This window comes from Magallana gigas, chromosome 9 (assembly GCF_963853765.1).
Source record: "Magallana gigas chromosome 9, xbMagGiga1.1, whole genome shotgun sequence".
Classification (NCBI taxonomy): Eukaryota; Metazoa; Mollusca; class Bivalvia; order Ostreida; family Ostreidae; genus Magallana; species Magallana gigas.
The window spans coordinates 30,978,936-31,267,293 of NC_088861.1; the positions used below are offsets into that span (position 1 = coordinate 30,978,936).

Here is a 288,358-nt window from a genome sequence, read left to right on the forward strand (position 1 = left end):
GATAGATTTTTTATTTACTTTATACAAGAGTTGGATTTATATAATTAAACCCGCTATTTTCCGAGTGATTTAATCTCGGTCTGATATATTTGCGGCGATCGGCTAGGGTGTTCGGTAATGAAAACAATTTTAACAATTCAGAAAATTTCTTGATCATTAAAGCTCATAATTTTAGTTTTAAAAAATTAACGGGTCATTTTTGTACATTCTACTGCGGGTACTGTAGTGCTCATTACCGAATATTAGTAAAGTCTTGTGTAGGCTAAGTGGCCTGTGGAGAACATTGTCTCATTGGAGGACCTTACCAGTACATTCTTGTTTAGGCCAAGTGGCAGTAGACTACATGACCAGTGGAGGACCTTACCAGTCCACGGATTAGGCCAACTACTTTAAAGACTATGTATCGATTCAAACTATATTAAACATGTAAAAAAAAAACAAAATATAAAAATATCTTCTTATTCTTTGTCTTAAAGTAAATATAAATTTTAACCAAAATATATTAGTATTCCGCTCAAAAATCTGTGACAGTGATGATGAGAATTCGATTAGGATTACTGTTGAAAGATCTTGAATTCCGTTTTAAACTGTCTTCAAGTGTTGTATCAAATACGTTCAATTCCTGGATAATTTTTATGTATGAGTGATCATTGAATAGTTCGACTTTTTAAGAATTCTATTTTTAGTCGAATACGACCCATCATTTAAACGAACAAATCAATGTACTTGTATCGTTTTAATAATCAATTCTAATCAGATGCACATGCGGGGTCCCTTCTTTTATTATAGTGAGAATGTAGGTTCTAAATATTACAAAGGATGGGGATGCATATAAGTAGAAGTATAACACTTTCTATTACTCACTTATTAATTATTTATGTTGCCTGCCACAAAGCTTGGAAAAGAAAACATTTTATAGAATCAACGGTAAATCATTCGCGCATAAAAGAAGGGCACACCCTGCGCCCCGCCCCCCTAAAATTGTCAAAATAAACTCGGGGGATTTCTCTATTAGACTGATTTCAATGGTGTAATATGAAGAAATGAAGAAAACTCGTGTGTTCAATGGTGTAACGTACAGAGAAAACCCATTTTGGTTACGCTGTCCTTGTGTTCAAATTAATGTAACCAGTCACCCACATACCCGTCTTTAAGTAACTGGTTATACTAACTAGTGTTTTTAAAACTTTATTAATTTACATTGTCCCATTGAACTTGATTTTTAAACTGATTAATTTACAGTCATTCGAAAGAAAAAAAATATAAAAAAAATATGATTCTTATATTTCTAGAAGACAGAGGGATTTGATAACTGTAGGTCTTAAACTACAAACTTTTAACTATTGTAAATATTTTTATTTAATTTAGTATACCGGTAATTACGAGAAGAAATAGCACACAAATGTATTTTTGAAGACTTCATTTTTACCCTACAAAACATCAATGCGGCCTCCAGACTCCATGACTTATACTCACGCCCCTCGAACTTCAAATTCTGGATCTACCCCTGGAGCTGAATATTTTTTCAAAGAGGAGTTGGTATTTGTGTGTGTGTGTGGGGGGGGGGGGGGGGGGGGGGTCGGGTCGAATCTTACATTCTGTGGTTAATCTATACAATTGTTTTTTTTTTTAAATTTTCATAGAGCAGCTACTGTCTGTGGAAAATATTGGCTTTTAAAAATCGCCTTTTCTCTGTATTATCAAAAAAACTGAAATTTAAAGTAATTTTGTAACTTTTTATCTCGAAATATAAAGACCGTGAAAAAAAATAAAAACTTATTTTGAAAGTTAACAAAAAGCAATCTTACTTGGAAATATAGAAAGTAATAAAAAAATCAGCAGTAAATATTAAAAACGCAGGTTAAACGACATTAGATGTAAACTGATATGAAAAGATTGCAAATTTTCAAGTTTTGGTTGGCAATATTTTTTAATCATAAGGTAAATATTTGGCTTTCTATGTGACCATACATACTACATGTAACTGCAGAGATCTAGATGTGTTTTTTGTCTAATACAGGCCTCAACTTTTATTTAATATTACTGCCGAAAGGTAGGGTATCCATTCCCAACCATCAGCTAGTATTTGATTTTTATTTTCCAAATATCAAAGTCATTTTGATCACATGGAACATCCCTACCTCATGATCTTTATTATTTATTTCAAATTAAAACATCGAAACATAGACATGTCTAAGTAAACGTAAAGTGAAATGCATTATTTAGTTTAATATTTGATTACGAACGCTCGAATATAAGGACGGTGGGTCCCGGTGACCCCATTGTCTTAAGTCACGAATTAGTGTCTTTCCACAAATGATTATTTACAAATAAAATTTGGTGTTAAACACTGCTGCACCTATCATCGGACCCAAAAGCTCAACCTAACGAAATGTTAGCGGCATAACCTGTGTGTTTGTGCATGCCCCCTCCCCCTTGTAGAACCTCCCCTCCCTTTTTGTTTATATATGTAAATATTTATGCTCTGTCTTATAATTATATGTGTTGCATGTATGTATAATTGTATGTTCTAAAATAATCCTTATATGACGGAAATAAAGTATGAATGAATAAATGAATACAGTTAAATAAAAGTTTGTTTATGTTAAAAAAAATGATAACACTTTAATTAATTATAACACGCATGATAGAAGCTAAAAATTATGAGAGAGAGAAAGAGAGAGAGAGAGAGGGAGAGAGAGAGAGAATTACTTACCGTTAATTACCTCGTTCTTTTAAATGTTGTTTATATCTACGCTCTCTACTCTCTTTTCCAAAAACATTTGGCTTAAACACAATTTGTTGATAATTTTACCAATAACACTGGATTTATAGTCTTTGTTGCTCAATAGTTCATAAGTAATATTAGAGGCAGACACATATCCATGATTGCAGATGAAAAAGGGCATATGTACATGTAAATAATGTGTTACATGTACAGTTTGCATACATGCCAAAACTATTTACATGAATAACCGTGCTCTGTTTTACCCCAGAGACGTAAAATTTCATCCACCGTCTTTTGGAGCATACTCCAGATAGTACTCAGCGGAGAACGTACTCGGAGTACGGAGTACGAGTTGGAGTATGAGTATGGAAAAAGTTTTATAACCTCGGGGCCAGAACTCCAGTTCAGTAGTAGTGAAATAGAAACTACTCGTTGAAGAGTTTCTGCAAGAATTCATGTAGAACGCAAGATGGAACAGATAAAGAATTTCAGAATTGTACAGGGTATTATGCCTTTAGCAATATGTGACTTTGCTGACCATATATTTTATGTGTGTGCTGCTCTTACCAACCTTCTACCCTATCACCCCTGGTGTCTGAATAAATTACTAATACACACTCTCTGAACTTGATATGTTTTATAAAAAAAATGAAATGAATTTTTTTACTTCTATTTTATTTGAATTCTTAATCTTACTTTAATATAAACAGTATCACATGTGTATATTTTACATATACCGGTACATGTACCATTTACCCGGTGTATGATACATGTTTATTTATACATGTATCAGCATGCTGTACATTTGTATAAAAATATTGTTTTTAATTTATTTTGATCAACTAAAATCTGAACACTGATAATAAAAGGCATTGTTTGCCATATTTTTTTCTTACTCATCACTATCCCTTCAATTAACCCCTTGCATAAGCTCCAGACCTCTTTAAACAGTTTAGAGTTCTTCGCTTCGCATGTCTCACCTGTGTGGACACACGCTTTGCATTGCCATGTTATTCTGTCAGGATGAAATTATTAAAGAATCGGGGGGAATAAGCCGGCAAAAAAGCACATAGGTTCATTAAAAAAAATATATTTTATTTCTAGCAAATTTCACTTTCGTTACATTTATTAAACATATGTGATCATATACATTCAGTGCTGCCATTACCCACAAAAATTGACTTCACATTGAATTGATATTAAGACAACAAAATAGTTATATGCTAATTTGGCAACAAAATGATATAGAAATCGGATGTTCAAATTATATTTTTTCATAGACTGGGTCATCGTACCATTTTTTAAAGAACGAATATTGTTAAGACATATTAACGTTTATCTTTTTCAATTTTCCAAAAATGGTACGAAAACCCACTCTATGGTAAAAAGTAAGTTTTCTTATAATTTTTTAGATTGGTCTTTAAATGACTATGTCCAGTCGTTTGCGTAAAACTGATAACAATAGAATCAGCTATATTATAGCATCTAAACAAGCGAATCGGTGGGGTAGTGGTAAGCGAGGAGTTCTTTAAACAAATGTTACTGTAAAAATGGGTGTTCGAATCGTACGCGTTATGTATTTTTTTTCTTTATCTTTTTGTTTACATTTTTAGAATGTAATTTTCTTTATTTACTTAATAATATACATTGTTAAAATGTAATTTTTCCTTTTTTTTTTCTTAATAATAAACATTTGCTTATAATAACTTGAAATTATTTGATATGCGTTTTCTGCTACTTTTATAAAATATACAATTGTTACATTAAAAGTTTAAAATTGATAAATTTAAACTTAACTATAACAAAACTGTTATAGTTAAGTTTAAATTGATTAATTTGAAACTTTAAATGTAACAAAATGAATGTTATTCTCTTTGAGATTGCATGATTTCATATTGTAAACACATGGTTGTTGTGCATGCAAGAAACAATTAAATGGCAAGATAAAACGTTCCTTCTTTTAATCCTTGAGAGTCATGTTAACACAACAAGGACATACGCTGGACAAAAGCATGTAATTGTGCACAAAATGCAGAATACAAGCTAAGTCAAATGTACAGTATGCGTCTAAAGAAAATTCAACGATTAACTAAGCATGTATTTCACTACCAAGTTCTGTAGTTCTACCAAAAGACAAGGGGGGGGGGGGGGACTGGCGTGGTATATTACTTCAATTTCACTTTTCATTGCAGATAAATAGTTCAAAAACAAAAATTGTGTGGTTAGGTTCCAAAAAAATTTCTAAACAAGTATACCATCATACACGATGGAAACTGGAGTGGGGATGTACAAAATTCAATCTGCTGGGAATAGAATTCTCTGTTGAGTTAGAAAAAATTGTTAGTCTAAACTATAGTGTTCAAATACCTAAAATCAAAGCTTTAATACAAAAGTGGAAAAGGAGAATTCTTACTCCTTTTGGTCGAGTTACTGTAGTTAAAACAATACTTCTTCCAAAACTCAATCACCTTTTTATTTCCTTACCAAGTCCAGATAAAGAAATTATTTCTTCCCTTACCAAACTTTTTTATGAATTTATATGGAATTCAAAAATAGATAAGTCAAGAGACAACTCATTACTTAATACTACTTAAAAGGCGGTATTAAAATGTTGGATATTAACAATTTTTTAGTGTCATTAAAATGTTCATGGATAAAGAGGTTAACAAAAGATAACAAACCATGGACGGATATTTTTTTTAGACACTCATGGCAACAAAGTGGTAAAGAATTTGTTAGACTTTGGTGACAAATATGTACAAAACATAATAAATCATAGTAATAATTTTTGGAAAGATGTTCTACACTCATGGTTAAAAGTTTTAAGAACAATTGACTATTCTTTATCTACAACAAATGTATGTGCTATGCAAATCTGGTACAATACAAATATATGTGTTGGTAATAAACCTATCATTGTTTATAATTGGTATGAACATGGTATTAAAACTATAGGTGACTTTCTAAATGAAAATGGTCAGTTTTTGAAACAGCATGATTTTGCACAAAATTATAGACTGTCTAATGTATTTACAATGCTATACAACAGTGTTATTAATGCAATATCTAGTTTCCATAGATCTCAGTCTATAAAAAGATCTGATGTTAAAAAATATTAATATTTAAGTATGTTTTAAAACAAGTGCTGATACCTCAGTACAATGGCTTCAGTACAGAATTCTTTTCAGAATGTTGCCTACAATATACTATCTTAAAAAAATCAATGTAAGCACTGATGATTGTTGTTCTTTTTGCAAAAAAGATGTAGAAACAATTCAACATGCATTTATTAAATGTTTAGAAATACTGCCATTATGGAATAAACTCAGCATGCATATCTATTGTAAAACTACAAATAGAATTGGATTTAATGTTAATAATGTAATATTTTGTGAAATACCTCTAAATCAGAGTAACACAGCCGTAAACTTTATAATTTTGTATTCCAAACAGTATATTTTTAACTGTTTGAAACAAAAAAAGATCCCATACTTAAAGGGGCTACTACAACATATCTATTTCAAATATAAGGTTGAAAGATACATATCAATTAAATCATGTGAAATGTTAAAATTTGACAAACAATGGTCAAACTGGAAAAATATTTTTGAAATTTAATTTTCCTGTAAACAATTAGAATGTGTTTCTGATATTTATGTGTGCAAGTGTATGAAAGGGTGTATGAGTGCCAATAAATATTTGCTTTGTTTCTTTGATTCCTTGTAATAATTATGAAAATGACAAAAAAAATTTAAATTTTTTTTTCACCCATTTCCTTATTTTCATATCAAATGTTTTACCTACTCCCTAAAAAGTGGTGGTGGGGGGGGGGGGGCAACTCCATGATAATTCAATTTTTTTATATGTAAATTTTAAAAAATTTGTTGCTGCGAGAAAAAGTGAGGGGGCCAGCCCCCCCCCCCCCCTCCCCCCTGATGCTACGTGCCTGACCTATAACAAGCCCCTTTGTTATACGTTACTGGTTTGACTATCGCTGTCTTCCGTGTGGTATATATCAACTGGGAGGGGGGGGGGGGCTAAGGGGGACTTAGCCCCCCCCCCCCCACTTTTTTGCAAATTTATACATAGCAAAGACCTTTTTTTCTTGCTTGTCAAGATTTTTTTTATAAGTCTAGCCCCCCACACTTTCAATTTGCTTCCTCCGACGCCACTGTATATTTTTTTTTGAAAATACTTGTTTTGAATACCTACAAAAGGAGTTAACTAAATTCTTTCTGTCTCCAAACGAAAAAAATCGACTCCCCCATACTTTTTGTCGACTCCCATGCGTTAGGGGTTGTATACGATTGACTGAAGTAAATTAGTAAATTAAACATTGTTAGAAAGTAATCAACATTTTTGTATTTTAACTCTTTAAATGAGTATGTGATTGTCATTCTAAATTTGCCAGTTTAAAGTATATGTAAATACTACAAAATTTAAGTGCATTTACGCCTTTCAAATGCCGATTGGCCCTTTCTCGCATTTTTGGACATTTTCATTTGAACAATACTGTCCACCGTTTAAATGCCCAGTTAACTCGTCCGTTTATTACTTCTTATAACACGTATGAGAGGGTCTTGGGCATTTGCAACGGCTTATTCTTCCAGATTCTTTATGCATTTATTTTAAGCCAGGGGAAAAGTAACATCAAATATACAGGTTTAATAACAGTGTGCTTGTTTTTATATATGAGTAGTGTTCAGCTTTAACAATTTCATTGTTACATTAAAAAGTATGGTATATATCTATAGTAAGTAACTAAAATTTATAGAAATACAATGAATGATGTATATGCATTGCATATCTGATGTAATGCAGGTCTTTAAACAATTAATACAAAGAAGACAAGTGTACTGAAACTTTAAATTCTCTTATAACCAGTTATTAAAGTTACACTCATGCTTTGAAAACGTGGTTCACTAATGCTGATATTGTCAAATGACGCATGATATTATTGGATACATGCATAGACTATGATTTATCATTTTACACAAAATGATGCAATTCAAAGGCTCATAAAACTTAGTCTTAGTTTTTCAATTTTGGAAAGAGCTCTTCAATATAGAATTTTTTTAGGTTTATGAGTAATGATTCCCAAAAAGAGTTGTAAAATTGGATGGGTATGACTAAAAAGTCTTTGATCGTATAAATAACAAAATCACATCTCTCCATTTTAATTGGTATCGTCAATATAACAACAAAATGTTTTATCCTTGAACGCTTCTAAAATAGTACACTGTCTCCATTTAAAAGGAGACTTTACTTTCAAAAGATATTTGTGTGTTTCAAACTTCACTAAGCCATCAGGGCTTGCACCTAAGTAAGAGCAATGTGGATACAAAACCAGCCCCATATCTTCATCAATGACATTCTGTTTTTTCTTCAATTTCATGTACGCTATGTACCTTTTTTAGCAATGGGTTCTTGCTGAATCCCCCAATGCACAGCACTATTTTTTAAAGGCTTACCCTGACCCAAGAGTCTACATATGATATTTTCCGATTTTGTGGAGTCTTTTTTTTTTTAAATTTCATGAAAATTTGAAGCAGTTATACGAGCTGCTCGAGCTGAAACCCACAAAGGATTGTTATGTTGCCCTTCCGTTCGAACTTCAATTTCATCAATTATTTCTTAACTGCATGTGGATATAAAAGTTAAAAAATCAGATTGAGACATACTTTCATCTTGAACAGTTTTTTGTAACGCAATATATTTGTCAAGAGAGGTGAAAAATGTGGTCACTAGTCTCTACTTCTTCAAAATGAGCAATATTGAGGTCATTTTGTACATCAATATTGTTATAAGCACATGTAAAAAATAGCTGCACGTGACATTTCCAAGTTTTGCACCCAATGAATGTCTAAATTTTATGCTATCTACTTTATAATTCACAGTTTTTTTTAATTCTATACATTTTCTCCAGAAAATTTGATCTTGAAACTCATGTCTTGCACAGGTTTAGTATCTTTCTTTCTTTTGCTGGGTCGATTCCACTCACAAGGCTTTGAAATGCATGGAACATCATCTTTCACAGGGCGTCCTTCCGGACAAACAACAGTCCAGCAACATGGGTACATCCCTCTACAAGGCTGCAAATACATAACATATTAATGATATACATGAATTCATTTTAGCTATCATGACAGTTTATAACATTTATCAATTTGATTAATAATGCTATTCACTGAGATATCAAAAATTAAATTGAGGTATTCATTGTTAGAATTATTGTTGTAATGAATGCATGCACAATTTAATGAATAATGAGAGAAATAATCCATTTATTTCACAATTCTAATTTGGCATATTTATATCATATACATGTAAGAAAGTTATTTACATTTAGATAATACTAGTAATTCATACCCTGCTGGGCACGTGCAACTTGCTTTCTGTGCGTGAAAAGGGGGCTTCTTTGTCATTAGGACCCACTGCTCATACACACCCTGCTTCATTGAAGGATATTATTTTGATCGTATATAGCAATACTAGCTGTCAGGGTTTATCTCATTCATCATAATCTTAAATATGTGGCACTCTTTAAAAACAATTAATCTTCTAATATATTGTCTATAGCGCTGCATTTTCTTTGCATCGACAGTCCTGTGGCTACTGTGGATCAAATAATTCTCCACGTCTTGAATTTTAATCTTGGGAAACATATCCTATTTACCTGCCCAAACTGAATACAGGTCCTTCATATCTGGTACAGGTACGTCTGAAGTTTGACACGATTGATGTGGGGGTATTTGACTGGGCGTCGTGCACGAACGATCTTTTATAGCTTCCACTACACGTTGGGCGAGTTCCAGCTTGTTGCCACTCACTTTTATGTGATTTACTCGCAGAAATGTTTGTATTTGAGATTTCTGATAATTAAGTATGTCTTCCACCGTGGTATTGCATGATAACAGCAAGTATGTGCCTTCATTACGAAGTGGTTCCATCGCATCGTTTGGAATATGGCGCTAAGCAACTCTTTACCGGAAGTTTACATACCGTCCCGCTGGAACGATAACTCATATGAGCAAACATTACAAAAGGAGGGAATTGACTCAACATGTCCAATTTTCAGACGATTATATATTTATAGTTGGTATTAATGAATACGAACAGTATGTGTTTGTAAAACACCCTGATACTCTGTATGGCATTTAATAGCCAAAACTAGCCTTACAAGAGTAGACTAGCCCAGGATCAATGTCATTTTAAAGATTAAAAAAAGTGTTAGGTGATGAAGAAAAAAAGACAAAGCTCAAACCGTTCAAAGTTATAGCATTATAGACAAAAGCGAAGTTTAAATCATGAATTTAAAATGAAATACAAAGAACATTGGTTCGTGTCATTAAAAAATACATCTGCGATTAATTAAAGCTCTACCGTCTACCGTTAAAAATGAATCAAAAGTATTTCACAAGATAATTACTATCGAGCTCAATATTTCTTGATATGGATGTAAGCGATGATGTTTTAAAGTTTAAAATAAAGGAAAATCGACGTCATTTGAGTGTTTCACTAAGGGAAGATTTTACTTGGAATAAAAGAGATGAAATGGACGCGCGGGCGCGCCGATGCGCTGAATACAATTAGCCTATTTTAGTACAAAAAAATTAAAGAAAAGACAATGAATGAAAGTTAAAAAGTGTTTATTCTAAAAGAGAATTTCGAACGTACCTGCATTATCTCGCAAAGATAGTGCAATCTTACTTCGCGTACACATCGAACACGTGTGTCGTTTATTCATAGTACATAACGTCTGCAACTTTTTAAGACCCTGGCTGCACGATCGACATGCACATCCAACACAGCAGATAAGTGATAATCCAAGAAAGTAACATCGTTAAATCGTTTGCTAAAGTCCAAGCTGTCACTGCACGATCTGCTGCAGAGTGTTGTCTGCGCATGCGCAATTGTACAACAGAACATACGACACATAAAAACGTTTTACAATGATCAAGGATTTTTGACAATTTTTAATATATATGCCTTGATTTCATTGTGTTTTATCTTTCATTGCATATTCCCTACCAGTTCCGTGGTTGTCACATTTCACATTTGTTCAAAACGCATCTCTACAAATATTTCTGTTCAAGTTAGCGTGTTCAGGTGAATGAAAATAATTTCAGAATGCGGTTACGCATGAATATTGCTCTCGGCTCCATATGTGTGTGTGTGTGTGTGGGGGGGGGGGGGGGGTATTGCGATGAGTGTAACAATAGAAATATTTAACTACATTTTGTAATATGGCAGGAGTCAGAGATATAAGGGAAATAATGAATTTATAACAGATTTAATGTTATGAAAGGCGCTCTTTCAGTAGTTGGAATAAAATACCAATTATTTTATTCATGAATACAATAGAAAAACATTTTAACACTGCATAAATTTATTTTTATCTTAATTAAAATGCAGTTTACAAACTTGCAGTTAGAAACAGTCAAGATGAAAGGTTAGATATTAGATATATAAGGAATAAGGAATCATTCTTTGAGTATTATGAGGTGATAATTTTGGTCGGGGCGTGATCAAATCCAATAAAGCCCGAAGAGCTTTATGATAGATTTGATCACGCCTCGACCGAAATTATCACCTCATAATATTCAAACTTAAGAATGATTCTTTATTACTTATATTTATATAATTTAAACCATCTTACGATTAAACAGTTAAATATAAATAAGCAAACCCCGCTGGCGCCTCAATTTGACTTTATGAGTTATATAGTACAAAATCGATACGTAGTGGCAAAGACACAGGAAAATGTAAATATATGGCATTAATTTCAATTTTTCACCTTTGTAGCTGGGCTTCTAGAGGAGCAATTCGATATATAATTAAAAACAATGAGACAAGCAGTCATCTTGGCAGGAATTTTGTTCCTTTTGGGTTTGGTCTGCTGTTATAAAACACATACCAATACGAAGAAGTCTGAGGTAAATACCAAATATAAAAATATAAAGGATTTACATGTATGTTTTAAAGTGCACAACATATTTACCGATTCCATACCATATAAAAATATTTATCTTGGTAATCATTAAATGATCTTAAACTTTTGAATTATAATACTTTCATCTATATTCTTATGCTTTCATTGTTTAATGCCACGATTTATAAATTTGTATGCTTCTGAAGAAACATTCGGGTCTTTTGCATCAAGAATCGTACGGTAAGTAGCTCTTTAATAATGATTAATAAATGTTATATTTACACTTGCTCTAAAACCCCTGTCACAACGGGGCCGCGTCCTTAAGTCAATCCTGCTGCGTCAATGAAAATGCAGAACGCCGTCATGCGCGCTATTGAGACTCCTTTCATGAAAAATTGTACAATATTTTAGAATTTCCCTGCAATCTAACGGCGATTTCAGAATTTTACAACGGCGTGATAACTGGGTGGGAACGCAACCTGCTGTGACAAGGCGTTTACATGAACACTTACTTCATTGAAATACTGATCTAAAGTCAAATACACTCAGGCGTCTAAACAAACTAAAAATAAGCATAATTATATCATTATTACATGTAAAGGTTTTTTCCAAATTTCAAAAAGATGTGAACTTTTGCATGCCTTTTACGAGCAATCTTTTAAAATATTCACAGTTTTACTTAAAATGCAAACAACTTGCATACAATTTATTGCTTCAGGCAAAAATGCACTTGATATTAAAGTAGATTTCGTAAATCAAAACGCATATTTATGTTGATGTGTCCTTATGATAATTTACTTTACAGTCTTTTTAAGATGCAATTTAAATGTAAAATTTTTAAATAAATTACGCACAATCTACGGCAATATTAACCTGACTCAAATGATCCAAAACAAATGTTTATCATAAGGCTATATTCTCGCTCCTCTCCCAAATATTAAGCCTAAACTCGTACCCAATGATAAGTGAATTTGAAATTTTAGGAAGACATGACAATGCATTGAGTTTATCTACCACGACTGTGAAAGTATAGAAGTAAATGTTATAAAATTTAAAAATTTCTTTTCAAGAGCCATATCTGCAACCCGCTATTAGCTAGGGACTGAACCCCTGACATATTGGTTATACTTTTCACAATATAGATAAAGGGCTTCCTGGACCTCACACACATGCACTTAGTTTTTCTATTTAAAATATGGGAGTAGATAATACGATTTTCAAAGATCTAATACATTTTCACTATCCGGTCTTATTGACCTCGTCCTAGGGATTAAACCCCTGGCCCAGGGACCATAAACATCACAGTGACTATAAATGTAGAAGGTGTAATGAACATTATAATTATTCATTCTTGCATTATCTCGATCTACTGAAAATGATTTCAAAAGACTAGATAAATTTACTCTATATGACCTTATTGGTCGCGTCCCTGGGCCCTAATCCATGAACCAGGGGCAATACATTTCAAATTTTTGCTAGAACTATGGTTTTAAGGACATCAAAACAATGTTTTTTGTATTTTTTCCCAATTAAATATGGGAGGTTAGAAGACTTTCTAAGTTTTAATAGTTTACATATTCACTTTATAGTTAATGTTTAATTTAATCATTTGCAACACCATTAACATAATTTAATATTTATCAGTATTTTATTGAAAATAGGTGTCGGAGATAAGATTCGGCCAAAGAGATTTATTGGACTTATCATTTTTGGCATTGCTTGCATTTTCCTATGTGGAAGAGGTATGTTTTAAGCATCATTGTTAAACAGTGCATAAGATGATTATGAGTAAAATATTTGATTTCTTGTCAAAGAATCGTGTATTTTTAGGCAATTCACGCAGTTCACCCAATTCACCGCCACCAAACAGACCCCCGTCTATCGAATGTCCTCGGATTGAACAAGAATATACTGCAAACGATGGTGAAACATGGAAATTTGTTGAATGGGGTGAAGTAAAAGCAAAAGATCCAGAGGATGGAAAACTAAAGTAAGAGAGTATGCGGCTTACAGTTTTTGAAATACTATATTATTCACAAATGAAAAGAACATTAATTTTGTAATTGTAACTGAAAGCGCAATTTCTTGTAGGGCAACTTTAACTTTTGGTCTTCCATCGGGATCCAGATTTGAGCGTGGAATACATGCAATACGATATTCTGCAACTGATAAACATGGACTAAAAGGGTTTTGTTCCCTTCACTTTCGTGTTATTGGTAAGATTTCATTTACATAACAAACTGCATTCTCTGTTATTAAAATTGTATATAATGAAGTAATTTAAAATGATTATAATTATGGTAGATTATATTTGAGTGTTTAAATCTAGTTAAGACTTGTGACCATCCTCGACCTCCAACTGATGGTTCAATATGGTGTGCTAAATCAGAGATACCACGAGGAACAACATGCACTGTCACATGTCGTAAAGGATTTAAATTAAATCCACCATCTCGTGAGAACATCACATGCGGCAAAAAGGGATTTCCGGCCATACCTCTTTGTAAAAGTATCTCTTTCTCTCTCTCTCTCTCTCTCTCTCTCTCTCTCTCTCTCTCTCTCTCTCACACACACACACACACACACACACACACACACACACACACACATACGTGTAAGCGGTGCCAATCCAACACCTGCATTCCCCACCCTCCAAATTGACACTATCATTTGTACTCACTCAAATTAAAAACGAAAAACACCATTGAACTCATTTTTGTTTCAGGATTGTCATGATCGGTTGCAATTTCTTCTATTTTTACTTTTTTTTACCTTGACTTGGCGCTAGCTAAATAAACACTCGATTTACACATCCAATTGAACACCTCTTAAACACACGTTCAAGTGAACATCTTTATACACACTTTCAATACAACTCCACAAATCCATATACACCCAATCAATTGAACACCCCATTAAAACGCGTCCAAAATCTCTATATCACATATATTCCAGAGTATTGCATTAAAATGAACTTTATTTATTTTACAACAATTGATTTACAACTTATATTATTATTTGTTGGCACGGATGTAAGCGCGAGCGGGTAATTAACGTGGGAGGAAGCCGGAGTGCCCAGAGAAAACCCACGTGTCCAAGCGGGCGACCGCCATACCCTTTCACATCCAAACACTGTCGATCATGGGGATCGAACTCAGGTCGCAGCAGTGATTAGCAAGTGCACTGTCAACTGCGCTTCTTGGAAAGTCAAATATTGCATTAACAACATTAAGAGCTGACGATATGTATGTGTACTCGTTCATGCTCCCTAATTACATGTAGTCTTAGAAAATGTATTTCTTTTTCATTAGCAACATCTGTATATAAACATTTGTCTCTTTTCACAAAGAATTTGATACATGATAGAATTCACTTTCATTTACCATATTATGTAACTTTTTAAAAACATTTGCATATTAATATCTCAATTTAAATATCAATGAAAAAATTAAACAAATGTATCAATCTAATATGGAAAAATAAAGAAAATGAATAGAACATTGATGGCCATTCCGTATACCTGTAAAGCCCCTAAAAATTAAACCTTCAAAATTAATTAAAGCCCTTTTCACAGTTGGCGCACGAGCTGAAGCGACAAAATATTCAAGCGACCGAAAAAATAGATATAGTTAGCAAACTGTTGCCAAACTAATCGCATATGAAGAAGTACTCTATGAAATTCGAACGATTCGGAGCGACCGTTGTGCGACATAAATGCATTGAATCTTGCGATATATATTGCGTCTATATGCAAGTGTTGTACAATGAAAGCGAGTGTTTAAGATAATGCGAAAGGATCGCATGAAAGACCAAATGATCAGACGATTGAACGTGCAGCAATGCCATAGGGCGAACGACGCTCGTCCGATCATGCGTATCATCATACGAATTCTCGTACGAGTCAGAGGGGATATATACTGTATACCGCCAATTTCCGATACCCGTCAGTAGGGATAGTTGAATGCAAGACAAGATACCGCCCGATAAGATTAGAAAAGCAACAGCCAAAACCAAGGTTAATTGTGTCCTAAAACTATATAAGGGGAACTATTCGCCTCAGTTTTATTTTCGCTCATTTTGCTCTTTTTGTCAGTAAGCGGATTAAAACTTGGCAAATTCTAATGTCTCATATCATCTCTATTTTACAACAACATTGTTGGGGCGAATGCAAGGCAAGGCAAACCCGTAAGTAGAAGCGAAAATATCCCGGTGCGAAAATAACACTGTATCTTGTACGTACTAGTGGCAAAGCATGTAAACTAAAACCAAAAATCTTGCATTGATAGTAAAACGTTGCGAGATTACATATTCACGTTGAGCAACAGTCTCATGATCGTTCTTATGAGAGTTCTTTTAATTGACAAAGTTAAACCAACTTTTAATTATAAAAAAAAACCACACTTATACCCGTGTGCGGTATTTCAATGATTGTAAAGATAACCGTTCGTTGGTTTGACACGTAGTCAAAGTCAAGAACTGTCTGACTCGTCTATATCACAGCAGAGAAAACAAACTTAATTTTATAGATGGTGTGAACTACCTACTGCAGGATTGTATATGTGTCAATTTCAGTCTAAGAAAGATGTTAATGAAGTGTAATGTCAAAGAAAATCTCTATTGTAGTAAGTTTTAAACATTGCTTCATTCTACCCACTTAGTTTACAAATTTGAGTATAATTTTTTCTATTACTCATACATATACAGACTTAAACACGTACATCCCAGGCACGTAGCATCGATTTTCTCTCAAAAATAATTTGGATTACATATGAATCAACATGCACATGGAGTCCCCTCCTCTTTTTGGGAGCACGTAAGAAATTAAAGTAAATTGAAAGAAATTAACAATGAAAATGTGCTATAAATTGATAAATACGCCCCTCCCATATATAGCAATACATATAATTTTCACGATTTTGAAAATTTGCATTATTCTCCATATTGTCAAGATTTTTTATATAAGGCCCCCCCCCCTTCAAACATTATGCAAGCAAAAATTCAATTTCAAATTGTTGAACTTTCCGAATTTAGAAATATTTTCCAGCCGATTGAATTTTGATATTTCTTGTTACCGGAAATGCCGAGGCAGGGAAATGAAATTCCGAGGTCTGTCTGTCTTGTATTAATAATTTTAATTAAGGGACCAGTTAAATAATTCAATCTTAACATAGCACGGGAATCACAGATATCCAATTTTGAATGTTTACGATGCACAAAAGAGATTGATAAGTTGAATCAAAATTGATGTCTATATATATTTTAAAAAATCCTCTAATGAAATGTGTGTGTCATTAAAACAAACCTGAAGTGCAATGATTTTGCTTTTGTTTCTTATAGTACCATCAATACAAATAAGTGTCAATAATACAATGTAACATTAAATTAAAAAATTAGACACATCGTAAAAATTCTTCATTTCAAGTCAAATCCGGTTCACCCCCCCCCCCCCCGGTTTTCGACTAAATAATACGCCGCCCCAATACGAAGTACCTTCCAAAGCAAGCTCTCTCTCTCTCCTCTCTCTCTCTCTCTCTCTCTCTCTCTCTCTCTCTCTCTCTCTCTCTCTCTCTCTCTCATGTACAAATACTTTATATATGTTTAGTACTTCTAAATGTAGCATGCGGGAATATTGCCAGTGTTTAAAATCGTGTATTTCAATTTTTACTGATCATTGATTGTCTTGTCTCTGATTCGAAGTCCATGATAAAAAGTACTGTGTGTGATATACCTTGTATTGTCTCCTTTGTGTATCAGTACAGAACACATTCTTTTGTTTGTCTGGGATCAAGAAAAACCTCGGAAATAACAGACAAGGCTCAGACTATACACGCGACAGAGTGACCGCGGCGAGGATTGAATATTGGCCACCTATGTATATGTCTTGAAGTATCAAAATAAACAGCTGCAAACGACGGGGAATTACGGTTCACCGGAATTACACCGTAAAATAAAGGAGTTTGAGATTTTATGTTACTATAAAAAGTGATTTCGCCCGGGTCTACATTGAAATCAAATCATAGTAAAGGATATGAATTTTGAACAAGGACTACATTTATAAAGTGATCGCTCAAAATCGGGAATTAGAAATATGTATTGTAATAGCGATCAAAATCAGCATGATCAGTTTATCCATATTTTATTCGTGTTTGTAAATGAAGTTCTATTTCGTTTTCTCTACCTACGAGAGAGAGAGAGAGAGAGAGAGAGAGAGAGAGAGAGAGAGAGAGAGAGAGAGTACTAATACATGGAGTTATTTTTAAAACCTCACAGCATTTTACTGTGTAAGCATTAGAATAGTTTACCGATCTATTTTTTTTCCATACTGTACAAGAATATGCGATATGATATATACACTGTCTTGTTTCAAATTAGAAATACCGGTAATTGAACCTATGAATGCTCTTTAGTCAATTATGTTCTGATAGGGCGACTAAAATGATTAATTAAATGAATAAAAATGAACATGTCTTTTTATTTTAAAAACATTACATTTTACGGCCGACTACTATTTCATTTCGGAAGAATACTTTAAATGTAAGCGACTTTTTTAAATTTTTGAATGATAAATTTATTTAATTAAAACATATGAGGTCCCTTGCTTTTGGCATGTTAAACCAGTATACAATGTACATACAATAAGTACAGAATACATACTCATCCTTTGTGTTTCTGTATTTTCCCTTTACAATTAATTAAGGATGCTTTTTAAATGAGAAAGTCTGATCATATACAATTGCATCATTAAATTTTTTTTATACCAAATGAATGCAATGTCACTTATGTTTATATTTATTTTTAAATATGATTACGCCAATTGTTGAATAATGAAGGTTTTTTTTTAATTTTCGTATTAAGTGCCGACCTCAGGGTCTCTCAGGGTTTTCTCAGTACCCTCAGTGCAAACCTCAGGGTCTCTCAGGGTTACATCAGTATTTTCAGTGCCGACCTCAGGGTCTCTCAGGGTTTTCTCAGTGTCACTCAGGGTTTCCTCATGGTTTTTTTAAGTCTCAGGGTTTTTTTATTACAGTAAGTGATATATTGATGTAATGCAAATACAAAATATTCCTATGTTGACTTTGACTTTAGTGAATTGTAAAAAAAGTAACACTTTCAAATGGGCATCACTTTTACACACGTTCAACTGAACACCATTCATTTGCAGTGTAATTAAAATGCTTCTGACCATTATAATAATAAGGATTATCCATTCAGATTTTCAAATTAGACTGGGTTTCGTGTGTCCACTTAACCATGCTCAATGCATGTGAATATAATGCAAAGTTCCCAATTAACTTTGGGAAAATGACAAAATAAATTTACACTTCCAAATAAGCACCTCTTTTACACACGATCAACTGATCACTTCACACACAGTCCTCAGGTACACGTTCACAACTGAACACCTCAACATCAAATCTATTCATCATCAATGAAATCATTGACACAAATTATATAGCTAAATAATCTACTGCTTTAAGCTCCACACAAACTCATAAGATGCCCGAAAATATTCGTTTTATATGCAAACACATGTAACCATGTTAACAGATAAATATCGCTGCATCATTACATATATTACATATGGGAATGAGTTATCCTCTTCAAAAGATTATTGACATATGTTTGTTTTTGTCATGTATGGTTTTTTTTTTCATTTGATAGATGTATCATCCAATATTGAATATCTTTAAAACAAAATATTAAGAACATTTCGCTACTTTTATCAAATGATGTTTGTTGCCTTAAAAAAAAGATGAAGCAATTCTTGATTAGTTGATTCAGATGGAATTTGAAGATATTGGGGAGAAATACTAAACTCGCTACTTTAATTGCAAAATTTAATACAAACTGTGTATATTTTGACTCAGACTTGAGTGAATTGTGAACAAAGTTACACTTTCAAATGGGCATCACTTTTACGCACGTTCAACTGAACACCATTCATTTGCAGTGTAATAAAAATACTTCTGACTTTAATAATAATCAGGATTAATTGTTCAAATTAGACTGGGTATCGTGTGTCGACTTAGCATACTCAATGCATGTGAATATAATGCAAAATTCCCAATTAACTTTGGAAAAATGACAAAATAAATTTACACTTCCAAATGAGCACCTCTTTTACACACGATCAACTGATCACTTCACACACAGTCCTCAGGTACACGCTCACAACTGAACACCTCAACATCATCAATGAAATCATTGAAATTGCATGACACAAATTATATAGCTAAATAATCCACTGCTTTAAGCTCCACACAAACTCATAAGATGCCCGATAATATTCGTTTTATATGCAAACAAATGTAACCATGTTAACAGATAATAATCGCTGCCTCATTACATATATTACATATGAGAATGCGTCAATATTCTCTCCAATAAATCATTGACAATTTTGTTTTTTGCCATACTTGCTTTTCATTTGATAGATGTATCATCCAATATTGAATATCTTTAAAACAAAATAATAAGAACATTTCGCTACTTGCTACTTTTATCAAATGATGTTTGTTGCCTTAAAAAATTTGAAGTAATTATTGATTAGATGATTTACATGGAGTTTGAAGATATTGGGGAGCAAAACTAAGCTCGCTACTTTCATTGAACAAATTAGCGTTCCAAAATTTTTCCCTACCATTATAATATTTCATTTTAAATATCGATGATGTTTTATTTAATAAATGTATCAATCAAATATGAAACGATAGATGCTCAGTTTTGAACCAAATATCGAAATATCGAAGGCCGTTCCGTAAATAAACATTTAATGAGCTTGTAATTGCCCATTTGAGCTGTAAGCAGTGGTGAACAAACTTTAAACTTACAGTGAGCACTATGTTTAAACGCTTAACTGAATTTAATGAGCGGTTGGTAAACGGTAACGAAGGCAGACCGTGAACTAAGCGCAAACGCACGGCAAAGTAATCCTTTATTTCACACAGAATGCAAGATAAGCGAATTGTTCAAAATAATTCGGGAATTATTCTAAGACTGCAATAAAACAAGAAAAGAGATAAAACATTGAGTTGTTTTTTGTTTTGTTTTATTTACGGAATTAAACAAGAATATGGGTTTTGGATTTTAATGAAAAAAAATCGGCCATATCCAGGTTTATCCAATCGATTGCTCATTTTAGACTGTGAGTCGTTTTCAGATTTTCTCACGTTATAAAAAGCATATCTAAGGCATATGAATATAATGCAAATACAAAATGTTTCTATTTTGACTTTGACTTGGGTAAATTATCAAAAAAGCACCACGTTTACACACATTCAACCAAACATCGTTTAAATGCATGCAATCTAATTAAAAAGCCTTTGATTTAAGTTATAATCTGGATTATCTATTTCATTGTCTATACCAGACTGTGAATTGTTTACCGGTACATGCAAAATCTAAATTTTCCAAGTTGATTTGGGTAAATTATGAGACAAATTACCACTTCCAAATGAGCACCTCTTTTACACACGTTCAACTGAACACTAATAACCCACAATTCCAGTAAAAGACATATTTTGAAATATCTCAGGCTAAATATCGATTAAACAATTGTTTGAATCCACTTTGTGTTAAGAACCAAAGAGCAATGCATCTACCACAGTGGCGTCGTAAGCAAATTGAAAGGAGGATAGACCTATAAAAAAAATCTTGACAAACAAAACAAATGGTCTTTGGTTCTGGTTAGGTATAACTTTGCAAAAAAATGATTGGGGGGGAGGGGGGGGGGTAAGCCCTCTCCCCAGCCCCTCCCTCGGTGTACTGACGCCTATGTACTGTATACATCCCGTGAAATGTTCCACGTTCCAACTTGCGCTGTGAGCGAACGGTGAGTATCGATGAGCGAATGCAGAGCGAACGGTGACCGATTACTGAACAGAATATGAAAAGCGGTGATAATGAATGGCGATTGAATGCAGACTCTGAACTGAGCGCATGCGCGGATCAAGAACATTTTTCAAGGGGGGGGGGGGGGGGTCCGAATTGAAAGTTGGGAGCTACACTACTCATCAAGCCAAAAAAAAACAACTAAATCCCAAAATCATGAATCTCCTAATCCGTGGGAGGGGGTGGGGACGTAGTATACCTATAAAATTTCATACCCCCCCCCAAAAAAAAATCCCATAACCATGAAATTCCTAATCCGTGGGGGGAGGGGGGGGGGGTGCCGACTACACCTTTAACTGCAATTCTCAATATATCTCTTAATATTTCCGCTTCCGATGCCTTTCCAAAACATATATGTGTTTTCCGGGGGGGGGGGGGGGGGTTCCAAGGCATATTTGCGATAATTCTAAATTTAATAACTTTTCTTTTTCCCGGGTGGGGGGGGGGTCCGGACCCCTCCCCCCGGCCCCCCTCTAGATCCGTGCATGGAGCGCAATCGTCTTCATTCATTTACAGATTTTAGCAAAAATATGGGCTTTAGATTTAATGAATAAAATTTCGGTCATACTATTGCCAGGTACATGAACATCCATCTGACTGCGCAAATTTCGAAAATAAAGTTACACTTTCAAATGAGCCTTCTTTTACACACGTTCAATTAAACACCATTAACACAATCATCAATTCAATTTCTCAAACCCACACACAACTTAAAACTTCAATAACAAATATTTTAACGATCTTTGAAATTTATGAACAACTCAAAGATTTGATAATTTTCCATACCGTTAAAGACCTCTTGAAACATTGTTGGAATACGGTGAAGGGCGAACTGAGCGCAAACTTAAATGCGAATTTTTGAAAGAATTATCAGTTCGTTGATATTCTTGTTTTACAGTATCTTATTCACTGTAGGTAATGTGTTCGCCTTATTTCCATACCTTCTTAAGATATCAAACCTTTTTATATTGATTAAGAAACGTGCTATCATTATTAGAATAAATACCATAGCATCGGGAAAATTAGCCGCAATTATAGGCATAAAAATTAAAACAGAGTTAATAAAATTACACACTTTCCTGGTCTTAATAATTTTCCTTATTGTAATTCTTAATTATGCAAAATACATGTATTGACTGACTTGACTTACTGACTTATTCCTGTTCGCTCCTTGGGGAGCATAGGGCCGCAGATGTAATACATGTATTGGTCAGGGTCAATTTCCGCCAGTGCAATTATCGCTTTTTATGTCCAATGCAAGTTTCATAGGTTAGAATAAACAATGAAGTATATGTAAATATATTAGAAACAATTTAATGTAACATGTAATAACGAAGAAAATTCCCAATTTTTGATAGTCTAGTTCTGTGTACCTGTGTTCACAGGCGTGGTTGACAGTCGGTACCTTTACAAAAGCATGGGGGAATGACTTGTACGGGCTACCAGCTTTTGTATTCAATCCACGACGATGTTATTTTTGTAGTACATTGACGACATTTTACTTATTAGAATATACATGTATTTTAACACCAGGTGTATGTGAGCGCGATTAAAGCAAACAGCACAAAATGCGGAAGTTGAACGCGCTTGAGCGCACGGCAATTAATTCGCACGATGAACGAATTGTGAGCTAAATCAAACATATGAGAATAATTGCGTTTTACGGATTGTAATTCAAACGGAGTTGATTAATTACATTGATACATTTATTAATTGATTTCTTCGATATTTTCCGTATGTATTTAGCACAAGTGTTATAAGGATTAAGCAGAATTTGTAAAGCATTGAACAACAAAGTTTATAAGAAATAACACAAAATAAATTAGATTTGCTTCAATTTTCAAGTGGCGTCGGAAACAAATTGAAAGGGGGGGCTAGACTTTTCATCAGAAGCAAAAATATTTTAACACGTTAAAGTTAAATTTAAAAGTGTCCCCAAATCATTAAATTTTTAATCCGTGTGTGGGGGTGGGGGTGGGGGGTGGGGGGGGGGGGTGTTGTACAACAATAACAGCCATTTTCAATATCACTCTTAATTTCCTTATTTTTACCTCTATTCCTTACATGCTACCAAAACTGTGGAGGAGGCGAGCAGATTTGTGATACTTTAGCCCATCCCTGATGCTACGTGCCTGATAGTTATGTCAAACTTGGCAAAAAAAGTGGAGGTGGGCTCCCCTCGGTTCCGACGCTTATGCCTTCCTATGAGCTAGACAGTTAGATATGTTACAAAGGAAATGTTATTGTTATAGTAAACATTTTCTCCTTTTAAATGAAAAGAAAGTTATGGGAAACTTAACACACAGTGTAATAAGAACTTGATACATGTATATCATGTATATCATGATCATCGATATCTTGTTCTAATGAAATATCATGAAGCATCGTTATTTTTTTTTCCAATTAAATGTGATACTCAGCCTTTAAAAAACATCGTTAGAGTAAAACCCGTTAAATCCTGTTGTTGTTGTTTTCAATTTGACTTCAACGGCTACATAAACACTCAACATATGCTAGTCTTTTACACACGTTCAACTGAACATCTATACATTCTCTCAACCACACACTTTAATTTGCATAAGCAAAATAAAAAGCTGATGCGATCCCCACTCGTAAAATAACTTTTGACGGCTAGATTAACACGTCGAAAGAAAATCGCAAAGATGCATACGCATTCCAAATTTGGTCAGATAAGTTATACAGAGGAATTAAATCCGTCTTTTGATGAAATCATACCAGTGTTAATGCGGTTGTGTTTGATGTCCTGTCTGGTCATTTGACAGAATACACCACCAGGTATACAGTGTATATACATGTCATGTATGTATGATATACCTTGAAAACCTAGAAAACTAAAAAAAATTGCATTTAATCTTAACTTTTATAAAAAGATCATGTGGAAGATCATTAATACCTCTTGGAGCCGATAAACATGTAAGGGCCCATTGCTAATTAAAATTCCTAGTTCAATTCAATTTTAAAAGTAGTCCGTCCTCATTATGAAATTCCATCAAAATACAAGAGCTGAAACATATACACCTACTTAATATTTAACAGGACATATTCAGACAGGATAATGCTCCAAACAATATGCAACCTTGATACATGTACTACCGATTTGTTTCAGAGGTTGTGATATTTACCGCTATATGTAAGAGAGTACATGTGCCCCCTTCACTGGATATGTACATGTACGTTTGAAACCCACACACAAGGAACGCAATGCTAGTGGCATATACATTGCATATATGTGTATCATTTTGAATCCAACAGTAATATCGCTTGAAATATTGAACCATCAAATCAAATATTGAATTTTGAGATTTAAAAAAATTGTCCCTTTTACATGTAGGATCAATTCCTGCTGTAGAATGTCTTTTGAACAAATTATGTTTGCGATATATCGTGAACCTTCTGACTTTTATATCCTATAAGAGAGGAGATACAAACTATTTTTCAATGCAAAATGTTGAATCCCCTTTGATTTTTAATTCTTAACGAAAAGAGGCTTCGATATTAAATATTTTCACCCCCCTCTATTCCGTTCTGGTTTTTTAATCTTATGGGAGAAGGGTTTCAAAATATTTTAGTTGGGATAAAAGGAAGCTTGAATTTTAGATAAATTTGCTTCGTGTCATCTCTCACATCAAATCTGTCCTATACTATAGTCCATGTAAACTCAGAGAGTTTATCGCTAATCCACTAGTATCTTTTTGCAAAACATTAGTAAATTATTTGATTAGTGCCTCCTTCTTTTTTTCAAATGCTTCCATGTACACCTCTCAACCTTTTCTCTGTATCTAGGACCACAGAGCAAACTACCTCCTATATACACATGTATAGCAATAACAAAGATAACAAGTATCATTTACATTTATTGGATCAATTGGTACATGTATATGAATTAATATTCGATCATGAACAAAAACAATTACAGAGGAGGGGCAGTCTGTAGGGTAAGTGTAAAATGCAAACTTATTAACGTAGAATACTCATGTGCATAGGCACTGACCCCCCCCCCCCCCCCCCCCCCCCCTTCCGCTCAAGAAAATGAAATGGGATATACCGTATACATTTTTCTAGTATATAATTATGTAACCATACCCCATCTGTCAAAATATGCTGCAGTTTACAAAATGAATTAATACAACAGATTTTATGGTGCTTGAAATTATCAGCAAATGCACAAACATATACAAAATGCAATTGTATTTGTACATGAACATGGATGAGTACAAGTAAATCAGTGCACACAGAAACCCATCTATGGTATATAATTCAAACAATATTGTTACTAGGTGATTGTATTAATTATGGCCCCAGGAGACTACTATATATATAAGTAAAAGGAATCAAAGAAAAACATCTCTTCGTATGTCCTTCATGACAGTAACTGTAAACAAAGAGTGAAAAAAATCATCTTTATGATACAGTGTACCATACACCTGCTTTCAAGATCCTTAAGTAATACAGAATACCTATACACATATTATCAATTCTGATTATATCCATGTCACTACATCAGCTATATATGTATACTTGATTAAAAAAGTCATATACATGTATTTATACATGTACAATCATGCATATGTATAAAAAACAACTGAGATGAATTGAATATATCTAAAGACTGTAATTTTTCCTTTACTTACAGGATCATCAAATTTTAAACTGTCTGACTTATATTTGTTAAATAATGCTTAAATGGTATACTAGGTTCATATTTGGCTATTGTGTTGACAAAGCTATTATCAACCACGTGTAAATTCAATCAGAATTAATATGTCTTTCCAGTCATCAAGAAGTCTTGTAAAATTCTTCATAATGATACTTTTAGTAATTAGGTAGGAGTCCTATACATGTAGCTTGGTGCTGACCCTGGACTGTGGCAAAACTGAGACGGTGGACCACTGCTGCCTTCCCACATTGTTGCTCAGAAAACCGGTACCTAGAACATAAAAAATTTACAAAAAATCAATATTATAATTATAAATACTGACAATCAGTATTTCACAAACATAGCATTAATTTACATGCATATAATAGTTTTCTTAAAATGTTATTTTTATGTACTTATAGTGGTACATGTACATGAAAGACAGTACACTTATATTTGCTTTATTACATGTAATATATATACAAGTAAATATAAGACTATGTGTATACCAAGCTGCATACAAATCAGTACAGAACTGCCAAGTTTTAGAATAGCTAGAGGTATAGCAGCCTCTTTCATAAAAAAGCTGTACACTTGTACATGTAGTATTTACTCTACACTCGATGTAAATCAAGACTTAAGGTGGTATGGGACACTTTCATGTTGTGATGTACTATTTATATAGTTTTTTCCCAAACTGCCACCAAACAGCGTAGCGTAGTGGGCGGTTAGATGGTTAACTTTTTTAAAACATACAAGTATATTTTGGTTAAATATATGGTAAAATTTGAAAATTCTAAACCGGTTAAAGTATTATAATTACATGCTTTTAATACTGACAGATGTCCAATAACACCTTATGGTGGTATGGCACACCTCCATTAATCTGGCATATTTCTGATCAAAATGAACAATAAATTAAGTAAGATCCCCCCCCCGAAATTGTAACCTAACAGCATTATAGCGCAATTAGTTAGAGCATTAACTACGAACCTGTCGATAAGTCATGAGTTCAAACCCGCTGGGGCTTTGAAACTTTAAACATTTCCAAAATTTAAAAAAATTGTTTTCTGGTTAAATATTGTGAAATATTATTTATCATAAGGTTGTCATAAATTTTGTTGTGAATGAATAAAAATGCAGAGGCTATAATAGACTGCTGTGAATTGTATGATACACTTTTTGTGCATTTCTACATGTGAAATCAATAAAAATCATGCATAATAAATATTGATAATATCACCAGTATTAACAACAGCGTCTGTGTAAAGGAAACCAGTGGTTTTATTTTTGTCACAATATATTTCACTTAATAATGTATGATTCTATTTTAAGTTGATTACTATTAATACATTAAATCCATGAGAACTATCGAAAGGAATGCAGATCGTGACGTTTAAAAGTTAACTATGACATCATATCGTATGAGGTACAAACAAGTAGCTCGCAGGTTTACTGCTTGTGAGAAAGCCTTCCCTGAAAATTTATAAGATTTGTCTGCGTGGTTATAATGTTATAATGTTTCAAACACAGTGTCCATGATAAAATCATTGGCAACGCCATTTCAATGAAATATACATAGTAAATTGCATATCTTAAACGGAAAACACATTTCAGAACTACGATTCAAACTTTTAAACGATTTAGACGTACTTAATTGTACTCAACACAACAACAGAAGAGATAATGTTGAATCAATTCATAAAGAATAATCAATATGTGTTCGCGGCCAATTTTTCGCAAAACAACTTCAAATATTGAAAAGATTTTGCAAAACCCTATATTATCATCATAACGTAAGCCCGACGTCATCATTTTCTTACGTCTGAGAACCAAAAAATAAAAATGAGTTGATTGACAAGACTAGCATATTTACTCATCATTAGAACATGTAAATACTCTGAGTCAATAAATGCAAAATTAATTACCATACAACTCTTGTCATAATCAGTTTGTAATCGCATACATTTATTAGCTAAAGCCAAATAAATTTTAATAGAACCTCTAGTTAGATCAGTGGTTGAAAATACAGAAGTTATAATTGTAATTAAAGAAGCGAAGCTTATGCATACGATTTACGGCAATTTATTTTCTTGTCTAAATATGATTTTAAATAGAAGAGTTCCAACGCACAATCATACCTTATTAAACAAAATGTAACAATGTATTTCACCTGATTTTAAATGGTTAGCATGTGATAATTATAAATGTTTATATAAACTACATGTAAGCTTTTTGAGATATTTCCTTTTATGTTTTTAGGGATCATTTGTCATTTAAAAAAAAAAAGTATGGGTTTGCTATGACCGATTGATGGTCAACACTTTATGTTAAATTCTGTTGTGACATCAGCAAACCCGAGAGCTACCTTAAATCGGGAAGCCTTTACATACCTGCATTTGTAGTCCCCTATCTGTTTTTGTACATGTCAGTCACTCTCTCTCTCTCTCTCTCTCTCTCTCTCTCTCTCTCTCTCTCTCTCTCTATCTTTCTCTCTCTTGGGAATTATGTTAGGAAACAGCATTTCAAATTTTGGACAATATGTGTATTTCATAGCATTGATAATTATACAACTGATGTTAAGCCGAGCTGTTCTGTGATTGGTTGAGCATTTAACGAGGCCGAGTACAGAACGAGTACGCACGCTTTCGCGCAGCGTTTCATTTGTATTGTGACGTCATCTTTTTGCTTGTTTGACGCCATGGCGTGATAGTTTTATCTGCAGATATTCAGCGAAATTTGTTGAAAATGGCTCGTTTAATGCGTAAAATTAATGTTATATTGTGGAATAAACATAACTGTCTCGAAGTATAAGCTATATTTGGGCTCGGGTCGAAAAAGTGAAGAGGGTTCAGCAGGCCAAACCCTCTGTCACGTTTTCTTAACCCGCCTAAATATAGCTTAATTCATATATTTCAAGACAGTAACCATGTATTTTATATTAATGACCCTTAATATGTGATGTTATATATTTTTTTATTACTTAAATATGTCTGAAGGCTTTAATAATACTATAAAGATCACCTTTTCCGCTTTTGTCAAATAAAAAATAGCCATTATCTGACAAATCTGGGAAATTGGGCATACAAAAATCAACTTTGATAAGACCCCTGGAACAAACCAGGAGGTAAAAGGTTTTTTTTATTTGACCATTAGATGCCTTTAAGCAATAACTTTAATATGTAGAACAGAAAAAGAAATCCCTAGGGCAGAAGTTTAAAAAAATGTGCAAAATTGATACATTTCAAGCGAAATCCCATAGGGTCCTATGTTAAAGATTACCAAACTTTGAGATAACCCCCTAAACAAACGGTGTGGTAAATGTCTTATTTTTTAATCTTAAAATAATAATTATATCAGTAGAAATTCAGGTAAAAAATTTCATTAAAAAATCTAGGGCAGAACTAATTAGACCCGGCCTCGTTAAGCTGATAACAATTTTTTATTTTAACAGGTTGTTTTCTTTTGTCAAATACTTATATTATACATGCAATGCTTAGTTTGATTGCTCAAAATCATCAATTTATCATCAACCATTCAATAAATTAATCACATTATAAAAAAGATGCATGTGTTTATCAAAATCCAGCTTTGTATATTTTGCTAATACAGTTATACTTCGATATGTCGAACACTGAGATTTCAAATACAATAGTAAGTGTCGAAGTGATTTTTAGGTCCCAACCACTTTTTGAAGTATATCACCCTCGATATCATAAATACTCGGATATCTCGATCTATCTAAACAGTCCCATCTAGTTTGAGATAGGAAGTTTGACTGTAATTAAATTTAATGCATTAATGTGATTAATTTTAAGAATAATTTAACAAAAAGACATGTTTATTATTTTACTCTGAAAAGTTATTTTATCTATTTATGCATATTTCCTATCTTACTTTATTATCAATCTATTTTTTTCCTCTCATTTCCAATTCATATTGTTTTATTTTGAAAAAAAATGTTGGGGACAGGTCGTGTACAAAAGATAACCACATTTTAAATGAATTTGAAAAAAAATTACAGTTAAGATTAGTTTTGATTTTTTATAATTTTATATAAATACCAAATCTTCGACTTTTAGAGTTCTTTCAAAATTTACAAAAGTACATGTCATAGCAAACAAAACTTGGGTTATGGGCTATAATTAATATGCACTCAAATAAGGCTAGCTGATCTGACAAAAAATTAACTAGTACTTTATTAAAGTTTGGTTTTTTTTTTTGGAGGGGGGGGGGGGGCATAAAAAATATGAAAACTAATTTAAATGTTGCATGCTAAGTAATTCAAGTTAGGTAATGGGTTGAAAATTACTTTCAAAGTGTTTACATAAACCTGCTATACAAATTGAAATGATTTGAACCTCTCTGCTTGGAAGCTAAAGAGAGAGAGAGAGAGAGAGAGAGAGAGAGAGAGAGAGAGAGAGAGAGAGAGAGAGAGAGAGAGAGAGAGAAGAACCACTGGACAGACATACAAACTGAGAGAGTAAGACTACATATTGCTTTACCGGTACTTATATATAATATATGTATATTAATACCGTACTCTAATCAAAACTTTGTTTTAATCTATTTCTGGAAAATGACTTACCAGCTCAAGATAGGTTTAGTCCATTGATACACAAAGTGACATATTCACTTCTGTCCAGACTCCTAATTTTTATTCTGCATTAGACCTCTTGAGAAAAATCCCATGAAAATCTCTATTCTTTGTCCAAATATGTGGGTAAGATCCATCTTTGAGCAAGTATCAAATACTGATAAATCTGTTCAAATAAATAAATAGATGCATGTCAACATTGAAACTTTTTCCCTTACCATTTCATTACATTTTTAAAAAATTAATTAAATTAAAACAGATTTTATTGTGTAATTCCTATTTCAAACATATTTGAAACATTAACTTCAAGGTAATAGATGATTTATATGTATAAGGGATGTCCATTTTACTCGGTTGACTTAGTCGATTAATTGGAGCATTAAGTCGAGCAATGGTTAAGTACTCATTGATTTATTTGAAACTGTGTGGGCTCTTTTAAAATCAAATAATGCTACTTATATAATAAGTAGCTTCCAGCTCCTGCACTATGTATCAAACCCTGACTACTATTTAGGCAAATACATGCACAAAGCACAACATAATACTATTGTTATTATTATGCAGACTGTTAAATATACTGACATGCTTTGCTATAAGTAGCTGTGACGTCTAAGTGTTGACTAGTCCCTAAAAATAATCACCGGAAAAGCAAGCGTTTGTTGTTTTTTTCTTCAAATTAATCAATTGATTTGATTGTTTATTTAATCAACAAGTTGTTGTAAAATTAAAAGTCAACAAAGGTTTATATGTTCTTTTCAAGAAATGAGAGACGTTTGACCTTACCGAGAAAACTCGAAATGTTTAGCAGACGAAATCTCATTGAATTTTTTTCTTGTACATTCATTATCAAGTGTCATTTAAAAAAATGTTTTTGTGATCCTCATGTAGAATTTCTTTGACAAATATGTTCAATCAATTTGTTCAAAAGTTTATCAGAAACTTTAACTTTAAAATTACCATCAATAATGAAGTGTTTTAAAAAGATTAATAATTTTAATTGCTTGATGTCAGTCGTATATATCTACGTTTTTTATATATAGATACCGTCCATTCATTATCAGCTAATATAGCGTAGCGGTAACGCATTGGGCTTCATACTGGAATGATTGTAGCGTCGTGATTTCGAAACCCGCTGTCGTGCTTGGAAGTTTATCATTGAAAACATTTGCCGTGCTATGGAATGCACCTAAAGTTTTATGCTATAAGGCAGCAATGGCGTTCCATACCGTGCTCTATTTCGGCTATATGCTTACGCTATATAAATCTTTTGTATATTATGCGAAAATAAATAAGTATTGAATATATAGCGACAAACTGACATAAGGCATAATAATGTCACATACAGTAACACCATGTCATAAACTCAAAAGCATTAATAGTTTTAAAAACTTTTGATAATTTGCATCGGATGCATGATTTCAAATAAGTTGTAAAGTTATTGTTATGAAAATATTCATTAGCAAATGTCATAGCTTTTTATACCTTTTTCTTAATCTGATGCTTACACATAATTGAGGTCTGTCCATATCATCTTAGACAAATCAAATGTGACCTGTTTCATGTTATGTCATTGTCCCGTGCCAATCAAAGATTAATTATTAAAAAAACAAACGCCTTGAGATGACATCTTTGCAAGTTGAGGATTTAAGATCCATTCTGCTCCTCTTCACAAGGCAATGGTTTATCATAAATCCTTGACTTGCGAAGATGTGAGATTAATATATATACTGATGATTAATACATTAATACTAAAATGATTATACAATTATCTAATCCAATACATAACTGATTTGGAGTGCTATTCTACTAGTACTGACTGATTTTATTTAACTGGAAGAGGGCAGAGATTGTTATGCTACGACATACTGGTATATGTCAGTGACACTGCATGTATAGATTTATTTCTCTGATATCGGCAAATACATGTATACTGGTGTGCGACCAGTTCTCATCGAGTACCATTTCTCGCCAGTACATTGTGATGTCATATATCAACATATAAAATCATATACGAAAAATGACATCACAATGTACTGGCGAGAATTGGTTGCACGTCAGTACAGTTTTTAAACATTTCACAAGTTATTTTTGTAAAGGTAGTGAAAAGTATTATTTATTTATCAATTATATGTAAAGATGCATGAAATTATTTCCTAAATGTCTTAAAAGGTACATGTAAAATATATCATAACTTATAGGATCAGGATGAAACATACTGAGCAGTATCTGCGACAGTGCTTGTTTTAATAATAAAAAAAGATGCATCTTTCCACAGATTGGATTTTCAAGAACACCTGCATGTACATGTATAAACAAACTATTAACTGAATAAATTAAAGACTTTACATTGAATTATAGGGCCTAGCATGAATTACATGTATATTGAACATACAAAAGTAGCATCTTGTCACCATGGTCAAGATTACATAAGAATTAAATCCTTTCCACAACAAAGTGACAGCTTGTAGAGAAAATTCGAACAATTAACATAACAATAACAGCTGTAGGCAATTTTCTCAACGTGTTGTACATTTATAAACACGAACGACCACCTTATAATAGGAATCATGTACTCACCACTAAAAAAAACAACTGTCCCAGACTCTTAATTTGATATATAATCTCCGAACACATGACTTCCTTCGAAAATATAGGTTTTACGGTGTTTTGACCAATGGCTGATTCGCCCCGGGTCATTTTATCCTAACTATTTTGATGTATACTTACTTGTACATTATCACGGTGGTATCAGTTTCATGATGTGATTTATTCATATACGCTCAGAATTTTGTTTTACATTTTAATCTTTTCTAAGAGTGCATGGAAGAATTGTACATGTACACAGAGGCATACTATTATGTTATTCATGTCTCTGTTCAGAGCGAATATGATATTTATTCCATAAAATTAAGCACTAGAGGAGGACAAATAGCTTCTGTTCTCATATTTTGAAATTTTAGTGTTGTTGAGAAGTAAAGTTGAGATAAAACTTTGAATATTGTTACAAAACATTGCATTTGATGTTTATAATTTATATACATGTACAATGTATATGTGTATATCTATTTTAATTTTTTGTTCCGTTTTAAATTTTGTTTTATTTACAAAGTAAACTTGTAGTCAAACAACAAGAAAGTAAAACTTAGTATGGCATGTCCAGATGTAGTAAATTACATCGTAAATCTGGCATGTACAATGTATGTACATGTGTTAGTATATATATCTCTATGAATAAACCTACACCATCTAAAAGGGTTACAGATCAATTTGACCATGTTTACTATAACTTTGTTCTAAAGCTTCTTTAAATTTATTTTGTTTTTATATTTAACCAATACAGCTTCTGCCTTCTCCAAAAATATGATTAATGAAATGCTAAAATTTCAAATCTTATCATTATTTCTGTTTTAACAACAACAACAACAACCCCCCCCCACCCCCCCCCCCCCCACCCCTCCAAATACCATTTAATATATGAATTACATTATTCAAAGATAAATCTGATGAATTGTTATGTATGACGTGGTAATACATGTACAAATTTGGTGTTATATGTATCCACAGCATGTATATGATTTATAATCAGCGAGACTTAGAGTCAGAGTGAGTGAATCCATTGCTTCAAAATGATTATATTAAATAACAACCTTGTCCTGTTTGTATCTGTCCATGTTTATATCATTGATTATTTTTCATATTCTATAACTGTCTGATCTTTGAACACGTTCACCAAAACTTCTTTTGACCAATAAACAAGCACATTGCATTGTAAAAAAAAAGTTAGTAGCAAATTCACAAGGGACGAAAGCACCCGTTACCTATATCGAAAGTACTCTGTCGATTTTAATCCATTGTTTAAAAAAATAGCTACATTTCTCATTTTCTTCAAGAACTAGACATATAGTAAAGCGGTTTTCATAAAAGAAAACACAAATGCAAAATAGAATAATTATTACATTACTTCAATAGAATGGTTTTGCTGTATCGTCTGACCAGGCAAAACCACCGTACACTTACACTTTATATTGTATTGAAGCATAGTTTTACGAGAATAATCCTGTAATTCATTGTTAAAACATACCTAGCATTTATCTTCCTAATTTACTTTTTTCTCCTTACTTTCAGACCGTAGAAAGTTTCCATTGGAAACGAAAGACGTTAATCATATGAATATAAACAAATGAGTCTAGATCTAGTGTTATATTTATATATTGTTTGTTATCTTTTGCCTTGGGCTTATATAATCCACATTTTTTTCAATGCTTATATATCTAAATGTAGACAATTTTAAACATCGTCTAAGTAAACAAACACGATATAATGAAAACGCATTATCAATATTAGAATATAAGTCGTTGTTTTAACCAAGTGGGAATAAATGATGTAGATTTTAGTACAAAAATTATCTATTATAAATGTTTTACAATGTAAATATTTTGTTAATAGATAGAATCTATCCAGCTCGTAGTTTAGAAAAGGAAATGCATTTGTGATTTGTTGTTAAAAAACAGTTTTAGAAGCGATACACGTGTATCATTAATTGATTTCTTTAAGCCATCATTCGAAACTAAATCATAGAATTCAAAAACTTACCTTTAAACATCACTGTGACATCAAATATCCAAGGAACAGTCACTTGTAGGTCACAACATATTTCACTTCCGCCATTATAAACAACTTTCGATATGACATTTGCGCATGCGCAGATTTTTCTGTGTAAAGGGGGAAAATGGAGCATAAAATTTCACACACACTGTGTGAAAAAAATTAGGAAATTGGTGTCAAAGAAACACTCATACTCTTTTTATTTTTTCTGGTGGAATTTAGTGAGAGGAACACGAAAATGACGTTATTTCAACTGAACACCTGAGTTCGGGTGTCCATTTGATTTTCAGGTGATAAGTTGATTGGTGTGTAAACTTGGTATTCGGCCAACTTCACAGGGCTTACAAACACACACACACACACACACACACACTACTTTAAAAGTTTAATAAAAGTAACAAAAAATGCGCCACAAAGACCAATGCTTAATGTGCTGTAAGTATTTCAATATATTAGTATTGGAGCAAAGTTTTGCTTATCTACCCACGTTTGTAATATGTCATTTTATACAGCATTAAAATAATAATCGTTAACTACATGTATATCTTGTCATACGATATATAAAATGTTTTATTATGCGAAGGACGCGTAACTTAAGAGTGGTATATAAAGGAACATATTTGATAAATGTGTTTTAATATTTTCTGATAATCAAGCTAGATTTTGTCACATAATGACACAACCGATCTTGAAATTTGAACTTTACTTATTTTCCAGGATTTTTCCAGGATTATAAGCGTTCCATATGCTGTTTTTGTTTTTGTTTTTTGCTTTTTTCTTTGGAAAAATGTCCTGCACTTACTCTACACTGTTTGCACACATATAGTATATAAGGGGCCCCAATACATTGTTAAAAGTACATGTATATATACATGCATATAACTATATACTCTTGATATCAGCAAGACTGTAACATGTCTATAACAAACGACTTTAAAGCAATACCTTTTATAACTTTAAGTGGACTTTATAACTTAAACTCACGTCAGAGCTGGTGTACATATTCACTGCTTAATATTTTGTGTCTTCTGTAGACTAATCTCATTCTTTTATAGATATCTGAATACCTTTTTTCATGTGTATCATAATATATTTAGAAGTAACGTGTCCAAAGGGAGATCTTAAAATAAAACCAAAACACGGTAGATCTAATTGCATCGAAACATCAGACAGTACTATTTGTAATACTGAGTGCTCACAAAATGGATTTGTACCGGAAAGATATTCATTTACTGTTTGCAACGCAAATGGACAATGGTCAGCAAAATTACCAGATTGCAAAGGTAAGACAGTTGTAAATATCCCATGTTGTTCCCTGCAAAAAGAAGATTGCATGACTCTTGAAAAGTTACATGGTTAAAAATGACAATATTGGCATTCATTGATAATCTTTACTGATATAATTTTTAATATTTTTTTTTATTATACGTTAAAAATTTTGACCGTGAAAAGAGTTCACCGGGATATGCACTTGGTACATGATCAAGTCTGCTGAGAAGCCCTTCAGACTTCACAGAATTTGATTACGTGACTAAACAAGTTCGTATCCCGGTGAATTTTTTAACTTGCTGTTTTTGTCTTTAAAAAATTCGTTTTTTTTAAAAATAGATTGACGGCAGTAACTAAAGGTTGAAAATATTGACCGAAATGTATCAACATTTATTAACGTACATTTAAATAAATCCTCCAAAAATCGCCACTTGTATCAGGAACCTCATTGCGTAAAACGTGTGCTGTTTACTATTTTTCTTAATTCGAAACATATTTTGAAGTCCGATACCGACGTTCAAGTCCTTCAGCCTCACCAAAAGTCCATGGTCCGTCTCTCCCCCCCCCCCCCCAATAAAAAAGTTCGCGTTTTAATTCTGGACCGTCACGCCAATGTCAAATGCTGACGAACTAATATTTCTTCAGGTCTGTTTCTTACTGACTACATACCGGGTTGTCAGTTTTATAGACGGTGAGACAAAAAATGTTTATTTTCCCGATGACTACCAAGTAGAATATTTGTTTCACAAGAGCCGATTCATATTAACCAATTCTTTGAACTATCATTCTGTACTTATGTTTCTTTTCAACGTTTGGATATACTCTAGATAAAGAAAATCCAGAAATATATGAGTGTCCAAATCATATTTCCACGTTCGCCAATCGTAACAATCAACCAGTTATAGTGAATTGGGAAAAACCAAAAGCCAAGGATAACTCAGATATTGTCAAACTTGAACAGACGATGGGACAACCTTCTGGATCATTATTCAGCGTTGGAAAGACAGAAATACGATACCAAGCGATAGACGGAAGCGGAAATAAGTCTCCATATTGCACTTTTTTGGTGGATGTAGAAGGTTAACGACAGTTGTTGGTTTTAAAACGAAGTATATGTATGGAACATCTTAAATGCTTTATATGGATGACATTCATTTTATGATGATACTTCTTCATTATATGCTGATATTTCAACATTGTATGCTGATCGTCATAACATGCTGGTACCTTAACATCATATGCTGATGCCACGACGTTATATGATGTTGCATGTATTATACCTTTATTATTCTTACTAAATCAGAGTAATTTGATATATTTCGCTTATTCCCTGGAAATCGTCGTAAACAGACTGATTCCCTGCAAAACAGACCAAGTCCCTGCGAAAAGGTGCGTCAGTTCGATGAACTGATACACCCCTATTCGGAACACATGTTGTATTAATGGTTAACCAAAGAAAAAGTTCCGAAATATTCCGAAAAATCATAAATATTCATAACCTTATGATTTAATTCTAGTTGCATCGTCCTATGTGATTGGCTATACGTGTACTAACTTATTCATCTGTATCGTGTAACATAACTTGCCTTCGTCACAACACATCGCCTTGATGACTATTCACCAAGGGCAGATAACACCAAAACTATGTCACGGTTACATAGAATACCATGTTTAATATTTCTGGTAATTTTACATTGAAAATATTCACAGAGATATAATGAATGGAGAATACATGTAGATCAACAGATTAGATATGTTAAGATAAGAGACAATTGCCCACCCCACCATAAATTGTTTTGTTTTGTTTATTATTTACTTGTCAAGGTTTCCTCTCCACCTGAAAAAAGATGCGCTGTGTTCCATGTATTGGATGGTCACTAATACTAAAAGTCCCATCAAATGGACAGTAAAGTCATTGTATAATAGTGTAGAAGCGCCAATAACAATAGGAGTAGAGTAAGCGCCATTTCTGGTCGCCCGCAAGCATGAACACTTTCATTCATCGTACGATAAAAACTGTACTTATAAAATCGACGGCGCCTAAACAAGAAATAGTAATAATAAGGAGACTCCGGAGTTGTTCTGCAACTAGATATTTTTTTATGGATGCAGGTTTCAACAAATATATGTATAACTAGACACGATCTCGTTGCGAGCACAGAGGAAGTCTTCCGTCCAATTTTAAAAGTTGAGATACATGTATGAACTTCAATTTTCCTAATTTGCGATTTTACCAGCTAAACATAAGTTTGGAAATTGAAGACAAAAACCTTGTTTTGCTCCTATAATACATGTATGAGAGTTTTGATTGGAAACATTTAGATCATCTTGTCCCCTCATTTAAGGGGCTAGCCCTTTTTTGATATCAAATTATAGGTCTTTTAATTCTAAACACAATTTGTACAACATCTGTTAAGAAATTCGTTACTGTTCTTGAGATATTTGGGAAGGATTGTTTAAGGGGCCGACCCTTTATCTCCTTATAGGGGCCATTAAACGAAACTTTGGTGGTTAAATATTACTACAAACGTTATTCTTAGCATCTTCTCTTCTATAATGATTTTCACAATATTTCTTCTTTTGAAGATATACATGATCAAAATATCGGATTTCTAGCCCCTTTGAACACCTAATTATAGAACATATCGGAAAACTCTTAACATACGTAGATAAATAACTGAAAGATAAACAGTTTTGCTTCTATAATGCATTACAAAATATTTATGATAAAAGGGATATAGATAAAAGAAGTTAAACCCCTCTTAGCCCTTAATTTGAGGAACCAGCCCCTTTTTTGATATATAATGAAAGGTCTTATTATTCCAAACACATTTTGTTCGTGAAGTGTTTCAAAATTTTTACTGTGTTTGAGATAATTGTGAAAGATTGTTTTAGGGGCTGACCCTTTTTATCCTTATGAGAGCCATTAAATGAAACTTTGGTGGTTAAATATTATTACAAACGTTATTCTGAGCATCTTCTCTTCTATAATGCTTTTCATAATATTTCTTTTTAAGATATAAATGATCAAAATATCGGACTTCTAGCCCCTTAAAACCCCTAATTTTTAACATATCAGAAAACTTTTAACATACGTAGATAAATAACAGAAAAAAACAGTTATGCTTCTATAATGCATTACAAAATATTTATGATAAAAGGGATATAGATGAAAGAATTCAGACCCCTTTTGGCCCTTAATTTGAGGGGCCAACCCCATTTGTTTGGTGTCAGTTGAAAGCTCTTGTATTGATCAACTTTTTATGCTCTACATGTATTAACAAAATATTTATGAGAAGAAAGACATTCGTACTCAAATCTTAAAATTTCCCCAAAATTATCCAAAAAAAAAATTAACATCAACATTTTCAGGTCCGGGCGAGCTTCAGGGATAATGACTTCTGTTCAAATCTAAACAAGCAAGCAAATCTACTATAACCACTATAACTTGCATATAAATTTCAAGTTTCTAGCTAAAACAGTTTTTGAGGAGATGCATGGACAATATCATGTACCAAAATACATGAAAAAGGGAGATAATTTAGAAGCGAAAGTGAATTTTTAGACAGGAAATTGGATGCAAAGAGACATTCATCTCAGACATCATCCCTGTAAAAATCATGAAAATTGATTGAAGGGTGCCTACCAAGATAAAAATAATAATATAGAAGCAAAATTGCAAAGCAACGAGTGGGTCTTCCGTTATTGTCGAGAGTAAAGCTAGAAGTTCCTGTAAGAAGCAAAATACTTAAACCAATATACATGAGAAACTAAAACAAAAAGAAAATAATCGAATTATTCTTGGTACGGGTTAACAAAATCCGAATGATTCATAAGTACGAATTAACACAAACCTTATCAATTTCAAGAACGACCTTGGAAAAACAAATCCGAATGTGTTTAAGTACGATTTAACAATCATCGAATTATTTAGGTACCACTTAATTTAACTCTAAACACAACAATATTTTCGTAACCAAGAATGTGAAATCAAAATTTCCGAAGAAAGTCATTTTTAAACCCTATATCTATGTAATGCATCGTCCGATTTTAAAACGGATTTCAGATTTAAATTTAGCTTCATAAGCTCTTATTTTTGCTTCTATGATTTATTAAAATTATCGCCCAAACAAAATTTATTATTAAAAGACTTGGTAGCCCTCCTGGTCTCTAATTTGAGGGGTCAGCTACTTTTTCTTGATATCAAATGAAAGGTCTTGCAAATATAAACATATTTTGTTCAACAAGTGTTCACGAATTGTTAACCGTTCTAGAGTTATCTGAACAACTGTGTTTTAGGGGCTGACCCTTAAACTCCTTACTGGGGCCACCAACAAAATATTCTTAGGTATCATATTATTAAGAACATTATTTTGAGCAACTTTTCTTATACAATGCTTTTCAAAATAATTCTCCTTTTCTAGATATTAATGATCAAGGTTTTGGACTTCTTGCTCCTTGAAACCCCTAATTACGTAACATATGATCAAGGTATGGTACTGTTTAGAAAAATAGCTGCGAATTTAATATTTTGGCTTCCATAATATATAACAAATTATTTTTCAGAAAAAAGTTATTATAAAGAGACTGAAGAGCCCTCTTGGCCCTCAATTTAAGGGGCTAGCCCTTTTCCTTGATATCAAATAAAGGTCTCGTAATAATAAAACACATTTTGTTCAAAAAGTGTTCAGGAATTGTTAAAGACACAGTACAGCGCATCTTATCAAAAAACCGACTTGAAAAAATTTTCCGATCGGGTTTGCTATTTTTGTACTACTCATGAATGTAAAAACTTTCAGAAAATTACAAAGTTATCCGTGCAATAAATTTAATTATTTCATTAGAATTAATAATTACGTATAACCTATCACATAAATACATCGCAACGTGTTCGGGGTTCAGCCTTCTATACTATACGCATGCGTATTTACTGTAAACAAAACCCATGCAGGGCTCACAAAGAATCTCCTGCACAGGTTTGTTGAAAAAAATATGTCTTTTGTACTTCTCATAGGTATTAACTGTTCAAAGTTTTTAAAATAACCACAACGATTATTTTTTAAGCATGTATTTTTCGTGTTTATCAAAGGAGTTGCTACAACCTAAATCTATTTTTATAAATGAGGCCCCTTGAGGGGTTATTTGACATATTTATGTCTATTCACTTTAAAATGAACCTAAATTAGTAAACCATTTGTAAATTATCGAGTAAGTAAGGATATGTTTAATTTAGAGAATCGCTTTAACCTCGTTTTCCATGATGACTGTAGTCGGACTAAGATTTTGTAGTTTTCAGCACGTGTCAGTTACTGTCAATCAAAGTCCACGTGGTACAAATAAACGATATAAGATTATTCAGGTTTGTACGACCCTTGAATTTCCGGAAGCTCATAATTACGTTAATTAAGTATGTGAAAGGGATTTTGTGCATTTCAACTATTACAATAAACCTTATTTCTTATTTCCTAACTATACAATAGGTAAATCTGAAGTTATTCACACATGTGTTTTAAGCTGTACTGTCTCTTTAACCGTTTTAAAAATATCTGAACTAATGTGTTTTAGGGGCCGACCCTTAAACTCCTTACTGGGGCCACCAACAATTTTGTTTAGGTAGCATATTGTTAAGAACATTATTGTAAGCATTTTTTGTTCTATAATGCTTATTAAACTGTTTATTTCTCCTTTTCTAGATATTAATGATCAAAGTTTTGGACTTTTGGCCTCTTAAAAACCCTAATTACGTACATATGATTAAGGTGTGGTACTGTATAGATAAACAGCTCTACAATAATTTTTTTTGCTACTATAATTGATAACAAATTATTGTTCAGTGAAGAGTTATTGCAAAAAAGAGCCATCTTGGCCCCTAATTTGAGGGGCCAGCCCCTTCTTCCTGATATTAAAGGTTAGCCCTTAGAAATTGAAACAACTTTTGTATTACATGTTTTAACAAAGTACTTACATGTTAAAATATATTTTACAAAACGTGTTAAAATTTTGCCAAAAATTTTGGTGCTAATTTTCGGCCTCGGGCGAGCTTCGGCACTTTGCTTATTTTCCACAATGTCAAATACAGAGAATCATTTACAGACATCCATCTACATATTCCTGAAAGTTTCATGTTTTTATTACCATTACTTTTGGAGGAGTTACGTGGACAAAATGGTCCCTAAAAGTTCCCAAAATCTTAAAAATATCAAACCGAAAGTGACGTCAACAACTCAAAATTTTAAATAACCAAGCACTTTAAATGCTCTATCAGTCCTGTAAATTTAGTGAAAATCGCCCGAATAGTTTTTGAATTATAGCGCTCGAAAAATGTCAGAGGAAAAATGATATAAAATAACTAGACACGATCTCGTTGCGAGCAACGAGGAGGTCTTCCGTTCGATTTTTAGAATGAAATATGACATCATCGACTTTGATTTTCGACAACAAAACATAGTTTAGAAAAAGGAGTGAAGTACTAATCCTTTATTGTATCGCTTTTTATAAGTTCTCTTGCTTTTTAAATACTTGCATTTCTTACAATTACGATAGAAAAGATCAAACTTGATCAAACTTGTTTACCTCTGGTCCCTAAAAATCCAAATTGGGTAACGCAAGAGAAAATCATTATATTGTTAGGATATATAAACGTATCATACCTAATCTAGCCTTAATAACCTTTCACAGAATTGCTCTCATTAAAGGGCTATAGATAAACGATTTTAGAGCTCTTTGATCCCCTAATTTAAAGGGCCAGTCCCTTTTTCTTGATATCAAATGAAAGGATATTTAATTCTGAACACATTTTGTCAACAGGTGTTTAAAAAATCGTTACCATTCTGGAGATAAATGAGAAAGAAGGTTTTAGGGGCTGATCCCTTATCTCCTTATAGGGGCCGTTTAACGAAATTTTGAAGGTTGAATATTGTTAAGAACATTAATTTGAACAACTTTTCTTCTGTATTGCATTACAACATATTTTTCTTTTCTGAGATATGGGTGATCAAAATTTTGGACTTTTGGCTTATAAAAACCCTTAATAACGTAACACATAATAAAAGCATTACATTGCTTGGATACATAACTGTGAGATGAACATATTTGCTTCTATAACATTTCACAAAATATCCCTCAGTAAACGGCTACAGATTAAGGGACTTCACTACACCGAGACTCATACTTTTTAAGACACTACGTCACAAGATGGCGATTTAAATGTTTTGTTAAACTGTTTGTATCAATCGATTCAGATGTATATCGTCATAGCTCAGTGGTTAATGTATCAGGCTTGTGAACCGCAGGTCATGAGTTCGAATCCACCTGGGGCTTTTGTTTATGTTTACTGAATGACATTTTTGAAAATATCATTTTTTATCTAAAATTGCACTTTTTTCGCCTATTTGATATATATACTTTTTATCCATCATACTTTCTATCATAATCAAGTAATTTTCTGCTGATTTGAGAAACTATTTCCAGGTGTAGTGAGGCACCTTTAGGACTTTAGAGCCCTTTGGTCCCCTTATTTGAGGGGCTAGCCCCTTTTTCATGATATTAAATGAAAGGTCATTTAATTTTAAACAAATTTTGTTCAACAAGTGTTTAGAAAATCATTACCGGTTTGGAGATATATGAGAAAGAAGGTTTAAGGGGCCGATCCATTATCTCCTTATAGGGGTCGTTTAACGAAATTTTGAAGGCTGCATATTGTTAAGAACATTAATTTGAACAACTTTTCTTCTGTACTGTATTTCAAAATATTTTTCTTTTCTGAGATATGGGTGATCGAACTTTTGGATTGTTGGCCCCTAAAAACCCTTAATCACGTGACACATGATAAAATCATTACATTACTTAGATACATAACTGTAAGATGAACACATTTGTTTCTATAATATTTCACAAAATATCTCTCAGTAAAATGCTACAGATAAAAGACTTTAGAGCCCTTTGGTCCTCTAATTTGAGGGGCCAGCCCCTTTTTCTTGATATCAAATGAAAGGTCCTGTAAATATAAATCTTTTTTACATTACATGTTTAAACAAAATATTTTTCAGAAAAGAGATAATCAAAGAAAACCAGAAAAAATTACGACTATTTTTCCATCTCAATTTTCGGGTCCAGGCGAGCTTCGGCGCCTTTCAAGCCAGATCAAAATGAAAATAAAATTGCAAATCTACAATCTTTTGTCTACTACTCCTGAAAGTTTGAACTCAATATCTTTTATAGTTTAGGAGAAGTTAGAGTAACAAGCCACCCCTCTAAAATTGTTAAAACATCAATATCTCAAAAACGGAAGTGACGTCATCAATATAATAAAAAACCTATAAGGTTTAGATCTTTATCTATCCGATCTAAAAGTTTCATGAAAATCGGTCAAGTCGTGTCTGAGAAATCGCGTGCACAAAATTTGTAAGAAAAAAAAGAAAAATAATAATAACTAGATACGACCTCGTTACGAGTAACGAGTAGGTCTTCCGTCCGATTTTTTTTTTTGTTATTTTAAATGATATCATGAAATATTGATACAATTTCATATTTAACACCCCCCCCCAAAAAAAAAATTAAAATATTGGATAAAAATTCCTAATTACGTCAAACATGGGTCTGACGATCAGTTTTTTCAAACCGATAATGTAGTTTTCAACAACTTTGATTCTATAATGCATAACAAAATATTTATCGTTTTTAAGTTATTCGTAATAGACTTTACGAGTCTCTTGGTCCCTATTTAAAGGGGCTAGCCCCTTTTTCTTGATTTTATTGGAAAGAACTTTTGATTATCTACCACTTTGGTTATATATTATTTAACAAAATGTCAACTGATAAAAAGATACAGATCAAAACGTATGACAATTTTAAATGAAAATTCGTACCCAATTTTTGTGCCTAGGCGAGCTCCATGAAATGGCGTCACTGGCATAAAACAATATAATAGTGCACAACTTCAAACGATAGACTACCTATCATGAAAATTTCGTATTCATATCTTTAATAGTTTCTGAGATCAGCTCTGCATAAGATAGGTCGTAAAAAGATAGAAAATCCGCCGTAACTCGGTACCGGAAGTGACGATTTCAAAATTTCAAAAAACGTCTAGAATTATGACCTCTGGCAATCACCTGTTAAAAAATGGTCAAAATCGGCTGAATAGTTTCTGAGAAATCGCGTGCACAAAATTTGTGGAAAAAAATAATAATAAGAAACAGTACGAAAACAATAAGGTCTTCCGTTGGAAACGAAAGACCTTAATAACTAGACACGATCTCGTTGCGAGCAACGAGGAGGTCTTCCGTCCGATTTTTAGAAGAAAATATGACATCATCGACTGATTTTCGACAACAAAACATGATATGGAATAAGGAGTGAAGTACTAATGCTTTAGTGTATCGCTTTTTATGAGTTCTATTACATTGCTTTTTAAAATACTTGCATTTCTTCCAATTAAGATTGAAAAGATAACAGTTGTTTACATCTGGTTCCTAAAAACCCTAATTGGGTAACGCAAGAGCAAATCGTTATATTGTTAGGATATATAAACGTATTATACCTAATCTAGCTTTAATACAAAATGTAACCTTTCACAAGAGGGCTCTCATGAAAAGGCTATAGATAAAAAAATTTAGAGCCCTTTGATCCCCTAATTTAAGGGGCCGGCCCCTTTTTCTTGAAATCAAATAAAAGGACATTTATTTCTGAACACATTTTGTCAACAAGTGTTTAAACATTCGTTACCGTTCTTGAGATATATGAGAAAGAAGGTTTTAGGTCCGATCCCTTATCTCCTTATAGGGGTCGTTCAACGACATTTTGAAGGGTGTATATTGTTAAGAACATCATTTTTAACAACTTTTTTTTTGTATTGCATTTCTCAATATTTTTTCCTTTCCGAGATATGGGTGATCGAACTTTTGGACTTTTGGCCCCTAAAAACCCTTAATCACGTGACACATAATAAAATCATTACATTACTTAGATACATTACTGTAAGATGAACACATTTGTTTCTATAACATTTCACAAAATATCTCTCAGTAAACGGCTACAGATTAAGGAATTTAGAGCCCTTTGGTCCCCTTATTTGAGAGGCCAGCCCATTTTTCAAGATATTAAATGAAAGGACATTTACTTCTAAACAATTTCTGTTCAACACAAGTTTAGAAATTACTTACCGTTCTGGAGATATATGAGAAAGAAGGTTTTAGGGGCCGATCCCTATCTCCTTAGAGGGGCCGTTTAACGAAATTTTGAAAATTGCATATTGTTTAGAACATTAATTTGAAAAACTTTTCTTCTGTATTGCATTACAAAATATTTTTCCTTTCTGAGATTTGGGTGATCGAAATTTAGGACTTATGGCCCCTAAAAACCCTTAATTACGTAACATATAATAAAATCATTACATTGCTTAGATACATAGCTGTGAGATGAACATATTTGCTTATATAACCTTTCACAAATCATCCCTCAGTAAAGAGCTACATATTAAAGACATTAGAGTCCTTTGGTCCCCTTATTGTATGGGCCAGCCCCTTTTTCATGATATTAAATGAAAGGTCATTTAATTCTAAACAAATTTTGTTCAACAAGTGTTTAGAAAATCGTTACCGTTTTGTAAATATATAAGAAAGAAGGTTTAAGGGGCCGATCCCTTATCTCCTTATAGGGGCCGTTTAACGAAATTTTGAAGGTTGCATATTGTTAAGAACATTAATTTGAACAACTTTTCTTCTGTACTGCATTTCAAGATATTTTTCTTTTCTGAGATATGGGTGATCGAACTTTTGGACTTTTGGCCCCTAAAACCCTTAATCACGTGACACATGATAAAATCATTACATTACTTAGATACATAACTGTAAGATGAACACATTTGTTTCTATAACATTTCACAAAATATCTCTCAGTAAAGAGCTACAGATAAAAGACTTTAGAGCCCTTTGGTCCTCTAATGTGAGGGGCCAGCCCCTTTTTCTTGATATCAAATGAAAGGTCCTGTAAATATAAATCTTTTTTACATTACATGTTTAAACAAAATATTTTTCAGAAAAGAGATAATCAAAGAAAACCAGAAAAAAATACAACTTTTTTTCCATCTCAATTTTCGGGTCCAGGCGAGCTTCGGCGCCTTTCAAGCCAGATCAAAATGAAAATAAAATTGCAAGTCTACAATCTTTTGTCTACTATCCCTGAAAGTTTGAACTCAATATCTTTTATAGTTTAGGAGAAGTTAGAGTAACAAGCCACCCCTCTAAAAATTGTTAAAACGGCAATATCTCAAAAACGGAAGTGACGTCATCAATATAATAAAAAAACCTATAAGGTTTAGATCTTTGTCCATCCGATCTGAAAGTTTCATGAAAATCGGTCAAGTCGTGTCTGAGAAATCGCGTGCACAAAATTTGTAAGAAAAAAAAAACTTAATAATAATAATAGGGAAAAAGAAATCGAACGAAAACAATGAGGTCTTCCGTTAGAAACGGAAGACCTTAATAATAATAATAGGGAAAAAGAAACCGAACGGAAACAATAAGGTCTTCCGTTGGAAATTAATTAGTTAATAAGAAAAAGAAACCGTAGAATAACAAGAGGGTCTTCCGTTGGAAACGGAAGACCCTAACTAAGGCAAAGTTCGTTGCAAAGCAACGAGTTGGTCTTCCGTTAAATGTCGAAAGTAAAGCTAGAGCTTCCTCTAAGAAAGAGAGTTCTTTAACCAATATATAAGTAACTAAAAGAAAAAGAAAACAATCGAATTATTTTTGGTTCGAGTTAACAAAATCTGAATAATTTTAAATGCGAATTAACAAACATCCTGCCGAAGACGGAAGACCTTATTAATGCTCTGACCACTTCAAGAACCCGGTCCACCTGGGCTGAGCAGGTTATTGATTCGACGATATAGGTTTAAATAATCTGAAAGGAATCGGGTTCAAAAATGTTTATAAATAGAATGTAAGTATCGTGCGTTTGTGGTGAAATTTAAAAGATTAGTGCAAATGTTTCTCGACTTGTTGAAATACTGTTGTTGTCATAGTCAAAATCCCATCGTGAGCCCTGGACCAGTAAATGTCCGAGTAAAAATAAACTGGCGACTTCGATAGAATAATGACCTATATCTCCGCTATTTTAAGACACATCAACTTGAATTCCGCATGAGTGTATCTCAGACATCACTTTTCTGAAAACTACATGCATATTGCAAATGTTCCAAATTGATTTTTAAGCTTTTGAAGCGAGCTGGTAGTGTTTTATCTGGGTCATAGTTCGACCCCTTTATTTATGGTTACCTTGAATCTAATTAATGCTAAAACGGGCTTGGCCAAATCAAATCAAATAAAGACTGAAGGTGTGATACAATACTTTTATTTATGCATTTTAAGCTTGTGTTCAATTGAACACTAACTGTTGACATATTTACGTTATTTTTATTTTGTTTAATTATGCAGACCCCGTTTTGCACCCAAACAGCGTCATTAATGAAATGTATTACTCTGTATGTTAGGAAATCGATTCGTAGTCTATCACAGACTGAGTCCAATGCTTTCTACGTATCAGCATGTTAAAGTGACTGCATATCTTGAAGAACTAATATCATATAAAAAAAATATAATGAAGAAGTATCAGCAAGTCATGTTATACATGAAATATCATGTACATGTATTATTTTACTTTCATGTTAAATACTAAAATCTGATTGGTTTAAACACAGTTGATAATCCGTTTTATTACCCTCAGCTTTAGCAACACACTTGGCAACGGGAAACACAACGAATTGTTACATGCGCGTATATTTTGCGCGTACGTTTCCCCATAGAATTCACGTCATTCCTATAAAAAAGCAGTAAAATGTTCTTTGAAATTAAGACATTCAGTATAATAAAATAAATAGTGCCTGTTTGGGGGGGGGGGGGGTAAGAGTTGAAATAAACACCCCTCGAAAACCATTGTCAACCTCCGCTTCGCGACGGTTGACAATGGTTTTCTCAGGGTGTCAATTTCAACTCTTACCCTCCCAAACAGGCACTATTTTTATAATATAAAGTATCATATGTTGAAGACGTATCAACTTGTAATGTTGAAGTATCGTCATATAAAGACAACATATCAGCATATAATGATCAGGTATCATCATATAATGAAGAGGTATCAAACATCCACGTAAGGTAGTTGAGGCGTTCCATTTACATGTGCGGTTATATTAATACGTTTTTTATCAATGTTTCACTTTCAGGTTGCAGATTTCTTTTTTTCCGGTTCAACAAACTAAAATGGAGAAAGCTGTTCTTTTAAAAATCGAAGATTTTTAAATTCTTCGCAGTTAGATTTTTGAAATATATGTAATAGTAAAAAGAATTGAACACATTTAGTTTTAATCCGAAGAAAACTCTATTGCTCTTTTTAAAGAAATATGGACAGGGACGTTAAAGGCGTTATATATCCCCCCCCCCCCCTCGAGCAATAAAAAAACAAGAGGCTAATAGGCCTTAATGGTCACCTGAATACCATAGCCCATACACAAAATTGTGGAGGAGTCTCATTAATGCATTTCATTTAGTTTCCTCCCATGCCAGAATTCTATTGGCAAGGACTCTTAATCCTATAGTTTAGCACAAAACCTATCTCTCGTATCAGAGTGTATGACCTACTACTGAAAAGGTGCTAAACTTCTATACAGTGTAATTTTCCCCCAGGTATGATAACTTTCAAAATTGATTTTATGTTTAATGTTCTCATAGATAAACTAAAACAAGGTGCCTAGTATACAACTTATTACTTTACTATTAACAAGTTCTCTTCATTATTATATGAGATTTAACGAGGCCGGGTCTAATTTGTTCTGCCCTAGATTTTTGAATGACATTTTTTACACGAATTTCTTCTGATATAATTTTTATTTAAAGATAAAAAATAAGACATTTACCACACCGTTTATTTAAGGTATTATCTCAAAGTTTGTTAATTTTTAACATAGGACCCTATGGGATTTTGCTTGAAATGTATCAATTTTGCACATTTTTTTTTACATTTTTTTTTTTAAACTTCTGCCATAGGGATTTCTTTTTCTGCTCTACATATTAGAGTTATTGCTAAAAGTCATCAAATGGTCAAATAAAAAAAAAACTCCTGGTTTGTTCCAGGGGTCTTATCAAAGTTTTTTTTTTGCCCTATTTCCCAGATTTGTGAGATAATGGCTATTTTTTATTTGACAACGGCGGAAGTGGTGATCTTTATAGTATTATCAAAACATTCAAACATATTTAAGTAATAAATAAATATATAACATCACATATTAAGGGTCATTAATATAAAATACATGGTAACTGTCTTGAAATATATAAATGAAGCTTTATTTAGGCGGGTGAAGAAAACGTGACAGAGTGCTAGGCTTGCTGAACCCTCTTCACGTTTTCGACCTGAACCCAAATATAGCTTATACTTCGAGACATTTATGTTTATTCCACAATATAATATCAACGCATCAGACGAGCTATTTTCAACAAATTTCGCTGAATATCTGCAGTTGAAACTATCACGCCATGGCGTCAACAAAGAAAAAAGATAACGTCACAATTCAAATGAAACGCTGCACGAAAGCGTGCGTACTCGTTCTGTACTCGACCTCGTTAAAATCAATTCTATGTAAGAATCAAAATTCGGTGGCCACGCATAGTCACGGATTTTCTTCATACTTGACAATTTGATAGACTATGGTGAGTAAAAAAGCCTAACACCATTTGTTTGTTGTTATGTGGTCCTGTTGTCATGGTAACCGAGGGTTAAGATGTAAAGATGGCATTTTCATGCTTATTTGAGAACATATTGTGAGTAATGTGCAGAACTTGGGGTTTCCAGGGTAGAATATATTATTAAAAATAGTTGTCATTTTTCAAAAGAAACGGATATTTTTTTTAGCGTTTCCATGGTTACTAAACAGAAAATTTAAAATCTGTTTTCTTCATTTAATTTAAATAAAAAGTGCAAATCTTGGATATTTGGTAAACAGTATTATGATTGTGCAATAAAGAATTTAAATATGAAAATTGATAACCGTTGCTATGGTATCAAGGTTAAAAATAAGGAAATTTATAATATTGTTAGGCATCTTTGAATGGATATTATTCAGTATATAAAATCAAATAGTGAGAAAAAATAAAGTATGTTTTTAACTTTAATGACACCTGAAACAAATCTGAAATTTTCTAAAAATAACTGCCGTTGCTATGGACTTTTCAAAAAGTAAGAATTTCTGTGTGATTTTTTATGCAACTTAATTTTCCATAGCAACAACACTTCTCTGTTGCATAACAAAGCTTTTGGTACGTAATGAAAATGTTGATATATTTTTACAAGTTCCAACTAAAACAATTGCAAACAAGATATCTGTGAGCCAATGCTCACTAGTGATACCCCCGCTCTGATGTGAATATGCAAAATAAGCAAAGTCGACATTTAACAGAAAGCTGGCATCCTATTGGTACAGAAATATATCCCACAATATGGCATGCCGAAACAAATAGTGTGTTAAAATTTCAAGCATCTGCGATAAATAGCTGCTGAGAAATCTTTGAGGAAAATTGGTTTGAAAATTTTGGCTAAAATAAACAAAGTACTCATTTAACAGGAAGTTGACGTCCGATTGATACAAAAATATATCCCACAATATGGCATGCCAAAACAAATAGTGTGTAAAAATTTCAAGCATCTGCGATAAATAGTTGCTGAGAAATCTTTGACGGAAATTTGTTTGAAAATTTTGGCTAAAAATAAACAAAGTACTCATTACACAGGCAGTTGAAGTCCAATTGGTACAAAAATACATCCCAAGATATGGCATGCCAAAACAAATACTGTGTAAAAATTTCAAGCATCTGCGATAAACAGTTGCTGAGAATTCTTTGACGGAAATTTGTTTGAAAATTTTGGCTAAAAATAAACAAAGTACTCATTACACAGGAAGTTGACGTCCAGTTGGTACAAAATACATCCAAAGATATGGCATGCCAAAACAAATACTGTGTAAAAATTTCAAGCATCTGCGATAAACAGTTGCTGAGAATTCTTTGACAAAAATTTGTTTGAAAATTTTTGCAAAAAATAAACAAAGTCGTCATTTAACAGGAAGTTGACGTCCGATTGGTACAAAAATATATCCCACAATATGGCATGCCATAACAAATAGTGTGTTAAAATTTCAAGCATCTGCGATAAACAGTTGCTGAGAATTCTTTGACAAAAATTTGTTTGAAAATTTTTGCTAAAAATAAACCAAGTCGTCATTTAACAGGAAGTTGACATCTGATTGGTACAAAAATATATCCTACAATATGGCATGCCATAACAAATAGTGTGTTAAAATTTCAAGCATCTGCGATAAATAGCTGCTGAGAAATCTTTGACGGAAATTTGTTTGAAAATTTTGGCTAAAAATAAACAAAGTCGTCATTTAACAGGAAGTTGACGTCCAATTGGTACAAAAATACATCCCACTATATAGCATGCTTATACAAATACTGTGTAAAAATTTCAAGCATCTGCGATAAACAGTTGCTGAGAATTCTTTGACAAAAATTTGTTTGAAAATGTTTGCTAAAAATAAACAAAGTCGTCATTTAACAGGAAGTTGACGTCTGATTGGTACAAAAATATATCCCACAATATGGCATGCCTATACAAATATTGTGTAAAAATTTCAAGCATCTGCGATAGATAGTTGCTGAGAAATCTTTGACGAAAATTTGTTTGAAAATTTTAGTTAAAAAATAAGCAAAGTCGTCATTTAACAGGAAGTTGACGTCCGATTGGTACAAAAATATATCCCACGATATGGCATGCCTTAACAAACACTGTGTAAAAATTTCAAGCATCTGCGATAAATAGTTGCTGAGATAAATGCGACAGAAATTTTTGTTACGGACGGACAGACAGACGGACGGACAGACAGACAGACGGACGGACAAACAGACACACAAGGGTAAAACAGTATACCCCCTCTCCTTCGGAGCGGGGGTATAACAATTTCTGAAATCAGGAATTAAAGCATATCAAAATCAACCACAGTTTCTCAGTTTTTCCTATGTTTAGCCTTGTTGCCATAGCAACGGATGTTAATTTTCATAATAAAATATGTATAGTATGTACATTGATATGGATGTAAAAATTTAACAGTTTCCCATTTCGGCTTATAAAAAAAAACCGCAAAAAAACTGATTTCAAAAATTTGTAACGGTTTCCATGGTACCATTTTAAAAGTACTATTATTTTCTCCATCAATTTTATGATAAAATTAAATAATTGAAAATAGGACAACGGCTGTGTTATATCTTTGATAGTTAACATTAGTGGGCAAAACCTTCTAATAATGGCTTCAAAGTAGGTAAGCTTTGCTATTTTCCATCGTAAGCCTCGGTTACAATGGCAACGGTTACCACCAGCATCCAACTTTTAGTGGTTTTTTGCGTTTTACACGTAGGTGTGTCCGTGTATGAAATATAAGGAAAACTATTGACTAGGTCTGGCCATATCCTTTTATAAATTATTGATTCTTACATAGAATTGATCTTAAAAACTGTTTTTGTTTCAAATGATAGAAACTTGCATAACTATTTTGATCATACAACTTCTTAATAACATTATATTTAATGATCAATTACTAGATATGAACAAACGAAGGAAGATAATTCCATTAACTGTTTAAATACTCTTCCCTATACTCCTTGTGAATGCTTTCACAATATCATATCGATAAATTTGAAGGCCAGCTCCATTATTTTTATTTTCTAAACATGTAAATTAACTATTGAAATTCCTGAGCAGAATAAAATAAGACAAGTGCATTTACCCCCCCCCCCCTTTCTTTCACAGCCAAAACCCTTGCCTTACATGCAGGTGACAATATATATTATTAAATATGACAGGATATTTTTTTTTCTAAATTTTCCAAATATGCTTTTAGTTTTCATTCCGTGTTCTGTGTCTGTAGAGAAGAAGATTTTTTAAGCAGTATGTGCATTAACCTATATAGCCATATTGCCCCCTCACCCGTACAACCTCAACCCCTGACTCAGGGGTCATGAATTTCACAATTTAGGTAGAGAAGTTTGTGGACACCATAACCATACATTCAGTTTTTTCCTACATGTGTGAGAGTAAAATAGATTTTCTAAGATTTAATACATTTTCACTCTATGGATAGATTGGCCCCGTCCTTGGGCATAAAGCGATTCTCCCACCGGTTATGAATTCCAAAATTTTGATAGAGGGCTTCATGGACACCATAACCATGCAATCAGTTTTTTCTTCACATATGTTAAAGTAGAGAAGATGATTTTTGAAAAGGCTCTTTTTTCATATTTGCCCCGCCTGTTGCATCCCAGGGGGAGGTAGAGCTAAGAGTTTCACAATTTATATTCCTCTAACCAAACAAATGCTTCACACCAAAAGTGGTAACAATTGGCCTTGTAGTTTTTAAGAAGAAGTTTAAAAAATGTAATATCGTTAACGCACAACGCACAGACGCACAGACGCACGACGACGGACAAAGACCAATTGCAATAGGTCACCTGAGTGACTCGGGTGACCTAAAAACTTGTTCGAATGTTAATAAAATATGTATTATTGGCTTGTATTCATTGTTTATAAATTTATGCTATAAATTTCACGATACATGTCATTAACATGGTATACTACTGTAAACGCAAGACATACAGGTTTTCAAATAAACTGCATGACGTTTTCTGCCTAAATCTTGACCATTTACTGTTATTAATTACAATCTTTTGGTATAAATTGGTTTAGACTCCATCCTAAAAGTACTTTGTTTAAAAGGATAAGTTTTCATTCTTTCATTGATTGATTTATTAACGTGGAGTCTAGACCCATTATGGGTCAAACTTCGTGGTTTTCACAATATCTTCAAAAATTCATTTAAAATAGTCAAACTAAAAATGTTAAAAGTTATTAACAAGGATTCTTATGTGTCAACGCAGCCTAGTGTGATAGGCGGAGGACTGTAGACAGGGTGTTCGAATTATAGTGAATTTTTTTTTTAATTCTGCGCTTTTGCTGTAAAATATAATTTTTTTAATTTCATATGTAATATATCTTGAATAATTTTTTAAAACATTTAAAACTCTTCAGAAATCGACAAAAATACATAATACATGTGCCCAATCCAAACGTTTAATATGCAATAGCGCTAACAGAGTCAAAAATATTTGGAGATCAAGTTGTAATGTTTATAAAATAAATATAGAAATGAAAATAGGAAGAAAATTATAAATGTACGTTTGTGTATGGTCATATAACGCAGTTCTTTATTATACATGACTGTACTCATGCAGATCTTCAAATTTAAGACTCGATCTTTATGAGATTTACACAAGTCGTTTAAACACCCTAGGTGCGGGAGATTCGACAGGTATTGTACGCTCTTCTCCTTTATATTTTTTTAGTCCATTTCGATTAATTTTAAGAGAAAAATATTAACGGCAAATGATCATTTATTGGTTCAACATAATAATTTATCATATTATAAATGCTGAGTCAAGATTAAATGGTCTTCATAAATATGGCTTACATTAGGTCAAAATTGATATTAACTAAGACGGACAACTTAATTTCTCACATCTCTGAATGTAAAAAAAAATAATAAGGATACGCTATCAAAAATTAGTCTATACTCAATTTAAATCATCAAATCTTAGTTGGGCATAGCAATATATGCATGTGGGCAAACATATATATTTGTGTGTCTTATTATCAGTATCTGGTTGTGTGTTTGCTTTATATGTTCAAACGTAAGTTAGGGCATATTCTGGTAAGTTTTAATTGTTAAATCTACCAAAAAAAACGGCAAACCAATCAGTGTCTGTGGACAATGAGCCTTGGTTATACATGTTGCTATTCTTTAAGATGATAGGGGAATAAGATGGCACAACTGCCCATTTGGTTTAGTCGTAAGATACAATTTCAAATTTAACATTTTTTTTTCAATTTAATATATTTGATATCATAATGTTATAATACAAGTTTACAAAAGGGTACTTTCCAGCTATATTCAATTTGAAATATTTCAAGATAAGAAAAAAAAGATCCTTAAGTTTTGGTGATATTGAACCCACAACCTAAAAACTTAAGTCTTATAAAGTTACCTAAGATCAGGTGCACTAACCGCTGAGCCATATCATTCTCAATAAAGTGCGTTGTTCAAATGATGTACGAGACATTGGCCACGAATTTACGGACTTGTATATTTTTTCTAAAACGTTCAATTGTTGGGCTACAAAATGACATTTATAAAGTATAGTGGGTCATCTCCCCACATTTTGGTTGATTAAAATAGGTTTAAAATCAATTAAACCGCATTTAGACTATGACAAAAATATGGAACTCAGACTAGCTTTTAAAAGAAAACGCATTGAAGTTATAAAAATAACACTATTTGGATGTTTTGACACGCATACTCCAGTTTAAATCAACCTATTATAAGTATTTACAATATTTAAGGGTTACAAACCGATGTTGCGTTAAATGTACACTGTTTTTAATTTTCTAAAAAGACAATTATAAGATTTAATCATAATTTAATTTTGTAGTATCTAATAATTCCTCATGTGGGCATTTTACACATGTATAACCAAGACATAATAAGTTAAGTGTTTTAGTTGTTTCCGTACACTTTGTAGCCGATTCCTTTCATATGCCGTGAAAATAGGAAGTTGTTTCACACATTGTCAGTGCAGAATTAGGATGGTATAAAGATAGTATGTTATTCTCTATATCAGTATCGACAGGGGTGTTTACAGAAATATTTTGTTTCTATTAACGTCATTTTAAGGACGACTAAGCATTTCTTTGGACTCGGCATCCTGATTCATTATGAAATAAATGTACTATGGTGAATCAATTTATGATTTTGTATCGTTATTTGCTCCCGTAGAAGGAACTTCAAGAGAGAATGATAAAAGAACCATGTATTATATCGGTTATATTTGGCCCCCATTATTCGACAGTTTTTAAAGGGGCATGGTCACGATTTTGATCAATTTTTTTTTTCTTCCGATTTTAATCTTTAAAATGCTTCAAAAAGGCAGTTTTAATAAGCGACCGACATTTAAGTGTCATTTCTTGAGTTATAAGCAAATTACAGTGCTTGAAATTCTTTGCTATGTAAATAAAAAGTTTGTTTACATTTTGAATGTTGAAGTGAAAATTCCAGTTTTAGACCTATAATGAATGTGTTTAACGTTAGAAACTGTTTATGTATGCTTAAAATATTAAAAGATAGACAAATATGCTGGAAAAATATTTTAAGCGGTATTTTGGACCTATGTTAACAATAACAGGACACGAGCCTTGTTTACAAGACACAGAATTGTGAGCCCCCCTTACCAAAATATTGACCTTCTGGCAACACATTCTGGCATTATTGCAGCAATATTGCAGCAACATTCTGGCAATACATTGCGGCAATGTAGCTGCAGTAGCGTTTTTCGTATGCAAATGAGATTGCAGCAATATTGCCAGAAAGATGTTGCCGCAAAAGTTTTGCTGCAACATATTGTTGCGACAACACCTTTCTGGCAATACATTGCGGCAATGTAGCTGCAGTAGCGTTTTTCGTATGCAAATGAGATTGCAGCAATATTGCCAGAAAGATGTTGCCGCAAAAGTTTTGCTGCAACATATTGTTGCGACAACACCTTTCTGGCAATACATTGCGGCAATGTTGCTGCAGTAGCGTTTTTCGTATGCAAATGAGATTGCGGCAATATTGCCAGAAAGATGTTGCCGCAAAAGTTTTGCTGCAACACATTGTTGCGACAACACCTTTCTGGCAACACTTGAGATTGCAGCAATATTGCCAGAAAAGTGTTACAGCAAAAATTTTGCTGCAACACCTTTCTGGCAATACATTTGCATAAGAAAAATGACATTGCAGAAATATTGGTTCAATGCATTTTCTGTGCTCTGGCATCAATGGTACAATATATGCAATATTTATAAATAATAAATGTTTACAGTAAAGCAGTCATGTATATTATATTAATCTACAACCAAAATGAAAAGAAAAATCTTTAATTGCCATTACAGTTTTCATTTTTTAAAGATGCAAAAAGGTTACAACAAGATTAACATTTCGCATTACATTAAATTTGGACTTTCAAAAATAAAAAACAGTTTGTGATTACACAATGTTACAGAAGTAAAAAAATTATATTATTCAATGTAACATGCACAAAATAAGTATTAAATTAAAAATATAATGTATAACATTAGAGACCTGAAACTGGAATTTCAACATACCTATAAAGGACACCAGTTAAAATTAATAATCTTTAAATTTAACACATAAATACAATAAACACAAATATGATGAACAAATCATGATGAAACTTGACTAAAAGTGCTCAGCCAATCAGTGACAATTTATTGCTGCAGAATAACATGTATTGTAGTTTGATTGACACAACGCGCACAGACGGATTGACACAACGCGCACAGACGGATATGGACAAAAGTTCTCTGTTTACCGTAAGCAAAGTTCAAACCATATAGTTCAGTAGTCCTGCACAACCACTTGCTGTATTACGACTGATCAAGGCATTCGTCATAGGCATTCCAAATGTCCTTTTTTTGACAGCCTCGTGGGCATTCTGATTTCACACATAAATAATCACAAAAAAAGCTATCAGAATATCACATATCCACACTGGAATTCAGCACTGTTGTGTATATGTTCCTCTCCATAATCTTTAACAAATTTCTTCCGGTCTGTGTAACCCAGGGCAGTCCTACTGGGAAGATAAATGGATTTCATATAAGCACATTGGCAATTGTTTTTAGATTTTAAGCAGTTTCAAGGGGGGTCCAGACCCCCTCCCCCTTCAATTTATTTTTTAAATTACATTTTAAAATAACCAAAAATATGCCTCGGACCCCCTTCTCCTGGAAAACTCAAATAACCGTCGAACCCCCCCCCCCCCCCCCCGCGGAATAAAATTCTAGATCCGTGCATGGTTCTTAAACAGTGTTTAAGAACCATTTTTTTAACACTGGTATAATGGTAGATCGCAGTCTTTCGGTTTATATTCTTAAAACAAACATGTTTAGACTGCCATTCAATGAATATATTTTGATTGCTAAACTTACTTTTTCAAAAACTTGCTCATGCAGATGGTGCAGGGGATGTCAACACTCGATTCGTTCACTCAGATTTGTCCTCAGTTGATTTTTTTTACAGATAAACACTCCATTGACAGTGTATTTTTTAACCTTGTTTACAGATATTTCCCGTATTTCATTCATTCCACCATCTCCAGTGATGGCAGGAGGCTCGATGGCAGACAACATGGTAGCTTCGAATGTGAAAGTTTGCGGCTAGCGACTTGATCGACCAATCAGTGCACGCGTAACTTAACATTTAAACGAAAGTAAAAGTGGAAACAAACAGCATTCGAAAACTCTAAATTCAACATGCATCGAGCAGTTTAGATAGTTACTCAAATCTAAGTGGACTGATATTTTAACTTAATAAAAAAGAATATACCGTTACAAAAGAACAGACAGGTCGGTATTCACGTAAAACATGAGTTGGGGGGGGGGGGGTGTGATTCAAACAATCTTTTATAGTGAAACATCGTAACCATGCATAACAGTTATATGCCATTGAAGGGAATATCACTGGATTTTTTTAATTGAGACTTTCTTAGAATAAGACTTTAATCATAAAATATTTATTAGATTTAATTTGTTCGACTTACTATTATTTTTTTTGAAAAATATGTATACAACAGCAATTCATGCAATTATAATTGACAGTTTTAGACTTGTGCTGAATGTGTAAAATTTTATAAGTCTAAATTCTGCTAAAGCTTTTGCAAACTCGGTAAGCATAATGAATCAGAGGAAAAAGAAAAGTTTGTGGTAAACTTCTGGCAAATTTTGAGGTGTTATAACTGAAATCATATCTAAATGATTGACAATTTTTTTAACCCCCCTCCACTGCTCGGCTTCTCCTTAAATAATAATTAAAGCAGAAATCAAATATGATGCTTAGCAGTATTGTCAGATCGAATTATATGTATTATGTATAAATTAGTTCATGATTTAAATGATCAAATACATGTAGATGTTACATGTACCAGAAAATTATTTCTGGCAGTATGATATACTGAGTGTAGCCAGAATATTACCAGAAGTCATTGCAGCTAGTGACAACATTCTAGGTGCATGTTCATATAATTTTTTACAGAAATAACTCTAATAGTATTGCCAGAATGTTGCCAGAAGTTATTGCCGCTAGCGGCAACACTCCAGCAGTATTGCCAAAATGTTACCAGAAGTTGTTGCAGCTAGCGGCAACATTTCACTAGTCTCAAAATATGGTTTCTGGTAACAAAAATGTGTTGCTGCAATATTGCCGCAATATTGCGGCATTGTTGCAGCAATAATTTTACTTTGGTAAGGGCCTGTATCTTGCTTTTAACTCCACCAATGACTCTCAAATTTCATTTGATCATTAGAAATGCATTTCTAAAGCATTGTAAATAATAAAAACAGGTTCGAATTGGACGAAAATCGTGACCATGGTCCTTTAAAGTGTTTCGGGTACATAAAATTATGTTATAATTTAGTTGATATAACATTTATTTTTGTCTTACCTATTTATTTAGATTGTCCGATGTACCTCTTATGAAAATATTTTGTTTGTTCCAAGCATATGCTCGATGTTTTCTGAGAGATACAACTGTTTGAAAACAAAACGATTTATGCTAAAAATGGAAAACTGGCAGGGAGAGGTTACTGTACATGCATTCTAATCAAAGGAAAATTATGAAATAACAGTACATGTATATGTGTACAAAGAAAACAAATAATTACAGAAAAATGATGATGTTCATTTTTGGGGGCCATTTAATGCCGATATAATGTATAGTCCTTTAATTTCTTTCTCTGCGTTTTTAAGCATCAGTTCAGTTGAGTCTATTGTAAATGTTAAGGAAATATTTAGAAAATACTGATATCTGATGAACGTTGCAAGCAACGCATCAAATCACAAATGATAGATATTTTTAACATCTAGAGCAGCAGAATTAATGCTGATAAAAATTATACATATAACTCTTTGCCTTCAAAAATATTTCTTGAGCAAATTTTAAAATTAGGACAAAATAGTGTTCTAAACGTTTCACATTCTAGTTTGGCTTTTTAAAAAAATGGGATCACAATTATTTTGATAAAATAAAGAATATAAGAGATATGAAGAAAGTCATTATTTCATACATGATTCTAAAACTCGTTTTTTAACATTTTTAGAACTACGCTGTAATCCTCCATTGATTACGGACCGCTATATGCTCTACAAGTGTCCACATGGATTTACGTACGGATCCGAATGTAGTTTAGTCTGTAGGGGGAAATTCCCCTTGGTTGGAAATGAAACTATTGTTTGTGAAAAGAATTCCACATCGGTTTCAACTAAAGGCTATTGGGAAAAAGGCGATATTGAACCTTTTTGTAAATGTAAGATCTACAAGATATATGCATGTTTAAACTTTTTTCTTATAACAATTTGGCTTATTTTTTGGTTAATTTATTGGTTAACTAAAATAATGTTAATATAGGTTTAATTTACTTTTTTGCCTGCGTCTTTGAATTTGTTTTATAGTAAACCCTTGCAAAAACCTGCCTGCTCCAATAAATGGCGCAATATCTTGTGACAGATGGATGTTTGGACGACAATGTCAAATGCAATGTTCGGACAAATATGACATTCCTGCCGTAGGGTCCGGATTTACTGGTATATTCACTTGCTCTGATAAAGAGGGCATATTTAAACCGTTAAACACGGTCCCTAATTGCACCGGTAAGGTTTTAACTTTAAAAAAATAAATCTATCTATCTATCTATCTATCTATCTATCTATCTATCTGTTAAAACATTTATTTGACTATATATATCTAAGTAAGCAAAATCAGTTTTACAGCGTTATAAATCATGAATGGTTTATTGATTCGTTAATTTTGAACTCGTAACACAGTTCACACATTTCTTTATAATTTACATAAAAACTCTTCTATATCTTTATCTTTAAATCTTAACAAATAGAAAGCATTGAAGCCAGTAGCTTATTACTGTATTTTGGCTTAGAGTAACTGCCCTTTGATTTATTGATTTTTGATTATGTAATTAATGTTCACTATAATGACCAATGAATTAGTTAATTCCTTTTATACACTATTATTTAATCCATGTAAATAAGTTGTAATGTATATGCACTTTTGGGTTAGGTCTACATAGTTTTTTTATTTTTGGTTTTACATTTTAAAATACTATAAATCATTTAAGCCAGCATATGTATAGGGACAGTGTTGATAGTGCTGATAAAAAAACCCAACTGTTTGAGGTTGAATTAAGACAGGTACGGCTAGATTGAGTGTTTGGACATCCCTGCTCTAGCTAATCTTCGTGTGATCTAACCTACAATACAAAGTGTGCGGAGATCCCTGCTTTATAACGCATCAATATATGTGTGCGGCCATTCCTGATTTCATTGGTGGTGGTTGCGGCGGAGCACTAACTGTTGCGTTGCGTAGGTTTGCTGTCATCCCTGCCAGCGTAACGGTGAGTCTCTATGTAAATGTATGTGCACATGCAGTGACCCCCTTGCACGTTACATAAAATTCGGTGGCAGCAGTGGGATACCCTGGAATTTCTGCAGATCGAGAGGGAGAATAAATGATATTAACAAAGAGATCACTTACCTGAAAGAAGCTTGCAGATATGCGGGAGCGCAGCGACATGATGAATACACCAACTCGAATGCATGAAAGACGCGCTCTGATCAGAGGTTCTGCAGTGAACACCATGCCTAAAGACGAGGAATACCTGTGCGACCATCACTCTGCTAATGAAACATATGCAGACCTGCAACGAAATTGTTCCCGTCTATTTTGAGCTGTTCAATGCGCCGAATAGGGAAACGAGTCCTTTGCCAGAAGAATATACAATATTCTGCAAAGAATGCAAAATTTTAGCACAAAGCTGATGCGTTTTGGAAATATCGGGAAAGGTTCACAAGCTCCGAGAAAAGCAGTACATTGGAAGATGCCTACGAAGCGCAAAATTCCATTACACCAGCTACAGTGGTAACAACGTTATTGTTGACAAGCCAATCGTGTTAAATAGTTCGTGTAACGTGGGTGACCATTCGTGTAACGTGCAGGATCGTGCGTGTATCAGGAAAAATAGTTTGCGTTTTTTACCGTGCGTGTTCCAGCGTGATCGTGCGTTTTTTTCGTTTCGAAACATTTTACGGAATGTCATGATTTATTCTTTAAACAACGACAGGTAGTTTTTGTAAAACATTGTGAATTTTAAACTTTTTTTTATAGAAGAACATTGACAGTTGTTAATATTCAATCTCTCTTTCGTGGTTAAATACATTTATCAAGTATTTCCACAGCTCATTCAATCCTTTGTTCGGTCGAGTTAGTTTTGCATGATGTTATAGTCAGCCTATACCAGCATCCATTGTGTCTTGACACATAATTTTAATCATGTTAGCAAGAGCGGCACGTTGAATGAAGCGGTCAAGCTTACCCACTCCCCGTTTTTAACTAAACGATTATTCCCAACGTTTTTCTTTCAAATGAGAATACGATACGCATTCCTATCTGGTACATTGTGTAAACATTTGTTTGAAATATATTGTTATAGACGCTTTAAAATTTAATATAAATAGAAATAAATCAATTATGTACTGTAAATAACTAGAAAACTGACCAGTCAGGAAGGGCCCCGCTATGACAATTAATATAGAGAAGTGAAAAAAACTTTGAATTCCATCCTCTTTATATTAACAATGATTAAAAATAAATGCCCGGCAGAAGATGTAAAGAACTGGAATATATAGGATCTCGTGATTTGTAGTTGGATATGATTTTCATCCAACAATGAAAGTGTTTTTTTCTTGAGCCTTAGTGAGGGGATAAAACACACAAGTTGGATAAAAATCATATTATACTACAAATCATATGAGATTCTATTTATCCCATGTTTTATACACCGCAATCAATGTTTACACTGTTTATAAAACTCTACATTATTTTACTTCATTATGCCTACGCAAATCCCATTGTAAAGTCACACCTGTGGGATATCAAAGAAATATGCAATGAGTCATATCCACGGGATAAAGTGGGTTAACATGGGATGAAATAAAATTTGTTAAAAAAACAAAGAATTGATACCAATGCAATGATACCTAGGCTTTGCCTCTATTCAATAATTTATCATAAATCATTGTGTATGGTATTTTAACCAAAATAAAATATGAATATTATATTTTAAATCCATATTTCAAAGAATGTACACAATACTACACATAATTCAAAATTGACCTTAACTTCAAAACAAAGTTCATTTGCAGACACAGGCAGTGCAGTAATTAATCTCAATGTGACAGATAAAGATAAAGCTTAAGATTTTCTTCCTGTGGAAAGTTAATTAATCCCAAAGGACAAATATTGCACAGCCTTCCATGTATACAATGGTAACATTCTCAGCAGTTATCTCTCTTTGCCCATTCATTCTCAGCAGTTATCTCTCTTTGCCCATTCTTCTTATGCATAGTTAGGAATCTACCCCACCTCCCCAGCTCCAAACCAGAAGACATAGAGAACCAAACTTAGCATCAAAATATGTATTTCTGCCTACTGAACTACCATACCAAATTTGAACTTGATTGGGCAACCATAAAAAAAGTTATTAGAAAAAAACAGGAAATTTGTGGACGGAAGAGTGACAGACGGACGGACAGAAGGACGGACGGACAGAGTGATTACTATAGGGCACCCGCAAATCCTTGCAGGGCCCTAATAAAAATATTCAATGTGTAAAGTCGAAATTCTATGGAACAAGGTAACACATTTACCTCTATCCCGCATAATCAAATTGTACGTAAGTAAGTAAGAGAACTGTATTACATAGTTAACTCGTATGTAAATAATTTCGTTAGTTAATGCATTAACTTCATTTCATTTACACTTAAGTTATTTTTCGTAATGGAGTCAAAAAAATTAATTTGTGTATGAATTGTATATTTTTATTGTATGGATGTGTAAATTGTTTACTCGTCAGTGCATTGGTACTGTACATGCCGCTTTTCAATAAAAATTAAACATAAAGCAATACAAATTAAAGCAATACGTTTTCTTAATTCTAATCTTAAAAAGTAATTTGGATTTTGCGCGTTTAATGGTGTAGAATCGTTCGGTTGCGTGTTTTATCGTTTTTGTTCGTGTATCGTAAAAATTCAGTTAGTGATCGTCCGTGTATCGTGCGTGATCGTTCGTGTATCGTGTGTGATCGTTCGTGTATCAGAATCGTGCGTGTCGTTTGTCAACAATAACGTTGCTACCACTGTACTTACGATGGCAGTGGTCAATAGGTCGATTACCATGCGCACTTTGAAGCCTGCTCTGAAATAAATGGTTGGAGTTATGCTATCAAAGGTGTCTACCTGGCAGTGTCCCTCCGAGGCAGTGCACAAGGATGCTTTTGCAATATTCCAAAGGGTGATAACCCAAATATGAGACACTTGTGTTAGCTTTGGAAGATAGATTTGTTCCACCAAGATAAGCAGAGCTCTACATAGTTCAAATGCGAGAGCGTCATCAGATGCCAGGTTAGACTTTTTCAGAGCTTGGACCATTTAGAGACTTGCTAATATGGCATACTCAACTGTCACTTTTGAATTTAGAGAATTGTTAGTCAGAGAGCACTTTGATGACGCGCTTGACAATTCTGAGATGCGCATCCGTATAAAAACTGTCCCGACCGAGAAGCTTGAACGATGCGGTGATACTAGCTGTTGAATTAGCGAGGAAATGCTATGCACGCCATATCAATGTTGAGCCATATCTGATAAGCTAGTGAAACTGGTAAAAGCACTGTCTGCCAAGGTCGAGTCTCTTCCGACGGATGTGAGGAATTTACAACTACAACGCAGCCAAGACAATGCACGGATACTGTCTCGTTATCTAAACGTACGTTCTGCTATTTCTGCAGAAAACTGGGACACTTGCGTATAGACTGTATGTTGAGGAAGCAAAGCAAGTTCAAGAAGGATAGAAATAGAGCAGAAAACCATATTTGTAAGGGTGGTTCTACCAACAGTGAAAATATTACTGGTCGACATGATGAACCCCAGAACGGAGACGTAGCACAGCATCGACTTACTGAAGACTAGTCCAATGGATGCTTCCGCGTAGCTACCGTAGAGTCTAGGCCAATCTCCAACGACAGAAAAATGGTTAAGTACCAAGTTCGTTCCGAGAAGATTATTACAAGCAGCACCAGTACTACGATTTGCAGAATTTTAAAGTCAACCATAGGCAAAGAAAAGTACCCTGAGTGGAAGTTAGCCAGAAGAAAAGAATACAAGAATGGTCGCAGGCGCAGAGGCATAAAAGGAGGATCTCCTGGTATTTGCTTTGGAAGAGACCCTACGGTGTCGAGGCAGATGGCAGCAGATTGCAGGTATCGGATAACATGCCTGGTGAAGCTGCAATGTAGGGAATTCCTGACTTGAGAGAGAATCAGATGTTCCAGAAGAGGTGGAAGACGCCTATTGTAAGACATAAAGTTGAAGTGTGCAGCTGCAATGTTTAGCTAGAAGTGATACAATGCAGTGTATGTCTATAGCCTGCCGTGGTGCCATGTGCGCGTGGTCCGGAAAAGAAAGGGCCAGATCATTTTCGCGGGTATGATAAGGCAACTAACAGCGATCAAATTCCTCTGATCGATATGACGTCACAATAAGCAGCATGATGTCATATTTTACTCAGAAACATGTCGATTTTAACTTTATCTCTGGTTTATATTATAAAAATTACAGACATAAAATATCACTAGAAACTCTTTTAACTGAATATATCTTCGATTTCTCTCTATTACGTATAATTATCATTGATGACGTCACAAGCATGTTTAAAAGAGAAGATCATGTCGGGAGACAAATTATCGGAATGCAGTGTAAACAATGCCGAAATAAGACTTATTTAATACAGATACCTAATATTTAGATGAGTGTCAGTTCGAATATAATCAGGATAATACAGGCATGGATATTTTGTTTAATCAGCGAGTGTTATAAGGTAAGCGGATCGACATTTATATGGCTTGACCAGCCTTTCCTCTGTCAGTGTGTACAAAAAATGGCAAAAGTGTAACACTACCCTGGATATTAGGAAAGATGATTTTGGTAAATATCAACGGTATATGACCTAAACTACATGAAAAGTGCTGCTAGAATCCTGTGCTTTGTTGTTTTAAACGAAAAATACGTAGCATTTTCAATGAAATTTTAGAAGTTGAGAGGGTTTCCGATAAATATTTACAATATTTATTTTATGCGATGTACAATAGGATTCTAGCAGTAATACTAATAAACATGAACTAATTTCCAATCGAATTATTGTAGAAAACATACAAATGAACTTCGGGGTAGTGTTACACTTTTTGATTTTCTGTTAAGGTAAAAAAGTGATCTATTTTTAACTGTCACGTGATACCATGGCACGGCAGCTTCAAAGATTGAGTCGATTCCGAAGTAGAAAAATAATATCTTGGTGAACTCTTTCACTTGGTATTAATATCCAGTGCTGTTTTCATAAAAATAAACATTATTTAAATTGATCATAATTTTGACGGTCATTAAACTATGAGTTGCCTTAACCTACCCGCGTTCTTATGTTTTTTTTTGTTTTTGTTTTTTTTTTGGGGGGGAGGGTACTTTTTTTGGACACAACTTCACCTTTTTGTGACGTGGAGGTTTTATTTATTCATTTTTTTTTTGTGAGGACGCACAAACTGAGGTGGAGGTAGTAAAGCGTGCAGCTTACTACTGTATTTTGGCTTAGAGTAATTGCCCTTTGTTTTATTGATTTTTGATTATGTAATTAATATTCCCATTAATGACCAATGAGTATGCTAATTACTTTATTACAATATCAATTAATCCGTGTAAAAAAGTTGTTATGTATAAGTATTTTTTGAGTTAGATCTAGATAGTCTGTTTATTTTTTGTTTAGTTTTACATTTTAAAATACTATAATATAACTTGATTTAGGCTGGCACAAATATAGGGACAGTGTTGATAGTGCTGAAAAAAAAATCGACTGTTTAGGATTAAATTTAACTAGTGGGTATTGTTTTGTTTTTTTTTTTACAAAAAAAAAACACATGTCTCCCCTTCTCCCCAAGAATTGTAATATGGGGCAAATTTAACAATTGAAAAAGAATGATGTCAGCTATATGTTACCTAGACCCAGACAAAATTTTATTATCTTTTTCTTAATTTGACCTTGAGTAAAACATGGTCAAGGTCATATATAAATCAAAAGTACAACTAAGTGTATAATTATTGTTCTTTGTTTAAAGTTTGAAGTCCTTCTGTCAAAGTATATTCAAGACTTGAACAATGAAGTTTTTTTCTAATTTGACCTTGAAATAAATTTTTAGGGTCTAGGTCAAGGTAAGAAATTTTGGTAAGGTTCAACTAGGTTATATACCATATATCCATGACACAAGTTAAAAGTCTGTATGTTAAAGGAGTCTTGTGTTATGGCCTGGACAATATTTTTTATGAAAAGCTTTACCTTGAAGAATAAAATAGGTCAAGGTCAAAACTTTTGGTGGCCTGCACTCCTTCTCAATACCATCTACCTATGTTCCAAGTTTGAAGTCTTAATGTCAAAGGGTATTAAAATTACGACTCAGACAAAATTTTATTATCTTTTTCTTAATTTGACCTTGAGTTAAACATGGTCAAGGTCATATATAAATCAATAGTACACCTAACTGTATTATCATTGTTCTTTGTTTAAAGTTTTAAGTCCTTCTGTCAAAGTATATTCAGGAGTTGAACAATGAAGTTTTTTCTAATTTGACCTTGAAATAATTTTTTTAAGTCAAGGTCAAAAATTTTGGTAAGGTTCAACTAGGTTATATACCATCTATCCATGACACAAGTTAAAAGTCTGTATGTTAAAGGAGTCTTGTGTTATGGTTCGGATATTTTTTATGAAAAGCTTGACCTTGAAAAACAAAATAGGTCAAGGTCAAAACTTTTGGTGGCATGCACTCCTTCGTAATACCATCTACCTATGTTCCAAGTTTGAAGTTTTAATGTCAAAGGGTATTTAAGTTACGGCCTGGACAAAATTTGGATGAATAAGAATAAGAAGAACTAGACACTTGTTGCAAAAGCAACAAAGAGGTCTTCCGTTTTGATATACATGTATCAATTTAACTGTAAGACATTGCTTATCTCACATAGAAAAAAAAATGGATATGATAATTATTGTGAATGATATATCCAGACGATACTTACATATAAAACAACGAGAATGAAAAAGAAATCAATTTTTGAAGTACTTTCTGTGACGACCAGAAGCAACGCCGATCTAAACAAAATTGTTAACCATTTGTACAATCATATGTCAATCTTGCCTCAAAGTTTGGTTGTTCACGACTCTGCCAAATCTAAGATCTCTTTGAAACAATATTTTTTGTCTCGGGACCGAAACGGACGAACGAAAGTGATTAGTAAAAACAAAAGCTGGTTTTTCTCGTACATTTGCTTAATGTACATCACTGTTTATCAGGCAAGATGAAATTCCAAAAAAGTCAGCTAAACTTGTTAAAAACAGGATTTGTTTGAACCCTTCCGGTAAGAACCGGAAGTGACAGTTGACAAAATTAAACCCGTTAAACATATCCCCAATCAAAATTCTATCAAACAATCTATGAAAGATTCGTGTCTCAATCACTTACAATGACGAAAATATTGCGGACATCAAATTTGTAAAAAGAAAAGCTACATAGAGATATTTGAGATATCTCACCGGAAGTAAAATTTATTTGCCAATTTAAAATTATATAGATGACATATGTAAGATTGTATACTGATATTTTCATTTTATGTAAAATGAATAAAACAAATTTTTGAAGTGCTTCCGGTGACGACCGGAAGCTACGCCGAACAAAACAAAATAGTGTAAACACATGTACATACATAGGTCTATCATCCCACAAAGTTTGATCGTTCAAGTCGTTACCGTTTTTGAGATCTCCAGGAATCAAGGTTTTTGTCTCGGGACAGGAAACGGACAAACGGAAGTGCTCAATGTAAATTGTAATTAATATTTTTTTTGTACTTGCCCTTTCTACTTAATAGTTCATCGACTTCACTACAAATATCAAAGGAAAACAGTTAAACTGATAAACAGCTCGATTTGTTTGAACTCTTCCTGTGTGGACCGGAAGTGACGGAAGACAAAACGAAACCGGTTAAACACATCTTCAATCAAATGTCTATCATCCATGAAAGTTTTGTGCTTTGATCGCTTATAGTTTCTGAGATCTCGTTTGTACAAAATGTGTTTCAAAAAAGCTACCTGAGATATTTGAGATATCTCACCGGAAGTCGAATTTTTTTGTTGAGTTAACATCGCATAGACAACCTATGCATAGATTTATACTTATATATTTATTATATGGAAAAAGAATTTTATGCGAAAAAGTAGTTATTTTTGAAGTGCTTCCGGTGACGACCGGAAGTTACGACGAACAAAACAAAATAGTGTGAACACATCTACAGCTATGGGTCTATCATCCCACAAAGTTTGGATGTTCAAGTCTTTACCGTTTTTGAGATCTCGTTGATACAAGCTTTTCCAACGCGGGACAGGAAACGGACAAACGGAAGTGCTCAATCTAAATTGTATTTAATATATCTTGTAAACTTGCCCTTTGTACTTCATTTCTCATCCAGCACACTACAAATATCAATGGAAATAAGTTAAACTGATAAACAGCTCGATTTGTTTGAACTCTTCCTGTGTGGACCGGAAGTGACGGAAGACAAAACGAAACCGGTTAAACACATCTTCAATCAAATGTCTATCATCCATGAAAGTTTTGTGCTTTGATCGCTTATAGTTTCTGAGATCTCGTTTGTACAAAATGTGTTTCAAAAAAGCTACCTGAGATATTTGAGATATCTCACCGGAAGTCGAATTTTTTTGTTGAGTTAACATCGCATAGACAACCTATGCATAGATTTATACTTATATATTTATTATATGGAAAAAGAATTTTATGCGAAAAAGTAGTTATTTTTGAAGTGCTTCCGGTGACGACCGGAAGCTACGACGAACAAAACAAAATAGTGTGAACACATCTACAGCTATGGGTCTATCATCCCACAAAGTTTGGATGTTCAAGTCTTTACCGTTTTTGAGATCTCGTTGATACAAGCTTTTCCAACGCGGGACAGGAAACGGACAAACGGAAGTGCTCAATCTAAATTGTATTTAATATATCTTGTAAACTTGCCCTTTGTACTTCATTTCTCATCCAGCACACTACAAATATCAATGGAAATAAGTTAAACTGATAAACAGCTCGATTTGTTTGAACTCTTCCTGTGTGGACCGGAAGTGACGGAAGACAAAACGAAACCGGTTAAACACATCTTCAATCAAATGTCTATAATCCATGAAGGTTTTGTGCTTTGATCACTTATAGTTTCTGAGATCTCGTATGTACAAAATGTGTTTCAAAAAAGCTACCTGAGATATTTGAGATATCTCACCGGAAGTCGAAACTTTTTGTTGAGTTAACATCGCATAGATAACCTATGCATAGAATTATACTTATATATTTATTTTATCGAAAATGAATTTTATGCGAAAAAATAGTTATTTTTGAAGTGCTTCCGGTGACGACCGGAAGCTACGACGAACAAAACAAAATAGTTTAAACACATCTACAGCTATAGGTCTATAATCCCTCAAAGTTTGGAGGTTCAACTCATTATCGTTTCTGAGATCTCATTGTCCATAGCTTTTTGTCGCGGGACAGGAAACGGACGACAGGAAGTGAATTTTGAAAAAATGAAAAAAACGCCTAGAGATATTATCGTTTTCTATCAGTCTTGAAAATTTCAAGAAAATCCATCCAGCCATCTCTGAGAAATCTTGTGGACAAAAAAGGGGAAAAAAATAATAATAATAATAATAAAAAACATTACAATCACTATAAGGTCTTCCGTTGTAACGGAAGACCTTAACTAGACACGATCTCGTTGCGAGCAACGAGGAGGTCTTCCGTCAGATTTTAGAATTTGAGATATATGATTTTGCTATTTAACAGCTAAACGCGATTTTAAATAGAAAAAAACAGGGTCTTAGAAAAAAAAGTTTTAGGGGCCGGTCCCTTATCTCCTTATTGGAGCCGCTGAACCAAATTTAGAAGATTGCATGTTGTTAAGTACATCATTTTTAGCATCTTTTCTTCTATACTCATTTCAAAATATTTTTCCTTTCTGAGATATGGGTGATCAAAATTTTGGACTTTTGGCCCCTAAAAAACCCCTAATTACTTTACACATGATAAAATCATTAAATTGCTTGGGTACAAAACTTTAAGATAAACATATTTGCTTCTATAACTGTTCACAAAATATCCCTCAGTAAAGGGCTACAGATGAAACACTTTAGAGCCCTTTGGTCCCTTAATTTGAGATGCCAGCCCCTTTTTCTTGATATCAAATGAAAGGTTTTTTGATAAGAACTTTTTTTGCATTACATGTGTTAACAAAATATTTTCCAGAAAAGAAATAAACTAAGAAAACCATTAAAAATCACGTTTTTCGGGACCAGGCGAGCTTTAACGCCTTTTGAATATAAATGCCAAATAGCACATCTACAATCTCTTGGCTACAATCCCTGAAAGTTTGAACTCAATATCTTTTACCGTTTATGAGGAGATCCCTGGACAAGCCGACTCTCTGAAAATCGTTAAAACGTCATTATCTCAAGAACGGAAATGATGTCAAAATAAAAAAAATGTATATTAAGTTCGGATTAATATCTATTAGATCTAAAAGTTTCACGAAAATCGGCTGAGCCATTCCCGAGAAATCGCCTGCACAGATTTTGTAAGAAAAAAAAATAATATTAGGGAAAAAGAAACCGAACGAAAACAATAGGGTCTTCAGAAGAGGTTAAACCAATAGTGTTATTTTTTACAGCCTGAATGTAAATTAAACTTGTTTATTCATGGGTATATTAAAGAATTCAAAAAATTGCTGATTCCTTTCCATGCTAGCGTGCATCGGTTAGTGTTATCGTGCCTGCACCTACCGCAAGCATGTAATTATACAACATTATAATACTTAAACTGCTATATCTTGAACGCTTTTTAAATATTTTTTCAACTCACTTTACTTACTACACCTTGCTTGGTTCATGTTCCCCCCTCTCTCTCATAACTCAAGAAAGACTTCTAATATTTGTTAAACCTAGATTAATTATAACAAATTACAGATACATAAGATGTCAACAGTGTGTTGGTATAATCATGTTGTGAATATCGCCCAGAAGTGGTTAGTGTAATGCATTAAATTATCAGCAGCAAAATGTAAGAAATGTACAGATGTTTTTATCTTTCAACTCGTACGGGTGTAAAACATTTTTTACACTCATTGTGTAAAAACATTGTGTAATTACATTCATTGATGGCATTTTTATTTATTTTGATACGTACTATGATTTGAATCAATGCTTAATTAAAGGTTTGATGTACCTATAACTGATATAATTGAAAAAATTGAATAAATAAATATCTAAATGTGTGATAACGTAGAAAGACAAGAAGCCTGTGTCTTTGACTACAGCAAATCGCTTGTCCACTAGCCCGGTATCTCCTTGGCCTTGTGCGAGTGATGTTGTACACCCAACGTGTTGGGTTTTAAATGTTTAATTAAATTTCCCAACAATAAATTGTTTTATGACATAGACAAGATCACAATAAACACCTTATTTCATAAACATTCATACTAACTATCCTTCTTAAAATACGAGACTAAAACAGCATAAAATTTGTTCAGATTTGTTAAAATCGGAATTCTTTGTGCTTGCAGCTAAATAAATTAACCATTGTGTACATTACAGCAAGACGCAAATCTTGTGTATTGGATAACAGCAGCCCGCTCGCTAGTCCATTCGCGACCTATTCTTCGGCCGCGGCCAGGAATCGGATACGTATTTGGTCACATACAAAGCTCGGAATCCAGTTAAATTTTATATGCCACTCAAATGCATTGCATAGCTGCAGTTCGTTTATCCATTATGTGTTTCACTCTAGAAGAGAATGAGAATGTTTATACATTTTCCATATATGTACATTGTAAGTTTGTGCACTGTCTACGGTAGCTTTATGTCAGTTATACGCATAGATATCTCGTATAGTTGCCAAATGAAAACAGATATATTGTAACAAGTCTCGCTTTTTACGCTCATATTGCGCAATACCCGCACAAAATATTATTGTAACGACATTCAAAAGATCAAAATGAACAACTTTTCCAGCGACAGCCATATCGAGATCTAAACCCTTTTCGAGTTATAAAGTAAAAACTTTCAAGTGGTCTGGATCCCAAATTTGAGGGGCCAGCCCCTTTTTGTTGATGTCAAACAATATAAATTGTAAATTTAAATCTTTCGTCTTCTACATGTCTCAACAAAATATTTGCGAGAAAAGAGATAGACTAAGAAAAGCATGGAAATTACAACGCTTTTTTATCTCAATTTTCGTTCCCTACCGAGCTCCGGAAACTCTTGTGCAAGGCAAATATGAATGTTGTTGTACAAATTAACAATCTTTTGTTTATCATCCTTGAAATTATGAAATCGATATCGTAAGTAGTTCATGAGAACACTCTTGGTCAAACCAACACCCTAAAATTCCTTAAAATGTCAATATCTCAAAAAAAGGAAATGATGTCATCAACCAAAAAAAAAATCCGTTAAGGTTCAGAACATCGTTAGTGAGATCTGAAAATGTCATAAAAATTGGTAAAAAAAAATATCGGCACTCGGGGCTTGAACACAGGTCGCCTGGGCATATGTCCACGACTCTAACAACGGACGTTGGAAACGGAAGACCTTAATAAGAAAGTCGACAAAAACAATATGTCTCCCCTTTGAAAGGGGAGACATAAATAGTTACGGCTAGATTGTGTGTGTGTCCTTGCTCTATCTAATCTTCGTGTGATCTAACCTACGATACAGAGTGTGCGGAGATCCCTGTTTGCATCGGATTGATATAAGTGTGCGGTCATTCCTGCTTAAATTGGTTGTGGTTGCGGCGGTGGAGCACTAGTGTGTGATCATCCCTGCTGGTGTTTTAACCTTTCTAGCGCACGTATGCGGCACTCCCTGCTTGCGTTAGGCTGCTTTGTTAACGCAACTGTGCTCTCTGCTTGCATTGACGTTGGAATCTGTTGAGTTGCGTAGGTCTGTGGTCATCCCTGCCTGCGTAACGGTTAGTCCCTATATATGTGCAGGCGCGGTGATTGACGTCTGCACTTGTAAATATTGACAGCAATCAGGGCTATCCGACCCTATATCGGGTGCGGGCTCGCGGGGGAACACAGGCATTGAACCCCTTGCACATTACATGTACAGCATGATCACATGTTCATTACATTGTGACAAATATACGTCCATTGCCGCTTAGGTGTATAAATTAAAAGTAATATATAATATTTTTGCTAATTTGTTCCTTAATGATTTTCAAATTTTAGAAAAAAGGCTTCCAGGACATATTGAGACGCTGGGCGAGTTTTTCTATTACCTGGGCAGCTGTGAGGATAAAACAGTTTTAGAGCAAATAAAATCTAATTTCATTAACCAAATGGAAATACTAGAACAGAATGGATTTGCTGGTGTTTGTTCGGATGCTCAGGAATGCAATGTAGGAAATGTGTCCGTTACGTGTGGACAAACAAATAGAAAACGACGATCCGTTGAAGATTTTATTCGATTTAAAAGATCCAGTTATGAAATCCGGGTCGAAATAAAAATTTCTTCTGCCTGGGAGAATACGAATTCTTCACAGGCAGATTCTTTCAAATTTGCAAAGCAAATACAGAAAGAAATGTTTCAAAAAATTAAAGATATAAGCGAATCGGGGAAATTAACGGTAAAAGGATTCGCTCCAAGCACGGATAGCTTTGTTCTTGGATACTCTGTCCCGACTTGTACTAAGGGGTTATTAATCCGAATGGACACTCTTTCATGTGGTAAGCTTTACATGGAGATTTATAAATAGATATATTCACGTTTTCCTTTTTACACGAGAATATATATATATCAGGCTTGGGGTAATGCTTAATGTAATGGTAATGCATTACATGTTTTCAAAGTAATGCTAGTAATATGTAATGCGACAAATTTAGCTTTACAAGCAATGGTAATGTAATGCATTACTTTCCCAAATATAGTGTAAATCTGGCATTACATGGCATTATTTTGCATTACTATGCTTATATTTATGCATGTTTATTTCAAAAATTGTGATGATTCGAACAACTTGAAATCGCAATTGATTACTAATTATTTAAAAGAAGAAAGGAATAATTCTTGAGACAAAAATATTTTAGTTGTATTATTTAAAAAATATGAAAACCCATTTTTAAATTGTGAATACTTTTAGCTTTGAAACATAATATAAAAACATTCTTAAAAGTGTTGTTATAAAGAGTATGAAATAATTAACGAAATTTACTCCAATTAATTGCACATTTTATTAATTCTGCACTGTGAAGAATGTGTCAACACCACTCATTTAAATGCCCTGATGATAATCTTATTAATATAAAAAAAAGCTGTTGTTTTAAAAAGTGCTTAACACCCCAATCCTCTCTTTTGGGCTGTGACCAATTGAACAGAGGACAGACATGCACCCTTAAAAGCTTAAATAAATGAATGCGTTGTCCAACCATGATTTCTGAAAGCTTTGAAATCACTTCCATTAATAATAACCTATTTATTACCTATTTGAAATTAATTATTCTCTCTCTCTCTCCCTCTTTTTTTCAAAATGTGTTTCATATTAAATACATTAGTATGGACTGATAGAAAAACGATAAAGATTGCCAAACAGTATCTTTTGATTCCACTATTCCTGTAGAATTTTACTGAATACAACTGGGAAGATTTTTAAACCCGACGAGATGCAGTTAAAAGATAACCTTTGAAACTTTAATGATCAAAAACTTCAACAGTTATCTTGTATAGGTTATTTAATTTGAGCCTGATAGTAAACATGCACCTGTAGATATGTTAAACTGTCCTTTATATTCCAAAATTTGCTAAAAATCTCTAAAGCTTTAGTTTTTAAAACTTATTATTGACTTTTCACAAAGTAATGGTAATGGTAATGCATTACTTTACTCAAGTTATGGTAATGTAATGCATTACTTCAAGAAAAGTAAGTAATGGTAATGGTAATTTAATGCCCAAATCCATGAAGTAATGGTAATGTTATGCATTACTTTACAATGTAATTCGCCCCAAGCCTGAATTTTATATATATATATATATATATATATATATATATATATATATATATATATATATATATATATATATATATATATATATATATATATATATATATATATCTGTGTGTGTGTGTGTAGTTCCATGCGTCAGCGGTACATTCCTTAACAAAGATCACAGAGGCAGGCCTGTTTGTACATCTTGCCCGAAAGGTTTTTATAAAGATGATGAGTATGCCACACATTGCACACAATGTCCAGTTGGAAAGAGCACTGTAGACAGAGGAAGCACATTATCAGCTGACTGCATCGGTAGATTCTATCTATTGTTACCCTATATGTCATATAAAATATTTTGTAATGATTATGAAATTCAATTTTTAATCGTTTTGAGAAATTGTAGACTTTAAATCAGAGCAATGAAGTATTTCGAATCTAAGTAAACATGAAACAAGGCGCATTTGTATGTCATTTTTTTTTACTTGGTATTGTTTGAAGACAAATGTGGTCCAGGAGAATATTCGGACACTGGATTGGTTCCGTGTATACCTTGTGCAAAATCAACGTACAGTAATGATTCTATGTCAAAAAGATGCATCCAATGTCCATTAGATATGACGACTGAATTTTCGGGTAGCACAGATATTCAAAATTGTAGCAGTAAGTTTTTTTATTAACTTGTCAATTAAAAAAATGTTCCGATTTTATATATCTCATTAATACGCATATTGTTAAAAATACACCATGAAAAAAAAAGATATATAGTAACTTTTTTTTGCCTCGAATAGACTTTTTTTTTAATAAATGCTAGTATGTTCGACAACATCAAGAAATACGTATATCCCCTTTTACTGACCCTGATTTTCATGTCAGGCATGTAGGTATTTCGGTATGACGTACAAATATTACAATAAACCCATGTATATATATTTACAATTTCGTTTTTTTTTTTTAAATCAATATTTGCATTTTATTCTAAATTCATAATCAATTTCTTAAGGTCGGGTTGTATCTGAAAAGCATATATTTATTGCAATTCGAAGTTCTGAGGCATTTTTTAAAATCTTAAATTAACTTTACAATACAAATTACAAAGCTAAACAATAATGTTAACTGTTTCTACTGTTTTTTATTTTCTACTTCTATTTTTTTTTTAGGATTTGATGTGATGTTAAAAGGAGGCGGAAACAAATTCTACTTAAATAAATCACCGGAACTGATTGCTAGATCTAATTTAACCTTTATGACCTGGTTCGGACTATCAGACATTACAGCTAATGTGACCCTTTTTCATTCAAAAGGCTTAAATGTTAGAATTCAAAATGACCTTTTCATTGAAAAAGATGTAAGGTAGGTAATAATGTACGTTTTTTAAATATATAAATCAGGTTCAGTTGCATGTTGATTCAATCAAGCAAACGATAATCATTTAATTATTTTCTTTTTCTAAGAAACTGGCAGTCGTTGAATGTTTCTATTCAAAACGGAACATGGATGCACGTAGCAGTAGTTCTACAGAAAATATCACCTTTTGTGTCAGTGTTTTTGAACGGGAAATCTAAACCTACTCCAAACCACAATGTGTCTTTGACTGAAGCTGAAATGGCATCAGCATTTGACGATATTTATATATTTCTTAACTCAACAATAGATTCAGGTTAATCTCTAAGTTTACTTTTAATCGTTTCCATGAAAATGTTTTTTTTAAAAAGAAGATAACATTTTTAGCCTATATTGAATAGTGTACCGAATGCATTGTTTTAGGAGTCTATTTATCCGGATACCATGTTGTGCCTCGAGCTTTGTCCCATGATGAAATTTTACAATCGACCAAATCTTGTCATGCCAACATTTTTGATTCCATCATTAGCATGGATGATCTGAAAAATAAGTCTGGGACAGGATTAGAATTGATTGTACCGAGTCAGTGTTCTAGTAAGTATTTGCAGTTTTGCATCAAAACTGATTTTTGTGAGTTGATTTTAATCAACTCTCCTATGCAGTTACTCAGACAAACCGAAAGTGAAACAGTGTTTGGACCTCAGCACAAATCATTGCTACTGACAAGACTTAGTTCTTAAAAATAATTGATAAATTCGATGTAATGTACGCTAAAGCATTGTTTTTCAAGTAAACTTATTTATAAATACCTTGAAAATAGTCAGATTTTAAATGGTACGAACAATTTAAATATTTTTTGTAGTCGTATGTATTCCTATGCCAGAGTTCAATATAGTCTCGTTCAACTCGACGCTCGGCTGTCTCCGTAAATCCTTGTCGGAGATTTACGGTGTCAGCCGAGCGTTTGGTTGAACGAGACTAGAGTTCAATATTGCTTGGATCCATACAATTTTCGAGAAATATTTCTATTACTGATTCATAGTTTGATTGAATTAATTTTATCTTTAAATATTATTTAACATAATTTATATGGGGGTTTCTCGATATTCTTGTCATAAAAGTCCAAAAATTCATCGCAGCAATGTTAAGGCGTCCCGATGCTAAAATACGGCTGGAAAACGATATTATTTGAATCATCGCAAAAATACTTTGACCGGGAGTATTTCTTAAAATCTATGTTACATTTATTGACACCGATGTTAAACATTATGTTTGATGCATTTTGTGACGTCATATGTTCTTTGTAATCACGTGACGGGCGAATCCTAATATTGCAAATGATCTTTTCAAATCGCATCGGCGCAGGTGATTAATGACATTAAATCATACATATTTTTAAGAAAATTTCTTTGTTAAGTCATATACTTTGAAATTCTTGCTCGGGAAAGAAATAGATATTTCGTTTATCGAAGATATTGTTGAAACATTCCAGAAAATCATCAAAATAATGCACATTTTTACTAGTCAAAAGCGATTTACAAAAAATTGGGGTTAATCCGTAGGTTTCCGTAGCACGATTCACACTGGCACTTATATTCTCTACCAATTTTACGTAAAATATTCTTAAATTGTGTTGATCTTTCACCTGCGCCAAGCTGGTTTTACATGCATTAAAATTTCTTCATTCAGTTGTTTACACGTAGCAGGGAGAGTCTCCAAACCACTAGTTTATAAATAGTCTTTTACTTAACATGAAGCTTTACAACTGCCGATTATTTGATACTGGATTTTAATATGAATGAATTCTGTATGTCCAACATTAGCGGCAGCATCTATGTTAAGGAAACATGCATGGTTTTATAGTGGTTTGATGTAATTCACTTTTAACGTTGAGATGCATTCCCTGAGAACTATCGACAGGAATGCAGATCGTGACGTCAAAGTTAATTATGACGTCATATCGTATGAAGTACAGACAAGTGACTTTCTACACATCGCTGTAAAATCCATCGGGAAGCCTTAACATGCCCGCGATATTATAAAAACGTGTGTATTTCAAATTAGAAACTACATGTACTTGTCATGCAAAATAACATATCATTGATTTTAAAATAAATAAATAACGACAAAATCAACTCCCGTCAGTTCTTCAGTACTTTGATTTTATCCTGGTACAGTATTTTGTTTACACACAACTATTGTAGGTGTAAATGAATGTGCCAATAACCCCTGTAATGGTCACCAATGTTTACAAAAAATAAGTGGATACGCATGCCAATGCAGTAATGGTTTTCACGGCACACACTGTGAGCTGAAGCCTGATTATTGCAAACAAGATCCATGTCAAAATGGCGCATCATGTAATAATACAGAGGATGGGAAGTACACTTGCTTATGTCCAGAAGGTTTCAAAGGAATAAGATGTGAAAAACATATTGGTAACATAAAAACAAATGTTTCATTCCTCTGTCTGTGAGATTCAAAATAAAGCGTATGAAAATATTAGGTTACATAAAGATGTATAATGTTATTTGTTGGCTAGTAAATGGAGGTTGGAGCTTATGGGGCCAATTTTCTGAGTGTTCTGTTACCTGCAATGGGGGGACAAAGTTTCGAACAAGAATTTGTAACAACCCAACACCTGACCCCGAAGGAATATCTTGCAATACATCAGAAGCAACTGAAATTTCACCTTGTAGTGAACAGCAGTGTCCAAGTAAGAATGTGTAACAATTGCTGATAGGGTGTGTTTAATGACTAGCACTATATTAAGAAACTGTACTTTTAATAACATATATCTGCATCAAGATGCGGTCCGTCTTCAGTATATAGAAAAGGCGTTGACGTCGTGATTTGGTTCTGTTCTTACCTTATGAATGTTTTGGTATTCTTTTATGAAATTTTCGTGTGAAATACATAACTATATTATGTAATATTCAGGTGATCTTTGTCTACGGTTTTCATCAAGTAAGATTTAAAAATGGTCCTGTTATTTGGCATGGTTATATTCATAAATAAAATTAATTCAAGATTTCACATCCTTCAGTACAAGTATCAGATTTTTTGTTGTTGAAAATATGAAATGCCAGATAAGTTTATTATTACTTCATTATTCATTTATATATAAAATTTTGTTGAAATTGTCAGCATGCCCGATTTTCAAGAGAACCTTTGGAGCAATCCCTCAATGTGAGCAAAGAAGTGATGGTCATATTGTTTGTAATGTGACATGCAGACCTGGGTATTCATTCATTGCTGGAAACACTCCACTGCCAGAATACACGTGTGGTTTCAACACTTCATATGTATGGAATGGAGAGCCCCCTGCATGCGGAAGTATTAAATACTTTTTTTTGTCACTCATCAAAAGAACATTAAATTTTTGTATGTCATAAATGTACAATGAAAAATACAATAAGTAAATATTTATTTGTCATACGCGTCACACAATGTAAAATTTCGATTCCAGTGTATAAGAATTTTGTAGCATTACATGTATGACACATTGTTTCGAATGTGTTTTCCAAATAAGCTGGATATAATTTTTCTTTAAATTAGGTCTTTAACAACTTCATTGAAGACACAATTATGAATTTTCAATTATTTTTCATATCTGAGAAGTATTTACTATCATTATTAATTATCATATCATATTTTATTTAATAAAAACTATTAATTTAACCAATTTTGAATAAACATCTCTTTGAGATGTTTCATTTTATAGAATTTAGGGACATGTATAAGAACACAAGACATTCGAGACCTAGCACATGTCTGTAATTACAAATACAAAACAGTTGTGTTTTCATTGACTAATCATATAGGGAATATTTATATTCAGCTCTGTTATTTTAGGGATAGACATACCTGTCCTGATTGCTACAGAGACTGAAGTGTCGTATAATGCTCCTCTGGAGTGTAGCAAAGCGTCTAAGGCGTCACAAAACCTGAGAATGAACCTCGAATCGTCTCTACAATGTGCCCAAAACAAAACTTGTACAGTTAATGTTGAGGCAAAGGGTAACTGTCTAAGAGTTTTTGATATGCTATCTTATCCCCCGTTTATTGAAAACGTGCTATATTATTATAGTAATTTGGTTATCTACACACGTCTCTAATCATATGTAAATGTTTTAAAAAAACATTTGTTTTCGAGCGACATAGTCATAAACTTCATTTTGTTTGTAACATTTTCATTACCAGACGATTTATATCGAAAACGCCTTTGAAATTTGATAACTCAACTCTTAATGACCTTTAAGAGCATATATTGATTTTAACGATCAAAAGGTTAACTATTAAAAATAGATTCAAAATTAACCTCCCCTTTATTCATTAGTGCTTTACCTTAAACTCTATTTTGAATACACATTGATTTTATTTATGATTATGACACAAATTTTATCTTCAATTATTTGATTAAGAAGGATTCTTAAGAATGCACACGTATTTTGATTATAATTTATAGATCAATATCATTGGTTAGTGACACTGAAGAATGAGAAGAAATACATGTACGGACGAACTGAAAATGAAAATCAGCCTATCAAGCTTTAAGCATGCATAATTTGCATAGGGAATCATTTCAAATGTAGTATTTGACTGATATCACAATAATCGACACTCAGTAACATTGCTTTTATCATCATGAAGTCTTGGTATATGTGTGCGTTGATGTTTCTCGGAATATTGCATTGTACATTAGGTTATATTTCGTCCCCATTGATTTACTTTTCAATTTACTTTTCCATGGACTTGTTTGCTTTTAATTCTCTCTTTTTAATCCGTGTAGTCACGAAACAATCATCATATATGCTAAAACCATGAAGTTAAACACAAACTTTTAATCCGAATTTTCTGTATTACTTTTTGTAATCGACACATTGTTTCTTAGTATACTTGCTGTTTTCAATAATATCAAATCGTAAAACTTAAGCTTGTATCGGAGGCAGGTTAAATATTTGTATGTGGGCACGTTTGTGAAAACGTTTTAGGGCAAGATATTAACTTGATCTTTTAGTTCAGTTTGCAAAACTTGGAAAAACTTACTCCACAATATAAAAAAAATGTTTTAATATCATCGAAGGATTAAATGTACGTAATGCATATGGTGCGACTTATCCCAACACACTTTAAAAGAAATGTCCATATATATTTTTACATTTAAAAAAAAAAATATTTTTCATGTAATGTATGTTTATTCATAAATACCACAGGGTTAACACAGTGTTCATTTTATAGACTTGGTATAAAACATCCTACGATTTTACCTTAAATTGAAAATGTCCCCTCTAGGTTGCCATGTTTTGATACACGGCTTACAAATAAAAATATATACTGGGATTTAGTATTGTAAACAAAGAAGGTACCCTGGATGTTTATGTGAGTATTCTGATAAACTGAGAAAAGGTGTCAGCATTCACATCATAAAACTCAGTAAGATCGTATCACTCTTCAAAAGCGCTTTGTGGCCTATAGTCTTTTCAAAAATTCAATGAGTGTTTTGTTATTCGTAACAATGGCTTGAACAAGTATAGGAATCTGAAGATGACGAATTTCAAATTTATTCCAAAATTTATATCAATAAAATTATCATATATGTATTTTGGTATTTAACGACACGACATATTTTTTTAATGTAGATTGTACATCGTCTTCGAGGAAAAAAAGGTCTGCATTGACCCAAAATCAACTGGTGACGTTAACCTCGATTACTGTAGAAAATGGCGCAGAGGGTAGTGGCGAATCTGATAAAGGTAGACAATTTGTATTGACTCATTATTGTAACATGAACTCTTATTACATGTAAAAAAAGGTAATTTTTCTATGCTGTCATATTTACGAATGTAGCCATAAATACAGAATAAAGAAACCGTTACGTTAAATGCACATTTATAGATAAGTGATATGTTTGACACATACAAATCAAGACATTGATTAAATAATAAGAGTGGTTATTTGTTAAATCATTAAGAAATTACGAAATATAACATAAAATATCACAGTGTAATATAAACTATACTACACTAAAACACAATACTGTTCGCAAAAGGAACAATTCTGCATACATAAAGCTTAACAGATATTGTGAGTAGAATAAACACAGACCATAATACAATAAAACATGGCCATTTCTACATATAAAAGTGTCATAGATGTGGTTTCCGAAGATGCATCGGTAAAAACATCAAAAGAAAAAAAACAAAACTAAAAAGGTAAACATTGACTATAAATGACAAGTGGCACTAAAAGTTGCGCATGCGCAATGATAAACAACCTGACTTTATATAATTTAAAGGGCGGTACATGTGAATATGAATCAGTATTCCTATATGTTTTATATAAGGCATAAAGAATCATTCTTTGAGTATTATGAGGTGATAATTTTGGTCGGGGCGTTATCAAATCCAATAAAGCCCGAAGGGCTTTATGATAGATTTGATCACGCCCCGACCGAAATTATCATCTCATAATATTCAAAGAATGATTCCTTATTACTTATATTTATATATTTTTCAACCATCGTGCGATTAAATATTTAAATATAAATAAGCAAACCCCGCTGGCTTTATGAGTCATATAGTACAAAATCGATAAGTAGTGTTATCACAGGCATAGACACTAGAAAATGTAAATATATATATTACAATATATTTGTCTCGTTTGCAGCGTCGGATTCCGTAACAAACTTCGTTAATGCAGTGTCTGATCTTGAGCTTTCAATGCAACAACTGAATTCAACAAATGACATGCTTAATTTGGAGATTGATGGGAAAAGGTATACTTCTACGGGAAAAACATTCCAATCTGTAGTCAACTGTCCTGATGGTCAAGGGAGAAACACATATTTTTGTGGTGAGTGTTTTATTAACCGGGTTTTCCAACGGAAAAAATCCGGTTATTGAAATGGTGAAAACTGCGGGCGGACGGGTGCCAAAAGGGTACTATATTGTACGGATAACCCCTTCTACAGTTTTTAAGATAGAAAAATGTTCGTTTGCAGATCAATTGAACATATATCATAGGTGTGCATAATGCTAGGATTTTGATTTCTAATAATTTATTTTTAAAAAATACCAGCTTTTGAACTTAGTCTTTTTTGGCAACATGTTGCATAATGGATACCTTTATATATTCATACTTAACTTCACTAACATTAACATACATTTTAAACAAGAATTATACTCTGTAACTACTAAGTAGTCATTTCTGTGAAGTCTAAACAAATGTGTTCCTACTATTTGTTATGGGCCATCGGGTGTAGGCGTTCATAGATTCTTTCTGATTCGTGAAATCCATACACGTTTTGCTTTGCAAAATCATCGGATCAATTTCTTTGTTTATGATGTGCAATTATACTATAAATGTATGTTTCTAGCTCTTCTTTTGGTTTTCATACATTTTGCATTTCTTAAGTACCAGCTTAATGTTGTACAAACTTTTTTTTCACAGGAATGTTCTCAATGTATTATGCGTGTTTTGTCTTTTCCACAAGTTTGTACACGGTTAGGCTAACAGTAAACAAAAGATATGAAATGCCCGTCCTCGATTTACTATTTAAAAAACACGAATGTCAGCAGCCCCCTACTATGTTGTAAAGCTTCATGAGTTTTATATTCATTAAGTTCATCGATAAAAATCGTTGATTCTTATGGTTTAAATATCAATAGATGATGTGAGATACAAAGTTTTAATTCATTTGAATCTTCATGTTTTCCCTTTTTACCTAAGTCCACTTATTTTCAGAAAAGGTAACGAGTGTACATTTACTATACATTACAATGAATAAAGTACAAGGTTATACTTCTTAAGAAAACAAACTTAAAAATACTGATAAAAAGAGGAAGAGACGTTGTTTATTCCCTGAATTAGTATTTAAGTTGTCAGTTTTGCAATTTTAGCCCTTGATACATTACTTTTGTCGGGATTATTTTAAACAAAGCTGAAAAACCACATGAAATATAGGGCGGGCTTGATTAAGCTTAACTTGGTGTACACCGGTAAACAACGGTTGAAATATTGTAGATCAAGTCCACTTCAATGGTGTAGTGTACATGGTGTAGGGAAGTTAAGAATGAATATGACGGCAAAAGGTGCAGTTTTAACATAATATATATACTGTTCTGCGACAATTAAAAGGTTTTTTTGCGATATAAATGCAATAAAATAAACACACATTTCAAATTTAATGGCTTTCATACAAACGACAACTTTTATGCGACTTCTAATCCGTTACATTACTTAAAATCATGTTCCAAGTTTCCATCATAACATTCGTCCGCCATATTGGTTTCAGTGCTACATGTACACCCAACAACACATGCCCCTGACTCGGTGTAGAAAAGTGTACATCCTGTGTACACCTAAACGCTACACATTTGCACTCGATTTACAAAACTTTACACTGTACACCTTTTGGTAAAATCAAGCGCGCCCATAGTGTCATAGGGTACAGTATTAAAAAAAGTGGCATTTTCGTTTTTGAGAAATTGTATTAATTTAACAGTCATATGATAATCAATTTGTTCACGATACTAATGTCACTCGTATTCAAAAACTTATATTGAGTTTGTCTAACGATTGATTTTTATTCAAAAGAGTCAAAATTCATAATTTAAAGGGCCATTTAATTAAGAAGTAATAGATTTTGACAAGATATGTGAGACAATGCCTTGTAAATCTTTTTTGAAGATTCTTCTCCAGAACTACATGTACAATAACACGGATTGGGATATTACTATGCATATATCATTTTGCTATTGTAGGTTCTTTATTTTTTTTATTAATGACCCCTGAAATAATACCGTCGACCCAAGAAGTTTAAAGTAGAAGTATACATGTATATGGTAAATTTAAAAACAAATCTTTTTAACAAGAACTACAATGCTTCAATCTGTCCTAAAATAGTGTAGATTCTAAAATCATAAACAAAACGTGACCCTCGATCTAATATTGGTACCCCCAGAAGGGGTTCAATGTTTAACATAGAAATATAAAGGGAAATTTTTCATTTTTTTTCTGGCGAACCACGATGCTTCAATTTGTGAGATTACTACATGTATGCAATCATTTTTATATAATGTAGACTTTAATTCATAAAGCTGTAGGCAGCGGACTAATACATGGGCCTCAAGAGGGCTTCAAATTTTAACATAGAAATATATATGGAAAGTGTTTAAAAAAATATCGAGAACTACAAAGCTACAGTTTGTGAAATTACTATGCATGCAAACATCCTAAGATAGTGTGAATATAAATTGTTAAAGCCAACATTAAACCACGGACCAATACTGGAGCCCCAGAAAGGGGTTCAAAATTAAAAAAAGAAATAGTATATGCTACGAAATAGAATGTAACAATCAACTGGTTTTTCAAGTGAGCGATGTGGCCCATGGGTCTTTTATTGTAATTTTTTTTTAGTGATGCATTTATAATATTCAACCACTGGTATGCTTGTCGTAGAGTAATAAACAAGATAAAGAGCTCAAGATTCTTTGTAGTGTAAACAAGGCTTCTGCTGTTTTTTTTTGTTTGTGTTACTCTATTAGGTTTTTTTTCTTTGTGTTACTCTATTATACTTTAAAACTTTATTTGTTCAAACTAAATATTCTATCTGCTAATTCGTTTACAATTAAAACATACATAAACAGCTCCTTGTTTTTGGTAATACATTTTAGGACAAGGCCTGACATTTATCTTCAACATTCAAAATGTAAAGAAAAACATTGAACAAGTTTTTTTTTACGTACGAAAAATTGTAAGCTCTGTTTCTCGTTGTAACTCGACGACTGACACCAGAATTTGATTGACTATAAGAAATGCTTTTTTAAAGCATTTAAACATTAGTAAGAATATAATACATCATTGAAGTTGATATTGATAAATGTGCATATGACAGCAGGAAGTGTTGATGTAATGATCTTTCTTCGAGGAGTCGATTCACTTTATTTCATCATTTTGAGTATTGAGGGCATACTAGCAATTTCCCATTTGTTTTGTAAAGTATAGTCTAATATAGATGAGTGGGTATTGGAAGATTTCTATTTTTGGGGGTCAAAAACAAAACCAATATATCAATTTGAGGGTCACAATCTTTGTCAAAATCGCTGTTTTCTGTCTTGAATGGTAACAATGCCTCAGTAAGCCATTATAAATAGTCAGCCAAAATTTTCAAGTTATTAGTGAGATAACAATTTTTTGTTTTGTAAAAAACGCAGTCCATTTTTAGCTCACCAGAACTGAAAGCTCAAGTGAGCTTTTGTGATCCCATTTTGTCTGTCGTCTGTCTGTCCGTCTGTTTGTCCGTTAACTTTTCATATTTTTAACATCTTCTCAAGAACCACTCGGCCAATTTCAAACAAACTTCACACAAAGCATTCTTAGGCAAATGAGATTAACAGTGGTGAATATTCAGGAACACAACCTTTTTCAAAAGGAGATTATTAGAAATTATTGAAATATTTTGAAAATTTTTCAATAACCTTCTTCTCAAGAACCATTAAGCCACTAAAGCTGAAATATGCTCAGGTTGCGTAGAATATAATTTGGGGGGGGGGGGCTAGTCGGAACTTTTACATAGGTATATATAGAATAAATCTTGAAAAATCTTATTCTCAGAAACTATTCAGCCAGGAAAGCTGAAACTGATGTGGTTTGTAAATTTGCAGTTTTGAAGATTATGTCCACCGGTGTTATGGTGAGACCACAATTGAGGTCAAATTTATATATATATATATATATATATATATATATATATATATATATATATATATATATATATATATATATATATATATATATATATATAAAGAGAGAGAGAGAGAGAGAGGGGGATTTCTTAAAAAATCTTCTCTTCAGTAACTAACCAGCCAGGGAAGCTTAAAATTGCATTGTGTGGAAGCATCCTCGGGTAGTGTAGAACAAGAAGCCAGTAGGCCTTATCGGTTATCTGAGTACCATAGCCCATACACAAAATTGTCGAGGATTCACATAAATGCATTTATTGAGTTTTTGTATGGAGTACTGTATGGAGTATTATAATATTGTAGTGACATCCACCTCCCTGGCTGAAATCTTTCCAAAAGGGCTCATAACCCCATAGTTTAGCACAAGTCTTACAGCTTGTAACAGAGTGTATGATATACTACAGAAAAGGTGCACATATTCCATTCAAATGGTTTAATCCAAGTATACTCAGTTTCAAAATAGTTTTTAATGTTTTTTTGTTTTCAAAGATAAACCAAAATAACGGTGGCTAGTATACTACTTATTATTTTACTATTAACAAGTCTACTTATTTATCTAAAAAAAATAGTAAAAAAAACTGTTTTTGTTTCAAATGATGAAAATACTTGCATGACTATTTTGATCATACAATTTCATAATTACATTATATTTAATGATTAATTACTAAATATGAACAAGCCAAAGAGGATAACTCCATTATGAAAAGGCAAGGGAAGATAACTCCATTAACTGTTATAACCCTCTTCACTAAACTCTTTATAAATGCTTTCACAAGATCTTATCGATAACTTTGATAGACAGCTTCATTATTTTTCTTTCCTAAACATATGAATTAACTCATTTTTTTATTGAAATTTTGAGCAGAATAAAATAATGAGACAAATACATACCCCTATTTCCAGCTATAAACCTTGTCTTACATGCAGGTGACATGACATATTATCAAAGATTACAAGATAATTCATTTTCTGAATATGCAGTTAGTTTTTAGCTCACCGAGCTGAAAGCTCAAGTGAGCTATTCTGATCACATTTTGTCTGTCGTCTGTCCGTCTGTCTGTAAACTTTTCACATTTTCAACATCTTCTCAAGAACCACTGGGCCAATTTTAACCAAACTTGGTACAAAGCATCCTTAGCCAAAGGAGATTCAAAGTTGTGAAAATTAAGGACCACGCCCTTTTGCAAAGGGAGATAATTAGGAATTTAAGAAAATTTTCGAGAAATTGTCAAAAATCTTCTTCTCATGAACCATAAGATCAGGAAAGCTGAAACTTGTGTGAAAGCATTCTCAGGTAGTGTAGATTCAAAATTGTGAAATTCATGATCCCCGGGGGTAGAGTGGGGCCACTATGGGGGGTCGAAATTAAACATAGGAATATATAGAGTAAATCTTTAAAAATCTTCTTCTCAAAAACTAATCAGCCAGGAAAACTGAACCTTGTGTGGAAGCATCCTCAGGTAGTGTAGATTCAAAGTTGTGAAAATAATGACCCCCAGGGGTAGGGTGGGGCCACAATGGTGGGTCGAAGTTTAACACATGAATATATAGAGTAAATCTTTAAGAATCTTCTTCTCATGAACCATAAGATCAGGAAAGCTGAAAGTTGTGTGATAGCATCCTCAGGTAGTGTAGATTCGATGTTGTGAAAATCATGACCCCCGGGGGTAGGATGGGGCCATAATGGGGGGGTCGAAGTTTTACATAGGATATATAGAGTAAATCTTTAAAAATCTTCTTCTCAGAAACTAATTAGCCAGTAAAGCTGAAACTTGTGTGAAAGCATCCTCTGGTAGTGTAGATTTAAAGTTGTGAAAATCATGACCCCCCCTGTGGTAGGGTGGGGCCACAATGGGGGGGGGGGGTCGAACTTTTACATAGGAATATATAGAGTAAATCTTTAAAAATCTTCTTCTCATGAACCATAAGATCAGGAAAGCTGAAAGTTGTGTGAAAGCATCCTCAGGTAGTGTATATTCAATGATGTGAAAATCATAAACCCCGGGGGAAGGATGGGGCCACAACGGGGGGGTCGAAGTTTTACATAGGAATAAAGAGTAAATCTTTAAAATTTCTTCTCAGAAACTAATCAGCCAGGAAAACTGAACCTTGTGTGGAAGCATCCTCAGGTAGTGTAGATTCAAATTTGTGAAATTCATGAAATTCATGGTTCTTCTCATTAACCATAAGATCAGGAAAGCTGAAAGTTGTGTGATAGCATCCTCAGGTAGTGTAGATTCGATGTTGTGAAAATTATAACCCCCGGGGGTAGGATGGGGCCACAATGGGGGGTCGAAGTTTTACATAGGAATATATAGAGTAAATCTTTAAAAATCTTCTTCTCATGAACCATAAGATCAGGAAAGCTGAAACTTGTGTGGAAGCATCCTCAGGAAATTGTGAAAATCATGACCCCCAGGGGTAGGGTGGGGCCACTAGGGGGGTTGAAGTTTTACTAATCAGCCAGATGATTCTTTATAATTGTTCAGACTTTGGCCCCAGGACAATTCTTTGGCTTCACAAGAAGGTTCAGGGTTTGATGTAGGTTTATATCCCATATATAAACTATTGTTAAGGATCTTTTTGAGAACTGCAATACTCAACATATGATATGACTATAAAATCATCCTGTTAGAAAAGGGACTAATGATTATAAACATAAAAATATCCAGGGGAAAAATGGATTTTATTTATAAAGGATCTACATGTATTATTGTACATTGTCCAGATAGTTTGTATTATGACTCCATTAAGCTGATTTTATCATACCTATTGTTCCTCAGGTGAGCGTTGTGGCCCATGGGCCTCTTGTTAATATATGTTTTGTGTCTGTAGAGAAGATTTTTAAACAATATATGCATTAACACTATATGGCCATATTGCCCCCCCCCCCTAAAGATTTTATGACATTTCACGAAATATCGATGAAGAAAGAGCATTACCAATCTCACAGAACATTAGTTCTATTATTAACCTAAAAATCTACATTTTATTTCCGTCAAAAGTGTATATGTACATCTACCAAGCATTATTTCCTCTATTTCGTACGGAAAATTAGAGTTAATGCATAGCTCTACAGAAACAGCCAACTGAAATCTGCACACCCCATTTATCGATTGGTCGAATTTTACAGCAGCTGAAACTGACAGGACTGAAATTGACACGCCCTGTTTATCGATTGGTCGAAGCCAACAGCGACCTAGGAAAAATTACGGATTGCGCGAAATGGTCATGATGATGTCAGTCTCAAAGTCTCGCAGAAGACGATTTGGCTGTTTCTTTTAGTTAACGTCCTATAAATATTAGTTAATTTTAGCAACTTTTCATTATCAATTAATTATTTAGTTAAAAGAAAGATTTGATATAAACAACTAAATTCTTTCTTTGATTATTCATGCGGGTTATGAAGGTAGCAATCAATGCAGAAAAAAACCCCGAATGAATCACCAAAGAAAGCATTTTATTGTTTAAATGATCGGTGGTACACATGTAACAGTTGGTGATTTTAGATATGATAATTTATTTTAATTAAGCACATTACGTTTACCATTCTTGGTACCCCAACTATTTTCTGTTTAAATGAGATAAAATTTGTACGATCTATAAACCGACCTTTAGGAAAACATTACGTAATTATTCAAACGCGTACTTTTGCTTTGTATTAAATTTTTGTGTTGTATATAGTTGTAAATATATATTTGAATAATCTGGGGGTTTTTTCCAAAAGGATAATTATATATTTCTCCCATAAGATTATTACTCTCAAAATACTGAACATCATCATATATTTTTATGAAACGATACATCAATTATGAAGGTTTAGACCCTTCAGCTTTTTTTCAGTATCAATTTAAACTTTTGCTAGACGGCACTTGATGGAATGTTATTAAAGAGGCAACACTTTCCTTGCAGTAAATTAAATCAGTGTTTATGCTATAAACATGTAACAGAATGTGTAAAATATAAATGACGGACAATAACTACACTGTGAAACAAAATATTAACACTTCTATCTGTTTTAGTGTATTGTTCCCCCGGAACCTATTCGTCGTCTGGAAGTTGCATTTTGTGCAATAAAGGAAGTTATCAAGATGAATCCGGACAAACTTCTTGTAAACCATGTCCATATGGATGGTCCACCCAATATATCGGAAGTCAAAGTCAACAGGAATGTTCGGGTATATATTAAAATCTTTTAATAATTACATGTACATTTACATGGTTAGACTTAAAATTATTAATTATGCTATTAATTGGACATAAATGGACAGGTATATTAATTTATCAAGTCAAAAAGTATATTTAATTCTGATTGTTAAAAATTAATTATGTTAGGTTTATGTTATCTTCTTTCGTTTCATAGTTTTACTTTATAAATACGATTTAAAATCATTTAACATAAGTTTATTTTATCGAGTAAAAGAGTCATTCTAATAGTTACTCTGAACACTATATATTTCCAGATTTATTTTTATAACGTGTCTTTTACGTTCATTCTGCAGTGTATGTAAGGTTCTGAAACTCGTTATTAATATCGTTAATAGTAATAAAACGTTGAAAATATATCACTTGTACATGTGTCTGTGTTCTAATAACTAATCAATTGTGATGAGCATGTTCAAAGGAGAACAATTTAACACTCGTCTTTGAATTTGAAATGATATTTTTGAACGTACATGAATCCTAAAAGAAAAAGATACAAAAAGTCAATTTGTAGTTACATTGCAATTCTATACATTAATTTAGACTTCTTTTTTTGGATAAAAAATGAAAATATTCATGAATAAATACCACACTTTATATCTTTCGTTTTGTAGAGAATGTTATGGAAAAAAGTAACCCGTCTTACCCTGAAGGTATTGACATATATCAATAGTGTTTTAAATGTTCATTGCTGCTCAATAACATGAACAATTTAGCAGTTTTTCTTCATTATTCGTATGTAATATTTATTTTTTTCAGAGGATGAAAACAAAACACTCGTTATCATAATAAGTTGTGCCGTATGTATTGGGTTTATAATCGTACTTCTTGGGACATGTTTTGGGATTAATCGATATAGAAAATACAAACGGTAAGAAAAATCAGTGTTATAATTATTAAAAGAGTCATTAACCAATGTTGACAACAAAGAAGATGTTAGAAATGCAATGCAAAACACAATCTCGAATAGATATTTTATGGCTAATAGCAATAATAAAACATTGCATTAGAAAGCGATGCACTAGATACTTATGCATACACAATTGAAAAGATGAATAAGTTTTTTATATGAATATACTGTACTTTTTTCGGTATTTACCTCTTTATAAGTAGAACAAAATAACAGTTGTAAAAAAAGGGTTATAGTAAATAAATGTTTATTTTCTATTTTTAGACAAACTTTATCGGACGATTCTATGAAAAAAGGAAACTGGATCCCGCTTAACACGGACACCGGAAAATAAATCCGAACTTTAATTGCCTCTTTTGGCATCCACATCCTTTTAATTTAAACTCTTAAAACTTTGCTTTTATAAAAGGCTAGCTACATACCGTCGCGCAATTTTTCTCTAGGAAATTGAATATAGAATTAACATATATTGGCATAGTTTTTTGTAAATATCGTTGCAGATAGTGTATCTTTGTTTAAATAATACTTGGATAACATTTTATAATTGTTAGAATTAGAAACCTTGAAAGTACATACATGTAATATAGAAGTTCCTTCGATTGTTCACTATTTTTTTCTTTTTATTGCACACTGACAGTCATATTCTTAGGGTCAGGATTTAGTAAACAAAAGGGGTCTACAATTTATGAAAATTTAAGAATAAACTATTTTTCAATGATGCTTCATAGCAAGAGCTTTGTTTGATATGATTTAGGCAGTAGAATAGCACTCACGGGTATCAGTAAAGTAAAATCCGTATGTTTTACCATATGAATTTTGGGTATGTTTTAAAAAAAATCCAATAGAACTCTTTTACTCAAGGATATCGATACAGACTAAAATAACCACAGCAATCGAGCTTTCTTATGAAAAGGCTACACATTTTTTGGAAGAAAAGGTCGTTTTAGCAATGAGTGTTTTATGTATATTGTGTGAATTATAACGTGTAATTAATCATTTTAAAGTGTAGTTTAATACCGAATCATTGTACATAAAGTTTCATTTGCTTGATATATTTTACTTGTAGTGCTGTTAATGGGCAATGTAAAAGTCAGCTTAATATTTAAATTTTGCCTTTAGTATTTTAATCGTAGATTATCAACACCAGGCCACTTTGTCACCAAACATAGTTGAGCATAAAACTTCTAATTATGAGAAACTAATCAAATCTGAAATATTTTATCAAGTACTCAAAGAAGAAATTTGATTACGTACTCAAATTATATGAGATAGCTCTTTACCTTTTCCAAGTATATACTCAAGCAATAAAAGTGGTCAAGACAGAATTAACCCCTTAGAAGATTACTGTGAGGTCAAAATTTGACCGATTCCGGTTTCGTCCCCTTTTTCAAGTATATACTCAAGCAATAAAAGTGGTCAAGACAGAATTAACCCCTTAGAAGATTACTGTGAGGTCAAAATTTGACCGATTCCGATTTCGTCTCCAAAAAATACTATTCACTATTGCACCAAGTTGAACTCATACATTTACATCTTTTTGCATTTGTTTTGTAAAACAAACAATTATAATAAAAGTATCATTACAATAATTTTGTTCTGAACTACAGTGTACTCAATATTAATCGTTGAACATGATACGACTGAAAGTCAATATTTTAAGAGACATTTTGACGAAAAGCCTTATGATTTACCAAACATCGTTAAATATAACATAAGAATGAAAAATATTTTTCAAAAGTATGGTGTTAAAAATGTAATTAAATCCATTTAAAAGTGAAAACTGATTAAGTCGTTGGGCCAACAGATACACTTTGAGTTTCCATGCCGCTTCAAAGGCACTGAAGTGCATGGGAATGTAAATACTGCACCTTGGTATATATCATGAGCAAGCGGCCTTGTACTGAAACCTGATGTTTTTATAGTATCATATCATTTGATATTTATTAAGATGCGCTCTCTATGAATGCATATTTCTGACTAAATAATTACTACAAAATCAAACTCTTTAGTCAGTGCTTTAATCCCACTTTAACTATTTTTAAACAGGAATCGCAATCTCATGATATTTTCATCAACTGATTACGACAAAGAGCACACGGTGGGTGTGACCGGTCAGCAGAGGATGCTCTCTCCTCCTATGCACCTTATCCTACCTCTATATTTTTGAAGGTCCGTGTTGCTCTGCTTTGAATTTGTGTTTGTTTTTGTAGTTTTTTGAGATGGTTGACGGTTTTGTAATTGTCATTTTTTCATCAATCGGAAAGTTTGCATATGTAATTACGAATGAGTTTTTACGACTTGTAAACGAAAACGTGATGACGTATGGTACGTAAAATCTCCTGCATGATAAGATTTTGAATATTTCTCCTTCTTCCTTATCATAATCAAAAAGAAAACCATCTTTTTTGTAACCGATACTAAGTTGGGGGAGCGTATGCTATATCCTTGGCGTTGGCGTCGACACCCGGATCTGTTGGCATGTTAACAAAACTTTCTCAAGGGTTTTTTAAGAAAGTAAGTAAGACAAATCTTCGAAAGAAGTCAAACCAAGTGATGAAAACTTAAGCTTTATATATTATATATATCATAAACCAAGATTAAATCATTGTAACATAGAGATACACAATGCATAAAATAGATCATCTAGGATGTTCTGCATGTTGAAAAAGATAAGAGATATTAAAGTCATTAAAATGACATTTCATGTGTTTAAAAAGCAAAATGAAATATAATTGTTACTTAACGCAAAATGTATGAACTAAAATGCAGTTATCGTCTGTACTTTTTTTAAATATAGCAGGGTTGGGGTCAATTACTTAGAAATGTAAATAATTACTTTCAAAAACATCAATTATTTTAACAATCATTTGCATTTACAATTACATTGATTTTTTCAAATGTAAAAAAAAAATGATCGACGTTTCAATTAATTGCTTTCAATTACGTTGTCAAATGTAAATAAATAGATTTCATTTGCTTTTAATATCTTTAAAAAATACATGTATAAAAAGCATTGAAACCCACAAAACCCACAACACATGTTTATGGTAAAGTCTTTAAAGTTTTGCGTTCATTTCAATAATTATTTATAGACTGTGCTTTGAAATTTATATTTTAAAATAATATTTAAACATTATGAAGGGTACTAAATCAAGTGTCAATTGGTTCATGTTTGGTTCTAAACAAGCTTTTTTTATACTAAACTTTTATTCAATTCTACATGTGTTCTTAGGTATGAGAAGGCTTCAGGCCTGAACAAATTAGACCTTTCCTAGAGTGTCATGTTGTATAAACACATCACACATAATAAGACACTTTATTAGTGTATAAACACAAGCCCATTTTAAACAGGTATGCAACCTAAACATTTTTAATTAAGGTTTTGTCTGTAATTCTTCTGTCAACATGTTATACATGTAGATGCATATGATTGTTTGCATTTACTTGTACTGATAAACTGTACTGCTTAAAGCTTTAGGTTTATTGAGAAATGAACTGAATATGACACCTTTTTAAACTTTAAACTCGTAAAAAAGTAATTGAAATGTAATTGAAAAGTAATTGAAAACATTTTTTTTTTGGAATGTATTGAAATACATTCAATTGAAGGGAGACTCAATTACAAATTACTTTCAATTACTTTGAAAAATGTTATTAATTATACTCAATTTTTTTGTTTCAATAACCCCATTCCTGATATATAGTATTTTGTTAATATTACATTGAATACTAATAAAGCCCCATTAAATTCTTATTTATCATTTAATTGCTGAAATTTTCCCTCTGTAAGATGTGTGAAAAGGACATTGTAAGAAATGAAATAGTGTTATCTTAAGAATGTCGGAAAATAAAACGATTTTTAATCATTCTCCGAAGTACAAGCATCTAGATAATTTGAGTTAAACAAATAATGAAGAATGTTGGGGAGAAATAATAATTCTTTTTTTAAAGCGCTAAGCATAGCTCAGCGGTTTTTTGTCGTTAGACTTAAACTTAGACGGTGCATTGAATAACCGCCCCTATGAGCAGAAATACACATCATTTAAACTGGTTAGAGAACCGGTTTTAGGGGCTTACAGACATAATTGCAAGGGCTAATGTAAATCTAAGTAATGTTCAGGCTATTGTGAACCTAATGTATGGGGCGTACTTACATCATGCAATAATAACACGTCTCATTTTTTTTAGTCTTTATTATTCTCGGTCCTAAGATATCATCGATTACATATTGTTTGATTACCTAATATCTCTACATTTTCAGGGTTTAAATGTTGGTCATTTAAAATTATTGACAAAACTCCTGGATTTTCCTTTTTAAGGTGGATTGTCCCTCTGATAAGAGAGGTAACTTCTGTAGAAAATAATATCACTTTGTTTCTGTTAACTCCCAATTATTAACACATGTAACAACAAGGGAGGTGGTGCATGGTCCCAATTTATGTTGGAAGGTGATACACTTATTTGAATTAAAAGATAGAAATAGAAAATTAGAACTGAACCCCATGGCTCTTTTGAAGCAGGGGGGCAAAACAGTAAAGAAAACTTTTACAAAATATTACAAGAAATGTATCATAATGATAAAGTATTTATGAGGCAATATCTACATGACTATTCCTCCCCCTCTCCCCTCCCCCCCACCCCCTCCCGATGGATTTATTCTTTTTTTAAATATAACTAAATTTTATGTACTTGTCCAGTACGTGTACGGTATATGTTTGATGTTTTAGGCCAGAGAATATTTGGATTGAATAATTTTATTTATCTATCTCTAGCTCGTTCACAGAGCTGAATGAATTATAATTGGGAAAAATGTGACCAAAACAATTACATATTCTAGACTTAGTTGAAATCGTTTAATTAAAACTTATAACATTTCAAATGTTTTCAAATTAAATAAAGCTTTTCTATTCTGAGGGAGCAGATATGGGAAAACAAATTGAAAAAAAAAACACTAATATATCAGCTCATTTGATTCAAGACAGTATATCCCTGTATTGATATCATACCAATTACTGGAAGATTATTCGCTTGATACCCCTTTTTGTGTTATATAACAAAATGCTCTGGTTTACATTTTTAGGATTTCTTAAATAGATATATCCATTTACTATTATCTTATCCAAATTTAAAAAAGAAAACCTTTTCTGAAATTTTAGAAATTGTGGCAATTTTTCTAGCACTGTATGTAAAACATATATGTAAAACCTTCAATAGTCTATGATAAAGAAAGATAACTCTTGCTTATTGAAGCAATTTTTGTTGCAAACCTATACAACAAAGGGCTATTCTGAACTAAAATGCAGCGCTTCAATATGTTTTGTAATATGAATTGAAAATGTATATAACTATATATCATTTTTATATACATTTTGGATTTTTAATTTTATGCTGCGATGGTAAAATTTTGTTTTTTCTAATCACTATGTCTAGTTTTCTTCATATTATGATTAGACATTTTATCAATTTTTGAAAAATCTAGCAGTGCTTCATCACTTAAAATTTGTTTCATATGAATCGATTGATATTGACTTTGATGAAAATCGATATGAACTTAAAAAAATTATGGCAAAATTAATAGCAGTGGGATATTACACCTTAAAAAGCCCCCGCCACCTTTTTTGTTTTCAATATAAGGCTAAAAGTATTTTGTCTGCGGGAATTTTCCATTGCAGCTGGCATTGAAAGTACCTAGCTGGATTATAATGTTAAACTGTGTTAGGAATCTCAATTCTTTCCTAATGTATGAAAGATACCAGATTTAAGAAATGAATTTAATAATTTTTCTATTGACCGACGTTTCAAAGTAAAATTGACCGGAAAACTTCGTCAGCGCGCGCATTTGTAACGGGATAAGAGAAATAATGATAGACCAGACCGGGATTCGAACCCGGGTTCTCTGAATCTCCAGTCCGGTGCTCTACCAACTGAGCTTTCTGGCGCCGGTATTAGAACCGGTCTGACCGTCACACAACCATGAAAGAGTTTCAGGTCAATTTTTCCTTTGATACGTCGATCAATAGAAAAAAAAATTCATGTCTTATCATTAAATAAAACACTTTGAATTCAAAAAATGTGAATGGTCAATGATTATCAATATAAATAATGTAAATGAAGCCCCACCAACAATAATCAAAATGGATGTGCCTTTAGCTGATGCACTTTCAATGATATATCGGCCGCTTGGAATACGCCAAAGGAGTTGATGTACTACTCATAGCTACACATGATTACCGATCATGTCCGTGTTTTAAAATAATCTCATCGTTACATGTACCTCATTTGAACAGCAGTGTTACATTGAAATTGTATAGGCCTATATGTTCGTTATAATTAATCCAGTTTCGCCGTAAATGTTGATCGTTAATCTCAAGCAGACGGAATCGTGAGAAGACGCTTAATTTTCTATTTAATGAATTAATAATATGTATTGTTCATTATTGAAGGTTAAACGTTTATTTTTTATATTTATAATTCTGTACTTTGTTTGCTGACAATTAAACAAACACAATTAACACAACATTTTGTTGACAGTGTTTATTTTGGACATTCCCGTTCTATAAATGGTGTTTAATCAACATTGTATTGATGCAGGTGTCAAGGGAACTTTTCGACCAATCAGAAGCGCCAATATCTTATCAAACTTAAAAATATTAAATGATACTCCTTGTTAATCCCTTTAAAAATTCAATTTCTTTCTTGCAAAAATTCTCAGTTTATCAAATAGGGAAAATGTGAAAGAAGATATCTTAGAACTTTTGTCATTTATTGAATATAATTTTATTTTAGTGTCAGGTATGTGTAGTTATGAAAAAAAAATGATAAAAGCAGTAACCTAGGAGTATATTAACTATTTTAATTATCCCTTTGTGGGAGTGGTCATTTCTGATTGCTTGTTCGTTTATACATTTATTATGAATGACAACCGGAATGTATATTCAGGTATGCAAGACAAACAAAATAATTATGTCGAATGATATCAATGAAGAAATAAGACAGTTGTATGAACAAAAATTTTTACTTTTAAATCGTTTCCTGCTTTCACATACAATGAGGAGGGGGGAGGGGGTTACGACGTTAGGGTATCTTTGTTCGTCTGTCATGCTGTGTAAAACGCTTTTTTTTCTGATTGATATATCAAAAGGTATCGAAGCTTCTGCCATAAGATTTAATATCGAGATTCCCATCATGGCAAAAAGAAGATCCGTTTTTTGAGTCTTGCTTTATTTGCTGTTCAAGTTTGTAGAAGATACTGCATATCAGCGCCGTTATGTGACCGGTATTGTTGATACATAGGCTATCTTCAGGGAACTTCAGGCAACAATTAAGAATCAGTTATGATAAAAAGTAGGCGTATCTGGTTGCATCTTTATGTCTATTTTAAAAAAGACAAGACAGAGCACATTGTTTTCTTATTATCGTCCCTTTGCAAAATGTTTTAACAAATATGTTCTGTTTTATTTTGTTCCAGCTTCAGTTCCGCACTTTCCTCATCCTTTTCCGTTGAAGATTTGTTGAAAAAACATCGGTAAAATCCTGTTTGATTTTAAAGATGAGAAAATAAAAAAAAAATCTTTAATTTTGGTTCCATTTTTTAACATCAATGTAAATTAATTTTAACGAAGGAAGATACAGTTTTCAATATCGAGACAATACTTTCTGGTTTTAAATTCATTGATTTCAAAATTGGTTTAACACCAGTCTATTATTTAAAATGAATATTTAATTTTAGTTTATTAATAGTAATTCAATTCATAGTCTAAAACAAAACTTCTAGACTTCATAATTATGAACTTACTGTTTGGTTGACATATTTCATGAATTCGAAAGCAAAGATGAACGCAAAGGAAAACGACTAATATTATCAGAAGAAAGTACACTGGTTGGTTACATCCTTGATTATCACATTTACTGAAAAAAATGAAATGAATTTTATCAAACACTTCTTTATGATATATATCATGTTATTTCTTAACGCAACGTACATGACATGTTAATGTAAACATCAACAATTTCTGGTAATTTAAGTCAAACATATATCTATGGATTGAACTTAAATGAATAACTGGTTTATTCGAAGATACATATACACAATATAATCAAAGTCACCATTTCAACAGTTTTGTTATGATTTTTACATTCTAAAATAAAGATGATTTACTTATATCGAATTTTGTATCGAAATTATGATGGAAAAACTAATGTACATGTTACCAGCGAAAAACATAATTCATAACTATGTATAATTTTTGTAAATAGGTAAACAAAAACTTCAGCTATATAATATAAATTGACTAAGTACATTTTAATATATTTGATATTAGAAATGCCGAACAATTAAATCCCACACAGTACCCCCGCGATTCATCATTTTTCAAAGGGGAATAAATTTTTATGGCTATCACAATCCTTCGATAAAGGTTATTGTGTTTAGAACATAACCCAGCTATTAAGCTAATCAAATGTCCCCAATTCTTGCAAACGATTCATTCTTTGTGGTGAATATTTTTTTTCTTTTTCCTGAATGTTTAAAAAATTAAATAGATGGATAATTAAAAAAAAAGCGTTTCGGAAATTTGTCATTGTGTCTACATTGACATTAACCACGTTAAGTTAAAAGAGTCATTTTTTGTGAAAAACTTCTTTCAAAACCGGCCTCCCAAGTTGAAGGCATAAAATGTTATGATCTCTAGAAATATGCAATGGAATTTTACTCAGTGTCAGTAAAAGTCAAGAAAATGATTTTTTAACATTATATGTTAAACTATCTTAATATTTTGGTTCAATCCCAATATGTCAGACAGCTTAGAACAGTTACCAATTTTGAATAAACTTTAAACGCGTAATTTGCTTTAAACCTGTAGTTAATTTGATTTGATTAGATGCAATAGGGCAACCATTTTATTGCGGATATAAAATGAATAGATTTTTTAAAGGCAGTGTGTCGACAAGTCATTGACAATGGTTTTCACAGGGGCATTTTTGTTTACTAAACAATACACCATATTTCATTGTTATTCTATAGTTACTATATATATACTACAATCAGTAAAGCATGGACAGAATGAGGATTAGCTTAACATTTTCAGATATCAATTTCCATCAAATTGAAATGAAAACAAGTAAAAATAATCTTACACAATGTCATTCTTAGTAATCTTCTTCTGCACTCTTTCGAAACATCCTGGATCTGTTAAAAAAATATATATTCAGTAGTTTAGAATGATTCTTTTTTAGACGGAGGCTCTATGAGCCTCCTTTATTGCTTCCGGTCAGCTTGTATGTGACGTCGATAATGAACTTGGTGGATTCCACCTAGCGGCAAAGTTTGTAATATTCGTTTAGGATTCATATTTCAATAGTATCATTGAAATAAATATCTTATTTGCAATTACAAAATATACAATAAATATACATTAAATAGAACTATACATATTGCAATTAATAAACATCTTATATTTCGTAATTCCCAATTAGTATGAATTTGCATGAGTTAAAGAATAGCAATGGTGTGTAATCTTATAGTGGCTATTTTTACTTTTAATACAGCCTCCTGTCCGTGACGTCAAATAATGAAGATTCCCCAAGAACCATCTAGTGTTGACCGAAATATTGAATAATTATGAAATTCAACGGATAAAACTGGCGTGGCTCTTAGTCTGTATCGAATATTACTTGCACATTATCAATTAATCTCCTGCGGAGACACATCTTTTAATGTATAGCCATCCCCCCCCCCCCTTCGGGCCATCAATCCGATAAAAGGATTATTCAACAAGTTTAGTTTTACTCTTAAAAAAAAACATAAAGCAAAAAAAAACACAAAGAAACAAAAACAAAACAATAGTCTGTCGTTGCATCGAAAAAGTACCCAGGCCACGTGCTGTGAGGCTTGATTAATCCTGCATTGTTTGGCCAGCGCTGTCGTTTTCAAAGTAAGTTGGGAAGTCAGTGTATTTTTACAAGCTGATTGCGCGTTTTGACATTTGTACATGTTTTCCTTTAAAAGTGAATTAGGTGGATATTACAAGATCTACCGGTATATTGTTTTTTAAAATTGGCTTTAAATATACATTACAGCGAACTCTCCTCGTCTTGGTTATTTCCCTTTTTTAAACACAGATAACAGATCAGGAAGTCGTGCATATGCTGAAAGATTGAATCTTTTTACAGCAATAATAAGCTCGCAATTGCGTGTTAAATAATTTTTCGGAATTCAAAATGTATATCTCTAAAATTTGTTTACAAGTAAACTCTGTATACATTCGTAATATTTTCACCCCTTGCAGAGATTCACGCTGAATTGTTTAAAATCGATGCGCTAAGCTGTTGATCAATTGGCTGAACTAGCAATATTTACTGTTTAGACCGCCTGGAATGATCAGTTTAACGGTAAATTGAGCAAAATGAGCTGTAGCGTCTCTTTGATATAAATAATTCATCTCCCTAATTTTTGAACGCTTAGAAATATATTTGATTACTCTCTTCAATCGAATCGTACATTCTGTAAAAGAAAAAGAACGATAACTTTGCGAGATTGAGATCATGCACGTATTACATGTAGCTAATGTTAGGGCTTTTCAAGCAGGAACGAGTTTTTCATTAGTTCGCTGTTTAAGAGTTTTTATTGATTATTAATGATATCATAAATTGTTAGTATATATTGTGAATTATTAAGTATAATAGTAACTAACATAATGCTTTTTTTGGTTTCGTAAAATATTTATTTTTACGTGTTCCATAAAAGAGCATCAATATGTACATATTGTAAGCAAAGTAGTTTATGTCCTGTAGTATTTAGTATTGCAAACTCTTAATTAGTGCTCCAATCCTTCTATACCTTAAAATTTGAAATAAAAACCATCATTTTGGGGGTTGATTTAAATCAACTTTCCTATGCAGTTACTCTGGCAAACCGGAAGTGAAACTGTTTTTTTACCTTACCACAGATCATTGCCGCTGACAAGACTTTGTTCTCGAAAATAATCGATAAATTCGTTGTAATGCATTCTGAAGCATTAAATATCATTATAGTTAAAATTGCTTGAATCCTTACAATTTTCCAGATAGATTTCTATTACTGATAGGTAGTTCACCATCTTAAAATGTTACGCAACGTGATTCATATGATGTTTTCCCGAAATTCCTTAAATTGTCGGGAAAGCTCGAAAATCCATATTATAAAAATGTGCATAATTCAAATACGGATAAGAAACTACTTGTCACGCGAAATTACATAATTATTGTTGATTTTAAGATAAATATCAATCGATAACATCAACTCTCGTCCGGCGTCGGTACTTCAATACTTTGATTATTAGATTAATCTCTGACGAAATGATGCGTCCGTCTATCAGTACTTTCATTAATCTAGCCAATATATTAACCCGCTGTAATTAAAAAAAAAACCAAGTACATATCTAGGAGCGATCTCGTTGCAAGCATCGATAAATCTTTCGTTTGAATCCAATTTAAAACATGTTATCAGGATGGTTGTTCTTTTCTATGATTTTTAAACACTTTTTCAAATTAAATTTAACCCTCTATTAGAATTTCAATAGACATATATTTCCACAAGAAAAAGGGCGATAGTATTGTGTTCTTTTGTAAAATTACAACGGAAATTAGTAAAATGATTTCAAAGACAACGTCGTAAATTGATAATAAAGCGAAAAAAATGAACCTGCTGTGTCGCCTGGGCACAAGTCCACTTTTCTAGCCACTAGGCCACGGGGAGCCCTCTCTTCATGACTTTTGAACCCCAAATCTCCTAAATGCCTTAATCGATTTTTAAAACAAATTACGTACTCAGCATTCACAAATGTGCCTCCATTGGAAAATAGCAGGGAAATCAAAACTCAATTTAATGGTAATTGTCGTTTGTCTACTATTGTGTGGTACATTAATATTGCCAATAACTAGTGATACTTACAGTCATATACGGAACTCGAACAGTAATACTGTGGACACTGGCCTTTGCATTTGTGATTGTAGTTTGGTTCGATGATGTGTTTTTCCATATCATAGAATGGACAGTTCATGGCTTTGTACATTTCTGGGAAATCCAGTAGCACTGTTTTATGTCTTTAGCTATCATCCATTCTGAGAAGTCTTTTGGACAATGGTCTACGATGCTAATGGTTGGAATAGATTGAAAACAGGCTTCTTCGGTCTAAAATTGGCATTGAGAAGGAACATCTATTTGTTCATTTGGAGAAAAAAAAACCCAAAGAATAAAACTAAAAAAAATCAAAAGTGTTGCCGCCCTGAAGCAGTTTGAAAATGCTTATATAATTCTTGAATATCAGTTGACAATAGAGAGAATACGTCAATGCTGAAGTGTAATAAAAACTTACTGTGTTGGAAGCTGGAAATAATCGTAAGTTCATCACTGTGTGCAGACAAAAGAAAATCAGTTTCTTAAATGGCATTTTCCTTAATGAAAAAATCAAATAAAAAAATTAACAAACAATATGTTGATTCACTGTGTTGTATAATATTGTGACCCACGGAAAATGTATAAGTCGATCGGTACTCATTTTACAAAATTTATTAAAACTCCACAAACTTATTACAATACTCTGCGAGGTCGGGAGTCGGTGATACGAGCGCCTTGACAGTCGCTCTCCAACTGCCGAATAATTAAACATGGCCAACAATTACATATAGATAACAGAACATTGCTAACAATAGAGAATAATAGAAAAGTAAATATAAAGAGTTACTTCAATCAACGGATTACTACGATAAACTATGAGTCAATTAAGGGTGTCCGGATCAAAGTCACTCAACGCCGGTGACAGGGGAAAAGGTGTCATGTCCAAGGGGAACATTTCACTATTACATTCTCAGGGATAAGCAAAATACCAACAATCCAAATAAAAATCATCTCCCACGAATTTGAGTGATTACACATTAGATAACATTCAATATTTTGATCACATTTACGATAAAAGTAACACAAATTTTTAAAGCAAAGAAAAGTAAATTGAAAGTACTTAAAGTATTTCGGTAATATTTTTGTCATTAAGTTTAGTAAGCGATAAATGGGGTGTTTATTATTAAAATTCTTAAATTGATATGTGGTAACCTATTAGTCAACTTTTGCATCCTTTTGCTTACTCTATAACTAGACTTTGACCCATTCGTGCACGGGTTGACATTGCATATCGGACATTTACGAAATAGGTACATCGACACACCTTATTATTGATACTTACATAACAAAGCTATAAGCCTACATTAATGCTATTAATTTCACTGCACTTTCCTTAGTTTGAATAATCTAACTGTGTCACGGTGTTGTATAGCAGTTTTTCCCCCATAGTAGCTTCTCCCCCCGGAAAACCTACTATATAGTAGACTTTCCCCCTGGGGGGAAAAGCTACTATATAGTAGCTTTTCCCCCATAGTTGGATTTCTCCCTCGCGTTTTTGGATCAGATTTTATAAAAAATATTTATGGAAACCCAGTAAGGATTAAAATCAATGTTTCTACACTTCCAGGTTGTATATCTGCATCCATCTGTCAGGTTAAGTTTCGTTTTGCCGATTTATTATTTTTATAGACAATGCCGAAAATTGAACATGTGTATAATGGAATAATACGTAGAACTTAATTAAATTAGGTAATTAATTGAAAAAGTACTTGGTTTCACAAGATATACACTTACGTGTATATGTGAGTGAAAATGATTTGAGAATTTTGTAATAAATCTATCACTCCGTCTGCAAATTTTATTCAAGCTAAACCCCTGTTTTAGAGAAAATTTGTTTCCGATGTTTAAAATCCTATTATAATGAATATAGTGCATATTCTTTAGGGTGCCATATCTCATAAACTAGAGATAACCACATCACCATATATTTACAGTGGCAGTGGTTAACAACTTGTTGATGACTCTAAAAATTTGAGCCCTCAGGGTAGGGGCCCTCATTGTTTCAGGGCCCGATGTTTAAAACCCCATTATAATGATTGAATAGTGATTTATAAGTGGGGGCCCGAATATCAAATTATAGAGATGACCACTTAACCATATTTTCTCAGTGGTAGTGGTATAGCTTTAGTATATGACCCTTAAAGTTTTAGTCCCCAGGGTAGGGGCCCTTAATGTTTCCAAGCCCGATCTTTAAAATCCAATTATTACGAATAGTATATTTTTAGGGCTATATATCTAAAAAAAAAAAAAAAAAAAAAAAAAAAACTAGAGATGACAACATCAGCATATTTTTACGGTCATTAGAAAGTAAAAGCATCATTTGAAAATACACACTCACTTCTATATTTCCTTATCAAAATGGTTAAAAACTACGTTTAATTCTGCTTTTCTTTTTAAATTTACGAGCAAAAATATAAAAAAAGGTACGCGGGTAAAATCATTATTTTTCAAAACATTTAATCAATTCATAAGATGACTAATGATATAATAAATAACTAAATAAATAAATCAATGACTTTTTATTCATGAAAGTAGCAACCGAAAAATTGTATATTTATAAATCACTTTGCAAAATAAAAAGCGGGAAATTTTGCAGGCAGTGAATGATAATATTTACATAAGGTTAGTTAAGGCTCCATTTCACATTTTCCAGAGTGACCATCAAAGATACCGACTTTGTTCTGGTTGTAAAGTTACATTACAAAAATCTTTACATCATAAAACCTCGCGTTTCGTTAAAATTGTGCTTAAAGACATGAGTATGAATATGCGTGACTTTAAAACAAAATTGTAAACACTAACTTTACACATGCCTTTAATACATAATCAATTAAAATACCCCTTACCCATGATTTAGAAACCCATCAATCGAAGTAAAACATTTCAGTTCCTCATCATATCATTGCACCCTTTCTCTCGTTTGATATTTAGAAGTAGAAATATACGATTATATTTAAGATCGTCAATTCTACCGGTATTAAATTATTCTTATTCCCTTCCTCTACAAAATTAAGTCAAATTTAGTCAGTTTCCTGGGAGGAGCTTATACATAGATGATAGTACATGGGAAAAATAGAGTTCCAAACCGGCATATTTTCATTCAAATGTATTCTGACGTGTTCTGTGAAAATGTCAATGTCATAACGTCGAAGTCAAAACTGTAGATAAACATCGATTGGATGAAAAAGATTCGAGGTATTCTGAAATCCATGTAAAAGGTGTTGCAAAAAGGTGCAACAAAAGGTGAAATAAATGGTGACGACACGGGAATGTTATGAAGGAGCGTGCCTTTGTTCATATCAGGGTTGAACAAACCATGTATTTTATTCTATGCATTAATAAATGCCATAATTATCCTCTTATTATTGCCACGAATGGTCCGCCATAAACATGACCGGAATTTTAAAAAAGGGGGAAAATCTACTATGTAGTAGGTTTTCCGTGGGGGTAATCTGGCTATAAAAAGGGGGAAAACCCACTATATAGTCAGCTTTCCGTGGGGGAAAAACTGCTATATAGCCATTCTTCCGGGGGGAAAAACTGCTATATAGCCATTTTTCCGGGGGGAAAGATGGCTAGGGGGAAAAGGCACTATATAACAACGGTAAAGGCCTTCAACACAATTAAAATGCCTTTCATATACCCGTAATGTAGCAGACAATTGCAAAAATCGCTCCAAAACGATTTTGGAGAGAGTTAATGAAGTTGCCTTGAAAATAACAATCAAATTCATCACAACAAACCTTTTTGAGACTGCAAATACCTTTCAAGTAAAAATTTTAGTCCACAGAATGGAAGAATTCATCACCTTTTTACCAACTTACACGTATTTTCTTTGTAAAACTGGGTCCGTAGGACATTATTCATTTTTACGATAAAATATATTTTATCTTCACTCTCCTAACAAATATAATGTAACTTTTTTGCATGTAATCAAATATTTTTGACATCGCGAAGACATAGTATGTACTTAGTTAAAATGTATATTTGTTATTTTATACTTTCTCTCATAAGAAATCATTAGTATATATGAACAGAATATAAAGCAAAAGTCCAATTGTATTATTATTTCTGAGTTTATTCATGCAGATGTGGAAACATAAACTGAAGATCCCGTTGGCGTGAACGCATTGCGCAACCGCAAGATTGTAAAATCCAAAAAAATCAAGGTGATTACCGTGATTTTTTTTTTGTTTAGGAATTTTCGTTGATTATTAGTTAGCAAAGCTTCACTGAGAAAAATAAAAACAAATTTGTAATCTTCAAGTACCAATAATGTTTAAAATATATAAAACAAATGACAGTATTCTTCCGATTTAATTCTCTGTATTAAAGCCCAACAATTCGAGACTATTATTATAATACAGTAGTATAGATAGAAGATTTAGTATGATGTAAATTTATACCATTCTTATATAAACGTATGTAAGAAATATTAGAAAAGAACTCAATAAAAGAGACTAGTAAACCCATTAAAAGTGTAACAACCCCCCCCCCCCCCCCCCCTGCAAAATATTTCATTATAGGGCAATGATTTCCGGAGGAAAGTTTTCCCTAATTCGTTAGCATCACGCAATATAGATGCTGTAATGCTTAATCAAAATAGTAATGTCACTATAAGTTACAGTGTAACTACACTAGCATTAAGTTTAATCATAAATGCAAACGCTGATTATCTAGTCGGTAATACGTTTTAAATCATTTATGAGGTGTTTGTAATGTATTTGGAAGTTATAAAAGGTTATTTTAATGATATTAAAAAGTACGCAATGTTTGTATGATAATTGTGGTTGAAGTATTGTACATATTATAAGTATATTTAGTTGAAAAGGTATATGAGGCTTGACTAATTTCAATCATTACTTTTTGACTCTAGTGGTTTTTATTTAATCTGTACTTTCGATTTACGTTTATTAAGAAGAATACACTACAAAGATTATTTTAACAATGCAGAAATCCTTATTGAAAGGTAGATTATGCCAAATACATACATTCAGGTAAACATCAACATATGACAATTCTTTACCTACCTTATGGAGATTCTAAAGTAGTTTGTTAAAAGTCATACAATGTATGAAACTATGCCAGATCATTCAAAGGTATGCAACTCCTTTCGTCTTTGAATTTTTTTTTTAAATAACCCAACCGTAAATCGGTATACAGGTGCTAAAAAATAGAAAGCATTGTATAAAGCTAGCAATTTAAACCGGTAAGATGTGTCCTTGGTCACGTTACACGATTCAACAGTCAATAATAACCAATTGCCACAGAAATCTAAGCGAAGGTTTACATAAACAATTTAAAATTTCTAAAACACAGTTTTAATATATTTTTGTTAAAAAAAGAAACTAACACTAATTTCTATTTCTGAAAATAGTGGAAGTAAAACTGATACAAATTCAGCTATTTCTAAAGGCTCTAAACTCAATGAATACAATTTATTACGCGGTTCCTTTTCATGTTTCATACTGCGCATACATGTATAATATTATGAGTGTTTGCGAGCACTGGTAATGTGAAATGAAGCTGTTTATATGAGTAATTCTATGTATGTAACATTTGTATGTGAAGACAAATGACCATTAGTCGTGCATGTGAAGGTCATAGTCACTAATCTATGCGATTAAACTCACCCAATAGTATGATAAAAGAATAGCACATTTCCTTGATTGCAATCATTTTGGGGTTTTTTTGCGAAAAACACTTATTTGTTGTAAATAAATCACTTTATTGTTAATTGTAATTGATATGACAAAACACTTGTTTCGAAGCATGAGAATAATATTAATGAATGTTCATTTTCATCATTAAATATCAATTTTAAGTGACACTTTTCATAAAATTTAGTGATTGCTTTCTATCTGAGTATTGACCAATAGGAGAAATTCCACCAACTTCATGTACGAGATGGATATTTCCTGTTTCCTTCATTCCATTATTAAAGAAATATATTCTTTATTTTCATAAAAACGATAATATCAAATTTTGGCGCTGAGATGTCTAAACAGTGTGGTAATTCTGTTAAATACTTACAGTTTTCTATTCTTCTGGGTGTTGTTATAAACATTAGGAATGTCCTTACTAAAGGTATACTTTTTTATATTATGTAAGTACATGTACTTTAATTCATTTAAGTCGTTGAAATTATCAATTATTTTAGGTTGAAGATTTAAAACATATATTACGTATTACCATTTTGTAATTTGAATTTTATATTACTTGATCAATCTCTTGATTAGACTGTGACACAGGTTTTCATGGATTCCAACCACTCTGTAAGGAATGTCCTTATCCAACAAATGGCGTAAGATGTCAAAATATATGCAAGTGTCCTAAAAATGAATGCAGTCATGTGACCGGATGTTCTGTTTTTTCATCTGATTACGGTACTCTATTATTATAGCACCACTGTGCCGTCGCATTATATGCTCATTATAATGCAGCTAAAAAAAAATGTCCAAGAACTTTATGAATGAAATAGAGTTTTCCGTTATATATATATATGTTTATTTAAGGTGTTTGGACGACAGACAGCACGAATAATTTCCGAATCTCTACAAAGGGGATCACATTGTCCAAAATCCACGAACTGGAAACCAGTATTAACCCTCATTCAGAATGTAAATGGACAATTCAATCACCAGGTTCAATTACAACAACAGTTGATTAAATGTGCTCTAGATAATGCAATCAACAGCAATTAAAAATACCTGTTCGTAAGCAAAGTATTTAATGCGCTAAAATATAAAAACCATGTAACTAATTAATCTTTCTAAAAACAATACACATATTCACGTAACAAACGAGAATACTAGCAACAAAATGGTTCGTCTTAACATTCAACAATTCCTAGTAAATACTAAAAAACATCGTCCGTCATTTATTTTCCTACATGTAGTGAAGGGCAATTTAAATAACTATCAAACTTATCGAGAATCATTACAAATTAATTTTTCGTGAACGTCTGCTCAATGGAAAATGATAAAAAGTTCGTTTTTATTTCTTTAAACCGCAAAACCTCGTTAGTAAAGTACATATTACATGTATGTCCATTTGAGAGCTATTGTGTTGCTTGTGTTTTTTATCTGTATTCATATATTCCTCCCGATTTCTGTTGAACAATATTTCTCCTCAAACTCAAAGACAGTGTAGTGCAAGGTCAGCGCTCTAGAAGATTGCATTTGTTATCAAATGCAAGATTTTTTTCTGGCTTGACGTGACCGTTTATGCTAGAAGAGGTTCCCGGCCGGGGCGGAGGTGAAGCTTTTAAGAGGTGAATTTCTCATTTCTCTCTCTCTCTCTCTCTCTCTCTCTCTCTCTCTCTCTCTCTCTCTAAATTTTGATATTTATAACAAGTATTTTTTTTTGTAGTCACCATGCTTCAGCGACATAATTTCTTTGTACAATGCAATACTGGAAAGATTTGTTTCTATTTTATACTATTTATTGCATCTACCTTTTTATTCATATCAAAAACATTAAATGGATATCACAGTTAGCTTTGTATTAAAGGTATGTGTTTTTTTTCATCTTTATTCACAATTCACAGATTTATTTGTATACTTTTTGGGCACGATATTTTTGATAGAGAAAGAAAGAGTGTGATTTGTAAACCTATTGGTATACAGAACGATATATAACCCTGACCTTTGCATATGTAAACTGTCTCAGAGCAGGTTCAAAATTGCGAAAAGGGTGTCAACATTTTTTTAAAAGTGATTGGGAGCAGACTTGTGTAATTATCAAAACATTTTGAAGTATTTTGAAGGATTGATATTAAGGACGTGCTATAAATCTGCAAATACTCTCAATATGTCCATTTTAACTGTTCTTTGTTTTGAAAACAAGTGTTAAAACGATAAAAGAAAATTAAGAAACGAGTGTCAGAAATGGTTACTTTGGACAAGATGTAGGAAAATGCAATACTAATGACCGAATAAATGCGTCAAGTGTTCACATCTGTCAATGAACATTTGCCAGATTCGAGATATTGTATGAAATTGTATAGCCGTCAAAAGTAATACTTAAGGTTTTAATGATCCCCCATTTGCTTTTGCAAATAGCAATATACTTCCTGAAATCATTATTCGCAAATTGCTCGGATTTCCCTTGTATATTCTTCCGAATTGTATTTTACTTTCAGCAACCATACAATGTTATGTGCTAAATGTGTGTTATTTAAAGAATGATATAAAAACTAGCCATTTTGAAGCAGGAAATATGGAAATTTCTAGTCTGTTATCTATTGTAACTGTATATTCCCGGGACGCCGATTTATTAACTGGATACATGTGCATATACTTTTCTATGTCGCTTGCAATACAGAATCTACTTAGAATTTTTATTTTTGATCGTGTATTGAACTCGAAAGCGTTTGACAGGGTGTTCCAAAACAGACATATTTTTATTCTAGTAAATATTTGCAGCTTGAGCCCAAATGTTTGAGGTTTTTTTTATTAAAACATTTTATAATTTTTTTAACAAAACATGAAGAGACGAAGACAAACAAACATTCATTCACTTACATACTCATTCAAAATCTAAAAAGACAAAATAACCATACATTAATAATTATCATTTTGAAATAATTTCCAACTAGATAATAGCCAGCGCAAGCGCGGGAATTAAAAATTTACACATTATTACATGTATCATAGGATGCTTAATATGATGAACAAAACAAAGTGCATTGTCGGATATTAAGAGAAGCGGGCAGGGATGTAAAATCTAAACTGAAATGAATAATATATACATGTACTTGGCCTTAATCCCGTTTGTCATCATTAAGCGACATTGAAGGATACTTTGTTGCTCCTTAATGTCCAAACTTCTTTAAGCTACCTTTAAGCCGTTAAAAAAATCTTTTTCAAAATTGTGATTAATTTACCAACACAATGTATAAACTTTATGACATTTGAATCAGCTTTGATCAATGGACAAATACATGTTGTTTTAAAGACGCTATGTTTTTTAAACACCATCTATATATTTTTTATCTTTTAGAATGGAGTTATTTAAATACATACCCAGATTCCTTTTTCGTTTTACAAAGTTTGAAGAAAAAAAATATATCAATAATTTTAACTGAATGTACTCATACATGTATATACCCTATTTACTGTTCGTGTTATGAACAAACTTAAATATAATATTAAAGGTGAAACTAAAAAGAAATTTATTCTACCTTTTGTATTTAACGGAGCAAACCATCTTTGTCGTTTTAAATTTTCATGCTGATTTCTCCATTGGTCGTTTCAATTAATATTTATCTTAATATGTTGTCCAAACAAATGAAGCAATACACTTAAATTTATTGAAATCCAAGATATTGCACGTGCAAAGCTCTGCCTGATTTTTGCTTGGACAACCTCTAAAAGTAAGTAACGCTTTTCAAGTTTTGTATTTATTTGTTTGTTTGTAATAACGGTATTCTAAAGAAGTACATGTATCTTAAACCAATTTGAAAGTAAAATTGTCTCCTATCACCATAAAATATACATAAAACTGTTTAACAATATTGTGATTTTTTTCTATGAAAGTTTAGTCATCTCGAAGCATTTATTGAAAGGGCTTTTTTCTATTGTTAATTCAATTCCCATTGTTTCAGATATTGTCTGTATTACTTCATATTCAAAATCATTATTGAATAAAAATAGCTACTTCTTTGGGGTCAGTTCTGCTTGGGCTTATAACATTTGCAAATCCCCACATTTATTTTACAACATTTACATCATCATCAGTAAAATGTGTATGTTGTAAAAATAAATCGGCTCTAGTGTCTGTTTTTAAAAGTTAAAAACATCCGTTCTCTTTTCGAAAGCCGAAAAACATCTGGAGTTGAAAGAAAGCAGAGACATACCCATAGGAATAAATACTAAAACGGTTATTAGTTAATCATAGCACTTGTATATGAAAGCAAAGAGCATCAATGCTTGTTCGACCGAGAAAGGCAGGCAATGCATACTGACACATATAGGTTCTGTACATTTGTAAACACCTACTCTCACATTCATGCAATGACAGAATGGAAAAAAAAACACTGAACATGCTTTTAAGATGAAAGCCTTATCGAAAGAAAAACTGGCTTAAAAATTGTGAGACATAAACTACCATCCCCTTATCTTGCCACAGCATGCTGTTCCGAGATGCTCACCACCGTTTTAACTTGTAACTGCGCATGCAGTGTTTTTATTACCCCTTTCTTCCATTTGCTTTGAAAAGATCCTTTCTGCACCGATTTTCCTATCATCCACTAAACCTTCGATCAACTCTCCTTCCATATCCAAGAATGATTCGTTTGTGCATGTTTAGGTAAGGGTTACGGACCTCGCCACAGGCTTTGTTAGCAGCGCCGCTCTCCATGAATCTGTTTTCAAGGTTTCTTTTCTTCATTACTAAAGACCGCTAAAAACTGTTGAAAACATATATAGGGAAAAAGCATATGTTCCCTTAGCGGAAGAAGTATTATATCCTGATGAAGAGGAATGTCAATATTTGTGTTTATTTTGTTACTATAAACAGCAAAGTACATGTATCAGGTATTAAAAATGATATAATAAATGCAACATTATGTTATTTCCGGACATTTACAATGCTTCAAAAAGAAACTTACTCCTTGAAAGAAATAAGACTAAAATACAACAAATAAATGTTTAAATGTGCTTAATGTATATTTGTATATTGCATGAGCTATCTATCACTGATCCGGTCATTCAGAAGTAGATAAATGTATAATATCAATGAAAAAAATGTATCTTTATCTTGATATATGTGCAATAATAACAAATTAACACTTTATTTAGGTGCGTTTATTATCTAAAATATTTACTAATACATGTGTTAATAAATGAAACATAAACATTGAAATTAAATGTCACATTTTTCCTTATAAACTTCCATAAAGATAATTACTTTTTTACAAACCCACAGAGTATCAATCCCAGTTATCTGTAAAATAGTATAATTAATTTTTTTTAAAAGTTTTATTTTTAAGTGTTTAGTATAAAACGGTGTAAATACAGTTGAACAAGTATACATTAAAATTAAAGAATTTCATCACGTAGTAAACAGCAAATGTTGTGCCTCTCCTAAAGACTTCGTACACATTGGATAGTAAATAAAGCCATCATAACGAGATTATACAAGAGAACACCATATATATGTAATAAGTCAAATCTAGGAGATAATAAGACGTACTAAAGACATAACTAAGTCTTAGGCACGAGAAACTTAGTCGTTATAACTAGATAATATTGTATGTCCTTCGTACGAAATAATATATCCTACATGTACGTACATAATAATATGTCGCACAGTACGAGCCAATATGTCGTACGGTATGAGACAATATGTCGTACGTAAGTGATAATAAGTCGTAATAACTAGAAACCAAGGAATTGTAACGAGAAATTAAGGCGTTATAAGTAGATAAAAAATTAACTCCAACGTTTGCCCAAAATAAGCTTATTTCATGCTATATTTGAAAATGTGGATTATAGACCCATACTTTTGGTTTTATTTTCTGAATTTGTAAGATATTTTTGACAAGTCTATTATTATTTGAGAAAAAAGATTGAGACTTTTAAATAATTTTAATGCATGTTGCATCTTTTATAAAATATTAGTTATTTTGCCAAAAAATGTCGATAAAAATATTGAACTTTTTTTTCTGAAACAACATGAAGATACCCCGATGCATAAACTATCTGAAAATTTGATCTGCACTGAAAATAAGGAAGTTAAATTACAGTACTTTAAAACAACCGAGTTATGAAAAATGTGCTCTATTTTTTCTTCTTAAAAACCTTCTGCCCCAAAATATAGTCCCTTACTAAACTCTTTAAAATATGCAATTTTCCCTTAACTTATTTATTCAATATAATTCATTTGGCATTGTAAAATAGGAATTTATTTAGTAGAATTAATATATGACACAGGAATATAGACACGAAGTGACCCAAAATGACTACAAAAAATTGGAGCAACGAAACTCTTTAAAGATAAAGCCTATAGCTGTATACAATGTACTTTTTGTCTATATAAGTTAATTCTTCACTTGTATTGAGATAAAACATTGAATTGCTTATAAAGATAAGTTTCCATCCATCATGTCATGAGCTGCAAGTACATCTGTAAAACCCTCCAAAGTTCTTGTGTTACTTGGTGGTGGGGGTGGCGCCGGGGGTGGGCTACTAGGCTCTGGATAAACTGTTGTCGTTATTGAATCTGTAGATAAAGAAAATATTACATATATACAAAAGAAATCAATACGCATGCAGCCTACATTTAAGACGCTTGTTTTGTTATGCTAAAAAATAAAAAATAAGGATCAATTGATTATTTGGGTATAAAGCAGTGGTTAGATAACATGTAAATATCTTAAAAAACATCTATTTTTCACTTCTACTCGAGAGTATAAGTGAATTCCAATATAAGTATCTAAAAAAGTGTTGAAATTGTGCAAACTAAATTTGTGTTTTGATGATGTTGCAAAAATATCCGCTTTCATGGAAATATAATGTTTCAACAAAATGTTATATTCTTATGAATGAGTATAAATGGACAGAATGAGAAACATTCAGACTAGTATTTGCAATTTAAATTAAACGAATTACAACAAGACACGTAATTTAAAAAGTTTGTCGCTTACCTTCCAGTGAAAACATATCACTAATACTGTGAAGGGTTTCTTTTCCTATTGAGTTACAAAAAGATCTTTAATAAGTCACTACGATATTATTATAAGTTACATGTATATGGTTTCTAGTGGAGCTTATATAGTTTATAAGTGATCACTAAATTATGTTTTATTCTAATTTAAGAATGTATTTTATTGACTGCATTTTTTGAATGGCAAATATTAAACAGAACTTTAATTTCAAAATGAGCGTTTTATAAACAATGTTATAAATGTCAATTTAAGTACAAATCCCAACGTCGTAATACTCTAAAAATGACGTTATAACCCATGTCCAGAGTAAGTTATATTAAGTACTGAACGTGAATGGTATGAGCAAGGTTTTCCGTGACTGCTGATAATCAACTATTCCATTACAAATATCTTCATGATGGTTTCGTAAATAACATAAACACCAAAAATAAGGCTACTTTCCACTATCAAGAAGTCGGTGTTTGCAGTTTCTGACTCTTATTTACTTCGTGTTACGTAATTTTGTTGTATCAGAAAATTGCTGTTAATCATGTAAATGTATTTGTAAGCCTGTCATTGAAAAGTAAATATGTCGCTTAAATGTTGAATGATTACATTTGTCATTACTTGGTTACCTTAATGATACACCAATGAAATGACCTTTTTATGTCACTTTTAATATGACATTCAAGTCCAACTCTTAATAAAGCAGTTTGAATCTGGGGTTTGTTTTGCTTTATAATAGTCATATCTAACAGACCATTGATACAGATCATACTTACTTTGATTTCTGTATGCTTTATTAAGAATGAAACCCAAAATAAAGCAAATTGTGAAAAGCAAAACTCCAATGACATAAACGAAGACGATTGGATTGGTGCATACATGTGATATTAAAGGAGGACAAATCGTCTTGGAAGAGATTTCAGTGGAACGTTCAATCGGCATTGAGAAAAGCACCATCTATAAACAATGCAATGAATTTCCTTCAAAATTAATTTTCTTTTGTTTCCCGTTTTCGAAAAAAATTGAAAAGAAATGTTTATGCTATGTTACATGCTCTCATTACTTACCCTCGCGTGTTTTTTTGAAGCAACACCTCGTACAAAGCCTGAATTAGAACTGACGTTGTTGTGGCTCTTAAATAGTTCGTCAATGTTTGCTAAGCAAAAGCCTACAAAAAGTTAAAGAAAATTGAGTAAATAAGAAATGTGACTAATAATGCACCAGCTTTCAAGTGAATGGTATTTGTTAAATACATAAATTCAAAAATCGTAACTGTCAAGAAAAGATATCAATATGCAATGTCAACCTTGTGCTTTCTTCAAGAGAAAACTATACGATTCTGAACTGAACACCTCTAAAAGTTATTTTGTAATTTATTTTTTTCCTCTGATACATGGGCTGTTAAACCTTATTGAAATTAGACTTGTAAAACCAATTCTCTACGATACATTTTACAAAATCTAACAACATCCTGTAATAGGTTATCTTAGATTAACCTTTGACAGGTCAATGATATCCTTGCTGCCGAAATATTAGTTGATATTTATGTGAATGTGAAAAATGTTGATATCAACATTAAGCCTCCGTTCGTTAACCATAGGTTTAGTGTTAGTTACCGTGTGTTTATCATCTAATCATCATGCATTCAGTGTGAACGTTTTTGCATTCTCTGTTCGTCTACCCTCTGCATTCATCGATTACAAAGCATACATTTGCCACTAACATTATATTAGTTCATTGTTCTAGTTTCTGTGATAAATTGAAATTTGGAATTGTAAACTGAAATCATCAAATACAGTATAAAAATAAACAAACCTTAAACGAGAAAATATAAACCAGCATGTACATGTAAATAAATACTGCATTTATGATAGTAGGTTTTTTTTAATAATTTTATTGTCAGTGTTGATGTGTATCTTTATCGTCTAAAATTAAATCGAACGGCCGATAGTAGCCTGACCACTATAAAGCACTAAAAAAATGTGCTTAAAACAATGTTCCAGATAGAGGTACATAATTTTTTCAATTTTAGGGATCACCGTAGCGACACAACAAACAGATCTGTACATACTGTACACCATACACATTGCACTTAATCTATTTCTTGCATTAATTTTATATTAGAAGAATAGCCATACATGTATACCATCATTTCATTGTTATCTTTAGTACACTCAAGTTGATGCTAGTCATCTTTAAGAAGATATTTAAAAGATCGAGACAACACTACATATTGCTTGCTTACATTATAACGTACCATTTGTTGCATTTTTCATTTCTGCATCGGTAAATAACTTTGCCAAGGTTTTCTCTGAATTCTGAAGAGACGAATACTGTTTGTGTTGATACATGTACGTATCATTATCGCACATTGGTGACTCATTAAGGGTGCATTGAGTCTTGGGACACTCCATTTCTGATGCTGTACCTGTAGAATTAAATGTAAGTGTTTTTTTTTTTATGATTCAGCAATGTACAGTACATGTACTAGATAAACAAACTGATTAGTAATATTGATTTAAAATCTGAAATTTAGTTTAAGCTTAAGTCACAACTGGTCGCACGTGCTTCTACAGGTGGTCTACAGGTGGATTTTAATGAAAATCTTGCAAGAAAAACAAGTGCATATTACAATATTGACGTACGATCGCTCGGTGGCTGTTGGACATGCACCACAATCACCATGGTTTTTTTTGGGAGATATGAAAACGTACGCTGCAATTGCACTTCACTCAAGGAACACTTAAGATAACCGTACAATTTGACATGCAAGAATGACACAATTAACTAGATTTCTCTCGTAATTTGCGCTACACGTACGTTGACTACAAGTAGTCTGTGCTCACCATCAACATATTAATTGAACACACAGTAAACAAACGTCATATTTACGCTACGTCATACGTACACCAAGTGTCAAGGATGCGTGCGAATCGCCGACAAAAAAGACACAAGGTATTTAAAAATATGGATAAGGAGAAAATCCTTATAAGGTAAAGAGAATCAACAGTTTTATCATTCATCAAAATTATATCAATGACCCCCCTTTTAACAACAAAAACCAAACAATCAAATATAGGGTTTTTTGGTGGACAAAAAGGTGGAAGGGAAAGAAGAAAACAGGATAGTAAGAAACTAGATATTAAAGCAGACTTTTGAGAAAAGGCAACAGATTTCCCAATCAATCCGACGTGCAAGTCTTCAAAGATAGAATCATATACATTTTCGGAGTTAGGAGAAGACAAATGATATTAACGCGCACACCGAAATTTCTAACTAAATCCATATACACTAAACTCCAACACATCCTACAAACCGACATTGGTATGGGACACACAGTTTTGTTATGAAACTATCAAGTTAGTATGATACTAATAACTTTCGTAAATATGATCAATTTAGTTTGTAAATGGTTAATTTTCTCTATCTGAAAAATATTGATTAACGTATGCATCTCTATGACTATTAAAACTTTTTAAAATTGTTTTCATAGTGATCTTCCGATGTGCCATGTGATAATTCAATATGTTACTTTGTTGTTTTTTCGTTATTTCAGAAACGTATCATAACAAAACACAGGCAACGGTGAATCTATGATTTTTTATTTTAAAAGTACCCCCCCCCCCTTTTTTTTGATGACAGTTTAGGCCAAAAAATATAACTCTGTGAGTGATATACAACCCTAGCTTCCGGTTGGTGTCTCGTCTCGCTTTGTCTAAATCACGTGTATCAGGGTGATATACTACTCGATGCATGGTACCTTTATGTATCAACAATTGTACTGTGTGATCAAAGAGTGCGATGAAATACTTTCCACATTTAACAATTGTTGACACCGTACCTAAATTATATTTTGATATATTGTAAAATGAAAAATATGTGCTTTATGTCATTGTATGATATTATATTATATGTAATCTGAACTATTGGCAATTAATTGCTATGCTATTGACCTTATGATTATTTTAATTACACAAATTTATATATGTTTATCCATCAGGGATACAAGTAATCAAAGTACTGAAGTACTGTCAGGAGTTGATTTTATTGATTATTATTAATTCTAAAATCAATGATATGTTATGCAAATTTTTATAATTTGAATTTTCGAACTTTTCCGACAAGAATTTTGCAAAAACCCCATATGAATCATGTTGTGTAATATTTAAAGATAGAATTAATCTCATCAAACTGTGTATCAGTAAGTAATCGAAATGTTTCTAAAAATTGTATACATTTTGATCCAAGCAATATTCAACTCTAGTCTCGGTCAATCAGACGCTCGGCTGTCTACGTTAATCTTAGTCTCGTTCAACCAGACGCTCGGCTGTCTCCGTAAAACTCCGACGAGCAGAGAGTCTGGTAAAGCGTCACGTTAATAACCGCTACCGATAGGGGGCGCTGATTTAGTTTCATTTTGAATCGTTGTCACTGTGTGCCGGTTAAAGATTTGTGGGATATAACAATACTTTATTTTCTTGTCGTGAAAATTATTGAACTTACGTCAATTTAGTCTAATACTATAGTCTTGCTTTCCATAGACTCATTAAATATGGCTGAACTTAAGTTCGACGAAGCGGTTAATGTTTGTTTACAACCTTGACAGCTTTAAAATAGATTAATTATTGGTTTTACCCTATCCCGTAAGGTAACACTGCAAATAAATCCTTTCCATTTATAACCGTTTTTTAACTTTCCAGTCGTAGATCTTTCAGTTTAAACGGCAAAATCGTTTGCTTCTGTCATTGTTTACATGTTATAGGAGGTGTGTTTCTTTCAACCAATCAAATTCAATACCAGTATTTTGGTAAGCCTCGTTTTGACGTTACAAACATTAACGTGACGCTCTACCAGACTCTCTGCTCGTCGGAGATTTACGGAGACAGCCGAGCGTCTGGTTGAACGAGACTACGTTAATCTCCGACTACCAAGAGAGACTCTCTGCTTGTCGGAGATTTACGGAGACAGCCGAGCGTCTGGTTGAACGAGAATATCTTGAACTCTAGCGTAGGAATACATGCAACTACAAAAAACAATTGAATTGTTCTGTTCGTACTAGCCTATATAAAATCTGACTATTTTTAAGGTATTTATATATACTTTTCTTTGAAAAACAATGGTACAGCATACAGTAGACCGAATTTATCTATTATTTGCAAGATCTACGTCTTGTCAGCGGTGATGATTTGTGCTTAGATCCAAACACTGTTTCACTTTCGGTTTGCCAGAGTAACTGCATAGGAGAGTTGATTAAAATCAACTTCCAAAAAACAAACCTATTTCATAGTCTTCTGAGGTTTATTGATCAACGTACCTTGTCCAGTAACTTCAGTTGATGATATGAGTGTGGAAAGTAGAAACTGAATCTTCAGGACGTTACCAATCATCTGGAATAAATGAAATAATCCACTTATTACATACACATGTAGTGCCACAACAGTCAACGCTGTTTGAGTATTTATCGCCGGTTTATCAGAAAATCTAGCGTTCATAACAGTTACATCTTATGCAGTAGCCGAAATCAAACCTTGAAAAAAATGGTGATGTCCCTTGAAGTATAATCAGGTCTAAATTGTTATTACCTTAATCCTGATTGTCAATAGACAGCAAAAAAAAAATACAAACATGAAAACACGTGTATTAAAGAGATTAAAATGAAATACCCAGTACATAATGTACACAATTTCCCTAAAAATGAACTACTTCCCTAATTGCACAATTTACATAATAAAAAAGTCATCTCTTGGAGTATTTATTAAGGTGCCCTGTTTATGCGCAATGATGTTTAGAGAATTTGTTGACATCCCAGGAATAAAGTAGTGATGACGTCATGACGTTTTATGTAAAAGCCCTGTTGCTCAAAATGTTTACATTTTATGCAGAAGCCAAATCAATTCTTAGAAATAACTAGGGTGTCATTTTTATATTAAGTGTAATGCTGTCAAAGAAATTATATTTTAATGTAAGTAGTCAATTGGCAGCAAAATGACACTTTTTTCATAAAAAGAAAACTGGTTACAAAACTCGTCTTACAATTTTTACAATCAACTAATCATTTGTTGCCATATGAATGAAGTTAATAGGAGAAAAAATGGTCCAAGACAAGGATAAATCTTTGTAGCTATTTTTAAGTAACAAATTGTGCCTGATAATCTATATTTCAATTGATATTGGGGGATGACAATTACTTACCTGTTAATTGGCTAATCAAATGAAACGTTTGCTCAAAGGTTACACTAATCATTCTTTAGATTGAAAAGTTTATTTTTCATTATGTTAGACAGTAAAGCCCTTAAAGCAATATCAGCTGCAAAATGTTTATTTCTACAAAAATGACAACATTTTCACGGTTTTTAATGTATAATGTATAACTGTTATGTTATACCAATACCAACAATCAATCAGAAAAAATCAAATCAATATATTTCTTCCTGTATTCAAAAAGTAATATCGTCAAAATAAATAAAATTAAATATCTATAGGCAGCGTATTCTTAGTTATCATAGTTATACGATAAAGATTTAGAAGTATGTTTTATCAAAAATGACGTTGCAACGAGAATTAAATTACATGGTTACGTGTGCAAATATTCATAAAAGAAATTACTAAGTGTTCCGATTAAAATATGGTTTCATCGAACTGACATACCTTTATACAGAGAATCAGCCAGTTTTTCAGGGAAGCAGTCTGTTTAAACAGAAAAGAATCGGCGAAATATATCCTACATATTGAACGATAAGTATATATATTATTATATTAACTTATAAAAAATATTTGGGTATTTACTTGCAATTTTTATAACAGAAGGAATATTTTATCGAAAGTTGTTTTTTAAAGAGAAAATAATACTACATGTAACCTATATGTATTGGACACTTGCACCCTCTATAAATAGTAACAAATGAAAGTCCCAGGGGTCTAAACTGGGTTAACTAGTGTAACACTGGTAACTGTAAGCTGTTTTGATTATTATCTCTCCTTTGCTGGCCAAAACAATGGCAATTTATGGGGAGGTTAATTGATACGCCTTATCTATAAGTTGTATTGTTTATATAGATAATGATACAATAGGTTGAGAAAAGGAGATAACATTTTATGGGGCACTCTGTAATTCTTATCTGTGTACATATATACATTTTACCGATTTTGTCAACAACATGATAGTAATCTAATTAAAGCACGTTATGTTTTCCTTTAACTGATCGTATCTATAAATAATGAAACCTTTACCATGTTAATCAATCCTATCCTGGTTGAAAACACAAATACATACCACCATGAAAGCAAACAAACTGGGTAAAACAAGTATTAAACTTGCAGCTACTGACCTAGTAACCTTGACCACACTTCGTTTCCTTGTAAATGTAACATACATGCAATTTAATACACAACTTAATTCTATAAATTTCATTGTTCTCTCTTATCAAGTTAGCCATGTAAAAACAAATCTCAGCTCTATGTATCAATATCTTTTCTCCCCTTACAGCCTGGTTGCAGTTAAAACCCTTGCTAATAGGTCATATATATTTGCTCGGTTAAACCTTGATATCTTGGCTGCAACCACTGGCTTCACTTGTATCAAAGTAGTCCGATTATTTTTCAACTTAATGGTCGTAAGGGCATGCAAAGATTAATCCAGCCTCATCCCCCATCTAAGCACTTCAACTGGGGTTTTTTTGTTTTTTTTTTTCAGTTTTCAGTTCTGTTTGTAAACTTTCTTTTTGGTCTTCATGGGCTGTTAGTTACAAGATGGCTTCTCATCATTTAAGTAAATTTTAAAAAAGTTATTGCATATGTTACCTTCTCTTTAGTATAAAAAAGTACGAGGGAGTGCAATTTGGGTAGAAGCCCTTTGATACAGTTTTATTGTCCTAAAACAGCATTTTTCTTTTAATATCCTTAAAGAAATAGATGCACACTGCCAAATTAAAACAAATATTAAGCTATAAGCTGTCACATGCCTTCATTGTGCAAGGAGCTGTTAAAAGTTTGACTGAATAAAGGACCAAATGTCCTTTTGAGAGGAGATACATATATATTAAATGATGAGATTTAGTCAATTCCCGATTTTTTAAACCATGTCCTTTGAGGACTTAGAAGGGGTTAAGTGCCATTTAAAATTTTCAAACCATAGAAAACATATTTCAAAGTCCTATTGCCAAAAAAAAAAAATAAAGATATAGGCAAAAATAAAAGTAACATCAAGCTTTGGTCAGTTTGATTTTTTAATGTACATTAAACTCTGTGTGTAATTTCTGTCTATATGCACGCCTATATAATTTAAGAACAATTAATTTGTATTTACAACAACCATGTGACTGAAGAGGAGGCCAGAGTACAATAATTGTTAAATTTTATAAAACAAAAATATCTATCACAGGGCTGCATGGCTGAGACCATTTGTTAGACTATATTTATCTCCTTTAGAAGGAAGGCTGTGTATAAATTAATAGAAATTTGTTCAGATTTTAAAAATCATCATATCTGGAAATTCTAAAGTAGGTTTGAAGGTTAATTTGTTTACCACTAACCCATACTCTTTAAATGAGCTATGTCATGTTTTCAGACGAACATTTGTTTTATTTTTGTTTACGATGCATTACTTGGTTATATTTCCTGCTCATCCAAATATGAATACGAACTGTCCATTAAGATGAATAAATTGGCCACAATACAATTATTTTTATGTGAACAGGTTTAATTAACGTTTATCCCAATGTTATCAATAATCAAAAAAGAATTAAGTAACAATTTTATGTCAATCAGTTAGTTTACATTTGCTAGGTACGCCATGCATTGTTAAATTCTTTAATTACATTTGGTTGTCAACAATCAAATTATAAGTAATATACTTTTATAGAATCCGTTACATTACGTTGTAATACAATCTAGTAACAAACACTTCAAAATGGGAAAAAAATATACGTACCTTTATCTTTTAAACAGGCGGTACTGTAAATTAGACATGAAAAACCGAACAAGTAATGCGTTTCCCAACACTTGTATATAACCGTGAAGCTGCGGGAAAGGTTTTTTTAGTTCTTATATATAAACATATAAAATTCTGGTGACAATGCCCAATATCATACTATAGAATTGATATAAAAAGCACGTGATTTAATTAAACTGATAACAGGGCAGGTACTGTTACAGCGTAAACGAAACTGATAGAGGTAAAACAAAATTACAAGGTTCCTTTGTAACATACGTACTTTTGTATGTTACAATTATTCATTTCTACGAAAGCCGAGAAGGATCATTCGAGATTCGAGATTCGAAATACGAGATTCGAAATACGAGATTCGAGATTCGAAATTCGAGATTCAATATCTAAATTAACCAATCAAATCAAGGATCTGAAAATGTGTATCCTAGCGACATCAAACTGTTCTAAATAAAAATCATACGTACATGCTCTTATATACAAATAAATGCTATGTTCACTTCTCCCTACCTAACTAAATAATTATTTGTATTTACTTTTACACAGAATATCTAAGTAGACTAGTAATAATGCAGTGTGCTTCGCGGATCTAAGTGATTTTGTTTGCCCTGGTGCATTTCCACCTGATGCGTTTGAACCCTAAGGTATTTCACCACCAGTAATAGTTTAAAACCCGGGTTTATTCACCCCTTTTGTGTAAAAATGCGGTTGTGGTAGAGAACTTCATAAGCGTAGCTAATTTTTTCTGTAGGGGGTCCTAGGCCAATTTTAAAAAATTTTACTATGTAAATTTAATAAGCTCCAATTTTCCCGAGGAGGGGGTCCAGATCCCCTGACCCCCTCCTTTCTAGATCCCCGCATGAAGATTAGTACATGTATCTAAATAATCTAAATGTAAATAATCTGTCCTGTTTCACTAATAAATATAAGCATTACCTATCGTTTTTATGTATGCATACAGTGATACACTAGTGCTATGATTATTAACAAATCATTGAGATATTATCACATCATACGGAATTATTAATAAATACAATTTTTTTTCCTTTTCCTCAGTAAACAACTTATTATGAGTCTTACTTTTGGAATTGTTTTCAATATAGAAGGATATTTACTCTCTACAATTAAAGGTAGGGATGATAGGGTGCCAATTTGTTCACATTGCCGATTTCTTGTGCAGAGAACAGTAAAACCTTTTATTTGATTGTGCATGAATATTTCAAAATTAATTGTTGTACATATATTTTGTTATAATTCATTCATTGATATATCAACAAGAAAGAATAAAAGCATATGTTTCTCCGTAGTTTCCTACCCCCCTACCCCCCACCGCACCAAAATTGACAATAATTACATATAAGTCATACAAATGTTTACTTTTTTTGTAAGTAAATCTCTAAAGATGAAAATAAGCACTGCAAACAAAGATGTATTACATGTATATATACTACATTACACTTAGCCAGATAAAATGTAATCAGGATGAAGCTACAAGGGTTGAGTGGTGCAAATTTACCAATTTGTCGCCATACACACAGAACACCAAATAAAGAAACTGTGAGTGGTGTGTGGAATGCATAAAAGATGGCGGCAAATTATCTCAAATAATCAGTGCAAAAACCCAAAAATAGGCTGTTATTTGTTACATATCCTGCAAAAACATTGATAAAAAGTGTTATCGTCCCATAACATAGCCGATTAAGTTAATGTGTACATATGGTCTGACGTACATGTAATTCTATAATATAGAAGAAGGCGGACGTATCAGGCGGGGATCCAGAAAATTAAATTTCAAAAATGATCGGTTGAATTACATTAAATGCTTTGAAAATTGTTTTAAACTATCGCACGGGTTAAAATGCGTGATAGAAGCTATGTACAGTGTAATTGGAAACTTTCATTTTATATCAATATGTAGTATTACCTATTATAACAAATGAGAGTATAGCACAACTGCCACAAGCAATACATGTCCTTTACCGGCACCACCTCCCTCCCCATAAAAAAATGAAACAATTGTCGTTTTATTTGCTAAAATGTGTGTGGTTCAAGATTTTTTTAAAGGACATACCCGATTAGAATTGAAAAAGAGTCGTACGTTTAAAACTAATTTTGTCAAAATTTTAAGATTCATTTGGTTATATTTTAGTCCATTTGGGTAAATATATGCACCAGCGCAGCTCTAATTTATATATAATCAGGCCATAAATTCAAAATATTTTCAAAAATTAATAGCTTTAAATCCAGTGGATGAAAAAAAAGGAAAGCAAGTCGAACTCGATGAGTGCTAATACCTGTGTTGAATGAATGGTACAGTAGGATATGCGCAAAAAAGTCCCGTCTACTCTTTCCTACCCTATAATTATTGGAATATTAAATCCGATTATAAGACTCAAATTAAAAATCAAGTACGGATATGTACCTGTTTATCAAAAGTAAAACTACTCATAATTTATCTACAGTGCATCGTTATGGAGCTACACAGAAAGTTTTATATTAATTTGCCGAGCCAAATAAAAAAAACCTGGAAAACGAAGAAAAAACAAAGTGGGGACAGAATAACTGACAAATTAATTAGGACTATATAGCCCCCCCCCCCTTGAAATGTATATACTGAAAAATATTATTGGCGTACAACATCCGCACATAATTTAAAGAAAATTTCATGGTTTTTTTTTTATAATTTTCGCTAGCTTATGTAAGACATCACAAATACCACAAACCCCCTCACGGAAAAGGAAATGCTATGTGATGAGAGAGAGAGAGAGAGAGAGAGAGAGAGAGAGAGAGAGAGAGAGAGAGAAAGAGAGTCGATGTAAATCACAGGTGCGCTAACACCGTTAAAATTAAAGCTTGCTAGTTGGTCTGCCCTACCCTAGCTACCTCCTCTCTTTTCTCGTTTTAGAGGCTTAATTATTGTCTATATATGCTTGTAACAAATCAAATCTATTTCAAGTTCTAAATCAAACTGAATTTGACACTACAAAACTCTCTCTGTGTGTGTCTGTCTGTCTGTCTGTCTGTCTGTCTGTCTCTCTCTCTCTCTCTCTCATATCGACAATGGCATTGCCATACCCTACAATACACTATTCTTATCTGGATTTTTGTCTTTAAGGTTGTAAATCATTATATCTTCTATGGTTTAAAACTTTATCATAACCTATATTTTGACATGTCGATTATTTCATTGAGTTTCGTTTCATAGCTAAAACATTTAGATTAAACAGATCTTTCTTCGCGAGCCGATTTTTACACAGTTGGGGCGAACACACTTCGGGTTAAAATTGTTTGGGGGGAAATACATACAGGGCAAACAAACCCACTTAGATTCGCAAAGCCAACAGTGTTATTTCTAATTTAATTGTTTATACTGTGTGGGGTTAATTCATCAATGTTAATTTAACCATTTTATAACCACTATATAAGAGCTATTAAGACATTTATTTGTAGGAAAGAGCATGTACGAATGATCTTTATTTAGAACAGTTTGATGTTGCTAGGATACAGGTTTCAGATCCATGATTTGATTGGTTAATTTAGATATTGAATCTCGAATTTCGAATCTCGAATCTCGTATTTCGAATCTCGTATTTCGAATCTCGAATCTCGAATGATCCTTCTCGGCTTTCGTACATTTCTCATTCAATACTCACAAATATATGCAAAAAAATTATCAAATATCATGACTTTACGCTTGTGAATTGACATAGTAAAGTTTCGTCATATAAAAAAGATAATAAGATTTATTAATGCTATAAATAATGACAGCTTTTTCTTAACATTCCGAATCAAAACCACATTTCCAAAATACCCACACTTTTGTTCAGATCATTCACAATGCATACTGTGTAAACTTTATCTACATCTAAGTTATTGCTACTTTGTATATAATTTTAAAAAATTGTTATCAACACCGTGGAATCATTAGATTTCGTAATGGCTCAATTTTCGAGGAATTCGTGGGTAGTTCTAATCCACGAATTAACATTCTCCGCAAATTAATAAATAAGGGTTATTAAGTCACATTTCATTTCGTAGGTATAAAATAATACACAAAATTACGTCCCCATGAACCTGTAAAATTTAAGCAATCCCCGAAAATGACCCCCACGAATTTTAATGATTCCACAGTATTCGGAGGTTTAAGGCAAATCAAGGACAAATATGAAGTTTGAACTGATACATGTAATGAATGTTTCTAACAAATTTTGTATAAAGATACGATATTTCTTACTACTCTGTATCCATTTTAACAAATCTTTGAAAAACGATGAACAAAAGAAAGTGTTCATAAAAATCAATAAGATAATTTTTGATCTTAATATTTGTACTGATATCATTGAAACGTACACGTCTTATCATAGAACACATAGTATCTTAAGTCTAAAGCGAAACCACCACAAGGAATTATAATTGTTGTTTGATAAAAATTCAAGTTCATTGTTTTCAGGGCATTGGCAACCTTTACGGTCTCTGTACAATTTGTTTTGACTGATCACTGTATTTTAGCAACAACATGTACATATACATGTATATATACTACTATAATAAAACAATAGACTCGAATTTTTTGTCTTTAATACCGAGAAATCGGAAGAATACTGTCTTTTGTTTTATATATTTTAAACATCATTGGTACTTGAAGATTACCAATTTGCTTTTATTTTTTCTCTGTTAAGCTTCGCTAATTAAAAATCAACGAAAGTTCCTCAAAAAATCCCGGAAGTCACCTGGATTTTTTTAATTTTACAATCTTGCGCTTGCGCAAAACATTCACGCTAACGGGATCTTTAGTTTATGTTTCCACAATATCACATCTGCATGAATAAACTCAGAAATACGGGTAAATTTTCATTGGACTTTTGCTATATATTCAGTTCATATATATTAATGATTTCTTATGAGAGAAAGTATAAAATAACAAATATAGATGTACATTTCAACTAAGTACTTTTGTCTTCGTGATGACGATAAATATTTGATTACATGCAAAAAACGTACATTATATTTGTTAGGAGAGTGAAGAAGATAGAATATGTTTTATCATTAAAAATAATGTCCTACGGACCCAGTTTTACAAAGAAAATACGTGTACATTGGTGAAAAGGTGTTGAATTCTTCCATTCTATGGATTGAAATTTGTAGTTGAAAGGTATTTGCAGTCTCAAAAAGGTTTGTTGTGATGAATTTGACTGTTACCTTCAAGGCAACTTCATTAACTTTCTCCAAAAGCGTTCCGGAGCGATTCTGCAATTTTCTGCTAAACTACGGGCTTTCTATCTGTGATGAGGGCCTTTCCCGAGACACAGATTATTAAAAAAAAAAGGAAAGTGTAGTGAAATTAATAGCATTATTCAAGGCTTATAGCTTCGTTATGTAAATGTCAATAATAAGGTGTGTCTGTGTACTTATTTCGGAAATGTCTGATATGCAATGTCAACCCGTGCACGCACGGGCCAAAGTCTAGTGTTCGTAAAAATTAAGGATGTCAATGTTATTACAATGGACTAATCGATTTATCGGAGGCTTTTGTCGAGGGATAGTCGTGTACTCAATGGTTTGTTTGATACTGCGAGTTCTTCAAATAATGTAAGTCTCATACACCGTATTGTTAAGTCAAAGACATTTTAAAAATCAGAATTATACGTATTTAATGTGTTTTATTCAAAATTTAATCAAACCATACATATTATCTGAATAACCGTTAACAAATGCATTGACGTTTCCTTTTTGTTTTGACGCTAACACAATCATGATAATTGAGCTAAATAACATCTACAGCAATTTGATTTGTAATGTAATTTGAATCACTTCGTATTTCTATCGAAATGTAGTATAGTTCGGTGATCTTTTTTACGCTGGAGTAATTAAGGAATAAGGAATCATTCTTTGAGTATTATGAGGTGATAATTTCGGTCGGGGCGTGGTCAAATCCAATGAAGCCCTAAGGGATTTATGATAGATTTGACCACATTGCGACCGAAATTATCTCCTTATTATATTAAAAGAATGATTTATTACATATATTTGTATTATATTCAATTTCTATATTTTAAATCAACATTTTTACAACCACTATTTTTTCATGAAGCACATGTTATGTATTACTACACGGCGCAGCCAATACCGTGTCTCGGTTATGCTGTAAGACACGCCCATTTGTGAAACTAACGTTTTATGAAGTTATCGGGTTTTAGGGTTAAAAAATGATTGGTAATTTTATCACAGACAATGACAGCTGAAAATGTAAATATTTTAGGATATAAAGAAGTCTAACGAAATTCATGGTATGAATTTTTTTATTTTTTTTTTACAAAATTAATTTGTTAACATCCTTTATTTATTTATTGTGAAGAAATCAGCAGCTCTGAATTTGTTTAATACATGTGAATGCATAAATAATAATGTATCTGTGTTTTCTGTGATCAAACACAGAGTTTATAATTTATTTATTTTTTTACATTTTTAGAGTACCAGTATTCTCTTTACCCTGTCCAATGAGCACTGTTTCTTCAAGTATGCAGATTTATTTCTGTCTGTAACATAAGCTTCAAATGCATTTTTCATTATTCTCAGTGCAAACCGAAGAGAAGAGCATGCATGTGCTTTGACTCTAAAACTCATAGTCTTCAATTAGAATACATATCGTCATTACGCTTTGAAAAAAAAATGTATTTCAAGTCGATAAGTCGATATATTGGTTTCAAAGGTTTAGGTGTTGCTTGGTGGTGGGGGTGGTGCTGGAGGTGGGCTACTTGGCTCAAGTTGGGTTGGCGTGTAAACTCCGGCTACAGAAAACGAAAGCCAGTATCATTAACACAATTTCTAACAAACACAAACGATCTACTTTAAAATTATTTTTTTGCGTATAGAAAACTGTAATTAAGGATGATATTTACTCAGCACTTTAAAAACAGTTACTGATGATAACGAAAAAAAACCCGTCATTTATGATACAGATCTTTGATTGAAATATCATTTTTTTTAAACGTAGGTCAATGACTTTTATGAGTTAGTGATCTTTAAATATTTTTCTATTAAGAAATTTCTTAAGAAATACTACAATGATTGAAATTGTTCTCATTGTTAAAATGTAGCAAATAACATAACTTTTTCAAACATGAAATACAGTTTATGATTGAATTTACTTTTTGTGTTTAAAACCAAATTTATCCATGCCATTGAACCAAAAACAAAAAACAATGCATAAACTAACTTATTTCACATGCCAGTATTATAAATGTTCAATTTCACTATTGCATTCGTTTTACTTCTTTTGTATTAAAATCTGCTGCATCGATATATGAGTTTGGTCTCGGAAATAAAGGGAATATATCTGTAAATACTTCATCTGCGTTACCTGATCATACAAGTACAGATATAAAAAAGAGTCTACGAAATGTACACTATAGAAACATACATAGTATTTGGTATACCAATGTCTTTACCTTCCATAGAGAACAGGTCAGGACTTTGAGGGGACCATTTTCCTGGAATGATTGAATTAAGATTTAGTGATAAATGAATTAATATCACACATAATAATTCAATAATTTGAAACATGATATGCATATCCAAAGTGATTGCAGTGTTTATATGCTATTTTGCCTTTACTTAGAAATTGAACTTAATGTTGGAGGTAAAATGAAAAAACAAAACAAATCGTGTGTGTGTGTGTGTGTGTGTGTGTGTGTGTGTGTGTGTGTGTGTGTGTGTGTGTGTATTTAATCATTAATGATTGTCACAGAATTTTTAAACTAATAGAATCTACTCAGTGACAGAAAGCAAAGCAGTTTGAATTATACATTTTTCTAATGTTTGTTTCATACACTATACCTGGTCTGACTAAAACACATATAAAAGATAATAATTACTGTAAGATACCAACGATGTGAACAATGATTAAAATTACATTACTTTAATAAAACTAGTTCAATAGTTCAATGGCTACATGCACCTATCAGTTTGAATTGAAATTGGTTTTTTTCTTCAAAATATGTATTTAAAAGAACTCTTTGACTATGCATACTTGCAAAAGTATAGTTTTACAACATACCTCCTTTGAGATGTCGTTTTGCCTTTATGAAACCAATGACGAAACAAAGGAAAAATATGGAACATAGGACGATGGAAAATAACCCGATAGCGCTGACACTGGCTGCTGGGTAGTTGTGAGTTGGACAATCCACATACGATATATCGCATCCAGACCTTGTGATGATATTTTGACATGCTGGATCTGTTTATGATATCATTTAATGTTATTATACTTTCATGTTAAATACTGAAATCTGATTGGTTTATACGCAGTTGTTAATCCGTTTTATTACCCTCAGCGTTAGCAACACACTTGGCAACGGGTAACACAACGAATTGGTACATGTGGGTAATTTATGCGCATACGGTTCACCGTAGATTTCACGTCATTTCTGTGTAAAAGCAGTAATAATTTCTCTAGAATTAAGATATTCACTATAATAAAAAAAATAGTGCCTGTTTGGGAGGATGATTTCCTTGGGGTGTCAATTTCAACTGTTACCCTCCCAAACAGGCACTATTTATATAATACCAATTATGAATTATGATATTAATGCAAGGTTGTTTTCACTCACAAAAAAGTCACTGCGTCTTGAAAAAAAAGCCTTACATTTATATAGTTCATAGAACCAAAATTTGGTCTCTGGACATCCCTCTGAAAAATAATAACAGCTGTGGTTTTTTAATTCTCCGTCAGAGATTTCTAAACAATTACCTACAAAAAAAAATAAGAAATTGCATTTAGTAAAAGACATGTTTGACTTTCAATGTTACATGCCGATATAAAAATAAGCGTTTATAGATGAATTTTCAGTTATTTCAGACTTCATCTGAGACAAAACCTAAGTATTTTCAAAACATTGGTATGCAATTGTTTTGAGACAAAAATAAATTGAAATCAAACTAACAATGCAGAAACGGCTGTGGTGTCTTACAAAATGCTGAATAGACGTTCGGTGACACATTAATAAACACACAAACAAATATCCCTGCAAAACTGCTTACATGGTGATGTCCATAGGGATTTGTTGACTGGTCCTGAGGCAATCAAACAGTGGTACTTGTTTTATTCACTGTTTTGATTGTTAAATACTATTTATTACACTTAAGTAAAAGTAGTTATCATTAAATAACAGATGGCGAGGACAATCAATCAAAGTTTTATACCTAATTACATGTAACAAATGTATTCGAAATAAATTTGCAGCTTTCTTTCTTGTTTATGTTTATAGAAAACTAGCGAAAGTTGCAAAAACGCTTGTTTGAGTATCAAATATTGTCTCATTGTCCTAGTCACTTGAATTTATTTAAACTATTGCATGCAAAAAAATCGCATGCATGCGTACAGGTTCATGTACATATTATATCTCTCTGTTGGTTTTGGTGCAACAGTTGTAGTCGTATGTCCAACATTTTCCATATTTGCTTAACCCCATCCATGTGAAATGTATATTGTTAGATGATACACGAAGGTTGCTTTCTCTAGAAAGTTAACTCTAGTAATGTGTATATTATGTTAATTCTCAGAGGCAATATTTTTTGGAAAACATTCAATGGTATTATTCGACACAGTTATGTAGAACCGTTTTAATAAGAGCTTGGCTTTTTGGTGGGTTGTTACTATTTAGTTGGCGCATCCAAGCAAGCTGTCAAATGTTGGCATACTTTGTTCTTTATCGTATCGAGATGCGCACCAATGTTATATGTTCTGTTTTGTAAAATTGATGCTGTTTCAACTGAAATGCATATATTCACAATTATTCAGATCTACAAAGTTTACATTAATTTTCCATATCATGAAAATACGTGTAATTACGGAAAGCATATAACATTTTACATGTTCTTTATATGTTTACGGAAAACAGCAGCATCTTACATGTATATATTCATTTTAGAACATTGCTTACCTTTGTCGACAATTCCCATTTCACCATCATAACAAAATTCTAATAAATAATGTATGTTATATCTAGATCTAAGACACATATATTGATTGTTTCCATTTGTATCATTTCCACAGCGAAGTCTGTCTGATGCCTCTTTAACTTCACTTTCACTCTTTGGACACTCGGTGACTTCAGTAAATCCTGTGATGAAAAGGAAGCAATTTTCACATTTTCAACTTCACATTGCTGTTAATTAGTGTAATTGTCTGTTTGAATAGTAAATTAAATTCAAAACTTGATCATATTTATTAATTGTCTACATTAGTTGAATATTTCATACTGTACAATTCTTATGTAGTCCACATAAATTTTAGGAGAGAGAGAGAGAGAGAGAGAGAGAGAGAGAGAGAGAGAGAGAGAGAGAGAGAGAGAATTGTTGTACATATAAACAAAAATATAAACTACATTCACGAGATGGGTAACTGTTAAAAAAGGATGTTTGAAATAGAATAAAGAAATAAAAACATCGCAATCCAAAACAAAATAGAAAAGAAACGGAATAGAGAAAAAACTAAACCATATATACTACAGCTTATTACATATTTCGGATTTTATACTCCTTATTTTAACATTTTTTCCATTTAGGCATATTGTTTCTGATTAAAGTCTTTCTATTATACCATTTTCCAATGCATGAATAGTTGGCTTTATGTTAACTTTATATATAAAAGTAAAAATTTATTGCTTCACAATTAAAACTACCAGTAAAAAAATTTTTATTTTTTTTATTTTTATATCCCAATTTGTTTTTCCTTAATATAACTATAATTGTTTTTATTGTTATTTATCTTTCACTCGAGTTTAACTGATTTATTCTTTAATCAATACAAAAGTTACAGATGCCATTTACAGTGATGCTAAAATATATCTTCAAAAAAAATATATGTTCTATGTATTAGCGTCATGCATGACACTTTATGAAGCGTTTAATGGATAATATTTACATTCTATTATGTTTTTCCATTAAATTCAGTGATGTTTAAATGCCTCTCAATGCAACATCTATTCACTGCGTATGAATTTACAAGTCATATACATAAGTAGTTCTCAAACAGTGATTTCTATGTTATCGGTGAACAAATATTTTTTTTAAATGTTGTCAAAACACCATGAATTACAGTTATTGGACAAATTAGTTAACTTTATTGTTAAAAGCAAAATTTTAAGAGTTATTAATCATGAATTATATTTTCATGCTCGTCGAGCTCATCTCAACAGTCTATTAGATAACCAGTTTAAACCGGTTTTATAAAAAGCAGTTCTTGCTGTTACTAATTTACTTCTTTCGTTATCTGCAATTTATATCGAATTATTTAAGTAGATAATGAATTTCATCAGTAAGGGAATGTAAATATAAGCATTAAATGATTAATATTTGACGTCGTCGTGTTAATAACTGCCGTCAGGGTGAGCAGACAAATTATCATAACGCGCTAACGCGCGTTTTTCAATTTGTCTGCTCACCTGACGACCGTTATTGACACGACGACGTCAAAAATTGATCATTCAATGCTATAATGTATGTGACAATGAATATACATTGAACAACTTTTTTCAGTAAAGTTTATTTGAATATGTATATGAAGAATAGGATGAAGGATATAGGTACGAATGTCTTACAACATTTTGTGTTCTTGCGAAAATGATATATGGTTTTTAAAGGCCGTAAGAAGAATCGCATCTATCTTTGCGTGTGTTTTGCTCAAAGTGTTTCATAAAATCACGCAACGTTTTACTATCATTGTACAATTTATCAGCTTCAATTTGCATTTCTTTGCCACTAGTATAAACACACTGTATAAACATTTCTGTTTCAGACCAAAATTGACCTTGGATGCTGCTGCACTAATACCCCCTCGGTCTCTGCTGATTTTAATATTTACTCCATATTTATGCATTTATATAAACCGGTATATATATATATATATATATATATATCCCTCTGCCTTGCACGATGCAATGCATGAACACACGAGCGCTGCAGGTTCAATTGCATGCGTGTACCTTCAATCGTCTGATCGCCTGATCATACGCAATATCTTATTGCATTATTTTATAACACTTGCTTTCATTGTACAACAATTGCATATAGAAGCAAGATATATCGCAAGATTTAATGCGTTTGCATTGCGCTTTATATCGTGTAAATTTCGCAAGAATACTTTTTTATATGCGATTATTTCGACTACAGTTTACGATCCCAATTTGTGTTTTAAGTCGCAAAAATATTTGTCACATCTGCTCGTGCGCCAATTATGAAAAGGCCTTAAGTATCATTTTTTAAGTAACGTGGAAAAAATAAACCCTTGTAAATTTCCACCCGGGTCAAATTTCTCTTTGGCCTTAAGAGGTGCTACTGTACCAAATTCGACAAAGACGTCAGAAGTCAGATAACGTTTAATCGTACTTTATGCTAATTTCAATAGATATATTTCTTAGAAGCAAATTAAGCAAATATGACAAATGTGCTTTTTGATGAAAAAAGACCTTGTTTTAAACATTGACAGGTGCATTAAGTATTATCAGACTTATGAATACACCCTATCCTTTTTAATCCTGGAAATTTGTCATAAAATAAACCGCAAGAAGTGTTATTTTTTAAAATTGATTACGTTGAAAGAGGGACATCAATATTTGACAACTTTGAAGAATACAAAACAGTTAGAAGTTAATACAATTATTCAGATATGCTTACCGTGTCCAAGGAGTTCAACATGAGAAAACAACGTGCTAAGAAGAAACAGGATAGTGACATTTCCATTCATCTAAAAAGAAGAAAAATAATTCCCGTGTTGCCTTTGAAGAGTCCTTATAAAACTATATAAAATGGAAACTTTATTAACGTTATGTTTTTAAATAGACAATATAGAGAATTCGTCATAAAATGAATGAAGATAATATTCCTGAAATAAACATCATCAGAACGTGGTATCATCTTTTGTGAGCTCACCGAGACGAAGTCGGGTAGAGCTTGATATGCTATACCCCCAGAATAGGCGTCCGGACCTGGTTAAGGTTTAAGGAGCAGGTTATAAATCAAGTTATTTCTTGTTCTTCCTTATCCAATTTTGGCGCATCTGGACCTATTAATGAACTTAATAAACATTGATGCTTAACATGGGTCATAAATTTCAGATGCTGCGGGAGGTTAAGGTATTTAGAGCAAGTTAAAGTTTTTGAACCAGGTGACCTTTGATGGATCAAGCTAAGTAACTACTTGTCCTATATTAACTAAACTTGCAGACATGGTATGTCTTATGATATTTATGCACTTGAAAGGCTTGAATTCTGAATCTGAGCCATATGTTTTGGATACTGGATGATGTTTAGGTTTTTGGAGCTGGTGCTCTTTGATGACTATGTCGTACTTACAACTGGTCTTAACTTCACTAATCTTGCATGGATGGTGCGTATTATGACACTTATGCACTTGACAGGCTTGAATGCGGAATCTGAGCCATTGGTTTTGGATGTAGAAGAGGTCCAGCTTTTTGAAAAGGTAACATGTTTATGTAAATACTTACTTATTCACACTTGCATAGTTGAACTATGTAAATGATTCACAGAGGTAACTTCAGATACTAGGATGATTTTGATTATCTAGATGCCTAAGCAGGTTCCAGAGTTTAGAATAACCAAAATTGCGTTCGAATCTTGAATCTGGTTACAAAATGAAGTGTATTTGTTCATATCTGGTCAGACCTTATCAGTTAATTTAACTATGGATATGTAAATAAAGGTACCTTAAGATACGGAACTTGATCTTGGTTATCATAATGCTGGAGCAAGTATAATTTGTTTTTTCAGCACTGAAATGCGGGTTTGAATGTCGCACACAAATGCTGATCTGACCATTTTCATGGTTTAATGTAACGTTATTTGGATTTAAAATCTCCCCTCCTTATACATACGCTTTTATAAAAAAATTCACACTTCAAAACATTTATTGTACAAAACTTTACTAATACAGTTTACATCTTTTTTTTACGTCGTAATAACATAACCAATTGTATACACTTCTTTCATATCAGAAGCGAAAGGAAAATAGGCTTCTGTTTTGCAAACAAACACAAAAGACATGTAAAACAGTGATATCAATGCAGATATGAAAAAACGTATAGTAAGGAATACGAAACGATGGTCATGTGTTCCAGATATGCTGTCTTGTGTAACGAAGCTAATTGATTTATAAAACCCTCTGCTTATATTCGACAGAGGAAATCAAGGTTAGATGAAAACTAATATAGAGAACATGTCTTATGCATATGTGTAAAATGAGCTATTGTGTAATATTTAAATGCAATGTACTCTCTAAACATACCACGCGTCGTTGATGACAGTGAACATTTCTTTAGTTCAAGGTGATGTTATCTTACAGTATTTTTTAATAATCAAATGTCATACAAAGTGAAATAAAAAGATAATTATACATACCTTAATTTTTCTAAATTAAAATACTGAGAATAAAATACCTCTCAAGTTTCCTCAAAAATATATGCGTAATTGTTTTCTTTACCTGGTACTAGATTACAACAACGCGGATGTTAAATTCCCCTGCTTATGATTTTCTTTAAATATCGAATATTTTGGATTTAACCAGGCGTAAATTAGGAAACTCGTGAGGATATCTGATTATGAAATTCAATGGGGTCTTCAGCATTCGTTTACAATAACGTAGGGTTTTCTTTATTAGATATTTGGATCTAATTTCGTATTTTTATTAAACACTGTATGGCGGGTAAATGTAGAAATAGATCGCCAGCGCGTGTATTTGATATTCAACGTATCAAACAGTTATTTTGTTTAAAACAACAAATGCATCATCCAAATTTTTACCGCTAATGCTTGCAGGCGCTATAAACTTTATGTCAACTTAAGAAGTTCTCTCCCTGTTCACGTTAGAGATTCTATTGACATGAAGATCCCCATTCTCACTGAGTTTAGTTCATTTTCTCTTGTGATGCATGCAAACTAATACTTTAGATTTTGGGCCAAAAGAAAAACAAACTTGCACTAGTTTTATTTTGATTATAGCTACACGTAATAAAAACTACATATTTCAAAATGTAGGTTTGCTGACTGGGATTTTTTTTTCTCTTCTGAGCACAAGCGCATGAAAAATATTCCAATATCACTTCAAAAACTACCTATATGATAGATCATAATGCAATATTGACTTTTGAAAGTAATGTGTTTGCAGTATATTTTAAGTTGGATCAGTAAACTGTACGAAGTATGTGCGAGTTATTCCCCATTACATACTATCAACACACGAAAAAAGCTTTTCTACGCGTTTTGCGTTCCTTATACTTAGTATTTAAAGTGTGTATAATCTATGATCCCGTTGAATTTCGTACATACTGCATTTAGTGTCCAACAATTTTTCTTTTACTGATTTTTGTTGAAATGATAATATTTTGCGAATAAGATACTTTTGTGAATATACATGCGTTAAAGACTTATGATTATTGCCTTGCTTTGAATAAAAAACCCAAGACATTGTGCTTATTTAACACATCTTTGCATGTTTTTGCTTTCATCTGAAGACTTAGAGATTTTCAATTTAGCTAATATATTTAAAGTGTTAGAAAAGTGCAAACAGTGGTATAGGTAAGTGTTGCTAATAAATATAGTGCTACACGCGATGCGGTTGTATAAAAACGTTATTTTACACATTGTAGAAGAAACATGTGTATATTTGAACCTGCACTTTTTAACAATAGCAAAATGTTTACAGTTAAGTTTCAAAGACAAATTTGTTAACCTCAAAGTATAAAGTGGGTATCCATTGTGTTTAAATCAAGTCCAAACAAGCAACTGACAAGATTATTTTTAGCATTAGAATATTTTCTACAAAAATGATAGGCATCTTTTTTCTTTTCCACAAGAACAAAGTGGGCTACATATAGTATAGCGTTTGAATAAGTCAAAATTAAGTAGGCAGTTGTGTCTTAACTAAGTGTAAATAATATTAGTATATATAACGTTAATCACATGCACATTTTGAAGGTTGTTTTAAAACATTTTTTTAAAAAAAGTCTTAAGAAATATTTTTATTGAATAAGTCTTTTTCATATTTTACAAATATCATTTTCGGACAGCGCGTAGTACAAATGGCCTATTGAATACAATTTGCATATAGGAATATCATATTAACCTTTGTTACGGGTATTGTATTTTGAAATGTTTTCTTATCTCTTAGGAACAAATTCTCAGGCATTTGTTTAACATTTGAACAGATAAAAATATAACCTTTGTTTTGTTGGACTTAATTTAAAAGGTCATCTGTGTTGGTGTTACTAAAAACAAAAAATTGATATCAAGTTATTCACTTATTACAGTTTTAAACCAAGCCAGAGTCAATTTATTGTTTATTGTATTGTTTATCGTTTGAAAATTTTAAAAGTTATTGTATTGATATTATCTCATATATCTTGATTAATTTCTAATGATGAGAAACATTAATATCTATACTACTATATTATAATAATATACTCGAATTTTTTGGGCTTTAATACCGATAAATCGTACTGTCTTTTGTTTAATGTATTTTAAACATTATTGGTACTTGAAGATTACCAATTTGTTTTTATTTTTTCTTAATCATTCTTCGCTTATTAATAATCAACGAAAATTCCTTTAAAAAATCCGGAAATCGTCTAGATTTCTTGGGTTTTACAATCTTGCGCATGCGCATTACATTTAAACTAATCGCAGGAGGCTCTTTAGTTTATGTTTCCACAATATCAAATTTGCATGGTTAAACTTAGAAACGGTATTACAAATACGTGTAAATTTCATTGAAAATGTGTCATATATGCTGTTCATTAAAAGAAATACGGGTATAACTCTAACTTTGTGCAATAAGTATGAAAAATCCCGAGAGTTCCGAATGTCAACATGGTGTGTAAATTCGAAGCGAGTAAAAATGTTGATGAAAAGTGTTTAATTCTCCATTAATATTGATAAAATAAATTGTCGTGCCCGGGGAGTGTTTTCTCTACATAGCTCTCCCAGAAATAGATTGTGCAGAAATAAATAGTCAACTCTTTATTTCTATGACAGGTTTTCTTCAAATAGATAATGGATGGTTCATTAATCAAACTCATTTTTCAACAATCATTCAAAAGCATATTAAATTCAATGATTAAACATATTTTTTTTAATAAAAGTCAATTATATTGTACTAAGATTTGAGAAAATTGAGTTAAGTTTTGTAATATTGAGCAAAATTTACGCCATGCATTAAAACATCAAAACAGATGAAATCATTCTGACAAAGAAACTGTTGAAACGCATTCACTCTACAAAACGATATCTTCTGGGGTTTTTTTTTACAAACATTGACATCAATACTTAATGATATTTAACAAAAATCATTGATAGAGAAAATAGGGATAATTATGCATGTACAATTGTGCACGTATATATTACATGCACAACACAACACTATTGTTATTATTATGCCGACTGTTGAATATACTGACAATTGCTTGATGTCAGTCGTATATATCTATGTGTTATATATATATATATATATATATATATATATATATATATATATATATATATATATATATATATATATATATATATATATATATATATATATATATATAAGGAGTGAATTTAAAATTTATTAGTTTTATACGATATAAAATGGTTTTAGGCAGTTTACGCTTTATAAACCGCGAAGCGGAATCTTAAAGAGATTGGTGTTGGTTTCCCGAAAATATAGGCATAATTTTGTCTAGGTCCTGTTTAGGAATGATTTCTTTGTGTTTGATTGGTCGTGAGAGGCCATTTTGTAGGTTTTTCTTTAGTTTTCTATCTAAAACATTTTTACTTTCTAAATTCTCGGTCACATACAATATCAAATTGTCGTCTAATATCATGAATGTGACGGTTTAATGCTGACCTTATGCTTTTGAATGTATTGTTATGATATTCAGACGCTTGTTGTTTGGTTATAGATTGAGATCTTTTTTCATTTGGCCTTGGTGCAGCCTCTGCATAGAACTTTTCAAGATGGCTATTGAGCTCAGGTGCAGAAATTGAATGAAAGTTGGTTGGCTACCCAAGAGCCTCAACACTCCATTCTGTAATGAAATTTGAAACTTTGGTTTTGAACATATCAAATTATGTATCATGCTTATTTACATGTACATAAATCCAGATAGCTTAATGTTAAAGCAACCCAATTCCCGATCTGGATGTACAACATGTAAGTGATGATGACTTGATATTTTCAATTTAAGCACTTCATTAAATATTCAAATCATAAATTCACCTTGAAACAAATTTAATCCCACTTAGTGTTAGATTTTGTGGATTTTGACTGTCTTCTTTCTTTAAGATCCTGTATTTCTGCATCACTGACAGATTATTAAATGTTTAGAAAATTTCAATTTTTTTTCAAGTGTCATTAAAGTTAAGGACATACTTTATTTTTTCTCACCATTTGATTTTATATATTTATTCATTATAAGTGAATGATATCCATTTGAAGATGCCTAAAAATATTATAATTTTCCTTATTTTTAAGCTTGTTACCATAGCAACGGTGCTAACTTTTCATATTTAAATCTTTAATTGCACAATCATAATAGTGTTTACCAAAAATTCGAAATTTGGCACTTTTTCTTCAAATTAGATGAAAAAAAAACAGATTTTAAAATTTCTGTTTAGATACCATGGAAACACACTAAAAATATGAATTTCTCCAGTAATTGTTTTTTTTTCCTTTGAAAAATGACAACTATTTTTAATAATATATTCTACCCTGGAAACCCCAAGTTCTGCACATTACTCACAATATGTTCTCAAATAAGCATTAAAATGCCATTTTTACATCTTTACCCTCAGTTACCATGGCAACTGGACCACATAGCAACAACCAAATGTGGTTAGGCTTTTTTATTCACCAAAGTCAATCAAATTGTCAAGTATGAAGAAAATCCGTGACTATGCGTGGCCAACGAATTTTGATTTTTACATAGAATTGATCTTAAATCTCTTGCTAAAGGATGGCTCTTGCAGCATCACTGTCGTGTATCCGCGCCGGTAGTGACGTGTTTGGATAAAGTGAAAATGGTGGTTCCGTTTGCTTCTTGATAAGTTTTCGTGTTATTTAAGGCTTACATTGTCTACTTTTACATGAAAAAGATCGTCAGATCTATTTAAAAGTGCATAAAATCTTTAAAATTCTACGAAGTTTATGTTAAAATTATGTAAATAAGCAGTTCATGTCGATTAATTGTGAACAACGGAACAGGTTTGGATGACCTTGTTTTTCAAAATAGGAACGGTTTGGATACGCATCTGATACGGTTTGGATGTAATTAATTTGTGAGTGTAAACAGCTCCTTTAATTATCCCCTCGCGAAGGGGATATAGCATCGCTACTATGCGATATACATGCCCTCACTGAAAAGCATGCTTTCAATATAATGGATATCGTCATGTGATAGACATATGAAGTCACATTGTTTAAAAAAATAAACATACACGTTAAAGACTTGTGCATTTAAGCCAACAAAACTTAATATACCGTAATTTGAATTTCAATTTTACACACGCTCCAAATAACTTGCAATTGGCTTATAAAAATTGCATACATGGTGCTTTACAGATATGTTAAGTATATTGTATAATCAATCCATCGATTTTAATTTCGAAAGATTTAGCCTTACCAAAATCTTTACCGACACAAAAAACATGTGTTTACGACAGTTTCAATTGTTATGCTTCTATATCGTTATCGGCTTTAAACGTGAAAACGTCAAAAAATCAGAAGGGATCAGTCAAATACAGAATTATACCAACTTTAAAAAGCTTAAAGTCTGTAAAATCATCTAATGATACAAATATTTTTTTTCTTTTAAAATTAAAACCATATAATATATCGATACACTGCACAGAACAAACCGTGATAACGTGGATATTTTTAATTATTGGTATCCTGATATGGGTTTCATGAAAATGAAAAAAAAAAATATTCTCTCTTATACAGAGTAACTTATCAAACATCATGCTTGTCTATTTTTTTAAATTAACAACTGAAACGTTCCCAAACAACTTTTTAGTTTTGCAACAGCCTAACAACTGCGCTTTGGCAAATTTTTAACAATGAAATTTTAATCATTATACTTTCATGTTAAATACTAACGCGGGTTTTGTACTTTTTCTGCAGTAACGCCACCTTCATTTCCCGCATGAGTCACCAAAACCTCTTGATATACATAGATACATATTTATTGTTTTGATTTTCAGGTGAGAATTATGATTGAATAAAATTTAATGTACATATAAAATGGCGATGTTTACCTAGGTCTCGTCATCACTTGAATTTTTTGGACCAACTATTTCTAACAACAGAGTAAATATATGACTTGGCAGACATCTATGGTACTTTGTATTATATCAGTATAATCACTGGGAGTGAAATAATTGTAGAACTTTCTTTGTCTAGCGATTTACAGGCTTGGTATTGAATGTAAACGAGGCTCACTTTCATAATATTATTACCAAGCACGTTCTCCGTTCAACTTACTTCACGATTATAAATATCATATCAGAATAACTAAAAAACACATCATATAGTCGCTTGCCATAAAAGTAGTAGATAGTTGTCTGTTAAGGTGTTCATATGATATATTGCTTTTCAGGTTAACGTTAAAGGTGAAAAACTTTTTTTTTTTTTTTACATTTGATTGTGTTCCCCATGTTTCAACTCATATTGTCTTTATAATTTAAAATTAAAGAAAGTATTCTTTTGAAATCATAGTAAAAAAAAAGATTTGATATAACTATATTTACATTTTTCAATGTTTTTTCATTTGATAATATATAAATAGTGCCTGTTTGGGAGGGTAACAGTTGAAATTGACACCCCGAGAAAACCATTGTCAACCGACTCGAAGCGGAGGTTGACAGTGGTTTTCGGAGGGGTGTCAATTTCAACTGTTATCCTCCCAAACAGGCGCTATTTATTTTGTTATACTGAATGTCTTTATTTTTAAGAAAATTTTACTGCTTTTATATAGGAATAACGTGAATTCTACATCTAACCGTACGCGCAAAATTTTTGCGCATGTAACATTTTTTAATGTTACCCGCTGCTAAGTGCGTTGCTAACGCTGATGGAAATAGAAAATATTATTAACTGCGTCTTAACCAATCAGATTTCAGTATTTAACATGAAAGTATAACAACACTAAGTATCAATTTGTTCATATTCAGTCCAATAAAATCAAATGACGTTTGCTTATTAAAATATTTAAAAGTACAATTGCTGTGAATTAAGTTAATATAAGTAATAAGGAATCATTCTTTCGATATTGTGAAGTGTAATTTCGTTTCGAGCTTTATTGGGTTTGACCACGCCCCGACCAAAATAATCAACTCATGATATTCGATCAAAGAATGATTCCTTATTCGTTAAATAATCAATTTCTGATCAATTATACACTAAATATACCATTTTATCAGAGAAAAAACGTGCTTGTCTAAAGAAATAAACTTAGGCATCCAGTTTTAGTTCCAATCGAACATGTGGAAGTATTTTGGTTTCATAACGTTTATAAAAATGTCGGACAGGAAAGAAAAATTCATCGTCTATATATTAAGTTCTTTTCACCTGACTTAAAATACATCTTTTGCATGCTGTGTAATTTGAATGACCCACTATTTTTTTAAAAGATGTATCTTCGGTTGCACATCGATAAAATGCAAAGTGCTCTCATTATGTCTAAAATATCAAAAATCCTATAATTTTTAATTATTCAAACCGTACCATTTGCACAATTTATATTTTAGCATCCAAACCGGAATAATTTATTTATCCAAACCGTACTACTTCTTTAGCATGTGCATGAAGTTATTGCTATATTTATACATATTAATGTATTAAAAAGACATCGGTTTGATTTTATTTGGTTAATGTAATGTTTTAAATTAATTTTGGCTGCTTCAGATTTTTAGTATGTGTTATAATATCTACGTAATCTAGAAATAGTTCTTGGTTTTAGCGTTAAAATGACACGTTAACGATTGATTTTTCTACAAATAAGTCGTTTTTATAATCGATGAACGAAAATAACGCACACTCTTTTCAACTGCAAAACCTTCAGAAAAATATGAATGACTATTACGATATTTTAATTAATATTTACCCCGTTGTCGATAGAAAAAAGGACACAACACTCATTGTTTTTGCAATGGATACGCCATTTTCACGTTATCCAAACATGTCACTACCGGCGCGGATACACGACAGTGAGCATTGTTTCTTCTGTTTTTATAGGGCAAGCTCCTCCTCTGCTTCATTTGTTGATGTTGAGACATCAAATTCACCATCCAGTAATTGGTGCATTGTGTCCCAATCAATATCTATAATCTCTACAGTCTCCCCTACACCCAGCATCTCAAAATATGTCATGTTGTTTATAGCAGACGACAACAAACCAAACAAATATAATTATAGTTCCATCTAAATTTTGTCTCAATAATATATTTGGTATAAACTTTGTCTTAATTGTTTTAATGAACAATACAAACAATTTTATTTAATGATATTTATTCTTAAAGGTTTAAGATTGTATATAATGTGTATTGTATGATCTGTAATGTAAACAGGAAGTAATGATTATTATAAATTTAAAGTAGTTCGGCTCATGGACCCATAGAAAACATCCTTTATACAATATAAAACACTGTCATGTGACTGGCTCATCCAACGCACAATAGAACAGTATACACGCACGATACGATAGGATTTATACACGAATAGAAAGCATAAAGAATGTTCATGATAAGCGTACAGTGCTGTCATGTACAAATTTTGATTATCAATAATCTAAATTTTTGTAAAGGACAGGTTATCGTGTCGAAGATTTTACTTCTGTTTATTTTGTTCTTCTTATAAATTTTATCGCGATTTTAATCAAAATACTTTCTCAGGGTTTGAATATGGCTATATTGTTCGGAAAAAACTTTTGTTAGGTTCAAATGTTGGTTAATCTCATTTACTCGTTTATCTACGTTTATGATAGTAAAAACGTCAAATGTCTTAGAGTTTTAGATAATTGAATTTCCTCACCTGTCATCTTTATTTTGCTAAAAGCATTTACAGGCATTATATACTTCAAAGGGAATTAATTGGCTAGGTAATTTATTTAAGGATTAACTCAGGTGTCATGGTCTGAGCTATTATTCATTTATCGTTTTACACATGTTACATAATTTTTGTTTTATATACTGTTGAAATTCTTTTGTACAGTAGTCGGAATCGGAAGCCGTCCGGATATCACCGATCTGTATCAAAATTACTGTCAGATCCTGAATAAATGTTGAAACGCTGATTGGACTTTGCTCGGTTACTTTTACCAAATTGAGGGCTACTACCCGAGTGTTGAACGGGTTATAGTACAGCCGAGTGTCGATCGAGTTGTACAGTGGTCCTTATTGGTGGTGCTAATTTTATTGTCGGTAATCGTCCCAAACCTTTCTGGACTGGACATTGCCGGTAAAATCCTTACGGACATTCCGGGAAAAAGAAAAATTGGTGCAGATAACCGGGTACGATCCACGGACCTCGGCCAAGCGAGTTTTCCCAAAACCTCAACTTACCAGGACCCATAGCCTCAACATGGACTGACATGCAGTTCCGACCACAGTGGCAGTTTTCGGCGCCGGTGTGCAGTAGATGTAATCGACGGCATTACAACGCCTGCAACGCTTTGGAAAAACGATGTCACCGATGTGGACAGGGAGGACATTTTGGCAGAGCGTGCGGAAACATTGGATCCCGCACTGTATATAAAACAGAACCGAAAAGAAAACGAGATTTTCAGCGACTCCGAGAACACAACGAAAGAAAGAAACTCGTCATAGCACTTCCGTTCTCCAAGTTAAGTGACGCCGCTTTTAAACAATGTGTTAGTGTTAAGTCTGTTTTAATGTTAGATTTAAAAGCAAATATGAAGAAATTTCAAGAAACTATCGCGAGTTTGAAAACGGACAACTTGCAACTAGATTCAAAAGTGAAACAACTTTCGTCGGAACTGGAAGATAAAGACGACAAAATCAAATTTTATACGGTTTGTCTAAGTGGCGTTGTTTCGGACGGAAGGAAAATGCGATCCATAATTTCGGAGCACCAGTGGCTTCTGGACAATTATGAAATGGAACACATCATCTTGCGATCTATTAAAAGAAAATGTGTATGCAGGACAGAATCGGAGATCGACAGCGAGTTTTTACGTAAAGAACATCGGCGGATAAAGAAATTCGGAATTGACTTTGTGCTTAAATCATAACAATATAACATTAACTTTTTAGTCTTTTTGTAATGTGGACTGTCAATTATAGTTTTGCGTTAATTGTAAAGGAAATTGTTTCATGTATGCGGCATGTGTAAAATGAGTTGAAATTTTATTAGTTTAAGTTTGGGGACCAAACTTTTAATAGCAGGGAGGAGTTGTCATGTACAAATTTTGATTATCAATAATCTAAATTTTTGTAAAGGACAGGTTATCGTGTCGAAGATTTTACTTCTGTTTATTTTGTTTTTCTTATAAATTTTAGCGCGATTTTAATCAAAATACTTTCTCAGGGTTTGAATATGGCTATATTGTTCGGAAAAAGCTTTTGTTAGGTTCAAATGTTGGTTAATCTCATTTACTCGTTTATCTACGTTTATGATAGTAAAAACGTCAAATGTCTTAGAGTTTTAGATAATTGAATTTCCTCACCTGTCATCTTTATTTTGCTAAAAGCATTTACAGGCATTATATACTTCAAAGGGAATTAATTGGCTAGGTAATTTACTTAAGGATTAACTCAGGTGTCATGGTCTGAGCTATTATTCATTTATCGTTTTACACATGTTACATACTTTTTGTTAGACGGTGGCTATTTATAGCCACTGTCTATTGCTACGGTCCTGACCGGAAGGGTATTTCTCACAGGGACCCTAGCGGATAAGGAACGATAACTCTGTTAGGTATTTCCTGTGTTACAGATGCAGTGTAACAGGCAATGTTCACCTCTGATTCGATTTCAGATTTAAACCAATTTACAGCTCTCGCATATTTTAAGCATTTTAAAATAAATAAATATACATATTTGATGGTTTGTTGATAGAGACAGATCGTGTAAAATATTTTGTTTTTCATGAATATTCATGAAGCATCAACATGATCATAGAAATCCCTACGCTGTAACTGCAAAATAGTGCAATGTTTATACTACGTTTTATCTATCTAAATGCTGCTTATATCATGTATATTGTAAGTTATTGGAATAATTTTGTGTTTATTAAAAGAAATCGATGGTTATTACTTTTAAAAATTAAATAAAATAAACAAACCAATTGTTGGGAATTTAGCGTACCATAGCTAATGATAGGCATCACAGGGTTTCCCGCGCAAAGGACACTACACTCATCGTTATTTACGCGTGAAGAAAATAGTGCAATATTTTCTTCTGGTTGATTGAGGGTATATTAAAAGTAATATCATTTTTCTTTGAAATCAAACCTTTTGTAAAGTAAAATAAAAGATTTTCTTTTGTTAAATTACATTAAAATAATCATATAGAAAAGAAAAGGCGACATCGGTGTCGCGTATTAATTTTCGACTGAGCGAGGAAGAAGGCAGAGAAGGACGACAGTTTATGCAGAGAGAACGAAGAAGCCCGAACAAAAGGAAAATCATCGGAAGAGTGACGTCGCAAGGTGAATATGAATATATTACTATACCACGAAGTTGTTTATAAATAGACATATTTGTTTACGTTGTTTATTTTTGAGATAAAAAGCAAAACACCAGAGAGCACTTCGATGGCGGCCATATTGATCAGTTTGCCTTTAATGCATTTTATCAGTATTTAAGAAATAAAGATTTTAAGCATTACTGTATCTTAGAACTGCTTATATATACGACGTGGGTGTAAAAGATTTAGGGAATTGTACGTAAATAGAATATTATTGTTTGTTTTATGTGACAAAATTATAGCGAAGCGAATGTAAACAGATAGTATACAAACATCGAAAGTCGGCCATATTGGAGTTGGATTGAAATATAACTTTGGCCTTTCATACTTCTTTGCTTTTGTACTCTAGATTTTGATTTTATGATTTTTACCTGCTTACATATGTTACAAATTGGTGTATTAATTTTTACGTTTTGTGAAAACGTTTAAATGTACTAGAATTCGCATTTGGAGTTGTTTACATGTTGTGGTAGTTGTGGACTTTGGATGTTTTGGTGAAAACTTAAAAATCTGTGGTTTTTTTTTAAATCTGTTTTCTGATAAATCAGGATTAATAAGATAAAAGCTTTATGAAAAACCTTTTGACATTTCAAAGTTTCACACTAATTCTTTAATTTTTCTGAGAATTTGTGAAAAAATTCAAGATAAGATTGACATATTTGAAATAAATATAATTAAAGTAGGAACTGCTGAATGTCAGAAGTTGAGAATACTAATGAATATTTTAATAGAAATTTACAAGGCATAAGTGGAACATACAAAGTTTAATCGCCCAAATCTGAGAATATTTCAAATGAAAGCAATTTATTAATGCACATTATAACGAACTACTTCAGTTTGACTTTGAGATATGCAACAGCTTGAGATATTTGTTGAGGTATAATTATCAGTTTTCTTATATTTGGAAATTCTGAGAAACTGTTTCAGCTTAATTTTGAGGTATGCATTTGTTGCCATCTGAATATCTGAGAATGTTTGAGAAATTTTGAATTGAATGAGAGCAATTTGATATAAAAACTCTGAGAAACTATATAAGCTTGACTTGGAGATATGCACCAAATTTAGATATTTGTTAACATCAATTTATATGAGAACATTTGAGAAATTTTATATCAAATGAGAGCAATTTTATATGAGAATTCTGGAAAACAATTTTAGCTTGACTGAGAGATATGCACCAAATTTAGATTTTTTTTCACATCAAATCACATGAGAACATTTGAGAAATTTTATATCGAATGAGATCAATATATAACAGTTCTGAGAAACTATATTAGCTTGACTTGGAGATATGCACTAAATTAGTAAATTTAGATATTTGTTCACATTAAATTATATGAGAACATTTGAGAAATTTCAAAATGGATGAGTACAATTTCTTTATTTGAAAATTCTGAAAAACTATTTCTGCTTCACTTTGAGATTTGCAACAACTTCAGATTTTTGTTCAGTGTTTACATCAAATTTTTTTTAGCATATTTGAGAAATTTCTACTGAATTAGAGCGATTTCTATATGGAAATTTTGATAATATTGTGAAACAATGAAATTATTTGTAGTATGATCTTTAAAATTTCTACCTTGACCAATAATTACATATATTTGATTGAACAAATAAGGACTAGGTGCTATAATTTACAGTGTATTAAAAATCAAAAAATACAAATTTAGATTAGAAATAATTATGCGTTTCACTCCTGCATATTACTAAAGTCCTTGAAGAAAGCAACAGTTAGGATAACATTTCAAGTTATTCTTTATAACTCATTGTCTCAAGTTATTGTAAAATACTATTTTGACTTGTTAGCTAAAGAAAAAAAGAAATAATATGGATAATCAAGAGAAAATGACTTGCCCAACAGTTGTTCAAGGAAATTATTCTCAAGGTTCAGACATTTTCCGTTTAAGCTCCAGAGGAAAACAGTGTATGAGTATGAGTTTCACATTTCTTGTATTTTGTCATGCACAAAACAGTTGTACAGTTACAAAGAATGATTTGGATTCAGTTTTAGTGGCTGGTGATAATTTGTATCATGAAATTGTAAAAGAACATTCATTTTTACTTGCCAGTGAGTTGCCAAACTATGTCAAGTTTGAAAGGAACTATTTCTCTAGTGTTGTGCAAAATACATATTATGGAAATATGGCAGAAGAGAATATGTTTCATTCAGAGATGGGTCTTTCTTTAGAACACGCACTTAATCAATCTTTTGCTAGCAGCAATGCATGCATCTTGATTTTTCATTCATCCGCAATAGCTTTGATGTCTTGGAATGGCAGATTTTTTGTGTTTGACTCTCATTGTAGAGGTAGTAATGGCTTGTGTGATCCAAATGGAGTGTGTACTTTAACAAATTTGGATTGTTTTGATGATTTGTGCTATTTTCTAAGAATTCTTTGCAATTCTGTATCCATTATTCCCTTTGAGAATGTTCAATTTGAGTTGAATGCAATGCGCATAAGGTCCTTAAAACACAAACCAAAGACAAAATCTTGTGTTGAAATATACATTGAACATAATTCTAACACAAGAAAAAGAAGTGTGAATTTTGCAAACTCTGGGGTCGATAAAGTCATCAAGCCAAAAAAATGGAAACCAACTACTGTCAATGAAGCAATTCAGAAAGCAAGCTCTGAGAAAGTTGTTCAAGAGACAGAACCAGACAGTCCGATAACTAAGAATATTTCTTCACAAAATTCCAATAAAAGTATTGCTTCTACGCTCAACTCAGATGAATTTGTTGCTATTGAGAACTTTAGGAAAAATGCAAGCATGGGTCCAACATACATATGTTCTTGTTGTACACAGACATGGTTTAGAGATGGTGTAAGAAAAGCAAATGTTTTGCCAAAGTCAGAGTTTACCAAAAACTGTTTATTGGGCATAAAAAGTAATGAAGACATTGAATGGGTTTGTTGCACGTGTCAGAAATACTTGAATCTAAGGAAAATACCTCCGTTATCGGTTAAAAATGGTTGTAAATTTCCTGAAATTCCACCAGAATTGAAATTGACAGAAATGGAAGAACGTTTAATTAGCCCACGCATTCCATTTATGCAACTCATGGAAAAACCAAGAGGAGGACAGAAAAGTTTGCGTGGAAATGTTGTAAATGTTCCCTCTGATGTGAATAAAACTATCAAATCCCTACCTCGCACACTAGCAGAAACTGAAACAATTCAGGTGAAGTTGAAACGAAAATTGCAGTTCAAACATCATGTTTACCATGAATCAGTAAGACCTTTCAAATGCATTGTTGCTCTTCACTGGCTTTTAAGAAACAGTGCTGTATTTCAAAATGAGGGTATTTCAATAAGAGAGAACTGGAATATATTGGAGGAACAAAAAGATTGGTTTGGTTATAATGAAGAAACATTGTCAGACTCTCAATCCAACCAGAATGAAAATGAGGTTATTGATGGTGATGACTGGACAGAAGATGAAAACATTGAAAGTAGGCTCACAGGAAATACAGACACATTGTTACATCCTGTAGATGTCCGATCATCTCAAAAAACATTGTCATTTGCTCCCGGAGAAAACCAAACCCCTCTTGGTCTGTATCAAGATCCACATGCAGAATATCTTGCATTTCCTACTATTTATTGTGGGCAACCACGTCCTTCAAACAAAGACAGAATTGTACCAGTCACATACAGTTCTATTTGCAAATGGGAATTGAGATCTCATGATAGAAGAGCAGCTTGTTCAATGCAAAATTTGTTTTTCAAACTCAAAAAGGTGCAAATAAAGCAAATACAAGACAAAGTCACTCTAGCAATGAGGAAATGTAAAAATGAAGGAAAGAAAATAACAGCAGGACATGTTTTAAATCCAACAACTTTTGACAATATTGTAAGATTAAATGAGGGATATAGGGTTTTGAGAACTCTTAGAGGGTCACCAGCATACTGGGAAGGTGCTAAAAAAGATGTGTTTGCTATGATTAGGCAATTGGGCATTCCAACATGGTTTTGCTCTTTTTCTGCCGCTGAGACAAAGTGGAAAAATTTGCTTCAAATCCTGAGCAAAAGCTTGAACAACATTGATTTGTCTGAGAAAGATGTTGATGAATTGTCTTGGATTGACAGATGTGAACTCATTAAAAAGGACCCTGTAACATGCTCCAGGTATTTTGACCATCGGTTTAGAATGTTTATGTCTCAAATTTTAAGAGGAAAAAATCTCCCTCTAGGAAAAATTGTTGACTTCTTCTATCGAGTTGAATTTCAACAAAGAGGGTCTCCTCATATCCATCTCCTTCTCTGGATTGAAAATGCTCCTATTTTTGGGAAAGCAAAAAATGAAGAGATACAAAATTTTGTTGACAATCATGCAACTTGTTCAAAGAATGATGACATTGCAGAGCTTGTGAATTATCAAACGCATCGACATGCTCGAACATGCAAGAGAGGTGGTAAAAATATCTGCCGATTCAATTTCCCCTTACCTCCTCTGCCAGAAACACTTATTCTTGAACCTCTAAATGATGACTGTTATGAGAAAAATCCAAATGTACAGCAACACTTTCAAAAAATATGTGAGCTTCTTAATGATGCACAATTACTACAGACCATTAAAACTTTTGGTGACCTTCTTCAAAAGTTAGAACTGACAGAAGAAAGTTACATCTTAGCAATAAGGTCATCTTTAAAGTCACCAAAATTGTTTCTAAAACGAGGAATAGAAGAAATTAGGATCAATTCATATAATGAACTTTTGCTTAGGGCTTGGGAAGCAAATATTGATGTTCAGTTTATTCTGGATGGTTATGCATGTGCTTCATATCTTGTCTCATATGTTTCAAAATCTCAGAAAGGTATGTCAAATTTACTCCATGATGCATGTGAAGAGGCAAAAAAAGGCAACTTGTCATTAAAACAGCAAGTCCGGCAAATAGGAAACAAATTCTTGACTCATGTAGAAATTTGTGCTCAAGAGGCTGCATATTTACTATTGCAAATGCCCCTTCGTTCCAGTAGTAGGACTGTGGTTTTCATCAACACAAGTGAACCAGCAAAACGCACATTTTTATTGAAATCCTTTGAAGCACTACAAGAATTGCCCGAGGGTTCCACAGATATAGAAACAGACAATTGGATTAAACGTTATCAGAGAAGGCCAAGGCTTCTCCAAAAGTATTGTTTAGCAGCTTTCGTGTCATCATTTGATGTTGTTAGACCTTCAAAGGATAAACAAAACCAAAGGAGTGATTTCTTACCAGAAGATGAATTTGAAGAGGTGAATGAAGATGAGGCTGATGAAAATGATGCCCAAGAAAATAATCTCATTTTTGAGAAGGAGTATCCTATGAATGATGGTTCAATTTTAAGACTAAGAAAGACTAGTAAGATAATAAGATATGTACGCTACAATAAGGAGCAAGATCCTGAAAATTATTTCAGAGAGCAGCTTATGCTTTTTTACCCATGGAGAAAAGAAGAAATAGATCTGAGGGAAATGGATGGCTCATACGAGACATGTTACAAGAACAATGTTGAAATAATTCTGACAAATAAGATGCCTTTTGAGTTGGACAATGGTATTACCAATGTTATAGAGGAAACAATGGATCATTTTCCTTGCAATCCAGACCACGTTGTTGCAGCAGAAATACAACACAATGAAGCAATAGATGCTGAGGAAGATGACAATGCTTGTCCAGAGTATGCGTGTTTCAATCCAGATTTGGCTGCTGTGGAATATGACCTTGGATTGGACTTGGGAATAAGTAGAAAGCAAGTGGAGAGAAATGATATCTCATTTAATTCAATGGGTAACTCTGAATACAATGCCCTTGTAAGATCACTGAATGATAAACAGAAAATTTTCTTTTATCATGTTTTGCACAAAATCAAAACAGATGATTTGCCAATCTATTGCTTTCTAACAGGAGGTGCTGGTGTAGGAAAAAGTTTACTGACAACATGCCTATTCCAAGCTATTACACGTTTTTATTCAAAAAAAGTTGCATATAACTGTGATGAGGTGAAAGCTATTCTATGTGCACCAACTGGAAAGGCTGCATACAACATTGGAGGTCATACGATACACTCCACTTTCTGCATTCCAGCTAACCAAAACTTGAAATACAAACCTTTAGATGCTCAGCAACTTGATAATATGAGAGTGAAATTTCGAAGCTTGAAAGTTATCTTTATCGATGAAGTTTCCATGGTTGGAAATAGAATGTTCAATTTTATAAATTTAAGACTACAGGATATCTTTGGAAAAGATTGCCCTTTTGGGGGAATAAGCATCATAGCTATAGGTGATTTATTCCAGCTGAAACCAGTGTTTGATGGTTGGGTGTTCGAAGATATTTCTGAAGGATATGGGCCTCTTGCAATTAATCTTTGGACAGATTTATTTCAGATGTATGAACTAACAGAAATTATGAGGCAAAAAAATGATCAGGACTTTGCAAAATTGCTAAATCGACTAAGAGAGGGTCTACACACTGATTCAGACATTGACATGTTGAAAAGCAGAATTTGCAGTAGAGCTGATATTCTTGACATGAATTTTGTTCCTCATCTATATACAACAAATGCGCAAGTGAACAGTCATAATGATGCAGCCTTTGAAATGGCGTTACCTGAAAGTAAATGTATAGTATTGGCATTAGACATGGTAAATGGGGATGTTGCTGGAGAAATCAAAGAACGCATTCTCCAACAAATACCTAATGATCCAAGTAAGACAATGGGATTATTTAAAGATTTGCATTTAGCAACTGAGCACCCTGCTGAAATATGTATAAATGTTGACGTGGAAGATGGTTTAACTAATGGAAGTCCATGCATTGTTAAGAATTTAGACTTCAGAGTTGCAGGTTCCAAGAGATGTAGCATAGTATGGGTGCTGTTTGAGGATCCAAGAATTGGACATGCTTCAAGATTAAAATACAGGCATTTGTACAATGAAAACATTCCAAGTACTTGGACACCGGTTCTTGAAGTGTCTAAAAAATTCACACTTGGTAGACATAAATCTTGTCATGTGACCAGGAGACAATTTCCCTTGCGAATGGCTTGCGCTAAAACCATCCATAAAGCTCAAGGTTCAACTGTCAAACAAATTGTGTTAGATTTGGGAAGTAGAAAGCAAGAGCATATGCACTATGTAGGGTTAAGTCGAGTCAGAAAATTGCAAGACTTATTTATCCTGAACTTGAATGAAAACAAAATTGCTGTGTCAGAACAAGTTGTAATGGAAATGAATCGTCTTCGTCTGGAGGCATCTTTATGGGCCTGTTTACCTATGCTTGAAAACTTGAACTCTGATGTGAAAATAATATATCACAACACAAGGTCTTTGCATTTGCATTATAGGGACTTACAAACTGAGAACAATATGCTTTCAGCAGATATAATTGTTTTAGCAGAGAGTAGACTCAAATCTAGTGACAAGAATGAAGACTACCACTTGCCAGGTTTTTCCATTCAACGTTTTGATTCAAATGTAAATCACAATAATGAAAGACCCTTTTATGGTATAGTTGTTTATTCCAAACTCCCCCTGAAAAACCTGAAGAACCTCTGTTTATGTGGAATTGAAACAGTAGTGTGCTCCATAGAGGTAAATGATGAAATTTTCAATTTAGTATTCTATTACTGTTCACCAAGGATTGCAACAATTGTCAATTTTCAGCTCTATGTCACATCCCTTTTCTATATGGGTCTGTTGAATGCTACACAACCCTTCATTTTGATGGGTGATACAAATCTTGATTATTTTTCCCACAAAGACCTAAAGTCATTAGCAGACCCAACTGGAATTTTGCTCCATCAGATAGTGCACAGTTGTACCACTGATTATGGTAGTTGTTTGGATCACATTTATACTAACAGGCCAGTAATGAATTATTCTCAGGGTATTTCATCTGCTACTTTAGAATCATTTTATTCTGACCACAAACCTATTGTTGCGTATATACCAGTGTAAATTTATGTGTTCTTAAAAATCTGTACTTAAGGAGAAAATCATTATGATCGAAGGTAACAACATGAGTGCAGAAAAATACACAACCCTTGTTTACGTGTATATTCAGTTCTGCAGTTCCTCTATAACTAAGTTTCAGTAAGAAATACAGGGAATCATACTCGGTTAACATCAATATAATATTAAAATGGTCTTTCCAGTTATATGCATTAATAGTTTACATATATTCTTTTAGATGCAGTACAAGACTCTAAAGGAGTTGCTGTCATGCAAGGCCGGTGATGCAGCACCATATCCGACAACAATGGTGAGAGTATGTGTAATCAAAGTTGGCCACACTGCGACTTTCAACAGCTCAAACGGGGAAAAAGGCCAGATGCTGAACTTCAGTGTCGCTGATGCTACTGAAGCCATGACGGCTACATTAAGTGACGAGACGAAGTTCAGCCAAATAAGAGAAGGACGCTCCCTCACTCTGAGAAATTTCTTGGTTAAAGGCACCCGTTTGGTTCTATCCAAACAGACAAAGATAATGGCAGGACAAATGGTCACCGTTCCAAAAGAACTCTCTTTAAAGGGAATCGGCCTCATTACTCCACAGTCACCAAAGAAGAGTCTGAAAGAAATTCTTGATGCCCCAGTAAAATCGATCTCCACTGTTCAAGGGGAAGTTGTGAAAGTAAGCATACATGTTTGTTTAAGAGATAAGCATTATTAAATGGAAAGTATGTCTCCACCCTAAATTAAGTTCTGAAAAATAAGTTCTAATATTAATGTACATAATTTTATTTAGAAAATGAAATAATACTCATAAAATAATTTTCACAGGATGAGGCCATCAAGACAGTACAAGTCAACCAGACGGAGACCAAAGTGAGAACGATTACGATACAAGATAGCGATGCGGAAATAGAGTTAACTCTTTGGAGGGAATTGGCAAATCAGCCAATTACCATTGGTGATTATGTAGAAGTGTCCCACTGTGTTGTTGCAGAGTGGCAAAGAAGAAAAACCCTGAACTCCACCCGCAACACTGTAGTGAAGGTATCTTCTTAGCTAAAAATACATTTTCAGAATAACTGATTTCAAATTATTCAAAACGATTAAAGAAATTGATATCATAAACCTCACTTTACATCCACATTATCGCTTCTTCAAATAAAAGCTGTCTGAATTCCTAACAATCAAGTCATACCCAATATATTTCTTACTTGTCTTGGTTAATATGATTTATTTTGATAATTTAACATTTTTTCAATTTCTCTTTTTAGAAGACACAACCACAAGAGAGAAAAGTTACAGGGCAAGTGGAAGCCATTTCATTTGGAGATGCTACCTGTGAGGTTTGTCTTCAGGAGAATGGGATTTTCAGAGACTATGTCGTAGATATAGACATGATAAGAGGACAGTTGCAACGTTTTGGGGATGTGTCACAGATGACCGTCGAGCAGATGGAAGACGTCATTGTGCAGAGACTTCCGTTTCAAGTACAAATAACTGCAATTGGAATGTCCGTCCAAAGTATTCTGCTTTAAATTGTTTCAACTTTACAATGCCCTGAGTAGTGCCAAAATTGGGCCATGCCAAATTGCAGAACCATCAATTTCCTCTTAACTTCAAACATTCCGCATTGGATATAAATTCACAATAAACCTAAAAAAGTGAATAGAGCATGGGTCAGAGTGATTGTTTGAAATAAACTTACATCTGATTCATTTACTCATGAAATTCAGCATAACAATAATGCCCACCAATATTCCAAATGTTTTGTTTATTGTCTAAATTTCATTGTTTTTGAACTTGAACTAAAACTTAATACGAAAATATCTATCATTTACATTTGTGATAAAACTACCGGTAAGTGTTCAAAATAATTTGCAATTCTGATGCATAATTTCTTGTGAGTGCCAATATTTACACAATTTTCTCATTTTTTAAAACAGAAATATATCTCAAAAAAATGTGCCAAATCAAAATTAAATGCCTGGAGAGAATTCTTTTGAGTTCAAAATGTTATGTACAGTTTTTTTTGTATGAAAAAAAAAATCTTCTTATACATCAAACACTATAATGTTGCAACAGTTTTTTTAATATATGCAATTGTTCCTAAACTATGCATTTCAACTCCTATTTGTGCCAATTATATTTATTTTCTCTTTAAAATCTCAAACATGTCAGATATTGTAACCATATTTCTCCACAAAATGTAAATTCCTATTATTTTGTATAAAATATTCTGCTTCAAGTTAAACGTTTTTGTAAATATATCTTATGTTAGTGATGCTTGTTTATATTTTTAGTAGATTAGACTATAAATTATGTTGTAGTGTTTTGTTATTCCTATCATTTGTTTTTAATAATTCCTCTCCCCTTGAATAAAAATGTGCTCAGGTTTATCAAACCAAACCAAAATGAAACTATGATAGATTGTTAACTTTGTACTATACCTTATTATATACCAATAACTTGATTTAATATCAAACAAGGGAGATATTTCAGTTTTTCCTGTTAACAATTATGCTTCCTCATATTTACAGTATTATTTTTTTTTCATAGTATTGTACTTAGTTGTTTTTTTGTCTAGTGTTTAGTTACGTTCATCATCTGTTTTACACAAGTGCCTGCTTTACAAGTTATAATTTACAAGTCCATACTTCTCGCCCAATGTATTGTGTTTTTCACATCTCTGTTTTGCATGTACTATTTTTTACCATGCAGTTATTTTCCTTTTCTTGTCCAACATAACATACATGTCCAAATTTGTTGCACATTGTAAAATGTTTTTCACATATGTCTGTACTTTTTTCCTTTGTTATGTTAAATTCCTTACAATGCAGTTCTGCTTTAAAACATATCAAAATTTGTCACACAATGTAATGTGTTTTATAACTTTTGAATATTTTGGATGTACATTTCTTTACAATGCTGTTATTTAAAATATACATGTCCATATTTGTCACACGATGTCATGAGTTTTTCACATGTGTATGTTTTGGATGTACTATTCTTTAAAATGCACTTGTTCTTACTTTTCTAATCTGATATAAAATACATGTCAGTATTTGTTGCACAGTGTTTTGCACAGTGTTTTGTTTTTTTTCACGTGTCACTTTTAAATGTACAATGTCTTACCATGCAGTTATTTTTCCCTTTTTCATATCTGACATAATATACATGTCCATATTTGTCACACGATGTCATGAGTTTTTCACATGTGTATGTTTTGGATGTACTATTCTTTGAAATGCACTTGTTCTTACTTTTTTAAATCTGATATAAATACATGTCGATGTTTTAAATGTACAATTCCTTACTATGCAGTTATTATACTTTTCATATCTGACATAATATACATGTTCAAATTTGTTGCACCAAAGCAAAAACAATCATTATGTCCGAATGATTTACTTTTTCCTCACATTGTTCCATTTATAATAAACCTTTTGTGCCATTCCAACTTCCTCTGTTTATCAATGATAATAAATGAATACATTCCCCTTATTTTCTTCCTTATGTTGCTTACGCCCCATTGTTCAGAAAACCATAAAATCTGAGGAGAACATTTCACTGATCAATATTCACATTTACTTTCTTTCCCTCCATTAAATTGCATTGGTTGATTTAAGTGATATTTACGCATAACACAGAAGACCCAACCACCAAATCTGGTGTGTAGAAATACATTTAGTATGCAAAGAACATGAACTGACTCTTGTCGCAACTTCAAACCGGATCGCGACCTGATATTATACTTACGCTGATTAATATTTCATTGATGTAAATATGTTTTGACAGAAAAATGAAATTTCATTGATTAATTTCTTAGTGTATTAAAAGTAAACTCATCAAATCACAGAAAGAAGAATGCAATTGTGTTCTTAGACTTTAAAACGCTTTGCACTATTTTTGTCAGCATAATTCGGCTGTTCCAATATCTCTTCCGTTAATTTTGCATTACTCGTTTAATAAGTCAAACTTTCTTTAAAAACAAATCATACTTGCGGGAATAAAATAAATGTTTAAACACGTAAATATTCATAAGAATTGAATAACTATTTCTTGAAAGATGTGGTCTCATAACTGCAATGGTGTATGCAAACAAATTATCATAATGCCCTAGCGCACGTTATTCAATTTGTACATGCACACACCGTTGCAGTTTTGAGACCACATCTTTCAGAAAATAATTATTTAATGCTTAAATGTTGACATTTCCTTTAAGTATAACAAGAAACAAATATGTTTAGTTTTATTTCTATAGGTTGTATGTCATAATACGGGTATGGCCCATACTGGCTTAAGACCAAGTTCAAATAATATAAATCTGGTGAAAACTGCATTGATTAAAACAAGAGCAAATATGTATAACTAGTCTTGCCTATCCTTATCCCAATAGCAATAATGCAAAAAATAATTTAGTAAAACAAAATCACCAGCAATATTCAAATTAAGGATATACAGTTCAAATTTGCAATATATAGACCACTCTGTTATGGAGCTTGTTGAATGATGTACCACTAATAATCATTCAAAGAATACTATATGGCCTTACAAATGGAAGTCAGTCATGTACATTACTGTGTTCAATTCCCCATTCACAATGATACAGACTTGCACTTCACCTTTCAGTTGCAAACAATTTCATTTCTTAACAAATTTAACTCAATTCCAACACCAGTAAATGCAACGTATGTTGAAGCATTATATCCTACCTGTGTTCTCGTATTAAAAAAAAGATATGAAATTATGTTTCATTTCATTGTTCAGTTTGATGAATTAAGTGCAGTATAGAACCCACATTATGAAACTCACATTTCACGCCACCGTCTATCAGTACTATCAGTACTTTGATTTTATATACTGTTGAAATTCTTTTGTACAGTAGTCGGAATCGGACAGCCGTCCGGATATCACCGATCTGTATCAAAATTACTGTCAGATCCTGAATAAATGTTGAAACGCTGATTGGACTTTGCTCGGTTACTTTTACCAAATTGAGGGCTACTACCCGAGTGTTGATCGGGTTATAGTACAGCCGAGTGTCGATCGAGTTGTACAGTGGTCCTTATTGGTGGTGCTAATTTTATTGTCGGTAATCGTCCCAAACCTTTCTGGACTGGACATTGCCGGTAAAATCCTTACGGACATTCCGGGAAAAAGGAAAATTAGTTGTCATGTACAAATTTTGATTATCAATAATCTAAATTTTTGTAAAGGACAGTGCTGCTATCGTGAAAGTTGACAAAACAATCCTATTCTACATGTATATCCTGCATCCTATCCTACATTGTACAAATAACCTTTATCCTATCCTATTCCATCATAATATAGGAATAACATATAAATGAAACGAAAATTGAGAAACAAATGATTTAATTAACTAATGTAGTACTCAAAATGACTAATTAAAAAATAAAATCGAAAATTCGTAGAACGGGATAACTTATTTACCTGCGCAACAGTAAAATTAAATCGTACGCGGATTGTACAAAATAACGTAAACAAACAGGTAAGCGATTTGATTTTTGTTGTTATAAGATTTCTATTAAAAAACAGATAAATAACTTCGATGCACTTATTGAACTATTGTTTTAAACACACACATTATAGATCAAATAATTTTCCTCATCAAATAATAACTGAGCGTTCAATAAATTATCAATAATCGAGGAATTCGTTCGACGATGTAAACACGATCTAAAATGGGCCGTCTAAAATTATAAATTCTCAGGAAATCATTAAAAAGATCTCAATCATAGTTAAACCATTCGGAGTTATTTTTAAAGTATAAGTTCATACGCATTTGTAGCTAACGTACATTTATTAAATTAATCTGACAGAAATGTATGTCCCTGTTATCGGGCATCGAAGAAATTATATAAAACGCGCAAAACACACACAGCAATGTCTGTTTCTTATCAACGTGTGTATCTATTAAAATGCCGAATCATTCGCCTGTAAATTCAATTAAGTTTTTAACATTTTGTAGATGTTAAATGAAGTAAAGAAATATATTTATGAAGTAATCATGCATACATGTATGTGACATCAAATTCTCTCAGTAACTCAATACTTGCGTATGAATTGACAAACATGTAGCGCCGACAAGCAATGTTCTGCACCGTTTGGTTGAGATAATACATCAATAATTATTCTTAAAGGGTACCTACACATTTTTTTATTTCGTTATATTTACATTTTCCAGTTTATTTGCCTGTGATAACACTACGTATCGATTTTGTACTAATTTTGCTTATTTATATTTAAATATTTAGTCGCACGATGGCTTAAAATTATATTAATATAAGTAATAAGGAATTATTCTTTGAATATTATGAGGTGATAATTTTGGTCGGGGGGGGGGGGGGGTATCAAATCTATCATAAAGCCCTTCGGGCTTTATTGGATTTGATCACGCCCCGACCAAAATTATCACCTCATAAATATTATCAATCATAATTCCTTATAAAATACTCATCTGATCATTTAAAACACAGTCTAGAAAAAACCAGGATTGTAGGATTTATGGTTTGGTCGGATTTAATTAAAATGTCTAACCTCACTGAGAGTAACCTTAAATTTTACTAAAATACTACTCTAGACAAACTATTGGCTACTAAAGTATTAGAAGTCAGACTCATTTAGTAATACAGGATACTTTGTAAAAAGTTACGAGTATAATTATAGAAGGGCAGAATATGAAAAAAAGAAATACACTGGCTGGTGCCAAATGTTAAATCAAGAAGAACAATTATATTGTATAAAAGGTTCTTATCTAATTACTGGTATTACATTGAGTAGAACATTTGATGGAAAGAAATAGTGAGTCACAACAATTAACCCATATTAAGGCATTTTTAAGGGTACTTTAAGCTTGAAGTTTTCCAGAAAATTTGTTGAGAGAGATAGAGAGAGAGCACTTATTGAATATACCTTGTACATATATTTGTATCTTTTTATCAACTTGCAAAATGGGTCTTTGTTTCAAAGGGGGAGAGGGGTGTTTAATTTTTAATGTTTATAATTACTTTATAAAAATAGCAATGTGAATCTTGGGGAAGGGGTTCAGACCGCTACCGCTATCTACCCACACACACAGAGACACACAAATTTAAATATGCTATTGTATTTATTTATAAAAAAAAATGTGATTACATTAAATTATGAGCGAGTGATTACTACATATGTATAAATCTAATTGGCATCCTATAGATAAAATATAGATCTTCACTAAAATCATCTTTAATGATTTGTAAAATCCTCCTTTACTTGGAAAATAATTGTAAATCATTTTCTCTTTTAACACTTCAGTTTTACTTGATCCTGGGGGACACATTAGTTACGTAGCACATTCCACAACTGATAAGCGACCTTTTCAGATTTTACGGTCGTGTGTTTCCGTGAGAAGAAAGAACATGTCACATTTAATTGCTTAGATCTCATAACCAGTGCAGTTATCAAGGTGAAGATTTTTGAAGCGTTCTAAGACAGATCAATTCTATTGATTGCTGAAAAAAAAATTGACTGGAGGTAGTCTTTAAATGTTTTAACTTGTAAAACGAATAACATTGACATTGTAAATGCATTGTTACGATAATTTTCGTTTCAAATTCGCAAAATAACTCTGAAATTTATACTCAAATCTGATTGGCTACAGGATGCAGGATAGGATAGGATAGGATAGGATAGAACTTAACTTTTATATTTCTATCCTGTATCGTGCAACCTGCATTCTATCATATCCTATCCTTTCCTTGTCAACTTTCAGGATGGCAGCACTGCATAGTCGCGTTAAATATTGAGTATATATTAAGAATTATAAACAAGAAATATTGCAAACAAGTTAATCAAATATTTACGCAGATACACATTCCTCGTATGATTTGTTAACATTGCGTTTATTACTAATATTGTCTTTTAATATATCGAACGATCACAATTTATTTACAGCTGAATTAATAATCTCAAGCAGGGACAAAAATGAAGAATACATTTTAGAATCAGCATTTTTCAACCTCTTTCTAATTTCCTTCAATGAAATAGCACAACACTAATAATTACAGTTTTTATCGATGTACGTGTACATGTATTAGCTTTTTTTATTGGACTCTTAGTTTTTCTAGTATTTTGTAGTTTTTATGTTTTGTGTTTTTTTCTCATTTTTAGTGACCCAAGGTAAATACAGGTGTTCGAAAATGAAGGTTTATATCATAATCAGTTTGATTTTACATTGGGTTGCATGTTGACTGACGTTTTTCATACTTACTGCTAGACCATATTGTGTTTTTGCATTTGACTTTTGATTTTAAACACTGTGCGTTATCACCGCATGTCAATTGAATACATCATATGGTGATATAATATTGCCGTAAAGAAATCAGAAGTACAATATAACATCCAAATTATTATGTGCACATTACTGAGTTTAATGACACGACAAAGTTTGAATATAATTAAAGGGGAAAGAAACTAAAAATATGTTGTATAATAAATCAATTAATTATCATCTAGTATAATTGTAAATCGTATTTATTTTCATTAAAAACCCCGGAACAATGAATAAATTAAGAAAAATTGATCGCTTAATTTAAATTTCCCGCCGCCATGGGGGCTGCCATTGAACTTTAATCTTTGACGTCACACCATCTATTCCGGTTTGTCTTAACAACATAACATCATGATATTCGCTCTAAATGACAAGTTCTTGAAAATTTGAAACAATATTGCATGATTTGAGACCGTTCTTTTACCTTTGCAAACTACAAACTAACGTCAAATGGAGCATATTCGTTGAAATCTAAAAGCGGAGGTTAGTGTCGGAGAAATCTCCGCGTAAATGCGGAAATTGTCAACAGATGCCAAGTATCATAGAAAATGTCTGCCGTCGTTATTTCGACATGGTACTGTAATTCCGACTTTAAAGAATGAATTTTAAACATCCCGATTACAATTATAACATTTATTCAGTTAGCGAAGAACTTGACTTGGAATTAAAAAATTAATCGAGGTCGTTTTCAACTTTGAATGATAGCAGATTAACAGCTGTCATTTACTTATAAAAATGCATATATTTATGCATACAATGATACATGTATTTATTCTTCAGATTGACGTGTGAACTCAAACATTATCAATTTCGTTTAGTCGATTATTTGAGTAACAGAAAGGTACAGTGTATAAACCAGCGTTAATTATATTCAGTGCACTGTGTACATTCATTTGTATATGTAAACCAAACCGGAATTGATGGTGTGACGTCAAAATAATTAATTATTTTGGTTTTTAATACAAAAGAGTTCTACATCATGTCAGCCTCCAGTAAATACGATTTCTCTAACTTCAAACGTTCATTACAGCTTAATTACGTATTTTATTTTCAAAACAGCATGACCACATGTGATAATTTACACCACTTTATTAAAATAGATAAATTATGTTTTTGACTTTCCTTTCCCTTTAATATTTTGTAACCAGTAGCTTCTGACATGTCTCGCTTTTGTCTAAAATATGAAAGCATTTCGTGCATTATACAAATATATTAATGACAATATTAACTAACCGTATTGATATTGGAAAGGACTAAGCAAATAAAGTGTCGATTGTTATGGATTTCTTAAACTAAAAATAAACTATACTACTACTAATGTCACTTTCATTCTTAAACAATAATATGTGTGCCGTTTACATAAATGTATAAGTATATTCACGCGCATTGATTTAATTTATGATTTATATTACATTTGGTTTAAACTCCTTCATCTAATACATATCTTAATCATGATAGCAAATACATATCTATAGAATCAACATTTTCTTGAAGCTTGTTCTTTTCTTGACAAAATTTATGTGATTCATAAATAAGTATTCTCAACAAAAGGCTCGCCACTAGCACTATAGTTGGCATTTCGTCCGTTGTGCAAATGTCCCTTGACTGGCAACTGACTTCTGACGAAATCCAACCACATCTGGCACAGGTCCAACTCCGGAGTTTCAAACGTCACATGTTTTTCTTTGCATCGCAATTCTATTTTGTATTTATCTGATAATTTAGAATACAAAGGAAGATAAATGTTCGTTTTCTTCTATTCATAACTGTTTAATATGTTTCAACCTGAACATAAATGCAAAACCTAGCCTCTTTTACAAATCTGACGGAGATGTTGCCTATCGATTAAATTAAAGTAAGAAATACCATTACTTTTTACTTTTACAACTAATACTTTAATACTTTTAAAATCCATCTAATACGTGACTTTGAATTAAGGATTTTTCTTTTTATGAAAATAAGAAACTTTAACCTAATCACTTTATTTGCTGATTGATTAACAAAGAGTTTGCAAATGATAAAACACAAAATATTTCATATTTACCATTAGCGTTGCCGAAGCTGACGTTCTTTATATCGGAAAAATATGCTTTACTGTCCACTTCTTTCCCCCATGTTAAAGCTGGAGATTTTCCCTCCTCTATTGCCAGATTTACAACTTGTCTTTTTCCATTGTAATTTACCAGAAAAAACTTCCCTTGAAGAAGAAAAAAAAGAACTGAAATTCCTTAAAAAAAACCCAATCATTTGTCTCTTAGAGATTTGTATTAGAATGATAAAACGGGATGGTTTTGTTTACCTGCGGGTAATATCTTTTTTTCCAATTCATTCACCATTTTCTGTATTTTGGTCAGCGTAAAGGTGTTTTTGCAAACAATTGGAAAGTCGTCAATTAGGCTCACCAAAATATCAACAGCCGCAGAGACAACTTTGCAGTCAATGCGTTCAGGACAAAAGTGAAACTCCATTTCTAAAGAATTGTTTGTTTGATTGTGAAGGGCATAAAGCATGGTTTCAAATTGTTTGCTTCTTTCAATGTGAACAGATTCAAAGTTAATGTATTGGTGCTCATCACTCAACATATTAAACAAAAAAGAATGTTTTTCATGTATTTGACTGTCAAATTCGTTTAGTTCTTTTATAATCACAAAAGGCAAAAGACTGTGTAAAATGTCATTTTCAATGATTTTGTTGTTTCTAGTGAGGATGTCTTCCAGAGTTGCATTTTGGTCGTGGAAATCCGTTGATATGATTGGAACGAAGTTGGAACAAGGGTATATCTGCTCTTGAAGTTCTGGTATGTGGAAACGTAAATCAACTTCCATGATCAATGAAATTCTTTCCGCTTTTGTGAGTATATTTAAAAGAATCTGATAAAGACTTGCAACAGTGTTGCAGATTGTCCAGTTCTGCTTCAATGCAATTTTTTGTAGTTCAGTTATATCGATTGGAGGGATACGATGTTTCCTATACTCACTTGTATTTACCTGCGTGACGGAACCAAATCGATTTTGCAAGCTTGACGAAGTTTTGCAAAGACCAAGCCGATTTTTCCAGTATTCTTTACACTTGTCTACAACTCCCCGCAATTTCATTTCATACAAAGAGGCTATATCCATCTTTGGTTTGTCCAGCCATGCAGGAACAGGTTTAAGTGCGGTGACATATTCTGAAATAGTTTGTAAATCATGCAAAAGAATTCTGCCACAAAATACGTCAAAAAAGCTTCGACTGCATATAATATGAAAAACACCTTTATCGGCCTTTTCATCGTAGAAAACAGATAATACACTGTGGCTTAATTCCAATATTTGTATGTTCCGAGCTCTCTTAACTTTGGCATGCTCAAATATAAGAATGAAATCTTCAACATCAGTATATTCTGCAGACTCGTTTTCCCTGTTTATATATGTTGCACTGCGACGCAGGGTTGAATTAAGTCTAATCACAAATTGCATCATCTTTCTCCACATATCTGGCTGGTTCACACCCTGAGAAATTGAAAATGAAAATGCTATGAATTGACTTTGGTGTGCCATATACTCAAAATGCCTCTCAAGAAAAGACATTATTTCCAAGCTTTTTCGACTGTCATTTTGCACATTGTCGGAATTGCTCCCACATTGCTTTTCCATTATATATTTTCCCAAATCTTGTATTGTGAAATCGCCCGACAGTAACAACAATATTGGTACTCTAACCTTTGTCATTGCAAAAAATGTGTTCATGATTTCAATGGCATTTTGTGAGTCCACGCCAAACTCTGCTAATGCGTTTGTGTCTTTTAACTCCGAAGATTCCATCATGAGAATCTTTGCAGCGATGTTTTTTACAATAGTTGTCATATTTTCTACATCAGCAGTGTTATCCCCTACAACGAGCTCCTTTTCAGATGACAATTCTTCCTCTACTGGAACTAACCCAACGTATTTGGAATGCTGCCACTTTAAATTAGTTGAGGTCAAAAATCGTTTGATATCAAAATCTACAAATATTCCTTGTGTTTGGTTGGACAAAAGCATTTGTGTAAGACAAGTACAAATCTTTTCAGCAGACATGAGATGCATTCCTTTATGATGAAAAATGTCTTTCAGATCAGGATTGGATCCCATCCCTACGGCCAATGCACCCCAATTAATTGTCTGAGTAGGAAGACCTAATGACGCCCTGTAATGGGAAAAACTGTCTTCAAAGGCATTTGCTGCTGCATAGTTGGTTTGAGAGTAGTTTCCAAATGCAGAGGCAACACTTGAGTGCATCAAAAATATATCTAGATCCATATGTTTGGTAACCACATGAAGGTTCCAGGTACCTAGAATTTTTACATCTAGGGGCAAATTGAAGGCTTCTTGTGTCATTTTAGGAACAGTATTGTCATTTAAGACTGCTGCACCTTGAAAAACTCCACGTATTGGTACGTTTGGCATTTTCTGCTGCACTGAGCGAATAGCTTTCGTTAAATTGTCCAAATTTGTAATATCAGCTTCTGTGTGAATTATTTCAGTGCCATGCAAATTTGTTATGTTCAGAATGCGTTGTTCTGCTTCTTTTGATAGGGAGCGTCGTGAGAGAGATATGACAAGTTTTGCATTTCTCTTTGCAAGGTATTTTATGATTAACCAGCCCAAACCGGTAAGTCCCCCGACAACAACATATGCACTATCCTTTCTGATTAGAAATTCTTCTGGTGTCCGTATTTCTATTTGTTTTGTAAGTTCCAGTACATTTAGCGCACATCCTAGATCAGGCAAATTTTTTGCTTTTTTTGGTTTAAGTAAGGACATCAAGACGCGAAATGATCTTTGAATAATATAACAAAGATGTGATGGTTCATATAAATCATCCACATCGATGTAATGAAACTGAACAGAATCATACCCGTCATTTCCCGATAGTGCCTTAGAGTTCTTTAAAAATACACAGTTTCTGAGGGAAGGATATTGAAGACAAAGTTTTTCTTTATCGATGTATCCATCATGATTAAGAATTATCAAATCTGTCACTCTCGTATGTTGCAGACTTTTCCAGCTTAGCTGATCATATTCCATGAAACATTTTTTCTCCTTGAGTAATACATTGAGAAAATGGTGTAATGTTTCGTTTTTCTTGCTGAAAGCTATTAACACATTTGATTTTGTTGCAATATGATCAGCTATGGTTAAAGCTATAATGGCAGAATGCATATGCCCTATTTTGTATCCCTTAAATCTTGATTTTGGAATCACAAATTTTTTGTCTATTTTCAATTCTGATTTCAGTTCCAGATGACAACAAGCGATGACTTCAATATCAGTTTTATTGAGCTTTGCAACTCCATCGATTTCACAAATTCTTATTTCGTTTCCATATATGTTTTTTTCTGACAAACTAGGTGCCAAATAATTGTTTGAAGGAGAAAAGAACGTTTCTGTATTGCAAGGGAGTACCTGAATTGGTTTCACGCAAATTTTCGCCTGATAAAATTTGTCGATAGAAGGGATACCAATTACCATGTCGGCATTGTTCACATTTTCGCGAATGCTAAAGCATGTAGCCTGTGGTGGCATTTGCAAACTCCGTCTGTATAAACGAGTATGAAAGGATTCCGGCATTCGACGTATATTGTTGGAAAAAACAACATCATGTCGAATAGCCAATTCACGAGGACCATATACATTTGAAAGCCCGCTACATGTCGAAAGTTTTATGATATTCTGTAAAGCACATTGATTTAAACAATCAATGTCTAACAGTGTAAATACTAATTTTGTACCTTCATGTGTGACCGCTCGAACCATTCCCCATAATTCAGCTCCAATGACTTTTGTTTTTTTGGAAACACAAGGTTGAGTTTCATTGGTTACAACAACAATGTGCATGTTTGCTTCATAGAATACTTTCAATAGTTGGAGAAAAGCATTACTTTGATTTCTGACAGAGTCAATGAGTCGTTTTCCAGTTGTATTATCATCTATGCCCGGAATACCTGGAATGAAAATCAGAGTTGCATTCCGAATGCATGCTTGATTTTTTAAAACAGATATTTCTTTCTGGAAGTTTTCTGTAAGCAGTATGGAATACACTGTTACAGTGTTTTGTTTCTTGTTGAAAGCATTTTGCAAAAGCGAAATGAATTGATGATTCCATGAGATAAGTATGACGTTTTTGGAATCCGATTGTTCCGCTGGTTTAGCAATTTCAGTTTGAGTCCAATCTTCATAGTATGACAAAGAATGTATATTGTCAGGAGCATCAACCTTTTCTACCTGAAATCCCCTTATTTCAGCAGCAACACTCCCATTTTGTAGAAGTAGAAAAATACTAAACGACGCTTTTAATGGATTTTCATACTCCAGCTTGGTATAGCAGATCATATGCTGGGACAGTCTATGTCTTAATTGCAATTGCGACACTTTAGCAGGCAGAATTTTTGTTTTAGTTCCATCTACATTTTGAAGTCGTATTCCTATACAAGATTGGAACATTGTGTCTATCACGACTGGATGTATGCAAGTTCTTTGAAGTTCATTCATGACATCATCAGAAAGCAATACTTCGCATACAACTTCTTTGTCGCGGATTCCACATTTTTTTATTGTTCTATAAATTGGACCATGCTGAAACCCAACGGTTTGCAAAGCGGTGTATACAAACGAAGACTTTATTTCAGACCTCAGAATAGAAAGGAGCCTTTCAATTTCTATTTTAGGACTTTCCGGCAATTTTTCAAAAGTTATTTTGCCTGATGAAATTGATGAAGTGTGTTCATGTGCAAATGTTTCATACGTATACATTGTTTCACTTTCACGTCGTGCTTTTACTAGAAGTTTTTGTTCGTGGTCTTTTACTAAGAAAGCTTTATGTATTGACCAAGAAATACTGAAGTCTGAACATCCACTTTTTGGGGTTAAAATATTTCCAATTTCCATACCTATTTCACCGTAGATTGCTCCCGGCATTACAACACGTTCATCAACAAGGTGCTCATATACAAAGGGTGTGTTTTCTTTGCTAATGAAAATTTCAAATTCGTTGGAACTTCCAGATATAGGTGATATAAGCATATTGTTACTCAAATGATGTTCTCCTCTGAGGTTTTTTCTCATTTGTTCAGGCATAAAAAGATGTTTGCGTTTATTGAATTGATACAGAGGAAATTGAAGAATATTTTCTGTAATGGGGCAAACATTTTCCCATAAAACAGGAATGCCTTTTCCAAAAATGTCGATAAATGTTTTCCGAAACGTTTCTATTTCGGAATTTCTTTTCATTGAAGGCAAAGCATCTTCAGATGAATCTGGAAATATGTTATGCAAGTGGGCTTTTAAAACTGGATTTGGTCCGATTTCAAGAAACACAACATTGGAATGTATTTTCTTGGCTTCCTTAATTGCATTTTGAAATTGAACTGGCTGAAAGACATTGGCTGCCCAGTAGGACGCAGATCCAAAGCTTTCATCAGCATATTGTCCCGAAACTGTAGATATAACATTGGTTTTTGGTGGATAAGTCCATGAAAGTCCTTTTACATTTTCCTCAAGTTTTACACTTGCATGCTCAGTTAAATGGCTATGATATGCACATTGAACGTTCAAAGGAATAACTTTGACCTGATAACCAATAAGTGTGGTCTTCAGTTCTTCGATAGCACTCGCATCACCAGATACTGCACACGATAATGGGCTATGGTATACAGCCACGTTTGCTTTTCCTGTCAGAAGCTGACTGCATTTTTCTTCAATAACTTCTACCTTACAGTTCTGAATGACAATCATCTTCCCGTTTTTTTCCTCTGCTAGGTTTATTGAACGGAAATATATAACTTTAACTGCATCTCTCAGAGAAAGCGTCTTACTTGCATAAGCTGCTGCAACCTCTCCTACAGACTGACCCACAATACATACAGGAACAATTCCAAGATTTCCCCACATAGCTGTCAGACCTACTTGGCAAGCAAAAATTGCAAGATGATTTTTTAGTGGGTCAGTAAGATCCTCTTCATTTTCAAAAATGGCTTGAAGAGAAAGGTCTCTAAATGTCGATAGATGATCGTCTATTTCTTTTATGGTGTTTTTGAATATTTCGTCCTGCTTAATGAGCTCTTTGCACATGCCTTTCCAGGTTGTACCAACACCACAATATACAAAAACTATTTTTGGTTTTTGTTTTCCAACACATTTGACGGGCATTTCCTCTTTTGAAAAAAGCACGTTTTCATTAACAAGTTCTTGAATATTCTCAACAACAAATACTTTACGATATTTGTAATGACTTCTGAAATGAAGAGTTGTACTAGACAGATCTTCCAGTTTTAGAGCAGTGTGGTTTCCAATGATTTTCCCTAAATTGCGAGCAATGTTGAATAGGACAACCATATCTTCAGCCGATAAAACAACATAATGTTTTGATCTCAAGCATGTTTGAATTTTGTGGCAATGTTTTTGTTGTTTGTCATTGTAATCAGTAACAATCGCATGGGCGTTTGTTCCACCAAACCCAAAACAGTTAATAGCAGCTATTCTATTTCCGTTTTTATTTTTTTCCCATCCTTGTACTTCCTGACATACTTTAAACATGTACTTGCTAAAGGGAATCTTTGGATTGAGAGGTTCTGCATGCAAAGAAGGCACATACAACCCATTTTTCATCATCAAAAGAACTTTAATCAATGCAGCCACACCGGCACCTGACTCAAGATGTCCAATGTTTGCTTTCACGGAACCGATATAAATTTCATGTAAAGAGTGATTTGAAAAGAAAGATCCCAATGCATCCACCTCTGTGAAATCACCAACAGACGTCCCAGTTCCTATTTAAATGAAACATATATATATATATATATATATATATATATATATATATATATATATATATATATATATATATATATATATATATATATATATATATATAACACTGACACGGTGAATAAGAAAAAGACGTTTTACTTTTTGATTATGACAACGAAAATAAAAAGAAACAAACGAAGTTTCGTAATACGGGAGTTTCACGCACTATACATCTTCATTTATCAATAGTTAAGACTCATCCAGAATTACACGTGTAATCAGATGGAGTTGTTTTAAACAATGATTTAGGTGTCACCTGTTTGCGATTACTGTCGAAATATAGTAACAGTGGGATTGACGCACAAAGAAAAAAAATGGAATTCGATGTATGTAGTAGGGAAAGTGCAAAAAGTATTATTAGTTCTTGAAAAGATCATGTTTCAGCGAGGGTCGTTTGCTTATGGTATATGCCACACCATAGTATTGCGTTCCATGCGTTTGCGTGGCAATGAAGCGGGAGATGAACAAAATATTTAAGCAGTAGCTCAATGATTAATTCTAATTTTTTCTCCTAAAAATTAGATTTATTTACTTTTAAACACCATGCTTTTTTAAAAGTTCATCTGTATATAATATATATAAAATGTGTGAAATCGTGGTAATCATGTCAAATCATGAGTGTGTGCGTCACCATGTCTCTTTTTTTGTAGAAAATCGAAAGTACTTGCCATGTGCTTCTATGTACTGTACAGAATGTGGTGAAATTCCACTTCGTATGTACACAGATTCCATTAATTTTTGCTGCTGTTCACCAGAAGGAGAAGTGATAGGAGAACTTGTATGACCATCCTGATTAAGGCCCGTGAAAAGAATGCCCCATATTTTATTCCTGTCACAAAGAGCCTGGAATGATAAATACATGTAACAATCATTATTTAATCTGTATATCAACCCAATGAGTACCTCAAAACAAACGGATCATGGGCCACATTGCTCATCTAAATGTCAATCATCTGTTACCAGAGCAGTAAGAGTGAATTCAAAATGAATTCATAGTTGCACATACTATACTTTTTAAAAGACAAGTTTGTGTCACTCTTTGGGAAATCATTAACAATTACAGAGTGTATTCTATTAGAAATTATCTGAAAAACTAATGGGATGTAAGGTCGTTTCAGAATAGACGATGTCGTAGTTTCTCCTTTATTCTGATCTATAGAAAAAATGATCTACACCTGAGTCTGTTTTTAAAACAAAATTCGATTCAAAGGGTAACATATTTGCCATAGAGCAGAAGCTAAATTAAATGTACTATAACTGTGGCGTTCGACAACAGTTTTCAATATTCTATGACAAATCAAAAATAAACCGATCTCCACATATTTACACAAATCCTCCGAGGGCTCTCTGTACTTATTGCAAACAATAGTCTAAATTTACCGATGCAATAGGGGTACAAAATCAAACAGGATAAATCAAACCAGAAGATCTCCTCCAATTTTACAGTAAACAAATTGAAATTGTTTCAATAGTTTTCGAGAAAACACGTTTACAAAATCTGTTGGAAAAAATGAATAAGAATTTGAACGAAGTTCTTTAAAAACAACGATTGGATCTTCTGTTACTGTCGAAACGTTAAGTAGGAATGACAAATTTAAACTGAATTTCTAGAAATTAAAAAGAGATATTTTCACAAAAATCCAAATAATTTTCATTTCGACTCAAAATCCAGGAAAATGAAAATGAGTCCCAACCACTCAAAGCCGGAAGTAAATCAATATTTTCGAGAATTTGAATTTGTTGTATAAAGATAACACGTATACTTGTGTTGTAGAACATTTTTTGTTAAATGCATAATTATTTGAAATTCGTTGCAGAAATATAAACGTTGAAAAATTGATTTTTCCGGAAATGTTGATTCCGCATTCAGGGTTTTTAAATAATATTAAGTTCAAAAATGATCTCGCACCTAAAAAATAAATGAACTTTTTGCTAATGCGAACTTAAACACATATTTTGTTTGGTTGATTTTTTTAATTCGTATCAAGAGGTATTTTATTTTTAAAATATTCTTATTCTGGCTACTCTTGTTATTGGTTCAAAAACTCTGCTTTTAACAGGAACTTCTACCTTTACTTTCGACATTAACGGAAGAACCACTCGTTGCAATGTGCTTTAGTTATTTTTTGCACATTTTTTGTAGGAGATTTCTCGGTGATGGCTTTGTTGTTTTTCATGAAATTTTCTTGAAACGTTCAGGTCCGTTAAACATTTTTATCAACTTTAAAAATGGACCCAAAAGTTGAGATTTAAAGAACTTTTTTTTTTTTTAATTTTTTCTGGTTTTCTTTGTGCGTCTCTTTTTTTCTCGAAAACATTTTGTAAATAAAGGTGAAGCAAATAAGGTTTCAATTACAAGAACATTGCTGTCACAAAAAAAGGATGGGTTCTTAAATTTACTAAAATATTCTCGAATATAAGAACAACAATTATTACATAACAGTAATGTACCTAAATAATATACAGGCAAAACTTGTTTATAGCGAATTTCAGGACACCACAGAAAAAGTTCATCATAGCCGTAATTCGTGTAAAGCGAATTAGCTATAAAAGGATACGCCAGCGGATAGTTCTTCAAACTATCATACGTTAACAGAAACCATCGTCAATAAAAAGAGATATTCAATACATTACTTTGATTTATTTATGTGATTGTTTAATTTAAGGTAGAATGTCCCTTTGATAAGAGAGATAACTTATGTAGAAAATATTCTAACATTGTTTCTAATAACTCACAATAATTAAGTCATGTAGCAACAAGGGAGGCAATATTGGGCCCAATTTTATGCTAGAAAGCGAAATTTACTTAGATTCAAATATTAAAAGATGAAATTCGTGCGGGACGAACTGGACCCCAAATAAAGGGGGGGGGGGCAATAAAAGTTAGAAAAGTTCATCAAATCATATTGATCAAATTTTAATTAGGTAAAATCTATACCCCTTCCCCTTCTTCCATTTCCCAATGCATTGGGGTTTTTTTTCAATAAGAATTTAATTGTATTTACAGTACAAAACATGAATAATACGTGTTTGATGTTTTAGGTCTAGGAATCTTTAGATTGAAATGATCTATTTCTCTCCTATTAGCTCGTTCACAGAGGTAAATGAATTATAATTGGGAGAAAACATACTAAGACAATTGTAAACTCTCCACTTAGTCATCAACAGTTGAAACTTAAAGTATTTCAAATGTTTAAAATTGAATCAGGTTTTTCCATACTGAATGATCAGTTACGGAAAAAAATGAACAATATTTCATTCTATTCATGGTAATATATCCCTATTTTGAAATTAAACCAATTACTGGAATGTATTCATTTGATCCACTTTTTGTATTATAACAAAACGCCATGGTTTACATTTAAACATTCTAGAACATATGGATCCATTTACAATTATCAATTATCTTATCTAAATTTAAAAACAGTTTTTAAAAAATTAGAGACTTTGGTGCTCAATTATGTACCGTGTGTAAAACCTGTATGTAAAACCTTTAATCGTTCATTATATAGAAAGATAACTCTTGCTGATTGAAGCAGTTTTTGTTACAAACTTATACAACAAAATTGTATTCTGAACTAAAAACCAGCTCTCATAATGTTTAGTAAGATGATTAGACATTTTCTTCTTATCATGATTACCCAAGCAATATTTGAGAAATATAGCAGCGCTTCAATACTTTAACTTAATTTGTTTCAAGTGAAACTCTTGGTATTGACTTTGATGAAAATCCAGACGATATATATATATATATATATATATATATATATATATATATATATATATATATATATATATATATATATATATATATATATATATATGTGTGTGTGTGTGTGTGTGTGTGTGTGTGTGTGTGTGTGTGTGTGTGTGTGTGTGTGTGTGTGTGGTAAAATTAATAGCAGAGGAATATTACACCTTAACGATATTGTTTAATTTATTGTTTTAAATATTAAATATTTAATTGGTTTTTTTTATAAGGTTTCACTATCAACTGCAGTTTTGTAAAATTTGCAGGAGTTTTTTTCTCCATTCGTCGACGGTGTTAGGATCGACGACCGCACTCTCACTGGTTATATCTAGGCACACGATCTCGTGTCGAGTTTAAAAGCGATCCAGCTACCTTGTGTTTGTTTTAAAACTGTTTTCTCCTAATTTTTTAGCAACATCCTCAGATATCTCTTGAACGGTAAACAATACCTGAACACTTGTTGAACAAAACATCGTTCTTTTTTCGAGACATTTAATTTGATATCAAGTAAAAGGGGCTGACCCCTCAAATTAGGGTCCAAGAAGACTGCTTATTGATAGCGAATATTTGAGCATGTCTCGTAATATATGCCGTTATCAAAGCCCCCCCCCCCCCTCCACACACACACACAAATCATCTTAAGGTAGCTAAACACAGTTTTCTCTTGGGGAAAGCATGATGGGTAGGGTTAGATATAGGGATTCAAAATTGATTATTTCGAAAAAAAATTATTCAGCGTTATTGGTTAAGAAACTAGTTTTAAGATTAAAGTTTAAGGAACTCGTGCCAAAAAAAATAGATATTAGTTAAGTCGTTCTTGAACATACATGTATTGGGTAAAGTCATTCTTGATTCTATATATCGTTAGGGACTGGCCTCTCAAATTGGGGACCATGAGGGCTTTAAAATGATTTCATAATATTTTTTTCCTAAACTATGATTTGTGATTAAGTATAGATGCAAAAATGTTTATTATACTGCTGCTTATCTATACATTACAATACTGAAATCAAATGTTATATTTTCAGGGGTTTCGAAGGGGCCAAAAGTTTGATCAATAATATCTAGAAAAGAAAGATATTTTGAAAAGCACTGTACAGCAAAAGTTTCTCAGTTCCTAACAATCTTTAACCAATAACCTTTTTGTTGATGGCCCAGGTACAGAGCTAATAAGAGTCGGCCCCTAAGTTGTTCAGATATTTCTAAAACCATCAACAATTCTTGAACACTTGTTGAGCAAAAAAAGTTTACATTTACAATGCTCTTTTTTGACGTCAAAATAAAGGGGCTGGCCCTTTAATTTAGGGGCCAGGGCTGCGTTTTACAAAAGAACTTACGACTTACGACCAAATGACTGAATGCTAATTAATCCCTAAACTAATCAATGTTTTATTCTAATGGCCGTAGAATATAATTATGAAAAATAAAATAGTTGTAAATAAATGGTTTTATATAATTTTTTTAATGAAAGACCATTCTATGAGACTGACATTTTTTACGACTTTGTCGTAAGTTAATTTGTAAAACGCAGCCCAGGAGAGCTATAAAGTCTTTGATGATAACTCTTCTCTGAGCAATAATTTGTTATCAATCATAGAGACAAAAAAAGAACTGTACGGCTAAATTTAAAACTGAAATACGTTTAAAAATTGAACGATGCATTACAGATATATTTCGGTTTAAAATTTGACTTTTTTCAATTTTTTTTTCATTCCGCGCTATTGATTAAGAACTTAGTTTAAAGTTCAAAGTTAAACTAATTTGGACCAAAAGAATTCGATACTTGTTAAGTCACTCACGAACATATTCGGAATTTGTTTTGTTAAGTTGTTTTTGAAATATTAAAGATAATTGTAAATTATTACTTAAAATCTTTCGTATTTTGTTAAATCGTACTTAAAATTATTCGTTTATTTTTGTCTTTATGTTGTTCTTACTTTTGTTATTGGATGAAGAACTCTGATTCTAACATGGAATTCTAACTTTACTTTCGAAATTAACGGAAGACCCAATCGTTGTTTTGGGTTTAAGTTACTTTCTAGCTATTGTTATTATTAAACATGCTTTAGTTGAACGAGAAGACGGAGAGGGAAAATACTTATGACGGACGGACATACAAACAACGTATGATCAGAAAAGCTCACTTTAATCTTCGGTACTGGTGAAATAAAAACTAGTTACATCAGTGAGCCGTTTCATTATGACAATACCACAGCCCTCTCCTCGAGCGTATCCATCAGCATTCTGTGAGAAGGTGTGACACTTTCCAGTGGGCGATGCCATTCTGGCTGATGATAAATTGACAAAAACGTCCGGATCAAGGATAAAGCTGACACCACCTGCGATAGCCATTGATATTTCTCCTGAATGAAAAAAAGAAAAGGGTTTTTTACTTTATTGTCATGTTTTTTCTCCACTTATATTGAAATTTATTGACATTTCCACTTGTCTAATTTTACAACTTTTAAATATCTACCATTTTTGAGCGCTTGGGCAGCCATGTGAAAAGCTACCATAGACGATGAGCATGCAGTGTTAAGTGTAATTGCAGGACCCAGCAGATTGTAAAAATAAGCGATTCTTGCTGAGAGTATACTTGAGTCAGTGCCCGTCACTGTAGTGTTTGTAGATTCACCTCTGGCTGACCGTAAAAGAGAGTTCCAGTCATGATTCATGGCACCTAAAATACGAGAAATTAAACGGACATAAAAATCCGCAACATAAATACAACCGGTCCATGAACCGTTAGCCAATATGCCTCATTGATTACAGTACCCTCAACGTTACTTTCTTCAATCATATCATATCGTATCGTAAATCAATCCTATCGTATCGGGCGTATATACGTATCCATCGTTGGTTAATCTTACCCCGTCGTGCATTAATCCTATCAGGTTTAATGTTTAATTTAAAAAGTTTATCTGTTTATCGTTTCGCGCTTATTCATATTAACAAGGAATTATGTTGCAAAGTTTAAATTCTCTCAGTGCACCGAACTGTATACAAAACATTATCAAACAAGTAATGTAAAATCCTGTCTAGCATTTTATCATGTACTAAATTCTTAATCCTTTAGATCAAAATTAACAATACCACATGTAAATTATACCTGTAAGCAGTGGAAATGAAAATTTAATGTAAACTTTCGAAGTTCTTAGAACAAGGTGACATATTTACCTGTATATCGAATATATCAAATCGTACACGGAATATATATCGGTGTAACCAATATAACTTGTACAGTGGTAGCAACGTTATCGTTGACAAACGACACGAACGATTCTGATACACGAACGATCACGAACGACCACGCACGATACACGGACGATCACTAACTTACTGAATTTTCACGATACACGAACAAAAACGATAAAACACGCAACAGAACGATTCTACACAAAATCAAAATTAAAACTTAAAATTAGAATTAAGGTGGAATATCCCTCTGATAAGAGAGATAACTTCTGTAGAAAATAATCTATAAGTTTGTTTTTGTTAACTCACAATTATTAAGGCATGTAGCAATAAGGGAAGCAGTGCTTGGGCCCCAAAGTATGTTGGAAGGCGACATTAATATTCAACAATTAAAAAAAAAGGAAATTTGAACCAAACGAACCAAACCCAAACTTTTGGCAAGTGTAAAAAAGTAAAGAAAACTTTCACAAAAAAAATGTTAGAAGCGAATTATATTTATCAAAATTTCAATGAGGCAGTGTCTACATGTATACATCTTCCCCTCCCCCATTGGATTAATTTTTTTTAGAAATATTACTAAATTCTATGTCCTAGTTCAGTACATGAACAGTACGTGTTTGATGTTTTAGGCCAGAGAATTTTGGATGGAATTTTGCTCTCTCTCCCCATTTATAGCTCGTTCACAAAGGTTAATGAATTATAATTTAGAAAAACTTGACCAAGACAATTGCAAAATCTTGACTTAATTATCACCGTTTGAAACATAACATTTCAAGTGTTTAAAATTTAATATGGGTTTTCTTATCTGAGAGAGCAGATATGGGACAACAAAATAATAATATTACATTATATCCAAGGCAGTATATCCCTATATTGAGATCATACCAATTACTGGAAGATAATTCATTTAATCCCCTTTTAGTGTTATAACAAAATGCTTACACGACTGGTTTACATTTTTAGCATTTCTAAAACATATGGATTCACATGAACTATTACCTTATTTAAATTTAATAACAGAAAACATTTCTGATTAATTAGAAACTGTGGCAATTTTTCAAGTACTGTATGTGAAATATGTATGTAAAACCTTCAATAGTCTATGATAAAGAAAGATAACTCTTGCTAATTGAAGTAATCTTTGTTACAAAACTATGCAACAAAGTGCTATTCTGAACTATATTATATTATTATGTTTTCTAATATAAATTGGCAATATATATAAGTATATATTGTTTTCATTTACATTTAATACTTTTAATTTTACGCTGCGATGGTAAAAGAACTGCGAACGCTAACGCCCGTTTCCCGCCTACATTTTACATCCAAATATTTCGGAATTCAAAAACCAAGTTTTCTACTAAAAAGTATAATCAAATCCTAATCAGTTTATATCAAAATAAAATGTGTAATCAAATTATTTATTTTTAAACAAAGGTTTTGCTAACGCGGAGTCTAAAAATTTTTCATTGAAATCGGTCTCTATGAGTGAGGAAAATTGTATTTAGCGGCCAATATGTGCATAAAAACTTAGTAATAACATATTAACGATATATATTAAAGTAGAATTGCATTTTAATTCATATCAGTTAATTAGTTATCGAAAATTTACAGAACAAAATTCGTTTTTTGGAATGTATTTTGGTCTGTAGACATGTCCCCCCCCCCCCCCCCCCCCCCCCGTGAAACAACAAACCCTTTGGTTAAAATATGCTAAATAACAATAATTAAAACCCCTCAAAAGGAATTTTTGTTTCACGGGGGGGAAAGATGTTATAAAAAACATTTCCGTTTTCCGGTTTTTTCTATTATGAAATGAGCTATTTTCACCCAAAATACAAAGTTATCTCTCTTTGTTTGACCAAATCATTTATATTTAATGAAAATATACATAATTGTTTACATTATTATAAAAATTAACTTTAATTAGACAACTTTCCAAAAATTAATTTTAGTTAGGCGGCTAGACAATGCTATCGTTCGCAGTCCTTTTGCTTTTTCTATTCACTATGTCTAGATTTCCTCATAACATGATTAGACACATTATCAATTTTTGAAAAAACTAGCAGCGCTTCATCAGTTCAACTTTGTTTCATCAAAATCTATTGATATTGACTTTCATGATTATCAATATGAATTTTTTTTTAAAAAGATATGGTAAAATTAATAGCAGAGGGATATTACACCTTAAGGAAACGTATTAAGGAAACGTTGCTTTAATTTGTAGTGCTTTATGTTTGTGTTTTATTGAAAAGCGGATTGTACCTCAGTCATGCACTGTTTTATATTTTACGAACAAACAATTTTACACATTCATACACAAATATATAGGATTCCATACAAATTATTTTTGTCTGCATAACAAATGCTAACTTCTATCATAAGTTAACGAAAATTAAGTGTACAAGAAATGAAGATAATGCATAAACTTTGCTTTAGGAATGCATTTCTAATGATCAAATGAAATTTGGGTGCCAGTTTTGTCTACATAGGTTCATTATACCCGTAAAAAATATTTTTTAAAGCTGGTTTGTCTATCTTATTATTCATTTTAAACATAAATAAACAGTTCCTAACGATTAACACATTCATTTTAGGTCTAAAACTGAAATTTTCACTTTAACATTCAAAATGTAAACAAACGCTTTGTTTACATAGCGAAGAATTGTAAGCTCTGTAACTCGCTTATGACTCATCAAATGACACTCAAATTTTGGTTGCCTATTAAAAATGCCTTACTGAAGCATTGTAAACACTAAAATCGGAAAAATAATTTTTGCCCAAAATCATGACCATGTCCCTTTTAATACAAGTTGACTGTTCCTGTAATCAAATCCCCTTACGTACGATTTAATATGCGGAATACAGGTAAATTTGTTACCTTGTTCCATAGAATTTCGATTTTTCACATCCAATATTTTCATAATTTACAGAACATAATTGATTTATTTCTATATATTCTAAATTTTAAAGGGTCTAAATAAATATTTCACATAAATGTTTATACAAAGTACTAGATAGGAATGAGTATCTGTAAATGTTGCAATTTTTTCAAAACTTCAAATGTTAAAATAACCTTTATTTACAATTTGTTCAATGCATGTGTGAATGATTTTATGTTATTAATTCCGGATGGGCAATTTTTCTATTTTTGAGTCCGGTAAAACTTAGAGTATTATGTAACTTCCGCTCAGCATCTCTGTGCACATGGTTTTTGACGAGAACGATGAACGAATTGTAACGTTTAGTGACTTGGTCAGGAGAACACGGTATTTTACAATTATATGCATATGTACTTATGCCTACTTTAACGTTAACGTCCTTGATCTTGTTTATATACATATATTTAATGTAAACATAACGATTACTCTGTATTTAGAGCATTTATGTACAAGTATTGCTAGGGTGGATTTATACATGGCGCCATTTGACCCATGCGTAGTGATACGTTACTTTGATAATGATGGGCCCCATAGTATTTTGTATCAATATTTCAATACTGTATTTGATCAAATAGTTTTCGTTTTCTTCCTAAATTGCTACTGGTGGAATTATTTGTTGCACCCTTGGAATTTTGTGTCATTAGTAACTAAGAGTTATTCCCCTTTGTACAGTTGTAAGCGCCAGGTTTGTTTACATGTTTCGGTGAAATAAGATCTACATAACATCTTCTATGCTACCAGAAATGATTTTGATTTATTTAGTGAATGAAATTAAAATATGGTTGTTGTGTATTTACAAATAAATGTTGTACAGTTCTTACGTTGAAGAACCAACAGTAATAAAACTCTTCACCAGTATCAAAGACTTGAATCATTTAAATGGCCAAGCCAGCTACAGTATCGTATTCTTATTTGTAAGAAAATACGTTGGGAATAATCGTTTAGTTTAAAACGGGGAATGGGAAAGCTTGACCGCTTTCATTCAACGTGTCACTCTTGCTAATAAGAATAAAATTATTTGTCAAGACTCAATGGATGCTTGATATACTGATTATAAAATTATGCAAAACTAATTTGACCGAATGAGCTATGGAAATACTTACTAAATGTATTTAACGACGAAAGAAAGAATGAATGTTAAAAATAATTAATAAACTGTCAATGTTCTTCTATAAAAAAGTTTTAAATTCACATTGTTTTACGAAAACTACTTGTTGTTTACAGATTAAATCCTGGCATTCCGTAAAAAAGTTAGAAAACGAAAAACCCGCACGATCACGCACGGTGAAAAACTCAAATCAATTTTCCTGATACACACACGATCCCGCACGTTACACGAACGATCACCCACGTTACACGAACTATTTAACACGATTGCTTGTCAACAATAACGTTGTTACCACTGTATCAGAAATATCTAATAATTTACATTTGTAGATATATTTCCAATCAACAGAATCAATTTAATATTCCTTTTGTAAAACAGTCTAATAACAAGGTTTAGTAAACTTCTTATTTACTAAATTCTCATAGAAGAATCTACATCTTTGCCCTAATACATTCTCATAACCTGAATAAAAATTGAAATAATTATTGTTTTGCATATTAGTAAACTTACAATTTGAAAAATCAAATTTTCTACATAGTGGCTTGAAAACAGAGGAAAGAATCTTAAATTCACATATCCAGTTTAATTTATTATATATACAGTCTGTGAAGTCTGAAAGCGACTTGAGATTTCCTTCATCATTTAACAAGTCGTTTACATATAGAATTCCACATGTAATCGAATTTTTAAAAAATAAGGAATTTCCATTATACAAAAAATTGCAGTTGTTCCATATTGGTTGTTGTACAATTTTAATTGATGAAACATTTTCTAAGTTTTTAGGCTTACATTCATTGAATGAACATAACACTTGTTGATAAAACATTGGTAATTTTCCCAATTTTTGCATATTTTCTATCTTTTTTTCTGAAAATTGTAAAGCGTAATTCACATCTATGTTTATTTGTTTACAGTAAGAATCAAAACTTTTGTACAGAATGTTTTTGTTTTTTATAAGTCGAGGAACCCATGAGGCTTTTAATGCCTTTATTTTGCATTCAATATCAACAACTGCCAGCCCACCTTTTAAAACATTACCTATTAAGGTATTACGTTTAATTCTTTCGGTTTTATCCCAAATAAAGTTATAGATTAAGCGTTGAATTGTTTGTATAAAGTCATTTTCAGGAGAATAAACTATTGAAGCAACGTATGTGAGTTTAGATAAAGCAAGTGTGTTAACTATGCATGATTTACCAAATAAAGTTAATTTTCTTCTTTTCCAAGATTCAAAAAGCTTTTCAACATTCCAACTCAGTATACAGTAACTCACAAACAAAACAATCAAATCTTGATAAAAATATAAAGTATAATAAAAGGTGGAAAAATATCTATACAATTAAAGCAGTTTTGTCACAATTAACAAGTGTACGCGCGATTAGTCACAACCCACTTTAAAAAAACCATTTTAAACGTTAATTGACTTAAAAACAATGAGACAAAATGCGGATTTCTTTTTCGGCATACGTTGAGCATAAATAATGAAAACAAGCTTTTAGTACATCAACAGCAGCATAACGTTGCGTATTTGGAGAAAAGTTTAATCTATTCACCTATATCATACTAAAAATGGTATTATATGAGGTTTAGAGCATATTGTACAATGCCCCCCCCCCCCCCCCATTATACCAGAAAAGTACCAGCAAATTGCAGAATCGTTCCGAAACGATTTTAGAGAAAATGTATGAGGTTGCATTGAAAATAACAGTCAAAACAATCAAAACAAACCTTTTTCAGAGTGTAAATACCGTTCATCTAAAATTTAATCTAAATAATGGAAGAATTTAAATTAAATTTTTCACAAAAACTGACTCTTACTATGCCTTGCAACATATTTTGATATTCATACTTAAGTTATTTGTTCTAATGATTTAGTTGCCTTTTATAAAATATAGTAAAATGAATTAATGTATAATTAACAACTGTGCTACATATTTTCATCATATAATTCCCATTAGAGTATGTTAGAACCTTTTTGATTATTAAAATGTTGATGACAAATTCATAGTAATTATTAGATTTAATACAAACCAATATAAACCCCAGTGTTCGAGCCCGCTATTTTCTCTTTTGGAATTCCCGCATCTTCCAATGCCATGTGCACGGACTCCAGTAGAAAATGTTGCTGGGGGTCAACCTGCTCGGCCTCTTTGTCGCTGATACCAAAGAATTTATTGTCCCATTCATCATGTCTGAGTGAGAAATATCAATTAATCATTTAGAGTAAATAATTTGAAACCTTTCCTTTCATAAATAACGCATACATAAATCATTATTGAATTTCACTTTCCTATGTTTCAGGAAAAAAAACCAAGTTAATTTTTCTAAATGTTTAGATCGTTCTATCATACATGTACATTACAAAAACTTGAAAGTATTGGCAAGCTATTTTAAACAGAGTTTTACATTCTTGGCATTTGTTCATCATCTTCAAAAGACTTAACGTTTAAATGGAACATTTTACACCTAGGATGGCATTTTTCTTAGAAATCAATTGTAATGAACAAACTTTGCATAACTAAAATGCATTCTACAAAAGTTTTTCAAGAAATGTCGCTAGAGATTGTTACTTTAAACCTTTGAAACGTTGGACAATCTAAAGTAAACCACCATACCAATGTTGGATGTTAAATTTGATATCTGTTCCATATTCTACAAGGAAAACATTTTTGAATTTGCATAGTTTTATTTTTTTTATTTTTTTTTTCAACAACACTAATTGGTACCAGTTAGTCTTGCGACTTGCGCTAACAATTGGGCGTTTTACTGGGTTTTTTAATACTACCTGTTTATTTTTTTATAACTGGAATGATGCTTTTTTGGTAAAAAAAAAATTATAGATTTCATAATTTGCTTCATGAGGCACATGGGACAGGACCAAAGTTACCAAAAGGACGCAGGGAAATAAGACGAGGCATAAAACCACGTAAATTTATTTGAAAAACCCACATTTTTTTCTTAAAAATTCCACTTTTGTTACATGTATTAATAATATGTAATCATTTGTATTCAGTATTGGCAAAACCTTGAAAAAATTTACTTAAATTTAATTGATATTTAGACATCAAAATGTGTATACGCTTATTGAGCAACACAATGCTAATGGAATGGTATGTTCAGACTGTAGTTTTTTTTTTTAGAGTTGATCAACCTACAATTTTTTAAAGAACAAATACTGATAACACAGGGAAATATCTATCTTTTGCAATTTTCAAAAAAAAAAAAAATGATAAAGGACTCCCAGGACTAACAAAGTTATTGCCCTTGAGTATGAAAAGCTTGTAATCACTACTCCTTTCAGACCGCTAGAAGTAGAGACTTGAACCTTTTACCAATGTGTTAAAGGAGCATGGTCACGAGTTTGGTCAAAAATTATTTTTTCGATTTGAATGTTTTTAATGCCTTGGTAAGGCATTTTTAATAGACAACCAATATTTGAGTGTCGTTTGTAAAGTTATAAGCTAGATGCAGAGCTTACAATTCTTCGCTATGTAAACAAAGCTTTTCTTTAGATTTTGAATGTTGAAATGAAAATTCCAGTTTTAGACCTAGAATGAATTTGTTTATCGTAAGGAATTGTTTTTTATGCTTAAAATGAATAGAGAGATAGACAAATCAGCTTGAATTTTTTTTTTTACTTAAACCTATGTAAACAACAAGTTTAGCTTTTTAAAAAAAGCTTACCGTCTTTAGAACAAACCCTAAATTACAGCAATTCGTTATCAAAGATAGTTTAATTCTTTTTTATATAAATGTCACCTTCCTCTTCATAGCATGGCGAGTGGAATATTATGTCATGTGTCGTTTAAGCCTGCGTGTCTAAAATTGAGAACTGCGTACCCGAGCTTGTAAGGTGAGATCGACTATAGGGTGAAAGAGATCTTAGGTAGGGTCGTAGCCTTGTATTTTTTTTTGATAAAATCAAAGTTATACCACTGCATTTATCTATCTAAAGTGCAAATAACTTTACCGATATTGGGCATACCGCATCAATTTTTTATATTTTGTATAAAAATTTGAGTTAACAAGGCTAAAAGAAAAACAAATAATTTCATAGAATGTTACTTTCAACTAGTTGAAAACCAAAGGCTGAATTTCATTCATAAAGATTTGAATTGCTTTTTCGTTTTCTCACTTTTTTAAGATTTGAAATCTACGAAAGTTAAGTCGTACATGAAAAAGATCATCAGAAAATTATCTCCCTTGCGCCGAACAGTATTTCAACCAATGAAATCACAAATGAAAGGAAGTGCACAACCCGGAGACTGTAAATTATTTCAACTCTTATTACCGTCTTCCAAGGAAGACGGTAAAAACAGGGGAACGAGCCTCGTTAACACGATGAAGAATTGTGAGCCCTGTATCTTGCTTAAAACTCATCGGCTGACACCCACATTTTTTTTTGTTCATTAGAAATGCATTCCTAAAGCATTGTAAATAATAAAAACAGAAAAATAAATGTGATCAAAATCGTGACCATGTCCCTTCAAGGACGTTGTTTACTTAGGCTTAGGAGTTCTCAAAATCGGATTTTTAAAAAGTTCAATGTCATGAGTAAAATGAGTTCTAAACACTTAGAGTATTTTTGAAATGAATTATTATAGACAAACCATTCGATATTTTTTTACTTTATTATGGAGTTCAAACAAAGTTGGACTCTTAGCAAAACAGAGGAAATTCGGACTAAAATGTTCAGAGTTTTTTTTTACTGAAATATTTTTGGTAGTACTTTAATATTAAAAAAAATGATCTGTTATTCAACATAATTTTGCATATTTTCTGTTGGTTTTATCTCACTGTTTTGTTTAGATGTTCGAATGGCGCGCACTACAAAAATATGCTTAAAAACGATAAAAGACACTATATATCATTGATCTCATAAAACTTTATGACTGCAGAGTTAGGTCAGAATACCTAATTTAATGCTATTGATGTTTTAGTATTATCATCATTCTGTTTGTTTGTTAAATTGAATCAAAAAAGGGTAGGAATTTGTAAACTAGTAGAGGAAAATCCGACTGGAATATTCTTTAAAATGTGAATAAAACTGAATGCTTTGTGTCTGTTTTGTATCACTGCCATTCATAAATTGTTTTTGTTTTTTTTAAAGAGCCTAGCAATTAGTAGTATTTCACAATCAAAAAAATTTCAATCATAATGTAAAAATTTTAGGGACTTTTCTTAAATTTTCAAAAAATATTAAATAGCCATTATCTCAATAAGTAGGTGATTGACCCCCTTTTTTAAAAGTGAAAATTAGCACTAACATGATAGGTCTTTAACACACGATTGATGGTTTTACACTATCATCAGTGGATTTTTTTTCATTCTGAGTAAACGTAGACCTAAGTTCACTTAGATGCTTCTTCAATCCTTCATACCAAAAGGGCCCGAAGCCCCCTTTTAGCAGTTATTGTCCCTAGCAATAAAATAGATGGTCTCAGAAGAAACGTAGAAGTGGTGGAGGGGCATGGAGACAACACAGTAATCTAAAGAATACAGAGTGAGTTTGGTGTGGAACTGAAGAAAAAACTTGACCGCCATCATTGTGTGAAAAATATTGTGAAACATCTTTATGAACTTAAAATTTCTAAAGATGCCACATTCAGTAAGATTTTATCAAAGTGTATAAAATACATTTTTGCAAAAAACCAAGGAAATGTTGCTGGTGTGAAGGAAAACTGACAAGCACTTGTACATCTCCCACAACAGTTTGGCGACCATGCGAAGTGTTTTCCAAGATTTTGTGCCTATAAGAGGACACCAAACCAGACATATTCACACAGAAGCTAACCAAACAAATCAGCACTTAAAGACAAAATTTTGAAAGAAAACTTTTTAAAAAAAATTTGCCGGTAATTGCAAATGCTGCACTTTATTCAGACCTAGGTTCTAGCCAAGCCTGTAAACATCCGAACCGGGCTGTAAGTCTAAGAGCACCAAAGCATCTGTATTTGGTATATTGTGATTTTAACCAACTCATTATTTTGGAAAATGACGACATCCAAATGAATCTATTACCTTTTTGCAGCGAAACCCGGCTTATTCTCTTTTTTTTTTTTTTTTGTCATTTCAAGATTTAATGTCTTTTTTAATGAACACTCTGTCATGTCGTGCTATATTAATAATATATTATGTCAATATAATAACATCGTTTGCTGACAATACATAACTTTAAATTGTTGATTATGCTGACACTTCAGCATGTTTATTATATACAGATCTTAAAAAAATACATAAATGGTCAAAACAGTGGTTTGTATCTTTTAACCCAACCAAAACGGAAAGTCTAACCATATACAATTAAGTTTAGAAACCTTCTTACCCCTCATCAGTACTCAATAATGTTCACCTGAAATAGGTAGCAACTCATAAACACCTAGGAGTTATTCTTAGTATGAATTTGTCTTGAAAATTACATGTACATTTAGATGAAACAGTTAAAAAGCCTGTTCCCGCCTTTGTATGCTGCGAAGACTCAAGTATATTCTCGATAGGAAATCTTTGCAGAAAACGTATTTTTTATTTGTAAGACCAGTCTTAGAATACGGAGATATTATATGGGACAACATACCAGAAAACTTGGTCAGTAAGATTGAAAGTATACAATTGGAAGCAGCCAGAATAGCTACGGGAGGGAATAGAATGACATCCAGACATCTGATATATAAAGAAACGGGATGGGAACCATTATCGAAACTCAGGGGAAATCATCGTTTTATTTAAATTGACAAAATATTTCACAATATGGCTCCTAATTACTTATCTACCATCATCAATACAAGAATTAAGCTTTACATTATTCATTCTTCCAAGCTACAATAAGACAATAGAATGCTTTACACCAAAATGTGCGATCAAATCCTTCATTACATTGCTTTAAGACATATTTACATACCAGTAGGATTAAAATTCAAAATTATTTTTATTTAGGTACCATAATAGGCCAAACTCTTCCCCCCAAACTAAGACTAGAATGTAGTGGTCTTAATCTTCATTAGATTCAAAGAAAATTAACTCACCTCTTTGTATTTGCGGCGAAGTTGAAAGTACTGATCATTTTTTATTACACTGTAGTACACATTCCAGAGTTAGGATCAATACAATCTTGACACTTCCATATCAATGTTGAATTATTGTTATATGGTAACGTTATATTATACAATACAACAATATTTCTTTACCTTGTCCAGAAATTTCTTGTTGAAAGTAAAAGGTTTTAAGTTCACCTTTTGTTTTACTTTATTGTATTACATTAAATATCATACTTGCATTTACCTGTGCGTTCACAGATATATAATGCCTATTTAGAGTTATTTAGCAACATTATGTTTCAATATTAACATAAATGACATTTTCTTTTTTCTTCCCCCTACATTTTTCCTAATCAATGTAATGTTATTGGACTTGAAAACTTTACCGACCTCTCATTTGTAAACTGACAAGAGCGAGATTAATTAACATAAGCCTTTTGGCTTGTTTCTCAATCATCTATGTACTGCTTTTGTAATATGTATGATGCTAATAAAAAAATAAATATTTTAAGTTGAATCTAACATAATTATACTCAGTTTGTATCTATTTAAATTATTTGTATGGCTATTTATCGTGAATTTTTAAGAATTCGAGGGAGGCAATAAAAACGTGCCTTTTTTTCAAACATAATTTGTCACAAAAGATCATTAATTCAGAATAAGGGATAGGGGTAATTTCTATAGTGATATCTCTCTTAATGCAAGAAAGTTGGCATGAATGTGTTTACGTTATAAAGCACATGCTAAGGTTGATAGGGACTATTCTATAGATGTGCAGTGCAGTAAGGTTTTAAAAATGTACATTTCATCCAGAGAGTCAAACAGTAGCAGAAAATTGACGTTTATCACTCCAATATATATATATATATATATATATATATATATATATATATATATATATATGAAATTTTAAAAAACAAATTCATGAACATTTTTTTAAGTGAAAGCACATTTTGTTCAGATTAAGAATCAAAAACTTCAAAATTTGAAGTGTTGATTTCAGCAACATATTGATAAAGTTATGATATTGCTATGTCAAAAAGCCAATGTTGTAAACAATTTTGAAATTGGTTTTCGTTCTCAAAATTAATGAACTCGATTTGCAAATAAATTCCATCAAATAAAATAATGATTGCAGAAAATTGAAATTGTTAAAAAAATTATAACTGCAAGGTAAGAAAGTAGTCATGAAAATGATATATGTTGTAGTGGGCATACTTATGTTTTGTTAAAAAGATAAAACAAATTCATTGCCAAATCATTTTTACTGCAACCCCCTGTTTCTCATTAAGGTTTGAAGAATTTAATCATAAAAAATGTAAAATTTTTGTTTATTTTTGCCCGATCTACTTCAGCAAGGTGGTACATGTAATTATGACAAACATTTTTTTCTTTTTTTATATAATATATCACAAATGTATTTCAATCTAATTAAAATCGGCATTAACATCAATTCCTCCAATGTTAATACGTTGCGTGAAACGTGCACTAACTGAAAACTAGGAAGCGGAAAGTAGTTTTAATTTTGATTAGTCTGTTATAATTAGTATTTAAATTTAGATTAATGTAATCATTACGATAAATTCAAAGATTGTTTGACTCTAATCCGATATATTTTTGTTAATTCAGCGATCGGTCGATAATTCTAACAAGCATGTTAAGTTTTTATTTCTATACATGTACTTGAATTGAAGTCATTAAATATTTCTAATCCATTTAAAGTTGCTATGAAAAATTGCCCCGACTTTATTCCGTTATTTCTTTAGTTTCCTTTATCGTTGTCTTGATTCTCGGCCAGTTGTTTTTTTACAAGCATCTTTCTTTTACTTTATTCATATTCTTACGATCATTCTTTTTTGCGTAACACTGTAGTGCTATTGCCGATCAATTTCCCCTGGTGAATAGACGATGTAAAATTACACGCAATTAATGATAAGATGAACACTGAATTTCAGTTTAAGAGTCTTGAAATCAACTGTTATAAAAACTTTTGACACGGATTTTATTCATTTAAATATTGATTCTAAAATATTTTGCACTTGTTCGTATACACAGATTACACCTACATGTAACCCGTAATCGCTTCTCTTATCTAAGATCGCCTGTATTTAGTCAAAAATATGACTATTAGTTTTTGTTATTCTGTTAACCTATACATCATATATACAGTATATCATGTTGTTGGACAAGTGTTTGCTCTTCACTGTATGCTTGCCATTTAGCTGACGGTGTACAAATGCTGACTGACCTGTTTATATTCCATTTCCCCCCCCTTTTTTTTTTACATATTTGTTGTAAACAGGACATAGAAAAATACCCGGTATTGAACAAATGAATGCTAAAAGTGATAAATATATGAATAATTTCTCTAGTAACAACAAAAATAGAATTCCTGGGCCTCCCGCCGGTCAAGCAGTATACTAGTATCGAACAAGGCTGATTTAGGAACTTGACCAAGGTATTTGTGGTATAAACATTTGGTATAAATTTCATGTAAATCCATCAAAATTTGTAGGCATGAGAGCGCTTACAAGGTCAATTTTTTGATAAAACGGAGTCATTATTGTGGTCAAAGTCCCATAACTCCAACAAAAAGTATTGACCAATGCTGATTTTCGAACTTGACCAAAGTATTAGTGGTTTAAACATTTGGTATAAATTTAATGAAAATCCGTCAAATTTGTAGGCTTGAGAGCGCTTACAAGGTCAATTTTGGGATAAAACGGAGTCATTATTGTGGTCAAAGTCCCATAACTCCAACAAAAAGTATCGACCAATGCTGATTTTTGAACTTGACCAAAGTATTAGTAGTATAAACATTTGATATAAATTTAATGAAAATCCGTCATAATTTGTAGGCATGAGAGCGCTTACAAAAAAGTGTGACGGACGGACGCATGGACACACGGACGGACGCCCGGCATTTCTATGTCCCTGCTCCGCGTTGCGGCGGGGTACAAAAAAAACAACAGAGAGGGAAAGAGACTCTGATCGCCAGTACATTAGTAATAATCATGAAGGCGGAGTGAAATGATTATTGAATACGATGTAATTTCAAAGATGAACACTATATTAAATATGGATTCAAGAAAACATAACACAAAAAAGTTTTCATTCGATAATTTTCTATGGTGGCATATTTCTGCCATCCACATAATGTTGGGTCAACATAGCATATCACGTAAAGTTAAAATAACTATCTCGTCAAGTTTAGACAACTTTTTGGTTTCTCGATCAAGACTCACTGCAACCCATTGTTTTTCATTAAGGTTTGAAGTATTTTATCATAAAAAATGTAATATTTTTGTTTATTTTTGCCCGATCTACTTCAGCAAGGTGGTGCATGTAATTATGACAAACATTTTTTTCCTTTTTTTATATAATATATTACAAATGTATTTCAATCTAATTAAAATCGGCATTTACATCAATTCCTCCAATTTTAATACGTTGCGTGAAACGTGCACTAACTAAAAACTAGGAAGCGGAGAGTAGTTTTAATTTTGATTAGTCTGTTAAAATTAGTATTTAAATGTAGATAAATGTAATTATTACGATAGATGGAAAGAGTGTTTGACTCTAATCCGATATATTTTTGTTAATTCAGCGATCCGTCAATAATTCTAACAAGCCTCTTAAGTTTTTATTTCTATACATGTACTTGAATTGAATTTCTAATCCATTTAAAGTTGCTATGAAAAATTGCCCCGACTTTATTCCGATATTTCTTCTCTTTCCATTTTCGTTGTCTTGATTCTCGGCCAGTTGTTTTTTTTTTTTTTACAAGCATCTTACTTTTACTTTATTCATAATTCTTACGATCATTCTTTGTTGCGTAATACTGTAATACTATTGCCGATCAAATTTCCCTGGTGAATAGACGGTGTAAAATTACACGCAATTAATGATAAGATGAACACTGAATTTCAGTTTAAGATTCTTGAAATCAACTGTTATAAAAAAAATAATTTATTAGATTTTATTCATTTAAATATTGACTATGATTTTTTGCACTTGTTCGTATACACAGATTTCACCTACATATAACTCGTAATCGCTTCTCTTATCTGAAATAAGATCGCCTGTATTTAGTCAAAAATATGACTATTAGTTTTTGTTATTCTGTTAACCTATACATGTAAGTGTAAAATATTTCTTACGGTATGCACATAACTGGATATACACAACAAGTCAATAGCTTTTAATGGCCATATTTATCACGCTGTTGGACAAGTGTTTGCTCTTCACTGTATGCTTGCCATTTAGCTGACGGTTTACAAATGCTGACTAACCTGTTTATATTTCATTTACCTTTTTCTTTTTTTTCTTTTTCTTTTTTTATACATATTTGTTGTAAACAGTACATAGAAAAATACCAGGTAATGAACAAATGAATGCTAAAAGTGATAAATATATAAAGAATGTATCTAGTAACAACAATAGAATTCCTGGGTCCCCCGCCGGTCAAGCAGTAAACTAATATCGACCAAGGCTGATTTAGGAACTTGACCAAGGTATTAGTGGTATAAACATTTGGTATGAATTTCATGTAAATCCATCAAAATTTGTAGGCATGAGAGCGCTTACAAGGTCAATTTTTTGATAAAACGGAGTCATTATTGTGGTCAAAGTCCCATAACTCCAACAAAAAGTATCTACCAATGCTGATTTTTTGATTTTGACCAAAGTATTCGTGGTATAAACATTTGGTCTAAATTTAATGAAAATCCGTCATGATTTGTAGGCATGAGAGCGCTTACATAAAAGTGTTACGAACGGACACACGGACGGACGCCCGGCATTTCTATGTCCCCGCTCCGCGTTGCGGCGGGGGACAAAAAATACTACAGAGAGGGAAAGAGACTCTGATCGCCAGTACATTAGTAATAATCATGAAGACGGAGTGAAATGATTGTTGAATACAATGTAATTTCAAAGATGAACACTATATTAAATATGGATTCAAGAAAACCTTAAAACAAAAAAGTTTTCATTCGATAATTTTCTATGGTGGCATATTTCTGTCATCCACATAATTTTGGGTCAACATAGCATATCACGTAAAGTTAAAATAACTATCTCGTCAAGTTGAGACAACTTTTTGGTTTCTCGATCAATAGCGACTTTTTTGTTGGGATCGCTATCTCGATAATTTATCTTGCATCTCGACTTAAAGTCGTGTCCTTTGCAAAGACTGTCGTTCACAAAACAAAATAAGTTATATACATACATTTGATAATAGAGGTTTGGAACTCATTAAAACACAATATGTCTAGCCTCATTATATCACTTTTATGAAGTTGTACTGTCTTAAATACATTAAACTACATGCGATTGAAAGAGGTATGCTAAGGATTAAAATAATTCCTCTTATAATTTTGGCCCTATTTTGGAGAATTCTATTTGATTTTTATAAACGTAAGGGGATCGAGTAATGCGTTTCAAAATACGACAATACAACTATTATACATGTACATGCATTATATTGTTTCGTGGATGGCAGCATTTGCAAATGCAACAAATTTTAGTCATGATACAAGATATGTTATCTCATCTTGCCGAGATAGTTATCGCAACAAAGTGTAATAGCTTATGTTGACTAGACAAAATAGAAGTCGGAGTTTGTTGAGAAACAAGAAAGTTATCTTGACTTGACGAGATAGTTATCTCGACTTGACGTAATATGCTATGCTGATATGCCACCATAATTTTCTTTTAGCTACGTAGGAGGAGCCAAGTTGCACTCGGCGCATGGCGTGATCTGTACCGTTATACTAATCAAAGTACTGAAGTACTGACGGGAGTTGATTTTATCGATTATCATTTATTTTGAAATCAACTTATCTTGCATGGCAATTAGTTTCTAGTCTGTATTTGAATTACGCCCTTTTTTATTATATGAATGTTAGACTTTTTCGACAAGAATTCCGAGAATCTTTATATGAATCATGTTGTGTAATATTTAAAGATAGATTTCAAACTATATATAAGTATTCGAAGCATTTCTAAAAAAAATATGGATCCAAGCACTATTGATATCGAACTCTAGTCTCGTTCAACCAGACGCTCGGCTGTCTCCGTTAATCTCCGACAAGCAAGAGAGCCTTTCTGCTTGTCGGAGATTTACGGAGATTGAACGTGGCTATATTAAACTCTGGCGTAGGAACACATGAGGCTATAAAAATATCTTAGTTGTTCGTATTTTATAAAATCTGACTATTTTCAAAGTGTTTATTGATAAGTTTCCTTGAAAAACAATGCTTCAGCATACATTACTTTGATTTCTTTGTATTATTTTCAAGAACAAAGTCTTGTCAGCGGTGATGATTTGTGCTTAGGTCCAAACACTGTTTCACTTTCAGTTTGCCAGAGTGACTGCATAGAGAGTTGATTAAAATCACCTCCCAAAAACTGATTGACAGACGAAGCACTTTGAGTCCTGAAATAAAATCCCGCTCAAATGACCGACTATAGAATCCTAAAGCGAAATAATAAAGTCAAGTGATAACACTTTAAGTATTATATTCAACACACAAATTCTAGGTTCATTTTACCACGAACTGTTAGAACATGAATATTTCACAATGTTTAAGAAATCGGCGATGCAAGTCGAAAACCAAAAATATGATTTACAGTCAAATAAAGGAAATTAAATGAAACATTTTGTAACTGTTTTTAATGAAAATAATAGCGTTAAATTTTCGTATATGTTATCGAATCACGTATTATAAAAGTCTAGTAAAATATTAAACTTATCTTTTCAGCGATAATCTCCGTCCGTATTCATCGAAAGACAATAGGTCAAAGAGCCGTATATAAAGGATGCACCCTTATTGCATGGTACGGTACGCTTTCTTGGCCTTTTTGAGGCGGGTCTTGCATAAATTATTTTGCACACTTTTTGCACGGTACAGTTCGATTTGCGAACAAAATGATTCCCTTTGTGAACGGTACGGTTCGTTTTGTGAACTGTACGGTACGAAAATACATTTCTTATGGGAATTTATAAAGGATAAAATTTGACATTTATTATATGTTGAAAAATTATCGAAACTACTCGCACATATTCTAAACACTTTTATCCCGGATGGTATACTTTTCATATCGATTGCAATGCAACATTATTTACCGCGAAAACTTTTTTTAAAAATTAACAAATGTCAAAATTAATGCAACATGTGGCGAAAACGATAACTTAAACAGAATAGAGTGTAATAAAGTGTTTACCAATTTAAAATACGTACTCATGTAAATCTTATGTTATTAAAATCAATATAGACAAAAACTGATGTCAAACAAATACTACCGTATAACAGGTATTTTTTACGTGCTGCTAATTTTTACTAATTTTTACGAGTTTTATAAATCCGTAAAAATTAAACACGTAAATTTTCACAGAAGTGAAAAATTACAACACCGCACGTAAATTTTCTACATCGTACGTATGAGAGTAATGTTCATGACCTTCAGCTCATGTACATGTAGGTTTATTTGAGCGTTTATGGTCATGTGGTGATAACAGTTCAGCTCTTTATATTAAGTCTTGAGTATTTTTTAAAACCACGTTAGTTGCTAGCTTTCAATTACTCAGTCAATAGGTATGACGGGAATACGAAGCTATTTTAAACCAGTATCTACAATGCCAAATCCAGATCGCTTAGAAAGAAACAAAGACACGGTGACCCCCCCCCCCCCCCCCTTATACCCTAGATATTTACCAGAGATGATTTTAATTTTTACAGACATGTACAATTCGTAAAATAAATTACGCCTAAAAATTCAAATCGCCCTATTTTAAGATAAATTCGTAAAAAATCACTGCAGTAAAAATTACCCATTATACGGTACTCCTTTGCTTCATTTGACCTAGATAAGTGTATCGATCATATTTGTTAAAACGCTTGTTTATATCATTGCAAATACCTTGGTTAAATTTAAAGACACAATTGTTAAAAATCCATTTGACCTAAATTCTGACGAGAGAACATGTCGATATTACAGCCGCAGGGGCTGTGGATGCATCGCTGGAAGCTAATTCTGCATATCAACTCGGGAATGTGGGCGGTGTGTGGATTCACTGCAAATTGATTTGCTGGGTGTTTGGATCTGCCATTTAAGTTTGTTTAAAAGGTTACATATTTGTTACTGTTAACATTAGGTACCACATTTTGCAATGATGATTGAAATTCTTAACATATCTAGCGTTTTAAGATGTGGAACTGAATAAATATGTCGCGGACTTTCATTGCATACCAAACGCGCAACATAGTTGGTTATTGCACCATAATCGAAACAGAAAAAAACAACCTAAAGACAATCATAAAATTCGTTTAGATAAGATAATGTTACGAATAGATCCGAACATTTTCAGAAAAGAACGAACTTACTTTTCTTACACTCCTTTCTTTTCATTTTTATTGCTTATTTGTTCTCCCCCTCCCCCTCCCACCCCATCTCCCCAAACTTTCCATTTTTTCTACTCTGTTATTATTTTTTGTTTTGTTTTTATTACATGTTTTTTTTTCTTTCTCATTTTTTCTCTACACTACATATACTTTTTTATTTTCAACCTTAGCAATTAACCATTATTTTTCTATTTTTTTTTTTATTTTCCTATCATAAGCTATTTGTTTTGTTTATTTTTTTGCACTGTACCTCCTTCCAATGCTTTTTATAATTATATATTAATCTATCATACAAAATTCCATTGCAATATTTATGTATATATATCTATATAAAATTATATAATTACTCATATTATACCTTGACTACAGGAGAGAACATGAATAGGCATTGTGCCTGCTGTTCAATCCATTTTAATGTATTTATAAACTTGAATAAAATACTTCTTAAATTAAATTAACTTACTTTTTTATGAGACCGGCTTTCTTTACGTATGTTTTATGAGGATGATCAGGGTCCGGGTCGTAAAAAGCTTCTACAGTGAATCTTTCTGGTGGGATCTCTCGAACATGATCTTCTCCATTAATCAAAACTTGCCAGAATTCGTCTACGTTGTCAGCGCCAGGAAACATACAACCAATGCCTACAATTGCTATATCATTGTCTTCGTTCATTGCTTTCGTTTTAAGTTGAAAACAGAAAAATGAAACGTAACAAACTTTTCTGGATATGTCATTGTTTTGCCACAGTGATTAACTTTGATTTAACATTGGGGGCCTCTTAAGTATATTTTTCTACTTGAAATGATATTTGATTAATAACAATCTGATTGGCTATTAGCTCAAATATATATGAATATTTTCCACGCCTCCAAAACCCAAAGTTAGATATGGAATTATTTATGCATTTTTATTTATGTAGATCTTATGTAGTGGGTGTTACAAATTCCGATGCATTTTTAAACCAACCAGTAACCACCGTCAATTTTGTCAACATTTAAAGAACTTATTATGAATGATAAAAAAAATGCAAATAAACTACAAAACCACTGCAATTAGGGCTTTTCTATTTCTAGTCGAAAATACGTATTGTTTCGGTCTGTTTTACTATTACTATCTTATAATATTTAAATACATACATATAGGGGTAAACCACCCTTTAAGGTCGGACGACACGTTCCTCAATTTTATATAACTTTTTCCAGGAATTTGTTAATGGTTTACTACTACTTTGACAAGATTTCTTGGAAAATATTAGGATACCTTACCAGGCATTTCTGCAAAATACTACAGTATGTAATTTCCTAAATAATCTTTTCAAAAATATACTTAAATTCCAGATATAAAAGTAAATAGATATACAGTAAAGTGAAACACCATAGTGTAACTCTTTCTTGGCCGGGGTTAGGCTTTGAACTCACGACCTCAAAAACCTATGCTCTTGGCAGTGAGCGGTCTCGACTATAACCACCCGGCCACCTAGGGATGTTATAAAATAAAAGATAATTTTAATCATTTAGAAATAATTATAAAAACAATTATTTTTATTTGAACTTTTTATTACGAGGAGATACAAAAAAGATGAACGAGGAACGTGTCGTCTTACATTAATTATAACATATTCATTTTTTATAATTCTCAAAATTTCTTCGGACGTTTATTCAGAGTAGAGAGTACCAATAGATCGATCAAAGCTAAAGACAACCTTTCATACCACCCATGGGCTCAATTTGATTTAAGAGTCTTTATAAATGTTAAAAAATCAAGAGATTTCTCAAACATGACTTATCAATCTTTGCCAAGTTCGCTAGTCCGTCGGTTTTATTAAAGCTATGGATGTCGCTAAACATATTACTGAAAATGGTTTTGTTCTCATATATTAAGAATATCAACATAAGATTGATAGCTATTTTATGATTGATATCCTATAAAAACGAATATATTTTTTTTAAACAAATGTTTTCTTTTTACACCTGCTTAGTCTTTAGTAAATGGACAATGCTGCCTACACATACAATGAAATGAAACAAATGCTACTACAAAGAAAATTAAAGCTCTTATACTGAGTGAAATTTCGGTAAAACCTAAAACTTCTTATTACATTTTTCAAGGCCAAGTTTAAATTAAGGCAGCTGATATAATTATCTCAATAAATGATGAAAATAGACAAACCATGATATTTATACCTTAATTAATGGCATAAATTATATGGGAATATGTAACAGTTAATTTTTTAAAAGTATATTTTCATCTGAATGAATTATATAAAGTACTATGACAGAAGCTCAATTCATATTTATTCCTCTGTAGGCTAACAAAAATAATAGGGAACTATGTAACAGTTAATTTTTAATCTGAATGAATTTTATAAAGTACTAAGACAGAAGGTCAATTCATATTTATTCTTCTGTAGGCTAACAATTATTTTATTTCTCCTACTTTTATCGGAAAACAGACTATAGCTTGCCTGTAATTAAATTCTTTTGTTCTCCACCTGCACCCCATTCCCACTTAGCCAACACAATTTTACCTGTATTTTTCAACATGTTGGCTAAGTACAGGGCACTGACCAGCACTGTACCCCACTGTACGCCATTGTACCGGGCACTGACCATCACTGTATCCCACTGCAGTATTACTTTTTTTCTTCAATATTTATTTTAATTATGCTGTATATAGCATTTATTTAACATTATGCATAGATACAACTTGACAGAAGAATGAAACATGTCGTTAAATGTATTTAGTATGTTATATTTATAAACGTCTATTGTTATTAAATGTTACGATCACAACATTATGATAATGTCCCTAGCTATTAAGTGAAAATTCTGAATTTACATCTTGAATCTGATTATCGAAAAAGTGCATGTCATTATGTTTATTCTGCCAGTCATTGGAAAATACCCCCCCCCCCCCCCCAACCAGCAAGGTACATTATCATTCCTTATTGATGATATACGACACGCCCTCGTTTAAATGATCGGGTTGTTAATTCTCTGTGTCTCATGAGCTGTCTTTAACCCACTGAAAAACAGTCAATCAAACACTAAATCCACAAAATATATTCATGCTTGTTCGTGTACACATGTCCATGAATCATGACTGCGCGCTTGATTACTCCGGTATATTTTGAAGAAAGCGTGCGAGTTTCTAGGTCAAATGTTGATTTCTTTTGATTAAAACATTTAAAAATACATTGCAAATGTTGGGATTTAATTTTACAAAAAAACATATACTGCAGAATGCATTTTACATTTTAAACAGAGAGAGAGAGAGAGAGAGAGAGAGAGAGAGAGAGAGAGAGAGAGAGAGAGAGCGAGAGAGAGAGAGAGAGATATTACATGTACATGTATATCACTTTATTACTGTATTGTATTGGTATCATATGTAGTCGTAGAAATGTTCATGATAAATTATGTGCTGGAACTAGCGGATGTGATACCGTAAGGGGATTTTAACGTGCTTATTCCCTTCTGACTCCGGGCCTCAATTTTTAGCACTAGAAAATTCATAAGAGAGAGAGAGAGAGAGAGAGAGAGAGAGAGAGAGAGAGAGAGAGAGAGAGAGAGAGAGAGATTAATCAGAAATCGATTGGGGTAAAAAAAAATGATTGTCTATTAATCTGCTTCTTTTACATACTGATTATTTTTCTTTTATCTCAAGTTTATCTTTGCCAAATAACTCCCGGGTTTAAAAAAATCTGCAAACTTTAAATCGAAAAATCTAAAGTAGTACGAATAATACATCTCCCTTTTTTCTTCATCCACTTGCAAATTAATACCCCTTGCAGTACTGTGCTATGTCGAAACGATTCATGTTAAGCATGAATATTATGTTAATAAAATTAATGCATTTTTGTTTAATTTTGACCTCGGTGTGTAATAACTATTGAATGGATATAATAAATCCATCCCACCTTTGTAAGCAATACATGCAAGTAGTCCTAATTGTAAGTAAATAACTAGAGCAGAGCTCGTGGCAAAGCCACGAGTAGGTCTTCCGTTGTTGCTGCGAGTTGAAAATATATCTGATGTGGTGTCAAACGATCATAATGACTTAAGAAATGAAGATAATAATTTTTCTATTGATCGACGTATCAAAGAAAAAATTGACCGGAAAACTTCATCAATGCGCGTAGCGCATTGATGAAAAAGTTTTCCGGTCAATTTTTTCTTTGATACGTCGATCAATAGAAAAATTATTATCTTCATTTCTTATCATTTCATAAAACATTTTCAAATAAAAAAAATGAGAAGTGTCATTGATCAAAAATGTAAATAATGTATATGAAGCGGCGCGTATGAATACAAAACAACAACAGCAACAATATTCAAAATGGATTCGCCTTCAGCTGATGCAGAGCTATTGTGCTGAATTTAATGGATTATAACAAATAGTGAGTTAAAATCTGAACCGGCTGAATTGAAAACGAAAGGAAAATACATGCGATAGCTTGTGATATTATTCACTGTGCAGAAAAACTCGTAATAAAACAAGTTTTCATGTGAGATCGCTGGAATATGCAACTGGACATAACAATCCAAGGAAAGGCGATCGTGGACGAAAATAGCTGATATGTCGACAAAGAATAGTATGTATAAGCGACTCTTGTAAACGTTGTGGTAACTATTGATAGCCAGTGATGTACTTAAATGGTATATCTGCCGCTTGGAATGCGCCGAAGGAGTTGATGCATTACTCATAGCTTTTCTTTACGACGCTTATTCTGATGACCGATCATTTACGTGTGTAAATTTAAAAATTATCGTTACCAAATTTGAACAGCAGTGTTACCGTGAAAGTTTATAGGCCTATATGTTCGTTATAATATTCCTGGAAAAGGAACAGCCAGCCTCGCTGTAAATGTTGATTGATCTCAAGCAGACGAAATCGCGAGAAGACGCTTAATTTTCTATTTCGTGAATCAAACAATGTGTTTTGTTTATTTTTGAAGGTTAAACTTTCAAGTTTTTATATACACAAGGTTGCATTTTGTTTGCTGACAATAAAACACACACAACTTTACATTTTGTTGACAGTGTTTATCTTGGAAATTCCCGTTCTATAAATAGCGTTAGATCAGAACAGTTGAGAAAAATAGATCCGGCAAAATTTTTATTGATGCAGGTATCAAATAAATTTTTGCGACCAATCAGAAGCGCCGATATCTCATCAAACGAATAAATATTAAATGATTAAACTTTCAGTTCTGTTTTTGTTATAAAAACGTGTTGTGATTGAAAGTCTGCATATAAAACGTGTATTGAAAAAGAAAATGTTTTAGTTTATGTAATCGTAACAAACATTATTTAAAGAATGAAATATTTAATGGCGAGTTAAATTTTCAGAGGGTAGCAAGCATTGTTGTAAACAGTATGTACTCATGGGTCATGTCAGGAATTGTGGTTTTTTTTTTTAAACCGAACCCGTTTACAAAACACGTAACCTTTTCTCTAAGATAACTTCTTTTTTTAAATATTTCTAAATTTTTGAAAACAATGTACAATTTAGAATTGTTGCGTGCTGACAAAATTTACAGACCCTGAAACGTACTACTACACCAAAAAAGCGTGCGACTTACGTGCAAGAAACGTTTCGTGTTAACCGTTTCGTGTGAATCGTTTAGCGTTTCGGACAAAGCGTGCAGAGTTTCGGACAAAGCGTGTAAATCGTTTCGAGCAAAGCGTGCGAGAACCATGTGAAACGTTCATCAGATTTCATTCGGAACTCTCTGACAATTTGTTTCAAAATGGCGCCTGTGTTTTACATTACATGTACTTTAAACTGTTTGTAATTGGCAAAACTCTTTTGTAGGTATTTTCATGGGAAAAAAAATCTAGAGGAAATGATATACTTATCTTTTTACAAAATTGAATTTGTTTTTAACAAACAAAAGAAATGTATATGTATTAAAAGACGACTAGTTACAGAGTACATGTATAACGTATTTATACGATGTTTCAGTACTGGTCCAGTCGTTTTACCGGTAACGAATATTTGCCAGTATCGAATAATTTTTAGAAAAATTACTAGTGGAAGACGAAGTTGAGGTTTTAAAAAATCCTAGCTAGGTAATTATAAAACAGAAATAAATATTCTATCAGTGCGTGAAGTTGTTTGCCATTTGCACGATTATTTACCGAATTGTTTACAAATTAAAAATGTGACCCAGATATGAACTGCCGGTAGTTCATAGCAGAACAAACGAAAGTGTGAAAACAATTAAGCCTAACTATGAAAATAAGTTTGTTATTGATCCCTATTTAGTGGATAATTAGTAAATATAATTCATTTTAAAAGATAATGCATCATTTCAAATAATAATGGAGCTTTGAATGAAATTACGACTTCAAATAGAACCACGTGTAGTTTTCCTAGTTTCGGTTCATTGCGACAGAAGTATTATTTTGCTGCATATATTGATAGATATACGGGAAAAACAAAGGAAAATGGCAACTACTTATCATCAATTACTATTATAAAGTGTGTTTATGAAAATTCAATATTATAAAGTAACGCAAATGAAAACTGTTCAAGTCCAGTTTTAATTTGACGGGAAAACGGTATGATAAAAATAACGATCATATTATTTGTTTAAATGACATATTCCCACAATTGTTTTGCCTTCTTCATTTATAAGTCCATTAACAAGTACCTCTAGTATATTTTTGAAATTAATTCGCCTCAAAATATTCGGTCAGAAGTGATAAAGGGCGCTTAATTCGATACTGGGAAACGAATTCTCAAAACTAGGAAAATGGAGGGGGTGTTGAAATTACTTCCTTTATATTTTCGGAAGTTTGATACTACAGTTTAGAAGGACAAAGAAACGCGATTTAAACATAAAATAAAAACATTTGGAATTCCGATAATAATAGTTGCATGCACGACGAAACCACATACTGATTCGTTACCGGTAAAATGACTGTGCAATATTAAAATTCGCTATACATAAACAATATTAAATACAATTTGCAAAACATGATTTCTGTTGGAACAAGCCTTAATCAACTTTAACTTACACGAGCATGTTTTGATAAGCATGTGGTTTTTTTTATTATTTATTTACATCGATAAGTCTAACTAAGACCATTCGGCTTTGTACAATCGGCACACATAACCTCGGACATCGGGTGAGACCTGCACCTGGCTGAACCTGTCAATCAAACTCGGTGTATTTGTTTTCATTGGATGGTCAAGCGTCTCTTTTTTGTCAATAGCCAATGGAAAAATTAATGACTTCAATGTAATCGGAATCAGTATTTGATGAAGCACACAATTTAAATGATAGAAAATTTATTAATTTTTTGAACAAAATTAAATGTAAACATAGAAAGAAAACATACTGATCATTTCTATGAATTGCAGGAAGTACTAGTAAGTTCTTTGGAATCCCGATTATAGATATTTTTACAAGTAATTATTTTAATTATTTAAACCACTGTTAACGGAAAACAAGAGGTCTTAAAAGTAATTAACGCACAGGGATTTGCCTACAATGTACACAGTCATGCAATTAATTATTATGGGAATCTTTACGTAAGGTACTTAATTCAAATAGATCATGATAATCTATACACTGTACGCCGTTATACATGTACATGTAAGGAGCGCCGGTAATATATACGAAGATTGAGTCAAAAAATTAAATCATTTTTATTTCTTGTTCTTTTCAATACAATGTTAAATTACTTTGAAAAAAAAAATCCGAAATAGTAATTACAACTTTCTTTTTTGTTTAATCATTTGAATTTTTTCTGAGGTGCATGGATATGTACAGAACATATTTATTTACGCGAATGATACGACATAGGAAAAAAATTAACGATTGTTTGTATAACATTGTTTCTAACGAATGTGACTAATTTAATTTAAAATATTTTTCAACATTATCAATGTAAGTAATATCAGATTTATTTACTGTTTGTATTTTTACATCGTATTCTCTGAAACCAATAAAAATACTAATGTTAGAAGAAAAATCAAATCCCGCCGAATACTGAAAACCCGATTTCAGTTTGTAATCATACGGATTTTATTTTTGGTATTGACTATTGAGGTACGGTAACATTTTTTATGGATGATTTTTTTAATTTATTATTTTATGTAGTAAAAGCACCATTCCAATTGTTACTCAATTAACATAACAATTGATGACCCGGGGCTATATATGTTCTGAGCTGTGTGCACTGAAGCGACACAAGATTCTCAGTCGCACGTGGCGGTTGAATTAACACAGACTGACCGAATAAACAAACGGGTGGGAAAGTGAAACAAAATGTTACACATAAGAAGAAGCCACCAAAAATGATTTTCGACAGATCTTGATATCGTTTCGCCAATCAAAAGAAAAAAAAAATACAGCTCGAGCTCCTGTCAGCGGGGCGGGAGGAGGGGGCAGCAATGAGTTCGCTTCCACAATGAAACGAACATGTAGAAAAACTACAGAAGTGATTAATATGTGAACGATAGAATCTAATCTAAAGTGTTTAAAACTCATGTGAATATTCTTTTAAATAATCATCGGATGCCTCAACTCAGGACATTCTTTTATCGTGCTAGCACCTACCGCAAACATGTAACATGGAACTTTGATTATAATTTGATTTGATTTTTAAACTACCTTGTACGCTATCGTATACATCAATGCTTAATCAACTGTACAAGTAAAATAAATTCTTTTCACCTTAAACCAATATAATAGTTGAAAACATAATAAAATATAGTTGTGTCCGTGCAAAATATGAAACATGAACGCGTGATAAGGTACATATAGAAGATCACGAACCGACCGCGGATCACTTGTCTACTCGCGCCGGATCTCCTCAGCCATGTGCGATGGATGATCATCATTTAAATGTTTAATATTTAGGGGTTGTTGTTGTTGATTTAAAGCATTATTTGTACAGTTTATGAAATATTTTACATAAACAAACCAACCATTAATTTATGTCTGACGGTGTTTCCGATTTGGAGTAATATCGTTCATTTATATTCATTTACACTCAAATTTAATTAAATAAATACAAAATGGACAAACTTTGATAACATAAAATTAAAACAGTTCTTGTATTTACGGCTATATTAACTCAAACACGTTCATATGCATGGAAGTGTGCGTCTCGGTGTGCGAATCTTGTGTATTAAATAACCGCTATGTAGGGCAGCCGTGGCTGAGATCCTCGGCCGTGGGCGAACGATAGATTACGTAAAAGTACGACGCACAAACCCGCACAGCTCAGAACCCAGGAAGCTTTTAAAAAATTGCAGTATAATGACCTTACTCTATCAAATAGAAGTTATTTATTTTAAACTTAAAAACCCACAATTGATCTATGTCTATTATTGCTTTAGATTGAAAATGACATTCCTTTATTAATTAACTGAACGATTTCTTAATTGACACCCAATCGTTTAATCCATAAAAAATGTGTAATCAAAACTAAAACAAGATTTGAGTTTGCGGGTAAATAAACTCATATATGAGAGACGCAACTCTCGTGTATTAGATAACCGCTGACCGCTAGGTAGTCCAGCCGCGACCATGGTGACCGATTTTCTCGGCCGCGGGCGAGGGAGAGCTTACGTAGTGGTACACACACACAGCTCTGATTCAAGGTTAATTTTAAATGCATGGAGTTAATAACTAAAATGTAATGCATAGATTTTTTTTTCATTCCATATTTTGTGGTTTACTAGAAAAGAAAAACAATGATTTGTTTCCCAAATCCCGTTTTTAAGGATTGTGCATTATAAGAACTTAACAACAATGACTTAAACTCCTAAAATAAAGCACGTATTCTAAAAAAAAAATTCTTATGAATTAATGCCGTTTGTATAAACCAGCATACTTTCTGCAGTAACTTTATGCCAGTTGTACGCGCAAAGACTTTCGTTAACCTGTCAAATGAAAACAGGTACATGTTAACATGTAAAGCTTTTTACACTCATACTACACAAATCTCATACAAAATAACATTGTAACGACCTTTATGAGATCCCAACAAACAACTTTTCCAGCGACAGTCATATCAAAATCCTAACCGTTTTTGAGTTATTAAGCAAACATTTTTAGGGGCCATTGGCCCTTAATTTAAGGGGCCAGCCCTTTTTTATTGGTGTCAAATGAAAGCCCTTAATATTTTGCACAACTTTTATTCTACATGTCTTAACAAAATGTTTTTCATTTTAAAGATATAAAGGAAAACATGTCTTAATTTTTGCACTTTTTTGAATCCTGTTTTTTGACCCCCTACCTTTTCCTAAATAAAAAACATAATCTAAAAACAAAAACCGATGTGCACAACTACAATGTCTCTGTTATTCAAATTCGTTGGATTCCTATTCCCTGCTATCATAGTCTCGGAGCCTTTGTCTGGAAACAAAAGGCCCTAAAAAAATTTAAAAGGGGAATAACTCTTTAACGGAAAGGGAATTCTACATTTTAGGAATTGCTTAAGATAGTGTTTTGTAAAGTACATTAGCCCTGAAAATTTGAGCAAAAACCGTTCAGAAATGAGCAAGATATGAAGCCTCAAATTTCGCGTCTAGGAAACAAAAAAAAAAAAGAAAAATAAGAAAAATCTTAATTTTTTTCCCGCACAATAATAGAAAGGTCTTCCGTTGGAAACGGAAGACCTTAAAAATAATCTTTTAAGACAGATTCTAAATAATTATGATCCTAAGGAACCCGGCAACCGTTATGTTTTTCTTAATCAAAAGTAAAAATTCAGATTTTTGTTTTAACAGTGTATTTTCCCGACGTTTACATTTGTTTATACCGAGGCTGCAGGTGTCATAACAGTATTTCACTGAAGGTTCACGTCAAAACATGGCTGAGCCAAAATAATTCCCGAATTTTCCTTTGAATTCGGGGCGGTTCCGCTCGAGACAGGAGCTGATTTTTTGTATGAGATGAAAAACAATGTGTAAGAGGTCTAACTATCCCAGTTTTGTAATAATGCGAGGTCATTTGAATTTTTGATGCGCGTTGTTTCTGGAGGGGGGTGAAAAGTCCTGGGCTTGATTTTCAAGCACATGTGTAACTTCGATGTAAACAAAGTCGCACGCCTTGCTGGATGCACGTGTGTATTTTGCTAGAAACTTGTAAATGAAGCGTTGTTTAAAAAGATGTCAAGAGGATTTTTTCCAGAAGTTCGTTTTGAATTTTTAATCTGTATGTAAAGTTGTGCAATTTTGGTAAGAATATATAGTAGAATTTAATACTGTAGTGCAACCTGCAGGAAAACGGGTTTGCTATGTTAAAAATTGTTTTACCTGTGTTTTAGGTGTTAAATCAGTGTGTTTAGACGAAAAATGACAAACAATGGGGTTTTGTAGCCAGCAGCACGCTTATTTTGCTTTTAATGATGCATACAAAATTAGCCCAGATTTCCTCTGAAATGTTCTACTGCCTCAAAACAATGAGCCATTTATAGTAGATCGGACCGTCTAAACTGTCCGGAAAATTTTTAGCAGATCAAATACGATGTAGTATTCATCGTCGTAAACAACAAAATATTCAACGGGGTGTGAATATCAAATAAAATCGGTTGTTTAGGCCCTTGTGTTACAGTAAGAAATGCTCAATTTATGTCCAAAATTGAGAAATATTGATACGAAAGCGGAAAACAGCTGAGATGTATCACTCATGTTAGTTAGATTAGAACAATACCATGCTATTTTGGACAAAGGTTCTCACCATTTTCATAAATTGTATGAAATAATGACGTTTTCTCTACCCCACCCCCCAGAGGCAGGGTCATTGAATTATTGGCCGACATAATTTCTGGGGTCCACATGATATTAATTAATTTGCGTCATTTTATACATTTTCATACATCACTTGTCAATTTAAAACCAAAAAATCACTGAATATCAAAACACCGTGTAAATGCATACAGTATAACTTTGATCATATTTTCATAAATCAGTGGCCACCGTGTACACCGTGGTGTTAAAAAATCGCTCATAACTTTCTGAAATGAGTAGATATCTTCATAATTTTTTGTTAGTCACACAACACATTGAGTATTAATCAATTTATTAATGTTGATTTGGCGATAACAAAAAATGAGTTATATTGCAGGTGTCATAACAGTATTTCACTGAAGGTTCACGTCAAAACATGGCTGAGCCAAAATAATTCCCGAATTTTCCTTTGAATTCGGGGCGGTTCCGCTCGAGACAGGAGCTGATTTTTTGTATGAGATGAAAAACAATGTGTAAGAGGTCTAACTATCCCAGTTTTGTAATAATGCGAGGTCATTTGAATTTTTGATGCGCGTTGTTTCTGGAGGGGGGTGAAAAGTCCCGGGCTTGATTTTCAAGCACATGTGTAACTTCGATGTAAACAAAGTCGCACGCCTTGCTGGATGCACGTGTGTATTTTGCTAGAAACTTGTAAATGAAGCGTTGTTTAAAAAGATGTCAAGAGGATTTTTTCCAGAAGTTCGTTTTGAATTTTTAATCTGTATGTAAAGTTGTGCAATTTTGGTAAGAATATATAGTAGAATTTAATACTGTAGTGCAACCTGCAGGAAAACGGGTTTGCTATGTGAAAAATTGTTTTACCTGTGTTTTAGGTGTTAAATCAGTGTGTTTAGACGAAAAATGACAAACAATGGGGTTTTGTAGCCAGCAGCACGCTTATTTTGCTTTTAATGATGCATACAAAATTAGCCCAGATTTCCTCTGAAATGTTCTACTGCCTCAAAACAATGAGCCATTTATAGTAGATCGGACCGTCTAAACTGTCCGGAAAATTTTTAGCAGATCAAATACGATGTAGTATTCATCGTCGTAAACAACAAAATATTCAACGGGGTGTGAATATCAAATAAAATCGGTTGTTTAGGCCCTTGTGTTACAGTAAGAAATGCTCAATTTATGTCCAAAATTGAGAAATATTGATACGAAAGCGGAAAACAGCTGAGATGTATCACTCATGTTAGTTAGATTAGAACAATACCATGCTATTTTGGACAAAGGTTCTCACCATTTTCATAAATTGTATGAAATAATGACGTTTTCTCTACCCCACCCCCCAGAGGCAGGGTCATTGAATTATTGGCCGACATAATTTCTGGGGTCCACATGATATTAATTAATTTGCGTCATTTTATACATTTTCATACATCACTTGTCAATTTAAAACCAAAAAATCACTGAATATCAAAACACCGTGTAAATGCATACAGTATAACTTTGATCATATTTTCATAAATCAGTGGCCACCGTGTACACCGTGGTGTTAAAAAATCGCTCATAACTTTCTGAAATGAGTAGATATCTTCATAATTTTTTGTTAGTCACACAACACATTGAGTATTAATCAATTTATTAATGTTGATTTGGCGATAACAAAAAATGAGTTATATTGCAGGTGTCATAACAGTATTTCACTGAAGGTTCACGTCAAAACATGGCTGAGCCAAAATAATTCCCGAATTTTCCTTTGAATTCGGGGCGGTTCCGCTCGAGACAGGAGCTGATTTTTTGTATGAGATGAAAAACAATGTGTAAGAGGTCTAACTATCCCAGTTTTGTAATAATGCGAGGTCATTTGAATTTTTGATGCGCGTTGTTTCTGGAGGGGGGTGAAAAGTCCCGGGCTTGATTTTCAAGCACATGTGTAACTTCGATGTAAACAAAGTCGCACGCCTTGCTGGATGCACGTGTGTATTTTGCTAGAAACTTGTAAATGAAGCGTTGTTTAAAAAGATGTCAAGAGGATTTTTTCCAGAAGTTCGTTTTGAATTTTTAATCTGTATGTAAAGTTGTGCAATTTTGGTAAGAATATATAGTAGAATTTAATACTGTAGTGCAACCTGCAGGAAAACGGGTTTGCTATGTTAAAAATTGTTTTACCTGTGTTTTAGGTGTTAAATCAGTGTGTTTAGACGAAAAATGACAAACAATGGGGTTTTGTAGCCAGCAGCACGCTTATTTTGCTTTTAATGATGCATACAAAATTAGCCCAGATTTCCTCTGAAATGTTCTACTGCCTCAAAACAATGAGCCATTTATAGTAGATCGGACCGTCTAAACTGTCCGGAAAATTTTTAGCAGATCAAATACGATGTAGTATTCATCGTCGTAAACAACAAAATATTCAACGGGGTGTGAATATCAAATAAAATCGGTTGTTTAGGCCCTTGTGTTACAGTAAGAAATGCTCAATTTATGTCCAAAATTGAGAAATATTGATACGAAAGCGGAAAACAGCTGAGATGTATCACTCATGTTAGTTAGATTAGAACAATACCATGCTATTTTGGACAAAGGTTCTCACCATTTTCATAAATTGTATGAAATAATGACGTTTTCTCTACCCCACCCCCCAGAGGCAGGGTCATTGAATTATTGGCCGACATAATTTCTGGGGTCCACATGATATTAATTAATTTGCGTCATTTTATACATTTTCATACATCACTTGTCAATTTAAAACCAAAAAATCACTGAATATCAAAACACCGTGTAAATGCATACAGTATAACTTTGATCATATTTTCATAAATCAGTGGCCACCGTGTACACCGTGGTGTTAAAAAATCGCTCATAACTTTCTGAAATGAGTAGATATCTTCATAATTTTTTGTTAGTCACACAACACATTGAGTATTAATCAATTTATTAATGTTGATTTGGCGATAACAAAAAATGAGTTATATTGCAGGTGTCATAACAGTATTTCACTGAAGGTTCACGTCAAAACATGGCTGAGCCAAAATAATTCCCGAATTTTCCTTTGAATTCGGGGCGGTTCCGCTCGAGACAGGAGCTGATTTTTTGTATGAGATGAAAAACAATGTGTAAGAGGTCTAACTATCCCAGTTTTGTAATAATGCGAGGTCATTTGAATTTTTGATGCGCGTTGTTTCTGGAGGGGGGTGAAAAGTCCCGGGCTTGATTTTCAAGCACATGTGTAACTTCGATGTAAACAAAGTCGCACGCCTTGCTGGATGCACGTGTGTATTTTGCTAGAAACTTGTAAATGAAGCGTTGTTTAAAAAGATGTCAAGAGGATTTTTTCCAGAAGTTCGTTTTGAATTTTTAATCTGTATGTAAAGTTGTGCAATTTTGGTAAGAATATATAGTAGAATTTAATACTGTAGTGCAACCTGCAGGAAAACGGGTTTGCTATGTGAAAAATTGTTTTACCTGTGTTTTAGGTGTTAAATCAGTGTGTTTAGACGAAAAATGACAAACAATGGGGTTTTGTAGCCAGCAGCACGCTTATTTTGCTTTTAATGATGCATACAAAATTAGCCCAGATTTCCTCTGAAATGTTCTACTGCCTCAAAACAATGAGCCATTTATAGTAGATCGGACCGTCTAAACTGTCCGGAAATTTTTTAGCAGATCAAATACGATGTAGTATTCATCGTCGTAAACAACAAAATATTCAACGGGGTGTGAATATCAAATAAAATCGGTTGTTTAGGCCCTTGTGTTACAGTAAGAAATGCTCAATTTATGTCCAAAATTGAGAAATATTGATACGAAAGCGGAAAACAGCTGAGATGTATCACTCATGTTAGTTAGATTAGAACAATACCATGCTATTTTGGACAAAGGTTCTCACCATTTTCATAAATTGTATGAAATAATGACGTTTTCTCTACCCCACCCCCCAGAGGCAGGGTCATTGAATTATTGGCCGACATAATTTCTGGGGTCCACATGATATTAATTAATTTGCGTCATTTTATACATTTTCATACATCACTTGTCAATTTAAAACCAAAAAATCACTGAATATCAAAACACCGTGTAAATGCATACAGTATAACTTTGATCATATTTTCATAAATCAGTGGCCACCGTGTACACCGTGGTGTTAAAAAATCGCTCATAACTTTCTGAAATGAGTAGATATCTTCATAATTTTTTGTTAGTCACACAACACATTGAGTATTAATCAATTTATTAATGTTGATTTGGCGATAACAAAAAATGAGTTATATTGCAGGTGTCATAACAGTATTTCACTGAAGGTTCACGTCAAAACATGGCTGAGCCAAAATAATTCCCGAATTTTCCTTTGAATTCGGGGCGGTTCCGCTCGAGACAGGAGCTGATTTTTTGTATGAGATGAAAAACAATGTGTAAGAGGTCTAACTATCCCAGTTTTGTAATAATGCGAGGTCATTTGAATTTTTGATGCGCGTTGTTTCTGGAGGGGGGTGAAAAGTCCCGGGCTTGATTTTCAAGCACATGTGTAACTTCGATGTAAACAAAGTCGCACGCCTTGCTGGATGCACGTGTGTATTTTGCTAGAAACTTGTAAATGAAGCGTTGTTTAAAAAGATGTCAAGAGGATTTTTTCCAGAAGTTCGTTTTGAATTTTTAATCTGTATGTAAAGTTGTGCAATTTTGGTAAGAATATATAGTAGAATTTAATACTAACTGTTTCTATTAAGAAAGAGGATTTTCTATTCGAATCCTCTTTTTTTCAGTGCAAAATGAAAAATGAACACAATGCAAAGACAGAAATGAACATGAATTTTATTCATTTTTGTTGTTGAACACAACATAAATTGGTGAACCCACCATCGTTTTCGCACAAAAGCACATTTCACAGTACCTTAAAATCTTCATATTCCACAATAACAGTCAAAATATTGGTGACTCAACCAAGTTATTTCATCGAATATCTCATTTACGAATAAACTTGGTGGTCCACCAATAATAACATTTTGGCGATTGTATTTTTTTTAAACAGCATCAAATATGCAATAATCGTTTTGTCTTATACTTTACTGATGAAATTTGGTGAACTCACCAAAAAATGAAAAATGCAGGCAGAATTTCTTTATCCAAATATTTGGTGGATCCACCAAAATGAAATTTTCCAAACAAATATAGAGTACAAAGTCGACCAAAAGTTTCTAAACATTTATCGACGGCACTAAATAAACAGAAACATCGCAAAACATGTCAGTTTATATACAAAACAAGAAAGTTGGTGAAGCCACCAAAAAGATTGACAAAATTCAAAATACCCCTACTTGGTGGATTCACCAGATATCAAGTGATACGAATTATAAAAAAAAAAAAATTACAAAATTGGTGGATTCACGAAAGAAACTCCAGGCCGGTAACAATTAGTTTATCGCTGCTATTGAATACATAATTGGTGGGCCCACCAACATGAACGCTATGTTCAGTTTACTTAAAAGATCAGAAAGTTGGTGAATCCACCAGAAAGATCATCATATCATCATAACTCGTAATTGCCTTTGGATATACAATGCCATAAAAAAAGAAATGCGTGTAGAAAGAAATTTCAAAGAATATTGAAATATCATGAAGTGTTTTTGAATTACAGTAGTGAAACATTTTATTACTTGCTTTAAACAAAGGGTTTACATATAACTTTCTCATTATCCATGATCAATGTCTCCATCTATTTACAGCATTGTTTCTTACTGTTCTTATATAGCTTAGTTTTTTTCACAGATGATTTGTACTAATCAATATGATAACTTATTGACCATTTCCAATCAGTAAAGTGGATAAAAATTCTTTCTCTAAAAATGCGTTAAAGATGAACGGGAAAAGTTTTGGTATTCCTACGAATTTTGCGACGCTTAAACCATGCTTGTTTACCTCCTTCGGATTTCTTGTTACATGTAGGAGAGTCACCCACCCTTATGTAGAACGTTTTCACTATCGAATTGTTGTTCTTCTAGTGAAGTGGACGAGTAAATTTTCTCAAATCACACATACTATTTTGCATCAAGGTGTGAATGTCATAATTCAATGAAGTTAATAATCATGTTGACTTTAAGAAGTAGTTCAATGGGATCAATATTTCCTCCTCAGTTTTCAGCCTCGTTGCTGAATCATGCATTGACATCCTCATGTGCATAAGAAAAGGTGCACCTGAAAATACATAATTTTTTTTCAATCTTTTTAATTAGATCTTTGATAAAGGCAACAAATCTATGTTTCCTATATCAGAAGTGATAATGCATTTCTATCCTTAAAAATGAATAAATTTTGCTAATAAACAAATAAAGTAACTGATTACACCTTCTGTATTTTAAGTCTTGTGAGAAAATGTCCTTAAGCTATAATTTCACTTTTGCTTTATAAATAATTATTGTAAAATTATTTTTAAAAAAACAAACCCAACTATCATTTTTGAAATAGTATAAATGAAAGTGAGGAAGTGGACAGGCTTTGGCGGATCCAAGTCAGTGGGAGTTAGCATAAAATATATATACTTTAAATGAAATAATATTGAATAAATACGTTAAGAGTAAGAATATTTAGCGAGAACTTTTTACGTGGATTAACTAACAAAAATCTTTGAAGATAGTGTAGGGCGAGTTCATCAAGTTACGGGCAGATACATTGGATCGGACAACTTAGGTTCAAAATCTATCCCCAGGGGTCCGTTTCACAAACCATGCTTTTGACTAAGTAATATTTTGTGAAACACAAACTTTTTCTTAAGTCCATTACTTATCCGTTTCACTATTCAAGTCTTATCTTAGGAAATTTCTAAGTTATGTCTTTACTTTAAAAAGACAGGTCAATCGATGTCTTAACAACTTAACATGACGACTGTTTATGTTCTACTGAAAAGAATAATACGCAGATTAATAAAGCACATTAAAGTGGAACAAAAATAATAAATTACACGTATCATTTAAACCTGTTTCACTTTACTTCTAAACTAAAACAATAGAAGTAAAAATATACATAATATATATCGTCAATTAATTCCTTTGGTTTAGACTTTAGATGTTTACATTTTTTAGATTATCTGGTCACATCAGCATTTTTAATTTTGGAGTAAGCATATCTGTATATGTTAACACGGGCTATTTATAATGGACCAACTATAGACAAAAAATACACTCGATCGTTAAAATTTCAGCAGTGACCAATTTCAGTTGATTTATGCAGTCATATTCATATAATATCTAAAACAAAGAAATATATGTACATGTAACAAAAAACAAGAAAGATACTTTGATCAATGCATTAAATTAAAAAGAAATACCGTTTACGAAGAACATTACGTGATTTTTATCAGCTCGCTTATGCATGTAAATGGAAAATTTCATACAAAATATCAGTATATGTATTTAGACATTACACTATTTACACTCTATGTACGCATTTTTTATAGGTGAATAAGAGAATGAATTTTTATATTCACTTATAAAGTTTACATTCTTGTTATATTGAAAAGAATTTATACATAATCGGTATTAATTTAGCGTTAACAATATGATATGAAAGTGATTTACAATGCATCTTAATTAAGATAAGTCAACTGTGCTACGCTAAGAAAGTTTTGTGAAACAGCTATGGTAAACCTTGGGAAATTCCTAAGTTATAAATTAGGCTTTTCTTAATCTTTGTGAAACGGGCACCAGGAGTGGGGGGGGGGGGGGTCTTCTTCTCCAAAACAGTCTTTTATCTGATACATTTAATTTGGGACGGTGATAAAACTTAATAGTGGCATTTAACCAAACGAACAAAATCTAGAAGAGATACGTCCCACTAATCATCCCCTTCCCCTTCTGTAATTAATGTCCTAATGCATGTACAGCTGAATTTATGCGATTGCGGGTTCATATTTATTACAATAGATATTGCAAGAATAGAAATATTTCAAGCTGCATCATTAAACCACATATTAAAAAGTGGAAAGCCGGAAATGTTTGTATTTTTTCCAGTCAGATGCAATAAAAAAATCTTAGCAACATACATCAACTGTATACATTTATATATGATCAATTTTAGTTAATTTTTTTCGCATTGTCACCTTTTTTGAATATCACACCAGTTTCTACTTGATATCATTTTTTAAACCATAAGTCAAGAAAATCAAATAAGGAAAAATTCGGACACAGTATAACGTACAAAACAATCTTGTTGAACATACAAAGCCCTTTAATATTTATCCTCTAGTGTATCAAATACGCATCATTTGTTAAACATGGATTTTATTTTACTACTTCCATCCCATAATTTATATGTTAAGTGCCCGTGAATTAATTTGACTATCTTTTAAAGAAGTTGTTGTTAATTGAATACTAGTAATTAAGATATTTTGGTTAAATCAATAAAATCTGAATTTGAGTTCAACTGCGGTCAATTTAGATACAGATGACTTTAATAATCAGAATACATAGAGACTGTAAAGAATATTTTTTCCTTAACTAACGCAAATCAGCATATACCTAATTGATATAAAACAAAAAGATTCTTTATCAGTTGTTATCAATTTCGCGATGAAAATTCAAATCTAGAATAGGACATAATTTTACAATGTAAAAACTTTTATAAACAGCTGATTCATTAATTATAATCTAGACAAGGCAATCGACCTAAAATGACACCAACATCAAAACGTGTGTTATAATCTTAGAGGCAAATATATCATTGTAAATACTGGTATGCATTAAACTAAATGTGTGCGCTTTTTGAATTTGCGAAAATGTTCTGAATTTTCATGTAGCCTGTACTAAACGTTTTTCTTAGTTTATGAAAATCAAACCGTTCTACATGTACTTGTGTTTTCTTGGACAGACCTTTGAAGACTACGACGAATTTATCTAGCTCGAAGTTCATGTCCCAATTTTGATTCAATATTGTGATTTTTTAAAGGAAGACTATAAACATAATCATTACTATATAAAAGGGTCTAGATCGACGCATATATTTTATAAACGTTTAGTGTATGACAACCTACCTTCGGGTAATGCTTGTGAATGGATCTTTTCAGCCAGTAGATTCATTAACAGGCGCTTGAATATTAGTATTTTGACATCTGATTCAAAAGTAGGTTGATGATCACAGCAACTTCCGAGTCCGAGCGTGTAGCCTTTTACGAGGTTTTCGAGAAAATCACGGCACATAACGGAGGAGGCTTTTTAAGAGTCTTCTAAACGGAAAAGAAGGAACATTAGAATAATTTGGCAAGTGATGTTGATCCATCTCTTAACATGGTCAATGCAGACGTATTTGACAAATCGCAGAGTGATATGAAATAGAAATTCAAAATTGAAATGTCGAGTTATTTGCCAATTGGCATGATAGGCAATTAAGTTGTTCTCGACATGACCCGCTATTCAAAAGAGAAACATCGAGAGTAATCTTCACAATAGTCTGTACCTTGACCCATTTTCTCAGCGTCCACATCGTTAGAATAAATGTAGGGAATTCTTTAGATTATGTTTTTATCAGTTGGAAGAAAGGAAAATATACGTAACGTACAATTTGTACTCAAAGTAGTCTATTTTCTCTTTATATTTTGACTTCAACAATTTAAAAACGTACCTTTGATTTTTTTCCCTCTTCATCCATGACTAACAAGCAGTAATCGAATACTTTGTTTGTATCATCGAAATGCAAAGCTTGTAAACATCTGAAACAATTCTATAGCGCAGACCGACCTGTTTATGCTAATACAAAATCGACACAGCATGGCTCCACGGCAACAGTTCTACACTAATTAGGCCGCACCTTAGACCACTCACTCAGTCTAGATTTATTTCCCAATGAACAACAGACATGTTTTCTTTCGATATGTAACATACTCTACGATCTATCCAAGTCGCTCTCTCTCTCTCTCTCTCTCTCTCTCTCATTTTATTCAGTGTTTATGTAAACAGAAGATATGTTACTTTAATGTCACACACTTTTAAGTCAGAGAGAGAGAGAGAGAGAGAGAGAAAGAGAGAAGGGGGACAGACAGACAGATACATGTACATGTAGGCAACCGAACAGTCATATAGACACTGTTTGTAATTTGTAAGCATACAGCCATAAGAAATTTGACTCACGGGTTTGTAAAACTTTGCAAGGGTAATAGGGTTGTTCACATAGTAATTCTTTCATATCAAAAACTAACTCACAACGTTATACGAGGAATGTCCAAAAATTGCGTAGACTCACTTGATTATGAAAATAAAAAAAAATGAAAAGTTAAAATCAGCATAAAGAAATGAACATCGTGACGAAAAGTACTTTTCATATTAAATGATTTAGAGAAACTTAAAAAGGGATAAAATTTGTTCAGGCTCATTTTTTTAACCAATAAAAAATTGTTTCATTTCGTAGTAAAATGGCGACGTCAGCGTTTGAGGCGACGCAAAGATAACAACTTTTGTAATGATCTTTAAACTTTAAGGCGATATAAAAATCAACATAATAGCTAAGAAATGAATTCTGTTATCAAATAGCCAAGCAACAAAGAAAGTCCTAATACGAGTAAAATGACATCAAGTGGAAAAAAAACCTCAATCGATAGACAGAGTGACGTTATACAATAATTGATGCAGGCATGTTTGTAAACGAGACATCGTAAATATGCATGTGGGGAACATGTTCAAGGAAAATGTTTTCTCTGATGTTGTTAAGAAATAAAACGATTAATCTGATTTTCCCCATGTAATTTGGGAATATGTATCATATTAAAAGCTTCCGTAAATAATATGACTAAATACGTTTATAATTGTAATGGTGTAATCTCTCTCTCTCTCTCTCTCTCTCTCTCTCTCTCTCTCTCTCTCTCTCTCAAAACAATAAATAAGAAAAAGTATGTGCAGTATCATCGATCATTGCGGTGATTTAGAGGAACAACGATTAAAATATTCTTCTTCTATATATGGAAGGTCTGTCGGCATACCTATGTCAGATGGTACCGACGATGACATGGAATAGACAGAGGTTTTACGAATTAAACATGGTTTACGGTTGGAAGTCTGTCATTTGTTCATAGAGTCAACACAGTCCGTGATTTTATTAAAGAAAACATTTATATTGATTCCGGAAATATTCACACATCTCCCTCTCATTTATTTTACATACACACAATTGATTTAAGGTTATATGAACGTATGAACGATGTAAAATCATTAATTATATGTAAGTATAAATATTTGCAAATGTATTTTATTTCCCTTAAGGTTGTTCGACTGTCGCATGACGTCATTGGGAGCATTCCGGAATATTTTACCGTTATCAGTTATAATATTAGCGTTATGTGATGTATGATTTTGCCAATATTTCTTAATTTAACTTGTGTTTTACACATTTAAAGCTATAAAAAGTGAAATGACACTACTGTTTAACACTTTATAGAGGGTACTTTGAGTTGAAATCGCTGAACTCAATGAAAAACTGATAAAACCGTAAATAGGAAAAGTTGACAGAGACTACAATTCATTCATGATTTTTCACCTGGCAAGGTAAATATTTCTTTGCAGGTTTCGATAGGATATATAATGAGTTACAAATGTAACAATTTTCAGTGAGTTTGCACCATTATTTCAAAAGTTATAGACGTTTTATGTTGCTAAACTGTACTTATTCATGGTTGAAAAATTGTATCAAAATTCTCTCTAAATGTGATGGCTTTCATACTGGCAAGTTTAAATGGCCTTTAAATGTTAAAATACATAAAATAAAGGATTGCAATTAATTTCTATAAAAAATTGCTTTATTATATATAAATCAGTAAAAAGAAATGTGATGTTTGATTGGAGAGCGGTCGTCGCTATAATTGCCCTGATAGTGTACTTGTGTTAGCTCCCACAGCATGAACAAAATATATATTTGCAACATACCAATATTTAAGTTCAATTTGAATGTTTACATATTAATCTTCAAATTTAAACAAATATTTCACGGATTTAACCATAAAAACACCAAGGGTGGAGAAACCTTAAATCAAGCTACAAAATAGCAAAAACGTAGGGTAGGAAATATCTATTTGAAGTCTCAGTGGTTATCGCGTGAGCTTAAACCATTTTCTACATTGTAACAATTTTGTTTATTTCTTAATTGAACAGCAATAATTATTGCAATCACCTAAATTTGATGAATGATTCAAAACAGAAACAATTTCCGTATCAAAAGGATATCAAGATACTTGATTTTGAAGACGCTCCTTATTGGCCACCCTTTCTGAATTATAAAGCTGTACTTACTCGACAAATATCTGCCTCTTTCTTTTTTCATTCTTTATCTCTCCCAAAACTTACAGATTTTGATATGTCTATGTGACCATCTTACGACATGTAGATGCCTCATTTGAATTCTCTCTCTCTCTCTCTCTCTCTCTCTCTCTCTCTCTCTCTCTCTCTCTCTCTCTCTCTCTCTCTGTGATGGTTAACCGTAATCCTGACCGACCATGCAGACACATGGAAATCGCTTCTGTCATCTGCTTGGTCCCCCTGATTTTGACGAGTGCCGATTATGTTGTGGAGAATTTCATCAGGGAAAGTGCGATTTCTCCACTTCACAGACGGGCTCCGAATTTTGACATCGAGTGCAGATATTGAGGTAAAACCAGAATTTCAACGGGTAAAATGCGATTTATCCACTTCACGTGGAAGGCCCCTGCTTGATTCATGTTCATGTATCTTCCCACCGAGCGCCGGGTATTGTCATTTCGTCCGATGGGTCTGTGGATCCGTGCTGCGAGTAAGTCATCGCTTCGAGAACCGGAGCAGACTTGCCGTACCATAACCGCAAAGCCTCTGCGGACAGGCCCTTCTTCCTCCGTCGTATCCGTAGCGCCGGCTCGGACAAGACGAGCATCACCACAGAGCCCATGCGGAGTCGGGCGTCAACGGGTACGTTCTGTGTTCGCTTCGGAGGGGGGTACCGCACCCGGAGCCGGGCCCAAAACAGCACTGTCTTTGTGTTCCCGGTCCGTCCAGACTGAGGCAAACTTCCCCAGAGTCAGGATTAGGGTTAGGGTTAAATTGATTTGCTAAATCTGAATAACTTTTTTTCAAGGTCAGTTAAAAAGAAATTACATGAAGTTAATCGCGTTCGCTAAATTCTTTTCATTCAATTACAATTTATTGTACCTGGGATCACAACAAACAATATTTTCATCATAGTAAAACACATATACATGTATATACACTGGTGTATCCACACGTACGTGTAACACCTTAATTAGCGCGGGTGCAAGGGATGGGGTATCGGCTTAGGTGTGAATAAATGAAACAAGGGTTTGTAATTTACCCATTTACATGAGGTCATGAAGATGAAATATCCCAAGATATTTTTTGTGTGTTATTACTTACCTATTAGTAACTTAATTTATCATGTTTAATTATATTTGAGAGAGAGAGAGGGGGGGGGGCTCAACTTCGTTTCTATATGAAGAAGTTCAACGATCTATGTATGCTCAGGAAACTATTTTAACGAACGGAAAATATACCAATTATGCTAGTGAACAAAAATTGGATTTCCTCACTTGTCGTCTTTATATTGCATGTGGTTCAAAGGGGGTTTATTTGCTACATGTATATTTTACAATGGGATTTACGTAGCTTCCATAGTCTGTTCTACATTTATTATCAATTTGTCATTTTTCACATGTTACATGTACATATACATGTAGTTGTTTGTTTAAAAAAATGTTGAAACTCTTATGTACATCAGCCGGAATCGGACAGTCGTCCTGATATCAAAATGTATCTCAGATCTATGATAAATGATGAAGCGCTAATCACTTGGTGAATTAACATTAAGAGGACCACAATCCTATCGCGTGTCAATCGGGTACAGCCGGATCGATCGAGTTGTACAGTGGTCCTAATTGGTGGTGCTGCATGTAATTTTATGTCGATAATCGTCCAAATAAATTCTTTCTGCATGCTCTGGGCATTACTAGCAAATGTTAAAAAAATTCCGGAACGGATTATTGGTGCAGATATGTGTACCGGGTATACGATTCACGCCCATTCCGGTCAATCGAGTTTCCCTTAACTTCAACTTACATGCATCAGGACCCGCAGCTTAAACATAGACTTACATACAGTTCCAACTCAATCACAGTGGCAGTTTTCAGCACCGGTGTGCTTTAGGTCGCTAAATGTAGATGCATTACAGCGCACGCAACTTTTTTTTATGGACAAAAGGGACATTTTGGCAGAAATAATGGATCCTGTGCTTTATGTAAAACTAAATCCTTTTGACATGTATGCCAGATTTAAAAGCAATTGTAAAGAAGTTTCGAGAAACAATCGTGATCCTGATAATGAAAATCTTTCATTTTAATTGATTTCCATCGACCTTTTTTTTTTTGTAAAGGACAGTATCCACAAATAGAACCTATTAAACAGGTTAATGTTTTCCACACCAGCAAAGAGTACTGAGGATATGATTCTCAGCAGTTTAAAATAGAGAAGAGAACCAACAGAAACGTAGCATCGTTTTTGAAAGTAGGGGGGGGGGGGGGGGGGAGAGGGTCCAAAAAATCTTGACATGCCCCCCCACCCCCACCCCCCAAAGAACAAAAAACGGAAGGAAAAAAGAATAAGACACCTTTCCATAATCATGAACATCCTAATCCGTGGATTTTACTGTTCATTTCCTAATTTTCAATTCTATTCTTTGTCCAAAAATTTTATTTTTTATATGTAAATTTAGGAAAAATCATTGATTCGACACCCCCCAAAAACAGTTAAACTGATAAACAGCTGATTGACTAAATGTACAGTGCTGCTATCGTAAATATTGACAAAACATGGCTATCCTATCCAATAATCTGCAAATAACATTTATTCTATTCCATCTTATACCATACCATTCATACTTAGGAATAACATTTAAATTAAACCAAATTTAAGACTATAATGATTTTATCAACGACTAATCCAGTAATGTACTAACTGTCTAATTGTGGTAATTTATCGCTGTATGAAGTCATACAAAAACAACCAAAGACGGACCTGCTTAAGAATGTGTATTTTAGATTCTGCGGATTAAACTTTTATTTAAAGTGATGTTTTGTGAGTAATATACATGTAAGTTTTCTTCCACCTTTACGCATGGGTTCTTTTCTCATTTTGCTGTGTCCCGCAAAGACCGATTCTTTCATTTTGGAGTTCTGGCTGTGAACGCTGAACGAACGGTGAACGCACAATGAGCGCACGGTAAGAGCTTTATGAACGATGAGCGCAAACGGAGCGGAGCGGAGAGCGCAAGTGAACCCACAGTGAGCGCACTATGAGCGCACGGTGAGCGCTCGAAAAAATAAAAAGTAGAACGTTTCAGGATCCGTAAAAAGGATATTTTTTTTTTATCTTATCTATATTTGCATGTCGGCAAAATTTGGATGGGGGTTCCGAGCGCTAGTTTCAGTAACTTTACTATGTGATTTTATTCAGAATAAATTCATTCTCCCAAATCCACGCATGACTTGTGTTACATACATTGAGTACAAAATCCGTTTTCTAAATTTTAAGGTGTCTCTATACACCCACAGTTTATTCCAATTTTCAACAGAAGACCACAAAACATATACTTATCAAATATTAAAATGATGATAGGGATACTATAGGTATTTTTAAAGAATTTTTTAATGTTTTTTCGTGTTTTTGTAAAATATTTTTTAAAAAGACAGCTATTAACAAATTGAGAGAATTTTTTTTTGTCATATGATGGATATTTCCTTGCAATATTTTCACCTGCTTAGAATTTTCTTTCACTGTATTCAAATAAAAAATACGTTTTAGAAAATTTTGGAAAGTTAAAAAATTTATTGTTCTCAACGGGATTCGAACTCATGACCTACAGGTTTAGCCACGAAACCACTGTGCTATCGTGTAACATATACGAAATGGGAAAGAAACTATCTAAAAAATATACTTGATTTTATTGTTTATTTCGATAAAAAAAATACCACACAACGTGAATGTATCACATACCACATTACTTGTAAGTAATGAATTTTCCAATTATCAAATTAAATCTATTCATTTAACAAATTTTTCGAAAGAGCGGTCCCCATACATTTCGCCTCAGTTTAAATCAGCCACTGGTGTTGGTATTTTTTGGGCTATTGGCAAAATGTCTTAATAAGTATAGATAAATGATCAGCACGTCATACAGTAGTTAACTAGCAGAGAAATTAACAAAATTATGTGAACTCTCTCTCGAACTCTCTCTCCCTCTCTCTCTCTCTCTCTCTCAATATTCAGGGTCGAATGCAGGATTTTTTTTGTTTTAAAAAGGGAAATACACATGTACATGTATGTGATAAATGTGTACGCATATAGAACTAAACATTTGGGGTGGCAACGGTAGGAAAATGCGTTGTATATCATCCTGGTATATTCCTATATTCTCGAGGAGGGGGGGGATCTAATTCAATACTACATACTGTTCATGTACACATGTACTGCAAGCTCGGATGAATTGGGAGGGGGAAGGGGACATACCACTATAACACCACTCTATATCAACCTATAAGACTATCTTTCGGAGGCAGACTACACTTTTAAAGCTGCTTGGTCCGATTTTTTGTTATTACAGTATCAAATATTTTTTTTCATACAAGCCGTTTGTCTTATAAAGTTATGGACTTTCTCCTACTTACACCAGCAGGATAGGTCTCCTTTCAAAGTTACAAATATTCAAAGTAAATAAAAATAATTTCTCTTTGGGCAAACGAAAAAACAAACCAAAATGCATCATGGGATGTTTAGAAAAGGGAACCGCTTGGTTTCGTCCCCCAAATGATTGGAGTTATACAACCCACATGCTATGCATCGATTGTAAACAAAGCAAACCTTAGAATTATTAGCAAACAAAACGTACACAGGTTTATTTGTAATTTCCCTGAACATTATCATGACCTTTATTTACAGCGATGTCAAAGCCGGAATACAACCATACCCGTCTTGACGTCAGGGGTGAATTTTAGCATGAGGCAAAATAACCCGATACCCTTTTATGTCGTTTGTTTTGTTAACAAATTTTGTACAGTTTTTTTTTTCCTTGAAATTTGGCTTAATTGACTTGGAAAACTACTGCAATGTCTATTATTATACATATACTTAGCATAATTATCGTTTAAAAACGTGCACAAAATTTGATATAAAATCGGACCAAGCAGCTTTAAAAGCATCAGAGACAATTCTTTTTTTTGCGCGGGAAACGGAGATTATGTATCCGTTTAATACATATCTTAAATAAACATCAATTTCATTAAATGAATAAAAATTTATCCAATGATTTATTCTCAAATTTGATATTTTACTTATCGCAGCGTGAAGAAACTGTTGGATTTGATGCGACAGAGAATAAATAAAAAGGAAACAAGTACATCATTCATGTACATATGTATGAGAAATTGTCCTAAGAATACACAAATATTCAGCAGCACATGGACCTTCATGTAAGATGCGTCATACCCGCCTCTCGAAAGTTTCTTATCTATAAGATATATAAGCTTCATTAACATTCCTGTGGGTGCTCATTCTGTTCATCACAATCGTATTTTTGTAAGGTACATACTTTTTTCCGTAAAGACTTTTTAATAATTGCTTCTAATTGTTGACAATTACATGTATTCAACTAAAAAGATATATATTTATATTCATTGAGTTATAAGTTACTTTCCAGGAGCATGTTTCATTAGAACATCAATCATTGCAACGTATAAATTACGTAAAATTCAGCAATATCTGAGAATTTCAAAATAATTCCGTGCTAGAAGCTCAGCAAAGAGGGAGGTCTTTGATCAAATAATTACAAACACTTGTAAGATCACTTTCTTGGTCAGCACAGCGGGAGGCTACATTCTGTTGAATTCGCCGGGTCTTCACACCAGCGGGAGGATAAACGTTGCTGACCTTGTGCAGGACAAGCGGAACCGCGTTTTCTGTCTCCTTATCACGATTCAAAATATCCTCTATATCATAGCGACCTTATCTTGTGTGTTTACAATTTAGAATATATTATATGACCTAAATCCACCTTAAATTTTTTTTTAATGATATTTGAAGAAAGTGCTAAGAATACTAAGTATACATGTATATTTTGGTTATATACGTGCTTATGTTTTCTTAAGTGGCATTTTTCAGCAATGTGATATGAATGTCTCAACAAAAAGCAAAGGAACGCTTAAATATTGCTAACTGATTAATTCAAATAAATACAAAAAATGTTAAACAATTCCCTTCTAAACATGTCTCTTTGTTATGATATTTTGTACTCAAAATAGATGAACAATCCGATTAATATGAAAGAGCCCATTCCAGTTACATGATACGCTTTCAAAGCAACTTATGTACGCTATGATGACTTTGTTCCCCAAACTCTTCATCATCAAACAATACATCCCATCCTCAGTTTTTTTTCTTTTTGATGCATTCACCTCTTTCTATTTCACAAGTTTTCATTTGGACGGTAACGAAATGTATTTTAACAACAAAAAAAACTATTCTAAAAATCGGGCCCGCCTGTGAAGCGAAGAAATCGAACTTTATCCGATGAAATTCCCCGCTTCAAAATCAGCACTCGGTGTCGTAATCGGGGCGGCCGAACATTAGACAGAGTCTGTATGTAGGTCATGGTAATAGTTAACCCTCCCCAGAGAGAGAGAGAGAGAGAGAGAGAGAGAGAGAGAGAGAGAGAGAGAGAGAGAGAGAGAGAGAGAGAGAGAGAGAGAGAGAGAGAGAGAGAGAATTCTTCACTGCTCTCGGATGTCGTAAAATTCCCACATTGACTCATGTCAAAGTCAGCAAGATCGGAGAGAGCTGAAGAAAGAAAAAGATGCATAGATACTTTGCACACACAGAGAGAGAGAGAGAGAGAGAGAGAGAGAGAGAGAGAGAGAGAGAGAGTATTGATCATATAAAATTTTCTGTTTATTCTAGGAGTAGAGTGTATATAAAAATTTATGACAATTAATTGTTTGTACCGATTTAATCTTAGATTAGGATTAACAAATTTACCCTTAAGGTTACATGTACTTTATGAATAGATGTATTATGGACTTACGTGGTTGAAAAAAGTGGGTCGGAAAAACTTAGGAAAACTTAAAATAGGAACAAAGTGATCGCATAATTGAAAAAATTGCGCTTAATTTTAGCACTATTCAACAAATAAATACAGTTAAATGTACCTAGATATAGTATTTTATTTATTTTGAATTTGAAATGGACGGCAGTCAACAAATAACGGTAACGGTTGCATAAAGACTTCCTGCTGTGCCTTCCTCTTCAAGGTATCACACCGGTAATCGGCCAATCAAAATGAACTTAGTCAATTGTAGTTCCATATATACTTCAGAATTATTTTTTTCCTTGACTGCATTTTTACATTTTCCTTTACTCAGTTTTAAAATTTTTTGTACCACTGAGTAGGATATTTCATGTATTTTGTTAGGTGATGATTTTTTTTCACAGGGACTACTTCTTTCAGGGCTCATGCAGCAGCTTCCTGTGGAGTGTGCAGTCTGTTTACATACAAATGGAAAACACGTGGTTTTGAGGGTAGACCTGTTTGGAGCTAGATATTTTGAGAAAATGCAGTATCGCTTGCCCCTTTTATGGTGTTAGCTGATGAGATAGGTAACAAATAACATTTCCTCCGAATATTTTGTCATGAAAAATACAAACTGATTTTTAAGAATTTTTTCCCCTCTATAGTGTTATATAGTGAAAACAATTACCGGTGTGATACCTGAAACATTATAGGATCTACCAATGGAAGGCTGGGTGAATGGGGCATGCACAGAACAGTTTACAGTACGAATGATCAACATTCTAAACTAGGACATACGGATTAATATGGAACGCCATGGCTGCCTTATGTTAGATGATTTTATTATATGCTGTGGGTCTATTATTATATGCTGTGGTTCTATAATTATATGCTGTGGGTCTATAATTATATGCTGAGGGTCTATTATTATATGCTGTGGGTCTATAATTATATGCTGTGGTTCTATAATTATATGCTGTGGGTCTATTATTATATGCTGTGGTTTTATAATTATATGCTGTGGTTCTATAATTATATGCTGTGGTTCTATTATTATATGCTGTGGTTCTATAATTATATGCTGTGGGTCTATTATTATATGCTGTGGATCTATTATTATATGCTGTGGGTTCAATTATATGCTGTGGGTTCATAATTATATGCTGTGGGTCTATTATTATATGTTGTGGGTCTATTATTATATGCTGTGGGTTCATAATTATATGCTGTGGTTTCATTATTATATGCTGTGGTTTCATAATTATATGCTGTGGGTTCATTATTATATGCTGTGGTTTCATTATTATATGCTGTGGTTTCATTATTATATGCTGTGGGTTCATAATTATATGCTGTGGTTTCATTATTATATGCTGTGGTTTCATTATTATATGCTGTGGGTTCATAATTATATGCTGTGGGTTCATTATTATATGCTGTGGGTTCATAATTATATGCTGTGGGTTCATAATTATATATGCTGTCGTTTATTCGAAACTAGCTATTCGAATTCGGATTTCTCGTTTTGGAGTTTACATTTACAAGCACTTTCAGCTGACACCAAGGACAATGGTCGTGTGACCTTGACTGAGACCCATATGCTAAAAATTGCTTTTCAGAACTTTGTTGTCGCCGGGCGCATAGTGTTTCACAAACACATCTTGTTTCAATTTATCAATATTATACTTTCAGACAAAGCAGAAAATGTGTTTGTGTTTTAAATCTTTTATACAATAAAAAATGATTAAAATACTGAGTATGCAAAATTGATTTCTTGTTTTATTTACTATTATCAACTATAATAATTTAAGCTTTACTATTAATCGTTGATGTTTTAAAAGATTCTTTAAAGGGAGTGTGCTATTAAAAATCAAGTACAAGCTTGAGAATCTATACTGTCATTTGAGAGTACGTTACTGAAAGTCCAAGTAGCTCAAAAAATTCTATGTCTCGGCATCTCTCTTAGCGCAGCCGTACGTGTTTGCTCACGAATTCTATCAGGACACATTTTTATAGTGCGTTACCTTTTCTATACATGTACGCAATGTTGAAAACACTATCTTTTATTTGTCTGAGGAACTGAAGTAGAGATGTGCATTCAGCCTCGCCCAATGCCCGGAAATCCAACACAGATTCAATTTTGCGGTATTTTATGCCACTGTCATCGAAGATTTGGGGGTACATAGTTTTTCACAAACACATCTTGTATTTATTTTGGTTAACTTGGCTTTTTTCCCTTTGAAAAACTACTCATAATTCATTAAATGACATGAATTTAAGATCAGAATTTTCTCACTCTCTTAATAAATTTATGATGGCGGATCCATAAAAGAAATACAGTAACGGTGCATTTGGGGGGCAAACAAATTATCAAATTAAAATCAGATGCGTTTGTGAAACACTATGCGCCCGGCGGCAACAAATTTCAAAAAAGCAATTTTTTAGCATATAGGTCACAGTTAAGGTCACAAACTCATTATCCTAGGTGTCATTTAAAAGCACCTAATTAGTGAAGTATGCATACTAAATACGAAGTCTCTTTCTCCTATGGTTCAAAAGTTATGGCGAAGGTTAAAGTTGAGAACAGACAGACAAACAGGACAAAAACAATATACGATTCGGACGCATAAAAATGTGTCCTGATAGAATTCGTGAGCAAACACGTACGGCTGCGCTAAGAGAGGTGCCGAGACATAGAATTTTTTGAGCTACTTGGACTTTCAGTAACGTACTCTCAAATGACAGTATAGATTCTCAAGCTTGTACTTGATTTTTAATAGCACACTCCCTTTAAAGAATCTTTTAAAACATCAACGATTAATAGTAAAGCTTAAATTATTATAGTTGATAATAGTAAATAAAACAAGAAATCAATTTTGCATACTCAGTATTTTAATCATTTTTTATTGTATAAAAGATTTAAAACACAAACACATTTTCTGCTTTGTCTGAAAGTATAATATTGATAAATTGAAACAAGATGTGTTTGTGAAACACTATGCGCCCGGCGACAACAAAGTTCTGAAAAGCAATTTTTAGCATATGGGTCTCAGTCAAGGTCACACGACCATTGTCCTTGGTGTCAGCTGAAAGTGCTTGTAAATGTAAACTCCAAAACGAGAAATCCGAATTCGAATAGCTAGTTTCGAATAAACGACAGCATATATAATTATGAACCCACAGCATATAATTATGAACCCACAGCATATAATAATGAACCCACATCATATAATTATGAACCCACAGCATATAATAATGAAACCACAGCATATAATAATGAAACCACAGCATATAATTATGAACCCACAGCATATAATAATGAAACCACAGCATATAATAATGAAACCACAGCATATAATTATGAAACCACAGCATATAATAATGAAACCACAGCATATAATTATGAACCCACAGCATATAATAATAGACCCACAGCATATAATTATGAACCCACAGCATATAATTGAACCCACAGCATATAATAATAGACCCACAGCATATAATTATAGAACCACAGCATATAATAATAGAACCACAGCATATAATTATAGAACCACAGCATATAATTATAAAACCACAGCATATAATAATAGACCCACAGCATATAATTATAGAACCACAGCATATTATAATAGACCCACAGCATATAAAAATAGACCCACAGCATATAATTATAGACCCACAGCATATAATTATAGAACCACAGCATATAATAATAGACCCACAGCATATAATAAAATCATCTAACATAAGGCAGCCATGGCGTTCCATAGATTAACAACAACGGAATTTTGAATTATCACGAAATATAATAATTCATCTGTTTGAATAATGACCGAAATATTGGATATTGTGTGTGAAAGAGAAGAAAAGAATTATATGGATGCCGATGGTTGGATGAATGAAGAAAGAAAAAAAGAAATAAAGACAACAAATGAAGTCGGCCTAGTTATGGTAATTCATACATTATACATCAACATGAATACTCGGAATTATTGTGAATATGTTACTTAACCGTGTTCACAATTAGCTGCAGAAAAAATGCGCAAAGTTATGACGATTGCTAAAGTTATGGATGTAAACATTACAAATGCAACAGATATATCAGCATCATTGACCTGGCCTTTCCTTTTTTCTGTTTTCAAGCATAAATTGGCATTATATGCATACTAGTACCTTGTACATGTAACTAAGGCACGTAGCATCGGGCGTGGGGTGGGGTAAGGGTGAGGGGGCAGCATTCCCCCCTCCCCCTGCTTTTTTGCGCAATAAACATTTTTTTAAAAATCTACATATAAAGAGGAAAATTAAAATGGAGCCTCCCCCCCCCTTTTTTTTGGAGAATGTAAAAAATTGAGTTGAAAGGAAGTTGATGTTATATGAAGTTACAAATAGATATGCAATATTCGGACACCCCCCCCCCTTCCCACGGATTAGGATTTTTATGATTTTGAAAGTTCCTTTTTTTCGCTTGTCAAATTTTTTTGGATGAGTTTGCCCCCACACACTTTCTAAAACGATGCTACGTGTCTGTAACTGCTGTCATAATGGTTTTTAAATATTCAGTGTTTTTGGTTTAATTTGTTTTTAATGTAAGTCTTTAACACGCACGAAATAGATACTAGACCTATAGATGACATAATAATGTCTCAAAACCACCTTTTTTCAAAGAGAAAAGAACGAGAAGGTGCAAATTATTCAGTGACTGTGTAAATTCAATCAGCATATGCAAAGAGGTGACCAATGAAAAAGATTTCATTGAAAACAATTGTAAATCACGAGTGTAAGTAGACATAGCTATTTTTCTATAGTTTTAGTGCAGTAAAATTTAAATATAAAATGCCTAAAAAAAATTTCTCATTTACTATACTTTGGAACAAAAATAATCAGGAAAATGATGGGAAAATACTAAAGGAGACAGGAATCATTCAAACTACATCATTATATTTTAACCACTATTTTCGCTTAGCCAATATAACTTACATGTAAGTGAAGTATTGTAGTTTGTTAACACGTATAAATGACGACACTTGATCAGCACGTGAATTAAGCTTACTTTTTTCAGAAGTCAGTTGACGGTTTTTAGAGATATTACGAGGCTTTTAAGGCAAAAACTTGTCTGGAGATATCGAGGGTACTAATCATATCCACAAACCTTGTGAAAGTAAGATAAATCAGTTCAAAAATTAGCTTTAGCTATTAAGACACGTAGATTGCAACGTTTTAGCACGTAAACAACTATAACTATTATAACTTATAAAGAAGACCCAGAGACGACAAAATCATTCAAAGACAACAGTAAATAAGTAGGATTTTGCATGAATTGCATCGTGTTGCTATATTTATACTCTCTCCCGAGTTTTTGCTTCCACCACTTTTCGCTTGATATAAGGAATAAGGAATCATTCTTTGAGTATTATGAGATGATAATTTTGGTCGGGGCGTGATCAAATCCAATAAAGCCCGAAGGGCTTTATGATAGATTTGATCACGCCCCGACCGAAATTATCACTTCATAATATTCAAAGAATAGTTCCTTATTACTTATATTTATATAATTTTAAGCCATCGTACGATTAAATATAAATAAGCAAACCCCGCTGGCGCCTCAATTTGGCGTCATTTGTATTATGGGTTATATAGTACAAAATCGATACGTAGTGTTATCTCACAGGCAAATACACTGGAAAATGTAAATATATTTCGATAATCATAAATACCTCTGATTCCAAACTACGTTCATCCACAAAAATAAATAATGTCCAGATTATTTGTTTTGAAACGCCCCCTTTACCGATACACATCCCAAATTAGAAAGTCTACGGGGATTTTACATTTCATCAACAAGCACGGATGATAACGTAGAAAAATTGTAGGAGGTATCCCGAGTACTACCGAATGGAGGAAAGATGTAAACTTTTCCCATTATAAATCTCCGTAAGGAATTTGTTTTCGTTCCTGTGAATTTTTATGAGTCAAAAATGATAATTTGTCAATGAAGATATCTTTTTTCGATTTCAACAGCATTTCTTTCACAGATATGTGTGTTGTTTTTTTTTAAATCATCAAAAAGTGATGGATGCAATAACTTGGGACAGATTATAGACCCATATTTTGATACATTCTTTGCATTACAAACATGTTCTACCCATTTCACATTCAACAAAAACCAAATTACCGTTATAATTCGAAAATGTGCTAAATTGATCGATGGAATTTTCATTTTCTGTGTGCGCCTAGATTCCCGCCGAATGTATATCTTAAGCGCCTACTTTCTTTAACAGATTTAAATTAACATACGCGCAAATATGATTTTGTTTTGTCACCTGATACACTCAGTAGGCCAATATGGTCATACACTATTAATATACACGTAAAATGGTTGAAACTCTTCTTATTTATCTCTACTGAAACTGAAAGAATTTTAAGAAAGACTGTAAAGTCGAAAATTATTAATTCAACAACAACAGGGTAGGGTTTCTTATCACAGGGTGTGGCCAGAATCCGCGTTTTCGGGTTATGTAAATTTTTCTGCAATTTTTGCTACCTTCATATTACCTGTATGAATCATCAAATAAAGCACACCCTCGTTTATTTTTACATCTTTCTTTTAACAAATTGATAAAATGATTGTTAAAAATTATCTAAATTACAATGCATATAAATCAGCAAGATGTATATGTCCATGATTATTTCGTGCAGTTTGTGATTTTTTATGGATCACTGTAGGTCTACATAGCTATAAATTGCATTAAAGGATGGCTGCAATTAGCGGCAGGATTTGGGCCCTTTTTGGTCGCTTCTCCTGCGTTTATTTCAATTTTTAAGAAGTCTAATCAATTTCCAACATGACTTCTGATTTTAGACTGATACATTAAGCTCTAACTATGTTTTTTCCTTACAACTTTTGAAAAAAAAGAGATTTTTTGCTTATCTGCCCTTGGTCAAACATAGATCACTCTTTCACCATAATCCTATATGTTCTATAAAGTACAAGTATACAATTTAATATGGTTTCAACAATTAGACTACACCCATGTAAGTACAGAATACTTTAAAGGGATTTAGAGCCGAGTTCAGATGAAAGTTTTATTGTATGTATAAATTATTTTTGTTGTCTAATTTAAAAGATTTACCCAGACTTGAATGTTAGAAGTCACGTTACAAGCGAGATACAGAGGAAAGAAACCGTTGTTATGTAAACAAAACTCGAGTGTTATATTTGCTTACAAATAATGTAATTTTTGTAAAGTAAAGAAATTACATTTTCTTTGACAAAATAACCTGTGGAAACAAGATAAACTCATTCAATGTGCTCATAAATAATTTTATCAACAACAAAAAGTAACATTAGATTTAAGCATATATCAATATAACACACATGTAAACAATAACAAGGCTCGAGTTTTGTTCACAAATTTTTATTTTTATTTTTCATTTAATCCGGTATTATTGCTCTCCGGCCCCTGGATAATTGAGGGGTTGTTTAGTTAAAACATGTATTCTATAGCCATCTTCATGAAACAATACATATGAAAAACTATCTTGGCAGCAAACAAATTAGGAAATATCATTTATTATCATGAGAGACTTGTACTTTTTCAACATTTATTGACAACATATTGATTATTGCGTCATTATTTAGATACTAAACTGAAACTGAGTACTTGGTTTTCTTTTTGCAACTTTGTTCGTGATATCAACATTATATTGATTATTCTAAACTTCAACGCATGACCTCAACATGGACTTAATGTGACAATATTTTCTTTCATTTACTCTGTACTTGAACTGACAAAATCAAGTAAAATCATCTTTGTGAAAGTTTATCACATCAAAAAAAGTTTATGATTTCTTTTCATTTTCATAATTATCCAGTTTTGCACTTCTTTTACAGATCGCTGTGTTGGTTTATACATAAAATCCCTGTGGCACCACCTCCATCTAGATGCCTGAGGAGGATAGACAAATTATGCGTATGTCGATAATTTGTAAACTTTTTAAAGTTTGACCAGAGAGTAGTGTTGGTGATTTTCTACGAGAATAATCAACAAAATTATTGAAATGATAATAGTTACGGTTACTAGTTTATTTACAACACATACCATCGGTGGAAATCCATATAAGTTGCTCCTAGGAGTTAGTGATGATAATTTTTGCTTTTATCTTTTATAATATCATTCTGTTCTGCCATTGATAATCCCGTTAAAAAGGAAAACTTTTGACTCACAGGAAGAGCAGACTCCGACAAATCTATATTTGAATTTGACAGTTAAAAAAAGTGCTTTTGGGGGATTTTATTTTTTGTGTGTGTGCATGCACCAGGTTTGTAATCTATTTTGGTCAACAAGTCTTCGTAGATCCAAAAAGTATATGTAAATTTAAAGTGAAAGTGCTTGTTTTTAGTGAGTCTAACAAGGTAAATTTATTCCACTAGTCTGCATCAGCGAAAACGAAAAATACGTTAATGTGATCTCTCTGGTGGATTCACCAATTTCTTGTCTTGTATAAAAACTAAAATTTTCCTGTTTGTTGGTTGTCCAACCAATGCTATATTTAACACAGCGATTTATAAACCTTTTAAAATTCTTGGTGAGTCCAACAATTTGGAACTTTAGTTTCATTTCACATTTTGCACAATTTTATATTGGTGGATCCACCAAGTATTGAAATAGTGACAGCATTTTTCATTTTGGACAAGTTCTTAAAATTTGTTCAGTGTAGTAGTTATTGATATATTAGAAAATTTAACCTCTTTGACTATTGGTGGAACCACCAAACATTGTTTGCAGAATTGTTGATATTTAGGCATTCGAAAGGGTTTTATTTTTGTCATCTTTTCTATTATTGCTTTGTTGGTGGGTTCACCAATTCTTTGAATGAAATACAAAACTGTATACAGACAATTTCACACTTGATTGTTGGTGGAACCACCATGATCCTCTATGCATGAAATATTTTATGCTGTTCAAAATAATAGAATCGCCCATATCTTATTATTGGTGGACCCACCAAGTTTATTCGTAAGTGAGATATTTGATGAATAAAATTGGTGGAACCACCAGGGTCCTCTGTGAGTGAGATATTTTATGTTGTTCAAAATAATAGAATCGCCCATATCTTATTATTGGTGGACCCACCAAGTTTATTCGTAAGTGAAATGATCGATGAATGAAATTGGTGGAATCACCAATATTTTGACTGTAATTGTGGAATATGAAGGTTTAAAGATACTGTAAAATGTGCTTTTGTGTAAAAAAGATGGTGGGTTCACCAATTTATGTTGTATTCAACGACCAAAATGAATAAAAATCATGTTCATTTCTGTTATTGCATTGCGTTCATTTTTCATTTTGCACTGAAAAAAAGAGGACACGAATAGAAAATCCTCTTTCTTAATAGAAACAGTTTACTGTAGTGCAACCTGCAGGAAAACGGGTTTGCTATGTGAAAAATTGTTTTACCTGTGTTTTAGGTGTTAAATCAGTGTGTTTAGACGAAAAATGACAAACAATGGGGTTTTGTAGCCAGCAGCACGCTTATTTTGCTTTTAATGATGCATACAAAATTAGCCCAGATTTCCTCTGAAATGTTCTACTGCCTCAAAACAATGAGCCATTTATAGTAGATCGGACCGTCTAAACTGTCCGGAAAATTTTTAGCAGATCAAATACGATGTAGTATTCATCGTCGTAAACAACAAAATATTCAACGGGGTGTGAATATCAAATAAAATCGGTTGTTTAGGCCCTTGTGTTACAGTAAGAAATGCTCAATTTATGTCCAAAATTGAGAAATATTGATACGAAAGCGGAAAACAGCTGAGATGTATCACTCATGTTAGTTAGATTAGAACAATACCATGCTATTTTGGACAAAGGTTCTCACCATTTTCATAAATTGTATGAAATAATGACGTTTTCTCTACCCCACCCCCCAGAGGCAGGGTCATTGAATTATTGGCCGACATAATTTTGGGGTCCACATGATATTAATTAATTTGCGTCATTTTATACATTTTCATACATCACTTGTCAATTTAAAACCAAAAAATCACTGAATATCAAAACACCGTGTAAATGCATACAGTATAACTTTGATCATATTTTCATAAATCAGTGGCCACCGTGTACACCGTGGTGTTAAAAAATCGCTCATAACTTTCTGAAATGAGTAGATATCTTCATAATTTTTTGTTAGTCACACAACACATTGAGTATTAATCAATTTATTAATGTTGATTTGGCGATAACAAAAAATGAGTTATATTGCAGGTGTCATAACAGTATTTCACTGAAGGTTCACGTCAAAACATGGCTGAGCCAAAATAATTCCCGAATTTTCCTTTGAATTCGGGGCGGTTCCGCTCGAGACAGGAGCTGATTTTTTGTATGAGATGAAAAACAATGTGTAAGAGGTCTAACTATCCCAGTTTTGTAATAATGCGAGGTCATTTGAATTTTTGATGCGCGTTGTTTCTGGAGGGGGGTGAAAAGTCCCGGGCTTGATTTTCAAGCACATGTGTAACTTCGATGTAAACAAAGTCGCACGCCTTGCTGGATGCACGTGTGTATTTTGCTAGAAACTTGTAAATGAAGCGTTGTTTAAAAAGATGTCAAGAGGATTTTTTCCAGAAGTTCGTTTTGAATTTTTAATCTGTATGTAAAGTTGTGCAATTTTGGTAAGAATATATAGTAGAATTTAATACTGTAGTGCAACCTGCAGGAAAACGGGTTTGCTATGTTAAAAATTGTTTTACCTGTGTTTTAGGTGTTAAATCAGTGTGTTTAGACGAAAAATGACAAACAATGGGGTTTTGTAGCCAGCAGCACGCTTATTTTGCTTTTAATGATGCATACAAAATTAGCCCAGATTTCCTCTGAAATGTTCTACTGCCTCAAAACAATGAGCCATTTATAGTAGATCGGACCGTCTAAACTGTCCGGAAAATTTTTAGCAGATCAAATACGATGTAGTATTCATCGTCGTAAACAACAAAATATTCAACGGGGTGTGAATATCAAATAAAATCGGTTGTTTAGGCCCTTGTGTTACAGTAAGAAATGCTCAATTTATGTCCAAAATTGAGAAATATTGATACGAAAGCGGAAAACAGCTGAGATGTATCACTCATGTTAGTTAGATTAGAACAATACCATGCTATTTTGGACAAAGGTTCTCACCATTTTCATAAATTGTATGAAATAATGACGTTTTCTCTACCCCACCCCCCAGAGGCAGGGTCATTGAATTATTGGCCGACATAATTTCTGGGGTCCACATGATATTAATTAATTTGCGTCATTTTATACATTTTCATACATCACTTGTCAATTTAAAACCAAAAAATCACTGAATATCAAAACACCGTGTAAATGCATACAGTATAACTTTGATCATATTTTCATAAATCAGTGGCCACCGTGTACACCGTGGTGTTAAAAAATCGCTCATAACTTTCTGAAATGAGTAGATATCTTCATAATTTTTTGTTAGTCACACAACACATTGAGTATTATTCAATTTATTAATGTTGATTTGGCGATAACAAAAAATGAGTTATATTGCAGGTGTCATAACAGTATTTCACTGAAGGTTCACGTCAAAACATGGCTGAGCCAAAATAATTCCCGAATTTTCCTTTGAATTCGGGGCGGTTCCGCTCGAGACAGGAGCTGATTTTTTGTATGAGATGAAAAACAATGTGTAAGAGGTCTAACTATCCCAGTTTTGTAATAATGCGAGGTCATTTGAATTTTTGATGCGCGTTGTTTCTGGAGGGGGGTGAAAAGTCCCGGGCTTGATTTTCAAGCACATGTGTAACTTCGATGTAAACAAAGTCGCACGCCTTGCTGGATGCACGTGTGTATTTTGCTAGAAACTTGTAAATGAAGCGTTGTTTAAAAAGATGTCAAGAGGATTTTTTCCAGAAGTTCGTTTTGAATTTTTAATCTGTATGTAAAGTTGTGCAATTTTGGTAAGAATATATAGTAGAATTTAATACTGTAGTGCAACCTGCAGGAAAACGGGTTTGCTATGTTAAAAATTGTTTTACCTGTGTTTTAGGTGTTAAATCAGTGTGTTTAGACGAAAAATGACAAACAATGGGGTTTTGTAGCCAGCAGCACGCTTATTTTGCTTTTAATGATGCATACAAAATTAGCCCAGATTTCCTCTGAAATGTTCTACTGCCTCAAAACAATGAGCCATTTATAGTAGATCGGACCGTCTAAACTGTCCGGAAAATTTTTAGCAGATCAAATACGATGTAGTATTCATCGTCGTAAACAACAAAATATTCAACGGGGTGTGAATATCAAATAAAATCGGTTGTTTAGGCCCTTGTGTTACAGTAAGAAATGCTCAATTTATGTCCAAAATTGAGAAATATTGATACGAAAGCGGAAAACAGCTGAGATGTATCACTCATGTTAGTTAGATTAGAACAATACCATGCTATTTTGGACAAAGGTTCTCACCATTTTCATAAATTGTATGAAATAATGACGTTTTCTCTACCCCACCCCCCAGAGGCAGGGTCATTGAATTATTGGCCGACATAATTTCTGGGGTCCACATGATATTAATTAATTTGCGTCATTTTATACATTTTCATACATCACTTGTCAATTTAAAACCAAAAAATCACTGAATATCAAAACACCGTGTAAATGCATACAGTATAACTTTGATCATATTTTCATAAATCAGTGGCCACCGTGTACACCGTGGTGTTAAAAAATCGCTCATAACTTTCTGAAATGAGTAGATATCTTCATAATTTTTTGTTAGTCACACAACACATTGAGTATTAATCAATTTATTAATGTTGATTTGGCGATAACAAAAAATGAGTTATATTGCAACACATATACACAGGTGGTCAGTTTTCACACATTGACGCAGTCAGCCGGTCGTGTGTATAGTCTGCGCCTTTTTCTGTTAGTTCTGATTTTTCCGTTGTTCTCAGACAGACAAGATTGTTATCGGTAGACATACACAAAGAAGGAGACAGTACATCGTCGATATAAAACATACTTTTTAGCGTTGACTTTCATTCATTAAGAATTATTAAGACAATCATTCAATAACGAACTTAAAATCATTTGAATCCATGGACATCATCCCGCATTTAGAAATATTTTTTTTATGCCAAGATGTACATTTAGCTGCTGTCAACATTACTATACATGTTACCGTTGGTACTTTATTCAAATACTAAAATATTTGTATGTTTGCATGGAGAGAGAGAGAGAGAGAGAGAGAGAGAGAGAGAGAGAGAGAGAGAGAGAGAGAGAGAGAGAGAGAATATAGACGATAGAAAGAAGATATTTACTTGCTATGATACATATACCAATATACTGGTTTCAGTAAATTAAGATAAAAAAAAAGAAAACTCATTTTAAAGGCCGAACATTTTTACCGGATGGTAAGGGCGGGGCTTAATTTCTAGAGGTGTGAAAGCCTCCGAGCTGGAAGTCTACCCGCATGCGGTCGTGAACGCTGTTAATCACTATGCGCAGAAAGCAAATATTACACAAGAGGCCCATGGGGCCACATCGCTCACCTGAACAACAATGAGCGTTCAAAAGATATTGTGCCATATGGTCCCTCGGTAGAATAACAAAATATAAATATTGAAAAGTATTCGAATTTTACACTTAATTTTGCATACACGTAATCTTTGACATTGTACGTTCATAAAATACTATTTTTCACCAGAATAAGAAACTCCTACGCAAGATATAAAACTAAACATTTGGTAGGGGTACACTTCCAATTCCCTATATTTTCGTTCTGGTCCCCCCTCCCACGTTGTAAAGCTATCAAAATATATCAGAGCATATAGGTACATTTTTTTTTATCAACTACTTACTAGTTATTGTATCTTAAAAACAAGAGGCCAATTGGCCTTAACGGTCACCTGAGTAGCATATATCCAATGCACAAACTTGTCATGGAGTCTCATATATGCATCTTATTAATTAGGTTTCATACTGGAGTAGAAAAATTATGAATTTGTAATGACAACCACATTTAATTAAAACAGAACTGTGAAACCTATAATTTTGGTGAAAAACTAAAAGATCTGGTTTACAAAATAATGAATTCAGTTTTCCTTTCAGGTGTGTGGGAGTAAAGAAGATAATTTTTTAACGTTATATGCATTAACATCTATACATCCATTTTGGCCCTGCTCTAGAGTCAAAACCCATACACCCATACCCCAGGCGACATGAAAATTAAAATTTCAGTAGAGGGTTTCCTGGTAAACATAATTATTGGTCGTTTTTTTATACAGATGTGTGAGAATAGAGAAGATTTTTAAACATTATATGCATTAAAACTTTATTGCCATATTGCCCCCCCCCCCCTCATGTCTTGAACCCCTGACCCAGGGGCCATGCATTTCACAATTTAGGTAAAGGAGATTGTGGATATCATAACCATGCATTCAGTTTTTTGCCCACATCTGTGGGAGTAGAGAAGAAGATTTTAAAGATTTAAATCATTTTTACTATATGGCCATATTGGCCCCACCCTAGAGCATGAACACCTAACAAAGGGGTCATGAGTTTCACAATTTAGGTAGAGGGCTTCATGGACATCATAATCATGCATTTAGTTTTTAACAAATATATATGGGAGTAGAGAAGAAGATTTTCTAAGATTTAATACATTTTTACTATTTGGCCATATCGACCCCACCCTAGAGCCTGAATTCCTGACCGAGGGGTCATGAATTTCACAGTTAAGGTAGAGGGCTTCATGGACATCATAACCATGCATTTAGTGTTTAACTAATATATATGGAAGTAGAGAAGAAGATTTTCTAAGATTTAATACATTTTTGCTATTTGGCCATATCGGCCCCACCCTAGAGCCTGAACCCCTGACCCAGGGGTCATGAATTTCACAATTTAGGTAGAGGGCTTCATGGACATCATAATCATGCATTAGGTATTTAACAAATATATATGGGAGTAGAGAAGAAGATTTTCTAAGATTTAATACATTTTTCTATATGGCCATATTGCCCCCACCCTAGAGCCTGAACCCCTGACCCAGGGGTCATGCATTTCACAATTTAGGAAGAGGGCTTCATGGACATCATAATCATGCATTTAGCTTTTAACAAATATATATGGTAGTAGAGAAGAAGATTTTCTAAGATTGAATACATTTTTACTATTTGGCCATATTGGCCCCACCCTAGAGCTAGAACCCCTGACCCAGGGGCCATAAATTTCACAATTTTGGTAGAGGGCCTCAAGGACATCATAACCATGCATTCAGTTTTTTCCTCACATGTGTGGAAGTAGAGAAGAAGATTTTTGAAAATTTGGCTTTTTTTGCATATTTGGCCCCGCCCGTAGCACCCCAGGGTGGTAGAGCCATAAATTTCACAATTTAGATTCTTCTTACCATAGAGATGCCTTACACCAAAAATGGTAACGATTGGCCTGGTAGTTTTCAAGAAGAAGTTAAAAATGTAAAATTGTTAACGTACGACGCACGACGCACGACGACGGACGAAGACCAATTGCATTAGGTCACATGAGTGACTCAGGTGACCTTAAAAAACATAATAGTTATTGTTTTTTATTTAAAAAATCCTACATGTATACTGGTACAGTACCAGTTATCGGCTAAGACCAGTTATCGGCTAAACTGAGAGTTCGGGTTTATAGCACGCGACAATCCAAGATTTTCTAATTCAGTCGTCTTTTTCGAATAAAGAAAAGTAAGTTTGCTTGAAAACTTTCTTGAATATGTTTTATACATGAGCTTAAAGGATCATTGTTTACCGCTGATTTTACATCTTTGCACTTTCAGCAGTGGGGGAAGTGACGTAATAAGTTAAAAATAGAATATTACCTCTTTGTGATACGTTATTATATCCCTTCTTTGATTTGACATATAAAATCAATACATTTAACATGTATAAACAAAAGGAATTCACGAATATTGGAGAGATTCGTAGCGCAATTGAACGTCTGATTGCACAATTATGTATTGAATAGTATACAATTTGGTGTATTACCGTATGATAATAAACAAATTATTTTATGAGTTGTTTATAATGTATCACGACCCCGAATACTTTAGTCTGACCTCACAAGGGGCATAATTCAAACTACATTTAGCAGAGTATAAAATCAACACGAACACGGATTTTTACTATGTTATTATCACGAAGCCGATAACTGGTACAGTAAATAGTAAAATCTCGGCAAATTCGGGGCGTGCTTAAAAGCACAAAACAAGGTGTTTTGGGTTCTAAATAATGATATAAACTAACAGATTGATAAATAAGGAGTGCACTTTTTAAAGTATGTCAAGTTTTATCCAAAAATATCAAGAAATAAGGAATTACGAAAAGAAAACGTTAAATTTTAGCCGATAACTGGTACAGTGCCAGTAGATGTGAAGAAGAAATTTGTACCTCAATGTGCTCAATTCCTCAAATTAAAATCATTCAAAAATTAAATTTTTCTTCTCCATTATAATTAAATGACTGTTATTTACCTCGCGTACAAACCTGGATAATTTTCCGCTGTGATATTTTCTTAGGAATGCAATAATTACTTTATCCCCGCAACAGAAATGTGTCAGAACTATGGAAACTGTTTTAAAGATGTCGTTTTTATTTACTCGTGTCTGAAAAACTATCAAACTTGATGTAGATTTCACATTATTTATTGTATAAAGAGGGGGCCCCAGAGAGTAGGTATATACAGAATATCATAATTTTATTTTGTTTGTACAAGTATTTAACATACTCTAATTCATAGAGAATATCTAATGTCAACCAAAATTTCAGCGTCAATCGTAGAATTATAAGCAAGATACAGAGCTCACAGTTCGCCCAGGTTTGAGTCATATTTCAATTGTTCACTTGAGTTTATTACTTTCAGCTTAAGAATTTTAACTTGGTATTTCCTATTCAGCATTTAAAATGGAAAAAAAAGAATGGCCTAAGATTTTCAATTCTTTTATTCACTCAAGACCAGTTCAATGGTATTTGAGGTTCAAAATCAGTTTATACAAATGTACACAAACACAGTCAGGGATCACACGAGTAATAATGAAGAAAAAAGGTTAGGTTTACAATACAATAAGTTGTTAAATTGGTTTCTGGAAGAACAAACTTTGAAAATTTTCTTAATAAATATTGACATTTTTTTGCTTTTTTAATCTTTAGTTTATAAGATCTGTGTACAAACATAGAATTGTGAGCAAATTTCTGTACAAATCTTATAATTCGAAGCTTAACACTCAAATATGGTAAGTAAATAGAAATTGTAAACAATTAAACACAGGAAACTTACACTATTAATAATAGAGAACCCAATTTATTTCTTCGAAATGAATCTCATATATATATATATATATATATATATATATATATATATATATATATATATATATATATATATATATATATTCCCTCTTTTCGTAATGTATGCGCTCATACGAGTTATCGTTCCTGTGGGACGGTATGTAAACTTCCGGTAAAGAGTTGCATAGCGCGATATTCCAAACGATGCGATGGAACCACTTCGAAATGAAGGCACAGACTTGCCGTTGTCATGCAATACCACGGTGGAAGATAAACTTAATTATCAGAAATCTCAAATACAAACATTTCTGCGAGTAAATTACATAAAAGTGAGTGGCAACAAGCTGGAACTCGCCCAACGTGTAGTGAAGGCTATAAAAAATCGTTCGTGCACGACGCCCAGTCAAATACCCCCACATCAATCGTGTCAAACTTCAGACGTACATGTACCAGATATAAAGGATCTGCATTCAGGTTGCGCAGATAAATCGGATATGTTTCCCAAACTTAAAATTCAAGATGTGGAGAATTATTTTATCCACAGTAGCCACAGGACTGTCGATGCAAAGAAAATGCAGTGCTATAGACAATATATTAGAGGATTAATTTTTTTTTAAAGAGGGCTACATACATAAGATTATGATGAATGAAATAAACCCTGACAGCGAGTATTGTTACATACGATCAAAATGCTATCCTTCAATGAAGCAGGGTGTGTATGAGCAGTGGATCCTAATAACAAAGAAGCCCCCTTTTCACGTCCAGAAAGCAAGTTGCACGTGCCCAGCAGGGTATGAATTACCAGTATTAACTAAATAAAAATCACTTTCTTAAACGATATAAATATGCCAAATTAGAATTATGAAATTAATGGATTATTTCTCTCATTTATTTAATTATGCATGCATTTATTAAAACAATAATTCTAACAATGAACACTTCAATTTAATTGTCGATATCTCAGTGAATAGCATTATTTAATCAAATTGATAAATGTTATAAACTCTCATATCTAAAATGAATCCATGTATATGATTATGTTATGTATTTGAAGCCTTGGTGAGGGATGTACCCATGTTGCTGGACTGTTGTTTGTCCGGAAGGACGCCCTGTGACAGATGATGATGGTCCATGCACTTCAAAGCCTTGTAAGTGGAATCGACCCAGCAAAAAAAGGAAAGATACAAAACCTGTGCAAGACATGAGTTTCAAGAAGATCAAATTATTTGGAGAAATTGTAAAGAATAAAAAAACTGTGAATTATAAAGTAGATAGCATAAAATTTAGAAACTCATTATGCGCAAAACTTGGAAATAACTCACGTGCTGCTATTTTTTACATTCTTCCCCCATGTGCTAATAACAATATTGATGATTAACAATAACAATATACGAACAGCTCGTAAAACAGCCTCAAATTTTCATGAAATTAAAACAAACAAAGACTCCACAAAATCGGAAAATATCATATGTCGACTCTTGGGTCAGGGCAAACCTTTAGAAAATAGTGCTGTGCATTGGGGGATTTTAAAGCAAGAACCCATTGCTAAAAAAAGGTACAAAGCTTACATGAAATTGAAGAAAAAACAGAATGTCATTGTTGAAGATATGGGGTTGGTTTTGTATACACATACATTGCTCTTACTTAGGTGCAAGCCCTGATGGCATAGTGAAGTTTGAAACTCATAAATATATTTTGGAAGTAAAGTGTTCTTTTAAATGGAGACAGTGTACTATTTTAAAAGCGTGCAAGGATAAAATATTGTGTTGTTATATTGACGATACCAATACAATTCAGTTAAAGAAAAGTCATAAATATTATACCCAGGTACAAGGTCAAATGGGTGTATGTCAAATGGAGAGATGTGACTTTGTTATTTATACAATCAAAGACTTTTTAGTCATTCCCATCCAATCTGACAACTCTTTTTGGGAATCATTACTCATTAAGCTAGAGAAGTTCTATATTGAAGAGCTCTTTCCAAAATTGAAACACCAAGACTAAATTTTATGAGCATTTGAATTACATCATTTTGTGTAAAATGATAAATCATAGTATATGCATGTATGCAATGTTTTATTTCCTGTAATATCATGTGTCATTTAACAATATTGACATTTGTCAACCATGTTTTCATCCTTAATGACAAAGCATAAGTGAAACTTTAATAACTGGCGATAAGAGAGTTTACAGTTTAAGTGCACTTGTTTTCTTTGTATAAATTGTTTAAAGATATGTATTACATCAGATATGCAATGCATATACATTATTCATTGTATTTCTGTAAATATTAGTGAATACTTAGATATATACCATACTTTTAAATGTATAAAATTGTTAAAGCTGAACACTACTCATAAGTAAATACAAGCACACTGTTATAAAACCTGTATATTTGATGTTACTTTTCCCCTGGCTTAAAATAAGTGCATAAAATTTGATTACTTCATCCTGACAGAATAACATGGCAATGCAAAGTGTTTGTCCACACAGATGAGACATGCGCAGCGAAAACTCTAAACTGTTTAAAGGGGTCTGGACTTATGCAAGGGGTTAATTATAGGGATAGTTGATGAGTAATGAGTGTTCAGCTTTTAGTTGATCAATCAAAAATTAAAAACAATATTTTTTATACAAATGTACAACATACTGGTACATGTATCAATAAACATGTATCATACACCAGGTAAATGGGTACATGTACCGGTATATGTAAAATATACACATGTGATACTGATCATATTAAAGTAAGATTAAGAAATAAAATCAAAGTAAAACAATTCATTTGATTTTTTTATAAAACATTTCATGTTCAATAGAAAGTACCAGTAATTTATTCAGACACCAGGGGTGGTAGAAGGTTGGTAAGAGCAGCACACACAAAGATAATTTGGTCAGCAAAGTCACATATTGCTAAAGGCATAATACCCTGTTAAATTCTAAAATTCTTTATCTGTTCCATCTTGCGTTCTACATGAATTCTTGCAGAAGCTATTCTACGGGTAGTTTCTACTTCACTCCTACTAAACTGGAGTTCTGATTTAAAAGGCGGACAATAAAGTTTAACACCTTTACATTTCAAATCATTAGCTATATGAATGAAACCTTTGTTAACATGACTGCATCTCCTTTCTTAAGAAAATGTATCAAACCAGAATTTCTAGTAATTTCAACATCAGACGCTGATCCTGGCCAGAGTTTTGAAATAAAAACTACAACCCCTGTCTAATAACTCCAACCAATGCTTTGAATGTGTTGTGTGATTTGTAATTAGAAAAAGTCAGAGATTTGTTTTCTAAAAAAGATGGACTTTGGATGAAAATCTCAGTGCAGTCTAAAACTACACGTGTGTCTGAAAAATTTGTGAAACATTTAGGAACATGTAGCTTCAAAACGTCAAGCTCCTGCAAAAAAACAAGAGATTGCATGCACTCATACATAAAAAGTATCCAGGAATTGAAAATTTTTGACACAGCACTGGAAGACAGTTTAAAACGGAATTCAAGATCTTTCAACAATAATCCTAATCTAAGTCTCATCATAACTAATAAAAATTCATCTACCCTTCTCAGTTTTCTTTTACGACCTAATTTATTGTTATTCATTGTTCCCAAAACCTCTGTTGACAGCTTGCCTGCTCCTTGTTCCATTAGCGAATTAAATACAGCGAAAAAAGTATCACTGTCAGTCATTCCTGTGTAAAACATCATCAACTCATTAGAATGTTGAATGGACTCAATCATTATCTCCGGTAGGTTAGTATCTATTCCAACAGAAACTAGGGATTGTGAAAAGGTTTGGGTCTCTTTGGACATATTTCCTGATCCACTGGGTTCTTCATGTGCTGTCAAATCAACCAATTCACTAGCAGAGTACCTACAAATTTAATATAAAACAGTTTCAGCAGTTCAGTCCATAAACTGGGTCAGCTAAAAAAATCACAATATATACCCAATCAAATAAAACACACACAGGAGGTATTCTGATACAGTAAACATTATTCTAAATGTAAAACAACTCACTATAATTAATAAATTAAGAAGGGAAGGGGGTGGTGCATGAGCCCCATACTATTAACTAAAATAGTTGCTGATAACCTGATAACCACTTCATATAAACAATAAATATGTGTTTATGTTTCTCATACATCATAATGATTATGGTTGTCAATCTATGAATCCATTATTTGTTCACAGTATTAGATAGCAACTGAATGCTACATGTACAGTGTAGTACTCACGAATGGTGTTTCAATATCCCTGCTTTGTCTGTAGTATTAATCGAACTGTCTGCACGTTCTGGGTCCCTGCATATTCTCTTGGGTGGATCCCTTCTTACGAGTACCTTTTTTTTGTTTTCGAGGCAAGTTTTCGCTCGGTATTTCTGTCTTGGGAAGTTGGTCCGACGCCGTCTTTGAAGTGATCTGAACACACACGAGTATAACTACTTGGCTTCCAGTTTTTTCTACTGATCAAGAGAATCCACGCACGTCTTGTGTACACTTCTTTAGGAAGTTTATGTAAAGTTACATGTCTTCCGAATGAACCAACCCTGTCACTAAAATTGTTACATTTTGTAACACAACAATAATATTTTCCCATGTTTTTCTTCGCTTCGTAACCTAACCGGAAGTTTATATACCTTCCCGCAGGAACGATAACTCTTACAAGCAAACATTACGAAAATCCGTAATATACCTACATATTTCCGTCAGCAATACCAAACTCTATTTAAACTGAATAAACTCGAGAAAACGCCGAGCAACTCAACAAAACCTATTGCATTAATCTATATATAGCTACCATTACGTAAAAGATAATGCCGAATTACCGATAGAATGAATTGTATTTCAGTACTTTTTTGATACATCATATTTTGCTTAATTTGCGCAGGTAAACAGTTAACTGTTTGATTTACCGAAGTCTCTGTTTGATTTGATACGTAAAAATCACGAAATACAGACAATAGTTCCCAGGTTACAAAGCATAAATAATGAAAACGAAACGAAAATCAGAACAAGCTAACACCAACGACATGTGTGAAAACTGTCAACGCATTGAACTATTTAGCCTCAATTTACTTCACAAAATCGGCACCAATATATTTTGCATGTTTCAAAAATTTCCCTTCATACGCGAACTGTTGCACACTAAGCAAATTCATCATAGTCAGATCGACCCTTTTTCGTATAATGTCATGGCTGCTTCATAAAAAGAACATCGTTTTAGAAGTATAGAATACTAGTCTTGGTAAAATGGGTATGCAAACCCGGGCCGTGGCAAAATAAAAGCCGGGGCAGATCGGCAATCGTCAATTCCAAATACGTCTTATTTTGCAGCAATATTTACAGCGAATACAAATATACTGGTCCATTAAATATCCTAAAATTTTAATGAGATTGGCAGATTAATAACTGCCAATCTTTTGTTTTGCCCAGGCCAAGTCTTGCCTACCCATTTTACCGGATGCCGAAGCTGAAACACGCCTTTCCTTTATTATTATTTTCGTAATAACTCGGATTCGAAACAGAATTAGCCCTTATTTTTTGCAATTTATAACTTCCTTCCCATAAGGATAATTTATGCAAAACTACGTTGAATTGGAATCAGTAGTTCTTGAGAAGAAGATTTTTAAAAATGCACTCCTTTTTTCTACAGTTTCAAGGTTTTCTCCGCTTTCAATACAGATTGGACTCTTACTTCTTCAATTGATATTTGCCCTCCCATAAGGATACTTTGTGCCAAATTTGGTTGAAATTGGATTAGCGGTTTTAGAGAAGAAATTCAAAATGTAAAACGTTTAAAGACGGACGGACAGACAGACAGACGAACGACGGACAAAATTTGATCAGAATAGCTAAAATGTACTTAAGATAGAACCTTTAAATTTTCAAAGATGTTAGAGAGTTGACGGCCGCAGTGCCCTTTGCATATCCGAACGTCGGCCGTCACTTATGGTCGTCACCAGAAGGAATTGAAAAACCTTAATTTTTTTTAATTTTTAAACATTCATTAATGTTTTTATTCGGTAGAGACGATTGAAACACTTCAGAATATGCAATTTGCTTTAAAAATCGATCCACGCATTCTTGAGATTTTGAGTTCAAATGTTCTGAAGCGAGAGTCCGCGTAGGTCAGTCGTAAGAGTGTTGGACTTGTGCTTAGGCGACTCTGGTTCAGTCCTTGAGTGCCGAAAACTTCCTTAATTGTGTTTTGTTTAACGATTTCATCTTTAAAATAGTGTATTTTGATGCTTTCCGTTTTATTCTTATTATAAATAAAAATATTAGCGGCTTTCTTATAGTACCAATAGATATCTCGTTTCTGTCAGCAGTTCGCTAAATTCAAACGCTCGTCGCATCGCTGGCATCAAAGACGTGCCGGTGAAGTACCCCTAAAGTACGACCGTAATAGAATTGGCAGGGTCGCTTTGCTGGTGTAATGAAGAATAATGACCCCCGTAGAATAATGACCGGGGTTCATTTTTCGACGTAGAATAATGACCCCCCCCCCCTAGCTGAAGGATAATTGGATATTTCTGAAGAAAAAAGACCCAGGGGTTATTTTTCTTCATGTTAAACATGAAGAAAATGACCCCTTATAGAAAAATGACCCCCCCCCCCCGGTAAAGATGAATAGAAATTGGTTACACCGTATCCAAGATATGACTTTGAAATTTTCTTTTTTTTTCACTCTGTTCAACTGCTTCTGAAGTTATAAACACCGAATTTGTAAATAAATCGCTGTATATAGTTTTTCATATCCGTAGCAGGCACACACAAAACCTCTTATATTGCCACAAATTCATTGTTAACAGTTACGTCACTCCTCTCATCGACATACGGCGGGAAATGGCGCAAATAAAGACATATTCATAACAATGATGATAATTAACGAACAGTAATCATGAGTTTATGGAAAAAGAGTAAGGGGACAAGTAACGTAGGAATATGAATTCTTCTTATTTACATTTCTTGAGGAAAGTGATTTATAAAAAAATCATATTGCATTAGTTTTGTTTTCTTTTCCGTGATACATGATCATCAATATTCTAAACATTTGTTGTAATGTTGTATTTGTGATCATGAATAGACTTTGTTCTTTTAGTGCAAATGTGTGAAGAGTACCTGACTATAGTAAATTTTAATACATAATAAACACTCGTCTGGTCGATTATAATAAGAAAGGATTGTTTCTAAAAGCGTTAATAAGAGGTTAGGGCCCATGTTTAGGGGTTTAAATCCCCCTTGATTTTGATCACACGATTATTATTGTATCCAAAGTTTCCAATGCTCATACAAACTATTGATGTATTAATCATCTTGATATTAACTAAACTTACTAAAGTATGCCGACGATAAAGTAAAATATATTTTCTGTACGAGTACTCTCAGTACGTTGACGATTGTCCTTATTGGCTGTTAACCTCTAGTGGCTGCTGTCAGTGCCTACTAACTTCAGCTTGGTTATAATGCCTAACAGTGGAGTAAACTTTTCATAATTTTGGTTTTATCATTAATTCTGCGTGATGCATTTGCATACCCAGCAGTTTGTAATAGTGGAAATCCTCAATGCAAGTATAATTCATGAACAATAGGAAGAATATAAAAGATGCGACAGCAAAGCGCGAAGATGCGAATACGAAAGTGCCAAGTTGCGAAGGCGAAGAAGTGATACTACTATCGCTTCTTTGACTTTGCAAGTTCGCACTCTCGCCTTCGAATCTTCGCGCTTACGCCTTTTTAGCTCACGAGACGAAGTCAAGGGGAGCTTATGCTATACTCCCGGCGTTGGCGTCCGGAGCTGGTAAAAGTTTTTGGTGCAGGTCCTGTATCTAAGCTATTACTACTTAACCTAACCTGAATGGATGGTGAGTCTTATGATACAGATGCACCTGACAGGCATGGATGCTGAATCAGAGCCATAGGTTGGGGATGCTTGAGGAGGTAAAGGTTTTAATTGCTTGTGCCCTCTGATGATATCTTAGTTATTACTGGTCCTAACTTCACCAAACTTGCATAGATGGCGCGTCTTCTGATACTGATGTACCTGACAAGCTTGAATGCTGAATCTGAGCCATAGGTTTATGATGCTTGATGAGATTAAGTTTTTCGGAACAGGTCACATGTTTTATAGATGATCGCTTGCATAGTTGATTTAACTATATTATAAATGAAACGCAGAGGTTGCTTCAGATGCAGAGCCTCTTATCCATTATTAAGGATGCTAAAGAAATCTCCTACCTCACTCAAACAAGCTTGATAGATAGATGTAGTTGTTGTTAAATGATATAACAGATTCCTATGATATAGTATTTTATGATATGAAACACTATTGTTTAATAGGATACAATATAGTATCATATGATATATTGTAAAACGTTATATGATACGTATAATATTGTATCATTTTTTTTTTATATTTTATGATATGAAATTTTATCATGATATTGTTCTGTTTAGTATTGTATATTATGATACGATATTGTATAATATTATATTGTTTTATTAATGAATTATTAAATCACATTATACTATTACATATAATATTGCAATATGAAATATTGCATCCTATGATATAATATTGTATATTCTATGATATTGTATCATACAGTATTGTATAATATGATTTCTGTAATATAGAATTATATCAAATGAAATTGTATATATGATATTGTAATATTATAAAATATCGTATCATACGATATTGTATAATATGATATTGGTTTTTATGATATATAATCATATTACATGAAATTGTATTTTATGATGGTGTAATATATATTATTGTATTATATGATAAAACATGTATAAAAGAATTGTATTATATAATATTTTATTTTATCCCATTATATTGTATCATTTGATATTCTACAATGTTGTATCAAATTATATTGAATCCTGAAATACAATATCATATTATTTATCAAATATGATATAGTATCATACAATACAATATCATACTATATTAAACAATATTATAACACATGTTTCAATGTTATGATGTATTATTGCAATATGATATTGTTTCATATAATACTATATACTGTTATGTTGTATGATATTGTATTATTTGATCAAGTACAATAATGTATAACACAATACAATGTCATATCATACGTTTCAATATTATATCTCACAATTTTTGTACGGTATTTTAATGGCATTATATGATATATATTGTAAGTATGATAGGATGCAATTTTTAATTTTATATTATTTTTTTGATTAACATATGATCATATGATTATCATACAATCTTTTAACAGATGATGTACGATAATGTGTTAAAACAGAATCCATGAATATCCAAGAACATAAAGGATGGTTTTCATATAATATGATAAAAGTGGTCTCAAAAAGGTGATGCCTCGTCTCGGTGAGCTTTGTAATCTGTGATTACCTATGTTTTATAATTGCGGAGCTTCTATCTTTTAAGGGTTCAGAGGCATATCTTGGAAATTTTATTTTTATAAAATTAAAAAAATTCAATTATTCAGGGGGCTAGGGTCCGGACCCCCTCCCCTTTTACTGCGTGAAATTATTAATATTGAATTTTCCCGGTGGACGATTCCCCTCTCCCCCTCTAAATCCATGCATGAGCAAGAAGTGTCGCATAATGAAATTAGAATGTTACTGTGTTTGGTCCACGGTAAACAGACGGCCGGTAAGTGATAGGAGTCTGGAAGTGCATTCATGTATGTACACATTATGGTGGACATTAAATTTTGTGTGGAGTATATAATGATTAGGCATAGCCAGCACTGGTAAACATATATGTCACATGTACACATTAAAATATTTATAAACATTAATAGTAAGCGCAATGGCCTAGCGCATGCGTACCAATAATAGCCTGGATTAATCGAAAAGCCTTGGCGAGTACGATGCCTGCATTAAATTCTATGTAATCGACCGAGACTTGCTGAGTACAAACAAAAAAGGCGAAGGCGAAAGTGCGAAGATGCGAAGGCCAGAGTGCGAAGTTGGGAAGTATCGCTCCTTCGCCTTCACACTTTAGGCATCACATCTTCGCGCTTCGTCGTCGCATCTTCGCACTTTTGTTCCTTCGTCTTCGCACTATCGCCTTTGCAACTTCGCATCTTCGCCCTATATTAAGGTCGGAGTGGCCCTATCGGCACACCATAGATATATGTAAATGTAATTGTTAAGGGGCGTGGTCACGATTTTGGTTAAATTCTATTTTTCTGTTTTCATTATTTTACGGGGGTCATTATTCTTCATTACACCGGCATCAAAGAAATGCCGCCATCTCAGTGACTATATGCACACACATTTAGCAATACACCCACGTTTGAAGTATTTTACACTGCTTTAAAAGGAGGATTTATTAATATTTATTCACATATATAGATATGTGAATATGCATGCGTTTATTGACATATGTTGCTTATATACTGATTTCCTGAACACAATAAAACACAATAAACTCTCTCTCTCTCTCTCTCTCTCTCTCTCTCATGTACTCTCTAGTGCTAAAATGATTGTGAGGCCCCAAGTCAGAAAAAATCCCCTTACAGCATCACAACCGCCAGTTCCAACACAGTTTTTACTGTAAGCTTTCCTTCGACATTGCTTTAAAAGGAGTTTTATTAGTATTTATTCACATATATAGAGATGTGGATGCATGCATACATGCGTTTATTGATATATGATGCTTATATATTGATTTCCTGAACTCTATAAAACACTATGAAATCTCTGTCTGTCTGTCTGTCTGTCTCTCTCACTCTCTCGATCTCTCTCTCTCTTTTCTCTCTCTCTCTCTCTCTCTCTCTCTCTCTCTCTCTCTCTCTCTCTCTCTCTAACCCTTACAACCGGTTGACTTCGATACGGTGTGAAAACTGACCACCCGTGTATGTGCACAACTGCCAGTTCCAACACAGTTCTCAATGTAAACTTTTCTACGATATCGATATTTACGTTCCTCAGAAATCGTCAACATGTCAAATTATGTTATATATATTTTTTTGCAAGTTTATAGCTAGATAAAAACAATGTTCCACGGTCTTAATTATGACAGTTTACGAAATAACATGCTTACATAAAATTCATGCATTTTTTAAAAATCAGATTCAACATGTTAAATTCAAATATAAATCTTCTAGCGAGAAAAGTTTTGTTATAGAGGCACGTATGATGGGGGGTGGGTGGTATTGAATTAATGCATTTTTCTTTATGTACAAAATGGTAATGCTATATTTATCATAATAAAAATGAATATCGAAGAAAAAATCATACTGAAGATTATGAGAAAGATTTTATTTTTCAAGCTAATGGTACAGGTGCGTACAGTAGGGTACAGTGCTGCGCAGTTTCATGTACAGTGCCGTACAGTGAGGTACAGTGCTTCAGTAAGACTGTACCATGCGGAACAGTGGTAGTCAGTAAAAGGTACAATGACGAACAGTTAATGTACAGTAAATGTCAAACAATGTCAGTCAATTTTTGGGAATATTATTGGATTTTGAATTTAGTAATCTTACTTCGCTATGCCTACTTTCTCTCTCTCTCTCTCTCTCTCTCTCTCTCTCTCTCTCTCTCTCTCTCTCTCTCTCTCTCTCTCTCTTATTTAGTAGTACCCAGCTCCTCACTGTCATCCCCATGATCAGACACTGATATTTCATTAGTTATTCTGCAATAAAATATCAGTCTGAACTAAAAACTGGGATGCATATCACCGCATTAAACTACAAAATATCAGGTCAGGTAATGGAAGCTTTTTGAGAGGTTGAAATTTAAAACGTGTACGGATACGCCTACGTCTGTTATAACTACATGTACAAGCATACGTTTTTGAAATTCCTCAGTTGATATTTCTTAACTTGTAGGATACAAACGTGTACGTAAATTTCAACGCAGTTTTTTTTTCTCATCAATTTACTTAATTAACTCTTAATAAATGGCGAATTTCTAATTAAGAAGTTTAAAAATCTATATAATGTATCCTAAGAATATAACTACCCATAAATTAGATTATATTTGTTGTAAATGTTACAAATTTGTACTTACCTGTAGACGACAGTCTACAAGTTTAGAGAACGTGTAGAAACTTTGTCGTCACAAAAACTGATACCGTAATACGCGAATAATTTAGGTGCTTCCCCTAGTACACGTACACGTACCCCTTTGAAATCCCAATCTCTCTATTATGGCTTGTGCAGCAACAAATTTCAGTATACTTTTATTAACAATCAGCGTACAAGTCAGATATGATGTTATTTCTCAATTCATATATTTGATGGACAGTGCATTATTTGTCAAACTCCTAAAACCGATACTTTCATAAATGGAATAAGAACATTTATATATGCATGTAGAGTGTCAATTTTTCTAACTATTGTTAATACCGAGTTAAAACTTACTCTAACGAATCCAAAAATGGTGATTAATACTTGATCCCTTTAGCTTTCTTCCTGAACTATCATAGGAATAGGGCATACTTGCAAAAACATCGTTTGGAGAATAAAACAGATCAAAAGAAATAATAAACAGCATCTCACCTGCTTGATGGACCTGGTTTCATCTCTCCACTCCTGATATTAGTGTTAAGTTAGAAATATCAATAAATATATATATATATATATATATAAAACTAAGAAATGACGGGGGTGGTGTGCTTTAATAAATAAAAATTATAAACACTTACGGGTCAGATGCTTTTCCAGACACTGCTGAAGAAATGTCTGAAAGTCCCTGTATGTGTGTCAATCATGTTTTCTTATGGCCATGGACAGGTGTGGTTTGAAACAATCTTTCCTTGTTTGTTCTGTTCTTACATGTAGCTGCACAGAACTTTTGATCAAAACTAAATGTCACTGTCGTTATTCTTTTTTTCAACACAAATAAATTCAAATTATTATAACGAGCACAGTATTTAGTGTTCTAAGTATTTCTCAACGAATTCCATTTTATTGCATTCTGATATTTCCCCTTCGGGGGCCTCCAAAGCCGTTCTTTTTCATTGTATGTATAATCATGTAGACGAAGCAACAACACCAAAAGGCGCTCTCGTTTTAATAGCATTCTGTTGCATGTACTACTCTTCATATTTATTTCTTATAAACTTCCATAACAAGAACTTTATGATATAAAACAAACAAACCTGTCAAGCAAGAACGCCGCAAGTTTGTGGATAACAAGATTCAGCCTCCTCCTTAACTCTTTTCCATCTTTGGAAATGAGCTCCAACATAAACCTTTTCTCTACTTCTTTGTAGATCAATGGCCTGTCTTTTGGCTTTTCGTTGAGATAACGTCAAATCACAACCAAACGGCCTGCCACGCTTTCTTTTCTAAATCATTTCTGTTCACGATTTCCTGTCGGTCACGTGATTTTAGTTCGGCGGCTCTATTCAAAATGGATATTACATTTCGGTCTCCAAGGATACATATTATATTTAAGGTCTTCCGTTTTCAACGGAAGACCTTGTACTGATTCTGTTGGTAATTCTTTTTATTCTTTTTTTTCTTCTAGACGTTTTTTAAAACTCAAATATCTTGCTTGTTTGTTGTCCTATAAAGTTCAAATTTTCAGAGCTTATTGGTAATTACTATTTCTCAATATCTAAGGAAAATCGTTGAAATCGACACTTCCGGTACCGAGTTATTCCCCTTTTCCCCAAAAATATAGGCATTCTTGTGCACGCAAAGGCTCTGGAACCGCTCACAGCATGTGTTACAAAGTCACAAATCTTAAAAATAGAGAGTTTGAACGTTGTCCTCCGCGTTTTGTTTTTAAAATTTTCCTCCTTTAAAGTTTCAAAAAATTAATTTGAATTTGTGTTTCAAAAAATGCTGATTTTTGGTTGTGTTTTTGTTATGTAGCTCTTTAGTTTAAAATTTTCTCTAAACACATATAGAACAAAATATGTGCAAAATACCAAGGGCTTTCACTTGACACCGTTGAAAAAGGGCTGGCCCCTTAAATTAGGGGTCTAGAGCCCTTAAAAGTCTTCGCTTTTTAACTCAAAAATGGTTAATATTTCGCTATATCTGTCGATAGAAAAGTTGTTCATTATTGTGTTATCAATGTCGTTACAAAATTATTTTGTACCAGTAATGCGTAATATGAGTGTAAAAAGCTTGTCTTGTTAACATGTACCTATATTCATTTGGCAAGTTAGCGAATCGTCTTCGTGCGCATAACGTACATAAATTAACAGCTAAAAGTGTACCAGCATATACGGGATGCTTTGATTCATTTGAAAAAGTGTCTAAAAAGTATACGTGTACATGTTTTTCTTACAGCCTTTTTTTTTTTGGAGTCACCTCTGTTTACCGGGGTAGGTCCTATAGTGGACAACCGTTAAGAAAAACAAAAACGAGAAAATATAAACGTTCTTTTTCTTATCTAGTGAGATACATAAACTAGATTAAAAAAAAATAACTTCCATGAAATAGATTTGAGTCATTTTACTGCAAGCATTTCAAATCGACTTAAATTCTTAGTTGTGTGCGTCATTACATAACCCATCTCGCCCGCGGCCGAGAAAATCGATCGCCAAGGTCGCGTCTGGACTACCAAGCGGTCAGCGGTTATCTAATACACAAGAATCGCGTCTGTCATATGTGATTTTATTTAGGCGCAAACACAAGAATCGTACACAATGACATTAAAGCTTACTCTTCTTAATTTGAATTAAACGATAGAGTGTCAATAAGACATCGTTCTGTTTCATCATAAAAGCAATGCTATTCTCGAACTGAAGCAGTATCAGACAAATAGATCAACTGTGGGATTAAAGGGGGAAAAAACTTATATTAATTAGAGTTTAGTAATCATACTGCAAACATTGTAAATCTTCCTGGGTTCTGAGCTCTCTATGTGTGTTTTACCTTTACGTAAGTCGGCCGAGAAAATCGGTCGCGGCTGCACTACCTAGAGGTCAGCGGTTATCTAATAACAAGATATATATACAAGAAATGTTTCAATTTTATGTTCTTAAAGTTTGTTCACCTTCAATTTATTTAATTAAACATTAGAATGTGAATTGAGAAGCCCCTCTAAAAATTGATAAAAGCTATATTATTCCAAATCAGAAACATCATCAGACATAAGTGAATAGTGAATTTGTAATTCTAAAATGTTCTAAAAACTATACATGTACTAATAATGTTATAGATAAACAACGAAAAACCACAAAGATTAAACCTTAAAATGATGATCACCCCTAGAACATAGCCAAGGAGATCCCGCGCGAGTGGACAAGTGATCCGCGGTAGCTTCATGTTCTTCTACATGTACTTTATCACACGTGCATGTTTATTGATATTTTGTACGATTCCAACTATTTGTTTATTCGAGATTTTGACCGGTACATGTAAGATTGACTTGTGTTTCAATTTAAGATTTTTTTATTTACCCACGAATATTTCCACTAAATACTGCTGAGAGGTTTTATAGATATCGTAGAGAGTAGTTGACGTCTTCATAAGGTTGCACATTAAATGAGAGAGAGAGAGAGAGAGAGAGAGAGCGCTCAAAATTTGAAGCATTATTTAGTCGAATATAGAAAATGAAGCAGTCCCCAAGCGTTCAAGGCAGGATAAAAAAAATCAAATATCAAATTAACACATGCGGTAGAGGCAATTGCAACTTCTCTGGCCTTTCCGGCAAGTTTGGAAAAACACCTCGAATATATTAACATCACCGGATGTTAGAATTTTATACAAAATGGAGTCGCTTCCCATTAAAATAAGTATCGGCAAGAAGTCTTGTATGTCGTTTCTGTGTTATATTTTAGTGTATATTGATACCTTTAATGAAGTATAGCTCACATCTCAACAGATCATAAAATGTGTTGTAATTATATCAAGGTTTATAAGAAGGGGGTTGTCATGGACGCCTAGGTAATACATTCGAAGTGTTTTTCCGACCTTGCCGGAAAGGCCCGAGAAGTTGCGATTGGCGGTAGAGGCTGACACGATAAAAGAATTGTCCAGAATTGAGGGATTTAGTGATTATTTTTGTTCACATGAGTTTTTAAACAAGATTTGTTTAGATTTTATCGGTTTCAGGATCACAGTGCAAGGGCTTTATTTTTTTTTCAAAATGTGGCGAAGACCTATTTTTGGCGACTACTTAACATGTGTACATTTTTCTCCTCAATGTATGTCACTTTCCCACCCGTGTGTTTATTCGGTCAGTCTAAGCTAAGTCAATCCGCTCCACGTGCGACCGAAAATCTTGTGTCGCGTCAGCGCACATAGCTCAGAATATTGCCCCCGGGCTGCAGATCAGCAATTGATAAATAATTGAGTAACATTTGGAAGGATGCTTTCACTGCAGCGGTCAATTGTTAAACAATAAGTGTCTAAATATTCGATGTCAATCAACCTCACATTAAAGGTGCGATATCGCAATCTGAGAATGTGGCTAAAAAATTAACCTGTTGAACACGCTTAACTTCTATAGTTATGAACAGAATAAAATATATATTATCAGAGACATAAATAACTTAATAAGTTATTTATGTCTCTGGTTTTAAAGTTAACAGTTTTAAGTCAAAGATTAAATAAAATTTGTTCTCAGGATTAGAAGTAATGATATACGACTACATTAAGCAATAAAGTCGGTTGATCGTCATTAAATCATCAGAGTACTGCAAGTGTCAACAGTTTCTTATTTCTTTGAAATAATTGTAGTAGTTCAATTGACTTGCAGACTATAATATAGCGACTTTTCTGCCTCCCAAAAATGTATGCATTTAATTGCGATAGATATTTGTTCTTGGGGATTTTACTTATTGTTATATGCACATTGATAAAAAAATCATTGAAGTTGTGTAGTATGAGGTTGTAATGCAGATTAAGTGACCTAAAACTCAGCTGAATATTTTATTTTTAATCTAGCTTGTCAAAATGGGAGATTGTTAATTTGTAGCTTGTTAACTCTGAAAAGTCTAGAACAGAAGAAATAAAGTCTTTATAGCTTTCGCTACATCTTCTTATTTATGTGTATGCGTAGATAAAGCTATTTTAGATTTTTTTACTGTATAAAAAAGTGTTGTTTTTCCTAACCTTAAATTTGAATCTATAGAAATTCAATATCTACATGTAACATCTCAAAAGCTTTGATAGCTTACAGCTTGGAAATCATTTAGTGATGCAAATTGACAAATGCCCATGAAAAGACATTATTAGACCCCAAGGGTTTCTTATCCTTTCCCTTTCCGACGATGATGTGCATACAAATCATACATTTACATGTATATTTATATGTGATATGATAGAAATAATTGAAAAATATAGGTCTTTTTTGTGCCGCACAAAACGGGCGAAAAGGATTTTTATACCCCACGAAAATAAATTGAGGGGGGGGGGGGTAAATAAAAATCACATTGTCCGTCCGTACGTCGTGTCCAGTCTATATCTTTCTGATAGAGAAACATTGGAAGTGTTCTTACTTCATACAAATATTACTCATTACCTGACGAAGCGTCATGACCTAAACCCAAGGTCATTTGGACAAAGTAAAGGTCACTGGCAGGAAAAGTGCAAAGTGTAATAATTCGTTTTAAATGCATCATTTTCTTATACAGAAAGAAATGTACTTATGATAGATTTTATATTTACTTTATACAAGAGTTGGATTTATATAATTAAACCCGCTATTTTCCGAGTGATTTAATCTCGGGCTGAACTATTCGTAGGTAAGGCTAGGGTGCTCGGTAATGAAAACAATTTTAACAATACAGAAAATGTATTGATCATTAAAGCTCATAATTTTAGTTGAAAAAAAATTAACTGGTCATTTTTATACATTCTATAAATAATGCAGCGATGATTAACAACTCGGCAATTGTTACTAAAAAGAAATTCTAGGTAAATCTTTATTTGTACGTGTTCTCTCTCAAATTCTGCCAATATCACTTTGTTCGTAAATATCGTTTAAAGCGATAATACGTTTATCATGAACATCGTTTATCCTTTCCTATCGTGTATCAATCCTATCATATCGTGCGTGTATACTGTTCTATCGTGCGTTAATCCTATCCTTTCGTGCGTGTATACTGTTCTATCGTGCGTTAATGCTATCCTATCGTGCGTGAATCCTATCCTATCGTTTATCTTGTAAAAAATAACGTTGCGGATACTGTAACAGTACCTTTTAGATGGTCCAGTGGGAGCAATGCCCCCCTTTCTCTCAACCAAAATTTCCCTTAAGTTAACGCTTAGAAAATTGATTTTTGGGTCATTTCCCCCACCGCCACATCCACACTTTTATTATAATTAAATTAATTATACATGTACATATTAAATGATGTTCTTTTTAAAGTTATACTAAACTTGAAGTAAGTTAAACGAAGAACTTGCCTGGTATGAAAATAATACTTTGAAATTGAGTCTCGTTTTCGATTTTTTGAACATACTAATATCATATTGATAATCCAGTATCATTAAAAACCATTTCCCTTCTCCTTACACTCGCCAGGTTCTGATAGACCTGTATCAATAACAGACTATCTCCACTTGACCTCCACATTTGCATACAATTTAAATAAACACCTACTTAGCAAATATATGCCTTTATCTGTTTAATGAGTGGTGCAATACTCAATCTAGAGATTACATAGAAAACAGGAATGAATTAATTTTTTTTGTCTCCATTTGAAGAGTTCCAATCAATTTTCTAAAGCTCTAATTGGTAAGAAGAAATGGTCGTGTAAAGATGACCTTTTATCAATACTGGGTCTGTCAGGCTCTGACAAGTGGATGGACAATCCTTTCACGACACGAAGTTGCGACGGAAGACCTACTCGTTGCTTTGCAACGAGCACGGCTCTAGTTCAAATTATAATTGATAACTTTTAAACGCCACCAAACAAAATTGTCTAATTTTCCAAAAAGTGTTTATTTTCAATGTTTTAATTATTTACCTAATCATTAAAATTATCTCAGTAGATATAATTTGTAGCGTGTATAGCTTTAACCGATTGATTAACATGGGTTATTTAGACATAACACTGGGATAGCGAGTGGATTTGGGAAAAGAGGATAAATAACTAATTAACCATACTGCATTTTTAAGATGTATGTTATTTTATTTGCCGACTTAGGAAAATTATTTATCACACAGTGTTAGTCGTCAACAATAAACTTGAGACAAAGAGAAGAAAATAACCCCACGAAACAGGAAAATACAAAATATCTTCTAATGTCATTATAATGCATCAAATGGTGCATTAATGACCCCCAGGTGTTGTCTTTAACTCGCTTTGCCCGAGTAAGTGCATAGAAGAGTTGATTAAAATCAACTCCCAATAAAGTAATTTATCTTATTCATATGTTACAGTAGTGTTTGATCCATGTGGGTAATTCCTAGCCTAATCATGTCACTGCTTTGTTTAGGAGACTTTACAATAACCCCAAATTACAAAACATAGATGATTGATCTATATCTGGGTTCTTAAATTGAATCATATATCATGTTCATATTATATTATTGTTTCTTTGTTCAAGGCATTTCAGAATGTATGTAGGTCATGATCCCAAGTGCTCTTCCTGAAATTATCAAATATCATAAAAACCATTGAGATCCCCACCTTAATCCAAAGATATAATTATTCCTCCTTAGGTCAGGGCGCATCAGATCATTATGGCATGTAAGTCATTACCCTAACGGGTGTCAAAAGGGTGTGGGGTCAAACATTGAACCTTGTAGGAAGAATCGTAGACTCTATTTTAAATGGTAACTTGAAAACGGACAAAGATAATAATATAGGGTTTTCATAATCATATATTGACTGTTACTGGCAATATATAGGGTTTATTAGATCTGACCTCTTGGTATGTCATCCCCACCCCCCAGGAATTTGAAATTACCATATATCTCAGAAACTGTTATAATCATGACCCCTAAACCATATATATTCATGTTTCTGATGTCAAGGGGCATCAAATGTTATATAGGTCATGGGCCTTGTGGGTGGTCCTGACCCCCTCAAACAGCAAGTCCCTTAATATCTTCAAAATAGTTGAGATCCCTACCCTTAAACCATATACATTCTTTTTCCTTGTGTCAAGGGGCATCAAACGGTATGTAGGTTATGGGCCCCGGGGGTGGTCATGACCCCCCTCAAACAGGAAGTACACGAATATCTCAAAAACGGTTGAGATCCCCACACCTTAACCATATATATTCTTGATCCTTATAAAGGGCATCAAAAGATATGTAGGTAATTGGCCTCAGGGTTAAATTTAATTTTTCAAACCCGTAATGCACATCTACATTGATCTATGGAACAGTTCCTATTACATCCCAAGCTATGATGTGTCTATCCATTAAATCATAAAATGAGTTGTAGGATCTATGTTTTTTTGAAGTGATAAACGTCAATTTTCTGCTACTTTTTGACTTCCTGGATGTAATTTAAATTTTTAAAACCTTACTGCACATCTATAGTACCGTCCCTATCATATCCAAAGATATGATGTGTCTATCCATTAAATCATAAAAGGAGTTCTGGGATCTATGTTTTTTTGAAGTGATAAACGTCAATTTTCTGCTACTATTTGACTCCCTGGATGAAATTTAGACTTTTAAAATCTTATTGCACATCTATAGGACAGCCCCAATTAAATCCCAAGAGATGACGTAGCTACCTGAAAACTTGTAAGAGGAGTTCTGGGAACCATACTTATTTTGCAAAAACGTCACTTTTTGTTGCCCACTGATCCCCTTAATAAAAAAAAATTCTGGAACCTGATCACAATTCAATATGACACCCCCAATCATATTCTTGAAGATCATTTGGCTACTGCAAAAAGAAAATGACGGTTTTGAAACCATTTAAAAAAAAAAAAAAAAAAAAAAACCAAAACAAAAAAAACGTCATTTTTTAGCAATTAATTGACCCCCAGGACAAAATTGAAATTCCGAATCCTTATTGCGCATCTATAGGATACCCTAAAACATATTCCAAGAGATGATTTGTCTACTGTTGAAAATGTAGGAGGAGTTCGAGGAAGAAGGTTTTTTGTGAAAAAAAAACGTCATTTTTTACCAATTATTTGACCCAACAGGACTACCAAATAATTTTTGAAATCTTTTTACAAAACAACATGACACCCCAAATCAAACTCTAAGAGTTCAGATTGCTGGTTTATAAGATGTAAGAGCAGTTTGAGAAAGTAAAACGTGACAGACGGACGGACGGACGGACGGACGGAACAGAGTAACAACAATATACCCGAACTTTCTTTAGAAAGTGCGGGTATAACAACAAACGCAGATATCTGTATACATTAACTTAATAAAAATCTTATCTGGGTATAGTATTAACATACTAAATTCGATTTTGAAATTATTCTCCTTTGGGAAACAATCCCGTCTCAACAATTCCCCCATCTGATTTCAGACTTATGACGAGTCATCGCCCAGCGTATATTCTCTCTCGGATTGGGATCCTCTCAAATTTGCTGATGATATACTTAAAATAAATGATGACAGAAAATGTTTTTCTGTTAACTTATATAGCAAGGTAGAAATGCTGAGGTTGATTGAAAATACACTTCTTTTTTTTTTATATAATTTATCTTTTTATTTTCATTTTCACAATCATATATGATTTCATAAAGAAGGCAATATATATAAGAATTTTTTTTGTTGCATTCTCACTTTCACATTCTTTCTCTCTCTTACATACTACATTCTCTTCAAGAGCAAACATAAAGGATATATATATATATATATATATATATATATATATATATATATATATATATATATATATATATATATATACGCACATATACAAATATAAATAGTACAGTTGTTTACCATGTTTAAAATTATATCTCGAATATGTTTTTCCAATTTACCCAGAGTTAATTAAATTTTGTAATCTCACATGATTTGATAGCTATATATTTTTCAACTTTATATTTGAATGACAGATGATGTAACATTCCAACAATGTCAGGTTTTTTGTCTTGTTTTTAACAATTAAAAATGTATTGCTTGGAGTACAGAATTATAAAATTAACTACTTTGTTGTAACCACTGAACGGAAGTTCAGCAAATAGTACATTTTTAACATTAAAACCAATTCTATTTGAAGTTTTTCTATAAATATACATACAGTGGGGCCTCAGATATCCGGACGCCAGATAACCGGACGCTTCAGTTTACGGACGATTTTATTTGGGAACAGATTTTTTATACGTTATTTTGTCTCATTTATCCGGAATTTCGTGTTCCGGATCCGGACGGTCTGTTTTTACCACAAAACACTGATTTACTACTAATCTTGCTTCATTTAACCGGACGGTAAAATGTGATGATACCCTACTCAGTACAAAAGATTACCCCTGTCGATTAAGTTCCACACCTTTTTTACGTGCTAGACCCTCATGAGTAGCTTGTATAAATACACTGACTTCCCAAATAACTTTCAAAAATTGGAAAATTGCGAACAACAGTGTATCACACACAAATCACACGTGGACACAAAAAATTTAGCTAGATTCGGTTATCATTAATGTCCGGTTAATATTTCATGACAAAATAATAAAATAAAGCAGAGTTCTTTATCTCTTAAAAACGTTAATATCAACAGACAACTCTAACATGTGTTGCTATATGGTATGAAAAGCAAAGAAACCTAGTATCAACACTGGGAGCCATTGTATACAAATACATTATCATTCATTACAACAATAGACACATTTCAGATATCCGGACGCTTCACCTATCCGGACGATTGAACTTGGGAACGAAAGCGTCCGGATAACTGAGGCTCCACTGTACTAAGATTATTCCATATAGGAAGTGTTTCTGAACATGTCATAAATACGTGCTGAATTGTTTCCACATTTTCCTTACAAAAAGTACATACATCATATGAAATAACATTAGTCTTTTTCAAATAATAGTTTGTTGGAAGAATTCTGTGAAGAATTCTGTATTGTAGCCACTGTATTGAAGTATCAGTTGTTGTCTTAAAACAAACTTTAGAAAAAACTTTCACAGAATCATTTATGTCTAAGTGAAGTGATAGTTCAGTGTTCCATTTTTATATTGCCTTGGGAACAATATCTTTACTATTAATGAGTTGATACAAAATTTTGGAACATTTTTCATTCAACAGTATATATTCAAAATAAAAAGGAATAAATGGTGAAAAATCTTTACTCACATCAGATCTATTAACTGACATGGTCTTGAAAAACTTAGATATTGCACTGATAACACTATTAAATTGCATAGTACAAATATTTGTCAAGCTAAATTGCTTTTCAAAATCATGTTGTGATAAAAAAGTTCCATCATTATTCAAAAAGTCACTAACTATTTTTACACCATGTTCATACCACAATTTGACATAAATAGTTTTATTACCAACACATATACATGTATTTGTATTGTACCAAACTGGCATAGAAAAGAATTTTTGCTTAAATATTATGTTATCCGAAGCTTGAAATATTGTTAAGTTTGACTGAAATACATCTTTCCAGAAAACATTACTATGTTTCACAATATTATGCATATATTTGTCACCAAAATCAAGCATATTTTTTTTAACCTCATTGCCATGGATTTCAAAAAAGATGTCCACATCCATGGTTTCTTATTTTTAAAAAGTCTCCTAATCGAGGAGCATTTTAATGACTTAAAAAAATTGTTTATTTCTAGCATTTTAAATCCCCCTTTTAAATAATCTTGGGTGATAATTTGTCTCTTCACTTTGTCAATCTTTGAATTCCATACAAATTCATAAAAAATTCATAGAAAAGATTACTTAAAAAAGATAAATTTTCTTTATCCGGGTTTGGGAGAGATATAAAAAGATGATTAAGCTTTGGATAAAGTAATGTTTTGGCTACAGTGACTCGATCAATGAGAGTGAGTATTCTCCTGTTGCACTGTTGAAAATACACTTCTTATAACAACAGTTTCAATCGAATGTTTTCTCAGACGTCCGTGTCAATTTTTTCCCATTTCAATTGTTTTGGCTGTAACAGGTGGAATTAACGTAAGCTGTATATGTCCAATCTTGCCAGGTAATGTTCCGCAGTCTTAATGTAATACAGTTAGCTACAACAAATTGTGTATTTATTATTATCCTTGTTTATTTTTTACTTATCTATTTTACATTTGTCTGCATGGACATTGATGAACACCTGTACAGAGAAGCACTCTAGTCTCAGGCACTCGACCAGAGCCGTGCTTAATCATGCATGCACGGACCGTTACCTGTACATCAGTATACGACGCCTCGAGGGATATGGTCACTGACTTTACCTTCTACATGGGAGTGATGGATGGGTGTACCAACACCTGATGACAACTCAGGGACATTTTGACCATTACCGTGGAGATCATACATTATCTATGACAATACCATCGAGTAATGATGGATGTTCTGTCATCTTAAGACTTTCACCTTTGATTATAACTATTCGGACTTGGTAAGAAGAGATCAGTCCTTTAAACCACCACCAGTGAGGAAGAGCATACTCTCCAGCCATCATGAAACCTTAAAGCTATACGATCACAACTTCTCCCGTCAGAGACTGTGTTGTCTGGTGTACTTGTTGCTTGGAACGATAACTATACTTTTACACTAGTATTGGACTTTGTAACCGAGATAACTTTCTTACCTGATTTGTATTTACTTTATCTTTGGCTTCGTAACCTTATTAAAGTTATTTGAACTTAGAACTATGTTTCCTTTGTGCTGTGTTACATTAATTATGTTACCTTTTTGGTTAGGGAGGTGTGTTTTCGTATGCTTATGACCGCCAGTTTACAAAATTAACATATTTATTTTTTGAAGTTCACGCACTTTTTTAAAAATCAGATTTAAGATTTAACATATAAAGTTTAGAATTTTCATTTATAATAATAACGACTTTTTAAAGTAAAATTTAAGCACAATTATATGTATATTGAATTTCATATAAAGGATGAAATGGAATTTGATGACGTGCTTAGAAATGATCGAAAAAAACCAAATAAATATCTCTATAGTGTATTTTATGGTGCACTCAAGTGGAAGACCTTTCATTGCTCGCAACGAGCGTCCAGTTAAAAATGAAAATAATAGCAGCTTTCTTGTTTTAGTACAAATAGATCGTTTCTGTCAGCAGTTCGCTCTATTCAAACGCTTGTCACATCGCCTGCATCAAAGAAGTGCAGCTGAAGTTCCCCTGCAGTCCGACCGCAGTAGATTTGGCTGGGTCGCTTTGCCGGCATCACGGAAATGCGGCAATCTCAATGACTGTATGCACACACATTTAGCTATGCAAATGCACCCGCGTTTTAGGTATTCTACATGGCTTTAAAAGGAGGACTGATTAGTATTTATTCACATATATAGATACCTGCATGAATGTATACATGCGTTTATTTACATATGCTGACTATAAACCGATTTCCTGAACACTATAAAACACAATGAACTCTCTCTCTCTCTCTCTCTCTCTCTCTCTCTCTCTCTCTCTCTCTCTCTCTCTCTCTCTCTCTCTCTCTCATGGACTCTCTAGTGCTAAAATTTGAGACCCCAAGTCAGAAAGGTAAAAGCACAATAAATCCCCTTACAGCACCACAACCGCCAGTTCCAACATAGCTAGTTTTGATTGTAATCTTTCCTCCGATTTTTAAGTACCACAGAAATCGTCAATATGTCGATATAAGTGATACTTTTTTTATAAGTGTATAGCTAGGTTAGGTTAACAATGATCATGCGTATCCGTAAAAATTAGCCTAGCGAAATGTTTAATTGGATATAATACATGTATTAATTTATTAAATCAAAATTTGAATTAATTATTCTCCTCTGGGAATAAACCCCGTTTAAAAATTGCCCCCACTTGGTTTCAGACTTATGACGAGTCATCGGAAAATATGCTTTGCCGTGCAAATAATCTCTCTGCGTTGGGGATCCGATTATTATTGATGTAATACAATGACTATTATTGATGAAATAAAATGTTTTTCTATTGACTTATATAGCAAGTAAAAATGCTGAGGTTGATTGATAATACGCTTCTTATAACAACAGTTTCAATCAAGTGTTTTCTCAGACGTCCGCGTCAATATGATCTCGCCTATTTCAAATGTTTTGACTGTAACATGTGACGTTATCTGTATATTTCCAATCTTGTCAGTAAATGTGTTGTGGTGTTAATTGTGTATCCTTGCTGGTAAGGAAAATGTATTTTATATGCTTATGACCGCCAGTTTACAAAATTAACATATCAATTATATGAAATTCATACACTTTTTTAAAAAACGGGTTCAGCATGTGAAATTAAGATTATTCATCTTTCTAGCTAGGGGAAATGTCTGAAAGAATATATCATTAGTTTGTGATCCTAACATTAAACAACGATGAAAATTAGTAAATTATAAAACATTTAATACATTTAACGACCTGTTGCATTTTTCTCCATGTACCTTTTGTTAATGCTACACATATGTTAGAAAAAAGTGAATATGTCAGAAAAAATCATACTGAAGATTTTAAGAAATATTTTAATTTTCAAATCAATGGTACAGAGGCGTACAGTGGGTACAGTGCTGGTCAGTTCCTGTACAGTGCCATACAGTGGGGGTACAGAGCTTCAAGTATGACTGTATAGTGGGGTACAGTGGTAGTCAGTGAAAGGTACAGTTAATGTACAGTAAATGGTAGCCAAAGTAAGTTAATTGTAGGGAATATTATTGGATTTTATATTCAAAATTCTTACTTCTCAGCTTCTCTCTCTCTCTCTGTATCAAAAGTTCAGTGACGATTTTTGTTCTTCAGCTGCAGTGCACCTTGCAAATTCGAACGTCCGCCGTCACTTCCAGTCGTAACTGGAGGAAAACATTTTTTCTTGGTTTTAATTTTTTTGCCATTTTACGATACAGGTGCTTTATTAATGAATGCAGAATATGTATTTTTGTTAAAAAATCGATCTACTTTTGTCCAGGCGGCATGGGTTCAATCCCCGGCTTCGGCCGATCCTTGTTGTGTCCATATGAGGCATCCGGCAAATGCTTCCACGTGCGCACACCTTCCGCTTGCATAAGTAGTTCTTATAAAAACTTGAAGTTTGGTTTAGTATTTATATAACATTTTATTCAGTTTTATTTCAATTAATTTACCTTAAGAGATGCAAACAAACATACAATGAATATCGACCTGTTAATTCAAGAATGCACATTTTGTAAGAATTTCGATCGAAATATTCATTTAGTAATGCAGTTGATCTCGATGAACTGACCCCAGTCATAAGATGCTGCATGAACTGACCTCGATCCATTGATGTTGCATAATAGTAGCTAGGAAGACGGCTTGATTTATAAACAAGGTTACGTTAATGCGACCTCAATAGCAAGTTATGATGGCATTCAATGTTTTTCGGTCTCATTAAATTATTTTAATTCAACTCTTTCTTTGTATACGTATTAATGCTCTTTGAAGAGCCATACTCAGTATTCTGAAGAACAAGAAGATACATTAACATTTAATAATTACGTTGAAAATATTAAACTAGAAAAGAAGTTTACGAACGGCTTTACCTAAATGTTTTTCAAAATGAAATTTGTTGACAGTTTTTAACGATGAAATTATGGTTTACAGATTCAAAATATTCTATATTTTGTAAAAATACAGTACTTTTTAAATTATTTTACATCAAACTGATCATGTTGATTGCTTTTAGCTATTAATATATCATCATTACCGATCATTCCTTTAAAAGAAATATTTGTTTCTTCCCTAATTGCTCTTCGACTTAAAATGTTGTCTTTAAAATGATGGATTTTAATTATTCTTTTTTTTCAAATTTTATCAAAAATCACAGTAACATTGCCTTTTCCTAGAATGAAGATATGTTTGTTAATATCCTTAGAGAGACTTACTGGAATTGAAGAAAGTGTTGAGAAATGAAAAAAAACCTGTCCCGATAGCCTTTTAAGGTGTTTTCACACCGAAGACCTTGTTGCTCGTAACGAGCGTCTAGTTATAATTATTTTTTCTCCCACGTTTTCCAAAAAACGCTTCAGCCAATTTTCTTGAAATTTTCAGATCTTATTTATGACAAAATTTGTAAGAAATTAAGACGATATTTTTTTTGTCGTCACTTCCGGTTACGAGATATTAAAGAATTTATATTTTTGCTTGTTCACATTTTCTCCAAAAATATTTAAGATACAACTTTCTGATTTTCAGGAATGGTAGAAAAGGTCCTGCCGCAGTGCCCTTTGCAAATCCGAATGTCAGCCGTCACTCCCGGGCGTTACCAGAAGAAATAAGTCATTTTTCAACCTTTTTGTTTTGAAATTTGTTTATTTTACTCTTCGACAGAGACGCTCTCAAAACATTCGAATATTAAATGTTTTAAAATCGATTCACACATTCTCGAGGTTTTGGTCTCTAGTGTACTGAAGTGAGAGTCAGCGAAGTCCAGGCGACCTGGCTTCATTCCCCGAGTACCGAATGCTTTTTTTTCTTAATTGTGTTTTGTTTAACGATTTTATCTTTAAAACATTAGAATTGTATGTGTTTTATTATAAAATAATCATAAATCAAATTAATAGCGGCTTTTAAGTACAAAAATAGAGCTCGTTTCCAAATACCGTTAATTTCTTGCTTTATGACAGTCTCGATTCTGTCAGCAGCTATCTAAAGTCAGACTCTCGTAGCATCTCTGCATCAAAGTCATGCTGCCGAAGCACCCCTGCAATACGACCGGTGTTTGTCACTTAGCTAAAATTCTGATATTTTTATTATGGGTGACTGATTTTAGCTAAGTGGGAATGGTGCACAGGTAAGTGTGTAAAAAAACAATGGAAAGTAATTACAGGTGAATTATAGTCTGTTCTGTTAATGACCTTTAGTGAATTTTTAATTAAATAAAAAAATAGCAGGTAATTTTAAAGAATTTTAACCAGGTGGGAATAAACCACACAACCGCATTAGAGATCACTGGGTCGCTTTGCCGGCATCAAAAAAATGCCACCATCTTAATTACTGTATCCACACAACATTTAGCGACTGCAAGTAAGAAATAACCGTTCTCCTAACAAAATGCCCATGTTCAATTATTCTATATGACTTAACGAGGCCGGGTTTAATTTTTTTCTGCCCTAGATTTTTGAATGAAATTCTTTACAAGAATTTCTCCTGATATAATTATTATTTTAAGATAAAAAGATAAGACATTTACCACACCGTTTGTTTAAGGGGCCATCTCAAAGTTTATTAATTTTTAACATAGGCCCCTATGGGATTTTGCTTGAAATGTACCAAATTTGCACATTTTTTAAACTTCTGCCCTAGGGATTTCTTTTTCTGTTCTACATATTAAATTTATAGCTTAAAGGCATCAAATTGTCAAATAAAAAAACCCTTTTACCTCCTGGTTTGTTCCAGGGGTCTTATCAAAGTTATTTTTTGTACGCCCAATTTTCCAGTTTGTCAGAAAATGGCTATTTTTTATTTGACAAAGACGAAAATGGTGATCTTTATTGTATTATTAAAACATTAAGATATATTTAAGTAATAAATAAATATATAACATCACATTTTAAGGGTAATTAATATAAAATACATGGTTAATGTCTTGAAATAAATGAAGTAAGCGATATTTAGGTGAATTAAGAAAACGTGACAGAGGGTTAGGCTTGCTGAACCCTCTTCACGTTTTCGACCCGAGCCCAAATATAGCTTATACTTCGAGACATTTATATTTATTCCACAATATAACATTAATTTTACACATCAAACGAGCTATTTTCAACAAATTTCGCTGAATATCTGCAGTTGAAACTATCCCGCCATGGCGTCAACAAAGCAAAAAGATGACGTCACAATACAAATGAAACGCTGCGCGAAAGCGTGCGTACTCGTTCTGTACTCGGCCTCGTTAAAACGGAGGGTTGTTTAATGTTTATCTACATACGTGGATACAAGCATGCATGTATACAGTCATGCGTTTATTCAAATTGTTGTTTACAGATTATTTACATGTTTGAATTGTACATAGTTCCTCATCTCTCTCTTCTTGTTCATGTTTTTTCTGTCATGTTTTCTCAAAAACGCTTCAGCCGATTTTCATGAAATTTTCAGATATTACTCAGGACAAAATTTAAAGAAATTACCACGTCAAGTTTTTGGTCGTCAATCCCGGTCCTGATTTATGAAACATTTTATGGTTTTGCTTGTTCACAATTATTCTCAAAAAACATCAAAAATAGAACTTTCAAATTTTTAGGGATGGTAGAGAGTCGTCAGCCGCAGTGCCTTTTGCATATCTAAACGTCAGTCATCACTTCCAGTTGTCACCTTAAGGAAAGAAAAAAAAACAACAAGTCATTTCTTAACAATTTAAAAAAAATATGTTACTCTTTGATAGAAACACATTCGTAACTTCATAATATGAAGAAAAAAATTCAAATCAATCAACGCAATCTCGAGATTTGGGGCTCCAAAGTCCTGAAGTGAGAGTCCACGCAGCTCCACCGTTAGAGTGGTGGACTTGTGCCTAGGCAAATTGGGTTCAGTCCCCCAGTGCTGACTATTTTTTCTTCCTTAGTTGTGTTAATATTCATGATTCTATATTTAAAATGATAGATTTTACTTATTTACACTTTAATTTTATGACAAATTGCAATAGTAGCGACTTTTTAAGTATAATTTAAGAATAATTGCATGCCAATTAAAATTCTTGCAGAGGGTTAAATGGAATTTGATGAATTGTTGAAATGATAGAAAAGAACAACTATTCCTTTAGTCTATTTGATGGTGCACTCAAACGGAAGACCTCTTGTTGCTCGCAACTAGCGTCTTGTTATAAATATTGTTATTAAGGTATTCCGTTTCTAAAACCGCTTCAGTCGATTTTATAGAATTTTTCAGATCTTATGACAAAATTTGTAAGAACATTTCACGAAATATTTTTTGGTTGTCACTTCCAGTCCCGAGATATTATTTATTTAATGTTTTTGCTTGTTCGCGATTTTTCTCCAAAAGTATTTTAAGATGGAACTTTCAAATTTTAAGGGATGGTAGAATGTGTCCTGCCGCAATGCCCTTTGCATATCCGAACGTCCGCCGTCACTTCTTGATGTCACCGGAAGGAAAAACAAACCCAGCCATTTTTCAATTTTATGTCACACTACTGAATTCAAAATCCACTGATATTCCCCAAAATTGAAAGACATTGTCTGACATCCACTGTATATTCACTGTATAATCACTGTACCCTACTATAAATCAACTGTACACCCACTGTACAGAGCTACTGTACCACACTGTATCCCACTGTACACCATTGTACAGAGCCACTGTACTCCACTGGACAGCACTGTACCTACCACTGACCAGCACTGTACCTCACTGGACACCACTGTACGGGGCACTGATCAGCACTGTACCCCAATGTACACCACTGTACAGGGTACTGACAAACATTGTACTCCACTGTAACCCACTGTACCAATGTTTTTAATAAGTTATTTATATGTTTGAACAATGAATTGAATATTTACTTTATTTGAAACCAAAATCTGGATTTGTTTTGATTCTTTCCTATTGCTTACAAGAGAAAAAAATGGGCTTTTATTTCTTTAAGTTCATATATAATTACATGCTAGGTCAGGATTTTTTTTTTTCAGGGAAAGGAGAGGGATATCATCGATTTTTGGGGGAGCTTGGACATATTTTGGATAGTTGTTCAATGTAAGTTTTAAAAAATTGAATTATTCTCTGCCCCCCCCTCCCATATCCTCCGATCCTTGCATGTATTCAAAACTCAGAGTCCAATTATCATACAAAATAAAGCAACTTATCGAATTTAAAGGGGAAAGTATTTATATATATTTCAATATCAATTTTTTAGTAACTAAATATTTAGTATATACTTTAAAATGTCTGAAGTTTTACTTCACAGGAAGATCCGTGAGTCAGTGTCTGTGTATAGTATACATACTTTCAGTAGATCAAAAGGTCTGAATGTCGCAATATTCAACCTTGTAAATTGTCAGTCTGACACCTTGTTCAGGATATTATGTAATTCCCTTATAGGGGTATTTGTGGTCTTTAGAGAATTAAATCTAGTTGAAATATATATTTTTAAAAATAAAACATAATTGAATAAACGGAATTTTTTTGATATTCATCATTTTAGATGCGTTTTTCTATTATTTAAATCAAGTTGGATATTAAACATGTTAAATATTTATAAATCCCTCCCTCTCCCCCAGCAGTCGCTAATATCAAAAAAAGTATAGTGTTAAATTAAAAATGAAATGTAGTCGTACTGTAACAAACAGTGTTCAAATAATATTTCACTCTGTTACGATATTTACATTATAAATTATATACTTTTGAATTCTAACAATGTTCGTTATCACAACATGTCATACATCTACATGTATCTTCTCTTGCACAGCTAAGAATGTTGCCATGATATAGATGATATAGTTTCATAGTTTTAATAAGAAAAAAATAGACCCTCTCTCTCTCTCTCTCTCTCTCTCATGTTGTAACTATCCTCCCAAATGTCAGGTGTCGTAAAATTTAAGGTCCTGTCCGTGAAATGGTCCGGCCGAACCTTTAATGTTAACATTTAAGGCCTGGCTTTCCTCTATAAGAAAAGGTCCTACCAATAGTCACTTAGTGCAATTTATCTCAGAGTTATTATTCTTTTGATCATGAGCAATTACATGTACATGAATCTAAAATATGTCTTTGTTTAAATAAACCAGTCGGCCATTAGTGTATGGTACATCACAGTATAGCCGTATCACTAAATTATTTTGTGGACTATTAAATATTGATTCCGGATTAGATTTCGACGAATTGTTTACCAATCTGAGTAAAAAAAGAAAATAAAAACATGACTATTTCTACAATAATTTGAACACCCTATTTAGTCGCTTTGTTTTTAAACCCCTTTCGGTGTATACGCATTAGCGGAGGATTTCACGACACGTACACATGGGTAAATGAAGCCCTGCAGGCATGCACACCTTCAAGTTACCAAATCAAAATACACCCTAATCTGAGAGAGAAAAAAGGCTCCACTGTAGTGTTCTGCACAACCAATGATATGCTCTCTCTCTCTCTTTCTCTCTCTCTCTCTCTCTCTCTCTCTCTCTCTCTCTCTCCCTCTCTCTTTTTAAGATTTCAAAAAAGATAGAAGGTATATAATTTATGATAAAATTGCTATAATACCAAGCGAAATATATTTGTACACTGCCTTGCAATTATCTTCAGATTGCTGTCTTGGCGCCTTTAAGGCACCATTTCAATTTGTTTTACTACTTCACATTTCAGAACCTCACAAAATTAGATGCATTTCTTTACAAATAAAAAATTAAAGAATGATTTAGTTTACAGGGAAAAGTGGAGAAAAGTTATGCCATTCTTTAATCGGAGCTAGTGATCAATGAAAAAACAAAATTATCAATCAAATAATCTTTACATCATTCGAGATTGACGTTAAATGAGACCTTCACATGAATAGCATTCGGAGACATTAACACTTTCCAGATCACCAAATACACAACACTGTAGGATTGAAACGAGAGTTGCTCCAAAAGTAGTGTCACAGTTGCAATAAAATCATGAAAACTCGCTGTAATGACAAAATCTCGAACTGTATTATATTTACATATATTTATTTAGATCTGAAAATTTTTAGTGCAAAACGATATTTGTTTCCAAAGACAACATACATAGAGCGTACAAATCATACAAAATAAATCAACTTATCCAATTTAAAGGGGAAATTATTCATATATATTTCAATATCAATTTTCTAGTAACTAAATATTTAGTATATACTTTAAAATGTCTGAAGTTTTACTTCACAGGAAGATCCGTGAGTCAGTGTCTGTGTATAGTATACATACTTTCAGTAGATCAAAATGTCTGAATGTCGCAATATTCAACCTTGTAAAATGTCAGTCTGACACCTTGTTCAAGATATTATGTAATTCCCTTATAGGGGTATTTGTGGTCTTTAGAGTATTAAATCCAGTTGAAATATATATTTTTAAAAATATAACATGTATGAATGAACGGAATTATCTTTATATTCATCATTTTAGATGCGTTTTTCTATTATTTAAATCAAGTCGGATATTAAACATGTTAAATATTTATAAATCCCTCC

General features: G+C 32.8%; 5 protein-coding genes, 3 long non-coding RNA genes and 1 other non-coding gene across 16 annotated transcripts; 3 read left to right on the forward strand and 6 right to left on the reverse strand.

Annotated features, from left to right (window-relative positions):
- The first annotated feature begins 11,533 nt into the window (after positions 1 to 11,533).
- Positions 11,534 to 96,886, forward strand: LOC136271256 (sushi, von Willebrand factor type A, EGF and pentraxin domain-containing protein 1-like). Of its 2 annotated transcripts, XM_066070864.1 has the most exons (26): positions 11,534 to 11,664; positions 11,867 to 11,900; positions 13,322 to 13,402; positions 13,491 to 13,650; positions 13,752 to 13,876; positions 13,990 to 14,169; positions 36,508 to 36,693; positions 37,507 to 37,758; positions 61,988 to 62,194; positions 62,340 to 62,537; positions 76,329 to 76,826; positions 78,228 to 78,398; positions 78,585 to 78,746; positions 79,244 to 79,436; positions 79,538 to 79,743; positions 79,851 to 80,021; positions 81,632 to 81,865; positions 81,970 to 82,143; positions 82,575 to 82,763; positions 83,283 to 83,447; positions 85,070 to 85,183; positions 86,097 to 86,282; positions 94,195 to 94,350; positions 94,990 to 95,028; positions 95,135 to 95,246; positions 95,550 to 96,885. In XM_066070864.1, the coding sequence occupies exons 1-26, from the start codon at positions 11,575 to 11,577 to the stop codon at positions 95,617 to 95,619; spliced, it is 4,353 nt and encodes a 1,450-aa protein (XP_065926936.1). In that variant the 5' UTR covers positions 11,534 to 11,574; the 3' UTR covers positions 95,620 to 96,885. The 2 variants fall into 2 exon arrangements, with proteins under 2 accessions (XP_065926936.1, XP_065926937.1); XM_066070865.1 differs by lacking the exon at positions 94,990 to 95,028 and having other exon boundaries at positions 95,550 to 96,886.
- LOC136271257 (uncharacterized) lies at positions 26,193 to 35,474 on the reverse strand. 4 transcript variants are annotated; one of them, XR_010709164.1, is made up of 3 exons: positions 35,399 to 35,474; positions 30,797 to 30,971; positions 26,193 to 26,499 (listed from the first exon to the last, which is right to left on the reverse strand). It is a non-coding gene; the product is annotated as an uncharacterized lncRNA (long non-coding RNA). The 4 variants fall into 4 exon arrangements; XR_010709163.1 differs by lacking the exon at positions 35,399 to 35,474 and adding an exon at positions 33,383 to 33,514; XR_010709166.1 differs by lacking the exon at positions 35,399 to 35,474 and adding an exon at positions 32,311 to 33,372.
- Positions 96,887 to 101,151: 4,265 nt separating the features above from the next.
- Positions 101,152 to 101,226, reverse strand: Trnas-gga (transfer RNA serine (anticodon GGA)). The gene has a single exon. It is a non-coding gene; the product is annotated as a tRNA-Ser (tRNA).
- Positions 101,227 to 104,425: 3,199 nt separating this feature from the next.
- Positions 104,426 to 112,389, reverse strand: LOC105349165 (uncharacterized). 2 transcript variants are annotated; one of them, XR_010708951.1, is made up of 4 exons: positions 112,251 to 112,389; positions 107,639 to 107,717; positions 107,215 to 107,454; positions 104,426 to 104,472 (listed from the first exon to the last, which is right to left on the reverse strand). It is a non-coding gene; the product is annotated as an uncharacterized lncRNA (long non-coding RNA). The 2 variants fall into 2 exon arrangements; XR_010708952.1 differs by lacking the exon at positions 104,426 to 104,472 and adding an exon at positions 105,142 to 105,786.
- Positions 112,390 to 118,030: 5,641 nt separating this feature from the next.
- Positions 118,031 to 129,108, reverse strand: LOC105349164 (uncharacterized). The gene is made up of 7 exons (XM_034477573.2): positions 128,805 to 129,108; positions 125,190 to 125,262; positions 122,133 to 122,303; positions 120,943 to 121,043; positions 120,652 to 120,832; positions 119,870 to 119,914; positions 118,031 to 119,445 (listed from the first exon to the last, which is right to left on the reverse strand). The coding sequence occupies exons 2-7, from the start codon at positions 125,260 to 125,262 to the stop codon at positions 119,303 to 119,305; spliced, it is 714 nt and encodes a 237-aa protein (XP_034333464.2). The 5' UTR covers positions 128,805 to 129,108; the 3' UTR covers positions 118,031 to 119,302.
- A 6,062-nt stretch (positions 129,109 to 135,170) lies between these two features.
- LOC105321877 (uncharacterized) lies at positions 135,171 to 143,371 on the reverse strand. Of its 2 annotated transcripts, none has more exons than XM_034477576.2 (7): positions 143,319 to 143,371; positions 141,498 to 141,567; positions 138,764 to 138,943; positions 137,467 to 137,571; positions 136,876 to 137,058; positions 136,268 to 136,309; positions 135,171 to 135,607 (listed from the first exon to the last, which is right to left on the reverse strand). In XM_034477576.2, the coding sequence occupies exons 2-7, from the start codon at positions 141,565 to 141,567 to the stop codon at positions 135,531 to 135,533; spliced, it is 657 nt and encodes a 218-aa protein (XP_034333467.2). In that variant the 5' UTR covers positions 143,319 to 143,371; the 3' UTR covers positions 135,171 to 135,530. The 2 variants fall into 2 exon arrangements, with proteins under 2 accessions (XP_034333467.2, XP_034333468.2); XM_034477577.2 differs by having other exon boundaries at positions 143,237 to 143,336.
- Positions 143,372 to 154,323: 10,952 nt separating this feature from the next.
- LOC117688279 (uncharacterized) lies at positions 154,324 to 166,208 on the forward strand. 2 transcript variants are annotated; one of them, XM_034466162.2, is made up of 4 exons: positions 154,324 to 154,538; positions 162,756 to 163,199; positions 163,349 to 163,564; positions 163,792 to 166,205. In XM_034466162.2, exons 2-4 carry the CDS (start codon positions 162,756 to 162,758, stop codon positions 164,053 to 164,055), a joined length of 924 nt encoding a protein of 307 aa, XP_034322053.1. In that variant the 5' UTR covers positions 154,324 to 154,538; the 3' UTR covers positions 164,056 to 166,205. The 2 variants fall into 2 exon arrangements, with proteins under 2 accessions (XP_034322053.1, XP_065926939.1); XM_066070867.1 differs by lacking the exon at positions 154,324 to 154,538 and adding an exon at positions 154,616 to 154,771 and having other exon boundaries at positions 163,792 to 166,208.
- Positions 166,209 to 169,656: 3,448 nt separating this feature from the next.
- LOC105321879 (mycocerosic acid synthase-like polyketide synthase) lies at positions 169,657 to 206,905 on the reverse strand. The gene is made up of 8 exons (XM_066070868.1): positions 206,573 to 206,905; positions 192,702 to 192,862; positions 185,902 to 186,105; positions 185,607 to 185,788; positions 180,343 to 180,517; positions 173,146 to 179,634; positions 172,891 to 173,043; positions 169,657 to 172,559 (listed from the first exon to the last, which is right to left on the reverse strand). Exons 1-8 carry the CDS (start codon positions 206,779 to 206,781, stop codon positions 172,372 to 172,374), a joined length of 7,761 nt encoding a protein of 2,586 aa, XP_065926940.1. The 5' UTR covers positions 206,782 to 206,905; the 3' UTR covers positions 169,657 to 172,371.
- Positions 206,906 to 240,655: 33,750 nt separating this feature from the next.
- LOC117686058 (uncharacterized) lies at positions 240,656 to 246,202 on the forward strand. The gene is made up of 2 exons (XR_010709251.1): positions 240,656 to 240,831; positions 244,775 to 246,202. It is a non-coding gene; the product is annotated as an uncharacterized lncRNA (long non-coding RNA).
- Positions 246,203 to 288,358: the final 42,156 nt, after the last annotated feature.

Coding starts and splice junctions, on each gene's coding strand:
- LOC136271256 (XM_066070864.1), top strand. CDS start 11,575: ATGAGACAAGCAGTCATCTTGGCAGGAATTTTGTTCCTTTTGGGTTTG. Junction 11,901..13,321: donor TTTGCATCAAGAATCGTACG/GTAAGTAGCTCT, acceptor TATTGAAAATAG/GTGTCGGAGATAAGATTCGG. Junction 95,247..95,549: donor CGATATAGAAAATACAAACG/GTAAGAAAAATC, acceptor TTCTATTTTTAG/ACAAACTTTATCGGACGATT.
- LOC105349164 (XM_034477573.2), bottom strand. CDS start 125,262: ATGATTGGTAACGTCCTGAAGATTCAGTTTCTACTTTCCACACTCATA. Junction 121,044..122,132: donor AATGAAAAATGCAACAAATG/GTACGTTATAAT, acceptor AACTTTTTGTAG/GCTTTTGCTTAGCAAACATT. Junction 119,915..120,651: donor TAAAGCATACAGAAATCAAA/GTAAGTATGATC, acceptor GTAACTCAATAG/GAAAAGAAACCCTTCACAGT.
- LOC105321877 (XM_034477576.2), bottom strand. CDS start 141,567: ATGAATGGAAATGTCACTATCCTGTTTCTTCTTAGCACGTTGTTTTCT. Junction 137,572..138,763: donor AATGGGAATTGTCGACAAAG/GTAAGCAATGTT, acceptor TTTTTTTTGTAG/GTAATTGTTTAGAAATCTCT. Junction 135,608..136,267: donor TGACCTGTTCTCTATGGAAG/GTAAAGACATTG, acceptor CGTTTTCTGTAG/CCGGAGTTTACACGCCAACC.
- LOC117688279 (XM_034466162.2), top strand. CDS start 162,756: ATGCAGTACAAGACTCTAAAGGAGTTGCTGTCATGCAAGGCCGGTGAT. Junction 163,200..163,348: donor TTCAAGGGGAAGTTGTGAAA/GTAAGCATACAT, acceptor TAATTTTCACAG/GATGAGGCCATCAAGACAGT. Junction 163,565..163,791: donor CCCGCAACACTGTAGTGAAG/GTATCTTCTTAG, acceptor TTCTCTTTTTAG/AAGACACAACCACAAGAGAG.
- LOC105321879 (XM_066070868.1), bottom strand. CDS start 206,781: ATGAACGAAGACAATGATATAGCAATTGTAGGCATTGGTTGTATGTTT. Junction 192,863..206,572: donor AAAGCCGGTCTCATAAAAAA/GTAAGTTAATTT, acceptor TTTCTCACTCAG/ACATGATGAATGGGACAATA. Junction 180,518..185,606: donor TAATGAAACGGCTCACTGAT/GTAACTAGTTTT, acceptor TTATCATTCCAG/GCTCTTTGTGACAGGAATAA.